The 288,358-nt window shown below is 34.1% G+C and overlaps 3 protein-coding genes across 3 annotated transcripts; 1 reads left to right on the top strand and 2 right to left on the bottom strand.

The window, feature by feature from the left end:
- Nucleotides 1-23,521: 23,521 nt before the first annotated feature.
- On the bottom strand, nucleotides 23,522-86,957 carry LOC145260365 (spermatogenesis-associated protein 17-like). The gene is made up of 10 exons (XM_080118300.1): nucleotides 86,585-86,957; nucleotides 78,372-78,440; nucleotides 72,686-72,767; nucleotides 56,631-56,681; nucleotides 55,532-55,635; nucleotides 44,594-44,746; nucleotides 38,369-38,519; nucleotides 36,411-36,559; nucleotides 33,508-33,640; nucleotides 23,522-23,731 (listed from the first exon to the last, which is right to left on the bottom strand). The coding sequence occupies exons 1-10, from the start codon at nucleotides 86,653-86,655 to the stop codon at nucleotides 23,636-23,638; spliced, it is 1,059 nt and encodes a 352-aa protein (XP_079974426.1). The 5' UTR covers nucleotides 86,656-86,957; the 3' UTR covers nucleotides 23,522-23,635.
- Nucleotides 86,958-103,009: 16,052 nt separating this feature from the next.
- LOC145260363 (bifunctional glutamate/proline--tRNA ligase-like) lies at nucleotides 103,010-225,002 on the bottom strand. Its single transcript, XM_080118299.1, has 35 exons — nucleotides 224,637-225,002; nucleotides 193,537-193,633; nucleotides 192,269-192,365; nucleotides 186,356-186,512; nucleotides 184,557-184,702; nucleotides 179,223-179,308; nucleotides 175,403-175,529; nucleotides 173,526-173,718; nucleotides 171,098-171,269; nucleotides 168,488-168,612; nucleotides 164,980-165,088; nucleotides 162,579-162,663; nucleotides 159,055-159,114; nucleotides 157,949-158,059; nucleotides 155,479-155,615; nucleotides 154,243-154,297; nucleotides 149,053-149,205; nucleotides 147,646-147,758; nucleotides 143,786-143,912; nucleotides 141,010-141,162; nucleotides 136,751-136,969; nucleotides 135,035-135,277; nucleotides 132,731-132,973; nucleotides 127,916-128,158; nucleotides 124,626-124,810; nucleotides 123,405-123,456; nucleotides 122,577-122,786; nucleotides 120,986-121,138; nucleotides 120,003-120,104; nucleotides 118,808-118,963; nucleotides 114,889-115,083; nucleotides 113,735-113,908; nucleotides 111,926-112,086; nucleotides 106,096-106,239; nucleotides 103,010-103,286 (listed from the first exon to the last, which is right to left on the bottom strand). Exons 1-35 carry the CDS (start codon nucleotides 224,677-224,679, stop codon nucleotides 103,130-103,132), a joined length of 4,983 nt encoding a protein of 1,660 aa, XP_079974425.1. The 5' UTR covers nucleotides 224,680-225,002; the 3' UTR covers nucleotides 103,010-103,129.
- Nucleotides 225,003-234,302: 9,300 nt separating this feature from the next.
- LOC145260215 (uncharacterized) lies at nucleotides 234,303-285,383 on the top strand. The gene is made up of 7 exons (XM_080118040.1): nucleotides 234,303-234,474; nucleotides 256,108-257,979; nucleotides 265,046-265,170; nucleotides 267,777-267,838; nucleotides 278,890-279,169; nucleotides 283,106-283,307; nucleotides 285,047-285,383. The coding sequence occupies exons 2-7, from the start codon at nucleotides 256,140-256,142 to the stop codon at nucleotides 285,160-285,162; spliced, it is 2,625 nt and encodes an 874-aa protein (XP_079974166.1). The 5' UTR covers nucleotides 234,303-234,474; nucleotides 256,108-256,139; the 3' UTR covers nucleotides 285,163-285,383.
- The last annotated feature ends 2,975 nt before the right edge of the window (nucleotides 285,384-288,358 follow it).

Genomic DNA, 288,358 nt, shown 5'->3' with positions numbered 1-288,358 from the left:
CTTGATGCGTGATAGGAATAGATTTAATCTTTTAACTTTAGTAGATTTTAATTGTCTTTTAATTCTTCTTGATGTTAACTAGTAGAATTCATGTAAATTATACAAGATTTGTCTCATCTCTCAGCCGTATCCAAATTTTCTTGGACTTTTTTTTTTTTTTTTATTGATCATCAACTTAAAATCTTTATTGAGTTTTATTTATGGAAGAGAAATTAAAGACATTTTTTTCTCTGAATATTTATGTTTGGCGCATTTCATGTTGTCCCATAACAAAAGTATTAAAATAAAACGTTAGTAATTACAGAGATAAATCGAATAAGGTGTAACGGGAAATTTATAATGATAAAAACTTGAGCAGTTGTATATTACTGCAAAGGAACTGTTTATTTGTTTTCACTTTGGAGATTTCGAAAGTGCATATCCATGGCAAAAACTTTCATTCATTACAAGCAATAAATTTTTGACTTTATGAAAAAATTGAAAAATTGCGAGAAAAAAGTTTTCTCAAAATTCACACACACTTTAATAATGTATATTCAAAAATAGAAATGTTAAGTTATTTTGACAAATTTTATTCATTACAAAGTTTAATGATTATTTATATATTATTAGTTACAAAAATTTAAGAATTTTTACTTTGTTACGAAAAAAACAAACTATTGTGTTAAAAATTTTCTTATATTTAATTCAATAAAAACTTAAAAAAAACAAAAAACAAATGCATTTAATGTTGTTGAGATTTTCGGTCCTGAAATTACATTTGTCTAACCCTGCAGTGCACTCTTCAAATCTCCAAACTGAAAAACTGGTTCCTTCGCAGTAGTGCACAAGTGCCAAAACTTTATATTTTCACCATTTAGACGATGGGTGTTAGTATATAATACAAGTGATGTTTTGGGGTTGAACAAAAACCTCCTCGAGGGCGTTCATAGCTGTCCGATAGTCGTTGATGTCCGAGATATGTTTATATATTGTCGGAAACATCAAGTTGATCAACAGGTTTAATTTTGACTCGTCTGTAAGTGGTGAACCGTTAACTGCTTCTAGGAATATCGTGAATAACCGCTTCCAGTGTATCCACGTGTCGGCAGCGTCCATTTTTGTGGGATCAAAATTCAGCCGTTCGGGTTTCAGGAAGTTCTCCATTGTTTGTGTTTTAGTTGTTCTAAGTAAAATAAATTGTAATGAAAAACTTCGATACGAAGTGAACTTTAAGAAGCTTTATCTTACTTCGAACAGACCTGGGAACGAGACCTGTTACTTCGAGGAAAGGAAGAGAAAAGAAAGAAAAAAATCAAGGGAAGTAACTCACTTCTGAAGAGTAGAAACGGAAGTTAAAAGAAGTTAGAGAGTTCTTTTCTGTCAGCACATTCTCCCGTTCCCGGGTCTGTGCTAAGTAAAATAAAACTTCATAAAAGTTCACTCCATTTCGAAGGTTTTCATTACAACAAGTATTTACTTGATTGGTTTATAAAAGTCATATTAAAAATTCTACCTGACGCAATGTATTCGTCAATATTTACAGTTCAACTTGTTATAACCTAGCATATTTTTTTAATAATCTTATCAATTAATTTCGTTTCAATGATTTCAAGTACAAAAAAATAATTACATTGTAAAGCGATGGTGAGTGGGCAAATCCAACTAATGCATTAAATATAATTTAAATATGCAATCTTTTAATTTTTTTTTTTTTTTTTACATGGTCGTCACCACTTATCAAGGCCCGTAAGCCACTTGAGGACAAGGGTTAATGACATTAGTTTTGAAGTAGTTTGCAAGAAAGCAGCCTCATAATAATGTGTTCCACAGATATGAAACTCTTGAAAAAAAAATTCTATTGATGAAAATTTCGTTTGATGTTAGGCTCTTTCTTTGCATCTCGCTGAATCCATGATTCTAAATAAGCTGCAACAGATTATAACGGCTATAGGAACAAGAATATTATTTTTTTTAGATGAGAATTGATAATTTGGATCATTATTCTTGTCTTAGTTGTTAGGTGGGCTCTCTCTACCGTGCTAGAAAATTACTCACACCTGAGTATCCTGTATCTCTACAAAGTCACCATTTACCCATGCATGGCGTATTGTCGCTACATTTGGGCTAGTGCATCTGCCACTAGTTTCTCCTTCTTAAGCAGTCCAAAATACAGTCTCCGATCTAATATGTCCCACGTTATCGGCCGTAGCTCCAACCTCTGTCTCATTGCCACAATGTTACAGCCTTTGTGCCCATTTTACAAGTATTTAAATGGAATCTGCTCTGATGAACTCCTTGCGTATGTGCCCCCCTTGATGTACATACCTCCGACAAACATGCAGCAAAATCCCGCCCCTTCACTGTTCGGCTTCCTAGATGCCGAAGAGCCTTCTACTCTAATAGCTTCTTCCCTTGAACTGCTAGATTTTGGAATTCCCTTCCTGCTTCCTTGACTGTATTGACATGCAGAAGTTTAAATGTAACGTGAGCAGACATCACGCTTATCTTCTTACATAGACTCCTGTTAAACATGATCTCAGATAGTAATCCCTTACATCTAAGTGACTGTATGCCTTGTTTAGAGTGAAAAAGAGTTATATATATATATATATATATATATATATATATATATATATATATATAATATTTTGCGAGGTACAAAATTTTATTATGGCTATGTACAGACCAATTTTATACTCGTTCGGAAACATTTTAGGTTGTGAAATTAAAAGATAAAAATGAATATGCCAGCTGACTGGTTTCGAAGCTCGCTCAACAGAGCTAAAATCGAGCTTAATAATCACGTTTGAAAAAAGAGGGGGGGGGTCAATGAATTGGAGATGAAAAAGGGTGAAAGAAAAAAAAAACAAAAAAAAGAGAAGACTATTAAATAAATCCCCCCCCCTTTTTTACTCTCCAATTCATTGTTCCCCGCCTTTTTCCTTTTTTAAACGTGATTATTAAGCTCAGTCAGCTAGCATATTCATTTTTATCTTTTTAATTTCACAACCTAAAATGTTTCCGAACGAGTCTAAAATTGGTATGTATATAGCCATAAAATATATATATATATATATAAAATAAAAATTAAAATGATTTATGTCTCGGCAGTAGTGTGAAAAGCATATCTTATTTTTCTTTTATTAATATTATTGGAATTTTCCCCCTTTTCCCTTGTACATATTTGTGAATTGTTCCATGGATTTTGGCCTTTGGATTATTTTGGACCATCTTCCGATTACGGGATTTCCTTGGATTTTACTTGTGCAAATGGAAATTCAATTAACTTTCTTGAAGTTATATTTTTGGATTTTACCGTCATTGGATTATTTATCTTTCACCAGACTATCCATTCACGTGTAATCACCTCTTTTTCTTCACCATATTCCCTCTGCTTCACTTTTTTGTTATCTTTGACTTACTTGTTGTTTCATCAAATACTTTTGTATGCAAAATCCGATCCCGAATTTTGCTAATTCCTACCCTCTGATGAGAAGGAAAGTATTTCTTCGAAACTCTGCGGATTAAGGACTATCAACTTATCAAGTGTCTCCTTTTCAGATTAAATATGATGACTCTTTTTCAAAGTGTTTTTTAACATGTTTTATTAACTGTTTGCTCGTATATATATATATATATATATATATATATATATATGAAAGGAACTTTGTGTGTGTGTTTGTTCCCTTTGGACTCGAAAACGGCTGGGCTAATTTTTATGAAATTTCACACAAAGGTATTTTATGTGCCTGGCAGTGTTCTTTGATAGGTTTTGTATCGATCTATCTTCAATAAGTATCGATAATCAAAATAATCCGATGAAAGAAAGAACAGGCGATTTTAACCAAAGTTAACACTTAACACAACCGAACATTACAAGTGCATTTGAGAAGTTTTATTACCACACAAGCCAAAAGGCCCAATATATAAAATCAACAGTAGGTTCTTTGATATGACAGAGGTGTGTTCAAAATGAACGTTTCTGTTTAGAGCATGAGTGAACCATGATACTTGTCTTTTGAATTTTAAACTTTAATTCAAGCTATTATATATAAAAAATAATTTTATAAAATCAACAGTAGGTTCTCTACAGTGCAATATAAACAATATATTGTGAACTAAGTCACTGTGGGGAGGCATGTGAAGCTTCCTCCCAGTGCACCACAATGAGTCCCCAACTAGAGCAGACAATCAATTGATTTGATCGATTTTGTTGACAATAAAAATATGGGAGTGTGAAATATTTGTTGATCATCATTCAATCCTGGGCAATGTCGGGTCTCCCTGCTAATATATATACATATTATGAGACTGCTTCCTTGCAACACATTGTTATTAACCAAGATGAGAAGAGTAATCCAAATAGAAAAAGGCGTTTTTTTTATAGGTAAGAATGTCCGTCCCAGGATGGATACAATTAATTCCTTGCAGAGAACAGTTCTGCACCACTTTTATGCCCCCCCCCATCTTATGAAGATTAAAATCCAGATATAACGATGATAAACCTCATCTAGAATCCTTTATTTTAATTTTCATAAAAATCAATACTTGATTTTTATTGATTTTTATAAAAATCAATACTTGATTTTTATTGATTTTTATAAAAATCAATACTTGATTTTTATTGATTTTTATAAAAATCAATACTTGATTTTTATTCTAGAAAATCTATCCAAATTTTAGTGTAAACTTTTGATAGATTTATATATATATATATATATATATATATACTGTTCAATGAATAATTATTCATTGAACATTTGAATAGTCAAGTCGCTGCCTGATGATATCTGTTGTTTGATTGAAACAAATGGCTGTTTGTAGCAGCGGGATGTAAACATGTTTATTTAACAATAAATAAGTATTATTAGCTCTTTTTTATTGAGCACTATCTAACAACCTCGTTGAATTCATTAGTTTATTACTTTTGAATAACAAAAAGCCCGAGTGTATATATATATATATATATATATATATATATTGGGAGATGGGTGCTAATTTATAAAATGTTGCTAAAAATAATTGCAATGTTTTTGTAAATTCTAAGACAAATTTTTTCTCCCCCCCTATTTTTGCTTCATAATGAGAATGGAATGTTTTTTTAAACAGTGGTTTTCAGTCGATTTTTGCTTAATTTTTACAATTTATTAGTTTTTTTGTTTTTGTTTTTTTAATCTGGTTCCTTTTGAGCAAAAGTTGGAATTTTCTCTCCGTTGTAAAAAAAAAAAAAAAAAAAAAAAAAAAAAAAATATCTAACTCAATACTTTAAATCTGTTTTGTTTGTCTGATTTATGGCATATCAACCCTTTTTGTGGGTTATTTCACGGAGAACCACAATACCTTTTGTGATTAGTTAAATAAATAAAACGTAAAGGAAAATATCGGTTCAAAGTCTGTGTTTACTCTGCCATATTTCAGGGCAGTGAGACATGAGTCTGCAACATTTGTGAGATTCAACAACTTCAGCGTAGGAGAATGTGCGGCCACAAACTGAGCGACACTGCTAACCGTGCTTCGTCAGAAATTTCAAAATGGTCCATGATAACGTAGAAAATGATGAACTTCCACTACATATAAGACTTTTTAATGACGATAATCAAGAGGGAAATAAGATATTTTCATTATTAGTGGAAATAAAGGTACTTGTACAGTTTAGTCAAGACATTAAAAAATGAAAATATTGAAAAAGAAGTTTAAATTGTATGTATCCGTTATAGAACGAAGGGTACTGGTCGCGATTAGAGTTCCCTGCCGAACACCCTAAAAAAACACTGACTTCTCCCTACGCATGAGCAAAGGACATGTTTTAGTTGCCATAATAACTAAACGATCATGAATTTTTAGCGACTTTGTTTGACTGTTTATGAATATTGAAATAAAAGACATTACTACACATTTATTAATATCTCACTTTTAATCACTTTTATCGACTTTTTCTTTTCTTTTTTAAATAGCATTTTCTTTTTTAAATGACGACGTTTTTACTGTTTATGAATATTAAAAGAAAAATAATTACTAAACATTTATTAATAAAAAAATTGGGTGCTAGTGCACTTATGATCCGCGCTATATTTTAAATCGTATTTCTAAGCTTAATTAAAGTTTAATGTTTTTTTATTCAATCGTAAAGTTAAAGTAGAGAATAGGTACAAAACACCCTCCCCATGTTAAGAATGGCTTTTTAAATAATAACGTTTTTTCAGCACAGATCAATGTGCACTAGTACAATATAAAAAAAGTGAGACATAAACAGTAAAACGTAGTCATTTAAAAAAGAAAATGCTATTTAAAAAAGAAAAGAAAAAGTCGATAAAAGTGATTAAAAGTGAGATATTATTAATAAATGTGTAGTAATGTCTTTTATTTCAATATTCATAAACAGTAAAACAAAGTCGCTAAAAATTCATGATCGTTTAGTTACTATGGCAACTAAAACATGTCCTTTGCTCATGCGTAGGGAGAAGTCAGTGTTTTTTTAGGGTGTTCGGCAGGGAACACTAATCGCGACCAGTACCAAATGAAGTTCTCCGGAAAAAAATTTCACTTAATTTCATCAAATAGTTTTTTTTTTTTTTTTTTTTTTTTTTTTTTTACAGCGGAAAAACATGTTTTTATGAGAACGCGTTGAAGGCAGCCATTTTGGATTTATAAAAAAATATTGCTAGAATTTTAAAAATAACAAAGGGAGATAACTCCAGTTAAAGCACTGACACCCCTTCCCAGCTTTAATACTAGCTAAATCGAACATTTTGCTCGGTATTATAACAAATTGTTTTTTCGCTGTAAAAAAAAAAAAAAAACTACTTGATGAAATTAAGTGAATTTTTTTTTCAGAGAACTTCGTTCCATAACGAATACATACAATTTAAACTTTTTTCGATATTTTCATTTTTTAATGTCTTGACTAAACTGTATAAGTACCGAAATAAAATATTTAAAAAAAGTGAATGGTTCAGGGTTTTTTTTTTTTATTCCAATAAGTCCTGGGCTCCAGGAGATTAGGTTTTAATATTGAAATTAGGATGCTCACAACAATAAAGATGTTGCTCAAACTAATAAAAAAAAAAAAAGTAAAGGATTACAGTTATAGGGGAATTAATTAGGATGAACTACTTTACTAGAGAGAAAAATGAGAAGTAATTTCATTGAAAATTTTTAAATAATGACATTTGAAACTAAGGGCATTTTTTTTTTTTTATTTCTCCTTACATTGACAATAAACTTTCAAACAAGTTTCGAAAATTATTAACAAATTTTTTTTTTTTTTTTTTTTTTTTTTTTTTTTTTTTTTTTTTGCTAATTGAGTAAATTGTCAGATAAAATTTTTAGATCACATGTTAATAAATGATAAAATTTTTAGATGACATGTTAATAAATGATAAAAATTTTAGATGACATGTTAATAGATGATGAAAAATGAAATTAATAGGACATTTTTAGGAACTATCGGATGAAATATTTAACTTCATCCTGCTATTGTATTAGCAGTGTAGATGCGTTGTGCAAATATTTTATTCTTTTTTTTATGGGTTTAATTGAGAAAAAGAAAAATAGTAAATGCAATTTTTGTTTTAGAGATTTTTTTTTTAACGTTTTCTTTCTATCATTGCAAACAACAGAAAAAAAACACTTCCTAATTAACCATCGCATAAATCGAGAGTGAATGAAGATAATTCTATGTGATAAAAAAAAAAAAGACGCTGTGGTCGACTGGATGCCGTCATCTGTGTCGGATCATTGATTCAAAAATATAGACAGGAATGGACAGAAATTTCATTGTAAATATATTTACCTATATAGACATGCATGGGGAGGGGGGGGGGGGCGTGTTTGTAAAAACTGACCAGACATGCAGGAACACGTACATATCTTTGGAAATTTTATATATATATATATATATGCGTGTGTGTGTGTGTTAGTTAATCAAAAACGGTTAAAGCAAGGACAAAAGTCAATATATATATATATATATATATATATATATATATATATATATGAATTTATTTCCAACTGCATCTTATGTTTTTTGTTTTGTTTTTCTTGTTTATTGTTGATGCTAATGTTTTTGCGGGTAATCTCACTAAATAAACGATTTGTTTTAGTTTGCATGGCTGGGAATAAATAAATAATGACACAAAGTTAAAAATGACTTGTAAAAAAACAAAAAAGAAAAAAAAAAGCATAATGTATAACCTCCTGTCAGAAATATTATTTAGAATTTAACATAATAAAAGAAATTATAGAAAAATCTTTACGATGTACATGTCTGTTATAGAACAGAAATGCCATAGTCCAAAAATCACATAATCCAGTAATGTTATTTTCATAAAGAAAATCATTTTTAAATGATTTAAAAGCGATTAATGTGAAATCAGTAACATTACAAGGCTGATCTCGCAAGTTTTACTTATTGCGAACTTATCTGCCTTGTTTTATTTGGTTTTTTTTGTTTTTTTTTTCAAGACGGCAACATGAGATAGTCCCTTGGTGTTTACTCATAAAATTTGATTTTCTTGGTTAAAAATAGAACTACTTGATCAAGTTGTGATTTTTGGAATATGACTTCTTCATTTCATGATGGGTACATACATCATAAAGATTTTTTTTTTATAAGGTTGAATTCTAAATAAGAATCGAAATAGTTTTCAGTATTAAACCTATAGCTCGTTAGTCATGTGAGATATATAGCCTGTTTCGTCTGTTACAACATTAAAAAAAAAAAAGCATGAAATAGAAACTCCGTTTAACACAAGACAAATGATTTTAAGGTTTTGAATAACTTTTATCAACAATAAAAGACTAGATTGAATGTATGTGTTCAAAAAGTTCATTTTTATGTGCTGTCACCTTTCAAAATAATACAAAGATGTTGGAATAAACAGAAGAGAGAAAAAAAGGAAAATCTTCATAAAGAGTACTTATTCCTTGTTTCATTTTGTTGGTCAAGTAGTGGTCACAGAGAGGAGTGTTTCCTGGCTTTAACAGCAAAAGCGAGGTAACTTCTCACTTGACTGCACCTGTGTCCTGTTTCTTTGGTGTCTTGTTTTACTTTTCTTGTCGTTTCCAAAAATCCTGGGTTTATATTTCTCCTTGCCGGCTCCCACAGAAACATTGGTTGCTAAATCTTCTATTTAGCACACCCCGCTCACGTTGGCTAATTAATTTTTATTATTTTTCTCTTTTTGACCGAATGGGTGCATGGAATCTAAATATAGAGATACGTTTCCACACTTTGTCTGTGACAGCCGACAAGTCAACATCAATAACATCTTCATGAATTCCTATAGATATGCTTATAATGCTAGTAAATATGATTTGCCGCAGAGCTTGGGAGATTATTTATTTGTTTAATGTCGGCTCTTTTTAGACGTACTGGCTCGTTATTAAGCAATCTAAGATAATACCTGCGTTAGGTCGTCACTCTTCTGAGACACACTTTTGCATCTTATTTTTCACTTTGTATTATTTTTTGTTTATTTCTGGCCTTATGAACTAAATAAATCCCTAGTTTTGTGATATTAGCTGCAAAAACATTAACATCGCAAAAAAAAAAAAAAAAAAAAAAATAGGCCGTACGTATGGACGCAGTACCAGTACCACCTGTATAATTTTTTTAGTTTTGTCTCCCCCCCCCCACCTTTTTTTTTTTTTTTTTTTTCAGCAGATTATTATCGAACGGTCACTAATCTACCAGATTATCAAAAAAATACAAACAAAAAAAATTCCATATTTAACATTTTTAAGGGATGCTCGGTTTCTAATACAATGTTCTAGTATCGGTTCCTTGCTTTGGAAGCATCGACTTTTTCCGGCCAAATTTCTGTGAATTTAGCCTTTTTTTTTTTTTTTTTTTTTTTTTTTTAAGCATTTTGGCTTTGTCAAAAAGGCTAAAAAAAAAATCTAAATTTGCTAAATTTGGTCGAAAAAAGTCGTTGCTTCCAGAATGGGGGATCGATTTACTAGAACCTTGTATTAAAATCGAGCACCCCTTAAAAATGTTAGGTATTCATTTTTTTTTTTTATAATCTGGTTGATTAGTGATCATTCGATAATAATAATATGCTGAAAAAAATGTGAAATAGACGAAAAAAAAAAGAGGTTACCGCGCCAAAGAAAGCAACATAATACATAGGACACTGTCGCAAATACTTTCCAATATTAAAACAAACAAACACACACACGTGTATATTTTTGAGATTTTTAATGTTACATTTTGGCCAACTTGTATGAAAAGAATTATTCCTCTAATTTATGGCACGTTTTGTTTGTGTTGACGATGGTAAAAGGGTGGAGGGGGTCGTGTCTTATTAAAGAATTAAAAACAAAAAAAAATTCTTGGCCAATAGCCTCTTCCTTCCCTCGCCAGTTTCCATGGCAACTGTCGTATTTAAAAAAAAAATTTTTTTTCTTGTTGTTTACCTTTGGTATTGTTTCCCAAATTTACAATTAAAAAAAAAAAAATAATAATTTTGGTTTCATATTTTCCTGTAACAGGAAGGGGGAAAAAAATACAAGTTGAAATAAACTGGTCCAAATGATTTCTGTGAAATAATTTTTTTTTTTTTTTTTATTTATTTATTTTTTTAATCTTAGTTATAGAATTATACTTTTATGGCATGAGTTAGATTGAAATTGTGGTGATCGAATCGCAAAATGATTCCGACAAACGTTAAAAAGCAGCCGACTACACTCTTTCTTTGGGGAGTGAGGAGGGAAGTGAATTTCAACAAAGTGAATAAGGAAAGGGTGTAGCAATTAGAACCATTTGCTTTTTATCGTTCGTAGGATTCACTTCGCGATTCAGTCGCCACTATTTGCCCAACATCGACGTGCATGGTGGTTGTATGTATTATTTATTTCACAGGATTTCTGCGGTTAACAAAGACTTATTTTATTTTCACTTAAAATATATATTTCTACCATGTTAGAAATTTTTTTTAGACCAGAAAGTATCCTATATCTTTGCAAAACCTCAGTTCACCCATGCATGGAGTATTGTTGCCACATTTGGGCTGGTGCATCAACCACTAGCCTCTCACTCCTAGATAGGATCCAAAAAAGAGTCACAAATTTGCACTATCATCCAAGCTTCAACGTCTGTCCCATCACTGTAATGTTGCATCCTTGTGTCTGTCTTATAAATACTTTAATAGAATGTGCTCTGATGAACTCATAACACTTGTGCTCTGTCTTCTGGCGCACATACTCTTGACTAAATCAACAAGCAGCAAAATTCAGCCCCTTCACTATTGAGGTCTCTAGCTGCCAGGAAGTCTTTTCTTCCAATAGCTTTTTTTTTTTTTTTTTTTTTTTTTTTTTACTTCTATCTGCTAGATTTTTAAATTCCCATCTTGTTTCCTTGACTGTGTTAATCTGCAGACGTTTAAATGTAATGCGAACAGATATCTTGCTGCTCAACTCCCTACTGTCTCTAGTTAAGCACAATCCATTATAGTAGCCCCTTATGTTTCAAATGGTAATATACACTTTCTTTGGGGGTGAAAAAGGATATATATATATATATATATATATAGAAGCCGGGCAACACCGGATAACCTTGCTTCCTAGGTTGAGGGTGAGTGGGATGGAGCTGGGCGAGAGGTCTCAGTCCCATCTCGTGAGAAACCAACGAATTGTCATCGGGTGACAAGTAAATTATTTGGAGTTCAAAAGGGCCAGATTAAAGATAAGCCAGATGTCGGGTTGGCGAGGAAAACGCAAGGATCAGCTGGACGTCAGGGCGATCCAGAATGGTTGGTGTATACTGAGAACACAGGGGTCAGTTTTAAGAAACGGATGACACAGAGAATGCAGGATCAATGTAAAGGAACTGAGAACATAGGGTCAGTGTTAAGGAACAGACGGTTGGTAGGGAGCCAGGTGAAGGCAAGGTCGCAGACTGAAGGTGCATGCGAGGTCACAGGCTGGAGGAGCAAGGTTGCAGACCGGAGAAGCGAGGTGCAGGCGAGATAGCCGGAAAACTGCAGGAGGAGCTGGAGGCACCAAGGACTGGAAAGGCTGCAGGAAAAAAAAAATGCATAAATACAGAAACATAAATGAATTTTGATCTAATTAAAATAAACTGGTATTCTACGTATATATATATATATATATATTGTCACCCCCACTCTTTCACCAGTTGGTTGAGGACGATCGTCGACCTCGGAACCCTTCCACTGCCGGTGATAATTCTTGGCCGTCTAAAGTTACTGGTATGGGGAAGTGACCGAATTATCGGTTGATCGTCTAGTTATATATCCTAGACCAATTCGTTGTGTACCCTCTTAACGACGAACGTTGTCGAAAGAGAGCCGTGTATTTTTTTGTGTAGTAAAAGAAAAAAAACAGGATAAAACGATTCTGCACCAAATATATATTAACAAAAAAAAACAGTGCAGTTCTTATAATTCTTTCAGAGTCCTGAAGGAAGCGATGTGTTATTATGCTAAGAATATGGTCGAAGGCATCAGCTTGTAACCTTGTGGAGTGTCTCTGGGTATCTGAAGAAATGTGTCAAGTCAAGAGCCAACTCTGCTTTGACTGTGATTCTCTCTGCACATCTCTTCTCCAAGAAATGCCTGCGCATTCTCCCTTTTGTCCATCTGACTTGTTGATATATATATATATATATATATATATATATATAAACAATTAAATCGCCCTCTGAACATCACGCGGATATTATTTCTTTTTTGTTTAGAAATTCAATTCTTGGTCCATAATCTAAATTATCATTTACAAAAATAACACAATGGCTCGCTTCAAAGATCTGATTGAACTCAAATAAACAGTTAGTAAATGCAGTTTTTGTTCACCTTTAACACACAGTTCTCAGGTTTCTTAAATAAACAACTCGATACCAAGTGGTTTTGCCTTTCTTCCTAAGGGGCATCAACCTACCCACACCCTTACTTCGTTACAATATATATATATATGTATATTTTCTTTATTTAATTGTTATTTTTTTTTACCTACAAATGTTTCAGATCATTTTGTATATAATATATAAATTAAAAGATGAGGAATAACGGTTAAGTGTAACATTTTTATATCATCAGATCAATAAGGAAAGAATAAGAGAAGAAAAAAATTTATTTAGTGTATAGTATTTCAAAGTTCAATGCTTCTCATCAGAAGAGGAGAAGGGTCGGCATTATATAAAATATAAATAAAAACGGTCTTAAAAACACTTAGATTAGAAATGAAGGATTCATATATTAAAAAATCTTTAAGAACATGAAAATATAACAGCAAACAATTAAAAAAAAATAAAGAAGTAAACACACACACACACACACACACAAGAATATAAATGAAAAAAATGTTGTTTTTTTTTGGGGGGGGGGAGTCAATTATATTTCACCTTTTATTCATACAAATAATAGAAATAGATAAAATAGATATGCTGATGATTTTTTTTTTAACCGGAAGTCACAAACCGGACTGGACGGTTTAAACGCCCAAGAAAGCGAGCTGATCTGAGTTATATTTATATATATATATATATATAGTAAGTAAAAACTAAACATGTATGACTTTTTACTTATGTTTATTTGTGTTCATGATCATCATCAAAGAGACCAAGCGTCCTTAACATGTTTTTGTTTTTTGTCGACATGTATTTTTTTGTTTACGTATTAATTTATTTAAATTGATTTTGAACATGAATAGGTAAAAGCAAATTATTTAAATTAATTTAATTGGCTCCACCATTACCATCATTGTGATCGCTGGAGAGTTCTTCTGTTTTGATCGCTCCTTTGGTTTGGGATTTGCACAAACACCACAACTCATGACCACCTGTTTTATCTGTCGTGTGTTTTGAGTTGTTTTTATTTATTGTTGGGACTCTGATGAACAGCGTGTATCCGATGCTGTATAACTGGACCTCCACTGCCTTGTGGGCCAATGTTCTTTAACCAAAGGCTAAGGGTAAGGTAACCCTGACAGAAACCTCCAGAGAAGCTAGGCCCTGTCAGCTGCGGCATGCATGACCCACCAGTGTGTAGAATATGCTCTGGTGCCCAGCAATCTAACTTCCAGACATGGATCGAATAGCATTGGAGTAGAGAGGGCTCCCATAAGCCATGGTGAAGGCAACCTCTCTAGGAGAAGCAAATCTCTAATTTAAAAAACATAAAGCAGAAGACCAGTACCCGCATTAAGCTGGTCTGCAGTTTGACTTGTTGCTGGCTATCTTGCTCTTGATTGTTGCTGGATCTCAACATTTTGAATCGAGAGAGAGCCTTAGCTGTCGTACAAAGCTAAAACTCCCTCAGACATTTGTCTACAAAAAAAACCCTCAAAGTCCTGTGGCAATGGAAAAGTTGTGACGCATGCAGGCTTGATAGCCTGGAAGCATGTAATAACTTATCTAATATTATTATAGGCATATATGCATGTGTGTGTGTATATATATGTATGTGTGTGTATATATATGTATGTGTGTATATATGTCTATATGTGTAAGTGTATATGTGTATGTCTATTTATATATGTATATGTGTGTATATATGATATGTTTGTATGTATGTATGTGTAGGTGTATGTATGTGTGTATGATTATATATGTGTATAATGTGTCTGTATGTATGTAGATGTATGTATGTGTGTGTGTGTGTGTATATATATATATGTATGTATGTATACCAATGACCGTTTTCAGTGTCAAGTCTGCTTGAGGGTGTGCAAGTCGCTGGTAGGACTAAAAAGTCATCTTCGGGCACATGAACTTTCAGTGACCGAGGGAGTGGCACTCGTCTGACAAGATGTTGCACTCATCATATATATATATATATATATATATATATATATATATATATACAGAGAGAGAGAGGGTGTCCTAAAATGGTCTGACACATTTGTGTACTTATATTTACTTATATCTTTTTATTTACTGATATGTAAATAATAGTAATAAAAAAAAAAAATAATAATAGGGATCACTAAAAAAACTAAGAAGAATCACTAAAAAAATAATAGGATCACTAAAAAAAATAATAGGGACCACTAAAAAAAATAATAGGATCACTAAAAAAAAATAATAGGATCACTAAAAAAACTAAGAAGAATCACAAAAAAAAAATAGGATCATTAAAAAGAAAAGGACAAATAAGAAAGAAGAGAAAATAAAAGAACTAAGAATTTTTAATAATTATCTCGGGTGAAAAAAGAGTAAAAGAACAAATATATTATTTACTTCAATTCCATATATTAGGTTGATTTCAAACGATGTATTTTAAAATAAATTTTCCTTATATTACCTTTACTTTACTTTATCATTTTAAAGAGCGTTTTCCGCTCTAATCGTTTTAAAACAATTATGTCTTCTTTTCAGAACGTTGAATACAAGATGGAAAAAAAAACAAGTTCGTACAATTTTCTCATTTCAATTCAAGCTAGACCGAAAAGCTGCTGAAACAGCCTGTAATATCAACGAAGCGTTTGGCCCAGGAACCACGAATGAATGCACAGCATAATGGTGGTTTAAGAAATTTCGTGGCGGCGAGGAAAGTCTTGAAGATGATGAGTGTAATAATCGGTCACTGCATGTTGACAACATCCATTAAGAGCATTAGTCAAAGCCAATTCACACACAACTATTCGAGAACTTGTTTCTGAATTAGATGTAACGTATACGACGATTTCCAACAACTTGAGAGGGATTGGAAAAACAAAAAAATCTTGATTAATGGATGCCTTACGAATTGAACGACAACCAAAAGAAACGCCGTTATGAAGTATCATCTTCCCTTCTTTTATGCAACAAGAACGACCCGTTTTTCGATTGATTTGTGACTTGTGATGAAAAGTGGGTTCTTTACGACAACCGGCGATGCTCAGTTCAGTGGTTAGATACTGACGAAGCTCCATGACGACTGGTCTCATCCATTAGTTTTTTGGATGCAGACGAAACCATTATGGCAGTAAAGTACTGTCAACAAATGGATGAAATGCATCAGAAACTTCAAATGTTATATAGTGGGGTGTCATAAAGGAGATTGTATCATAAAGGGAATAGTGTCAAGAAGGAGATTCGTGTACGTGATCGTCTAGTTTCTAATCTTATTGTTCATGTCTTCGTGGGTGTGTGTTTGTGTACATGCATTTCTTAACATACCTTTATTCATGTGTCGTCAGTTGTTCCTCTGGTGTTCATTGTCTCTTGGAGGGGAGCTGGCCTGTTGGATGAAGAATTCACTCCAAGATGATAATTAAGGTTTTATGTTTTTATTCACCTTCCAGAGGTCGACACAGAATGGAGGTGAACCTTGCTTGCTTGATGGTACACGTCAGCGTCCTCCCCAGCCCAGGGGGGGGGACAGCTGAAAAGTCGTCTGTCTTCTTCAACACCCGAAACCAAACTGCAAGAAAGAATCAGCTAACCTCATCACATGACACCACGTCATCTGGTCAGCTGACCCTTCTTCTGCAAACGTGTCCACTGTCCACGTTATTCACCTCTCTCTCTTTCCCTACCTCTCCCTCTCTCTTTCTCTATTCTCTAATAGAGACACAGAGAGAGAAAATAGAAAGAGTAAGAAAGCCAGAGAGGGGGGAGAGATGCTCTTTAACACAACAACAACACCCAGCATTAGTCACAGAAAAAGCCCAATTCTCCTCCACAGCAATGCCTGACCGCACATTGCTAAATCGACTTTGCAGAAGTTGAACGAATTGGGCTATGAAACTCTGCCTCATCCGCCATACTCTCCAGATTTCTCTCCTACAGACTACCACTTTTTCAACTAACCTCACACAACTAACGTCTCTCTTTCTTTCTCTATCGATAAACAAGAAGCTTAAGTGTAAATAAAACTTATCTGTATATCTATAAAAGTGAGAATGTGTGTGAGGACACTTCTCAACCTATATACTCAACGAATCTTTGATCTACAGACTTGAAATTTAGTATATAGGGTATTCAGACATGTGGAAAACTTTTTAATTGGTTTTCATCCAGAAAAAGGGCTGCTAAGGGGTCAAAATTGAAAAATTGGTTTGTGAGAGACGTCAGATTTTTATGTTTGCCAGCTGTTTCACGAATGCGTAAGCATGAATCATTCACATGCCAGATTGCTTATGTTAAGAATAAGTAGGTTTGAAAACATTTTTTAAAGGTCGTGTCAAGCTGGCCTAATGGTTATGATACTTGATTCACTATTCAGGTTTTGGTTTCGATTTCAGCTCGAGCATTTTCTTTTTTTACTTACAAGAAATGAATTGTTTTTGAAAAAAAGCTTAATATTTGCATGCACCATATCTCAGTTTCTATATGAATTAAAATACTCCAAATGTTCCAAAAATCTTGGGCACATTTTGACATTGAATATCTCGAGAATTATTAAGGATATAAAAACGCATCTGGTATGTTCAGAAAGCTTGTAATCTGAAGTTTTTCATGGAATGTTCAAAGATGTTCATTGTGAGCACCTTTGGTCACATGACACACATCAAGTCGATAGTCTAATTCTTGCCAAATGCGTCCCAGTATTGCATTGTCAACCACATCTTAAGTTGAGGAGTATCCTGTTCTCTTATCATGCCATCTTACTTTGGACTTCTTTCCTGGCGGCTGTTTTCCAATTTGTTTGTGTAACACACGTTGAACAAGTGTCCATGATTCAGTTTTTACAAATTAAAGCACACAAAACGCTTTTTCTGATTGAATGAACGCCATTACTGAGTCTGAAAAGAAATGAAAAAAAATCAAACAATTTAATGCTTTTATCTTTAAAATAGCACCATTTTCATCTTACTAGTCATAGTTAAGCAGATATGAGGGTTTGAAATATGCCCAAGATTTTTGGAACGCCATATATATAATATTATGTGTATTTTATGACTGGGCAATGCTAGACGGTCTGCTAGTATGTTGATAAATTTGTCTGTGTGATTTTGAGAATAACGATGAAAGAATTGTCAGTTTGTATATATGATTTTGGCAAGCATGTGAAAGTGCAAACTGTGCCACAGGGCTTATGAAGGAGAACCTGAAGTCCGACCTAACTAATATTCCTGGTGAACCAAGTGCAAAAGAGATCCAGACAATTGCACTTAAGGGAACAGCGAGGATACTAAAAAGAGCTCTCGGTTGGGTTTCAATAAAAAGCAGGGCAATGTTGGCAGCTGGTTTGGCTGCTCCATACCCAACGTTACAATCTTAAAAGAAAGAAAATAAAAAAAAAAAAAAAAAATGATACAGGACAATGATACAGGACTTAACAGAACTGAGAAGGGAAAGATAATAAAGTATCAAGGACTTATTTTTTTATTTATTTCTTTTTCTTTACATGGGGGTCACCACTTATCAAGGCCCGGAGGCCACTCAGGGATAAGGGTTATTGCATGTACAGTAATCAATGAGATAGTATTGTAGTAATCATTATGTATGATATAAAACGAAATTGAAAATTAAAAGACGTTTCAATTATACCAATCATCATAGGAGCAACTGGGCTTATGAAAAAGACCTTTAAAAATTGCTTAGCAAATATACCCGGTGAACCAAGTGCAAGTGAAATACAAACGATTGCACTGATAGGGACGGCTAGAATCCTAAAAAGATCTCTTCGTTGGACTTACTAAAATAGGGGTAAATGTTAGACATTTGGTTGGATGTCCCACCCCCTAGAAGGAAGAAAAAAAAAAAGAAAAAAAAAGAGAGAAATGGTTCCCCCTCAGATTTCCCACCATCATCAACTGACTATTCAATACTACTAAATAGCCCATCGATAAAACTTGGTTCTTCTTCACCACTATGAACACCTAGAACACTGCTATCACCTCAAGAATTGCAAGAGGCAGATGATGAACAACTTACATTGGAGGAAGAACTTTGTAACACCGACTAGGAAGTACAGCTGATGAGCATGGAAGACCAAAATTGCCAAAAATTCGAGCTTCAAGAGCGACTAAGGCATAAATGTCGCTCTCAAAAGACTTGTTCCTTTTAACATATCCCATACGGAGCTGAATCAAATTACATATGCTGCAGGACTCTACTTTGTCAGAAGAAAAAACTCCCTCAATTCCAAAACCAATGCAAGTCCAAAGCAAAAAAAAATTACACCAACCTGGAAAAGAAAGTTCCCGAATCAAATGAACAAATGTAGAAAGGAATTATCTCAGATAAGACAATTCCTTATTGCCCATACAATGCAGGGGACGATTGAAGAATATCATTTAAAAGCTCAGTTTCCAATATCAGTAAAAATAGAGGACATTGAAAAAGTATCAAAAGAACTAAAAGACAAGATACCAGCACTTGTCAAAAGTATCAAAGAAGAACAAACAGAAGGCAAAATATAATAAACTCTTCAGGAATAATGCAAGGCTATTCTACAGAAACCTTATAAGAGTTGAAATCACAGTGGAAAAGCCACCAAAAATGCAAGACCTAGAAGAGTATTGGAGTCCTCTGTTTGAGGATGAGGGGCCTAGCAACTTAGAGGCCTATTGGATGCTGGATATAGCTAGAACAAATGAAAACAAGCCAGAAATGCTGGAACCAAAGATAACATCTGGAATGGTAAACAAAAGTTGGACAGATCCCAGAATAACAAAAAACCTGGTCTTCTTTTGTTTTTTTTTTTTTTTGTTTTTTTTTTACATAGTGATCACCACTTATCAAGGCCCGGAAGCCACTCAGCATTGCAAGTACATTACGTTAGTGTGGAGATTTGATGAAGTGTTTACTTAAGGGGGCGGTTCATTAGGAATTTGTTAACATTGGACTTGAAGACATCCAGGTTGTAGTCCGGTGGGAAGCAGGTAGACGGAAAAGAGTTCCACAGGCGTGCAGTTCTAAGAAAGAAGCTTTGTTCATGGAATCCACGTTTTGATTTAGGCACAGATAAAGAGCGGGGAAAATTTTTCACAGTGGATTCAGCTAGACGGGTGTTTTTCGTGAAAGATTGGCGAGGGGGGGGACCAGAGATTGGAGTTCAGACGAGCACCTGCCATGGAAATAACGATAAAACAAGGATAGGCTCGCAACGTCTCTTCTGTGGGAGAGAAGTTGCAGGGTAGAGAAAAGGGCATCCCCCACTAAGCCACGAAGTCTATTTTGTACTCTGTCAAGGCAGGATAGGCTGTTTTTAGCAGCTCCTGCCCAGATATGGCAACAGTATTCCATCCTTGGACATACTTAGCTTTTATATAGATAGAGAATTGCATCAGTAGTGAAATATCTTCTGGAGCGGTAGAAGGATCCCACCATCTTTCCAGCGACCTTGGCAACAGACTTGATGTACGTGTTCCATTTCAGATCAGGAGTAAAGGTCAAACCCAGAAGCTTGTCAAAACACGGGGCCTCACCCAGACGAGAGCCATCCATCACAATTGATGCCAGATGGGGATCAGAGCGTTGATGATGTAAAGATAGGAGTTTGGTTTTGGATGCATTAAAGGTAACCAGCCACATCTTCCCCCACTGAACCACGTGCTCGAGATCAGAAGAGAGAGAATCAGAGAACTTTGTCATTTACAGCCTTTGATGTGTTGCCGTAGATGGTCGTGTCATCAGCATAGATGTCAACGAATGATTTAAGTATGTGTTTAGGGAGGTCATTGATGTAGATCAGGAAGAGAGTTAGGCCTTGGATTGACCCCTGAGGGACTCCAGCATTTATATTGCAGGCCTCCGATTTTTGTCCATCTACCACTACTCTTATGAGCCTATCAGAGAGAAATGATTTAATGATTGAGAAAACATTTCCAGTTATACCGTAGCTGGAAATCTTGTGAAGTAGACCCTTATGCCATACTTTGTCGAAGGCCTTTGATATGTCAAGAGCAATTGCCCTAGAAAGGAAGCCTTTGTCGAGAGATTCACTAATCCTATGAGATATAACTGTTAGCACATCAGCTGTAGATCTAGCAGAACGGAAACCATATTGCATGTCAGTAAGGAGGTTATTTCTGCTGAGGTGGTTGACTATTTCTCTATTTAATATGGATTCCAGCAACTTACTCATAACACACAGGAGACTTATTGGTCTGTACTGAAAGGGAGATGACTTATCACCTGAATTCTTAAATACATAGCAAACTGATGAGGTCTTCCAGGGAGTCGGAAAGCACTTCTCCTTAAGGCAACGCTTAAACAGTTTCGCAAGTATGGGAGCAAATTCGGGTTGAAGCTTTTTTAACACTATAATTGGGATGCAATCAGGGCCAGTTGCTTTACTGGAATCTAGGTTCTTGATTAGCTTGGCGACCTCATGCACTGATATTTGTATGTTACCAAGCTTGTTCTGTGTTATAGGAGGAAATATGGGGAGTTGATGGCCTTCGTCGCATAGGGTAGAATTAGCTGCAAAGTTCTTTGCAAATAGTTTGGCCTTGTCTGACGCTGATGAGATGACCTCTGGTCCATTGATAATGGTTGGGATAGAACGCACACTTCTGTTCAGGATCCTATTTGTTATTTGCTAAAACTGGTGGGAACCAAGCCGCTGATCAGCTACCTTGGATTTAACAGACTGGGCATATAGCTCTCTTGCATTTTTTATTACTCTTTTACAGTGGTTGCTGAAAGCAGCTTTTCTGTGCGCGATAGCAGCAGCACATTCTGGGGAGAACCATGGCTGGCTGTTATGTTTTTGTTGGAATTTTTTAGATGATATGAATTGGTCTATGCCTACAATTAACCATTCGGTCAGATCTGATACTATAGAGGACACTTCCTTTTTAAACATGGAGTGCAGAGGTAAATCAGATATGAATGTACGGAAGCTATCCCAGTCAGCCATAGAGTATCGGTATACAGTACGGTGGAGGGGTACGTCTGGGGGCTTCTTACATTTCGTTTTTATCTTAACTGATACAGCAGAGTGGTCGGAGGATTCTAGAGGTGAATGAACGGAACATGAACATAGCTCAGGGGAAGTTGAGAGAAAAAGGTCTAGGAGGCTTGCATATTGACCGGGTGTATCGGGCACACGGGTGGGTTCACGAACAATCTGAGTGAGGTCATAAGCAATGGCAAAATCATGACAAAACCTCCCCTCATCATCTGTCTTATTTGAATGGGTCAGCCATTCCATGTTATGGACGTTGAAATCACCACAGATGTGGATGTTAGCCGAGGGATGTGAAGACAGTATGTGGTCTATTTTCTCAGATATGGTCTTAAAGATAGTAACTCCGCTGTTATGGGGCCTATAGAGGGCAAATATAAATGCAGTGGTGTTAGCAAGTGCAACCCTGAAGCACATATAGGGTAAATTAGGATCTTCTCTAGAGATATCCCTGCCACACGGGAAGCCATCCTTAATGTAGGCACATATTCCATGCCCATGGCGATCTTGGGGGTCAGATTTAGCTGTTAAATTAGAGTATCCGTTAATTATGAACTCATCTAGGGAAGTGGTCGGCCCTATTCTAGTTTCACTTAGAAACTTGGTCTTGACAAATTATCTAATTTCTTGCTTAAAAAAACTTACAGCACTCCATATTCATTATGGTAGCTGCTTCACTAGACTGATGGAGGGTGAGGAGACCACACCAACATGGCTATTATAAGGTGATACCACCCTCATACCTAAAACGGTTGAGACACAACGGCCTAGCAAGTACAGGCCAATCTGTTGTCTCACTATCACCTACAAACTCTTCATTGACCTTGTTGCAGACAGCATTCATGACCCCCTTTCTTTTGGAGCATACCTTGAAAAAGAACAAGCAGGATGCAGGAGGAAGTGTTTGGTATCAAGGACCAGTTGCTGATTAACAGAACTATTCTGGCAGCTCAGCATTGCCTGGTCGTACAGTACGCTTAAAAATAATATTTTAATTTATGCAAATTGTGTATGTATTATTATAGAATCAATCCTTTATTGATTATTATATAATACAAGGAATAATAATGATAATGTCCTTCGTCAAAATCCGTCTGTGTTTGTTTACAATATCATGTCAGCTGATATTTGGGCTTGATGATGAATGCCCTGAAAATTTACTTCTGATTAATGTTTAGTTTTATAATATGCAAAAAAAAAAAAAATGATTTGCAGCAATTTAAAATGGTATCTCTTTTTTTATCCGAAATTGGACTTATTAATAAGAAATAAAATGGTGAGGTACACTGTGTTTGAACAGGGGATCATTTGATCTGTAGCGGAATGCTCTACCGCTAATTTTTTTTTTTTTTTTTTTTTTAAGAAGAAGAAATGATTTCCTGAAATTTTATTACTTCCCTTGCCCGGTGTAACGTAAAATATTCCCCTGTAAAAATTATCCTGTTTTATCTGTAAGAGAGAAAAGCTATTTTTAAGATCGGATTTTTTTAATTTTCAATACTTGTCGAATGAATTTCTGTACAAGACATATCTAAGAACACTGCCAGACATATAAATTAACCTTGTGTTAAATTTGCAAAAGATAGCCTCAGCCGTTTCAGAACCTATGAGGAAGGAACACACACACACACACACACACACACACACACACACACACACACACACACACAAAGTGACTTTTAGAGATAGAGATAAATGAAATTTCATCAGGACAAACAAAACATTTGTATCCATAGGACAGAAAAACTATGAACTATTTTTTATTTATTTATTTATTTTTTTTTTTGTGATGCTAAACGTTTCTAGTTTCAGTTCAATTCAGCCGTTTTATATAAGCATCGTAGTTTGTATCAGTTTTTCTGTAAAGTTTCCTTGTATTTCTGCTCTTCTGTCTTTTCTTGAAATTCATCAAACAGAGCGATCGGAGGTAAAACCAACTTGAAATCCTGAAAACAAAGAAAAATATAATCAATTAGTGTATTTTATTAAAAAAAAAAAAAAAACTTCAGGCGATCAACTCAAAACTGAACTCAGAATGGTGAAGTAAGATGCTGAACTGATTCTGATCCTTCCTCTTTCAAGGTTTATTGCTGGAACCATGAATGGTAGCAGCCTTGAATCATCATGTCTATCAAGCTAGAAGACTACTCACACATGAGAATATCCTGTACAAGGCGACCATTTGCCCATGCATGGAGTATTGTTGCCACATCTGGGCTGGTGCATCTACCACTAGCCTCTCTCTCTCTCTTGGATAGCATCCAAAAAAGAGTTTTCAATCTAAAAGGTCCCACTTTGTCAACTAAGCTCCAACCCCTGTCCCATCACGGCAACGTTGCATCTCTGTGCCTGTTTTACAAATATTTTAATGGAATGTGCTCTGATGAACTCATTGCATTTGTGCCCCCTCGATGTCTGCCTATCCCCGAAAAACCCGCCTAGCAACAAAATCTCACCACTTCACTGTTGAGGTTCCTAGATGCCAGAAAGCTTCCTATTCTAATAGTTCCTTCCGTCGGACAGCTAGACTTTGGAATTCCTTTCCTGCTATCTGCTTCTCTGACTGTACTGATATGCAGAAGTTTAAATGTAACGTAAACCAACATCTTGTTAATCTTTCCTAGGCCTGGTCCCAAATTGTAGCCTCTTATGTCCAAGTGGCGATATGCCTGGTCAGGGGTAAACCTCAGTAAAATAAATAAATAAACAGTGTTCGGGATGTGGTGAACTTGTTGAAAAAAGCTGGCTCAACCGACCCAGGGTGAAGGTTGCAACCATAACCATGACGATGACCATGATTTAAAAAAATAAAATAAATTATAATGGTCAGTCTGCATATGCGAGCAGCATTCACCGTAGGTGATGGAATCAGCTTCCTCCAAAGGAAAAATTATCAAGGGAATATTAAATTCACAGACGGTCCCTAGTCATAAGCATTTCCCAGCCAGGGGAGATGACAGCCTTAAATTTTTGCAGTTCCTGCAGTGAGGTGTCATCGATGTCTTTCAACATACAGCAACTGAAATTCTCAAATTATTCACCCATTTGGTACTGACCAGACTTAACATTACTTAACTTTGATGATCTAACAAGGACCGGTGTGTCAATGTGATTAAGCCGTGTACGTCTGACTGTTCAATATTCGACGGATGTGAGAATAAAATATACTTGACCAGGCCGGAAAAAATAAAAGTTGCTTGATTGATATGAAAACACGATTCTCCAGAAATTAATTGTTGGTTGATTCACAATCACCTGTAATGATTATCCGGAAAAGACACTCCATTGCTAAATAAACGTGCTGGAGCCATGACTACAGTGACAGCGAAGGTGAAATGAAATCCCAGAATGAGAATTTAGAGGTAGATGCGTGGATATCAAATTATTTTATAAACTAACTAGAAATTGAGATCAAGTCAACTGGTGGTCAAATTAAAAATAAAACACTCCATCAATTTCTGTCTAATCCTAACATCTATTATATAAATCTCACCTGTCTGTTTAAATGTATGCTTGTATGTATGTTTTGCAAAAACTTTCGACAGAGGTGGCGAATTTTCACGAGATTGGTATCATTTTGAAGCTCGACCCTTCGGACAATAGATATCGAAAAATTGGCTAAAAACATTAATTCCTTCACCCATAACTGGGCACTTTTCTACAGGGAGGGGTCTCTTTTTTTCGCCGATATTTTTGAAAGTCATCGCCTATAGCCTTAATGTAAACATACGTCACTTCCGGTTTGGCAATGGCCGCAACAGCTAACGCGTCACGCTTTTTTCCTCCTTTTTTCCCCCCCTTTTTTTTTCATTTTCTGTTCCTCCTTCTCAGTACGGGTTCAGGCCTGCCTGCCTACTACTACTTTTTTTTCTTTTTGCACTCGCATTTTCCTTTTTATTTTTTTGCTCAACCAACACCCTTACACACACACACACACACACACACACACACACACACACACACACATCCACTTTCTTTTCTGCCTTTGCGTCATGGGTTCGAGTCTCCTTGCTTACTACAATATTTTCTTTTTTTCCTTTTTTTTTTTTTTTGCCCAACTCACACCTGAAAACACCCGGACAACGCCGGGCATTTAGGCTAGTTATGTTATAAAGGCTAAATTTATATTCCCTATATATATATATATATATATATATATATATATATATATATATATATATATATAAGCAGTCATATGCAAGCAGTCATTATTAAATACAATGGAGATACTTTACTTTATGATTCTTCGATTGTTTTTTGTATAATCTTTTTATATCAAAATCGAAAATATTGATGAAAGTTCTATAGTTATCATGAGCGCTTTCGATTTGACTGCAAATCATCTTCAGGTGTTGATGAATTAAAAGTGAAGCGAAAATGGAAAGTAGAAAGTGAGAAGTAAAATCTATCTATCTATCTATCTATATATATATATATATATATATATATATATATATATATATATATATATATATATATAAATGTGAACGTGTGTCTGTGTGTGTCTGTGTACATTTCTCTACACAATAACTCTGTCAATTTTTAGTCTACAGACTCGAAATTTAATATACAGGGTACTGAGATTTGGGAAAATCTTTATGATCGGTTTTTGGCAAGAAATTTGGCTGTTAAGGGGTCAAAGTTCAACGATTTGACATTTGAGAACTCTACCAAACTCCTCCGACAATTTTTGGCCTACGCACTTGAAATTTTAGATATAGGTTCCTTGAACATGGATCTAACTTAATAACTCAATTTGAACCCAAAACAATAAATTTTAAAAGTCATAATAGGGGTCAAAGTTAAAAAGATTTCCCCTTTTTTTGTTTTGTTTTTGTTTTGTTTTTTCGCTCAGCATACACCTCCAAACACGCGGGTAACGCTGGGCACCCATGCTAGTATCTATAAAAGTGAAAGTGTCCGTCTGTCTGTGTGTGTACATTTCCCTATGCAATAATTCTGTCAATTTTTAGTCTACAGACTCGAAATTTGATATACCGGTTACTGAGATTTGGGAAAATCGATGTGATCTGTTTTTGGCCAGAAATTTAGCGATTAAGGGGTCAAAGTTCAACGATTTGACATTTGAGAACTCTACCAAACTCCTCCGACAATTTTGGGCCTACGCACTTGAAATTTTAGATATAGGTTCCTTGAACATCGATCTAACTTAATAACTTGATTTTAGCTCAAAAGGGGTCATAATAGGGGTCAAAAGTTAAAAACAAATTGACCTCTGCGGTCTCTACCTAATTACTAAGACAATTTCTGGTCTAAACATTTGAAATTTTACATAAAGGGTATTCAGAGATAGGGCAAGCTTTTTCATCGGTTTGGGTCGAAAATATTTAGTTACCAATATATAAATGTATGTATGCTTGCATGTCTGCCTAAAACTTTTGCAGAGGCGGCGGATTTTTACCAAGATCAGTATCGTTTTGAAGTTCAACCTTTCATACGACAAATATCAAAAAATTGGCTAAAAACATTGATATTTTCACCTTCAATTAGGCACTTTTCTACAGGGGGGGGGTCGCTTTTTTCGCTGATATTTTTTAAAGATATCCTCTCCTTTCGATTGTCTAGCCTTAATGTAAACATGAGTCACTTCAGGTTTAGCGGTGGTTATAACAGCAAAGACGTCACATTTTTTTCTATCGTTCTTTTCCTCCATGGTATGGGTTCGAGCCTGCCTTCCTATTACCACTTTTTTTTTTTTTTTTGCTCAACATACACATCCAAACACCCTGGCAACACCGGGCTGAAATGCTAGTATATCTATAAAAGTGAACGTGTCTGTGTGTCTGTGTACATTTCCCTACGCAATAACTCTGTCAATTTTCAGTTTACAGACTCGAAATTTGATATACAGGGTACTGAGATTTGGGAAAATCTATGTCATCGGTTTCCGGCCAGAAATTTTGCTGTAAACGGGGTCAAAGTTCACGATTTGACCTTTAAGACCTCTCCCAAACTCCTCCGACAATTTTGGGTCTACACATTTGAAATTTTAGATATAGGTTCCTTGGACTTAGATCTAACTTAATAACTCAATTTGAGCCCAAAACAATAAATATTAAGGGGTCATAATAGGGGTCAAAGTTTAAAAAAAGATTGACCTTTTTTTTTTTTTTTTGCTCAACATGCACCTAAAAACACCCAAGTAATGCCAGGCACCCATGCTAGTATATCTATAAAAGTGAACGTGTCTGTGTGTGTGTCTGTGTGTCTGTGTACATTTTCCTATGCAATAACTCTGTCAATTTTTAGTCTATAGACTCGAAATTTGATGTACTGAGATTTGGGAAAATCTTTGTGATCGAGTTTCGGCCAGAAATTTGATTGTTAAGGGGTCAAAGTTCAACGATTTGACCTTTGAGAACTCTACCAAACTCCCCCAAACAATTTTGGGTCTAAACATTTGAAATTTTAGATATAGGTGCGTTGGACATGGACCTAACTTAATAACTTAATTTGAGCCCAAAACAATAAATTTTAAGGGGTCATAATAGAGGTCAAAGTTAAAAAAATTTGACCTCTGTGGTCTCTACCTAATTACTCAGACAATTTCTGGTCTAAACATTTGAAATTTTACATAAAAGGTATTCAGAGATAGGGCAAGCTTTTTCATCGGTTTTGGTTGAAAATTTTCAGTTACCAATATATAAATGTATGTATGCATGTATGTCTAAAACTTTCGACAAATGTGACGGATTTTACCAAGATCAGAATCGTTTTAAAGTTCTAACTTTCATACGACAAATATCGAAAAATTGGCTTAAAACATTAATATGTTCACCTTCAACTAGACACTTTTCAACAGGGGTGAGTCGCTTTTTTCGCTGATATTTTTTAAAGTTATCCTCTCCTTTCGATTGTCTAGCCTTAATTTAAACATGAGTCACTATCGGTTTGGCGTTAGTCATAACCGCAAAGACGTCAAGGTTTTTTTCCATTCTTTTCCTCCTTTGCGGTACGGGTTCAAGCCTGCCTTCCTACTACCACTTTTTTTTTTTTGCTCAACATACACCTCCAAACACCCGGGCAACGCCGGGCGTAAATGCTAGTATATCAATAAATCATATCGAATGATGGAAGGTTAAGTAAAGCTTATAAAAAATCGATTAAAATCTGAGTCTATTAAAATCAACGAGTATGTGGACCACTATATACAGGGTGTCCCAATAAAATGTATAGACTCTTTAGATTATCTCAACTTGCTACACGAATATGCTATATTACATTCCCAAGAGATGTTTACGAATAAAGAATAAAGAATGGCACTTCCAGCAGGATAGAGCACTTCTTTACTATCATCATGACGTAAGAGCATATCTTGATAGTCACCTGCGAAACAGATAGTTAGGACGAAAAGGAATTATCGAGTACTGTCCATGCTCACCGGATTTGACCCCTACCCCAATGGATTTTGCTCTTTTTTGTTGGGGGCGGGGTGGCATGTTAAACACAGGGTTCACACCACAAAACGAACTACAATGAATAAGTTGAAAGCAACCATTTAAAGAAGATGTGTCAACATTATAATTGAACCGATCAAGAACGTTTTCGATGCAATCAGTGAGCGTTGTCAGCTGTTCATGGACCACAATGGCCAATAATTTGAACACTTTCGATAATTAGCTGGTTTCTATATTTGTTCACAGTATTTTTATGTATGAAACTTTTCTTTCTGATAATAAACTAGCGGGGGGTACCTGGCATTGCCCGGGTATCTGGAAGTGTAAAAGAAGAAAAAAAAAGTGTTAGTAGGGAGGGAGGCTCGAACCCATGACGAACCCAAAGGCAGAAAAGAAAGTGAAAGAAAACGTGAACTTTTACCGCTATGCTACAAACGCCATAGGAAGTTAAAGTGTTCAAATTTAGCGATGTCAATCAAAAATTTGACTTGCCGAAATAATCTAGGGAGTAATATATATATATATATATATATATATATACACTACTCTGGATGCCTGATGTTGCTCAAGTGTTTGGAGGTGTAAAAAAAAAAAAAAAAAAATGGTAGTAGGCAGGCAGGCAGGCAGGCTTGAACCCGTGACGCGAAGGCAGAAAAGAAAGTGAAAGAAAACCTGATGTCTTACCCTACTCCATGACGCAACAACTTATTTAAAATTACTGCATCGTTTTTTTTTTGTTTTTTTTAAGTTGAAATAAATTATTTATTAAAAGTATTGTATCATTTAAAATTGTTTTTGTAAAAATTGAAATAAATTAATTATTAAGTCATTGCATCATTTTTTATTTATTTTTTTTTAATTTGAAATAAAATTATTTATTAAAAGTTATTGCATGATTCTTTTTTATATTTTTTTTGTTAAAATTTGAAATAAAAATTATTTATTAAAAGTTATTGCATCATTCTTTTTTATATATTTTTTTGTTAAAATTTTAAATAAAATTATTTATTAAAAGTTATTGCATCATTCTTTTTTATATATTTTTTTTGTTAAAATTTGAAATAAAATTATTCATTAAAAGTTATTGCATCATTCTTTTTTTGTATATTTTTTTTTGTTAAAATTTGAAATAAAATTATTTATTAAAAGTTATTGCATCATCCTTTTTTTATATATTTTTTTGTTAAAATTTGAAATAAAATTATTTATTAAAAGTTATTGCATCATTTTTTTTATATATATTTTTTTTGTTAAAATTTGAAATAAAATTATTTATTAAAAGTTATTGCATCATTCTTTTTTTGTATATTTTTTTGTTAAAATTTTAAATAAAATTATTTATTAAAAGTTATTGCATCATTCTTTTTTATATATTTTTTTTGTTAAAATTTGAAATAAAATTATTTATTAAAAGTTATTGCATCATTCTTTTTTATATATTTTTTTGTTAAAATTTGAAATAAAATTATTTATTAAAAGTTATTGCATCATTCTTTTTTTATATTTTTTTTGTTAAAATTTGAAATAAAATTATTTATTAAAAGTTATTGCATCATTCTTTTTTTATATATTTTTTTGTTAAAATTTGAAATAAAATTATTTATTAAAAGTTATTGCATTATTCTTTTTTTATATATTTTTTTTGTTAAAATTTGAAATAAAATTATTTATTAAAAGTTATTGCATCATTCTTTTTTTATATTTTTTTTGTTAAAATTTGAAATAAAATTATTCATTAAAAGTTATTGCATCATTCTTTTTTATATATTTTTTTTGTTAAAATTTGAAATAAAATTATTTATTAAAAGTTATTGCATCATTCTTTTTTATATATTTTTTTGTTAAAATTTGAAATAAAATTATTTATTAAAAGTTATTGCATCATTCTTTTTTTATATTTTTTTTGTTAAAATTTGAAATAAAATTATGTATTAAAAGTTATTGCATCATTCTTTTTTCATATATTTTTTTGTTAAAATTTGAAATAAAATTATTTATTAAAAGTTATTGCATCATTCTTTTTTTATATATTTTTTTTGTTAAAATTTTTAATAAAATTATTTATTAAAAGTTATTGGATCATTCTTTTTTTATATATTTTTTTGTTAAAATTTGAAATAAAATTATTTATTAAAAGTTATTGCATCATTCTTTTTTTCTTTTTTTTTTTTGTTAAAATTTGAAATAAAATTATTTATTAAAAGTTATTGTATCATTCTTTTTTTATATATTTTTTTTGTTAAAATTTGAAATAAAATTATTTTTTAAAAGTTATTGCATCATTCTTTTTTTATATATTTTTTTGTTAAAATTTGAAATAAAATTATTTATTAAAAGTTATTGCATTATTCTTTTTTTATATATTTTTTTGTTAAAATTTGAAATAAAATTATTTATTAAAAGTTATTGCATCATTCTTTTTTTATATATTTTTTTTGTTAAAATTTTTAATAAAATTATTTATTAAAAGTTATTGGATCATTCTTTTTTTATATATTTTTTTGTTAAAATTTGAAATAAAATTATTTATTAAAAGTTATTGCATCATTCTTTTTTTATTTTTTTTTTTTGTTAAAATTTGAAATAAAATTATTCATTAAAAGTTATTGCATCATTCTTTTTTTATATATTTTTTTTGTTAAAATTTGAAATAAAATTATTTTTTAAAAGTTATTGCATCATTCTTTTTTTATATATTTTTTTGTTAAAATTTGAAATAAAATTATTTATTAAAAGTTATTGCATTATTCTTTTTTTATATATTTTTTTGTTAAAATTTGAAATAAAATTATTTATTAAAAGTTATTGCATCATTCTTTTTTATATATTTTTTGTTAAAATTTGAAATAAAATTATTTATTAAAAGTTATTGCATCTTTCTTTTTTTATATATTTTTTTTGTTAAAATTTGAAATAAAATTATTTATTAAAAGTTATTGCATCATTCTTTTTTTATATATTTTTTTTGTTAAAATTTGAAATAAAATTTGTATATTAAAATAATGACTCTAATCTTCGAAATGAGCATCCTCTTTCTTTGAGGAGTCCCCTATGTTTCAATATGCTCCTGGGATTGACTTTCACTTCAGATCTCTTTCTAAAGTTGCTCTTAAAATGGTTGGATCATTCTATCGCTCCAGAAAGCACCTGACTAGATGTATTTCTCTACTTGCATAAAAGATACAGCATAATTACGTTGACCCACCAGTTCCCATCAGATCACCAAAGTTAAGCAACGTTGAGCCTGGTTATTACTAAAGTGGGTGACCAATTTGGGAATTCTAGGCGCTGTATGTAGAAGGACGTCGACATCTCCCTGCAAGAGTTGTAAAAACCTAACGTCGTCATCTCCCCTAACAGGGATATACATGCGACTGGGGACCACTTGTGAATTACTCCCATGAAACTTCCTACTTTGGAGGAAGCCAGTTAAACCAGAATAGGGTTAGTGCCAACCGACACTTGCATAAAAGTCAGATATGTCCCTAGGTGGAGTAATGCTGGAACATCTAGGGGGAGATGTTGCTCAAAGCATATGCAAATACTGAGACGTGAGCAAAACAACATCATGGTAAGGAAAAAGAAGACTATAAAAAGGAGAGAGAGAGCATGTTAGAGAAGACGATCATGTTAGAGATTACGTCATAGCTGTAATGAGAAGTCACACATTACAGGACAATGAGAAAATAAATGTCATTGTTACATAAAAAAATCTTAAGTTCCTTGTTGACGTACTCTGCTACAACATGTTGGATCTATGTGTGTAAACGTGTACAACGTTACAAAAGCAATCCTTTCTGCTTTGACAAAGTACAAAATCGACTTCACAATCTAGTGGGGATGGTTATTTCTCTACAATCTCTTTTACGCCAAAGAGACGTTGCTAACCTTTGTCTAATTATATCACAATTTTCATAGAAAATGCTTCACTGAGCTCCAATTTCTGATCCCTCCTCGTAAAATGGTTAGATTTTCTCATTGCTCCAGGATACATCAACAACTCGTCTTCCTATTACAACTGAAAAAGACTTTCTTTTCTGTCTCCATGTGTCAAAAGGCAGGCAGAATTTCCATGAGCAGAGTTCTTTTGCAAGGGCTTCCCGTCTGTGGAACCCATTAGCACAGGACTGCTTCCCTGCAGGTTATAACATCGTCATCTTCAAATCCAATGTCAACCAATACTTGTCATAAAAATCTTTTGACCAATAATCAATCCGTCTTCTTAAGCCGTATCCTTGAGTGGCTTTTGGCCTTGAGAAGTGGTGATCCAATAATTAAACAATAAATAAAAGCTTGATTCTTACCCTTTTGTCTATATTCAAAGATGTATCCTCTCTTCTGAAGTTAAATTGTCTTCCAAGCGGAACGTATGCCGACATACTGTGCATCGTCATCTGATATTCCAAATCTTTATTCTTTACTGGCGTGAACAAGAATCTAATGAAGAAACAGAAATTAATTAAAAAGGAATTCACTGTTTGAAATACTCGATAACAATTTAAGATTTAATGGTTAGAAAGACCAGATGAGTGTGAATTTATTTTTAATAAATATTGGTATTTATCTTCTAAATATATAAACGGCAAAATGTGTGTTAGTGTGTGTGTGTGTGTGTGTGTGTGTGTGTGTGTGCACATTTTCTGTATGTCCAGCAAAGGCTTTTTTGGAGGGACGCACTATTTCTTAGAACTTTTTACATGCTACCTAGATTATAATATCTACGATTCACAAAGCGAGGTTGTGTGTATCTTTAATTTGGGTGACTTTTACGTACTATTTTCGCTTTTTTTTTAAATCTCCGCATGTTTGTTTGGCTTTTCCATATATAAGCAAAACTGAATTCGGAGTAAATGAAGCTCCTTGGCACTAGTGCCGGGAGGTCCAGAAAAGCAATCAGCTTTGATCAATGTGGGGGAAACTCCTTATATCAGACAATTCCTATTCATTTGGACAGTCCTCTTTTTATGGGAAGCTGGTTTTCCCCAACATCTTGGGAAAACTGGTTTGCAGCCAGAGTTAAGTTTCCCCTATCACATGATGTTTGACCTCATTAAATTCACGCACCTGTCACTTAAAATTAAAACGCTTTTCAGTTTCTGTCCCATCGTGGCTGAGCGGTAAGATGTCAGTTTTTTTTTTTCACACTTTCTTTTTCACCTTCGCGTCAAGACTTTGGGTTCGAGCCTACAAAAACTTCTTTTTTTGTTCTTTTACACAACGCCGAGCACCCATGCTAGTCTATTATATAAAAGCGAAAATGTGTGTGTGTGTGCATTTTTTTTGTATGTCCGGCAAAGGCTTTTGAAGGGGAAGCCCTCGGGGGGGTGGGGGTACCATGTCTTACAACTTTTTATATACTCCATAGATTATAATATCTCCGATTTACAAAACGAGGTCATCTCTATCTTATATTTGAGCGACTTTTACATTTTACAAAATTCGCGCTATGATTTCATATTTCTATGGTCTGATGGTTGACCTAGAATAGCAGTAGTTGACGTTCGTTTAAGCACCTGCTTTTTAATCGTTTAATTTCACTCATTCTCACTTCTCTGCCCGCTTAGCGTCGCGGTAACATGTTCCACTTTTTTTCCGCCTTTGCCTCAAGGCTTCAGGTTCGAGCCCACCTGCCTACCAAAACTTTTTTTTTCTTTTACACCTACAAACACCAGGGCAATGCCGGGCACCCCCGCTAGTTAAAAATGAAACTGAAACATTTTTTTTTTTCAAATAGTAAAATATTCATTCTCTTATATATGATAATGGTGAGAATCCCAGAGATTACCACCACCATCTATAATATAAATTTCACCTGCCTGTTTAAATGTATGTATGTATGTTTGTATGTCTGCCTAAAACTTTCGACTGAGGCGACGGATTTTCACGAAATTGTTATCATTCTGAAGCTCAACGTCTCGGAGGAAACAAATATAAAAAAAATTGGCCAAAAACATTAATTTCTTCACTCTCAACTCGGAAGTTTTCTGCAAGGAGGGATCGATTTTTTGCAAGCCATTTTTTGCAAGTCATCATATCGGTTGGATTGATTTTGTCTCATTTTAACGTTCCAAACTTCCGGTAGCGGCATGGAATAGCGTTAAGACGTCAGATTTTCTTTCACTTTCTTTTCCGTTTTCGCGTCACGGGTTCGAGTCTGCCTACTTACTACCACTTTTTTTTCTTTTTTCTTTTCTCAACACACACCTCCAAACACCCGGGCAACGCAGGGCACCCAGGTTAGTAGCATATAAGCGGAAAAGAAAAAGAAAAAGAAAGAAAGGGAGGTTATTAAGGTATCTGGTATATAGGGGAGTGATGGACGAGTGTTATGCAGGATATCTTGGTGGGGTGGGGGTCAACCAATGCAGGTGAATTTAACCTGTACTGGGCACTTATTTGGAATTATAAAGAATAGGGGATATGAAGAATAGAGGGATACTGTAATATGGGGGGGGATAGTGACGATATGAAGGAAAGACATGAAGGGAGGGGGGCTGTATAACAGGGTCGAAAACATATTCAATCAGCAAAAGTGGTTATATAAATAAGGGTGGTCAAAAATTATAAACAATTGATAAATAAGGTTGGTTGGTTGTTTTTGTTTTACGGCATATCAACCCTTTTCAGGTTGTTTAATGCCGAATCCAGTGATTTTGAAGAAAAATTTTTTAATAGAATATTTTTTTTTTCCCAGTCGGTTTCTATTTAACCCATAGTTTGGACCCTAACAGGTACTACCACCCCAGGTCAGGTGGACACCAATGGCAATTAAAGAGTGGCTCCACACTCCCCAAAACCCACAAGCTGGGGCCTCATCATCGGATATAGTTTAAGGTCATATCCAGGACCTAAATTAAATAAGGAAATAATTGAATAGAGTAAGGTGAAGTATAATGAAATGCAGTAAAAAAAATAATAAAGAAATCCAGTGACAAAAAAAAAAGATACAAATAAATTACAGTAAATTAAATTAAATTAAATTTATATAAAACTAAATTAAGCTAAATTTAGCACACACCTGGACCCCTTAGCGACTGTGTTCCAAAATTCATAATGATCGGTTAATTAGTTTAAGAGTGAATCCTACGCATAGAATTGCACATAAACCTATATTCATATCAGCTTTATATAAATAAATAGTTTTTTCATGAGAGGCTGATTCCTAAAGAATTCCGAATCTTTTTATAAAATTAAATCCGATACTTACATATCGTCGTGGATCCGCTCTGTCCATTCTTTATCCTTCATCTCTTTCTGTGCCTTTTCCAGATGGTAAAAATTGGTTTCCATGCGTAACGTTTGCTGACTTGGTCTGTAACGGTTCAGTTGGACTTCTTTTGGATCTTTAAAAGGTCCCTTATCAATATAAACAATGCAATTTGTCAACAACCAGAAATATCTTAAAATGGTCCTCATCCTCCTCATCATAACTACCACCACCAACACCATCGTCATCACCAACACCATCGTCATCGCCACCACCAGTATCATTGACATGATGCTCATCATCATCACCATCATCATTACCACCACCAATATTATTGTCATCATCCTCATCACCACCACCATCATCCTCATCATCATCATAACCATCATCATCATCATCACCACCACCACCACCACCACCACCACCACCACCACCACCACCATCATCATCATCATCATCACCATCACCACCACCACCACCAACATCATCATCATTACCAGTAATGTCCTTTTTACATGTTGTCATGTGCTGAACGTCTTTTAGAAATTTACTTCCAGGCTAACCTATCTCTGGCCAGGTATTTATTAAGCCCTTTTTTCTCTAAGATCCATTCTTATCATTTTCTCTCCGGCGTTATTTTTTTTTCATACCAAACAAGGCATATTGAGATTGTGTCCAACAAGAGACTGCGCAGCGAAATGCCTGTTCACACTACGTTTATATTCCAAAATCTCGCAGCCCTTGTTTTGCTTCATTTTCACAATCAAATTGCTAAATGACCCTGCTACCTCAACTGTTCTACAAACACAACCACTCTCATCCGGGTTTTTTTTTTTTCATTTTTCTTAGTAACATCCACTTTCTATAGAATTTCTAAAAATCTCCAACTTAACAAACTATTGTTTTACACTTCTTGCACACAAATTGGTTATCCTCACTGAATAATTCCACTGCTTCCCTTTTATGCCAAAATGTTTACAAGAATTGCAAACTAAAATGGAGGAAGTTTCCGTTTTCTGAGATTTTTAGATCTTTCCAATACTAAAAACCATTAATCATCACTTTAGTGCTGGTGACATTCGCTGTCAGACTTTTTACTTTCGGTAGCATACCTCCAAGTTTTTAACTTAGCAAGTAAACCTTCTATTCTTTTCACAGACATGCACTCAATCATCAGTATACTAAAGGGACCAGTTCAGTTCTCATTTGCCAACATTGGAAAAATACTGAAAAAAAAAAGATGCAGGAGACACACATATCCCCTCGACGTATATATCCCTGACAAACCCGCTTAGCAATAAGATCTCACCTCCTCACTGTTCTCCCTAAATGCCAGAAAGTTTTCTGTTCTAATAGTTTCTTCTGTCGAACAGCTAGACTTTGGAATTCCCTTCCTGCTACCTGCTTCCCTGGCTGTACTAATATGCAGAAATTTAAAAGTAACATAAATTTCTTGTTAATCTTTCCTAGACATGGCCCCAAATAGTAGCTCCTTACGTCCAAGTGGCGATATGCTTTCTAAGAGTGAACATAACATGAGTAAAAAAAAAAATATTATATATATATTAAATTAAACAGCGATAAGGAAAAGTCTTTGCAAAATTAATTGTGTTTGCGGCTTTAAGAAGTTCAACTACAAAAAAAAAAAAAAAAAAAAAGAAAAGAAAAAAGGTTCTTGAATGTCTAAGAAAACAGCCGGGACTCTGAATGTCAAATTCAGGAAGTCACATTCAAATTAAGGAGGACAAGTTTTTTTGACTGATTATTACGAGCTATTAAAAAAAAAAGGGAAGAATAAGAGTTTTTCTTAGAATGAAGGAGGACAAAAAGAGAACTATTTTATGGGAGAAACAAAAGTCCCCCCCCCCCCGCTTTTTTTTAATTTTTTTTTTTAAATATAAGACAGCGTCTCTTCCGGACAAACCTCCTGTTTGATAAAAACGTTTTTTAAATCTCACCTGATATTTTTTTAGTACAGCAGGACATTTTCTGATGATATTCAACGCTTGTTCATATCTAGTTGCCACGTTTATTTTCTTGCTCTCCTTAAAGGCTGAATCTCTACTGAATTTGGCCGACTTTAGGAACTTGTCTCTTGTATCACCTGACCTAGAATGAAAATGGAAAATGTTGAGATGTAGACAATTAGAAATTCTATATCAAACGCTTTTGAAGAAAATGTTTCAGTTAATAACACATTCTTTGCTTTCATCATTTTTTTTTTTTTTGTACATGAATAAAAATATTTTGTTACTAATCATTAGAATCATTTGTTAACAGCATAAAACCATTAAACATTACGGTGATTGGACAGGGGTTGGAGCTTGGTTGATAGTGCAGACCTAATAGATTAGAGACTATTTTTTTGGACCCTGTCTAAAAGCGAGAGACTAATGGCAGATGCATCATCCCAGATGTGGCAACAATAGTCCATGCTTAAACAAATCGTCGCTTTATAGAGGTACAAGATATTCTCAGGCATGAGTAATTTTCTAACATGGTAAACTTCTTTGCAGCAGTTTTGGCAACATACATTTAAAGACACTTAAATTTTTGTATATGAATAAAAATAATAATATTTATGAATGGGATTATTTTGTTGCAAATTATTGAAATCATATCGCGTCAGCTACACTGTTGACAGCATACAGTGGTTCAAATCTTTGTTTTATATATATATATATATATATATATATATATATATATATATATATATATATATATATATATATATATATAAATGTAATTCTTGGTTCGTTCAAAGTCCATAAAACCATATTTCTACATTACCAATTTAATTGAAATTTTCAGAAAATTTATGTGTAAAGTCAAGGAATGCTTGCATGTTATTAAAATAAATTAAGATCGTTAAGAACGCAAATTATAAAAATATATTAAATAAAATAAAAATATTTTTCGTAACTGCGAGACTGTCCGCCATATTTAATTTCCGGTAGAAATGAGCCTTTCACGTGCACCACAGGTTGACGACTTTCGAATTACAATATTTAACTATCTAATTAATAGATGGGTAAAAAAAAAAATCACTATTTTTTAAATTATATATATATATATATATATATATATATATATATATATATATATTGTACTTTAACCTTACAATTGAATAAAAAAAACATATCATAAAACTTTAATTAAACTTGGAAATACAATTTAAAAAATAGCGCAGATCGGTAAGTGCACTAGCACCATTTGCTTATCCTAATTTTTTTTTTTTTAAGCCTACCTAATATAAATTTGTCTAATTCTTAATTTCTTATGTTATTGGAAAAAAAAAGAATGTAAATATGAAGAATTACTCCACCCTCGAAAATTCCTTTAAAATTACCACTTTTATAGGTTTTCGGGGCCGCTGAAAACGAAAATAACGTTTATAATTAAGGCAAACGAGTAGTTTCCAAGATATGAAGAAATGTTAGTTTTAAAAAGTGGAGGATCACTTTTCCATAATAATTTAACGTAAAATGATCACCCACTGTGTGGCCACGATTTGGGGGAGGGACTTTCTACCCTTGGAAAATCCTTTAAAAGTACCTGTTTAAATTGCAAAATGCGAAAGAAATCAAACAAAAAACTTTTTAGCCAAGAAACACACAGAAAAATTTAAAAAAAAAGCATCCATTTTTTTCTATCAAATTCATTTGCTGTTTTTATTGAAAACTATTTTCTCCCGGATTTTTGATAAAATTTTCGATAAAGGGCCGTACGTCTCACATTCGTATATAACAAAAAATTTTTTAAGATTTCGGTGTGCTAAAAACGAATCTGCAAACCGTTTTCGTTGCAAAAAAATAGTTTTTATGACATGAAGAAATTACTTTTTCGAAAAGTAGGCGATCACTTTTCCATGTAAATTTAACTTAAAATAAGCACCCACTTTCTAGCCACCTGAGAGAGGAGGGGATTTTTTCCCATGTTTATTGGCTAAACAACTTTCGTTTATGCTCGCGTGTAGCATAAACGAAGGCTACGGCTGTGAAATGGGAAATAGTCCCAGAGTCCAGGGGTTATTACCATGCAAAAGAAATTAAACAAAAAACTTTTTAGCAAAGAAACACAGAAAAATACCCCTCTCTCAGGTGGTCAGAAAGTGGGTGCTCATTCTAAGTTAAATTTACATTGAAAAGTGATCACCCACGTTTCGGAAAAGTAATTTCTTCATATCGTGAAAAATTTCTTTTTGCGACAGAAACGGTTTGCAAATTCGTTTTTAGTACACTGAAATCTACAATAAAATATTTCGTTATATACAAACATGAGATGGGCCTTAAAGTAAAATAATACCGGATTTTTTTGGAGCAGATTTGCCATTTAGTTGTACAAATATCCTCAAACCAGGTAATCACTAAAAGGGACTCTTAAAAGTCGTCATCTGTATCGAGCAAAGGTTTAAAACCACTGATTATATGTCAGCCTACGTCACAGTAACATATATTGAGTGAGTTCCTATCAGTATTTTGTATAGTATTTTAGTTTAAACTCATTTTCCCAAAATTTCCCCAAACTTAACGTGTTCGATACAGTCTGCCGCCATTTATATTTTTCAAATATACTGATAAACACTGCATGTTTTTGAACCGATTAAACATTATACATTACATAAAAACACTACAATGTTATCCAGTTAGGTAGAACATTTACTTTTCTTGCCTTTGATAAAATTTATTTGTTATATATTTATTTTTTGACAATTTCTTTGTATCTGTGTTTAGTAATACAAGCCCTTTTCATTTAATGTAACGTTTAGTCGGCTTGAAAAACAGTGTTTATTGGTGTATTTGAAAGATACAAATAGTGGCGGACACTGTTGATTACGTTGTTTGAGAAAGTGAGTTAAAACTAAAAAACTATACAAAATACTGTCACAAACCCACCGATTATGTCAGCCTATGTCAGGGTAACATATATTCGGTGGGGTTTTGACACTGTATTTTATAGTTTTTAGTTTTCAACTTACTTTCCCAAACTTAACGTATTCAACAGAGTCTGCAACCATTTCTGTATTTCGAGCCGATTAAACATTTTACATTGCATAAAAACACTAAACAATTATCCAGTTAGGTAGAAACATAACTTACCTTACCTTTGCTTTCATTTATTTGTTTTTGGACAACTTTTTCAAATCTGTGTATAGTAACCCACCCCACCCCCAATCACTCAAATATCAATTACTTAACTCACATTTTTGTATACAGAAAAAAAAAAAAAAAAATTTAGCGTTTCAACATTTTTGCTACGTTCAGCTTTATCCACTGATTGTTGGTGGAGCCCAAGCCATGATTGACGGTAATCCCGAGGATCAGGATTCAATTCTGCAAGAGTACCATTTTTTTTCATTTTCACCTTTTTTATTTTACTTTTTGGAATGGATTGCTGTACTAAGAATATAAGAAACATGCATTTTCTCTTTTTATTAGAATTTTCCATTACACCAAATTGAGCCACAGCAACGCGTGGCAGGGTACAGCTAGTATATATATATATATTGACTCAGCACTTATCGCAAATTCAAGCACAATTAAACGTGGAGGCTTCCATAATTTATCGCCATTAGTAAGTAAACTCATATTATAGGGTGGACATCTATTCAATGTAGCCGACATCTATTCAATGTAGCCGCCTTCAGCCTCAATCACCGCCTCAGGAAGTATGCATTTTTCACAAGTGCTGGCAGGAGGTGGGAGGTCCTGTTGGTTATGTTCTCAATGTATGACCAAACGAAGTAGTCCAGCAGGTTATGGTCGGGGAAGGAGAGGGGCAGTGAGAGAAGGGTATAAAATCGTAGCACTCCTCTGAAGCCAAGATTGAATCTTTTTGGACTTGTGGGCCGGCACCAAGTCCTGCTTCCACACCCAGGTTCTGCCAGAGGCCATCTGATTGCACCAGGAGGTCACCACACTCTTCAACACATCCAGGTACACTTTGGTGTTGACTTTCAAGCCGACTTTGAAAATGTGAGGTGGCATGATGTGGCTCTCACTTGAAACCACACCAAAGACCATAACCGTGGCCGGAAACTTTGTTTTCATCACTTTGGGCACGTCCCTATTATTTGTGGCCATTCAGCGATGTGTTTTGAGGGTGCTGGCAATGGTCCTGTTGTCATAACTTGGATCAGTAGAGAGCATGAGTTATACAGTGGCGCATCTCCGATCTCGCTCACTGAACATTGTTGTCATTTTCAGACATGCTAGTAAATGGTCTGCAACAAAAAAAGAAAATAGGTTTTCATCAAACGGAAATTAAATCATGTCATCTTTTCAAGGGCGATAATTTTATCGTTCCACCCTGAAAAACAACATAATTTAATTTTAGACACATGTTAACTCTCTCTCTCTCTCTCTCTCTCTCTCTCTCTCTCTCTCTCTCACACCATAAAAACCACCACCTATAATAATTAATACATATAATCAGTCAATAAATTACTTAACGAAAATACACTTATTTCATTCATATTTGAATTATAACGCACTTATTTATTCCAAAAAGAATATAAATTACATCATATCTTTTTTAAATATACTAACTATTGACTTTAGTCTTGAAAAGACTAAGGATGCAGGTAGAAAGAAAACAGTGAGCACAAAGAGAGTTCCACAACATTGCAGTCCTTGAAAAGAAGCTACTGGAATAAGAAGCTGCATTACAATATCAAAAGAGTAAATTGGTGAAAACTACTAGACCAACGATTCAAACGAGCTGGAACAAAGGAAGCAGGGAATTGAAATATCTGTGCCATAATAGTATTTGTACAAAAGACTGAGAAGTTGCAGAGAAGAAAGGGATGGGGTAATCAAATTACAGATACGTTTCTGCACCTTATCGAAAACCCTCAAATGACATAGAGATGCACCAGCCCAAATATGACAGCAGTACTCCATACATGGTTTGATACATGGTTACTCGTGGAATGTGAGGACTAAAGGATAAAATAAGTGAAGCAAGAGTTGAAACTCTTTAAGACTGCTGCTCTATTTCCAGTGGTAAAAGCACACACACTCACAAACACAAACACACACATACACATGCACAAACACACACACACAAACACACAACTTTGAAACAAACTTTTGGCTACTTACTTCTTATTCAAGAACTTTAAAACTTCTCAACAAACTTTGATCTTTCAGTGTAGATTTTACATTTCTGTGAAATTGTTGGCATAAACATTTTGTTCTGTTAATTCATATTTTCTCATCTCATTCTCCAAAATTCTCTTGTTGAGTTATCATTTGTTAACTGGTGATTCATTCCTGTTTTTATCCAGTTGTTATCATTCGTCAAATTAATTGCATGCATATTAATTGTTAGCGCTGTTCTTGGAACTTTTCTAAGACGTTACTGTCACCAAAACACACTATCCGAAGCCAGAAGTGGAACTACAGGTTTGTTAAACTTACGATTCAAATAATTGCATTTTTTTTTCTTTGGTTTGTTATGCTTAGCCTTGCGTTAGTCACCTGGGTGTTCCAATCATGGTTAGTCCCATGAGGTGCTTATACACCCCAATACAAAAATGCTTCTGTTAGTGTTATTATTTTGTAAAATATAGTTATCGTGCTGGTTCAGGATATATCTACAGTCCCTGGTAAACAGTTTGAATCACTTGTAACGTGTTGATATTAATATAAAATAATACAATAAAATAAATTATAAAACTAAGGAAAAATCAAGATATTATATTAGCTAAGCTCATAATTACAAGATTAAAAAAGTAATAAATTGTAAATAAAATAATAATCCCATCAAAACTTATAATAAAGAAAATACCAAAACATATTAATTCCATATTAAATATTACAGAGTAGCCCAATGATACATAATATGCGCTTATATCTACAAATTTTCATTCCCACTGGAAAAATACAAAAATATATAAATCATATCTGCGTTTGTCAATGGAGTGACTCGTCACCTCAGAAGAACAAAGCAACATCTACTCCAAAGGAAAACTGAGATACAACTGCACTATACTATATGTGCTACTGCTATACCCTCACTGACTCAGGAGAGTACTAGGAGGGAGGAAAAGAAATAAGTTGCTAACTAGGAATTATGAGCACTTAAGCAAAATTGGAGTGACAAAACACCCCATGGGACTAATGCAGGGTTAAGTTTGAAATAGCCATTTTTGGGGGGGGGTCATTTTCCGTTTTTCTTACCCGTAAGGAGAATTGTAGATTCCAGGAATCGCTTTTGTGCTGACCAAATGATGATATTTAGAACAAATTTCAGTTTGCTTCCGTTTCTCAAATTCCTGAGCTCTTTCGATTTCAATCCTTTTCTGTTCTTCTTGCAAGATTTGAAGTTGTTTCCTGAATTGTAAAATAATAATTCTTTCCAGACGAGCTTTTATAAAAACATGTAAATAAACGATATAAAAATGCATATACAGATTATTTATTTAAAATACAAACACTTTATTAATTTCTATTAAACACATCCGAGCACCTTATATATAAAGTTAAGATAAAGCATTAAATTATATAGGAACTTTATTACATTATCAAGTTAATAAGGGTTAAAGAAACAGAAATAAGAGAAAACCCTCTTTAGGCCATGGCATATCAAGGCTAAATGCTTCTTGTCAGAAAAGGAAAAAAAGCCAATATTATACAAAAGTAAAAGTAAAAATTCAACACTGACTTTGAAAACATTCAGATTAGAAATGGAAAAATTTTTTTAGCTTAGAATTGGAAAAAATTATTTTATAGTGGGGGCGATCTGATGAGGGTGAAAAAAAAAAAAAAGGAACAAAAGAGAACAATAATACTAAAAGAATATTTCAGTCCTTTTCCGATCTTTTTGCAATATTTGAAGTGATGTCCTGAATTGTAAAATAATAATTATTTCTGTTTTTTGGGTTTTTTTTTTTTTTAAAAAAGCAACACAAATCAGCTTTTATATATAAAAAAAAAAAAAAACATGAAAATAACGATCTAAAAATGTTGAAATTTCTGCCATGACGTCATATGTGTGTCTGTCAACGTGATCGACCCATGTGGCCTAAACATGCATGATTCGCCACATGTTTCCAAACCATTTCTGCAGACAAAGAATTCTCACCGTTGATTTCCATAATTGGGCAAAGCATTTATAGAGATGAATTTATAAGAGCCGTTCCAAAAGTAATGCATTCTATTTTCTCATTCCGCCTGAATGGATCAGAAGGAATTACAAATTGCATTGCTATGATGATTGAACTTTAACATTCGTAACCTGAAAGCTTTATCTCTCTGTTGCAGATATTGACAGTGTGTGACTCTAAATCCGTCATGAATATGCGCCAGAAACAGAGATGCAACGTTGAATTCTGCCATGCAGAACCAATTGGACCAATCAACATCCACTGGCGCCTATTGAACGTTTACAAAGCCGATGCAGTTGATGTCAGCACAGTGAGGAGATGGATTCATCGGTTTTAGAGTGACGACAGAAATGTGATTTACAAAATGCATTCTAGACTTTACGACCAAGGCATCAAAAGGGGCTGGCAAAAGTGCATTAAAATGGTGATGACTTTATAGAAAAATATATTCTGAAGCATAAAAGATCGTTCAGTTTTGGCAATGCTGAAAGGTGTACTACTCAGTGATTATTATTATGATCATTATCAAAATTTGTTATTATGATCATTATCAAAATTTGTTATCATGATCATTATCAAAATTTGTTATTATGATCATTATCAAAATTTGCTATTATGATCATTATCAAAATTTGTTATTATGGTCATTTTTTTTTTTTTTTTTTTTTTACACAGTGATCACCACTTATAAAGGCCCGGAAGCCACTCAGGGATAAGGGTTATTGCAAGTACATTACGTTAGTGAGGAGATTTGCTGAAATGTTTACTTAAGGGGGCGGTTCATTAGGAATTTGTTAACATTGGACTTGAAGACATCCAAGTTGTAGTCCGGAGGGAAGCAGGCAGACAGAACAGAGTTCCACAGGCGTGCAGTTCTAAGAAAGAAGCTTTGTTCATGAATCTGCGTTTTGATTTAGGCACAGATATAGAGTGGGGGAAATTTTTCACAGTGGATTCAGCTAGACGGGTGTTTTTCGTGAAAGATTGGCGAGGGGGGACCAGAGATTGGAGTTCAGACGAGCATCTGCCATGGAAATAACGATAAAACAGAGACAGGCTCGCAACGTCTCTTCTGTGGGAGAGAGGTTGCAGGGTAGAGAAAAGGGCATCCCCCACTAAGCCATGAAGTCTATTTTGTACTCTGTCAAGGCAGGATAGGCTGTTTTTAGCAGCTCCTGCCCAGATATGGCAACAGTATTCCATCCTTGGACGTACTTGGCTTTTATATAGATAGAGAATTGCATCCGTAGTGAGATATCTTCTGGAGCGGTAGAAGGATCCCACCATCTTTCCAGCGACCTTGGCAACAGACTTGATGTACGTGTTCCATTTCAGATCAGGAGTAAAGGTCAAACCCAGAAGCTTGTCAAAACACGGGGCCTCACCCAGACGAGAGCCATCCATCACAATTGATGCCAGATGGGGATCAGAGCATTGATGATGTAAGGATAGCAGTTTGGTTTTGGATGCATTAAAGGTTACCAGCCACATCTTCCCCCACTGAACCACGCGCTCGAGATCAGAGGAGAGAGAATCCGAGAGAACTTTGTCATTTACAGCCTTTGATATGTTGCCGTAGATGGTCGTGTCATCAGCATAGATGTCAACGAATGATTTAAGTATGTGTTTAGGGAGGTCATTGATGTAGATCAGGAAGAGAGTTGGGCCCAGGATTGACCCCTGAGGGACTCCAGCATTTATATTGCAGGCCTCCGATTTTTGTCCATCTACCACTACTCTTATGAGCCTATCGAAGAGAAATGATTTAATGATTGAGAAAACATTTCCAGTTATACCGTAGCTGGAAATCTTGTGAAGTAGACCCTTATGCCATACCTTGTCGAAGGCCTTTGATATGTCAAGAGCAATTGCCCTAGAAAGGAAGCCTTTGTCAAGAGATTCACTAATCCTGTGGGATATAACCGTCAGCACATCTGCGGTAGATCTTGCAGAGCGGAAACCATATTGTGTGTCACTAAGAAGGTTATTCCTGCTGAGGTGGTTGACTATTTCTCTATTTAATATGGATTCCAGCAACTTACTCATAACACACAGGAGACTTATTGGTCTGTATTGAGAGGGAGATGACTTATCACCTGAATTCTTAAATACAGGGCAAACTGATGAGGTCTTCCAGGGAGTCGGAAAGCACTTCTCCTTAAGGCAGCGCTTAAATAGTTTCGTAAGTATGGGAGCAAGTTCTGGTTGAAGCTTTTTTAACACTATAATTGGGATGCCATCAGGGCCAGTTGCTTTACTGGAATCTAGGTTCTTTATTAGCTTGGCGACCTCATGCACGGATATTTGTATGTTACCTAGCTTGTTCTGTGTTATAGGAGGAAATATGGGGAGTTGATGGCCTTCGTCGCATAGGGTAGAATTAGCTGCAAAGTTCTTTGCAAATTGTTTGGCCTTGTCTGACGCTGACGAGATGACCTCTGGTCCATTGATAATGGTTGGGATAGAACGCACACTTCTGTTCAGGATCCTATTTGTTATTTGCCAAAACTGGTGGGATCCAAGCCGCTGATCAGCTACCTTGGATTTAACAGACTGGGCATATAGCTGTCTTGCATTTTTTATTACTCTTTTACAGTGGTTGCTGGCAGACCTAAAAGCAGCTTTAGTCTCAGTGCATCTATTACGTTGGTAGCTATGGAAAAAGTGATTTCTGTGCGCGATAGCAGCAGCACATTCTGGGGAGAACCATGGCTGGCTGTTAGGTTTTTGTTGGAATTTTCTAGATGGTATGAATTGGTCTATGCCTGCAATTAACCATTCGGTCAGATCTGATACTATAGAGGACACATCCTTTTTAAACATGGAGTGCAGAGGTAAATCAGATATGAATGTACGGAAGCTATCCCAGTCGGCCATAGAGTATCGGTATACAGTACGGTGGAGGGGTACATCTGGGGGCTTCTTACATTTCGTTTTTATCTTAACTGATACGACGGAGTGGTCGGAGGATCCTCGAGGAGAATGAACGGAATATGAACATAGCTCAGGGGAAGTTGAGAGAAAAAGGCCTAGGAGGCTTGCATATTGACCGGGTGTATCGGGCACACGGGTGGGTTCGCGAACAATCTGAGTGAGATCATAAGCAATGGCAAAATCATGACAAAACCTCCCCTCATCATCTGTCTTATTTGAATGGGTCAGCCATTCCACGTTATGGACATTATAGTCACCACAGATGTGGATGTTAGCTGAGGGATATGAAGACAGTATGTGGTCTATTTTCTCAGATATGCTCTTAAAGATAGTAACTCCGCTGTTGTGGGGCCTATAGAGGGCAAATATAAATGCAGTGGTGTTAGCAAGTGCAACCCTGAAGCACATATAGGGTAAATTAGGATCTTCTCTAGAGATATCCCTGCCACACGGGAAGCCATCCTTAATGTAGGCACATATTCCATGCCCATGGCGATCTTGGGGGTCAGATTTAGCTGTTAAATTTGAGTATCCGTTAATTATGAACTCATCTAGGGAAGTGGTCGGTCCTATTCCAGTTTCACTTAGAAAGAATATGTCCGGTTTTGTCTCCTGTAATTGGGTTTCAACCTCTGGAAGGTTGGAACGTAGACCCCTGATGTTGGAGAAGGAGACCTGGTAGTAGGGGTCTACGTTGGAAGATGGGGTTCTAGGTTTAATCGAGTTTTTATTCTGGAGATATTTCATGTTGAGGTTTGGGGATTTGTGGAATAGGTCGGCATACTTGGTTAGAGTAGTACAGAGAGGGAAAGTAAGAGAGAAAAAGACAGGAAATTTATTTATTTTTTTTGTAGCACACGAAAAGGTAAAGCCGTAACAATTACCCACTAGTATGGCATCGAGATGCCCCACCAGAGACTACTGCATGGTCCAGATCCACTCACCAAATGGCAATACAGCAGTCCCAGTACTTTGCGCCTGCTGATAGGACAGCCTCCTTAGTGGTTAATCCAAGGTTCGGGTCCCTGACTATCAGGCGGATAACGTCAGCCCAGACAAACGTTTACCTCCAGCACCCTTACTAGTGACATGGCTACAAGGACAGATAGAGACAGAAAAATTTCCGACATCTCAGACTACTGGTCACCAAGTACTACCGACCTTTAAGCAGCTTTTTCTTCACCCTTTGTCAGAAAAATCACTCATTGAATGAGGACTGGATGACAAAATAGGAGAAGCGAGAGTTACTGGAGCTGCCGATAACACATCCACTGTATTATTGTACAAAATTTGTTATTATGATCATTATCAAAATTTGTTATTATGGTCATTACCAAAATTTATTATTATGATCATTATCAAAATTTGTTATTATGATCATTATCAAAATTTGTTATTATGATCATTATAAAAATTTGTTATTATGATCATTATCAAAATTTGTAAAAATAGAATGGCAGAAACAATGTTATCATAGCGAAATTACAGATAAAATTATTTATGTTAAAATATTTTAATAAAAATGAATCTTAGTTTTCATAACTAGCATAAACAAAAATGTTAACTTGGTGAAAAAAAAAATGTTAAAACATAAACAAAATATGTGAACGAGAAAAAAACGGCTGAGCATGTCAGTTGCATAAACCATGTAAGTTGTCCAAAATGGTGTTTTTTCTACATTTTTTAAGGTAGACATCTGATGAGTACGTGATTAAATAGGCAGGAAAGACATAATTTTGTAAATTTGTAAGTCACAATACGAAACAATATAGCAATGGTTACCTTTTGAAAAGTAATAAATGACCATCTGAGAAAACTTGATATTTAGAACTTTGAGGATTATTACTTTTCACTATACATATACATATATATATATATATACTAGCATGGGTGCCCGGCGTTGCCCGGGTGTTTGGAGGTGTGTGTTGAGCAAAAAAAAAAACAGTGATAGTAGGAAGGCAGGCTCGAACCTGTACCACGAAGGAGGAAAAGAACAGGAAAAAAACATGACATTTTTGCTGTTACAACAACCGCCAAACTGGAAGTGATATAGGTTTAAATTAAGGCTAGATAATCGAAAAGAGGGAATGATTTTCGAAAATATCGGCGAAAAAAGCGACCCCTCCCTGTAGAAAAGTGCCCAGTTGAGGATGAAGAAATTAATGTTTTTAGCCAATTGTTTGGTACGTGTCGTCTGAAGGGTCGAGCTTCAAAACGATACTGATCCTGTGAAAATCTGTCACCTCTGTCGAAAGTTTTTAGCAGACATACATACATACATTTATATATTGGTAGCTCAAATTTTCGACCCAAACCGATTAAAAAGCTTACCCTATCTCTGAATACCCTTTATGTAAAATTTCAAATGTTTAGATCAGAAATTGTCTGAGTAATTTGTCAGACTGCAGAGGTCAAAATTTTTTAAACTTTGACCTCTATATGACCCCTTAGCATTTATTGTTTTGGGTTCAAATCAAGTTATTAAGTTAGATCCATGTCCAAGGAACCTATATCTAAAATTTCAATTGTTTATACTCAAAATTGGCGGAGGAGTTTTCTCAAAGGTAAAAATCGTTGAACTTTGACCCCTTAACAGCAAAATTTCTGGCCGAAAACCGATTACAAAGATTTTCCCACATCTCAATACTCTATACATCAAATTTTGAGTCTGTAGACTGAAAATTGACAGAGTTATTGTGTAGGGAAATGTACACAGACAGACAGACACACAGACAGACTCTTTCACTTCTATAGATATATAGATATATAAGCAAAAAAGGTAGTTTGCTTGAAGCATTGCTGGTAAGTAAATGTGGAAGAGTATAAGAAGGTTATAGCAATACAGGGAACTGCGTGTTAGAATGATGTGATGTATGGACAAAAATAGACAAATGAAAGAAGGTCTTGTAGAGTTATTTTTTTTTATCATCATATATACATTTGTCTTTCAGATCAATCGCAAATGCAAATCAGCAAAACTGACTTATTGTTTGAGATAACCGGTGTGGCAGAAGTCTTTGATAATTTGAGAATATAATCTCTTTTTTTTTCTTTTTTTTTTTTCAAAAAGGAAAGGGACCAAAAACATTTTGTTAAAAAAATGGGAAATGTCACAGAAGAGACGTTGCGAGCCTATCCTTGTTTTATCGTTATTTCCATGGCAGATGCTCGTCTGAACTCCAATCTCTGGTCCCCCCTCGCTAATCTTTCACAAAAAACACCCGTCTAGCTGAATCCACTGTGAAAAATTTCCCCCACTTTTTATCTGTGCCTAAATCAAAACGTAGATTCCATGAACAAAGCTTCTTTCTTAGAACTGCACGCCTGTGGAACTCTGTTCTGTCTGCCTGCTTCCCACCTGACTACAACTTGGATGTCTTCAAGTCCAACGTTAACAAATTCCTAATGAACCGCTCCCTTAAGTAAACACTTCATTAAATCTCTACACTAACGTACTTGCAATAACCCTTATCCCTGAGTGGCTTCCGGGCCTTTATAAGTGGTGACCACCAGGTAAAAAAAAAAAAAGGAGCCTTATCAAGATAATAAAAAGCTCATTTCTCTCATTTAACAGGTTTCCTCTGTCACTGAATCTAATTATCTCTAGTTTCTCATTCAATGAGCAATGTTTCTGACAAAGGGGGAAGAATTTCTGTTTTCAGGGTCGGAATCTATCCACCTAACGCTTATCATTAGTAAGTCTTTTGATCTTAAAGTATTATTTTTCATTTAGATCTTTACACCAAGTGGCTATATGCCTTGTCTAGAACGATACCCATAAAAAAAGTGCCTGCACATATAGTTAGTATATATGCTAGGATAATCTCGAGTATATAACTGCTACTATTTATCGCTATGACAGAACATAATTTTATGTTAAGCAGATTTAAATGGTCATAAACAATTATTCTAATTTTCGAGTGCTTTTATTTTATTTTGTTTTTATTTTATTTATTTAAGATTTTTATATTGTAAGTTGATGGATTCCATTCTCCTAACTATTAACAATTACTACGATATTTTCCCATTGACTACTGTACATTCCTTATTTCTTATCCTCAAGTGGCCTTTGGGCCTTGATAAGTGGTGACTCCTTTGTAAAAAAAAAACCCCAAAAATATAATTTTATGCTATACATATGCAAGTAATAATAAACTGCTTTCATTTTATTTTATTTCATTTCATTTCATTTTATTTTATTTCATTTTATTTTATTTCATTTAATTTAATTTCATTTTATTTTGTTTCATTCTTTTTATTTCATTTTATTTCATTTCATTTTATTTAATTTTATTTTATTTCATTTTATTTTATTTTATTTTATTTCATTTTATTTTATTTCATTTTATTTAATTTCATTTCATTTCATTTTATTTCATTTTATTTTATTTCATTTAATTTCATTTCATTTTATTTTGTTTCATTTTTTTTATTTCATTTTATTTAATTTCATTTTATTTAATTTTATTTAATTTCATTTTATTTAATTTTATTTTATTTCATTTTATTTAATTTCATTTCATTTCATTTTATTTTATTTCATTTCATTTTATTTTGTTTCATTTCATTTCATTTCATTTTATTTCATTTTATTTCATTTCATTTCATTTCATTTTATTTTATTTCATTTTATTTCATTTCATTTAATTTAATTTCATTTTATTTCATTTCATTTTTTTTATTTCATTTCATTTCATTTTATTCCATTTCATTTCATTTCATTTTATTTTATTTCATTTTATTTTATTTTATTTCATTTTATTTCATTTCATTTAATTTTATTTTATTTTATTTCATTTCATTTTATTTCATTTTATTTTATTTACTTTTAATTTAATTCATTTCATTTCATTTCATTTTTTTTTATTTTATTTCATTTCATTTCATTTCATTTTATTTTATTTCATTTTATTTTATTTTATTTTATTTCATTTTATTTCATTTCATTTTATTTTATTTCATTCTATTTCATTTCATTTCATTTCATTTTATTTCATTTTATTTTATTTCATTTTATTTTATTTTATTTTATTTTATTTTATTTCATTTTATTTTATTTCATTTTATTTTATTTTATTTTATTTATCTAAAAATCTTTTTAAAGATTTTTAAATTGAAAGCTGATGGATTCCATTTTGCTAACTAATTGAAAAAACAAATTATAACTCTGTAATAGTCTATTCATTAATAAGGTACTAGCACAGTATGGGACCTATGATTTATAAGGATATTGTCAATAAATTGTTGGGGGTAATTTTTTTTTTTTTATCTTCAAGTAGTTTTTTGTTTTTAGCTTTTCACATTAAGAGGCTACATGTCTTGTCTGGAGCGATTTTAATGAAAAAAATAAAAGGGTGCTTTTACTGTTGGGACCATTTGTTATGTAATAGGTTGAACACAAGAAAGTGTCGAGCTATCTATTTAGTCATCTATTTCTGTATCTATCCATCTCGGTCTATCCATCTATCTAACTGGAGAGATGGACGGGAAATGAATATGAAGAACATTTATAAGATCTGTCAAAATATGGTAAATCATATTATAGACACGTTTACCAGAAGGGCTGGTCAGCTGATTGGATCTGAATGTGAGTCAAGTTAGCTGGAGATTGAGAGTTGGAATTTGGAAGTTGAGCAGAGCGGACGGTTTAACAGGTCGTCCCCCCCCCTTCACTAGGGAGGGAGGTGTGAAAATAGAGACCTAAAAGTAACCACGCAAGCAAAGATATTCACTTTCCATTCTTCTGCGATCGACACCTAGAAAGTGAATAAAAACTATATGAAACCAATCATCGTCTTGGAGTCAATGTGTTTCGTCCAAACAGGTTCCAACCTCCCCTCCAAGAACAAGATGAATTCCAGGTGGACCAGATCAACCACCCATGAAGTTAAGATATGTTCAAAATACATGCATCACACACACACACACGCACACACATACACACATGAATATATCATAAATAGACAGCAACAACAATTCTAGTGGTCAAACAGTGAAGAATCACCAACAACAGACATTTAGTGACACGTATGCACACCAGGATGAACTCTTCGTCCTAAGTACGTATATCAACATTTAGATGATTATACAACATACACCGTTTTGGTACTTTTTTGGTACAAGATAATATAACACAATCAAAATCGTGAATCAAAAAACATTGTAACTTTTTAAGGTATCAGAAAAGGTATTGGAATCGGAAAAATTTGTGCCCATGACAAAAACGGTTCTTTTGTCTTTGTTTCTTTTTGTTTAAAACTTAATTTTCCAATTAATCGGCATTAATGATGAAATGATAAATATTTATTGATTTTATTTATCAATTCTAATACTTAAAGCTATAGATAATCCTCTACAAGTGGATTATTACGTTTGCAAAAATACACATATTACATGAGTTTTGTGGTAATCTCACCTCCCTCTCTTAAACAACAACTCTATATTTAGAAATGTAAAAGAATCAGAATAAGAATCGGTAATTGTATTGGAATCAGGAAAAATATTGGAATCGTCTGATCACTAGTTCATTCACAGATTTACAGGCTGTCATGTATCTGATTTATTTTTGCCAAACAATTTTATCATGTATACAAAATGATTTCTCATGAAAAGCTTCTATTTTACTTACAATTTGTGATTATATCGTTTCTCTGATTTAAGAGGTTTGCTCCTCCAATGAATCTAATTACCTCTAGTTTCTCATTAATAGAAAAAGTGCAATCGCAAATTTACAGCCTGTCTGATTCATTTCTGTCAAACAATTTTTACCATTTGTCTATACAAGATAAGCTTTGGTTAATATTGCATTCACGGGCCAAGTTCACAGTGTAGTATCTGTTCAGATGCTACACTTCACCTTTTCTGTACTCGATCAGTGTAGGAGAAATCTTTAATGACTGAGACAATTTTTATTTTTGTTCCTATCCAGAGTGCTCCTTTTTGGAGAGCTGGATTCTACCCACATTAAAAACCTACCTTGTGTCTAGCTCTGCCCTCGTGGGGAGGCAAGTAAACAGGAACACTGCATTCATGAAGCAATTCTGTAAAGTGAATGTTAGTAAATGATAACAATACGTACAGCACGTTTGCATTTTTTTCTGAAAGAGCCTTGAAATATTCTTTGCGTTTGTAGTAATTAAACACGTGTTTTCGGATCCAATATCCTCTCCAAACTTTCTGGATCTGAAGTTGAAATTAAAAAAAACAAAAAACAGAATTACTGTTTCTCCGCATGAGGATAAGACAAGAGAGAAAGAAAACAATGGCGTAGCATTTATAAAGATTCCTCCAGCTAAAAGTTAAATGAAAAATCTGAAAAAAACAAGCAAATATAATATATAAAAGGCTACATGTGTGTCTGTCTGTCTCCATATTTGCAAACTCTATCTCTTCCGAAACAAAAGTCACAGAGCGGTGCTAGGGGCCTCAAATGATTGGATTTTTTACAAACTATTCTTTTAGGGATCTTTAGCCAGTTAAATAGTTTTTAAGGGTCAAAAATGGGTCAAAATTGAAAAAAATCGTTATACATTTTGTACATTCATCTTAGTTTATTTTAAATTTTTAATTGGTTCACATGCGTGTCACACTGGTACAGTGGTAACGTCACCAGCTTTGAATGCTACAGTTTTGGTTTCGATTCTAGCTGATGGCACCCAAATACTTTTTTTACTTTTGAAATCATGATTCTATCATACTATATACCAAATCTGGACAAATTAAAATATTATATTTAAGCGTATTTTATGAACCCCCCTCCCCCCTCCCGCTACTATTATACTCATAATATTACACCCATTTAATAACATATAAGTAAAACAACACAAGATCATTTTTAATGCCTATATGAAATTTATCTTGTGTTCTTTCTCTGACCGCAACCTTTAACATTTACCCTTCAGTGTTATCCATTCTTTCTCTGACCGCAACCTTTAACATTTACCCTTCAGTGTTATCCATTCTTTCTCTGACCGCAACCTTTAACATTTACCCTTCAGTGTTATCCATTCTTTCTCTGACCGCAACCTTTAACATTTACCCTTCAGTGTTATCCATTCTTTCTCTGACCGCAACCTTTAACATTTACCCTTCAGTGTTATTCATTAAAGTAAATAAATATACAAAAAAAAACCCCAACTTTTTTTAAAAAATGTTTTTAATGTTTATGAAATACTTACCCTCGAGGCCATGGAATTGTAATGTTTCAAACTAATCGGCCGGAAAAATTCCTGTGAAAGAAAAATATAAAAAGAAAACATCACACATTAATGGAGAATTTCATCTATCCTCAAGCAAACTTTTTTCTTTTTTTTGCCTACATTATTGGGTCATACTATCAGTATTCTCCTCCCTAACTTTTGGAAAGAGAGGGATGAAGAGAAAAAGGGGTATAACAAGAGACAAGAGGAGATAAGTTTATCGGGTAAACAAAAGTATAGGAAATGGGGTTGGTGGAAAAACAATAGATAGGAAGTTGTTCACCAAGGAACACAAAAAGGAGCTGAGGTAGGATTGTTCATCAAGGTATGGTGATGATTAGGACAAAGGCGATCAATATATTTTAGAGTTAGTTCTAGGAGGGTCCATGTATTTTGTGTCAGTTTTAAGATTGTTAGGAATGATTTGTGGACAGTCTTGAGTTTGCGATAGTTGACAACAGTGACAGTTGAATGCGGCTTGGACAAGATCGGGAAAACTTTGGGAGATCGCTGAGCTGATATCAACCGATGAACTTGGCCTCAACAGAAAAATGATGATATTGGAGAGTAAGTTCCCATGATGATGTCCCACATGCACCTAAATCCACAGAATGTGTTTTCGGTGCTTTCTTTTGTTCTTTTGAGTATGAATTTGCGTGGGCAATCATTTAAAGTTCTTAAAATTCCTTTTTCAAAGGGAAAACCACATAAAAGCAGATGATAGCCCTTCTTAATTGCTTGCTATAAAACAGATTGCAGAAAAAACAGCACTGATAAATGTGCATAAAATCAGGCAGAAATGACTATACAATTTCAAGTTGCTCGTAAAATGGACACACATTTGATATCAGCACCAAAAAAAAGAAAGGAAATTCGTGGGAATAATGTGCCCGGCATTGTCCGGGTGTTTGGAGGTGTGTGTTGAGCAAAAAAAAAAAAAAAAAAGCGGTAGTAGACAGGCAGGCTCGAACCTGTACCACAAAGGATGTGAAACAAAAAAAAAGAACGTGACATCTTTGCTGTTGCATCCATAGCCGAACCGGAAGTGACAAATGTTTAAATTAAGGCAAGTTAATCGAAAAGAGGGGATGACTTTCAAAAATATCAGCGAAAAAAGCGACCCCTCCCTGTAGAAAAGTGCCCAGTTGAGATTGAAGGAATTAATGTTTTTAGCCAATTTTTCGATATTTGTCGTCCGAAGGGTCGAGCTTCAAAACAATATGAATCTTGTGAAAATCTGTCGCCTCTGTCGAAAGTTTTAGGCAGACATACATGCATACAAGGCTGATCTCTTGGCTTTGAGCAGAGGGGGGGGGGCAAATATTCATAGGATGTGTTCAAATCAATCTGAGCATTTAGTGATGAGAAACTTTGAAAGTTAATCATTATGGAGCACCACCTCCATTCAACAGGCCTATTAGATCGAAAATGACATCATAAACTTTAGTACAATCGAGACATAGCGAAAAGTTAAGATATTAACAGTCAATGATAGTTTATATATTTTTTAAAATTTTCTAAAACTTTAAGAATTGCATTAACAAATAAGATCTCAAGGTTAATCATGACGGACCAACGAAATTTTTTTTTTATTCACTCTAATCAAGACATATTGCTACTTGCACGTAAGGGGCTAATAAATATTTGGGACCATATTTACAGGGGCACTATACTTTTTGTTTATACTTGTGAACTTGTACCCCCCCCCCCTCATGACAATCGCAAATGTGAGTGGCGAAGGCTAAAAGAGAAGATAAAAGAGAATAAGACCATGGAAACAGCGTTGCCGTTGGGGTTGACAATGTTGTTGAGTGGAGGACCACGAGGTATTACATATGAATAATTCCAGTTGTCAAACAAACGTACCTTTGTTTTTTTTTTCTTCTCCAAAATAATTAGAATCAAAATACAATCACACGTTTTTAAAATTATTTCAGTAAATATTTCCTTTCAACTAAATTGAAACAGATTTATCTAATTAGGCTGTATCCCATTCTTTTCATTCTTTTCATTCTTTTCTTTCTTTTCATTCTTTTCATTCTTTTCTTTTTTTCATTCTTTTCATTCTTTTCATTCTTTTCTTTTTTTCATTCTTTTCATTCTTTTCATTCTTTTCTTTCTTTTCATTCTTTTCATTCTTTTCTTTTTTTCATTCTTTTCTTTCTTTTCATTCTTTTCTTTCTTTTCTTTCTTTTCTTTTTTTCATTCTTTTCATTCTTTTCATTCTTTTCTTTCTTTTCATTCTTTTCTTTTTTTCATTCTTTTTTTTCTTTTCATTCTTTTCATTCTTTTCTTTCTTTTCATTCTTTTCTTTTTTTCATTCTTTTCATTCTTTTCATTCTTTTCTTTTTTGCTCCCATCTCTCTCAAGCTGGAGATGTTTGTTTGCCACTCATGTTTACACTGGTCCACTCTTGTCTGATAGGTTGAGGATACTGGTTTAATAGTTTGTCTGGCTGCTGTTTCCGACTGACAGTACAGGAGCTCTAAATCTTAGGTAGCGCTATAAGTGGCTGCTTTATCAACAGGATGACCATAGTGCCATGTTGTGCATGAAAAGGGCCCTTGCACTTATCTCCGGTGGCCTTTCTCAAGGTCATAATCAACTAGATGAAGACTCAGCTAATAGTCTACTTGTGTGTGCATATTTGGCATCAAACGGACCCACTTTACAGACATCTCCCTGCTCAACTCCTCACAATCTCCTGACGTCATGGACAAGGAATGTTTTTGCTTTGTCATTTCTTTCCAAAATAATTCTTTGTTCTTTTGTTTTGCTTTATTTTGAACTTGAAGGTTGAGAGTAGCGAAGGGATGATTTTCTGTCGGTTTTGAATTCGAAAAAGATTTGTCTTCTGTTATCAGTGGACAACTGTAAACAGTGAACAATTGATTCAAAATACTATAATTCCAAGTAGCAATACGCCTTGTTTGGGGTGGAAAAGGGTAAAAAAATATAGGTGTTATATATTAGAACTCTACGCCAGTAATTAGAGATTATGTTAGCTAGTATGAATTTTGATGAGGATTACATGAAGTTCATATCAGGATAACCTGATCACAAACAGAAATAGACCCAGTGCATCTAGCGTGATCGATGCAAATGTTTTTAAAGTCAACAGAAAAAAAAAGTTAGATGTTGAATGAGATTACAGAGAAATTATATCACATGTTCGGGGGGGGGGGAGACAGGATGGAGTTTCTAATCAGTTTATGTCAGGGAAGCTGACGAACTTGATGTGCACAACAATGTAGAAATTTAAGTGAATATTTCCTTTTTTTTTTTTTACAAAGAAGTCATCATTTATCAAAGCCCAGAGGCCACTCGAGGATAAGGGTTAATGAGTGTACAGTAATCAATGGGAAAATATCGTAGAACTTGTTAGTGTGAAATTTGGTAAACTGGATTATTTCAGGGGACGGCTCATCAAAAATTTGTTTGCATTGGACTTGAAGACGACCATATTGTAGTCAGCTGGAATGCAGAACAGAGTTCCACAGGCATGCAGTTCTAAGAAAGAAACTTTGCTCATGGAATCTATGTTTAGGTTTAGGCACAGATAAAGAGTGGGGAAAATTATTGATAGCGGTTTCAACTAGGTAAGTGTTTTTTGTCAAACTTCGGCAAGGGGGGGGGGCAGATGAGCACTTGCCATGAAAATAACGATAAAGCAAAGACAGGCTCGCAATGTCTCTTATGTGGGAAAGAAGTTGTAGGGAAGAGAAAAGGGCATCCCCTACTAGGCTACGAATCTATTTTGAACTTTGTCAAAGCAAGATAAGATGCTTCTAGCAGCTCCTGCCCAGATGTGGCAACAGTACTCTTTGTCTGTCTGTCCATTTGTCTCCCATTTTTAAGGTTAAGTCAGACAATTAAGTTAGAAGGAATTACTTTTAGCCTCTCTTTTGGTCTCTCCCGTAATCAATGACCGTCACTTCCCAATAAAACTCTTGAAACTGTAACAAGTCTCCATTATTCCATGTACAAATTTTATTCACCCAAGTTAAAACAGCAAGTCAGCAGCCACTGGATGACGCATCTATATAGAGAACGGCATACATGAAACAGAGACGACTGCGCACGTATGCAAAAAAGATTTTTATTGTTTGATTTATGTTTCTTGATCACTTACTAGCAATGCACCCACAAGTGCAGTTAGTGCAGCGTTTGTGTGAAAAGACGTGTGAATCGTTTGTTCAAGTTTGTCTGTTTAAAAATGTGTTTATGAAAATGCGACAAATATAAAGAACCAAATAGTTCTTTTGTTATAAGAAGATTTTATTTCTAAGTTAAATTCATTTGCAAATGACCAAACGGTATTCAGCCCTGCATCGGTTAAGCCACACTAACTGTCTCCCTTCTTCTCCACAAGTCGGTCTTTCTATCAGAATATTTCATGCGTCCAGACATGATAAATGAAACTGCTAAATAAGCCATGTTTGCATCATTAGTAAATGTTTGTGACCTGATTTCCAATCACAGTTTTCTCAAACAATTCCATTATTTTGTTAATTGTGCTTTTGACCTACTCACGTCATGGACAAGGAATGTTTTTTGCTTTGTCATTTTTCCCCCTTAATAATTCTTTGTTCTTTTGTTTTTTTTTATTTTGGAATTGAAGGCTGGAAGTGTGAGCAGGATAATCACCTGTCAGCATCAAGTTAAAAAGGGTTTGCTTTCTTTCATCAGCAAGACACTGTAAAGAGTCTACAATTGGATCACTACGCCATCTCTCTAATTGATGAACACTTGACTAATATCAGCATGACATCGAATTCTCTGCACATAGAAAATAGTCCGTTGTTATGTAGTGATCTCTATAAATATCACCCATGAAATTGTTAATAAAATTTACAACCATATTTAGTGCATATAAGCTTCAGTCTATGTCTGACTTGTTCCTCAAGTTTCCACTATGAATGTCCAACAATCTTTATTTAATGATCATTTAATGATAAACATACTGGGATACAATGTGCAAAATTGTTGATAGCTTTGGCATGGCACTGCTCTGATTTTGGCTGTAATGACCCTATTGAGTTTAGAAATAGTCTGGAGAGTATTTTGATAGGCATAATCTTTGACATAACTTTGCAAATAAAAATTTGGGAGATAAAGATCTGGTGAATGTGAAACCCATTCAGTTTTCACACCTACTAATAAGATGATCACCAAAATATATGACTCACATAGACATGTGGTATAATAGGAAATGGCATTGGTTAAAAATCAGTTCTAAGTGAAAGTCTTCTGGAACTTCAATTCCCAAGTTTGAAAGATACATTTGAAGAATCAGCTGAAATATGTGAATATAACAACCAAGATGAAAGCAGTAGTCCATCATCATCATCCTCATCATCATTAGATATTCATGAGTTGTTCCCCTTTGAACGTGATTACTCACACTATTCCTTTTACAGCAACCTCCTACCACATAAGATATATTAGACGCCAACCAGACAACTATCATTGCAGTTTCAATAAATACCTCATCATGTAAATATGTCTTTCTTTGTCTTTCCATCTTGTTAATTCGTTACTAACATGCATTTGCACATAATCTATAAAAGCTGTCGACATATTATAAAAATCCTCCTCCTCGGTTTAATGTCCATTTTATGTGCTTAAATTGATTTCCAAATTAACCTACCCTGGCCAGGTCTTTGTGTATCTCTCTTTCTCTCACGTCCATTTTTATCACCTCCTCCCATATTTTCTTGGTCATCCCCGGTGCACTGGATGTACTACCTCAACTGTTCTACATCTACTAACCCAAGAACTCATCCATTCTTTCAACATGGCCATAACATCGCAGTCTCCTGTTTTGCATTCATATCCCTATATACTGTCCAGATTTAATCTTCCTTTGAAATCATCTTAACAAAACCTGACGCACACTACACATCCGTCATGTAATTCTCATATCATTTTAAATAATACAATGTATTAATGCTCATCTCAAAAATTGCAAAACATTTTAAATGATACAATTTATTAATGCTCATCTCAAAAATTGCAAAACATTTTAAATAATACAATTTATTAATGCTCATCTCAAAAATTGCAAAACATTTTAAATGATACAATTTATTAATGCTCATCTCAAAAATTGCAAAACATTTTAAATAATACAATGTATTAATGCTCATCTCAAAAATTGCAAAACATTTTAAATGATACAATTTATTAATGCTCATCTCAAAAATTGCAAAACATTTTAAATAATACAATGTATTAATGCTCATCTCAAAAATTGCAAAACATTTTAAATGATACAATTTATTAATGCTCATCTCAAAAATTGCAAAACATTTTAAATAATACAATTTATTAATGCTCATCTCAAAAATTGCAAAACATTTTAAATAATACAATTTATTGATGCTCATCTCAAAAATTGCAAAACATTTTAAATAATACAATTTATTGATGCTCATCTCAAAAATTGCAAAACATTTTAAATGATACAATTTATTAATGCTCATCTCAAAAATTGCAAAACATTTTAAATAATACAATGTATTAATGCTCATCTCAAAAATTGCAAAACATTTTAAATGATACAATTTATTAATGCTCATCTCAAAAATTGCAAAACATTTTAAATAATACAATTTATTAATGCTCATCTCAAAAATTGCAAAACATTTTAAATAATACAATGTATTAATGCTCATCTCAAAAATTGCAAAACATTTTAAATGATACAATTTATTAATGCTCATCTCAAAAATTGCAAAACATTTTAAATAATACAATGTATTAATGCTCATCTCAAAAATTGCAAAACATTTTAAATAATACAATTTATTGATGCTCATCTCAAAAATTGCAAAACATTTTAAATAATACAATTTATTGATGCTCATCTCAAAAATTGCAAAACATTTTAAATGATACAATTTATTAATGCTCATCTCAAAAATTGCAAAACATTTTAAATGATACAATTTATTAATGCTCATCTCAAAAATTGCAAAACATTTTAAATAATACAATTTATTGATGCTCATCTCAAAAATTGCAAAACATTTTAAATAATACAATTTATTAATGCTCATCTCAAAAATTGCAAAACATTTTAAATAATAAAATTTATTGATGCTCATCTCAAAAATTGCAAAACATTTTAAATAATACAATTTATTAATGCTCATCTCAAAAATTGCAAAACATTTTAAATGATACAATTTATTGATGCTCATCTCAAAAATTGCAAAACATTTTAAATAATACAATTTATTGATGCTCATCTCAAAAATTGCAAAACATTTTAAATGATACAATTTATTAATGCTCATCTCAAAAATTGCAAAACATTTTAAATAATACAATTTATCAATGCTCATCTCAAAAATTGCAAAACATTTTAAATAATACAATTTATCAATGCTCATCTCAAAAATTGCAAAACATTTTAAATGATACAATTTATTAATGCTCATCTCAAAAATTGCAAAACATTTTAAATAATACAATTTATTAATGCTCATCTCAAAAATTGCAAAACATTTTAAATAATAAAATTTATTGATGCTCATCTCAAAAATTGCAAAACATTTTAAATAATAAAATTTATTGATGCTCATCTCAAAAATTGCAAAACATTTTAAATAATAAAATTTATTGATGCTCATCTCAAAAATTGCAAAACATTTTAAATAATACAATTTATTAATGCTCATCTCAAAAATTGCAAAACATTTTAAATAATACAATTTATTAATGCTCATCTCAAAAATTGCAAAACATTTTAAATAATACAATTTATTGATGCTCATCTCAAAAATTGCAAAACATTTTAAATAATAAAATTTATTGATGCTCATCTCAAAAATTGCAAAACATTTTAAATAATAAAATTTATTGATGCTCATCTCAAAAATTGCAAAACATTTTAAATGATACAATTTATTAATGCTCATCTCAAAAATTGCAAAACATTTTAAATAATAAAATTTATTGATGCTCATCTCAAAAATTGCAAAACATTTTAAATAATAAAATTTATTGATGCTCATCTCAAAAATTGCAAAACATTTTAAATAATACAATTTATTGATGCTCATCTCAAAAATTGCAAAACATTTTAAATAATAAAATTTATTAATGCTCATCTCAAAAATTGCAAAACATTTTAAATAATAAAATTTATTGATGCTCATCTCAAAAATTGCAAAACATTTTAAATAATAAAATTTATTGATGCTCATCTCAAAAATTGCAAAACATTTTAAATAATACAATTTATTGATGCTCATCTCAAAAATTGCAAAACATTTTAAATAATACAATTTATTAATGCTCATCTCAAAAATTGCAAAACATTTTAAATAATAAAATTTATTGATGCTCATCTCAAAAATTGCAAAACATTTTAAATAATACAATTTATTAATGCTCATCTCAAAAATTGCAAAACATTTTAAATAATACAATTTATTGATGCTCATCTCAAAAATTGCAAAACATTTTAAATAATAAAATTTATTAATGCTCATCTCAAAAATTGCAAAACATTTTAAATAATAAAATTTATTGATGCTCATCTCAAAAATTGCAAAACATTTTAAATAATACAATTTATTAATGCTCATCTCAAAAATTGCAAAACATTTTAAATAATACAATTTATTGATGCTCATCTCAAAAATTGCAAAACATTTTAAATGATAAAATTTATTAATGCTCATCTCAAAAATTGCAAAACATTTTAAATAATAAAATTTATTGATGCTCATCTCAAAAATTGCAAAACATTTTAAATAATACAATTTATTGATGCTCATCTCAAAAATTGCAAAACATTTTAAATAATAAAATTTATTAATGCTCATCTCAAAAATTGCAAAACATTTTAAATGATACAATTTATTAATGCTCATCTCAAAAATTGCAAAACATTTTAAATAATAAAATTTATTGATGCTCATCTCAAAAATTGCAAAACATTTTAAATAATAAAATTTATTGATGCTCATCTCAAAAATTGCAAAACATTTTAAATAATACAATTTATTGATGCTCATCTCAAAAATTGCAAAACATTTTAAATAATACAATTTATTAATGCTCATCTCAAAAATTGCAAAACATTTTAAATAATAAAATTTATTGATGCTCATCTCAAAAATTGCAAAACATTTTAAATAATACAATTTATTAATGCTCATCTCAAAAATTGCAAAACATTTTAAATAATACAATTTATTAATGCTCATCTCAAAAATTGCAAAACATTTTAAATAATACAATTTATTAATGCTCATCTCAAAAATTGCAAAACATTTTAAATAATACAATTTATTGATGCTCATCTCAAAAATTGCAAAACATTTTAAATAATACAATTTATTGATGCTCATCTCAAAAATTGCAAAACATTTTAAATAATACAATTTATTGATGCTCATCTCAAAAATTGCAAAACATTTTAAATAATACAATTTATTAATGCTCATCTCAAAAATTGCAAAACATTTTAAATAATAAAATTTATTGATGCTCATCTCAAAAATTGCAAAACATTTTAAATGATACAATTTATTAATGCTCATCTCAAAAATTGCAAAACATTTTAAATAATACAATTTATTAATGCTCATCTCAAAAATTGCAAAACATTTTAAATAATACAATTTATTGATGCTCATCTCAAAAATTGCAAAACATTTTAAATAATAAAATTTATTGATGCTCATCTCAAAAATTGCAAAACATTTTAAATGATACAATTTATTGATGCTCATCTCAAAAATTGCAAAACATTTTAAATAATAAAATTTATTGATGCTCATCTCAAAAATTGCAAAATATTTTAAATGATACAATTTATTAATGCTCATCTCAAAAATTGCAAAACATTTTAAATAATAAAATTTATTGATGCTCATCTCAAAAATTGCAAAACATTTTAAATGATACAATTTATTGATGCTCATCTCAAAAATTGCAAAACATTTTAAATAATAAAATTTATTGATGCTCATCTCAAAAATTGCAAAACATTTTAAATGATACAATTTATTAATGCTCATCTCAAAAATTGCAAAACATTTTAAATAATAAAATTTATTGATGCTCATCTCAAAAATTGCAAAACATTTTAAATAATACAATTTATTGATGCTCATCTCAAAAATTGCAAAACATTTTAAATAATACAATTTATTAATGCTCATCTCAAAAATTGCAAAACATTTTAAATAATAAAATTTATTGATGCTCATCTCAAAAATTGCAAAACATTTTAAATAATACAATTTATTAATGCTCATCTCAAAAATTGCAAAACATTTTAAATAATACAATTTATTAATGCTCATCTCAAAAATTGCAAAACATTTTAAATAATACAATTTATTAATGCTCATCTCAAAAATTGCAAAACATTTTAAATAATACAATTTATTGATGCTCATCTCAAAAATTGCAAAACATTTTAAATAATACAATTTATTGATGCTCATCTCAAAAATTGCAAAACATTTTAAATAATACAATTTATTGATGCTCATCTCAAAAATTGCAAAACATTTTAAATAATACAATTTATTAATGCTCATCTCAAAAATTGCAAAACATTTTAAATAATAAAATTTATTGATGCTCATCTCAAAAATTGCAAAACATTTTAAATGATACAATTTATTAATGCTCATCTCAAAAATTGCAAAACATTTTAAATAATACAATTTATTAATGCTCATCTCAAAAATTGCAAAACATTTTAAATAATACAATTTATTGATGCTCATCTCAAAAATTGCAAAACATTTTAAATAATAAAATTTATTGATGCTCATCTCAAAAATTGCAAAACATTTTAAATGATACAATTTATTGATGCTCATCTCAAAAATTGCAAAACATTTTAAATAATACAATTTATTGATGCTCATCTCAAAAAATTGCAAAATATTTTAAATGATACAATTTATTAATGCTCATCTCAAAAATTGCAAAACATTTTAAATAATAAAATTTATTGATGCTCATCTCAAAAATTGCAAAACATTTTAAATGATACAATTTATTGATGCTCATCTCAAAAATTGCAAAACATTTTAAATAATAAAATTTATTGATGCTCATCTCAAAAATTGCAAAACATTTTAAATGATACAATTTATTAATGCTCATCTCAAAAATTGCAAAACATTTTAAATAATAAAATTTATTGATGCTCATCTCAAAAATTGCAAAACATTTTAAATAATAAAATTTATTGATGCTCATCTCAAAAATTGCAAAACATTTTAAATAATAAAATTTATTAATGCTCATCTCAAAAATTGCAAAACATTTTAAATAATAAAATTTATTGATGCTCATCTCAAAAATTGCAAAACATTTTAAATAATAAAATTTATTGATGCTCATCTCAAAAATTGCAAAACATTTTAAATAATAAAATTCATTGATGCTCATCTCAAAAATTGCAAAACATTTTAAATAATACAATTTATTGATGCTCATCTCAAAAATTGCAAAACATTTTAAATAATACAATTTATTGATGCTCATCTCAAAAATTGCAAAACATTTTAAATAATACAATTTATTAATGCTCATCTCAAAAATTGCAAAACATTTTAAATAATAAAATTTATTGATGCTCATCTCAAAAATTGCAAAACATTTTAAATGATACAATTTATTGGTGCTCATCTCAAAAATTGCAAAACATTTTAAATAATAAAATTTATTGATGCTCATCTCAAAAATTGCAAAACATTTTAAATGATACAATTTATTAATGCTCATCTCAAAAATTGCAAAACATTTTAAATAATAAAATTTATTGATGCTCATCTCAAAAATTGCAAAACATTTTAAATGATACAATTTATTGATGCTCATCTCAAAAATTGCAAAACATTTTAAATAATAAAATTTATTGATGCTCATCTCAAAAATTGCAAAACATTTTAAATGATACAATTTATTAATGCTCATCTCAAAAATTGCAAAACATTTTAAATAATAAAATTTATTGATGCTCATCTCAAAAATTGCAAAACATTTTAAATAATAAAATTTATTGATGCTCATCTCAAAAATTGCTAAACATTTTAAATAATAAAATTTATTGATGCTCATCTCAAAAATTGCAAAACATTTTAAATAATACAATTTATTGATGCTCATCTCAAAAATTGCAAAACATTTTAAATAATAAAATTTATTGATGCTCATCTCAAAAATTGCAAAACATTTTAAATAATAAAATTTATTGATGCTCATCTCAAAAATTGCAAAACATTTTAAATAATAAAATTTATTGATGCTCATCTCAAAAATTGCAAAACATTTTAAATAATACAATTTATTAATGCTCATCTCAAAAATTGCAAAACATTTTAAATAATACAATTTATTGATGCTCATCTCAAAAATTGCAAAACATTTTAAATAATACAATTTATTAATGCTCATCTCAAAAATTGCAAAACATTTTAAATAATAAAATTTATTAATGCTCATCTCAAAAATTGCAAAACATTTTAAATAATAAAATTTATTAATGCTCATCTCAAAAATTGCAAAACATTTTAAATAATAAAATTTATTGATGCTCATCTCAAAAATTGCAAAACATTTTAAATAATAAAATTTATTAATGCTCATCTCAAAAATTGCAAAACATTTTAAATAATAAAATTTATTGATGCTCATCTCAAAAATTGCAAAACATTTTAAATAATAAAATTTATTAATGCTCATCTCAAAAATTGCAAAACATTTTAAATAATAAAATTTATTGATGCTCATCTCTAAAATTGCAAAACATTTTAAATAATAAAATTTATTGATGCTCATCTCAAAAATTGCAAAACATTTTAAATAATACAATTTATTGATGCTCATCTCAAAAATTGCAAAACATTTTAAATGATACAATTTATTAATGCTCATCTCAAAAATTGCAAAACATTTTAAATAATACAATTTATTGATGCTCATCTCAAAAATTGCAAAACATTTTAAATAATAAAATTTATTGATGCTCATCTCAAAAATTGCAAAACATTTTAAATAATAAAATTTATTAATGCTCATCTCAAAAATTGCAAAACATTTTAAATAATAAAATTTATTAATGCTCATCTCAAAAATTGCAAAACATTTTAAATAATAAAATTTATTAATGCTCATCTCAAAAATTGCAAAACATTTTAAATAATAAAATTTATTGATGCTCATCTCAAAAATTGCTAAACATTTTAAATAATAAAATTTATTGATGCTCATCTCAAAAATTGCAAAACATTTTAAATAATACAATTTATTGATGCTCATCTCAAAAATTGCAAAACATTTTAAATAATAAAATTTATTGATGCTCATCTCAAAAATTGCAAAACATTTTAAATAATAAAATTTATTGATGCTCATCTCAAAAATTGCAAAACATTTTAAATAATAAAATTTATTGATGCTCATCTCAAAAATTGCAAAACATTTTAAATAATACAATTTATTAATGCTCATCTCAAAAATTGCAAAACATTTTAAATAATACAATTTATTGATGCTCATCTCAAAAATTGCAAAACATTTTAAATAATACAATTTATTAATGCTCATCTCAAAAATTGCAAAACATTTTAAATAATAAAATTTATTAATGCTCATCTCAAAAATTGCAAAACATTTTAAATAATAAAATTTATTAATGCTCATCTAAAAATTGCAAAACATTTTAAATAATAAAATTTATTGATGCTCATCTCAAAAATTGCAAAACATTTTAAATAATAAAATTTATTAATGCTCATCTCAAAAATTGCAAAACATTTTAAATAATAAAATTTATTGATGCTCATCTCAAAAATTGCAAAACATTTTAAATAATAAAATTTATTAATGCTCATCTCAAAAATTGCAAAACATTTTAAATAATAAAATTTATTGATGCTCATCTCTAAAATTGCAAAACATTTTAAATAATAAAATTTATTGATGCTCATCTCAAAAATTGCAAAACATTTTAAATAATACAATTTATTGATGCTCATCTCAAAAATTGCAAAACATTTTAAATGATACAATTTATTAATGCTCATCTCAAAAATTGCAAAACATTTTAAATAATACAATTAATTGATGCTCATCTCAAAAATTGCAAAACATTTTAAATAATAAAATTTATTGATGCTCATCTCAAAAATTGCAAAACATTTTAAATAATAAAATTTATTAATGCTCATCTCAAAAATTGCAAAACATTTTAAATAATAAAATTTATTAATGCTCATCTCAAAAATTGCAAAACATTTTAAATAATAAAATTTATTAATGCTCATCTCAAAAATTGCAAAACATTTTAAATAATAAAATTTATTGATGCTCATCTCAAAAATTGCAAAACATTTTAAATAATACAATTTATTGATGCTCATCTCAAAAATTGCAAAACATTTTAAATAATAAAATTTATTGATGCTCATCTCAAAAATTGCAAAACATTTTAAATAATAAAATTTATTAATGCTCATCTCAAAAATTGCAAAACATTTTAAATAATAAAATTTATTGATGCTCATCTCAAAAATTGCAAAACATTTTAAATAATAAAATTTATTAATGCTCATCTCAAAAATTGCAAAACATTTTAAATAATAAAATTTATTGATGCTCATCTCAAAAATTGCAAAACATTTAAAATAATAAAATTTATTAATGCTCATCTCAAAAATTGCAAAACATTTTAAATAATAAAATTTATTGATGCTCATCTCAAAAATTGCAAAACATTTTAAATAATAAAATTTATTAATGCTCATCTCAAAAATTGCAAAACATTTTAAATAATAAAATTTATTGATGCTCATCTCAAAAATTGCAAAACATTTTAAATAATAAAATTTATTGATGCTCATCTCAAAAATTGCAAAACATTTTAAATAATACAATTTATTGATGCTCATCTCAAAAATTGCAAAACATTTTAAATGATACAATTTATTAATGCTCATCTCAAAAATTGCAAAACATTTTAAATAATACAATTTATTGATGCTCATCTCAAAAATTGCAAAACATTTTAAATAATAAAATTTATTGATGCTCATCTCAAAAATTGCAAAACATTTTAAATGATACAATTTATTAATGCTCATCTCAAAAATTGCAAAACATTTTAAATGATACAATTTATTAATGCTCATCTCAAAAATTGCAAAACATTTTAAACAATAAAATTTATTGATGCTCATCTCAAAAATTGCAAAACATTTTAAATAATACAATTTATTAATGCTCATCTCAAAAATTGCAAAACATTTTAAATGATACAATTTATTAATGCTCATCTCAAAAATTGCAAAACATTTTAAATAATAAAATTTATTGATGCTCATCTCAAAAATTGCAAAACATTTTAAATAATACAATTTATTGATGCTCATCTCAAAAATTGCAAAACATTTAAAATAATAAAATTTATTGATGCTCATCTCAAAAATTGCAAAACATTTTAAATAATACAATTTATTGATGCTCATCTCAAAAATTGCAAAACATTTTAAATGATACAATTTATTAATGCTCATCTCAAAAATTGCAAAACATTTTAAATAATACAATTTATTGATGCTCATCTCAAAAATTGCAAAACATTTTAAATAATAAAATTTATTGATGCTCATCTCAAAAATTGCAAAACATTTTAAATAATAAAATTTATTAATGCTCATCTCAAAAATTGCAAAACATTTTAAATGATACAATTTATTAATGCTCATCTCAAAAATTGCAAAACATTTTAAATAATAAAATTTATTGATGCTCATCTCAAAAATTGCAAAACATTTTAAATAATACAATTTATTAATGCTCATCTCAAAAATTGCAAAACATTTTAAATAATAAAATTTATTGATGCTCATCTCAAAAATTGCAAAACATTTTAAATAATACAATTTATTAATACACATCTCAAAAATTGCAAAACATTTTAACATATTTAGAATTGAATGCGCTGTGTCTGCAATAATTTTCTCATGTTTCACCCATTTTCATTGACTTACCAGTAAACATTGTTTGTAGTATCGGCGACCGAGGTGGCCTCTCCAATGCTTTTGAATGACAACAGCAGCTTCGACACGCCCCCTAAAATCAGAGAAAATAGAACATTTTTTTTATGAATTTCAACAGTTTTTATTTTATCCTCTCTCTTTCTCTCTCTCTCTCTCATATATGTAAGATGGAGGTGACAATGGTCTAATGGCTAACAACACAGATTGACGACATGGATGTCCCAAGTTTGAATCCGATTTGCTCCACAAAAAATCACATTCACTCAGGATGTTGGCAATCTACTCTAGTTTCTTCTGATGTCTTTCTAGAAAGAATTTTGACTAGAAAAATATCAGGGAAACCAATGCCAACAATAGAATCTTCGGATACACATGATATGATGATATGCGTAAGATGAAATTTGATTCTAGGTTCAATATTAATGGGAATCCTTGTCTAATATCAAATTATGTTGCAATGTAAGCATATGCTAAAAGACATTTTCTGGATAGAGTGCTCAATGTACAGAGTAACTTTTATGAACAAAATTTTTTTATTTTATGTCAAAATCAACTTATTACCTGAATTGAAAACATATCAGGTAATAAGTTGATTTTGACATAAGTCAATTCCAAATAGACAAAACTGTACAGCATCAAAAAGCCATTGTAATTAATAGCCGCAGTTAAGAGTAGATATACTGAGAGAACAAGAAAATGTATGTTGAGTTGCAGAAATTTGAAACTCAGGATCTCTGAAAAATCTACAATACTACTATACTATAATAAGCAATCAAGAATTCCCCCACTATCCAATTACCATGAAGTCGTCTGCATACAAACTGATGAGGTTGAAATGCTTGACCATAGGTTTGCCTTAAACTCCACTTTGGACTCAACAAACCACTACCTCCCAAATTTCCCACTGCGGACAGAAACCATACTCAATGATCTGATCATCATCCTTTCCAATGGCTGGAATGTCATAAAAAAAAACTTTGACACCTCAAAAGCATGTTGGCCTAATCTTATCCCTGCTAAAATGACAAAGGAATGCTCTGCTGAGCTGGCCCCTGTCCTCTCTAAGCTCTTATAGCAAACGCATTGCTGAATTTCGCTTTTCTGATAATTGATAAATTGCCTCTGTGGTAGCTGTGTTCAAGAATTTTAGAGAAAGAACTAACTTGCTAAATTATTGTGTCATTAGTTTCTGCCTGCTAAGCTAAAACCTTTGATTCATTAATCAACCTATAGATAATCCATCCGTTTGTTAACACTGAACTTCTTTCTGGTGAACAGTATGGATTTAGTCAAGTGCATTCTACTGCAAATATCCTAAAAGGTATTTTTGGATACATATTTTGGAGGCATGATTATGCGTTTGATGCTTGGTCAGCATCAATATATTTATGGCTGATGCCTGAGCAGAACTGGTTTGTGTTCAATGTACAAGTATGCCAATGAGAAGAAAGTAACAATTTGAAAAACAAAGAACTATAAGCCATTTATTGTTCACAAACTCAAAACAGTTTGTTATGAAATTGTGTGCATGAGAATATGTTCAACAAAGCCTGAGTAGAATAATGTACACATATGTGCATGCATGTGTGTGTGAGAGAGAGACTAGAGAAAAATCTTATGTACAAGCATAGTGTGCTTGTGTTTTTAAATGCACATAGTGTGTAATGCGTTCATCAAAGCAGCCGTTAAGCAGAGATGCTCTGCCGAGATTAACTAGAAATTATTGAATTTTGCTGGTAGCTTTTTTTTTTCTAATCACGATAGTAATACCACCTGGCGTTTCTAGACAGCAGAAAACTCTGGTTTAGTGTCAGTCTGTGTGTTTGTCTATATATCATACACCGGGAACAGCTAGGATGGTAGCACTTGATATATGCAAAGCATTTGACAAGATCGGGTATAAGGGTCTTTTCATTTGCTGATGACACCATGCACAACAGGAAAACAAACGAACACATGTAACAAAATAACAGAAACACTAGATGAAGACCTCCAATCTATAATGGAATGGGGACAAAAATAGACGGTCACATTCAATGCTGCCAAGACTAAGCTTGTTTCCTTCAATAATTACAAGAAACATTCTCTACCACCAATAGCAATGGCCAAAAACACATCACCTGAAAGTATTTCTTTTAAACTCCTCCACCTAATGTTCACAGGGAACAGAAACTGGAACAGATACATTGAGAGCATTGCCAAGGCTGTTGCGAAGAAAGTGGGCTCTCTCTACCATGCTAGAAAGCTACATATGCCTGAAAGTATCCTGTACCTCTATAAGTCTACCATTAGCCCATGTATGGAGTACTGTTGTCACATTTGGGTTGGGGCATCTGCTACTTGTCTCTCACTCCTGGACAGGGTTTAAAAGAGAGTCGCCAACCTGATAGGTCCTGAACTGTCATCTAGGCTTCAGCTTCTGTCCTATCAACAAAATTTTTCATCTCTCTGCCTGTTCTACAAGTACTTTAATGGTGAATGCGCTGATGAACTACAAGCACTTGTACCACCTCGACGTAAATACCCCTGACAAACCCGACAAGTAGCTAAATCCCACCCTACACAGTAGAGATCCCTAGGTGTAAAAAAGCCTTCTACTCCAATAGTTTCTTCCCTGTTCAGTGCTAGACTTGGGAAATTCCTTCTGGGATTCTGCTTCCCCAACTGTATCGAAATGCAGAAGTTCAAATGTAATGTGAACAGACATCTTGCTACTCATCTCCTTTCATAATATCTCTGCAACTTATGTCCCTGATAGTAGACCTCTACTTCAAAGTGGCACTGTGCCTTGTTTGGAGTGAAAATTAAATTAAAAAAAAAAAAAATTAATTGTACGAATATAATTAGATTCTTCTTAGCCAAAAAAAAAATGTCCACGTTGTCCTCGATGGTTGTACATCTAAACAATGTGATATTAACGTGGATGTACCCCATGAGTCGATCTTTATAAATTTATAAACGACTAGCGGGGGTGCCCGGCGTTGCCCAGCATTGCCCGGGTGTTTGTATGTGTGTGTTGAGAAAAAAAAAAAAAAGTTGTAGTAGTCAGATAGGCTTGAACCCGAACCCGAACCCTTCAGGCGAAGGTGGAAAAGAAAGTGTGAAAAAACCTGATATCTTATCGCTCGGCCACGACAGGACAGGAACTAAAAAGCGTTCTAATTTAACGATTAAGAAGTTAACTGACAGATGTGTAAATTTAATGAGGTCAAACATCACGCCATAGGGGAATGAAATTCCGCACTTAACTTTGGCTGCGAGGCAGTTTTGTTGGTTTTGTTTCCCCAAGATGTTGGGGAGGGGATGGACCAACTCCCCATAAATAGAGGAGTGTCCAAATGAATAGCAATTGTCTGAGGTGAGAGGTTTTTCCACACAGTGATCAAAGCTCATTACTGGCATCGCTGTTCTTAGTTTAGCTTTTTTATACGAAAACCATGAACAAACAGGCGTGAAGGCAGAATAGTGGGAATTTTTAGCATGTAAAAGTCAATCAAATAAAATATATTTATGACCTCCTTTCGTAAATCATAGATATTATAATCTAAGGAGTATACAAAAAGTTCTAAGAATGAGTGACCACCCTCGAGCGCCCCCCCCCCAAAGCCTTTGGTGGACATACAAACAAATGCACACACACACAAACACACACATTTTCACTTTTATATAATAGATTATCCTGATACACTTAGGTCCAAGATGATGACGCAATGCTCTATTCTCGATATGTGAACAAAATGAACACATATCCAAAGCAATGGCTGAATCCTTAGAAAATAACCTCCAATCTGTAGTCAAAGGGATGCTACTAAGACAAAACTCCTTTCCTTTAACAATTATAAAAAAGCTTTATGACTACTGATTGGCATGGCAACTAGCATCCTACCTGAGAGTCCAACATTCACACTCCTCTACCTAAAATTCACAGGTAATGTGAATTAGAACAAATACATGGAAGATACTGCCAAATCTGTTGCAAATAAGGTTGGCTCCCTCTGCTCTGCTAGACAACTTTTCTTGCCTGCCAGTATCCTGTATCTCTCCAAAGCCAGCACTCACTCGTGCATGGAATATTTCCTGTCACATTTCAGCTGGTGCACCAACCATTAGTTTCTCCCACTTAGACAGGGTGCTAAAAGAGCCTCTAATAGGTTGTGTATCATCTACCAAGCTCTAACAATGGGTGAGGTAATGCCTTGGAGAACGGTTTCATGATACCAAAAGAAATACTATTGTAACACCCCACACACGCAAAAATGAATGATAATGCCTGGCAGGATGGCATCATGATAACAGAACTGATACTCCACTACCATCACACACTCTGAACAGAGCATTAAAAGATAATTTAAGAAATGCAGGATGCACCTCTATCAATTGATCAATAGTCGAAAACGTAAACCGCGTTTTTTATAATGATATAACGAAAAGGTTTATTTCAGTGGCAATAAGTTCTTTGGGCTGTCTTCAGGCGGAGATCGTCGATACTGGAGTGTCCAGTGACCGAAGACAGACAGAAGAGAAAGAGAGAGAGAATGGAGAAAGGTCTTTCTTTAATGCTTGCTGGGTTATCTTTTTGGGTGAAGAAAAGGGAGAGTTGAAGGTCCTTTGAAGTTTCGAAGGTCAGTCAGCAGTTACCTTTGAGTGAAAATTGTCAATGCTAGAGTGTCCAGTGGACAAGGACAGAAGAGAGAGAGAGAGAGAGAGAGAGAGAGAGAGAGAGAGAGAGAGAGGGAGGTCTTTTCTTCGACTAAAGAAGCTCCTTGGGAGAACAAATTGAATCAATGCACCCTGCAAGCTGATTGGTCAGTGTATGGCTGAATCGCTTGGCATGGACATTTTGTACAACCAATGTTTACACTTCAACGTCCAAAATCAAAATGCTTAAATTCGTTTCTGTGCAAGTCTCTCTGCGCACACACTCGTTTGAATTAATAAAAACAAATAAAAATCATTCTAAGCCAATCAGATGCATTTCTTCAAATTTATAAAAAATTGCCACTTTCAATCGACCCTGAATGCTATAAATAGCCAGATTTTTCTTCAATAATCATTTGCGCTAAAGTCCAGAGACCGGCATCTCCTCAGCGCCCTTCTGTTGGGCCTTGATCCTGCTGCCATGTCACAACTCACACAACATTCACATGCAAACATTAGCGAATGCAAGAAGTTCATTATGAAACAGATGGAATCAATACATCCTGCTCATTGGTCAACATGTGGCCAAATCATCTAACAGGAACATTGTTTTGTGCAAAAATAAATCAGTACATTAAGAGAGGTAATAGTATAGTTGCGGTTTCTGACCGACAGATACTAAATCTCCATTGGTTAAGGAGAATAGAAAGTGAATCTTGGGTTTATTTTTGGAACTCTCACTTCCCTTATTTTTTTGTCCTTTTGTCCTCACATTCCATAAGCGATGTTTCTGACAAATCGCTGTTTTCTAGGTCAGAATCTATTCTATCTAAAACTTATCGTTGGCAAGTCTTTGATCCTAACGTATTTTTGTTTTAGTTCTTTATATCAAGTGGATTCATGTCTTGCCTGGAGCGATTTCCACTAAAAATATATATATATATATATATATATATAGAAAATTCTGGATCATTTTGAATCAAACTATCAAATATTTATTCAATGAAGACGCAAAAAATTTGGAACTGAAATGTCTTACCTTATCTTTCTTTCGGCTTCAGCTGATTTCTGGGCATAAAATTCAGCAATTCTTCTGTTCTCAGCTTCACTGCAAACATAAAGAATTTAAAAAGCGTAGAGAAAATTTAAAATCACCATCATCATCATCATCATCATAATTATAACAATAATAAAGTGTAAGTTACCCCCCCCCCCGCAGCCCCGCTGACTCTCCTCCTTATTATTTTTGCGTTTGTTACAAGTATTTTAATGGAATGTGCTCTGATGAACTCGTTGCATTTGTACCCCCTCGACGTACATATCCCCGACAAACCCGTTTAGCAACAAAATCACACCTCTTCACTGTCAAGGTCCCCAGATGCCAGAAAGCTTTCTACTCTAATAGCTTCTTTCCTTGAACAGCTAGATTTTGGAATTCCCTTCCTGCTACCTACTTTCTTGACTGTACCGATATGCAGAAGTTTAAATGTAATGTAAACCAACATCTTGTTAATCTTTACTAGACATTTTTTTTTTTTACAAGGTGGTCACCACTTATCAAGGCCCAGAAGCCACTCAGGGATAAGGGTTATTGTAAGTATAGTACGTTAGTGTGGATATTTAAAGTGTCTACTTAAGGGGGCGGTCCATCAGGAATTTATTTACGTTGGACTTGAAGACATCCAAGTTGTATTCAGGAGGGACATGATCCAAAATAGTAGCCTTTTACGTCCAAGTGGTGATATATTGTTAAGGGTGTAGGTGAATAAAAAAAAAAACAAAAAAAAACAATAAACTGACGCTACACAAGGAGGGTCAAGAAGGATGGAAAGACCGAATAGAGAAAGAACTAGCCAGACCTCCACTGGGTGAGTGTAAAGAGCACTGGGACATTGGAGAGGCTTATTGCCACCCAAATTCCAGTGAAGACTAATGGTCGCCATCAACGAGAAATCAATGGTAAACGGCTGTTGTGATAATGCAAATGTATCTTCAAAAGTTATCGAAAGTGGTGGAGAGAAATAGAAATCTGGGAAAACTTGCTGTCACTCAGACTTCAGGGAACACCACAAGTTCAAAGAGAAATCTTTGATGATGGTCAGTGTGACTACTCTTAATGAGTAAATAATACAAATACCACCCAAATTCTAGTGATGGCCAATGGTCATTACCAGCAAAAAGTCAATGGCAAGTGGCTGGTGCGATAACGCAAAGACATTTGTAAAGATTATCGAAAGAGATAGAGAGTACTGGAAATCTGAAGATATTTGTTGTCACCCAAATTCAAGGGAACACCACCTTTTGTCATTGAGTAATCACTGATGATGACTCGTGTGATAACTCCTAGTGAGTACAAATAATAATAATAATAATAATAATAATAATAATAATAATAATACTCTTCTCCCTTTTCCCCTCCTTATTCCTTTTCTCTATTCTTTTCCGTGAATCCTTTTCCCCTTCTCTTTTCCTTTTCCCTTATTGCTTTTCCTCTTCTCTTTCCCCTTTCACCCCCCCCCAAAAAAAAAAACTGGCATCACACTAAATAGTCGAAGGGTCAATGAGGATGGAAAAAACAGAGGAGAGAAAGCACTAACCAGGCCTCCACTGGCTGAGGGCAAAGAGGACTGGGACCTTGGGGAGGCTTATTGCCATGCAAATTTCAGTGAAAACCAATGGTTACTGCCAATGAAAAATCAATGGTAAACGGTTGTTGTGATAGTGCAAATTAATTTGCAAATGATATCGAAAGAGGTGAAGAGTACTGGAAATCTGGGGAGACTTGTTGTCACTCAGACTCCAGGGAACACCACAAGTTGTTTTCAAAGAGAAATCTTTGATGTTGACCTGTGTGAAAACTTCTAGTAATAATAATAATAATAATAATAATAATAATAATAATTTATTTCCTATAGTATATTACGTATCCTGCAGCTTTTTTTGTTGGAACTTGTGTTTGCTTAGTTAACATCATTAAAATAAACGATTAATTTAATCCATGGGGCTTCTTCTTTCCAAAGCAACCAAAAAGTGAAAAATGTGACTTGCTATGTTTAATACTTCGGTACTCCTGTATTTAAGGACCTGCGATTTCCATAAAGTTATTCGGTTGTGCCCGGCAAATGACATAATAAGAGGGAGGTGATGGTTGCTCAGTGGTCAACGACACTGACTGACAACCAAGTTTGAATTCAGTTCGTTCCACAGAAATTCTTTCACTCAAGATGTTGGCAACCTTCACGTGGCTCTCTCCTGTAAGTACCCGGTGTCTTTCTAAAAAGAATTCTAATGAGAAATGCCAACAATAGGGTCATCTGAATCATACGAAAATGGATCAATGGCATAAGAAGAAACAAACTGACTCTTCTTATCGAAACAGATTTCCGGAAACAAAGTATTCTACGAATCGGAAACTGCAAAATAAATTTCTGGTAGACGATACTTAACGACAAAGTCAAATCTAAAATGAATTTAAACGCATGAACACGGGATGTTCAGTCTCTCAAATATTGATTAAGTTTAGCCATGGTAAAAAGAAACAAAAACTTATAGCAAAAATTTCCAGAAATGTATGAAGGGAAAAAATATATAGAAAACAACTGTTTTTTTTTTTGTTTTTTTTTTAACCTCAATCCTGATCTGAACTATATAATAATTGAGTGTTTGTCGACAGCCTAAACCCTTTTAAACTATATTTAAAGAAAAGGACGAATTTTTTTTTTCTTTTGTAAATAATTAAAACAAATTACGGGGGTAGGGGATAGAAAAGTTGGTTAATTTATTTACTTGCGTCTGAAATAAATTCTTTTCTTTTTTTTTTTTTTTTTTAAATTATTTTAATTTTTTTGGTGCTTGTTAAGATAGAGTGGACAGATCGATATTTATTTTTAATATGTCGCTTTAAGCAAAAGTAATATCACATATTTAATTGTCATGTCGAAAATATATCCAAAAATTACGAAAAATCATGGAGTAGAAAGTTACTCATAGTTAAAAGTAATTTTTATGGAAAATTTGGTAAAATTGCATTTTTCTTAGACGTTATAAAGTAGACAGTGAAGAGTTGACACACAGGGGACATAACCAAGAATGAGTATTTTAGATTGCTTATTTATGCCCCCCCCCCGCTTCTAGTGAGTGCAACCTTGGCGTGGTTAGAGAGCTTACGTGTCTCTAGGACCCAGATAGCTATGCTGGCAGGAGATTTGTCTCCTGTTAGGGTCACCCAAGCCAGACAGGTTGAAGGGTAGAGATCAGACTAAGAGCACTCACTGGTTCTCCAGGTTGGGAATTAGAATAGGGCCAACAACCCAATTCTGTAAAAGAAAGAAAGTTATAGAAATCACAACATAATCTGTGGACTTCTTGGTCTGGGAAGGGTTCTCTCTAGTAGGGTTCATGACGCGAGCGAGTGAAAGCCTCTGGGAAGCCAGTGCATCAACAGCCCTTCTGACGACTAAAACCAAGACCAGGATAGAGACCTGGAACATCAGAACCCTATACAAGACAGGAAACGAAAATGGAACTGCATTGGCCACACCTTGCGGAAGCCTACATCCAACATCATCAGGCAGCTCTTGAATGAAACCCGCAAGGCAAGCATAGTTAAAAGTATAATTAAAAGTAATTAAATCCTTCTTAGATAAGAGAAAAATCCAGGTTGTCCTAGACGGTCGTACATCTAAACAATATGATATAAATGCAGGACCTCTATTATTCCTAATACTCATAAATGACCTCCCTGACAAAATTGTCTGTGAGATGGGTATATATGCTGATGACACCACGCTCTATAACAGACACGACAGGAAAACAAATGAACATATATCTAAAGAAATGGCAGAAACACTAGAGGACGACCTCCAATCTGTAGTGGAATGGGGACAAAAATGGATGGTCACATTCAATGCTGCCAAGACTAAACTTGTTTCCTTCAGAACTACAAGAAACCTTCTTTACCACTAATAGCAATGGCCAAAGACTCTTTATCTGAAAGTACATCTTTTAAACTCCTCAGCCTAACGTTCACAGGAAACGGGAGTTGGAACAATTACATTGAGAGCATTGTCAGGACCACTACGAAGAAGTTAGGTTCTCTCTACCGTGCTAGAAAGCTACTAACGCCCGAAAGTATCCTGTACCTCTATAAGGCCACCATTCGCCCATGTATGGAGTATTGCTGTCATATTTGGGCTGGTACATCTGCTACTTGTCTCTCACTCCTAGACAAGGTTCAAAAGAGAGTCGCCAACCTGATGTCATGAACTGTCATCTAAGCTTCAGCCTCTGTCCCATCGACGAAATGTAGGATCCCTCTGCCTGTTCTACAAGTACTTTAATGGTGAATGCTTTGACGAACTGCAAGCACTTGTACCCCCCCCCGACAAGCAGCAAAATCCCACCCTTTCACAATTGAGATCCCTAGATGTAAGAGAGCATTCTACTCCAGTAGTTTCTTCCCCAGAACCGCTAGACTTTGAAATTCCCTTCCGGGTTCCTGCTTCCCAAACTGTACTGACATGCAGAAGTTCAAGTATAATATGAACCGACATCTTGCTGCGCAACTCCCCACATAGTACCCCTATAGCTTATGTCCCTGATAGTAGTCCCTACATCAAAGTGACAATGTGCCTTGTTTGGGGTGAAAATGTAATTTAAAAAAAAAAAAAAAAGCGTAAAATTGGTCGCTCAAGGCAGACATGGAAAAGAAGCATTGAGGCTGACACCAGGACTGCCGGAATGACATGGGCCGAATTGAAGAGGACCAGCCAGAACCGGATCCATTGGAGGAGTGTCGTTGCGGCTCTATGTTCCCGAAGGAATCAAGGGGCCTAAACATAAACATTTATGGCTGCAATATAATATATCTGTTGTCTGTAGTGATAAACATTTTTTTTACTAAAAGCACAATGTTGCCATAAGCACCTAAAAATCACACATAAATCTCGCCTAGGAAAGTAAAAGTCAGCATTAGGCTTTATTTTTTTAAATCTATAATAATAATGGGGAAAACGTGTTTACTTCGCCATTTGAAAGAGATTTTGAAGTATTTAAACTGCGAATTTCTGGTTATGGTTAAAGTATTGTACTTAATAAAAGTCCAATTGGCATGTTTAAGGGAAAGTATGGCGATAGATTCCCCTCACCCTAACTGTAAATGAATACAATTGCCTAATCTATTTATGCTATAAACTTGGTAGAAGGGACAAGATCACAGTGTAGTATCTGTTCTGACAGATACTGCAAGCTATGACTAGCTATGACTAGCTATAACTAGCAAAGACCAGATGTGGGGGCAACCCCACATGCCTGACCTTTAACCAGCTCCCATTTCCCACCTCTCGGGAGCTGGTCCCCTTTTCCCTTCCCCCTCCCTTCACTCCTCACATTAAAAATTGGCCTTGTGCCTAATTTGCTCGGTGGGGGAGCAAATAAATACCATCTGTTCTTCAGATGCTGCACTTCTATTTCTTGTTCTCTTTCGGTGGAGGAGAAATCCTTCACGACTGAGACAATTTTTATTTTTGTACCTTTTCTCCACGTTAAAAAACGACCCTGGTGTCTAACTCTGTCCCGTGGGGAGGCATAGTAAATAGGTATAAACTTGGTAGATATAATAAACAACATTTCTGGACGAGAAAAGCTATTATTAAACAAAACAATCAGAAAAAAAAATATAAATTAAATACTGAAATAAAATGTAGTAATTAACATTTGAATCTAAAAAGATAAAAAGTAAAATTAATATCGCAACAACTTATCTCGAAAGAGTTCCCATATTTAAAATGCGAACTGTTCAAACTTTCACAAGAAACGCTCGTCTAGTTAAAAACACTATCAATAATTCCCCCCCCCCTACACTCTTTGCCTGTGCCTAAACCTAAACGTATATTCCACAAATAAATAAATAATAAAAAATAAATAAAATAAAATATGCGAAATAAACGAAGTTTAGGGTTTGTATCACTGTACACATAGATTCGAAAAAGTTGTCAAAAAACACATATATAACAAATAAATGTTATCAAAGGCAAGGTAAGTTACTTTTCTACCAAACTGGATATATTTTTCGTGTTTTTATTCAATGTAACATGTTTATTCAGCTCGAAAAACATACAGTGTTTACCGATGTATTCGAAAATTCAAGATGGCGTGTTATTCTCTCTTTAACACGGTAAGTTTGGGAAAAAGTGTTATAAATAAAAAACCGGATAAAATACTGTTAAAAACTCGCTCAATATATGTTACCGTGACATAGGTTGACATATATTCGGCGGGTTTTTAATAGTATTTAGTATAGTTTTTTTTTTATTTATAACACCTTTTCCCAAACTTACGGTGTTAAAGAGGGTGTGAGACGCCATTTTGAATTTTCCAATACATCGGTAAACACTGTATGTTTTTCGAGCTGAATAAATATGTTACATTGAATAAAAACACAAAAAATATATCCAGTTTGGCAGAAAAGTAACTTATCTTGCCTTTGATAATATTTATTTGTTATTGTTTTTTGACAACTTTTTCGAATCTATGTGTACAATAATACCAACCCCGAAGTTTATTTACACAAATTAACACGGAGAAACGAAATCATTTTTAGTGTCCGAAAATCGTGTCTTGGCTGTCAGTTTTTTTTATCAATGTAAAAGTTGTTTTAGAATTTCGTTGGATCGAAAGAAAAAAGAAGAGAACGACATTTGTTTTTTATTTTGTTCTTTTTTTTTTTTTAGTGAGAAACATGCTTGTTTCTTTTGTGTGTAATGAGAAAAGAAGTGAAAAGTAAAGGTTTCTGTGCGCGGCTGAATGTCTACATTATTCTCTCTCTGCGTGCGTGCATACGTGTGAATAGGTGTTTTCGTCATGCTGGCGAAAGGAAGTAGCAACAAAGACGTTAACGAGAAGAGAATGAGAAAAGAGAAGATAAAAAAGTTCCTTCTTAATTGAAAGTCTCTTTTTGCAACTGAGGTAATTAAATGTTTTTGCTATGTAATGATGAAGACAGTTCTTTATGTAATGAAGAAACGTTCTTTTAGGAAGATTTAACCAATATAAAAGTCCCTCGTTTACTTTAGCGGAGAGGTAGAAAAGGGTAAAAATAAAAAGTCCATCAGGGTAACAAGCCCATATCTCCACGTGGAGGAATTAATTGTCGAGCATGCGCGTGTTTCACGTCCACGCAAACGGAGTCGTCGATGATGGCGATGATATTGCAGCATGCTGACTTGTGATCGACTGATTCGTTTGGGCGCAAAAATGCCCTTTTTATACATTTCCAACCGGCTCCACGAAGACCTTAAAAAAAAAAAAAACATTTACAATTTTTTTTTTTTTCCTTGTAATCCGATTGGATGAAAAGAATAACATTGTTATGGCGTAAGATGCTTCTTACGACGTCCGTGTGAATGGGTGAAGTTTCGCTTATAGCCCACAGAATTTGCGTGGGTGAAAAAAGGGAAATGTACGCGCAGCAGCAGCTGAAACGATGTTTATACATCCACGCGTGCAACTGGGTTTTAACAGTTGAGGAAACTTGCAATTTATTCTGTTTTGAGTAGATTCGACACCTTTACAACCTCCCTCCTGTCTCCTCCAGATTATTATCCTCCGGAAATGGACTTTTTTTTTTCTTTTTTTTTTTCTTTTTTTGTTCCAAACTAGGCATATTACAGTTTAGACGTAAGGAGCTACTGTGATTAGGGGTCAAATTTATTGGGGTATCCTAACTGGGGAGTTGGTCAGCAAAATGTTTGTTCACATAACATTTAAATTTCTGCAAGAGGCCTTCCCGAAAAAAAAGGAGTAAAAACGCTGACTATTTTTGGGAAATAAAAAAAGAAAAAAAAAAGAGAAAAGAAAAGAAAAGAAAAAAAAAGAAAAAGAGAAAATACGCAAATTGTTTGAGAAAAAAAAGTTTGTTTTGCTCATCGAGTGTTTAAGTTGCTACGTGCGTCAGAAGTCGGGAATCTCTGTAAATACAAAAATTCCTGGATGTCTAATCAGAATCTGCATAAACACCCTATTGTTTATATTTACTTGCCTCCCCACAAGGGCAGAGTTAGACACAGGGGAAGTTTTTTTCATGTGGGGAAAATCCAACTCCCAAAAAGGGGCACTCAGGATAGGAACAAAATTGAAATTGTCTCAGTCATGAAGGATTTCTCCTCCACTGTCCGAGAACAGAAAAGATGAAGTGTAGCATCAGAACAGATACTACACTGTGATCTTAGTCCCCCCCCCCAAAAAAAAACTTACTTTCTTTCGTTGTAAATACCTTCTCGAAGAATTTCGTTTATTTTTTTCAAAAACTTTAATCTTGCACTCATCGTGAGGTCAGCTGTTCTTGTTTGTTTTTTTTTTGTTTTTTTTCTTGCTTGTTTTATTTCTGTTGTTTTATTTTTTGTTGTTTTTGTTATTTTAAATAATATTCAAATGAATTAAAAAAAAATGTTTTTTGATTTCGTTTTTCGTTGCCCAAAACGGAAATCCTTTGTACATTAGTAAAACGTCTGTGAACTCATCACAAAGGAAATAGTACAAAATTAATGACAAAATGACATCACAACATTTCCAACCCGATCTTATTAAAAGGCAAACGATCTTTGGGGAAATGTTCTTTTGTGACGTCACAACATATCTTTCCGTCTTCTCTCCTCTTTTATCTCTCTTTTAGTTATTGACATTATTTGTCTCCTCCAACTACTTCTCTCATTAGCCCTTTAATTACGTCATTCGCCCTTCTCCTCATCGTCTAAAACAGGGGTGCACACATTTTTTCAGCATGAGAACTACTTATGACAGGATTAAATCAAAATGATCTACCACCTACTAAAATGCAAAACAAATTATCTATAATACAAATCTCACCTGTCTGTTTAAATGTATGCACGTATGTATGTATGTATGTGTATCCGCCTAAAACTTTCGACAGAGGCGGTGGACTTTCACGAGATCAGTATCATTTTGAAGCTCGACCCTTCAGACGATAAATATCGAAAAAATGTCGAAAAACATTAATTCCTTCACCCTTAACCGGGCACTTTTCTACAGGGAGGGGTTGCTTTTTTCGCCGATATTTTTGAAAGTCATCCCCTCTTTTCGATTGTCTAGCCTTAATTTAAACCTACGTCACTTCCCGTTTGGCGATGGCCGCAACACCAAAGACATCAGATTTTTTTGTTTTTTTTGCGTTCTTTGCCTCCTTCGCAGTACGGGTCCATGCCTGCCTGCCTGCCTACTACCACTTTTTTTTCTTTCTTTTTTTTTGCTCAACACATCTCCAAACACCCGGGCAACACCAGGCACCCAGGCTAGTCTAATATACACCAGGCTTCTCAACGCAGTTACTATTTTGGAGAAGTTTCTTATACTTCTTAGATTATAATATCTCCGATTCGAAAACGGACATTGTCTCTATCTTTATTTTGATCAAGTTTTTAAAAAATCCCTTTTTTCCAGTGTTTGTTTGTCTTTCTCGTATAAATAAAGTGAAATTAATCGAAGCGAAGTCACATTGCCTGGCCTTCTGGGCTGACACGTCTTCAAGGCAATCAACTTTGATCAATGTGGGGGAAACCCTTCATATCAGACAATTGCTATTTATTTGGACGCTGCCAGATCTACCCCTTTTAGGGGGGAGCTGGTTGTCCCCAACACTGTGGGGAAACAGATGTGGCAGAAACTGGCCTACAGCCAGAGTTAAGTGCGTGATTCTTAACTTAAGCCAGACATTTATTTCTGCATCTGCATAAACTCATTCACTTAATTATTTCTGCAAGTCAACTTTTTGATTGCCATCGCTAAATTTGAATGCTTTTCACTTCCTGCCGCGTCATAGCATAGCGGTAAGATGTCAGGTTTTCTTTCATTTTCTTTGCTGTCTTCACGTCACGGGTTCAAGCCTGCCTGCCTGCGTTGCTCGGTAGTACAATACGCTTAAGCATGATATTTTAATTTATTATGCGTATGTGTTATTATAGAATCGGTCCTCTATTGATTATTATATATTACAAGGAATAATTTGCCCGGTGGACTAATTCACAAAAAAATAAATAAATAAAATAAAATAAAAAATAAAAAAATTAGAATAATAATGTCGTTCATCAAATTCCGTCTCTGTTTGTTTACAATATCACGTCAGCTGATATTTGGCTTGACGATGAATGCTCTGGAAAAGTCACTTTTGATTAATGTTTAGTTTTAAAATATGCAAAGGAATAAATGATCTGCGTCGATTTTAAATGGTACCTCTTCTTTTATCACAAATTGAACTCATTAATAAAAAAAAAATTAAAATGGTGAGTTACACCTGGGCTTAAACAGGGGATCATTTGATCTGTCATTGAATGCTCTACCATTGAACTATACCTCCTGATGTCAATAATTCTGCTTTTTAAGAATACTTTGCTAAGATGTTATTACCTCACTTGCCACTGTAACCTATAAAAATTCCCTCGTAAAAATGATTTCTCTTTTCTCTCTATTTGATTCATACTCCGCCCGCGACCACTTAACACCGCTGCGGATACGTCCACAGGGGAATATACGAGGAACACCGGTTTGAGTTCTTAGTTGCTTAAGTAAAAAAAAAAAAATGTTTTTAGGATCGGAATTTTTTTGTGATTTTCGATACTTATCAGCTGAATTTCTGTACAAAACATATCTAAGAACACTGCCAGACATATAAATTAGTTTTTTGTGAAATTTGAAAAAAAAATAGGTTCCAAAATGGCTATGAGGAAGGAACACACACACACACATACACACACATACACAAAGTGACTTTTATATAATAGTAGAAATAGAGATAGAGACTATTTTTATACGAACAATTCATACATTTGTACGTTGCATCAACCCATATTGTATTGTACAACCCTGTACATTTTTTGTCATTACCTTACTCTGATGACTTGCATTAGATGGAATCAGTCAGGGATGCATAGTTTGGACAGCAGCTGCTAATAGCTAGCCTCAAGCAGACTTATAGATGCTCATCAGTAGGGCTATGACAACAGCATATTCTTTTCATTGTTTTGACTCTCGAGTGTGTATCCGTGTATATTTTAGATGCTTTTATATAGTGATGTGGTTCTCGGTGGATTAACTGTGTCTAACTGTGTCGGATATATACTCAAGAGTCAAAACAATGAAAAGAATATGCTGTTGTGATAGTCCTACTCATCAGTCATGTTGGAGCGGTATTTCAACTTAATGATCTTCATGTGGGAAAAGGCTGACTCACATGAATATGTGCACCCAAATAATGCAGACAAGAAGGTAGCACATTTACTGATATTGTAGTCCTCTGTGAGGAAGTTCCAGAATTGTCCATGAGCTCTGGACTTTAGCTGAATGTCAGCTTATAGTGTCAGAATCTTATTCCTCACTCTAGAATATTCAGGTGAAACTGTTGCAATTTTCGATGCGACGGAAAAAAAACAAAAAAAAAACACAGCATCTTCCTGGAAAGGTTCTCTCTACCAAGTGAGAAAGTTACTTACACCTGAAAGTATTCTGTACTTCTACAATGCTCCAAATTCGCCCATGTATGGAGTATTGTTGTCACATTTGGGTTAGTACACCTTCTACTAGTCTCTCGCTCCTGGACAGAATTCAAACCTGATAGGTCCTGCACTCTCATCCAAGCTTCAACCACTGTCCCATTGATGAAATGTTGCATCCCTCTGCATGTTTTACAAGTATTTTAATGGTGAAAGCTCTGACAAACTACAAGCCCTTGTACCCCTGATGTAAATAACCATGACAAACTCAATAAGCAGCTAAATCCCACCCTTACACAGTAGAGATCCCCAGATGTAAGAAGACCTTCTACTCCAATAGTTTCTTCCTCAAAACTGCTAGACTCTGGAACGCCTTTCCAGGTTCATGCTTTCCCAACTGTACGGACATGCAAAAGTTTAAGTGTAATGTGAATAGACATCTTGCTGCTCAACTCCCTACATAGTATTCCTGCAACTTATGTCTGATAGTAGCCCCCTTCATCAAAGTGGCAATGTGCATTGTTTGAGATGAAAATGAAATTAAAAATTGAATAAAAACAAAAAAATAAAAGATAAAAATGAATGTAGCGATTGGTTCGAGTAAACATGAATGTAGCGATTGGTTCAAATAAACATGAATGTAGCGATTGGTTCAAATAAACATGAATGTAGCGATTGGTTCAAATAAACATGAATGTAGCGATTGGTTCAAATAAACATGAATGTAGCGATTGGTTCGAGTAAACATGTAGCGATTGGTTCGAGTAAACATGAATGTAGCGATTGGTTCGAATAAACATGAATGTAGCGATTGGTTCGAGTAAACATGAATGTAGCGATTGGTTCGAGTAAACATGAATGTAGCGATTGGTTCGAGTAAACATGAATGTAGCGATTGGTTCGAGTAAACAGGAATGTAGCGATTGGTTCGAGTAAACAGGAATGTAGCGATTGGTTCGAGTAAACAGGAATGTAGCGATTGGTTCGAGTAAACAGGAATGTAGTGATTGGTTCGAGTAAACATGAATGTAGCGATTGGTTCGAGTAAACATAAATGTAGCGATTGGTTCGAGTAAACATGAATGTAGCGATTGGTTCGAGTAAACATGAATGTAGCGATTGGTTCGAGTAAACATGAATGTAGCGATTGGTTCGAGTAAACATGAATGTAGCGATTGGTTCGAGTAAACAGGAATGTAGTGATTGGTTCGAGTAAACATAAATGTAGCGATTGGTTCGAGTAAACAGGAATGTAGCGATTGGTTCAAATAAACATGAATGTAGCGATTGGTTCGAGTAAACATGAATGTAGCGATTGGTTCAAATAAACATGAATGTAGCGATTGGTTCAAGTAAACATGTAGCGATTGGTTCGAGTAAACATGAATGTAGCGATTGGTTCGAGTAAACATAAATGTAGCGATTGGTTCGAGTAAACATGAATGTAGCGATTGGTTCGAGTAAACATGAATGTAGCGATTGGTTCGAGTAAACAGGAATGTAGTGATTGGTTCGAGTAAACAGGAATGTAGTGATTGGTTCGAGTAAACATAAATGTAGCGATTGGTTCGAGTAAACATGAATGTAGTGATTGGTTCGAGTAAACAGGAATGTAGTGATTGGTTCGAGTAAACATGAATGTAGCGATTGGTTCGAGTAAACATGAATGTAGCGATTGGTTCGAGTAAACAGGAATGTAGTGATTGGTTCGAGTAAACATAAATGTAGCGATTGGTTCGAGTAAACATGAATGTAGTGATTGGTTCGAGTAAACATGAATGTAGTGATTGGTTCGAGTAAACAGGAATGTAGTGATTGGTTCGAGTAAAACAAAATCTTGGAAACAAGAACACCGTTCGATAAGCGAACAGTTTTACTTATACAAAACTTTTATAATAAAGTTAAATATAAACAAATAATCGAGCTCATTTTTATTTATATTTCATTTGTAAATACAAGGTTTTATATAAACGCAAGCATACAAGGTACTTTAAATAAGTTTTCAGACGTTTTTCATATGAGCACTTTTATTGAGTGTTTGGAGAGAACAGTATCCCTCTTAAAATATAAAGCAATTACCATTTCTTATATAAATAATCATAAAAGTATATACAATGAATACAAAAGAAATGTGTAAATATGAATAATAATATAAAATAAATATTGTAATATATCATAAGATTAAATATATTTTATAAAATTTTAAATATATAATAATATAAAACTTTTACTATTAAAATACATTACATTATAATTAGAAAATAAAAAGATTCTTTTTTTAAGTGTCTCTGGAGAGATCTAAAATTAGAACAGAAAAGTGTTCTTTTTTCGAGAGCTCAAGAATGTTCCAAAGTCAAGGTGTTCCATTTTTGGAAATTCTAGAAGGTTCCACTCCACATGACTATAAATAGTCGCTAATAGTGTCATAACTTCTCTTATTAAATCACCTCTGAAAAGGAACACTAAGTTGGGACAACCTTTCAACTATTTATGACTCCGGCCAATTTCCTGGAATAAAATCCAGGAATTTCCTGAAACAAGCTTATTACTAACATTACATTATGGACATTTGGTAAATATTGATTTTCTGATCTTATATTCTGACCAAAGTAAAAACATATTTTCTGAAACTCTATTATTATATCACAACAAAAGCTAGTAACAAAAAACTTGAGTTACTTCCCCTATATTTTTTTTTGTAAATATGTTTCCATTTGTTTATATCTCTTCTCTATATAAATAAAATGAACTCATTTTCTCCTGTGTGAGTTTGACCTTAATAGGATTAAAAATCACATTACATTCAAATGTAATGTCCACACACTTCAGTACAGGATTTGAGGTGTGCTATAGGCCTACTACCCTTACAGTTCCTTGATATTCGTACATTTCTATATTTTTTCCGGTGAGAGTTCACTGCCACAATCGGTTAAAATCAATGGAAGTTGTAAAATCTTTTCTCTCTATTTGATTCATACTCCGCCCGCGACCACTTAACACCGCTGCGGATACGTCCACAGGGGAATATACGAAGAACACCGGTTTGAGCTCTTAGTTGCTTAAAAAATATGGATTAGCATTTTTCCATCGGGTGAAACACATTCTAGTTATTCTGTGGGTTACTTGTGCCGTTTTATAAATTTCTTCTTTTTTTCCTACATTTTTTTTTCTCTTTTTGTAGGGTGGTGGGGGGTTGCGATTCGAAGGATTACTTAAACAAAATGAACTAACATTGGATTCCAGTTTTTACAACAAACTTTAACAGTCAGCTGCCAGCGTTCTTCAAATCTTGCACCGATTAGTCACTTTAATATTTTATTGACTGTCTTTATACTTCTATTATGTTTGCACTGATTTCATACGTGATACTAGGGGGGGGAGAGCTGACTTCCTGTTTTTGGATGAGTTACTTATTCATTATTTATTTCTATACATTGTATTTCTGAGAGTTTCATTAGCATAATTACTATTACGCAAAAAAAAAACACGGTCAGTTTTCTGGTTTTATTTATTCATTTTTTTTTTCTTTTTCATTGAAACAAAGAAAAATAAATAAATAAAATCTAATAAACATATTTTCATTATACACGGTAAGTTTTATTTTTTTGAATTTTGTTTTTCCATTTAAAAAAACAAAAAAATTAGATTTAAATAAACAAACATATTGCATTTTACGCAGTAACTTTTTGGTTTTTTTTCTTTTTTTTTCCTTTGGTATTCTTTCACGTTCGTTTTGTTTTTATTCCTTTCAATTTTATGCATCATATATTAGCTAAACCAGGGCTGGGGGGGGAGCATCTATAAATATAAAAGCTAAAATGTGTTTGGGTGTTTGTCCACCCTAAACTTGGCCACCTCCTGCTACTACGACAATGACGTCATGTTTGAGCTAAAAAACGTTGACGTTAGTTTCAACCACCTGAAAGTGTTTTTAAATGGTTAATTTTATCCGTTCTCAATTGTGTGTCTCTTTGGCGTAGAGGTAACGTGTCGGGCAGTTTTTTTTCGCCTTAACTTCGATGCTTCGGGTTCGAGCCTGTCTTCCTACCTTTTTCCCTCTTTTACACCTTTTGTTTTTTTACATTTGTTCGCGGTTTTGCTTTGTTTGAGTTTTTCCAATTTTTTATAACATCGTGTTTTTTTATAATATTAAAACTGCCCCCCCTCCTACATACACACCTCCAAACATCCCTCCCCCGCTAGTGTTCAATAAATTCTATTTTTCCTTCTTAAAATCCTTTTAGTTTTTTTTATATAGATTGTGTCTATCCCTAGACATTTATCTTGCATGCAACAACAGTACACACATAAAACTCTAGTCCCCTTCGAAGTAATCGCCTTTGGCTGCAATGCACTTGTACCATTCAAACAACTTCTGGAAGGCACCATAGAAGTCCTCCTGTGTGAGCATGTCATTGATCCTCATCACAGCCTTTTTCATCTCCTCAATTTTCCCATAATGACAGCCTCTAAGGTTTTCCTTGAGCTTAGGGGATAACCAAAAGTCACAGGGAGCAAGGTCTGGACAATAGGGAGGGTGAGGAACTGTCTTGAAATGTCCATCTTGGCCATGATAGTTTGTGACAAGGATGGAGTTGTGGACTGCACCTTTGGGACAAACTTTGCACAAATCTTCTGCATCTTCAATTCCTTGCGAATAAATGTGGACACAGTTCTCACACTGACATCAAATTGTGGACTTTTAATCCTTATCCATGTAATTCTTTATTTGGCCAATCAATTCTGGTGTTCTGGCTATCTTACCTCACAGACTCCCTACCTTCCTTTAATCTATTATGCAAAAACTGATGATCAAGTCTGAAGCATTCCATATGTTTCTGTGGCATTTTTCCCTCAAGTTTAAAACAGAATTTTATTGCATATCGTTCTTCTAATGTGTCCTCATGTCCAGATAGCCTTCTTGAAATTCACCAGCTGTGACAATCAGGCTTTAGTAGGGTGTATTCCAATTCCTGCTATAGCCGTTCATTTGAACGTGAAATCATAAAAAATTGGTCAGTCATCTCATAAGATGTACAGCAATAACATACTGAATTTTCAAGAGTCCACAACAATTTTAAATGCCAGTATAAAAAAAGTCTGGAAACTTACTGAGGGCACTTCGTACAAAATGATCTCATTCAATTCAATCAAGACAAAACTTGATTTATTTATAAGAAACCTTGGTGTTTACACAGAAAAGTTACTGCGCTATATTTTTAAAATAGTATTTTCAAGTTAAATTCAAGTTTTTTTTAAAATAAATTGTTAGGTGAAAGTACACAATAGTTAGAGAACACTCTCCCTTCCCCATGTTAAGAATGGGTTTCTAAATAATATTTCAGCACGGTAACTTCTCTGCATAAGTACCAATATGATGAGATCCCTGACGACACCAGATGATCTTGCTTTTCAAATAGAGGAAGAGAAGATGGGAGAGGATGAGGTATGGTTGGGGGGGGGGGCATGCTGACACTTGGTCAAGGAATAACAGATGTTTATGAGATTCCTGTCCACCAGAAAAGAGTAAATATTTCAATAAGAAAAAAATAGTTATCGCTTATCACATCAGTGCCGAGGTGGGGTTTTTAAGAGAAAGACAAACGAGAATTGACATCTATCAACAACGAAAAGGTTGTTTTTAAAATCTCTGTTGAGCGAGATGAAGAATTGGGGTGAGGGGTCGCTGCCAGGCATTGTTCGACCTGGAGTGACTAATCATGCCTAATTGGTAATAAGTAAAAACCTCAGTGCAGGTGGGGGTTGAGGTCTGGTAGAGATAAGCTCTAAGAGAAAAGAAAGAATAACTCCAAAAAGGTGGAAGGGGAATTTCTGATTTGATAAAAACGATTGGCTTTTTAGAGTTAGGGTCCCTTTTACTGGCTGGCATTCGAGGCGTCCACATCGCTCTCACCCTGCCTGGGGGGGGGGGCCCTCATAAGAGCTAAGTTGAAAGGCTGTTGTTCTTAGCTGGGAAATTAATTAGAGGAACTTAAGTTATAAAACCTGCATCATGAAGCTTGGATCAAAGAACTAGACTATAAACAAGTGTAAAACGATTTATGAATAATTATTTTGTTTCATTATATAAAAATGTTCCAGAGTTTTTCCTTTCTTTCTCGATTGGCAGCCTGACTGAAGATGCAGTTTATTTCAGATATGCCCTGAAGCCAGATGATGAAAGAGATAGACTGGATCCAGCACGAAGCCAGAGTGATGACCAAAATCGACAATGTTGCCACACGGACTTAGGGTCATGCACTTTTCGCGTGCCCTGAGCAGTAGAAAGATATTTTCCAGTGACCAGTGAGAGTCTGGTCACTCTTGAGGGGTCCACCACTAGACAAGTAAGAATGTAGCCCTGCTGGGTTGCATCTATGGTCCTGTGAGCTGGGAGCGACGAACATGGCCAAAAGTACATAACAAGTATGCTCCCGTGAACCAGGATAGTGACGGATGCGGCCCGGCCCTCGGACGAGAGAGGGTGTTAGGGTTATATTATGGTGCCATGAGCCGAGATATCACATCTCTATGAGATGTGCACAAATGAGTAACCACGAACCCATTTTTGAAGCGTCTGGAACTCAGTTTTCTTGAAAAAGAAAAACATTGGAAAATATAAGGAAAAAGGAAAATGGCACAGAAAAATGCTTTTTAAAAAAAAATCGGGGGAAAAAGAACCATTGGAAATAAAACTTATTGAAAAGAAAAGAGAGACCGACATTGAATTTATCGGAAAGAAAAGAAAGATTGAAATTGAACTTTGAAGGCATAGCTAAAAACATAATAGCCAGCCGTCAGAATGCAGGAAAAGAAAAACTGTGCAACAAGGAGGATCACGAGAGACAGAGAAAAGGAGAGATGGAAAGAAAGGAAGCAGACGATAGGAGAGGTTAGGGCAGATTTTTATTGGTTCCTATTGCTTCGCTCAAATTTTTTTTTTAGGTGCGGTTGTCAGTGTGGGTTTTTCTTGATTAAGTCTCCCATAACGAAAGTTTTGTCTTAATATGAAAAGTATTGTTGATTTTTCTTCCACCCCCAAAGGAAAAAGTGAAAATGAAATATGTATTCGTTAGACTGGTTGATATGCCGTCGTTGTATAAGAACGGACGCGCATATGTTGTCACTGATATGAGAGAGAGAGAGAGGCAAGTCCCCTTAAAAGACATAGCAGTAAACAGATTTAGTAGACACGAGGAGAGAGGGAGGGGCGAAAAGCAAAAAGCAGCAAGCCCCAAGACCAGCTTGGAGCAGGAGCGAGGTGTGGGTGAATTGATGAGCATAAGAGTGTATATGACTTATCACAGGTAGCAGTCCGAAGGGTTAGATTCGCTTTGAAATCTTTAAAGGAAAAATAGTTTTTGAAAAAAAAAGGAAGAGTAAAGGAAAAATAAATAAATAAATTATAATAGAACGACGGTCATATAATGGTTGAAAGAAAAAAGAAAAAAAAGAAATAAGACAGAAAGCGAGCGACAGTTGGCAGTTTTAAAAGAAAAAATGCATTGAGGAAGCCAGAAAGAATTGGCTGGGTGTGATGTGATCCCTGCGGGAGGGATGTGAAAAAGTGCAGAGTGCACTGTGTATGAGCTATAAAAGTAGAGACGGAGAAATGTACAAGGTGTACTGGTCGTAAAGGCATGAAGAATTGAGTGGTCACTGATAACGAGACACTGGTGTGTTTTAACGAGGTTTAACGAGACACTGGTGTGTCTGCGTGAGATGCCATGGAAAAGACATGTGGGAATACGAATATCATAAATATGTGATCTCTCCGCCCGGTCCGCAGTGACAGACACTGTGCACCACTGATGAACGGGGAAACTCTTGAGAATAATGCACCATAAGATAGAAAGGTCAAATAAGTGAGAGAGAGAAAAAGACGCCTCATGTCGAGATAACCTGAAGAATGGTTGTGAAAAGGGAAACCAAAGAGGGATTCAGAGAAATATACCGATCCTTAGAGAAATAGAAACCGGCGGTATCGATGCCGTTCTGATTTTGTAACAAATAGAAGCTCTCATAAGAATACATTAAAGATGAAGTAATGATTGCCTGAGATTAGTGGTGAGACATTTAGACTGTCAAATAAAGGGACGTTTGGTTGGAGAATTTTATTAAAATTAAAGGAAAAAAAAATTGAGATTGGGGAAGCAAGGTTCTTGTCAGCCTAAGAGCAATGAACCAGGTAGACCAGAAGTAGTTAACCTGGTAGCAATCTGATAATGGACTGGGTTGCAACTGTTGGTGCTGTCGTGTGCATGTCGGGCCCTTGTGCGCACGTGGTATTGACAGGCTGTGGCACGGGCCGCTCTTTCAGATGTGCTAGTAGATAGAAACCAGTGGGGATAGACAGAAGAGAAACTAAAACATGTGTATCATGGAATTGAATCTTAAATTTTTTTAGGATAAAACAAATGGAGTTTGATAGAACTGTGATTTGATTGAAGAAAAAAAAAATGAAGGGAACTGTTTCGTTATTTTAATATTTGTATTGAAATGCACTATTTTTTTGGGAAAAGAAAAAAAAAATTTTAGATGAGGACTGATACTGTGTGAAATTGTTGTGTAGCATTCTCACCTGTGTTGAAAAGAAAATCATTTAGTATGAAAACTTTCATTAAATGTGAATAGTAGATTGTTGGAAGTAATGTTAAGGCATTTAAACTGTTGAATAGAAAATCAGTTGGCCTGAGAGTTTTCATGAAATGTGAATAAAATATTGTTGGAAGTGATGTTAAGGCATTTAAACTGTTGAATAGAAAATTATCTGGTCAGAGTTTTCACAGGGTGTGAGGTGGTAAATTGATTGGAAGTGGCATTAAAACATTTAGGCTGTCAAAGAAAAAATCATTTAGCCTGGGAATTTACATAGAAAAAAATGAAATCAATCGCATGGTAAATAGTTTTGAAGCAGTTAAACTGTCAAGTAGAATGTCTTAAAGAAACTAACGCTGTTGATAGTATTCTGTTTTGGAAAAATTAAATATGCAGTCGTTGAGAAGGCTTTGAAATTGTGAAAGTATGAAATATCATTGGGAAATGTGCCTCTATGCAAGAGGTGTGCATGAGCTGAGGACGTCAGTTCTTTCCCTTCGTGTAAAGGATTGAGAGAGATGCGTCTGAAGAAAAGAAAAAAACTTCGAGGTTTATGATGTTATGAGTAAAAATATTGCATTCTTGGTTTTTAGATATTTTTGTAATCAAGCACTGTACTGGAGTAGAGCTAATTTTTATGTGCCCAACATGTTGCTCAGATTTAAAACCGACAGTATTGATGGTAAATTTGAATTTTTGTATAGCTGAAGAATGGATTGCCATTGAGCAAGTAGAAATAAATAAATAGAGGCGTAAATGTGGCTTGACTGTGCCACGTTTGGTTGGAGTTATTTCAGTCACCAGAATACCACATTTACCTCATTTTCATTTTGTTGGCTTCAGATAATCACGTGAGAATTAAGTGAGAATTTTTTGAAGATAGTGATTTGAAGGGGAGCAATTAGACCCACGGATGAACAATAAATTAGTCATGCGGAGATAGAATGTTTGAAAGAAAACGCCAGAAATGAATAGAGATCTCTGTTGAGTCCGTGTGAATTATGAGATTAAAGATCTTATTACCATCAGTTGGCTCGATGCACTGGAAAATGTGCATGTGGGTAGTGTGCCTGGAAACTTCTGTCAATCTTGTAGGATAGAGAATTAATTGTATTGGGAATTCTGACTGAAAGGAGATAGTTTAGTTGAGAACTAACTAAATTTGGAAAAGAAGAGAAATATCAGACTAATGGATATGTGGAAAGGATCTTTTACTCAATGAGGTGTGAGAGAAATCTGGAGATTGTTTTTTTTGAATTAGCAGATTAGCTGGATAAAAATGTGGGAGTCAATAATGAAAGAATTCCGCAGTTTTAAATGTAGGAAGAAATCAGGTAACCACAAATCACTGACAACGGCACACCTGAGTGGAGTGGGGATACCAATGAGTGCCCTCTACCAAAACCTGGATAGCGTGCACGAGCTGCAACCATTAACAAAACCCAAGGTTACAAGCAGGGATTCCAAAGTCAGTCCCTATTTAAAAAAAAAAAAAAAAAAAAAAAAAGCGCAAATATTTTTCTGATTGTTTATGATTTGTGAGAAAGAGAAAATGAGCAAGTAGTTTAAAGGGTGTATGAACCCTCCTTTGATAGTGAACTGAACATGGTTATCTTTTCACGGTTGCATGCACATAGGTTAAGTCATAGAGAAGGACCAAAAATGAAAAAAAAAAAAACGTTTTGCATGCACATAGATTAAGTTGTGAAGATAGACTGAAAGTAAATAAGAAAAATTTTTTTAAAAAATGAAAGAAACCCCATGTTTTGCATGTACATGGTTTGATGAGTTACAGTTATACAGAAGGACTGAAAATAAAGAAGAGAAACTGTTTTGCATGTACGTAGTTGCAGTCACCTTAAAATGACCAGTAAAGTGAAAAAAAGGGAGTTTATCAATTGAAAAATACATGTGTAGGCGAATATAAAAATCCATGACTCATAAGCTGTGGAAGCTTATAAATGCATGGGTGCATGTTCAGTTATTGATTGAGTGCCATTTTCTCTGATGATAAGAACTATGAACTACGTACAAGTAGATTGAGATTGTCGGACTGACTTCCTCATCTTGGTTGCTATTGTCACAACGTTTCGGCCGTTTTGCCCTCCGACCTTCGTCAGACAATTACTACGTACAAGTACTTATGCACGCATACATACTACATTATAATATATACAGCAGTACAACCAGAACCATTGGACCAGAACATTTTTGCATGCTAAATGGACAATTTTTGTCAGTTGCTTTTTATTGACTGATTGTAGAATTACTAGTTTCGGGTCAGGCTTCTGGTGCAGGTCGCATACATGCCAATTATGACTAATTGACAAGTGAAAGGAAGGGGCGGATATGACGAGATCCCTGGCGACACCAGATGATCTTGCTTTTCAAAAAGAGGAAGAGAAGATGGGAGAGGATGAGGTATGGTTGGGGGGGGGGGCATGCTGACACTTGGTCAAGGAAAAACAGATGTTTATGAGATTCCTGTCCACCAGAAAAGATTAAATATTTCAATGAGAAAAAAATAGTTATCGCTTATCACATGAGCCGGGGTGGGGTTTTTAAGAGAAAGACAAACGAGAATTGACATCTATCAACAACGGAAAGGTTGTTTTTAAAATCTCTGTTGAGCGAGATGAAGAATTGGGGTGAGGGGTCGCCGCCAGGCATTGTTCGACCTGGGGTGACTAATCATGCCTAATTGGTAATAAGTAAAAACCTCAGTGCAGGTGGGGGTTGAGGTCTGGTAGAGATAAGCTCTAAGAGAAAAGAAAGAATAACTCCAAAAAGGTGGAAGGGGAATTTCTGATTTGATAAAAACGATTGGCTTTTTAGAGTTAGGGTCCCTTTTACACTGGCTGGCATTCGAGGCGTCCACATCGCTCCCACCCTGCCAGGGGGGGAGGGGGGCCCTCATAAGAGCTAAGTTGAAAGGCTGTTGTTCTTAGCTGGGAAATTAATTAGAGGAACTTAAGTTATACAACCTGCATCATGAAGCTTGGATCAAAGAACTAGACTATAAACAAGTGTAAAACGATTTATGAATAATTATTTTGTTTCGTTATATAAAAATGTCCCAGAGTTTTTCCTTTCTTTCTCGATTGCCGGCCTGAATGAAGATGCAGTTTATTTCAGATATGCCCTGAAGCCAGATGATGAAAGAGATAGACTGGATTCAGCACGAAGCCAGAGTGACGACCGAAATCGACAATGTTGCCACACGGACTTAGGGTCATGCACATTTTGCGTGCCCTGAGGAGCAGAAAGATATTTTCCAGTGACCAGTGAGAGTTTGGTCACCCTTGAGAGGTCCACCACTAGACAAGTAAGAATCTAGTCCTGCTGGGTTTCATCTATGGTCCTGTGAGCTGGGAGCGACGAACACTGCCAGAAATACATCACAAGTATGCTCCCGTGAACCAGGATAATGACGGATGCGGTCCGGCCCTCGGACGAGAGAGGGTGTTAGGGTTATACCAAAACCTTTATATATACAGCATAATCATGTATGCATCTCAGAACCGCATTGACACAGTTTTCGTTAGCTTTGTCATTACTAAATGGTAGTGATTGAACGATTCTAATATTTTTCCCCGATTCCGATACCATTAGTGATTCCGATTCTTTATAAAGCTCTGCTATTTTTTTCCCCAACTACCATAAAAACATGTGCACCTATTTTCTCAGACATAAAAACCCACTTGTGTGGAGGATGATCAATATATTTTAGTTTTACTGGTAGTTTAAAATCAATAAATATTTACTATTTTATTATTACTACCTGCAGTGGAAGATTAGTTTTAAACAAAATCAATTAAGATAATTAAAGTAATTGTTTTTAGTATCGGAAAACAGGTGCAATTTTTTCCGATTCGGATACCCTGAAAAGTTCCGATTCTTCCTATTCCGATTAATTATCCCAACACTACTAGATGACCATTTGGCATTGCATGTAGGAGGACCTTCATAACTCCCTGCAAGAACTGCAAAAACCCAACTTTGTCATCTCCACATTAGGATATACATGTGACTGAGGACCACGCGTGAATTTAATATTCCTATGATACTTCTGCCTTTGAAGGAAGCCGGTTCAATCCGCCTAGCAATTTTATCGATTAAAAAGTTTTAATTATTTTAAATAAAAAAATAAAATCTCGGTAGTCAAACTGAGTTGTCACCCTTGAATTTAAACATATTCTAAAACAACATGGCCGCTTGCAACTCCTGTCTCACTTCCTCATAAAATTTGACTTTCTTAGTTTAAAAAAAAAAAAAAGAAGCCTATTTGATCAATTGATGTAAATTTTGGAATATGACATTTTTTTTCACATGACAGATAGGTAAAGATTTGTCTGTATTTTTTTTTTTTTTTAATTAAATTAAATTCTACTAAATAAGAACTTATGTCCCCCACCCCCGGGGGAAAAAAAAACAAAACAAGAATAACCTGAGCAAAATAAAACATTGGATATCTGCTCCCTACTCCATGGAGGATGCATTAGGGGTATTATATGTGTATATGTTTATAGAGTGAAGAAAACATACCCCACCGCCTTCCAAATTTTACAAGAAAGACAAATTTAATGTTTTATATAGATATATATATATATTATTTTTATTTTATTTGTCAAAATTTTTGAATTTCGTTTCACGTTTTGTAATTTTATTTGATTTATTTATGTTTTTTTTGCTTTCGACTTTAATAACTGCGGCCAAAGAGTGTAAAGAATTTCGCCTCTTTCTTGCAATCCGGATGGATACAATGTGTGCCAGGTTTCAACTTTTCAGGTTGCTTGAAAGGAATACATAAGCCCTTTGCACCCATCGATGGGGCGCCTTCTTCAACGACGACATCCCTAAAAATAAAAAGAGAAAATCAAGTTTTATATTTCACAAATGAAAGCATAATAGTCAAAGAGACATAACTACTGATTCCAATATGGAGAAAAACTGGAATTGCAAGAATTATACATAAAAAAATGGTACTTGTATAGTTTAATCAAGACATTAAAAAATGAAAATATCGAAAAAAGGTTATATTGTACCTATCTGTTTTGAACTGAAGATCTCTGAAAAAAAAAATTTCACTTAATTTAATCAAGTAGTTTTTATTTTTTACAGCGGAAAAACACGTTTTTATGACAGCATGTTGAAGGCCTTGGAATTTTTAAAATTTTTGTTGGGATTTTAGAAACGTCATGGGAGATAACTCCATGTAAAGCGCTGACACTTCCTCCCCATCTTTAATACTAGCTTTTCTTCCTAAAAATCGAATCTTTTTGCTCGGTATCATAACAAATTGTTTTTTTTACTGTAAAAAAAATAAAAAAATAAAATAAAAACTATTTGATGAAATGAAGTGAAATTTTTTTTTCTGAGAACTTTTTTTTTTTTTTCTCAATATTTTCATTTTTTAATGTCTTGATTAAACTGTACAAGTACTAAAAAAATAATTCTGTCGCTTTTAATAAAAATTATTTTTGATAATTATATACCACGATGAAGATGGTTACATAAACTGGATGTAGCAGCATTTGGAAGTATTTAGTTCTCTGGTTGTTTGTTTTTTAATGTCATATTAATCCTTTTCGGGTTATTTAATGCCAAATCCAGTAGTTTAGAAAAAGGTCTTTATGTTTTTAAATATTTATTCATGGGGTTTAGTTGGGTTGTTTTGTAGAGAAAAAAAAAAAATGTTCTTTTTTTTTTTTTCTTTTTAACTTTTGTAAAAAGTTTTGTTACTCTCGAAAAGAGCATTTGCTCCAGATTTAGTTCTCTCCCACTGTAAGAACTGTAAACATCAGAGTCGGAAAGTGGGATCGAGAAGTCAGCACCCTCAAGGAGGAACACTCTGACCTTCAAAAAGTGCCTGGCAGCCCCGTCGACATTCCCTGGTTAAAGGCGCCTCTGGTGATTAGCAATAAAATAACCCCTTCTCAAAGAGAGAAGGCAATACCTGGGAGGATGGGCCTACTAGAACTGCACAGGAACAGCACTATACTGCAATCAACAAGAACCAGATCATTATAGGAATCGTCTAACCTCTGTAATACTGGTATATAAAAAGAAGATTAGAAGGGGAAATTTCTGCAAAAGTTTAAAATTAATTTTCCACAAGAAGTCTAGTTAGAGCTACGTGTCCAGACATTCCCAAGCCTCCATCGCTCAGATGTTTAGTACAGAACTGAGAAATGTGAGCCTATGAGAACCCTTAAGCAAGATAGTACAACCTGTTGGTAAAGGATGAGATAGAAGATGTATGCGGTACACGCCTCGGCTAACGATAAAAATATTTCAAACTCTCGCATGTTAGACGGAGCTCCATAGAAAGATGCGTGGGTGCACCTAAGAAACTATTTAGTCCTGCTTGTCACTCATTAAACATATCAACGTGTTAAGCAATGAAGATGTTATTTCAAACTTTAGTGGGACAAACTAACAGACATGAAGACAAAGCCTCTTATTTAAAAAAAAAAAAAAAAAGAGGCCATCTCCATAATTTTGCTTTATGTATTCGATGATGAGTACGCTATTTTTATCATCTGGTAACGCTTCAAAATGCTATTGAAAACTGACGCGTGACACGATGATTGAATGATGTACAAAAAAAAAAAATGTGTGGATGAATCTAAAATGAATGAAAAAATTAAAAAAAGGAAAAAAAAATGCAAACATGCTGCATGCTTAGCTTAGTGCACAGATGTGGATATTGCTGACGACAAGCTGATGACGGGGAAAAATATCAGATTTGAGGTTGGACCACCCAAGAAATTCATCGATAGAGTAGAAAGTGAACCATGGATTTACTTTCGGCAGCTTCGTAACTCCCACTTCCCTTATTTTGTTCTTTAGTCCTCACATTCAATGAATGATGTTTCTGACAAAAGGGGGAATAATTGCTGTTTTCTTAGAATCTATCTATATAAAACTTATTGTTGGCTAGTTTAGATCTTGAAGTGGTATTCCTTACACAAAATGGCTCCGAGCTCTGTCTGGAGCAATTAAAAAAAAAAAAAAAAAAAAAAAAAAAAAAAATGAAAGATAAATAATTATTATTAATATTGAATGAGTATGAATAAAATAGAAAAAAGTTCCAAGTGGAGTTAAAATATCTTTTTATATGATGCTTATCATTGGCTCCTTTTTGATCTTGAAGTAATAGTGTTTCTTTCATTTTTATTTTTTAGCTCTTTACATCAAATAGCTTTATACTTTGAAGCGATTTCCATAAAAAGAAAAAAAAAATATATTCATTGATACAAGATTAATTGTGAGCCACTTTAGATCTTGCAAAAATAATGTTCACTCCAGATAAAAAGAGTCCCTGATCAGTAGGTTTTTATACCCATTGATAAAAGAGCCATTCATTTTGAAGTAAACTAGCAGTGTGTGATCTTCTCCAAATGCGATCCATATTGATTTCAAGTTTGTCAGTCGGTAGATACACCAAATATCGGTCGGTAGATACAGCAAAATAGACTATTCTTACCAGTTTTCAACAAACTTTTTGTTAGAGCAGTGACCAATACCAATACATCCAGTGTAGAAATCAAGCACCAAATTTAGACAAAGACATAAGCAGGAGTATCATGACCTTCGCAGTGAACGCACAAACACAGGTTGACAAAAAACAAAAAAATTTAGAAGAAAACATTAATGACATACCTAGCACTGTCCTTTTTGATTTTATCTTCACAAGGAATCTCGCCGCAGAACGGTGCCTGGATGATTTGACTTTGGTCCAAATCGCTACACAATTTGCTCCATTCATATGCGACGCTTAAATGATCGTCAAGATCTTTCTTGGCTCTGGAATTAAAAGTGATAATGAAGATTTATTTTTGTATAGAATCGTATTACTGCTATTCATGGAATAAACAATGTCAATAAAAAGAAAATGGCTAAAAAAAAAAAACAGAAAAAACAAAAAACAGTAAAGAAAAAAAAATAAAAAAGAAAAAAATAGAAAAGAAAAACAAAAAAACAAAGAAAAAAACAAAAAAAAAACAAAGAAAAAAACAAAAAAATAACCAGAAAACAAAACAAAAAACAGAAAAGAACAGAAAATAAAAACAAAGAAATGGCAAAAAAAAACAGAAAAAACAAAAAACAGTAAAGAAAAAAAAATAGAAAAGAAAAAAAAACAAAGAAAAAAAAACAGAAAACAAAACAAAAAACAGAAAATAAAAACAAAGAAAAAAAAACAAAAAAATTAAGAGAGAAATTACTTTGTTAAATGACAACAAAAGTATGATAGCACTCCCTTTCACTGACGTCATAATTCGCACTACCAAACACTCGACAGTCCTCCACAATTTGTCTTTCTTAATGCATTCACGCTTCTTATATGCAAATTAATACCGTTGTCTTTTCAAACCACACAAACATTTTAAACAAGAAGACTAGATTTATCTACGTCATGGCACATCAACCATTTTAGGTTTTTTAATTCAGAAACAATATTTATTACTTACAATGAATTGCTATTTTACTTATAGCTTTGTCGGGTGGGGGTGTCATAATTTCCAACATATTTTTTTTTTTTATTATTACAACATGTGTCAGAAATTAAGGTGGGGGAGTTAGCTAGTATACATTATACAGGTGCAGATAAACTAGTCAGCCAAGGTGGGTTGGTTGGTTGTTTTTGTTTTACGGCATATCAACCCTTTTCAGGTTATTTAATGCCGAATCCGGTGATTTTGAAAATTTTTTAAATAGAATATATTTGTTTTTTGCAAGTCAGTTTCTATTTAACCCATAGTTGGGACCCTAACAGGTACTACCACTCCGGGTGAGAGTGGACCTGGGAGCAATGGCAATTAAAGGGTGGCTCCACACTCCCCAGAGCCCACAAGCTGGGGCCTCACCATCGGATATAGTTTAAGGTCATATCCAGGACCAGTCAGCAAAGGTGAAAATGCTGTTGGCCAAGTTAAAGAGGAGTATCACTGACAATTGTACGGCATGGGGATGGAAATAAAGATGGCAGAAAGAGTAAGCAACATCATAGGAGAAAAGGGATCTTTGTCTAAAGACAAAATGTTATGTGGCGGCCCTTTCGCTGTGATCACAGTGTAGTATCTGCGTTATGTTGTGGCAGGCAGTGCCAAAGGTCAGAACGATTATTTATGATTAATTGGTAAAATATTTAGGTTAAAAAGATATTCAGAAAAATGTTTTCAAAGAAAAGAATGTTAGCCAAAATGTTAAATATTTAATTGGGGAATTTTGGCCCAAGGAAAAATGCTATGAATAGAGGAAAAGCATAAACAAAGCAAGTTTGAAATTTGGTTGAGTAAACAACGATGTGGCTTACATGACAAACAAGATGGCCCACTTTGGTTGACACATAAGCCAGGAGAAATCAGAATTAGGAGTTAGTCTGTAACGGAAACTCAAAAAGATGAGTTGTGTAGTTAGCTAGCCATTGGGTTAGTTAGCAGACAGGAGTTGTCTGTTGTTCGATGAAAGCATCTACGGACCAACTAAGGAAAATGTAAGGGAGAAAATTAAGAGCTGCAAACTCCGAGACGTGAAACATTTGGAAATAAAAATCTGGAGATGATAACTCAGTGTTTTGGGTGTTTCATTCGGAAGAGGATGCCTTCATTTTAGGTGCCTGCTGCCAGAGAAGGGGGAGACAATGAATAAGGTATGTGACCTGTCAGGTGTCGAGCAGATAAGGATTTATTCGTCATTGTCCGTTTTTATTTCCTCATTCGTTATTGTCGTGAATATGTGAAAACACCCATATACAAAGAAAAGTAACTGTCCCTATCATTCTGACCACTAAACGATATAGGAACACAGATTACAGAAACACATCTACCTTATAGACACTAAACATACATAGACATGGTTATATATAAACCCAATATTACAACAAAAATACACTGTCGCAGAAATGACTGATGAAAAGGGACAAATTTTTATTAAGGCTTGCAAAAAAAAAGAAAAAAAAGAGGTTAAGTGTTGGTCATTTTGTAATGATTCCCCAGGGCGCACAAGGGTGGTAAGATGAATATCGGAAGTAGAATGAGCAATTAGTTGGAAGTAACCAAATAAGACCAACAATCCGGACATAGGATTTCCAATCCTGAAATCAATATATTTATAATTTTCAGTTAGTTGACAGTTTTTAGTTCGCAAGAGTTGACGACAGTTTTCAGCTTGGAGCAGATTGTGCTAAGACTGATAAATTATCTCAATTGGCTCTTGGTTGATACACTGAAGCTTAGGATGTAGACGTTAGCGTTTGGAGGGTTATTTTCCATGATGCGATCACACACACCCAGAATACAACTGATCTCTACAGAATGTGTTTGAGTTTGTGTATTTCTCTTAGGAATTTGCATGGTTTTATTTTATATTTTTTACTTCGGCAAATGGCCAGAACAAGAACAGAAGTGATGAAGAAAAACACGGTTGGGGGTCAGCAGTTGTCAAGAGGGATGTATGGTCTTACAATTTAGAAGAGTGAGAGTTCTGATGTTGGTGCTTATTCAGATTAGCACTTATGGCGATAAACAAAAATGAAGAAAAACTTACTTGACACGGAATGAAGATGATAATGTTCAAACATCACAAAAATTGATCAAGTATTTAAAAAAAAAAAAAAAAAAAATTTGCTGATTTTTACCGATAAGTGAAATCCAAAGCCATTTTAATATTCTTTAACTTTTATTTTTAACATATAAAATGACCTTTCTAAAAGATAATGTTTAATTTGAAAATTTTATTTTCTGAAAAATAAAACATTTGTAAAAATACACATTATGCTAGTAAATTATTGTTTGGTTTTAAATCGTATGTTTAAGTTGTCTTTCCGACATTATCCAAAAGCAAGAAATAATTTTGAAATAAAAGTCGGTTATCTGCCCTTGATTCCTTCATGGATGCTGCTTTTTCCCTTCGCATTGACACGGAATAAAATTTGATTTTCTTGAATAAAAAAAAAAAAAAAAAAAATTACTTGATCAAATTACATGATTTTTGGAATATTTCATCTTTGTTCCTTAACTGGTACGTACATCATACAGAGTTTTCTGTATTTTCTTTACTTTTAATTGCCGTCATAAGTGCCAATCTGAATAAGCACCCTAATTTTTGTTAATTTCGTTAATATCTTAAATTACCTGCCCTTAGTTCAGTTTTAATGTATTTGCAAAATACAAACAATGATTGACTTTTTTTTTAACTGGCTTTCCTACAATTTATGATATTAGGTTATTTTAATGTGAGAAACTTAATTCCCTCTTTTGAGGGCCTCTTAATGGTTACAACAATGGTATATCTTCCACTCGTTTCTCACTCTTAGACGGGATCCAAAAGAATCCTTAATCTAATAGGTTGCATATTATCAGCCATGCTCCAACCTCTATCTCATCGCCACAATGTTGCATCCTTGTGTCTGTTTTACAAGTATTTTAATGGAATGCACTCTGAGGAACTCATAGCACTTGTGTCCCTTCAATGTACATACTCCTGACTAATTAGCAAAATCCCACCCTTTCACTGTTAAGGTTTTTACATGTTGGAAAGCCTTCTACTCTAATAGTTTCTTTCCTCGGACAGCTAGACTTTGGAATTGTTTCCTGTTTCTCTGACTGTACTAACCTGCAGAAGTTCAAATATAATAGGAACAGACATCTTGCTGCTCAACTCCCCAAAATCCTCTGTTAGAAACAATCCCAAATAGTAGTCCCTTAGGTTCCAAGTGGAATGTAAGTTTGTTTGGGGTAAAAAAAAACAATCAGAGTGAAAAAAAACATTTCTTTAAATAAAAATAGCCTAGATCAAGCTCGTTGACACTCCTGATGAACCAATTCTTGCTTTCAACGTAACAGAACCATATCTGACATATCTGGTGTTAGGGGCCTCAAATGATTAGATTTTTTATGGACGGTTCTTTTATGGGTCTTTAGTTGATTAAAATAGTTTTTACGGGGTCAAAAACGGAAATTTTTTTTATACATTTTGTACAATCATCTTAGTTTCTTTTAATCAGCTCATATGCGTGCCACGTTGGTACAGTGGTAACGTCAACAGCTTTGAATGCTACAGTTTTGATTTAGATTCTAGCTGATGATACCCAAATACTTTTTTTTCTTACTTTTGAAATCACGACTATAATAATACAAAATCTGGACATTAAAATATCATATTTAAGCACATTTTACAATCAGGCACTCCCTGCTAGTGGAAGAAATACAAAAACAATTCAGAGACCAATTAAAATACAGATTTGTTTTTTTAAAATGAACCTATTTATTTAAAATTCAAATTTTCAACCCATATATAAGGATCTTTGCGAGGAAAATAGACAATATTTTTTTTGTTTTTGTTGTTACAGGCCGTACGTAGTATTTTGTTATTATTAAAGATGGAGTATTTTTTTTTTTTATATGTTCAAGCTTTTTTCATTGTTGTAATACAGCATTCACCCTAGGCGGGTTGAAATATCTTCATCCAAAGGAGGAAGTGTCAAGGGAATATTAACTTCACAGGTGGTACCCAGTCGCCTGTGATATTCGGTGTATTTTTGATCAGGAAGTCAGTATCTTCAGCCAGCCTTATCTGGTAGCACTAGATGTTCTAACAGGTATTACCACTCTGGACCAAAGGGAACTTGGAAGCAATGGTAACTAAGGGACAACTCCAGATTCCCCACAACACCTAAATGAGGCCTCACCACTGGATGTCATACTGAGGACTGATATGTCTGAGTTTAGGGTAAGGGTTAGTGTTTTCGCAGGCGCATATGTGGGTAAATTGTAAAAATATTTCCACTGTGTCATTGTAATTAAAAAAATATAAAAATGATTTAGAGATCAATCAAAACGCAATTTTTTTTTTTTTTTTAAATAAATATCTTTAATAACAAGCAGAGCATTTACTTTCACCATGACTAATGTTTGCTGAAATTAAAAAAAAAAAATCTAAGCCATGGTTATTGAGAAAAGTATGAATAAATGATTTGGGAGCAATTTTACCCCCTATAACGGCCCCTGGGGACCAGAGTTATCCCAGAAAATTAATTCTGGCAAAAATTTACTTTCACCATGACAAATGTTTGCGCAAAATTTTTTTTATAATCCAAAGCACGGTTATTGAGAAAAGTGAGAACAAACAAATGGACAAACAGGAGTGAATTATTAGATCCAATCCCTCCTTTATCGGGGGGAGGGGAGGGGAGGGCATGGGAGTTGGGGAATCAGCTTTCAGATCAATTATTCATTTGAATAATTTGTGTTTGTCCAGAATTAACCCTATATTGGAAAACAAAAATAAGGAAATGTCGGTTATAGTCAGTTATCATACTTTCTAACTTCCAGTGAATTACTAGGTCCAATCCCTCCTTTGTCAGGGGGACCCCCCCACCCCTCCCAAAAAATGTCTACATTTTGATTGGTATCTGAAGTGCTTTTATATATCTCGATGGCAACACACCAACAATGATTGATTTGTGTAAAAGAAGAGAAAACGTTTTTACCTGTCAAATAAGTTTTGTTGGATGAGATTCAACAAACCCTGGATCTGTTTGATGGCACCGTCGCTTTTCATTGTCAATTTCTCACCAGTGTCCCTCCTCACAGCAATGAATTGACTTTGTTTCAGATCTCGCGGACCAATTTCAATTCGAATTGGAACACCCTGAAAGAATTCAACAAGAATACAACAATGATATCACTGCAGTTTCCCAGATGTAAATGCACTCAAACGCTGGTGTTTATCAAAAAGTACTCAATGACAAGCAGAACGCTATTATAGTATGTCTATTTATACAAACATGTTTGGCTACATATATGCATACATGCTTCTGCTGCGAATTCTTTAGAATCTGCTGCGAATTCTTTAGAAACACGTCATCAGGCCTGATCACTTATAATAAAAGCAGATTTTAGATATAAAATTCAGTTAGATTTTAAATTAAAAAAAAAAAACTATTTAAAATCTGGTTTTACTATAAGGATCCACAATTTACAAAGTCGTTATTCTGCGGAGTTTCAAAGAATGCTGTTCTTGTTATTCTTCTCATCAGAGGACATAAAGAAATCAGCAAATTATATTTGTAGCAATGCTAGAATTTGCTAGTTATGGCATTAAGTGAAACTGCAATTTATTGTAGTTATAAATTGGCAAATAAAAAAAGTGAAAAAATGTTGGATATGTAAAAAAAGTGAAAAAAATGTTGGATATGTAAAAAAAAAAAAAAAAAAAAATACAAAAGCAAACCACGAATACTATTTCAGCTTGCATGAAAATCCTCTCAAGTTGATCCGAAATGAAAAAAAAAGGTTCTTTAAAGAGAATGGAGTCCAAAATAAGTCCAGCATGACGATGCATATAATCCGATTGGAAAGCCTTCAAAACAGCTGAAATAATGAAAATTGTTTTTTTCCAGACAGTGCAGTAGCCCAAAGAGAAGTCGGTCTCCAGTCAAATGTGACCAAACAATAAAAGGAGAGAGGACCAGTATGAGAACCTTCATCATCAGCTTACCCAGATGTGACAGAAATTAGTAATTAAATTATTACAAGAAAACCATAAAACATTAACATCACAAACACATGCATACATATATCATATCCCTATCGAATTGTCATATAACTGAGAGTGAATTATACTCTAGCCCCACACATGTGAAGTTCAAGGAAAGAAACTTTGTCCATTCCAGTTCTGTTAGGTCTTGGAGGCAGATAGAGAAAGGCAAGTTCTTTGTAGTGTTTGAAGCATGACAAGTTCTTGCTGCAAGTGGTGCACAGGATAGAACCAGAGATTGGAGCTCAGTCGAGCACCTACCATGAAAAAAAAAAACAATAGAGTAGCGAAAGAACAGCAACGTCTCTTCTGCGAGAAAAAGTGAATGTATGGACTAGAAGAAATTATTTCCCACTAGATTGTGAAGTCGATTTCAAACAAGAGTTCAGTCAATTTTGGGTCTAAACATTTGAAATTTTATATAAAGGGTATTCAGACATGCAGCAAGCATCAGTTTTTGGGCAAAAATTTGGCTGCCAAGAGGTCAAAGCTGACTTTTGCAGACTCTACCAAACTCCTCTGTCAAATTTGGGTTTAAACACTTGAAATTTTAGACGTAGGTTACCTGGACACAAGTCAAACCTTTTATTATATATATATATATATATATATACACACACACACACACACACATATATATGTACATAAAGTTACCCCCGTGTACCATGAAAATAACAATAGAGTAAAGAAAGAACGAATGTATGGAATAGAAGAAATTATTTCCCACTAGATTGTGAAGTCGATTTCAAACAACAATTACCTTCAGTTCCCAGTGATTGAATTTCCATCCGGGGGAATAATTATCTCTCAAATCTGCCTTAGATCGAATTCCAGCCTCGTTGAAAGACACGTTCATCTGATCGCAAGTGGACATCAGTTGGGAACGACTCTGTTCATCCAAGTTAACTGTGATACCACAAGGAACAATTACAACCTATTGATAAAAGAAACTTTGATTAAAAACAAAATATTCAAATCTTAAAAGCATAACATCATTAAGGGACAAGATACAAACGTTTGTTGGTTTTAAACAAATAAGCAATAAATGTTGTATAAATAATTAAATAAGCAAGGCCACCTGGCATTGCCCTGACATCATCTGAATAATATATAATACCAAAGATGAAAAATATATTTCTAATTATTAACATTAGAAAGCTAGTGGAAACTATGAGCATGAATAAATCCGTTCTGGCAAAATTTTACTTTTACCATGACTAATGTTTGTGCAAAATTAAAAAAAATTCAAGGTAGTGGTTATTGAGAGATATGAGAAAAGTGCGAACAAATGAATGGATGAATGATTTGGAAGCAATTTTCCCCCTATAATGGCACCCCCGGGGGCAACAGAGTTATCCTATAAAATCCATTCTTACAAAGTTTACTTTCACCATGACTAATGTTTGTGCAAAAAAAAAAAGAAAGGTGTGGTTATTAAGAAAAGTGTGAACAAACGAACTATAGTGGATTACTAGGTCCAATTCCTCTTCTGTCGGGGGACCAAAAATAATTCTCATCCTTGTATTAATGGCCTAAATTCTTTAGTAATCTTACTTCTTTATACTGTTTGTGGATATCTGGTGCAAATGCTGACTCCACAATATTATGAAAGAAGAAAAAATGTACAAATTGTTATTAAATTTCTTATAAAAGTTTGTTTAATTTTTGTATAGGGTTTTGTTTTTAATTAGTAGAGAAAAAATAGAGAGAGAACGTGAAAGAGACAGAGATAACGAAAGAAAAGCAAAGAAAGAAAAAGAAAGAGAAAAAGAAAAAAGAAAAGAGAAATAGAAAAAGAAAGAAAGCGAAAAAGAAAAAAGAAAGAGAGAAATAGATAAATGAGAGAGAAAAAAAGAGACATAGAAAGAGAAAAACAGAGAGAGAGAGAGAGAGAGATATGGATTTAAGAATTACCTGGTAGGAGGCAACTTTTGGTGGCAATATCAACCCAACATTATCACCATGAACCATACACATAACACCAATTGTCCGTGTCGTCAAACCCCATGAGTTCTGATAGACAAGCTTCTTCTCTTGAGTCTCGGGATCCTCAAAAGCAATGTCCAACATTTTCGAGAAATTCTGTCCCAAATGATGCGCAGTAGCTCCCTTTTTGGAGAAAAAGAAAACAAGAAAAAAAAAATCAGAATAAAAACAAAACCGAAGAAGATATTCTAAAGATGCAGCCATTCAAAATGTATATTTGTCCACGAAAAATGTAATTTCAAAATTATTTCTGGTAGACTGATGTTATTCATACAATTGTTTCTGCCCATTTTTTAAAACGGACATTTTCTCTTCATAAAGAGTAATGAAAGGAAAATAGAAAAAAATAAGGGAAAAAAAGTCAGACTTTTCTTGTAAAAAAAAGATGGAATATCACTTTTTCTAAATTAAACATTTAAAAAAATAATTTTACTAAAAAAAAAAAATGGAGATCTAATATTCATGTTGCGTGTATGAAAGGAAATGATGAGCAGAAAAAAAATACTCTAAAACTCTGGTTGAAATACATGAACATTTTAAGCATTATTTTTTTGTGTCAATATTTTAAAACTAGCAGGACCTGTGGAAATATAATTGTAATATATTGATGCTGACATTCTGTGGATGTTTAGTGTAAATGAAGATACCCTGATATTATTGTAGCTCTTTTGTTAAAACTGCAGAAGTATTTATCTAAACTAGCAGGGATGGCCGGCGTGGCTTGGTCGTAAAATATGCTTAAATATATTTTAATTTATGCAGATTTTGTATATATTATAGAGTCAATTTTCAGTCGATTCTTATATATTATAAAATTGTGATTTCAAAAATAAAAAATATATCCATACAACTTAGGTGCATCAGCTTGAATCAGAACCGAAACAAAAACATATGAAGAAAATTTTTATATATATATATATATATATATATATATATATATATATATAAAAAGGTTAGGAGCCTTGACTGCCGTACAAACGGTCGGGTTTCAATCTTGGCTTGAGGTAGTTGCCTGTCTAGCCGCACTGATGAGCTGTGAAACAGCGAAACAGTACTGTATGTGGATGACTATATATATATATATATATATATATATATATATATACTAGCAGTTCAGCCCGGCTTTGCTCGGGCCCTATGTATTGTTCATAACTTACCCTACGTGTGAATACACTTTATGTAAGATTTCAAATGTTTAGACCAAAATTTGTCTGAGTAATTTCGTAGAGACTGCAGAGGTCAATTTCTTTTCATTTTGACCACAATTTTGACCCCTTAACATTTATAATTTTGGTCTCAAATCAAAATACAAAGTTTTACCCATGTCTAAGTTACCTACATCTACAATTTCAAGTCTTTAGACCCAAAATTGGTGGAGGAATTCGGTAAATTCTGCAAAGGTCAACTGTTTCAACTTTGACCTTTTGGCAGCCAAATTTTCGCCCCAAAACTGATTAAAATTCTTGCCGCATGTCTGAATACCTGTCATGTAGAAATTTCAAGTGTTTAGACCCAAAATTGGCTGAGTAGTTTGCTAGACACTGCAAAGGTAAAATCTTTTGAACTTTGACCCCTTGGTAGCTCAAATTTTCGACCCAAACCGATTGAAAAGCTTACCCTATCTCTGAATACCCTTTATGTAAAATTTCAAATGTTTAGACCAGAAATTGGCTGAGTAATTTGGTAGAGACTGCAGAGGTAAAATTGTTTTTTTTTTAACTTTGACCACAATTTTAACCCCCTAACATTTATTTTTTGGGGCTCAAATCAAATTAAAAAATTCAATCGATGTTCAAGTAACCTACATTTAAAATTCCAAGTGTTTAGACCCAAAATTGGCGGAGGAGTTAGGTAGAGTTTTCAAATGTTAAATTGTTGACCTTAGACCCCTTAACTGCCAAATTTCTGTCCGAAAACCGATTAAAAAGATTTTCCCAAATCTCAATACTCCTTATGTCAAATCTCGAGTCTCTAGACTGAAAATTGACAGAGTTATTTGGTAGGAAAATGTACAGACACACACATTTTTACTTTTATAGATATACAGATAACTTCAGTTCCTTCAGCTATAATCAAAACTGAAACCAAAACTTATGAAGAATTCGTGGTAAAATTATTTATTACAAGAAATGGAAGGCCATAACAAACGACAGTTAATTGTAAAAAAAAAAGGTGTAAGCATGACACACAAAATAACATGCTATCGTATTGATATATAGTTTTAGTTTGTTTCTTTTACAACTAGATATCAAATGTCTCGCATAAATTGCTGAGACCACTCATCTTCTTAAAAGCATTGGTCATCAAGCCTTGATCTTGGCCAGCCATTATAATCTTCTCCTTATCATAGTGGAGCGATTCTCTTTGTAGCCAGTCTATAGAAGCTTCTTTATTTACATAATCCTGAGTTAATTCATCCAGAAAATACTTTGCCTGCTGCTGATTGGCCCATTCTTCCAGTTTTTTTGTAATGAAAGGTCATGGTGGTATTTTTAGTGACTCTTTTGGGCTATTTCTATAGCAGGCTTTTTTTTTTGATTCCGTTTCATTTGTACGGCAGTCCTGTTTAAAATGTTTGTCCATTTTCATGATGGAGGTCGTTCAGCTGGCTCTTGTTTCTTGATGTTGAGCACCATGATGAAGTTTGGATTTTGGGAGCTTATCAGATATTGCTTGATGCTCATAATAGTGGCATGATACCGATGGCCAATCTCAGAGATCCATACCTCCTCCTCCGGGCAGATACAACCTAGGCAGACACTGGTTTTTGCATGTTATTTTTAATTTATTTATTTTTTTTACATGGGGGTCATCACTTATCAAGGCCCGGAAGCCACTCGGGGATAAGGGTTATTGCGTGTACAGTAATCAATGGGATAGTATCGTAGTAATCGTTTGTATTGGAGATTTGATAAAGTATCTTACTTAAGGGGGCGATTCATCAGGAATTTGTTTATGTTGGACTTGAAGACATCCAAGTAGTAGTCAGGTGGGAAACAGGCAAATGGAAGAGAGTTCCACAGGCGTGCACTTCTAAGAAAGAAGCTTTGTTCATGGAACGTACGTTTTGATTTAGGCACAGATAAAGAGTGGGGAAAATTACTGACAGTGGTTTCAGCTAGACGGATGTTTTCGTGAAAGATTGGCGAGGGGGGACTAGAGATTGGAACTCGGACGAGCACTTGCCATGGAAATAATGATAAAAAGTCTGCAATGTCTCTTCTGTGGGAGAGAGGTCGCAGGGAAGAGAAAAGGGTATCCCCCATAAGCCACAAAGTTTATTTTGTACTCTGGATAGGCTGTTTTTAGCAGATCCAGCTCAGATGTGGCAGCAGTACTCCATCCTTGGATGTACTTGGCTTTTATACAGATAGAGAATTGCATTAGTAGTGAGATATCTTCTGGAGCGATAGAAGGATCCCACCATTTTCCCAGTACAGTTTCAACATGTGTGTGTCTGTATGTGTACGTGCATGTCTCTGTGTGTACGTGTCTCTCAGTGTACGAGTGTGTGTGTGTGTGCGTATTAAATGATAATTATTTGAGTAGCATGTCCACTGGCAGATATGAAAGCCTCAAACTGAAATGGTAGAGATTTTCCCAAGATTTCATTTTTGCTGTCATGTCATACGTAAGACCTTGATATTTTGTTATCTTTTCCTCTTCAGCTCTGCTAATCCAGCATCATTGTGGACACTAACTTCTACTAAGGTAGCTTCTTTCCCCTTTTGGTTGCCTCTTTCTCCCATACCACTATGTCAGGTTTTACGGCTCCATTTTCTAAGTATGTAGCTATAGGAATTGAATAGTCACGTGTGTGCATACATGCGTATTAAACGATACTTACTTGGATAGCACGTCCGCTTGCAGATATGTAAGCCTCAACAGTTGTTGTAAAATCACCACCCGCAAATTTCTCTTTCTCGGTCTTCCTCCCTCGGACAACAGGAATGGCTAATAATTCCTCATAGACTCGTGCGTACAACTCCAAAATAGTATAAACCTAAAAGAAAAGTTCCAGATTTTTCTTTTATTTATGCCTTTTCAATATATTTGGAATTAAAAGACATTTAGGGTTGCTCATAAATTAATGAGTATCCCCATGTACACCTCCCAGCCCTGAACCCCATATCATCATTTTTATGTTTTTAAAATTTCATTTCTATAATTTTCAAATTAATAATAAATTAAAATTTAATCTTTTCTGTTTCGGGATTTATTATCCCCCCCCCCCCCACTCCCTTTTGCACACATGGTGTTTATTTAGAATTGCACTTGATTAAAAAAACAAAAAAATACAGAAAAATCTTTATGATGTCCAGAGTCGGAATGAAATGAGACAGAAATGTCATATTTCAAAAATCACACAAATTGATCAAATAGTCTTTTTTTTATGAAGAAGCAAAGAGAAGGCTGGGAGTGTCAATACTGTTGGAAATTTTACCTAATTTAAAGGCTGACAATTCAATTCGATGACAGAGATTTTGTATTCAAAATAATTTAAGAAATAAAAAATTAATCACTAAAAATCGTAAAATTTGATCAATTTGTGATTTTCGGAATATGACATCTTTGTTCTGTAACAAGTATGTACGCAAAGATTTTTCTGTAGTTTTGTTAATCAAGTGTAATTGTAAATAAGCACCAAAAAATAAATAAATAAATAATAATAATTATAATATTAAAAAAAAACTAACAACAGAAAATAAAAACAACCATTGGATTGTTTGATCCTGGTATTTCTAATTGCATTGTGGGGAAAAAATAACATTTGTATATTATACATTATTTAAATTCTATAATTTTCAAATTTATATTATTATGCACTAAGTTTTGTCAACTACTGACCAAAAATTTAATTCCTTGAATAAGAAATATAAAAAAAAACTGTTAAAAAAGTCCATTATTCAAACCTGCCTCATTGAGTATAGGAATGGGAGAGGGCATTCAATATTTTACAGTCTGAATCTGGATTTTCCATTATGAGATAAAGAATGGCTAATTTCCAAATTAATATGAAAGTAAAAGACACAGAAGTTTACCTCCTCTTCTGCTTCTTTGAACGTGGCAAACGCAGTGTGACCTTCTTGCCATAAAAATTCACGAGTACGCAAGAATGGTTGAGGGTGTTTGAATTCCCAACGCTGAAAAAAAAAAAAAAAATGATTTAATGATTGTTTTGATTTTAAAAGGCAATAGCATTTCTTCCTCACTGACCTACATACTCTAACCCGACAAGCAGCAAAATTCCATCCTTTCACTGTTGAAATCCTTAAATGCCGAAAAGCTTTCTACTCTAATAGGATCTTTCCTCGGACTGCTAGATTTTGGAATTCCCCACTTGTTTTCTGTTCCCCTGATTGCACTAACCTGCAGAAGTTTAAATATAATGTTAACACTCATCTTGTTCATCCCCTTACATAGTCCTCAGTAGTCATGGTCCCAAATAGTAGCCCCTTACATCCAACATGCCTTGTTTGGAATAAAAGAAACAAATAATAATCAATAAGGCATCCTTTTTAAAAACTAATTGCAGCTGATATCGTACGTACATAAGCAACATATACAAAAAAGATGGTTGTATGAAATTGCATTAACTTGAAATTGGACGTTTTCACTTAAACGTTCCTATTTACTTGCCTCCCTACAAGGGCAGAGTTAGATAAAAAAAAAAAAAAAGCCGGTTTTTAATGTGGAAAAAATCTAGATTCCCAAAAAGGGGCACTGTGGATAGTAGCAAAAATAAGAATTACCTCAATCTAGAAGAATTTCTTCTTCACGTATCGAGGTTAGAAAAGGTGAAGTGTAGTATCAGATACTACACATTGCTCCTAGCCAAAAAAGGCCAAGGAATTAATGTTAGCGTGAAAAATGGGCCCAACTTTTGAATATAATTCATTCAGATTACATTTTTATTCGTCTCTGAATAATTTGTTGTCAAAAGGTCGACACCTAGTTGATGTCTTTCACTCATTTTTAATCCGAAAAGAAAAAGCGTGAAAGCAAAAGTGAAATTAATACTAACGACTACGTTGCACCATTGGTTGAGTTTAATGGGCAAATCTCTGTGCGACTGGATCCATTTGCAGAATGATGGATACATCACCGTCTCGCTCGTCGGACGAATAGCAATTGGTTCGGCCAATTCAGTGTCACCAGATTTCGTTACCCAAGCAACCTGCAAGAAAAAAAAAAAATTTTCCAATTAAATATTTTATATCATTTAGTAATGCAAACCTTTTTTTTTTTTTTTAAAAAAGATTTTCAGCTTGCATAATATCAGAAAACGTTTTGACCTTTGAATAAAGGACAAGTGATGTTAGATGAATAATCAAGAAAAAAATATGTATGTTATCACCTTTTTAAAAAAAAACAGCATCAGATTGCTGAAGATTTATGTATTTAAAGAATATTTAGCTGACAATTATTTTATAAGAAGGAAGAATTTTGGTTTGGTTTGGTTTTGTTTTAAGACATCAACTATTTTGGGGTTGCTTAATGCGGAATCCAGTAATTTTGGAAAAAGAAATTTATGCTTCAAGTTCTTTTTATCTTCCAATTTTGGAAGACTTTATTATAACCCGTGAAACTATGTTGAATGTTCTGCAAGAACGAGTCCATCAGACTTCTCTATAATCAGATGAAGGAGTAATGCTTAGTTAAATACTTTTTGCTTTGAGTCGTAGGCGTAAAGTTTATTAACAAGACCAACAATGATGGCAAAAACGTTATCAGTACATGTAACATGGCTGTCACTTTTTATCTGCATTGTTACACTTCAAATCCCTCGGACTCGCACGCTGTCTGGTACCGCTGCAAAGGAACAAACAAATAAAATATAAAAAGGAAAGAAATATCCAACTCTGCATTTTTACTCACCCTCGACTCACACGTACATCTTGCCTGGCATGCAAATTTGTTTATCTCTCGAGCATGTGGAGTATTTTTTTCTCTTTTTCTTGTAACACAAGCTCCTGCACACTTTGCATACATGCTTTAACGGCTGCTGCTGATTTTCTCACATGCATCCATACACGCTCTGCTACACACATACCAAGGCCAATAAGATTTGCTTCTCTTGCCACATTGCTGATTTGGTTGTTTCACAGCATATGAACCCCTTTTTGGGTTATTTAATGCTGAATACTGTAATTTTATAAATATTTATTCATGGTGTTTGGTTTGGTTGTTTTGTAGAGGAAAAGTTGTTGTTTTATTTTTCAATAAAAAACGAAAACCGAACGGAAAAGGAAAGGAAAAGGAAAAAGAAAGAAAATGAAAAAGAAAAATGAAAAAGAAAAATGAAAAAAGGAAAAAGAAAAGGGGAAAAAGGAACAAGAAAGAAAAGAAAAACAGGAAAAAGAAAAAGGAAAACAGAAAGGAGAAAGAAAGAAAAAGAAAAAAGAAAGAAAAGGAGAAAAGAAAAGGGTAGAAAAAGAAAAAGGAAAAAAGAAAGGAAAATAAAAAGAAAAAAGAAAAGAAAAAAACGAAAGACTCATAAAGAAGTTACAATTGATTTCAGATCTCTTGATATCAGATAAGACTACTCAGGAGATTAAAAAAAAAAAAAAATGGATACAGACACTTGACGAGCTAATAAAAAAAAAAAAAATTACCTCAGGTGCAAAATCTTCAATGTGTGCCTTTTCTTTCTCCAATGCCTGATGAGACACAAACATGGGAAAGTAGCAATTCTCGACACCCAACTTTTTAATTTCAAAATCAAAGAAAGCCTTGATAATATCCCAAATCGAATAAGACCACGGCCGCAGGATGTAACAGCCACTCACATCATAATAGTCGATCAATTCTGCCTTCGTGATCACCTGAAATTAAAAAAGAAAAAAATTTTTTTAATCAAAAATATATATTTTAAATTCTTATTTTGAAAGATTTATTTATTCAGTTAATGTCAAATCAAGTAAATTTGGAAAAAGATTTTATGCTTCAACTTATTTATATTTTCCAATATTTACTCATTGTGTTCAGCTTTATTTGTAGAGAAAATTGCTGGCTTTTTTTTTTGCCTTACAGAACATGATTGAGTTTTGTGAAGGGAAAGAAAAACAATAACATTAATGTTTACTGCATTTTAAGTCAAGAAGCCAATCTCTTCAGTTAGCCTGATCTGGTAGGAGCAGAAACTTGTGAAACAGCATCATAATTATATTTCACTCTTTCAAAGAACTGTAATTGAACAAGAGCCAACAACTTTAGATGCTTTCACTGCCATGGGAGTAAAATATAAATACCTTTGCAAGCCAATATACTTAATCCATTTAGAGGAAAAGACAGTTAAACTGCGCATATAAGCAAATGGATAATCAAAAACATATCAAAGATAGCATCTTGAAATAATAAATGAAGAAAATGAAAAAAGGAAAAAAGATAAAAAGTAAATGAAAATAGAAAAAAAAAAAGGAAAAAAGAAAAAAAGAAAATACCTGTGAGTACCAGTCAGATAGATTTTCCTCTTTTTTTGCTTCAAGTCCAAGTCTGTAAGAAAAGAGATCAAATTGTATTATATCTTGACTACATGCATACATTCTGTATTCTTTATTTTTTTTAACTAGGTTGAATTCAGTACTTGCATCTTATAACTAGACATTAGTAACGCTTGAGCTAAGTACCTATAACATAATGAGACACAATTTACAATGGAGTCAGAGAACTGATCCATCTACAAGAAGGTGACAGTGGTGAAGTGGTTAATGACATATTATATCTTGATTATATCTCTCTAATTTGCATTACATGCCCCATGGCATAATGGATAATAGCATTGACTATCAAACAGTTCTAAGTCACTGCCAACTCGGGGTTCAATCTTCACTACGGGTGATAATAGCTACAAAACAAATAAAATAAAATCTTTTTTACAGCACTTCCACCTGATCTTGCCCGACAGAAAAGGGAACAATTTAACCCCCATGAATAAAATAAAATTTCTTATAGGTTCCCCGTGTTTGACATAATGATTCCCAGTTCCAAAAGATGCACATTAGAAGAAGGTTGGAGGTTATGTTCCTAGGGAAGAGTTAGACACAAAGTTAGTTCTTAATGTGGATGAAAATCCAGACCAAGAATCTCGTCATGACGTTGCGGAACCCCGGAATATATCCAATGAAGTCACTTCCATCACTTGACCAGTAATCCTGATAACTGGGTTTCACACAGATATATTCCATGTAGATCCTCAGCCCAACAAAGGCTTTCATTTCCTAAACAGAAACATCCTTGAAATTCTTGCAGTAGTAGTAGTAGTAGTAGTAGTTTGGCTTTTCTGCACACATTTTAGTGGCACGTAAATTAGTCTTTGTCAAATTCTGCCAAAAGTCAAGACAACACAAAAACGTGTGGTCGGAAAAATACTAGTTTAGAGGTAACTCGGTATATAGCATTTTCAGAAATTACCGGTATATCGGTAACTTGGTCTGGTAGGGGTAAGCAGATGGTTCATCAAGAATTTGTTTACGTTGGACTTGAAGACTACCAAATTGTAGTTAGCTGGAAAGCAGGCAAATGGAAGAGAATTCTACAGGCGTGCAATTCTAAAAAGAAGCTTTGTTCATGGAATCTACATTTAGGTTTAGGCACAGATAAAGAGTGGGGGAAATTATTGATAATGGTTTCAGCTAGACGAGTGTTTTTTTTATAATAATTACCGGGTAATTTTCTTCAGTTCCCTGTTGGCAGCTTCGGTACTTTCAGTCTTTTTGCTGGATGGGGCTTTCTCTTGAGTGGGTCTTGGAGCTGCAGTCCCAGTAGGGGGCTTCCAATCTTCATTGGTTACCGTTTTATATTCTGCTTTCAACGACAACAGCACTTTCACTTCTGCATCAATGTCTGCCTGGAAAAAATAAAAAATACAATTAAATCTTTCTTAAAAATACAAAATTGTTTATTATTTTATAATTACAAGATAAAAAGAGAGCATCGGGTAGAAACAGAGGTGCATCTCCAGAGTTCAACCTAATTAAAAAAAAAAAATAATAATAAAAATAAAGAAAAAGCTTTGCATAACATACCCATCACAGAAACAAAATATTTAAAAAAAATTTTTAAAAAAATCACAAATGGATCAAGTAGTTTTTTTTTTAATTAAGAAAGTAAAATTTTCTGAGGAGTTAAGAAAGTTGTGTCTTAGCCAACACATTTAATAAAGGGAGACAACTTGTGTATTCATTGTATTTTCGTGAACTGTTATCCTCATTTTCATAGTTGTTGTTTCACCATGTTTTGGCCAACTCATCCTCTGGCCTTCTTCAAGTGGTTAACCACGACAGAATAGGAATGCTGAGTCTTGTACCCCAGTAATTACTGCCTGCCATAGTTGTTGAAGATGAGGATAACAGCCCACAAAAATAAAATGAATATACAAATTACAAAGCCTCATCTCAAAGGATTCCCAAAGAAAATATATATATATATATATATAAAGGGAGACAACTCAATTCGAACTACCGAGATCAAAATCAACCTTGTAATGGCTACGATTTACTATTAAAATCACTAAAGATTGTTAAAAACAAAAAAATCTGTATCTTTAAAAATGAGAATGTGTGTGTGCTCGAGGACACTTCTCAACCTAACAGATTTTTCATCTAAAGACTTGGAATTTAGTATATAGGATATTCAGACATGTGGGAAACTTTTTAATCGGTTTCATCCAGAAAAACAAGTTGCTAAAGCATCAAAATTGAAAAATTGGTACCGGGGGGGGGGGGTATCTGTTTGCTAACTGTGAATGGTTCACCTGACAGATTCATTATGCGAACACTTTTGAAAGATTGTGTCAAGCCAGCCTAATGGTTATCATATTTGACTCACTGTTTTTAGGTTTTGGTTTTGATCTCAGGTTGAGTTATTTTTTTACTTACAAGAAATGAACTGCTTAGAAAAAAAACATGATACTTGCATGCACATGTCTCAGTTTCTTTACGTTTTTTTTTTAATTATATATTTTTAAAGGAATTTAAGATTATGTTTAATACCTACGGTATTTCTGTTTATAATAAATAATAAATCTGTATTAATTAAAAATATAATATTTGTGTATACTTTCTGACCGGCAATGCTGGGTTGGCCTGCTAGTATGATATTAGGAAAAAAAAAAAAAAAAAAAAAAACGTACTTGATCAATTTACATGATTTTTGGTATATAAAAGTTTTCTTTCATTACAGGTACATACATCTGTATATTTTTTTTAATAAGGCTGCACTCTGGACTGAAACTATTTTTCATTCTTTGAGGATTTATGCCATTGTACATAATCCTTCACTTAATTTAACCTATTTGTGTCTCTTAATAATGCAATCAAATTCAAGTATACAACAATTTCAAGTTAAAATTATCCTGAACACTTAATAGATTTTTTTTTTTTTTTTTTTTTTAAACAAGTCACTTTTTATCAAGACCCAAAGACCACATGAAGATAAGGGTTGATTGAGTTTGACAGAAGGAATTTGTAAGAATGGTTTTGAACTTGTCCCATTAGCAGAGACATAAGGTTTTTTTCCCCCCCGTTCTTTTCCTCCTTTGCGGTACGGGTTCAAGCCTGCCTACCTACTACAACTTTAAAAAAAAATGTTTTTTTTTGCTCAACATACACATCCAAACACCCAGACTGAAATGCTAGTCACTTTAGAAAATTAGAAAAAAATGTTTTTTTATTACATGCTTCCATGAATAATCAAAAAAAAAAAAAAATATTTAAGTGTACAAGAAGGTTGTTAGCAATGTAGAATAAACTGACATGTTCATATGATGTGATATATGAACAAAAACAAAGGAATGTCATCTTCAGACTATAAATCTTCGTATATATAATGCTAGCCTGGGTGCCTGGCGTTGCCCGGGTGTTTGGAGGTGAGTGTTGAGCAAAAAGAAAGAAAAAAGTGGTAATAGGCAGGCATGCAGGCTCGAACCCATGAAGTGAAGGCGAAATAAAGTGGAGGTGTGTGTAAGGGTATTAGTTGAGTAAAAAAAAAAAAAAAATTGTGAGCGTAAAAAAAAAAGTGGTAGTAGGCAGACAGGCTCAAACCCATACCGCGAAGGAAGAAAAGGGGGGGGGGGTCGTGATGCGTCAGCTGTTGCGCTATCACCAAACCGGAAGTGACGTAGGTTTAAATTAACGCCAAACAATAGAAAAGAAGCGATGATTTTCGAAAATATCGGTGAATAAAAGCAATCCCTCCCTGCAGAAAAGTGCCCAGTTGAGGGTGAAGGAATTAATGTTTTTGGCCAATTTTTCGATATCTGTTGTCCGAAGGGTCGATCTTCAAAATAATACTGATCTCATGAAAATCCGTCACCTCTGTTAAAAGTTTTTGCGAGACATACAAACATACATTTAAACAGACAGGTGAGATTTATATTATAGATTTTTTTTTTTTTTTTTTTCAAAATAATGCATATATAAATCAGTGCATATTTTTCTGATTGGCAGCTGGCCTGATTTCATATTACTTCTCTGTTTTTACTTTTGGTTTGTTTTTTTTTTGAAAAAGAGAGATACCTCTCAAAATTATCAAAGGCATTTACCAACCCGGTTATATTAAACAGTAAGTCCATAATTACCGATTTATATATGTGAATGACTTTGAAAAATAAATAGATATCTGAAGATTTATGTTTTCTACATTGTTAACAGCCTTCTTATGCACTTACTTATTTGTTTACCAGCAATGCTTCAAGCCATCTACTTTTCCCTTTTAGAATTGTGTGTGTGTGTATGTGTCTGACAGAAGATTAGTACCATCAGTTTTCAAATACAAAACAAAGGCTGAAGAGAGTCCGACACTGGTCTCCTTTGTTTTGGACTTGAAACTGACGGTACCAATGTTTTTCTGATTTTCTGTAATGCATACGTAAATAAATATTATGCTCTTATTTTGATATTTTCTACATAATCGAACATGTTGCTCCAACAAACCTTACAAAATATTTACTTACTTTAGGCACTTTCTTTGCTTTCAATTCTCTGATTTTATTCCCTTGAGTCGTGATTTTCATGTTCAATTCTTCAGCAGCAGGATTCGAACACTTAACAGCAGGAGCATCAGCCACTTTGGCAGGAGGGGATTTTGCTTTTTCGGAAGAGGATGGGTGGCAACCGGGTTTCCAGTCAATTCCCGTCACATTTTTGTATTCGGCTTTCAACGACAGTAAAATTTTCACTTCCGCCTCAATTTGATCCTTTTGAGAAAAACAAAAAGTTTTTAGAAAAAAGAAAAAAAAAAATTTTTTTAAATGCACTATTTCATAAAAAAAACATACTAAAAGAAATAACAATAACAAAACTAGTAAACCATTTGTTGACTATTTTAGCTATTACGACTGTTTGAATAATATAAACAGCTAGCAGGAGTAACTAGCATCGCCTGGCAACTTTACTGCTGTAAATTATATAGATTATAAAAAATCCAATTTGGTTTTTAGCCAGTAAAAATAGCTGCTAAGGGGTCAAAATTGAAAAATATTGGAACCTGACAAACATAAGTTGACTAAATATGTTATTTGTATGCATAGATTTATGTCTTTAACAGTGTTACTTTTTTTCAGTTTTTATATGTGTATGGATTTAAGTCAAATGATAACAAATAAGGCTGGAGAGTTATATGTTTTGGTTTTAATTTTAGCTGATGGGACCCAAGTTATTTTTTTTTAACTTTTGGAATTACTACTATATAGTTGGTACAATATAATAATTAATAGAGAATTGGCTCTGTAATAAAAAATATGAAATCTGCATAAATTAAAATATCATATTAAGTATATTTTATGATGGCTACACGAGGTGGCCACGACTATATATTGGGTTTAATATGATAAACAATAGAGAATTGGTTCTATAATAATACTAGCGCGGGTACCCGGCGTTGCCCGGGTGTTTAGAGGTGTGTGCGCTCGGGCAGCGGGGGGGGGATGTTAATCAAAATATACGAATAAGCGAAGTAAATATTTTTAAATATTAAATAGTAAATTATTAAATATTTTATATAAAATAAATGTTAAAACTTTAAAAAATCGGAAAAAACACAAAAAAAAAACTAACGTAAGGCAAACGAACGATGTTAAATGTAAAAATCGGAAAAACAAAAACAAAAAAGAAAACGCGAATGTGATGGAAAAAAAGCAGAAAAACGAACGTTAAAACTTCTTTAAAAAAGCTGAAAAATAAAAAAAAACAAAAAACATAAAACGTGAAAAATGGCTTAAATAATCCTGTTTCAATATTAAACCTTTAAAAAAAAGAAAAAAAGACATCTCACACCACGATTCGAACCCAAAACCTTTAGATAATGAGGCCGCGCTCTAATGAACTGAGCCAAGACGATGTTGACAAAATTAGGTTGTTTTTTTAATATTTAAACTAAATCATGTTCCGACATCATTTGCGCATGCGTAGAAGCGAACTTGTCATGAGAGGACGGTTTTTGCTGACCCCTCCCTGTAGAAAACTGATGATTTTAGAGTGAAGGAATTAATGTTTTTGGCCATTTTTTCGATATTTGTCGGGCAAAGGATCGAGCTATAAAATGATACCAATCTTGTGAAAATCTGTGACCCGTGTCGAATGTTTTTGTGAGACATACAAACATACATACATTTCCGCTTTTATGAAATCTGTATAAATTGAAATATAATAGTTAAGCGTATTTTATGACAGAAAAACACTGGGCTGTCTGCTAATATATATATATATATATATATATATATATATATATATATATACTAGCAAAAGTACCTGTTGTTGACTGGGTTCAAAAACAGCCTACAGAAAATGGACTCTGATTTATGGAAGTATGATAGGTTGTAAAAAGGAAGGGTTATAAAGAGATAGCTTCGAATTTGGGGGTATCAAAACTAAAGCAAAATATGATGAAAGTAAAAATAAAATAGATAAACCTCATAATTTATTATACCATACCTGTTCACACTGAAACACTTATCACAATATTCTGTGGATCTATATTAAAAAACCTTGTTAAACTTTGTGACATATTTCTATTCTATGGAGGTCAGGCGCGAACGAACACCCCATAATATTATTATACCATATTTCTTCAAATTGAAACATAATTATCAAAGTATACTTACGCAGATAGATATGAAAAGTCTTTATTAAAGTTTGTGCCTATTTCCATTCTATGGAGGCAAGTCGTGAACAGACCCCACAATTTTATTATACCATCCCTATGTAAGTTAAAACATGCTTATCAAAGTATTATTATGTACAGCTACATCAAAAACACTTGTAAACGTTTTTTTTTAATTTTTAAATTTTTTATTTCCATACTTTGTGGCTTAGGCGCGTATGCAGACCCGACAATTTTAATGGATCATCATCATGCCAGATCAAACATACCCATTCCTGTGTCTTGATACATCTATCATTATATGTGATCAGTTTTCTATAATAGTCAACCATATAGGAGCCTATTTGTGACCAGACACACACACACAGACGTTCAGCTTTACATTATATATATTTCCTTGGATTTTACTTGTGCGAATGGAAATTTAATTAACTTTCTTGGATTTATATTTTTGGATTTTACCTTCATTGGATAATTTACCTTTCACCAGACTATCCAATAACTTGAAATCACCTTTTTCTTCACCATATTCCCTCTGCTTCACTTTTTGTTATCAAGTAAGACTTACTTGCAGTTTCATCAAATACTTTTGTATGCAAAATCCGATCCCGCATTTTGCTAATTCCTACCCTCTGATGAGAAGGAAAGTATTTCTTCGAAACTCCGCGGATTAAGGACTATCCACTTATTAAGTGTTTCCTTTTCAGATTAAATATGTTTTTAACTCTTTTTCAAAGTGTTTTTTTAATATGTTTTATTAACTATTTGCTCTTATTATAAGCTCTATCTCCTATTTGGTTTTATTGAGCTTTTACATCTGGTTGAGATTACTTTATAAATTCTTTAATCTTTATAATATACTTTAGTTTTACCATCTTTTTGGTAAATTTAATTGTAATTTTTATTTTTTATATATATTTTAGTCATAAAATAAGGTTAAAAAAAATATTCCTAGATTGAGATCACATTCCAAATGATTTTCAAAATTTACGAAACATTTTCAGTCTAAAATTACAAGCAAGTAACTCGTATTTGAGGCAAAAATGTTTTATTTCCTAAGTTGCTAAGGGACAAATGCTGGTGAAATGCAAGTGGTTAGAATATACCAAGAAGTGATAATGTTAAAGTCTGCATTGAGAGCAGAATACGAGAGAAAATATGAAAAAAAAAAAGATGTTGTTTAGTCATTAAATGTAGTTTTATGATGTTTCCATTATCTTCTTCTATCTATTATATAAAAGGTACATATCTGCGTGTTTGTATGTCCGCTAAAAACATTGTACACACACCAATGCGGCATCCTTAGAAAGAGCATAAAAAATATCGAAAAATTGGAAAAAAAAAATCGTCCATTATTTCGTGTAGAAATCTTGTTTTGCTTGAAGACTGGGGATCAGATAAAAACCAGTCCACAACTCCCTCTTTGTCACAGACTATTTGACCAAGATGGGCATCAAGACAGTTCCTCACTCTCCCTATAGTCCAAACCTTGCTCCCCGTAACTTTTGGTTATTCGCTAAGCTCAAAGAAAACCTCAGAGATTATCGTTATGAGACAATTGAGGAGATGAAAGAGGCTGTGATAAGAGACATTGATACGCATACACAAGAGAACTTCCATGAGGCCTTCCAGAAGTTGCTGAAATGGTATTAGTGCATTGCAAACAGAGGAGATTACTTCGAGTTTCATTCTATCAATAAATACGAATATCATACGAAAAAGTCTGGAAACTTATTGAAGGCACCTCATGAAACTCATCCAAGGCCCTCATAAAAACCCGAGGTGGGTTGAACAGGTTTCCTTCAAAGGACAAAGGAATATCAAATTCACAAGTGGTTCCTAGTTACATTTATATCCCCATCAGTAATGACAACATTAGGTTTTTGTAGTTCTTGCAGAGAGGTATCCAGATTTTCCTACATACAGCACCTGGTATTCTGAAATAGTCATTCATCTGGTACTGACCAGGTTCAATGTTGCTTAACTTTGGTGATCTAATGAGAACTGGTGTGTCAACATGATTATGCTGTTTATAGTTGATGGTTTGTGGGATTGAACTGAATATTACGGACATTCAACATAGTGTTCATCAATTCATACCTAGTCATACAGAAAATAGCAAGATGGTATCATTTCACAAGTTTTCAAATTCCAGATTAAACAATTGGGAACAAATATTAAACAGAATTTGTTTCTTGTTTGGAATTCCCCCTACATTATAAAAACAAAAATAAAGAAAAATTTGTATGATGTACATACTCATAACGAAACGAAAATATCATATTCCAAAAATCATATAAATTGATTAAGTAGTTTCATTTAAAATTTTGGAAGAACTATTGCTTTGTCGACTATTTTGAAAACAACTTATAAAAAAAAAAAAAATAACTCAACAATAATCCAAACTTGTGAGATCTATGTTGTAATCCCTACAGATTCCCATTAATTGCTTGAAAATTATCTTTTTTTTTTATTTAGCATAAAACTACTTTATCAATTTATGTCATTTTTGGAATATGATATTTTTGTTTTGTCACAGGTACATACATCATAGAGATTTTTCTATATTTCTGTTTATTAATATAGGGGAAGTCTCGACAAGAATCCAAAATTCTAATTTGGTGCTGTGACCAGGATATAGGTATTCAGCACAAACGAGTTGGCTTACTTTAGATGCTTTGTTTCCTTTCAATTCTCTGATCTTGTTTCCTTGAACTGTGATTTTGCTGTTCAATTCTTCGGCTGCAGAATCCAAGCATGTAACAGCAGGAGCATTGGTCACTTTAGCAGGAGGGCACTGAACTTTTGGGGACGATAACTGATGGCAACCGGGTTTCCAGTCAATTCCTGTCACACTTTTGTATTCTGCTTTCAACGACAGTAAAATTTTCACTTCCGCATCAATTTGGTCCTTTGGAGAAAAAAAAAGAAGTTTTAAATATCTATTTTTTTTAATCAATTGAATAAAATATTTTTTGGAAATTATTTTAATGTGATAAAACTTCTAGTAATAACAAAGCTAAGTGGAATTTCAAAGTCAGACTCAAATAGCAATACATCTGACATACGATACTTGATTTGAACTAAAAACAAAAAAAAAAAAAAGCAATACATCTGACATACGATACTTGATTTGAACTAAAAACAAAAACAAAAAAAAACAAAAAAAAAACAAGAATATTTAGCAGAGGAGCCAAGACATAACTATATAAAAAAATATATACAAGAAATAAATGTTACCGTAGCCAATACAAGTTAATTTTATATCTACCTGGCTCATTTGTTTTGGTTTCCAAGTAGTTTTTATTAATCTTTATTTAATCTCAAAAATTCAGTTTTTCCAAGCGGATTTGAAAAAAAAATGGTGGCATCTTCTTTGGAAAAACCAAGCCTCGTTTTGAATTCAAGGTTTACAGGGGGTTTGAATTCTTTTGGTATTTTTTTTTTTTTTTTTTTTACAAGAGTACCCAGCATAGTATAAACACCTCAACCTCCCCATGTTAAGAACGGCTTTAGAAATAAACATTTTCCAACCGCGAAAGCCGTTCTTAACCTGGGAAGATTGGGGTGTTTACGCTGGATACTCTCATAAAAAATACCAAAAGAATTCAAAACGAGGCTTGCTGCCATTTTTTTCAAATCCGCTCGGAAAAACTGAATCTTGGAAATTAAATAAAGAGCAATAAAAACTACTTGAAAACCAAAACAAATGAGTCAGGTTGATATAAAATTAACTTTTGTTGGCTACAGTAACATTTATTTCTTGTATATATATATATATATATATATATATATATATATATATATATATATAGAGAGAGAGAGAGAGAGAGAGAGAGAGAGATAGAGAGAGGGAGGAGTATTGGTTGAAGAGAGCTTGATATAGATATCTTAAATGGTCCTAATTATCGGGCTTGAAACCGACGGTACCAATGACTTGTCTCATCTAACAACTTTCTGTACACAAAATACAAAATTATATATTTCATATAGTTGTTTCTTTGCTTCTCTGATAAATTACCAAAAACAAAAACTCTTTTTCAGCCCCAAAAAAGGCATATTGCCACTTAGTTGTAAGGGCATTCAGGATCGTGTCTAACAAGGGACTGTGGGGAGTTCAACTGTCAATGTTTATTCACATTACATTTAAACTTCTGCAGGTTAATATAGTCAGGGAAGCAGTAAAACAGTGAGGGAATTCCAAAATCTAGAAAAAAATCTATTAGAGTAGAAGGCTTTCTAGCATCTAGGAACATCAACAGTGAAGGTATGGGACTTTTTGAGGTTCTTAGATGTCATAAAGCCTATTTTAATAGTTTCTTCCATCGGACTGTTAGACTTTGGAATTCCCTGCCTGTTTCCTGCTGCACTCATCAACATGTTTAAATTACCTGCTTTTGGAACGCTGTTCCGCTGGCATGGCTTCCAGTTGAATACAACATGGTGCCTTCAAATCTAATGTAAACAAATTCCTGTTAAGCCGTCCTCATAAATAATCAAATTCTACCCAATTTACACCATGTGATTAATACACCATCACCTTACATTCGTTAAATCTTATCCTCGAGTGGCATTCGGGCCTTGGTAAGTGGTTGACTCCTAAGTAAAAAAAAAAAAAAAAAAAAAAAAAAGACGGACATTTTGTTGCTCAACTCCATACAGTCCAGAGTTAGACACAATCCCAAATAATAGCCTCTCATGTTTCAAGTGGCAATATGCCTTGTTTGGGATGAAAAAAACCCCAAAAAAACAAGTACTAAATCATCAGTATAAAGCATCTCTCCATCAAAATGCGATCCGTAATTTCATGGCACTTTTACGAGCAATTGCAATTTGAGGAAAACAGGGTTGGAGCGGGAGGCTAATCCGACAATCAAAAGTGGAGAAGAAAATCAAACGTTATTCTTATTGGTTTCAGAAACAATAACGCTAGCAAAGATGTACTCTGGCGAATACCAAGTGGTTTGCTTACTTTCGGTGCTTTGTTTCCTTTAATCTCTCTGATTTTGTTTCCTTGAACTGTGATTTTGGTGTTCAGTTCATCAGCTGCAGGATTCGAACTAGCTGGAGCTGGAGCATCAGCCATTTTGGCTGGAGGGGACTGAGCTTTCTGGGAAGATGATGGGTTACAACCAGGTTTCCACTCATTGCCTGTTGCACTTTTGTATTCAGCTTTCAACGAAAGTAAAATTTTCACTTCCTCGCCAATTTGATCCTTTGGGAAAAAAATGATAGAAAAAATAAAATTAATCAATTTGATGAATATCTATTTTATTTACGTATAAATTTCAGATGTTGGAAAGACCGATCCCCACATTCAATACCGGGCACCATAAAATCTCCCTTCTAGTGAAAAATAAAATACATATATGACAATATTATAGGACTAGAAGGATTAATGCAAACTTTGTTTTTCTGAAAACACAAAAACTTAGAAATTAATTTTCTGAAGAAATGGTTGGAGACAGAAACAGATGAAGAATAAAGGCCAGCCTTTGACCATTCCAAAGTCAGAAAGGCAGCTTCCCACAGATTGAAAATTGTAAATATTTACCAAAACCTTATAATGATAAAAATAATTTGAGAATTGTTAATCAAATTCTTTTGGAAGAAAGGTGGAATTATATAAGAAATATCTACGTAACCAGTAACTTTTCTCCTTTCTTTTCCAAACAACAACCAACATGCCTGAGGACGGTTGAAGACCAATCTGACAAAAACGTTGCACAAATAACACTGAAGATGAGAAAAATAGTCTGATTAATCGATGCCTCTGTTCAGTTTCAAAAGATAAAAGATACCCCCAGTAGGAGCAGTTGCGTGCGTAATCGTGAGGCAAGGGTTACGCAATCTCCAACCACACCTCTCCTGAATCGGCAGTGTTTGAGTCCAGTGGCAAGGAGAAGTCCAGGATGACTGGAAACAATGCCGAGATAAGCAGAGAGCACATACAGAACTCGGAAGTTCCAAATGGTTACCCATTTAGCACTGATCAGGTTCAATGGTGCTTAATTTTGATGATCCAACGGGAACCTGCATGTCAATGTGATTATGCCGTATATGGCAATACAAGTAATATAAACAATCAGCCCTCATCTAAAAAATTCAGAACTTGAATATTTATTTACAACAAAACATTCCAGCACACAAGCTGGTTGCTCTTTGCTCAACAAGGTCAGCATTTACAAGGCAGTGGACAATTCATTTTGTATCAAGTACATCCAAGGATGGAGTACTGCTGCCACATCTGGGCAGGAGCTGCTAAAAACAGCCTATCCTGCCTTGACAGAGTACAAAATAGATTTTGTGGCTTAGTGGGGGATGCCCTTTTCTTTTCCCTGTAACCTCTCCCTCACAGAAGAGACATTGCGAGCCTGTCTTTGTTTTATCATTATTTCCATGGCAAGTGCTCATTACTAATACTCATTACTAATACTAGTATTACAATACTAATAATTACTACGACACTATCCCATTGATTACTGTACATGCAACAACCCTTATCCCCGAGTGGCTTCCGGGCTTGATAAGTGATGACCTCCATGTAAAAAAAAAAAAAAAAAAAATCAGACAATAAAGTAATTACATGTTGTAATGAGGAAATTTTATTTATCAATGTTGCAGATGCCCCCCACCTTTTCCCCTTTTCGTGCCAATCTGTTTTTATGTTTTTACACGTTATATTTACCTTGCTGGCTTTATCAGCTTTCAGTTTGCGAACTTTGTCTCCCTGGGCCACAATTTTGTTGTTTATCTCTTCTGCGGGAGAACCACCCGGATTCTTCTTCTCATCCACAACGTTGGAAGAACTTGTTGGCACAAATCCAGGTTTCCAGTCAAATCCGGAAAGGTTTTTGAATTCAGACTTCAGAGAAAGTAAAACCTTCACTGAACTATCAATTTCATCCTGGAATCAACAAAAAATAACGTTACTAAATAGAAATCAACGACAAAACATATTTATTAGGTTTGTTCTTGCCGTTTTTTTTGGTTTTTTTAAACATATTGTGTTTTGAAAATTGATTTGTTATATTTTATTTTTCGAGTCAAAATCAAATGATTTCTACTGAAAATGTATTGAAAATTTTGTTGAATGTTGGGAAAAAAGTTGTGAACACAATGGGTTGGTTGGTTGGTTGTTTTTGTTTTACGGCATATCAACCCTTTTCGGGTTATTTAATGCCGAATCCAAAGATTTTGAAGAAAATATTTTTAATAGAATATATTTGTTGTTTTCATGTTGGTTTCTATTTAACCCATAGTTGGGACCCTAACAGGTACTACCACTCCGGGTCAGAGTGGACCTGGGAGCAATGGCAATTAAAGGGTGGCTCCACACTCCCCAAAGCCCACAAGCTGGGGCCTCACCACTGGATATAGTTTAAGGTCATATCCAGGACCCCCATTGAGGGACTTTTACCCTCTGCAGGGGGGCAGTCGGCATATTCTAATGCCCCACCGACAGGGCCGAACACAATGGGAGAATACATCATTGATTAAATAGTTGTTAGTTCTCATTTTACTTTTAAAAAAAATGTAGATTCAACAAGCCGAGCATGCGAGGTCTCCACTAATGAAAAATTTACTTTCATCATGACTAATGTTTATGCAAAATTTAAAAAAAAAAAAAAAAAAAAAAAAAATCCAAGACTGAAATTCTTTTTTACAAAATTCTATATTAAGAAAAGTGCGAACAGACAAACGATTTTGGGACAATTTTACCCCTATAATGCCCCCTGGGGGAAGGGGGAGGTCAACCAAAGTTATTTTGGAAAATCCATTCTGGCAAAAATTTACTTTCAATAGACTAATGTTTGTGCAAAATTTCAAAAATAATCCAAGGCATGGTTATTGAGAAAAGTGTGAACAAATGAACAGACGAACGGATGTAAATTACTAGGTCCAATCCCTCCTTTGTTGGGGGACCAAAAAGGGCAAGAACTTATTAACCAACCTAATACTTATTGTTGCAATATTTTTGACATAATAGAAGGATATGATCACATAGATTTGGGTGATTCTATTTATAACCATATGTGATAAGAATGAACAAATCAGTTGCAAGAATGATTTTATTGAATCTTGTTGAATTTGTCAGTGAAATCTTTCCATCTCAATACGAGAAGATTCTGCTGATCATGACTGGATTAATTTTTTGCCTGGAGAAGCTTCTCTAACTGGAATTATGCTGCCATTCTTTTTTGTTTGGAACTACATTTTTCTATTTTAAGAAAAGTTATGCAGAAAGGTTCTCCAAGTTCAACAAGATACACCTGAAGAAGATCAGAGGTTACATTGACTGAAGTAGTGTGAAAATAATAGTACAAAGAATTCAAATAATTCCTCCAAGTTTATTTTCTGTCATTTCATTGGCAACTTTAACTTAAAATCATTCTGTGTGGTGATATATGATGGAGTTACGACTTCATCAAGATCATAAGGTTTCACACCTTGTACCATTTGTAATTCAGGGAATGCAAACATAATTCTAACTTTTGTTTTGCTATTCAGACCAAAAAAGGCCTTAATATCAAGAAAACTACTTGTCTGCCTCAAATTTGAACATGATATTTGTTTTCAGCATACCCAAAAACCTATAAAAATCATCACTTTACAGGTGGGTGTTGAGTTGCCATTAAAGTAAAAATTTACTAACCATTGTTTACTGTGTGGAGTAAATTTTCAAATACTCTTTTTCACCTCAAATAAGACATATTGCCAATTGGAATGTAAAAACTACTATTTAGGATTGTGTATAATAGGAGATGGTGAGGAGTTGAGCAGCGAGATGTTTGCTCGCATTACATTTAAACTTCTGCTTCTTAGTCAAGGAAGCAGGAAAGTTTTGTTTTTTTTCTTGTCGACTGGAAACACTCGTCTAGCTGAAAATACGGTACTCCTGCAGTATTTTACCCACCGATTTCACAATCTTAGCCGAGCGTTGATCGACATCCGTCGGAAAACGTCGGAACATGGCGAGCGGTACGATACTCTATCAGCCAATCAGGGCGCTTCAAACAAATGCGCAGCAGACGAATAATTTTCATTGAAATTACACACATAGCGTTTTATTTCAGTTATTTTATTGTTCAAAGTAAAAATACACAGCCTTTCATTTCAGCTATTTAATTTAGCGATAAAAAAAACCAAAAAACCGGTAGCTGTTGGAAACATATTTATGCGAATTTATGTGGAGACAAAAAATTTGGACACAACCCTTTTGTCTCCATAATAAATCAAATCGCGGAAGGCTACCCGGTTTGGGAAGAAGCTTCTTTCCACATCCTCTGAAAACCCTTTGCTCCCTACAGTCAGTAGAAAATCTTCCAGTCGGAACTAAAGATAAACAGTAATTGTTGTCCCCCCCCCCACAAACATTACTGAAAAAAATAAACAAAAAAAAACATTGTTGTTACTGTTTAATAACGTTTTGTTAAAAACACACAAAAAAAAAAAAAAAATGCATTGAAGTGTTTATTACTGTTGCTTACCACCCCCCCCCCCCCCAAAAAAAAGCTATCGGAAAACAAAATGAACCAAAAAAAAAAAAAAAATATTCAACAAAATAAATTTATTCTACTTTAAAAAAAACTTACGGTAAGTGTTTGTGATTTATTTTATCCAAATTTTTTGTATTAATTTTATCCATTTTGTTGTGTGTGTGTGTAATATCTTTTCCTTGTAATGTTGTTGCTATTCACATACTTTTAGCGTTCTTGCACCGTAGCTCCGAATTCTCGGCTTTGGTCGGCGTTAACGCCGAAAGCGTTCATCAACGCTCGGCTAAGATCGTGAAATCGGTGGGTAAAATACTGCAGGAGTACCGAAAATACTATCAATAATTCCCCCCTCACTCTTTATCTGCGCCTAAACCTAAACGTAGATTCCACGAAAAAAACTTCTTTCTTAGAACTGCGTGCCTGTGGAACTGTCTTCCGTTCTCCTGCTTTCCAGCTGACTACAATCTGATTGTCTTTAAGTCCAACGTAAACAAATTCTTGATGAGCCGTTCCACTTAAGTTAACAAATTTACCGAATTTCTATTACTAACAATTGTTCAATATTGTTCAATTGACTACTGTACACTCTTAACCCTTATCCTCGAGTAGTCTCTGGGCCTTGATAAGTGGTGATGCCCATGTAAAAAAAAAAAAAAAAAAAGAAGATTTTATCCAAAAGAATTCTCCCAACAAATGAAATTTGCAACTGTTGGATTATTTTATATCAAATTAATAGAGTATATTGATTTCTCCACCAAAGATAATCCGATATTCATTTTTTGTTTTAAAAAGATCTTTGAAATTCAACATAACTTAAACTTGCAAAAAGATTAAACACAATATGATCCACAGATTAAACGCAAATGATCTACAGATTAAACGCAAATGATTTATAGATTAAACGCAATATGATCTATAGATTAAACGCAAATGATTTATAGATTAAACGCAAATGATCTATAGATTAAACGCAAATGATCTATAGATTAAACGCAAATGATCTACAGATTAAACGCAAATGATCTACAGATTAAACGCAAATGATCTATAGATTAAACGCAAATGATCTATAGATTAAACGCAAATGATCTATAGATTAAACGCAAATGATCTATAGATTAAACGCAAATGATCTACAGATTAAACGCAAATGATCTACAGATTAAACGCAAATGATCTATAGATTAAACGCAAATGATCTATAGATTAAACGCAAATGATCTATAGATTAAACGCAAATGATCTACAGATTAAACGCAAAAATCCTTCCATTATTTTCCCATTTTTTCTGTTTTCATGATTTTCATTCATCATATCGTCATCGTTTTTAAAAAATTTAAAAATGGATCTATAATCGGGCACGTGCATTTAATGATGAAAATTCTTTCAAATTCAAACGAAAGCCACACGGAAATACGAAGACATATAAAAGTAGAAATAAAAATACCTTAGAAACTTTGTCAGCCTTTAACTTTCGGATAATATTTCCTTGTTCCTGGATTTTTCCGGAAAGATCAAGAGCATCCTTGGACAGCATTGTTGGAGGATTTTCTTCCTGGGGAGATTTTTCGGCGGATTTTCCTTTCTTGCTCTGCGACTTCTGGAAAGAAACAAGAATAAAATATGGAGTCACTCGACAAATACAACGATGACACAAAAAAGCATCGTCATCGAAAATAGGATGCTATTAAAGTGTAAACGTGTTGCTGACACATGTGAAGAATGGCAGACGTTGGATGCCTAGACGAGGGAAAAGCGATGGTTGAGGGGAAGGCAGAGAGGACTGAAAATATCTCTGGCCAGAATCAGACCACCCAAGAGATATTCTCTTTCTTTGAAGAAAATAAGACCTTCATTGAGTGAAAAGAGTTTTACTGGGATCAGCTATCTAAGACGAAAAATGCTCAGTGTCATCTATGGGGGAGCTCAGAAATGGATTCAGAAAGGAGACTGGTTAGATGTTATCTTCACTGGATGTCTTAACTTCTGAATGATGACCACTAACATGAGGTCAAACCAGCCAAGGATGAAAAGATTTCATCTCCGAGCAGGTTGAATCCTTTAGAACTCTCAGTAAAGGACTATATTAATGGGTCTCGTATGCTTCGGTTGTAGGTTAATTAATTAGTTAACTATTAACTTTTGATAGTTAATTATGAATTAAATAAAAACATACCCTGTTAGTTTCTAATAAAATTCACATGGGAAGTCATATCGATGGTTGATAAAAAGATAAATTAATTAACATATCGCATGTTTTAGTTTTAACACACACACAGAGACAGTCTGTCTTTATTTACACAATAATAAGACAAAGAGAGCGAGTATACGTAAACACTCATTTTATATACAAAGAGAAGACAACTCCAAGTTACTCAACACGTGATCAAAAACCCAGACAAGGGGAGACAACTTTTCAGATGGTTCAAGAGAAATTATTGTTGCAGTCTTCACAGTATAAAAATCTAATTGACACTAACAAATTTGCAATATCGGTCTGGTCAGGCAAGGATCTGATGCTGCAAATCTATCATTTAACAACATAGGAAGGTACTACTTGTAATTTTCAAAAAATAATAAACTATTTGTTTAAAAACTGGATGTCTTGTTTTGCTTGGTAAGAGGACTCTTCATTGCAACATGAATTGGATCAGCGAACAAATTTGGTTCAGACACAACATGAGACAATTACGGTGGATTTCAAAATCTCAGGAAGGATGGCGCACGGAAGTCATAAAATTTCTTATGTAAAAAAATATTGTACATTTTAAAATGTTACTTGACATAGTTTCAAAACTGAAACAGCTTTTAAATAAATCTTTAGAAAGAATTGCTTCTGCATTTTAAAGTTTTTTTTTTTTTACTCTTAACATACAGCACCATGTTACTAGTTCCGCAAATGATCAAAATAGACTTCTCGACAGATTCATATTCTAACCAACTGTTATGGAGATGAGTCGAGTGATCAGCACCATCATATGGGACTTCTTTAACCACCTTGATCTAATAATAATGACCTGTACCACACCAGAGACCATCGTAAACTGACTTGGCGCTACAAGCACCTCTCCATTGCCATTATGCAATGGAATGCCTTGAGCCTGCTCTCGGTCTCCCATGGCAGTAGGACATCTCCTAAAATTTCCTGGTGTTCTGAATATAGATTTTTAAAATTTGGTGGTTGAAAAAGATATTCATGAATGTTTTAATTCAAATCTAATATTCATATTTTGTGAAATGTTAAATTACAAATTTGTTCAGTAAAGTTTCTCTTTGTTAGATGCTGTAATAGTCTTCCTAAAAACAGAATTATTTATATCTATCTATATACATACAGTTAAGTGTGTGTGAAACTCTCTACCAAACTAATGTCAATTTTTGGTGTGCGAACTTAGAACTGGATATATAGCCTGTAATCATACAACACATTTGAAAATATTAAAAATTTCAAACAAAACCATTGGATTCTGCATTAAATAAATTGAAAAGGGGCAGTTATTTTTCATTTTTATTTTTGATATGCCATGAAGCAATATCAGCACCATCAACAAGACCACGTAACAATAACTAATTAACCAGTCTTCAAATATTTCTTCACCGTGTTGAGTTCAATTGTTTTGTAGAGGAAAAACCTTTTGTTTTTGGCTTTGTAGAACAGGATTGCATTTTGCGAAGAGAAAGGGGGAGAAAAAAAAAAGCAATAACATCAATATTTGGTGCATTTTTGGTCAGGACACTGATATCTTCAGACAGCCCATTCTGGTAGCGCCAAATAATAAATTCTTGAAGTTGAGCTATACAAACCTTTTAACAAAAAGGATTGCTGTTTCTGAATTTTTGAGATGAGGATTGGTTATTTGTATTATTATTCATCGGACTACTGTTCTCACCTTGAGTGTGGACGATCGAAAAAATACACTTGCGAATTACTTAGGACCTCTATCCAATCATGGCTGATGGAACAAGAGCACGGTACCCTTGTGACGTAAATAAAGGGTTCCGTCCAAATTCCCGAGTTCGACAAGATACGCCTGAAGAAGGTCGGAGGTTACATTGACCGAAACATTGTGAAAATCACACTCAAGATGAGAACAGTAGTCCGATGAATAATCCTACAAAAAGGATTGCACTCCGCTTTAAATAAATTAGAAAGAGCGAAGATGTCTTAGAACGAAACCAAAAATTATGAGGGACAACAAAAACAACAAAAATAGGTCACCAACCTCTTTGGCGCTCATATCTTTGTTCGAGCCTTCCTGCTTGAATTTCGAACCACATTTCGGCTTTTCTTTCTGATGACCATCAGGAATAAAGAACAGAACACAGGGATTTTCCACACCAGAATAACGACTGCAAGATTAGAAAATTAAATATACAATTACAAAATTATAACGATGTATCAGGTTGACAAGAAAGTTCTTGTGTTTTTTACTTTTAAATTCTGATGAATATATCTCGGCTCTAAATAAAAATTTATTGATCCAAATAAGCACCATCAGAATCAACACACTCCAACGTAAAATACGTGTATTTATGCCAGTAACATAAAAATCATGCGTTCTGGTAGCAATTAAGTCATTGAATGTGTTTTTGATATCGCTTAGGTTTTTGAAGCATTTCTCATGCAGAAAGTTGTTGAGATGCTTGATAAAGTGGTAGTCAGCAGGTGAGATATCTGGAGAGTATGGTGGATGTGGTAGAGTTTCGTAGCCCAATTCATTCAACTTCTGCAGGGTCGGCTTAGCAACATGCGGTCGGGCATTGTCATGGAGAATTGGGCCTTTTCTGTTGACTAATGTTAGGCGTTGTTGTTGAAATTTTTTATGCATTTCATCCATTTGTTGACAGTACTTCATTGCCATAATGGTTTCAGCTACATTAAAAAAAAACTGACCAGTCGCAGACCACCAAACAGTCAAGATGACCTTCTTTTGATGCAACTCTGGCTTTGGAAACTATTGTGGCGCTTCGTCGGCATTTAACCACTGAGCTGAGTGTCCCCAGTTGTCGTAAAGAACTCACTTTTCATCACATGCCGCAACCAGGTTGAGAAATGGGTCGTTCTTGTTGCATAAAAGAAGAGTAGATGACACTTCATAGCAGCATTTCTTTTGTTTTTCAATTTGTGAGGCCCTATTTATCAAGTTATTTTTTTTTTTTTTTTCCAATCTCTATCAAGTGGTTGGAAATTGTTATATACGTTACGTCTAATTCAAAAGCAAGTTCTCAAACAATTGTACGTAGATTGGTTTCAATTAAGGCTCTTAATTGATCGTTGTCAGCAAAAAAAAAAAAAAAAAAAAAAAAAAATCACTGAAAACCTCTTTGGAAAAGATCTTAAATTTATTATAAAAAAAAAAATAGTTGTGAAAATAGGCAGAAACAATTCTATGGATTTTTTTTTTTTTTTTACAAATTCAGAGCATTTAGTAAATTATTATATGTATTATTCGGTGAGTTAATTACAGATTGCGGCTAATCTGAACATTTTTTTTTTCAAACATAACTCCATAACTCAATCCTAAACTGGTGAATATTTTAACATGGATATATATAGGGAAATCAATGTTGAAAAAAAACTTTCTAATAATTAATAATAAAAATACAGAAAGGACAATTTTGAATCATCATTACTTCCGGTAACAGGCTCACACAAAACTTTGGGTAACTTTTGTTGACTATAACCAAATCTTTTTTTTTGTAGAACACATGGTAAGCCAACTTCATTTCTTATTTGCTCTCTCCTCCCCTGGAAGTAAAACTACCAAAAAAAAAGAAAAACAATTGCCCTTTTTTTCTATTTCTTTACTTTCATCTTATTTTTCTGTTTTTCTTTCTTGTTTTTGCATTAATTTCTCCACTAAAATTTGATTTTTAATCATGGTTTTAAGTTAGTTCATCTTTACTAGCTCAAACCACCATGATAAACAACTCAAACCACCTCTAAATCTAGTATGCTGCTCAAACTACACATAAGGATAGAAGTCATTGATTTTTATTATTTTTTTGTTTTTATTATTATTGTCATTTCCCTCCAAACAAGGCACAAGGCCACTTAATTGTGAGAGGCTATTATTTAAGACCAGATTTGCAGGGATACTATTTATTGATTTGGGCAGCAAAATGTCTGTTTACATTACACTTAAATTTCTGCATGTAAGTACAGTCGGGGAAGCAGGAGCCCGGGAGGGAATTCTAAAGAGCAGCAGTCCGAGGGAAAAAGCTTTTCAAGTAGAAGGCTTTACGGCATCTAAAGATCTCTACAGTTTAGGGGTGGGATTTTGCTGCTCACTGAGTTTATTGAGGGTATTGTTGTCAAAGGGGTACTAGTGCTTAGAGTTCATTAGAGCACTTGCCATTGAAATACTTCTAAAGCAGACACAATGATGCCACGTTTCGGTGATGGGACAGAGGTTGGAGTTTAGTTGATAGTTCAGGACCTATTAGGTTGGCGACTCTTTTTTTTTAACCCTATTTAGGAGCGAGAGTCTAGTGACAGATGCATCAGCCCAGATATGGTAACAATACTGCATGCATGAGCGAACTGTAGCCTTGTAGAGATACAGAATACTCTCAGGTTTGAGTAACCTTTTAGCATGGTAGATAGAGCCCACTCTCCTAACAGCAGCCTTAGTAATTGACTCTATGTATTTGTTCCAATTCATCTTGTCTGTGAATGTTAAGCCTAGGAGCTTGAGGGAATTATTTTCAGGTAATGTATCATTAACCATAGTAATTAGTGATTGAGAAGGTTTCTTGGAATTATTAAAGGAAATGAGCTTAGTTTTGGCAGCATTGAACGTTATCAATAAGTTACGGCTCCACTCCACTACAGACTGGAGGTTTTCGTCTAGAGTGTTAGCAATTCCCTTAGATATGTTTAAAAAAATAAAAATAACAGAGATGGCATTAAAGAAGAGAGAAAAGAAAAAACACAAGAAAATATCACTAAAAAGTCTCCCTCTTTTTGTTACTAATACCACTACTAATTGAACATGTTCTTGTAGAATTATTCTCTTCCTCTTTTTTTTTTTTCCAAAATCTAACCAATAACAAAATTCCTTGTTTAATTCTTATAAAGAAAAATAACAAAAACTAATATTAAAACAACACTTGAAAAAAAAGCGATGTTATCTGCTTGCATAATGTCCTCCATTAGTTTTCTTTTTAAGAGAACGCAAACAAAAAACAGCATATCAATCAAAAGTTTGGTGTTTATTTAGAATTCAACTTAAATTAAAAAAATAAAACAAAAATATAGACAAATCTTTATGATGTATGTACCCATCACAGAATGAAGATGTCATATTCCAAAAGTAATGTAAATTGATCAAGTAGTTTCCTTTTTAAATAAAAAAATCAAATTTCATGTCCAGCGAGACGATAGAGCCATCAGTTGCTGTTTTTTTTTAATAAAAATTTAACTACTGAGATTTATGGATAGTGCTTATTTAGAATTCAACTTAAATAAAAAAATTTTTTTAAAAATACAGAAAAATCTTTGATGTACATACTTGTCACGGAATGAGGATGTCATTTTCCAAAAATAATGTAAATTGATAAAGCAGTTTTTTTTTTAAAATAAGAAAATCAAATTTTTGACCAGCAAGATGATGAAGCTGTAAGTTGTAACAATGTTTTTTAAAATTCTAGAGCAGACAACTCACGTTAACTAGCAAGATTTATGAGCAGTGCTATGGCTGCAAAAAAAAATCATAAAATTTGATTTTCTAAATTAAAATTAAAAACTACTTAATCAGTTTATTTGATTTTTTGAATATAACATCTTCATTCCGTGATGAGTACATACATAAAGATTTTTGTATTATTTCTTTTTTTAATTAAGTGTAATTTAATTTTAAATAAGGACAATTTTATAATTGAACATGCAACAATATTCATATGCATCAAAAGTGCTCATCATCAATAGTTCATGATGACAAATCTGAACTATGATTTGAAAAAAAAAAAAAAAAAATCCAGAACCCATATGCCCATATATAGAATGCATCCCCCAAATTATGTTTACCCCCCCCACCTCCCATCCACTAGAATAAAATTTCCATTGCAATAGTTTACCCACCTGGCAGGCTCATATGGTTGATCGCAGATGTAAAATCCTTTTCGCTGTAACTGAATGATGTCTCCTTTTTTAAGGTCAGCCAAACATGGATCTCCGAGCATACTTTCTTCATTCTAAAAAGGGAAAGCATTTAATATTAGTGTTGGGACGATTAATCAGAATTGAAATCGAAACTTTTTGGGGGTATCGGAATTGAAAAATTTTTGTGCCTATTTCCCGATGCTAAAAACGATTCTTTCAGTTCTGTCTTTTTTATTTGATTTCGTTTAAAAAAAAATCTAACTGATGATAAAATTATAAATATTTATTGATTTTTAAAATACCAGTAAAACTAAAACATATAGATCATTCCTCACAAGTGTATTTTTACATTTGCAAAAATATCTGCTCATTTAACATGTTTTTTATGATAATCAGCAAAAAATAGCAACTTTATAGTTAAATATTTAGATTTATAAAGAATCGGAATCAGTAATTATATTGGAATCATCTTATCACTATTTAATATATCAGGTTGTTAGATAAGTTCCACTCATTTCATAAAAAAATTGTTCTAAAACATGTTTTGATATTTGGCAAAGTTATATATCATTAGAAAGCAAGTATTCTGTTCTACAAAATAATGGTCATCGTTTTTTGCTCATATAATTCTTTCGTCAAATGGTTTGTTAAGTAGATAAAGAATCACATTTTCGACACCTTCTTTCCGCTTTTAATCAAGGTGAAAAAGTGAGTGAAGTAACCAAGGATATCTGTGCCGCATTTGGAGAAAACGCTATAGCTGAGAAAACTGTTTCAGACTGGTTTACCAGATTCAAACACGGTAATTTCAACCTCAATGACGCTCCTCATTTCGGAAGACCAATCAAGATAGACGAAGATCAACTCAAGGTTCTTTTGAAGGAAGATGGCCATCAAACATGTAGAGAAATGGGTGAAAAGATGAAGTGAGATTTTGCAACAATTTCATGGCACCTTCAGTTGATGGGACACAAATGCTTGGAGTTTGGGTCCCACACAAACTTATTTTGCTGTTAAAATTTTTTGATTTTCTTAAAAATGAAACGGTGGAAACTTATGCAACAACCTAACAGAAAAAAAAAGGAGTGTCCAAAGTTGACAGACAATAGATCAAACAATTCTGAGAAAAAACATGCCATAGTAGTATTTATAAAAAATGATTGGGACTAGCAACATCACGTCTGTTAGAAGAGATGTTGCAAAGAAGAAGAAAGAGTAGAGCCAATCAAATTTCAGATACATTTCTGCACCTCAAACAAGATGTTCACCAAATATGACAACAGTACTCCATACATGACTTAACTCTTCTCTAAAGGGATATATCACGATAGAGATGGGAAGGTAAGTGAGAAATTAAAAAGACAAAAGAGGGACAAAACAATTTACCCTGGAATCTTTATTCGCAAAGGTCTTGAAATCTTCGTCTTTACCAAGAATTGGTTTGCTGATGATGTGGTCAAATGTAATGGCAGTGACAGGCACAAATGGACACTCAGAAGATTCTGCTAACCAAGTCACTTTTTGGGTTTTCTTGTAATCCTGAAAAGGAAAAACAGAAAAAAAGAAAAGATTAGTTATCCTCATTCAACATCACCTGAAAAATATTAATCAAAGGGGAGTAACTCTTTAAACTTAATACACCGTTTCCTAACCCGACTGACTTTTCGCGATCATTTGAAACAAATTCTCAAGGAAAAAAATGCAGTCAATATAAAATGCATGTTTAGAATGAGACTTGTTTAAGAAGACAAAAATACAGAAAATTTTTTTATGGAGTATGTCCTGGAACAAAGATGTTACATTCCAAAATCACGTAAATTAAATATTTTTTTTTTACTGAAGAAAATTAATTTTTACAATTTTTAGCTTAATCATATTATTAGATTAATTATATTTTTAGCAATCATTGATGATCTCTTATGGAGAAATAAATAAATCTCATTAGTCGAATCGAGTTGTCCACCCTTGAATCTAAATGCAACCTAAAAAATATGGTGCCTACCGACTATCCCATCCAACTAGTTATAAAATTTGATTTCATTAAATAAAAAAAATTAAAAAATACTTAATTAATTGACATAATTTTTGGAATATGATACCTATATTCTGTGATGTATACATACATTATAATCAAGCTCTAGTCCATCACCTTACACAGCTGCTAAACTTCTGACCAACAATCAATATGGATTTAGGCAAGCCCGTTCCACAGCAGATATCCTAACTGTAATCTCTGAATGTATATACCGTTCACTGGACAAAACAGGGAAGGGTAGAGCAGTAGCCTTCAATATATCTAAGGCTTTTGACAGGGTATGGCATGATGGTCTTCTAAGGAAAATCAGATCATATGTTATCACTGGAAGAATACATAAAGTAATTAAATCCTTCTTAAGTAAGAGAAAAATCCTGGTTGTCTCGACAGTCGTACATCTAAACAATATGATATAAATGTGGGAGTACCTCAGGGGTCTATACTTGGACCTTTATTAATCCTGATATTCATAAATGACCTCCCTGATAAAATTGTTTCTGAAATGGGTATATTTGCTGATGACACCACTCTCTATAACAGGCACAAGAGGAAAACAAATGAACACATATCTAAGGAAATGGCAGAAACACATCACCAATCTGTAGGGGAATGGAGACAAAAATGGATGGTCACATTCAATGCTGCCAAAACTAAGCTTGTTTCCTTCAATAATTACAAGAAACCTTCTCTACCACCAATAGCAATGGCCAAAAACACATTACCTGAAAGTACTTCTTTTAAACTCCTCGGCCTAACATTCATAGGCAACATGAACTTGAATAGATACATTGAGAGCATTGCCAAGGCTGCTCCGAAGGTAGACTCTCTCTACCATGCTAGAAAGCTACTTACGCCTGAAAGTATCCTGTATCTTGATAAGGCTACCATTCGCCCATGTATGGAGTATTGTCGTCACATTTGGGCTGGTGTATCTGCTACTTGTCTCTCACTCCTTGACAGGGTTCAAAAGAGAGTCGCCAACCTGATAGGTCCTGAACTGTCATCTAGGCTTCAGCCTGTGTCCCATCGATGAAATGTTGCATCCCTCTGCTTGTTCTACAAGTATTTTAATGTTGAATGCTCTGACAAACTAGAAGCACTTGTACCACCTTGACATAAATACCCCTGACAAACTGACAAGCAGCTAATTCCCACTCCTTCACAGTAGAGATCCCTAGGTGTAAGAACGCCTTCTACTCTAATAGTTTCTTCCCCAGAACTGCTAATCTCTAGAACTCCCTTCCGAGATTCTGCTTTCATAACTCTGCTGACATGAGAAGTTGAAATGTAATGTGAACATTTTGCTACTCATCTCCCTTCATAATATCCCTGCAACCCGATAGTAGCCCCCTACTTCAAAGCGGCACTGTGCCTTGTTTGGGGTGAAAATTGAATAATAAAGGAAAAAAAATAAATAAAAAAAAAAAAACATCATGAAGATTTTTTGTATTTGTGTTTTTCAAAATAAGTCTAATTCTAAAAAACAACCAATATAATTTGTTCACGACACCAAACACCAGAATATCCATTAATAAAATAATGATAAACTTCATGCTTGTCAAGATAGAAATGATAAATCGATTTTTTAAATGTATCGTTTTAAGCAAAAACAATATTACGTACTTACTTGTTATGTTGAAAATAGTAATATATCCAAAACTTACAAAAATTCATCAAACGTAGAACAACTGCTATTGTGTTTTTAGTAGTGATAGGACGATTCCAATATATTTCCCAATTCTGATACAATTACTGATACCGATACAATTACCAATTCAGATTCTCATAAATCTTTAATCATTTAACTATATAAAGTTGTTATTTTGTCAGGATTACAATAAAAACATGTGTTAAATATGCATATATTTTCTCGAAACGTAAAAAAAAAAATGTGGGGGTTATTTAAAGCTTTTAGCTTTACTGGTAGCTTAAAATTAATAAATATTTATTATTTTATTGTTTCTACCAGCAGTGGAACATTTTGTTTCAAATAAAATCAAATAAAAAAGAGATAAATAAAGGAATCGTTTTTGGCATCAGAAAATAGGCACACATTTTTCCGATTCCGATACCGCCAAAAGTTTCGATTTTTCCAATTCCCGATTAATCGTCCCAACACTAGTTCTTAGTAAAATAGTCTGTTGCTATAGACAACAAATATTGCAGTCATGAAAAAGTAATCTAAAATATTCGTTTTGGAGTTATGTCCCCTGCGTGTAGACTCCTACTGTCTACTTTATAACGCCTAAGAAAAATGTGATTTTACTCAATTTTCAGTAAAAATTCTTTTTAATCATAAATAAATTTCCACTTGATTTTTTTGTAATTTTTGGATATGTTACTATTTTCGGCATGACAATTAAGTACGTAATATTGTTTTTGCTTAAAATAAGATATTTAACCCTTAACTGCCAAATTGTACTTTCAAGTCGCTTTTCAATAAAATAATATTTCTTACTCCTACAGTTTATTAGCTCAACTGGTTTTCAAAGTACAGGTCTATGCATAGTTCAACAAGTGAATAAGGGATTTGTTTATGTTCGTGTGTCATTTGCACGCTAACTTCTGTCACATGTGGATTTCATGATTAAAAAATTTATTGCATAAAAAAATTCTGGTGATAAAGCATTAAAAGAAAAAAAAAAAAAAATCAATCCGTCGACTGTATCTTTTTTCTTTTCTTTATTGCATTTACACCACAAACAAGGCACAGTACCACTTTGATGTATGGGGCTACTATCTGAAGCATAAACTGCAGGGATTCTATGTAGGGAGTTGAGCAGCAAGATGTCTGTTTAGATTACACTTGAACTTCTGCATGCTTGGAAATATTTTACTTTATTATATATAGTACATTTTTATTGTTATTTAAATTCTATTTTATTATTGTGGATTGTGAAAATAGTTCAAGACACTTAAATCTTTTTTTTTTTTCAAATTTTCTTATTTTGTTCAAGCTGGGGATGGGGCATCCTACCAAATGTCAGCCAGTCACTCATTATTTCAGACATTCCACTTGATGGACCTTTTCAAGATTCTAACCATCCCTTTAAGTGCAATTGTTTGTATCTTTCTTGCACTTTGTTCATTGGGTATATTTGCCAGGTAGTTTTTGAAATTCTTTTTTATGGAGTTCAGTTGCTGCTATAATTAGTGAAATGATGGAGATCTTTGTAAGATTCCAGTTTCTTTTTATGCTGTACATAACATCTTCCTATTTTTTTAATCTTTTCCTCTATTAAGTCCTTTGATGTGTGAACTAAAATAATGTAGAAATGTGCTGAAAATGTAGAAAAATAGTTTTGTCATTATGAATTAATGTTTTCTGAGGTGGCTGGTTTGTTTAAAATACTTTACTGAAGATAAAACAATACTGAAAAGTCATTTACATTTATGAATTTTTAATGATCCAATGTGAGTCTGTAGGTTGTTAGGTGCAAAAATTTTCCATGTAATGGATATTTGAAACTTGTTGATTGTCTGACCAATCTAAGAAAAGGGGGGGGGGGGCTTTTTTCTGTCTCCTTGATTGGATTGGATAAAAATAATCATGTGACATATGGGGTTTGATAGAGAAGAGATTTTTCAAATAGAAAACAATAACTGAAAGAAATCAAACAAGGAAGAATATCAAACATAAGACTTTACGACTATATAAATTTATTTAGGGAATTGATTCTTCATTTTTTTTTTTTTTTTTTTTTAAAGATTGTAGACTTATTTATTTTATAATTTTAATTCAACCCAAAACACAGTGCTACATGGATGTAAGGGGCTACTATTTGGGACCATATTTACAGGGACACCATAATGCCTGTTCACATGTATGTATAATATTTATTCACACATACCAGTTCACATACTACTCATGGAGAGAACTTGAATGCCTACAAGACACTGTCCTTGAGTGTCTAAGGTCTCTCTGTAAAGGGGTTTGTCAGAACAACCTGGCATGAGGATACTTTTTCCATAGAAGTAAACCCTGACCAAATATTCAAAATCACATAGTATTCGCTGCCCAAATAAGATCTCCTCACTAGGGCTAACCCACATTAGCTTTTACAAGGAATGGTGCACCTTCTCCAAGTGATATTACCTCAAGTAATAGCACGAAGCTGGATACTCCACCAGACTAGATAAATTCTTGTCCTGGAATTCAGTAAGACCAAGAGACCAAAATAAAAGATATAATACAATATATGAAAATGGTTAATTGGGGAGAGGAAAATTATGTTCTCAACTTCTTTATTAACTCAGTGTTTGAGAAATAAAGGACTTAAATGGAACATTCGAATATCTATGCCTCTCATATAGACTTCAAGTGTTAGCCCCAGGTTGTGGGCCCCTTGATTTCTGAGAACTTCGACTGAAGTAAAATACAAAAAAAAAAACTCATAAATCCTAACAATAGCCTTTCAGATACAGGCAAAGAGAAATTACCGACCAATCAATTATCCAAGTTTCCACCTGGAATGCATGTAGTCATCAGAGTAGAGGAGCACACATGAATAGACATAAATATGAGTGAATGTTGAACTTACGGTGTTATTCAGATCCAACTTGGCCACAATGCTGGTCACATTACCAGAAGCATCTCTGGTAAAAAAAAAAATAATATACATATATATAAAAATGATGCATATGAAAAATTATATATGAAACAAAAAAATGATATATGACATGACCTCCCATAACACCAAAGACAGTTTGATCGCCGCGATCTGCCGAGTATTTGCCAGACCAATATCAAGGCAGTGATTGAGGCTGAAAGCAGCTACATTGAATAGATGTCAGCTCTACTACATAATCAAGTTATCTGATTTGATTTTTTCAATAAAATTAAAATAGAGCTGTAGTGTTGTTTTCTTTAGGGTGACATTTTTATCATTCAATAAATACTATCTGAAGTATGCACATATGCTGGTTTTGTCCAATTTTCTTGGAATTTATAGCCGAGATTAAAAGTTAAGATCTAAATATTTTTCATCATTTTTAATAAAGAAAAAAAATTATTCCAGTTCATAATGATGAAGAAAAAAACTAGGAAATGACCAAAAAGCTAGAGCATATTAAACATTGGTGCTTATTTAGAATTACACTTGATTAAAAAATATATACAGAAAAATGTTTATCCTGTGCGTATCCATCACAGAACGTCATATTCCAAAAATGATGTAAATTGATTGAGTAGTTTTTTTGTTTTTTTTAAATTAAGAAAATCAAATTTTATTTTTACTGATTAAAAAGTTTTAATTATTTTGAATAAAAACAAAATCTTTGTAGTTTAATTGAACTGTTGCCCTTGAATTTTGCAGAAAGTTATAACATGGCGCCCAATAGCTCCCCCATTTTTCTTGTTATAAAATTTGATTTCTTAAATAGAAAAAAAAAACAAAAAAACCCTACTTGATCAATATATGTGATTTTTGGAATATGATATCTTATTTCCGTGACGAGCACGTATATCACAACAATTTTTCTGTAGTTTTGTTTTTTTTAAAAAAAGTGTAATAATAAATAAATAATAATAACATCTTATCTATCGTTTGTGTTTTCCTTCATAATAATGCAACACGCATGGAGTGCCAGGTGATGGATCACAAAAGTTATTTTGAAGAGTTCACTACTCGTATAGCTGCGAGAGATCATACTAGTGACTCATTAACCAAATCAGACAACAACGGTAACCATTCTGCCATTTTCACCTCCATTATACGTACGCAAACACAGTGGAAGGGGTGGGTAGAGTTGGGGGGGGGATTATTGCGAATACTTACTTTTCAATTAATTCTATTATAAGATTTCCCCAGTTGATGAACGTGACAATTTCACCGGTTTTCAAAACCTCTGCATCACCCTTTTCAATTAGGATTCTTGGACCATACCAAACAGTCTTCATTCCAACATCATCATTCTATAGGAAATAAATAAAATAACAAACGGACATTATTTTTTAATGAATAAAACTTTGTGAAAATAACATCTAAGATAAAAATAACCCATCATCTAATAATTTACAAAAACGTAATTTAATGATGAAATAATGCAGGGGTAATTTTATTAAAAAAAATTCCTGATGCAATATTTACCTTATTATATCGGAAATAAATAAAATAATAAATGGGCACTTTTTTAATGAACAAATCTTTGTGAAAAAAAAAACATCTAAAATGAAAATAATCGTCAGAAAAATCTATCTTCATCTAAAAATTTTAAAAATGTAATTTAATGATGAAATAATGGCATAATAATTTTATTTAATTTTCAAAAATTCTATTAAAAACAAAAGGTGAAACAAAAATACAAAAATACTCCGGGACAACGCCAGGTAGGCACAGATAGTAGCTCATAAGAGTCGGTTAAGTTTTAGTAAATAGTTGGTTATCATCTAGAATTCTCCCTATATTAAAAAAAATAAATAAATAAAAATAGATCAAGTGGATTTATTTTTATAAAAAAATCCTTTTTAAGCGTTTAATAGGAAATCGTAAGCATTACAGCATAAATCGTGCAAGTTTGAATTATTGAGTTATTTCCGTTGTTTTTCTTTTTAAAGATTGATTTCAAAATGATGAGTAAGACAGTTACTCTTCAGTTACTTATAATACTTGAGTTACTTATTTAAAAATAAAGCAAGATAGTTGCTCTTCAGTTACTTATAATACTTGAGTTACTTATTTAAAAATAAAGCTACTTCATCAATTTATATGAATTTGGGAATATGATATTTTCGTTTTCTCACAGGTATGTACATCATACCGATTTTTCCTTATTTTTTAATATGGAGGAATTTTAGACATTTTATCTTATCTGGTCAGACTCCTTGCCCGAACCAATGTGTCTCTCTCTAGCTTTCATTGTCTTCCATCAGCTGCCTCAGACCTTCAGGATCATGGTTGGCATTGTGTGCAATTTGCTGGATGTACGTGGATCTAGGTTGTCCTATGCTAGTGCACCCGTACTGTGGAGTTCACAGCATTACATTTCTCACCAGCCTCTTCTTACTCCTCTGGCAGTGACCAGCAAATTGTAGATGTCACTCCCTGATGGTAGTGGATATGGGAGGTAGGTTGCTGCTTCGTGGGATGATCCTGCCAAGATATATTTAACACTGTAGCATACAGGTGTACATAACTTTCTTTTCAATCTTTTGGTGAGTGTCCAGGTTGTAGCACCGTAAACAAGGACAGATTCTACCACAGTTATGACCTGACATCAGATAGTGGATGATGTCACACATGAGGATATAGCAGATGACGTCATGTATGGGAGAACAAAAATGAACGATACCCCGGGCAACACCAGGCAGCCTGCTAGCATACATATCTATTATAATAAATCCATATTCCTGTCTGTCTGTTTGTTTTTCCGTTTTTCCACAACGGCGTCAGAGCATATACAATATATATATTTTGTGACATCATGTGGGGGGGGGGGGACAAAAGTAAAAGTAGATTCCCCAGGCAATGCCTGACAACCTGCTAGTATATACATATACATATAAACATTCATCCTAGATGTATCTGCCATCATGAATTGTTTATTGCAATTGAGCTAAGTGGCTTCTCTTCATCAGCATCACATTAAATTTAACGTCCATATTACATGTTGGCAAATGTTGGGGGGGGGTAGTTATTGTTGCCAACCGAAAGGAGAATTTATCAGGTATGTGTATAGAGTGCGATGATATATGGAACTAAACCTGGTCAATGAAAGTTTTGAACATGTGTTGCATGGAGAGAAATGATATAAAAATGATGTGATGCTTGTGTAATGCGAGTCTTAAACACAGATCTGACTGAGCTCAGATGAAGATTAAAACTGGATAGTATAGGAAGATGTGTGCAGTAGAGGAGACTTTGTTCGTATGGCCACATTGGAAGAATCAAGAGTTCTTGGGTTAGTAGATGTAAAACGTTGAGATAGCAGGTTGAGTTGGCAATAGAAGGCCAAATAAAACATGGGAGGTAGTGATAAATGTGGACTCGAGATAAAAAAAAAAGAAAGATAATTAAAGACCTTGCCAGAGAGAAGTTAGTTTGGAAGTCAATTTACAAAAGCTGTCCACCACATGCCAGCGTATAAAACTGATGTCAAACAGATAGGATGAAGAAAACTTATCTCCATCAACTGCAATGATGTCAGCACAACAAATAAACGTGTTTATCTTACGAAGAAGTCATCATGTATATTCTCCAGGTGAAAAATATTTTACATTTCATGAAAGGAATAAGAACATAATCTTACTTTTGGATGTTTCGGAACTTCACGTGATGAGAGAAGGGCATCTTTTACCGTGATTGGAACAACGTTGTCCTTTGACAAAGCAGTGTATCGTGGAACAATCGGATCGATGATCTGAAATAAAAAGGATATAAATCTTAAATTAAGAACAATTTTTATATAAAAAAAAAATCCTTATTAAATTCATCACATAGCCAAAAGTTGGTTGTTTTTCAAGTTTTTTGTTGTAACCTCATTAAAAGTTAAATTTTGCAAAGGAAATTTGATTTACTTTCTTGCAGTGTTATAAAAAAATATTAATAGAAATTAAAAACATTTATATTCATAAATTTAGGTATTTATATAAGTTTTTAAAATATAATTATCCAGTGATACGGGTTTCGTCGTCTACGACTCATCAGAGTGGCTAAATCTAACGAGATTCAAAATTAAAACCCCATAGTAAGAAGCGTAAACTTCTACCACCAGACTATCTCACGTGACTGTTGAATATATCGTTATTTACGTAGATGTTATTTATTTGTTTGCTTTGCAGCACTTTTTGAAAGAATTCAATTATTTATAGGAAAGTGCATTTTTACCTAAATGCGAGCTAGGAATAATTTTCCTTTTGACCAATTTGGTACCCCAAATGAGGAGCAGCATATGTATTGTTTTTTAAATATAATTATCAACTGACAAGTGTTTCGTCATCTACGACTCATCAGAGTGGCTGAATTTAGCGAGATTTGAAATAGAGACCTCATGGTTAAGAAGCGTAAACCTCTACCACCAGGCTAACTTGCGTGACTGTCGAATACAGTGTTAACATATAATATATTAGTTAATAATCAGTTCTAAAGAAGTTTAAAATTCAATCCTTACTACAGCTAACACAATTTAATGTTCATAGATGAAATAAAGGGTTCAGTTCAAAATTCCAGATAGGTTCCAAAGTACGGCAAAAGTTCTTAGGCTTGAAAGTTACATTTGACGAAATATTGTGAAAATAACAAATATGAAAATAGCCGTCCGAATAATCCAAATTATTTTTTGTTCAAATATGCTGAAATAGAATATTTTGATTCCTGTTTTTCTCATAATTCGAAAAAATTCAGGAATTCACACACCTTTTTATTAACCGCCCAGATTTTGTCCCATTCCATCATAACAACAGATCGTGATGATCCCTGAAAAATACAAAACCAAATATTCAGAGAAATAAATGTAAGACATAATAAAAATTTCAGATTGAAAGGACAAAAAAAAAAAGAAAGTACAAATAATTAATGCAAATGATTTTATTATAATACTAGGTAATTATTTGCTTGCTCACGAAAGCAAATTAGACACAAAGTCATTTTTTTTTTAATGTGGGGGGAAAACCAGCTCCCTCAAAAAGAGGTCACTCTGACAGTATCCAAATAAATAGTAATTGTCTCGGTATGAAGGTTTTTCCTTACATTGACCGAGGATCAATTAACTTAAGCAAAGCATCAATCTCGGTCCAAAGGCTAGTTGAAGAATGAGAGGTGGACCAGATAACACATTCATAGAAATTTGGATTTTGTTGTTGGTTGGTTATTTTACGGCATATCAACCCTTTTCAGGTTATTTAATGCTGAATTCAGTGATTTTGAAGAAAAAGTTTTTAATAGAATATATTTGTTTTTTTTTTTTCAAATCAGTTTCTATTTAACCCATAGTTGGGACCCTAACAGGTACTACCATTCCGAGTCAGAGTGGATCTGGGAGCAATGGCAATTAAAGGGTGGCTCCACACTCTCCAAAGCCTGTAAGCTGGGCCTCACCATCGGATATAGTTTAAGGTCATATCCAGGACCAATTTTGATTTTGATGCTTACGATTTCAGTGGATGCTGACTCCAATGAAATGGTAACTATGCAGACTGACAACATGCAATCATTCACTTAGCAATCATCGTACCCTCTAGACAAGAAACAGCTGAGGTTGAATGGTGCATAAGCAAGGTCCGTTTCAAATAGTCTATGTTGTGGCTATAGAAGATATCAGTACTTGTACAGTTTAATCAAGACATCAAAAAAATGAAAATATAAGAAAAAAAAAAAAAAAAAAAAAAAAAGAAGTTATGTTGTACGTATCCGTTATGGAATGAAGTTCTCTGAAAAAAAAAATTTCACTTAATTTGATCAAGTAATTTTTTTTTACAGCGAAAAAACAATTTTTTATGATACGGAGCAAAAGTTAGCCATGTTTCAATTTTTAGGAAGAAAAGCTAGTATTTAACATGGGAAAGAGGGGGGCACTTTAGATTGAGTTATCACCCCGTGTGTGTTCTAAAACTACAAACATGGCTACCTTCAGCGTGCTGTCATAAAAACATATTTTTCCGCTGTAAAAAAAAAAAAAAAAAAAAAAAAACTACTTGATCAAATTAGGTGAAATTTTTTTTCAGGGATCTTCAGTCCAAAACAGATACATGCAAAATAACTTACCGTAAAACCACATGTTAAATGTGCAGATCTTTTCCTAAATGTAAAAATTTACTTGGGGGGGGGATGATCTATCGATTTTTGTTCTACTGGTAGTTTAAAATCAATAAATATTTATTATTTCATCATTATTACCAGCAATGGAAGATTTTGCTTTAAACAAAATCAAATAAAAAAAATTAAAAGAATCGTTTTGGCATTGGAAAATAAGCACAATTTTTTTTCATTACAATGCCTCTAAATGATCCGATTTTTCCGATTAATCGTCCCTATATATATATATATATATATATATATATATATATATATATATATATATACACACACAAGGAAAAAGAAATATCAACAATACAAAAATATATACTAAGGCATATAAATTTAAACATCCATTCAATAAAGAAATTATAATTTTGTTATTGAACAGATGATTAAATTTATAGGCATATATATTTTTGTATTGTTGATTTTTCCTTTTGTATCTAAGCTCCACCATACATGTTGAACTTTTTATTATCCTGATAAGTCTCCATTTAAAGCATTCTCTAATTCTTCTTGGATCCCCTCCTATGTCTATATATATATATATATATATATATATATATATATATATATTATACACTAAATATATTTTAAGCTAACATTATTGTTGTCATTCTTCAGGACTGTACCACCTACACAGGGAAAGGCTCAAGAAAAGACATCCACATCTGGCCAACGAACAATGACAGATTTATACTTTTAATTTTTAAGAAAAGTCGTGTTTGTTTCGTTGTTACCACACACATATAAATAAACTGGAGCTCTTCCACATGCGAGCTCTCTGTTCCATCCTGGGAATCAAATGGCAGGATCGCATCACCAATCTGAAGGTCCTTGACAAAGCTACGTCTACCAGTATAGAGGCCACCATCATCAAGACCCAACTTCGTTGAGTTGGACACGTGATTCGAATGGATGCATGTCGGATGCCTGATGTACGGAGAGCTCCAGCCTGGCAAAAGAAACCAAGGTCGACCAAAACTGCAGTATAAAGACACTGTTAAAGCCAATCTGCAATGGTGTCGTATCAAACTGGGAGACCTAGAGGGACATGTTATGGACAGACCAAAATGGCGAGGCTCAACTCACAAGGCTGCTGCCAACTTTGAAGAGGCTTGTAGCCAGAAACTCACTGCTGCCAGAGAGAGACACCACAGAGCAGCTTCAGCGGTGATCACAACAACTGACTTCCAGTGCCCCCAATGTTCTAGACTGTGTGCCTCTAGACTGGGGCTGCAGAGTCACCTCCGTGTGCACAGATGAGATGCAGAACACAAACATCTTCGGATTCGATGGACAACCACCACCACCACACACATTATAAAGAAAATTTTCCCAATTATTTTATGTACAGATGGAAGAAAGAAGGTAATAGTTCATATATGAACATAAAAGAAACTAATTTTTAACTTGAGTTACATATTTTCTGAATAAAACAACTCAAACTAAGGATCTCCTGCATCCTGTGACGCACGAGATAGTCAAAGTATAGCATTGTTTCAGATATAAAGCCAGATCCACAGCATCCCTTCAGTTTCTTTCAATTGCATACAAATTGCCCTCAATTGTCTTCTTCCAGTTTTTTTTTTTTCTATCAAGGGTTCATTGAAGCATTTGGTTGGCAATTCTCTCTGAGGACAATCTTAAGGCATGTTCAATCCAGCCTAGACACCATTTGCAGATTACTGAAGATACTATCTTATTGAAAATTTATCTATGTTGTTGGGTTTTTAAATACTGAAGAGTTGTATCCATTTGACCTTTATCAGTGATATAAGCAACTTAGAGTTGTCTCCCTTTGTCTGTTAAGAGACAATGTGTGTTTTTAGGATTAGTTATCTCCTCTTTGACTGCATATGCGACGTGTTAGCATATACAATAAACAAATGTGTCTTTCTGCTTTGTGTGTAAAAAGGCTAAAGTTGTTAATTTGCTTTCTTTTGTCATCGTCAATATAACTTCCACTATAAGTCATTTAAGAAAGAAAACTTAGGTCTTCTTTTATTTACTTCACAATTAACTTAAAGGTTAGTAATTAACCCAACATATCTATTGGTTAGTGCGGTTTCTGACTTCTTGTTTGGTATTTCATCATAACCTCGAAAATAAAGAGGCCGTATATGATGCCATAAAAATCTTACCTGAGCTACAATGAATTGCTTCAGACCTTCAACAGTCATTCCACGCCGGAGTACACCTCGGACAGTTGGGAAACGAGGATCATCCCTAAGTATGAGAGAATTTTTATTAAATTCCAGCAAACAACAAAAATTCAATTCATCTATGTGAGAAGCTTTTAGTTATGAAGATCAGACTTTTTTAGTTGCAGAAGACCGTCATCTAACGGTTATAGATTCACAACATTAATTTATTTATAGGAATTAAAGCTTTTATTCAAATACTCAAAATGCAGATTTCGTATTTATTATTATATATTATATTGTATTTATTATTATATATATATATTTTGTATTTATTATTATATATTATATTGTACCCAATATATAGTAGTGATTTCAAAAGCCAAAAAGAAATTAAAATATTACTTGAGTGCCATCAAGTAGAATCAAAACCAAAACATATAGCGGTACAGCTATAGTTGTTACCATTTGAGCTACCATCAGATGGATAAGAAATAGTTAAAAATGAACTGACTATAATATATAAATGTGTACAATCTGCACATGTGTACAAGAGCACTTTAAGTCAATTTATGACTGCCAAGATTAAATTTTGGCCTCATAGCAACTATTTTTACCAGCTAAAAACCCATAAAAGAACAGTCCATAATAAATGCAATCATTTGACTCAACTTGCGCTGCTCTGCAACTTTGCATTTTGGAGAAGATGCAGTTTGTAAAAACGTACACAAACACACAAACAAACATAGTCAGTTTTATAAATTAGACTATATTAATAATCCAAAACCAGTTTGCATTCATGGGGTAAAACGTAAAGATAACCTTTGCCATGTTTATGTAATAGTGTTCGATAATAAATAGTTGTTTACTGTACAATATATAATATAAATAATAGTGTTTAATAATGTCCTGTAAAATCTATCTATATATCTATAAAAGTGAAATTGTGTGTGTGTCTGTAAAATTTCCCTACCAAACTACTCTGCCAATTTTCAGTCTACAGACTCGAGATTTGACATGTTAAACCTATGTTGTTTAACATTAACAAAAACCAACTAAGAATTGTCCTAGTGACATATGGCCGAGTGGTCCTAGACGTTGTATCAAAGTTTACAGTTACCCAAAGATGCTGAGTTCAATCCTGAACGAAGTAACATTCAAAACAGAGAATCACCAATTATGTCCCAAAGCCTAGCTGGAGTCCGAACACGGTACCCCCGTAATAATAATAAAGGGTTGGGTTCGAGACTCCTAACAAACGGTTCCCCAGTTCGATACAAAACACCTGACGAAGGCCGGAGGGCAAAACGGCCGAAACGTTGTGACAATAACAACCAAGATGAGGAAGTCAGTCCGACAATCTCAATCAATGAAAACACCTCATCTCAAAAGTACAGACAATTACTAAAAGTTTTCATATCCAGTAATATATATATATATATATATATATATATATATATATATTGAGACAAGTGTTATTAAAAAGCAGCAAATTTTTCTTTTTCACTATTTTCTTTTTTATCTTCTCCAATCTCTGAATAATTTTTTTTGGGGGGGGGGGGTTCTCAAAATTGTTTAGGTTGGATCCAGAAGTTTCTTTAGCGAGCGCTTTCAATAGGAATACTTCCATCATCCTCAGGCATATTGCATTATAAACATTATGCTTTTAATTATATATATATATATACATATTTTTGTCATGGTCACATGGTGGCTTATTATGAGTTTCATATATATATATATATATATATATATATATATATATATATAGAGAGAGAGAGAGAGAGAGAGAGAGAGAGAGAGAGAGATTGATAGATATGTGTGTTGGTAGTTTGCTTGAAGTATTGTTGAAACATATGTAAGTGTATAAGAAGGTTGTTGGCAATGTAGAATACCGAAATGTTGAAGTGATATGACGTATGAATTAAACGTTTCTGAATTTTTGAGATGAAGATTAGTTATTCATATTATTTGGATTCATCGGACTACTGTTTCCATCTTGAATGTGATTTTCATAACGATTCGGTCAATATAACCTTCATCCTTCTTCAGGTGTATCTTGTCGAACTCAGGAACTTGGATGGAATTTTGAGCGGAACCCTTAATTCACTTGAGGGTTGATGTATAGATTTTAATTTTACTATTTTTAAAAATGAATAAATATTTACAATTTCATTATTATCACCAGCAGTGAAAGATTTTGCTTTAAATAAAATCAAATAAAAATGATGCTTAAAGGAATCGTTTTTGGCATTGGAAAATAGCCACAAATTTTCCTGATTCGGATATGATTCTGATATGATTCTGACACCCGAAAAGGTTTCAATTTTTTTTATTTCCGATTCAGATTGATCGTCCAAACACTACTTTTTTAAAAAACAAAAAAAAAAGTAATACTTACCATCCATCAACAATTCCTTCATTAACAAACCATGTAAGTTTACGTTTCGACAATACTGTATTTTGTAAGTTCAAACGGCTGTATTCATGGAGGTAGGGTTCACGCAGATCTACAAAAATGTTAATGCATAATTTATACCAAATCAACGATATACATTTAGAAATAAAAAATTTTATTCGCATTATTGTCTAATCCTAGTTTATATGTCTGTTAAAACTTTTGTTATCCGCATCGTACAGGCACGAACGAGGTATCATTAGAAATAGTGATCTCTCGAACACAGATTATTGAAAAATTGAAAAAATTTGTTAATTATTTTATGTAGAAATGTTGTTTTGTTTGAAGGGGGAATTAGATAACCTTGTTTTCGATACGGTTTGCAAACCGTGCATGTGTGGACCTTCGTTAGGTTCTTTCATTTTAAATAGCTAAATTTCTGCGTTATAACATCTGTGTCGTGTGCCCATCGATAAACGCATTCGTTTACTAACTAAACTTATGCGAGTTTGTGCCCGGTATGCACGATTTTTTTTTTTTTTTGCTTAATTTTGCTTTTGGTTTCGCTTCTGGCTAAGGGTACTCAAGCCCCCCCCCCCTTTTTACAACCTGGCAATGCCCCCACCCCCGTCAATCTTGTAACCCCATCTGTGCGTGCACATCTAGTTAAAACTCAAAAAGTACCAAAGATACGCTTACAAAACTCACATCATCAGATTCCGTATGAACTCCTCCCTCAGCTAGTTCTATTGACCAGACTAATACTGAGGAAAGAGGGGAGGGTCATTCTAACTGGTTGTTCCAAAAACAGCACTGAAACTATGCCAAACAGTAAGTCAGCTGCTTCTTTTTTTTTTTTTTTTTTTTTTTTTAATTATATTGAACTGAGCCACTTTCCAACGAGAGAAAGGTTTTCTAATGATAATGTGACTAAGATATATGCAGACTAGTTATGGAAAGATTTCAATATTTTCCTCTCATTTTCAATTCAGACTTTTTTTTGAAGTTTTAAATATTTAGCTATAGAGAGATTTTTTTTGTTTAATTTTCAGTTTACAGTAAAAAAAACCCGTGCAATGTGTACATATATTTTCGCAAACGTAAAAATACACTTGAGGGTTGTACATTACACAAATAAATTTTTCAAATTTTTTTCTCAAATCTTTTTCACGTAATTGATTGAAAATGTTGAGTTGATAAACTCATTGTGACATTTTCATTTATATTTTTCACTTGTGCCATTATTACCTATTTATCTCCTTGTCCCATTTTACCTGTGACATTTCTTCTGGTGCCATTTTTACGTAAATTCATGATGATACACAATTTAAGTGCTATGGGTAGTTTTGAAAAAGAATATTTTATCATTAGTATTAGCAATGGAAATTTTATGAAAAAAAAAAAAATAAATAAATAAGATAAAAAATAAATTAAAAAATTTGTTTTTGTAAAAAATTAGGTTCAAATACAGGCTGGCTCACTTAAAAGTAGCCCGGTCTCTCTAATCTTTGTCTTAACAACCAACTTACACCACAAGACAAAATGTAAATTTTTTTTCTTAACAAGATGACGCTAAATGCCACACATCTCACAAATCACTGACACAAGTTCATGACATGTTTACGGAACAGAGAACAATAAGCAAAGGGTTATGGCCATCACGTTCAAGTTTTTTTATGCAAATAAACCTCACAATCTAGACCAACTAAAGAACATTACCAACGCTATCAGAAGGATTAGCAGAGAAGATCTACAGCCAGTATCTGCAAACGTCGTTAAACGTGCCCAGAAAGGCATAGATGTCAATGAGGAGAACTTCCAGCATCTTTTATAACACTGCAAGAAATTTAAACAATAAAAGAATGTTCCTCCTTTCTACTACACCTTGGCTACTCTTAAGTGCTCCCCCTCATGTATTTACTGATTCTGACTCTCCAAAAAGTTCTGAGTTTTCTGATTAATCGGAATAACTTTAAAGAGGATTTTTTTTTAATCTTTCATTTTCTTATCCAGCAACCCAGGCAACACCAGGAGTCTTACTAGTATTATTTAAAAGGAACAATAAAATAATATAACACTGAAACTATGTCAAACAGTCAGTGTTTAATGTATTATTGAGATGTGTTATTCTTTGTTGACTGAGACTAGTCTCTGGGCCTGTATAGTTCTAGGAAGTCCACTCTCCTAGGCTTTGCCTTCTCCCTTTGAGAAAGGGTTAGTTTATTGCTAAAAACCTGAGACACCCTTATTAGGGAATGCTGACACATTGTTACTCTAGGGTGCTGGCTTTTCAAATCCAACTTTCCAACTCTTGTGTCACATCATCTTGCTATGGGAGGGAGATAAATAACTTCTGAGATTTCTAACAAATAAGCTCACATCTTAATATGCAGAACGATATTGGTAAATATTAAACGCTTATGGTTAGAAAAAAAACCCCACAAAATGTAATACTAGGTGTGGTATTAGGAAAGCTATGGTAGCTTCCTCCAAAGGAGGAAGTTTACAGGGGATATTAAATTCATGAGCAGTATCTGACTGCATTCAGATCAAGGAAAGATGACAGACAGTGTCTCAAATCTCCAAATAATCACCCATCTGATACTGGCCAGACTCCACATCGCTTTACTTATATCTTATTTTCAATACGATGATACATCTTTATTGCTGATGGCAGCGAATAAATGCAGGTTAGTGAGAAGGGTGAAGGAAGCTCAGGAATAGCCAGTCAATTCTCTTGATCTCAATTTAGGATAGTTTATATAACTCTTTTTTTGGATGCCAACGTATCCACCTATGAACGTCCATACTAGGATTTCACCTTTCTTATTGATATGGCCATACCAATAGGGCTTTTATTTAGTGACAGGTATATCTGTATCTGCAATGAAGCTTTGCACTTAACCTTTTTTCATCCTACATACAGTGCCTGGTATTCCCAAATGATTACCCATCTGGTACTGACCAGGCTCCACATCATTTAACTTTGGTGTTTTAATGTGATTATGCCATATTATAGTTAAAACTTAAGTTAGAGAGAAACCATTTTACTTTTAAAAAATAGAAAAAAGAAAATAAAACTAAACTTCATCTGTATTATTTGGATTCTTCGAACTACTGTTTTAATTTTGAGTGTTATTTTCACAAAGTTTGAGTCGACATAGCTTCCAACCTTCTCCAGGTATATCTTGTTGAACTCCATTATCTGCAAAAAAATTCTGAATGGAACCTTTTATTTAATTCACGAGGTAGCAGGTTTCCATTTCATCAGCCATGACTGAGTAGAAGTCCTAAGTAATTCGCAATCATATTTTTAAGCGTTGTCTGCAATGAGGATTGAACCTTCAACCTCTAGAAGAGTGTAACTTTTACAACTGAATTTTACTGAGTACTTTATCTACTGCGCCACACATCCTTGCAGTGCTGAGAACGTCAAGCCAAAGAATCTAAATAATTAATCCATATCCCCCAAAAATTCAGAACATTAGTTTTAAGCTTGCAATTCACTTACTCAACTTCTGCAGAATCCAAAAATATTGCTCGTCTCTGTCATGATATTCAGTGGTCCTCAGCGCATGAGTGACACCCTCGATGCTGTCAACAATCGGACATGTAAAATCGTATGTTGGATAAACTCTGCAAATGCAAAATGACACGATTATTGTTGGATGTTAACATAATAAATTTTGAAGGTCTCTTTTTAAAGGTTCCAATTTGGGTAGATTTTTAAGGAAGAGACAATTTTAGGGAAACATTTTCAGTGAAAATTGTTTTACGGTATCTAATTCAACGTGCAAGAGCGATAGAAATGTTATATAATGAGGTTGAAGGCATAAATTCACAAAACAGATGTTGTTATGTAACTGTTCTCTACCCATTAATGGACTCTTCCAAATACTATATTAATCGAGAGCCAAGTACTCTTTTTGTTTCTTTTTTCTTTGAAGATTGTAACGCTAGGTAGGGGCAGCCAAACCAGCTGCCAACATTACCCTGCTTTTTATTGAAACCAACCGAGAGCTCATTTTAGTATCCTTGGTATTCCCTTAAGTGCAATTGTCTGGATCTCTTTTGCACTTGGTTCACCAGGAATATTAGTTAGGTAGGACTTCAGGTTCTTCTTAAGCCCTGTGGCACCTATAATAACTGGTATGATTGATATCTCCCTAAGATTCCAGTTTGTTTTTATATCATACATGAGACCTTGATATTTGGTCGCTTTCTACCTTTCAGCTCTGTTCAGACCGCCATCATTAGGAACACTCAAGTTGGTTGAAGGTTGCAATGAGATTCTCTACAGAGGGTTAAGTAAAAAAATTTAATACACAAAGTTAAAACGCTGAAAGTGGACTCAGTTTAGCTAAAATATGAAACGGAAGTCACTAAACATAAAACAAAATACAAACCCATATGGAAAAAATTATTTTAGTTTTAACACTTCTTATTCTATCATGAAATAATAATAATAAAAAAATAAACTTCAATTTCAGTTTCGTAATTCAACTGAAGATAGCTGTGTTTTATCATCATTATGACAAAGAAGATAGCTGTGTTTTATGATACATTATGACAAAATTATGTGATAAAATTTGTGAAAGACGTTACAATAAAAAATAAAACTTATTTTTTACATTTCTATAAATAGTTGTGTTATCACAAAAAAAAAAAAAAAAGAAAAAAGAATTTTTTATAATTTACATTTCTATAAATGGTGTCTAAATGAATTTTTTATAATTTACATTTCTATAAATGGTGTCTTCTGGAAATAATATATAAAATAAATATTTAAAATAAATAAACTATAAAAAAAGTTTTTTAATATATTTATAGGAATGTAAAAAATAAAAGTTTATTATTTTTATAAAATAAAAACGTAAAAAGTAAAAATTCATTGCTTTTTTTTATTTAAACAAGAAGTGTTTCCATATGGTTTCGTATTTCGTTTCATGCCTAGTAACTTCCGTTCCATATTTAGCTAAACATTTCTGGCGTCTTAACATTGTGTACTGAATTTTTAGATTTATCCCTACAGAGGTCCAACTGACAAATAAGACTCACTAATGTCAGTACTTTTCTCTGTAATTTTGTGGGGGTTTTTTTTTCAATATATCTTTAAAACCTCAGAGTTGTTGTTTCATGGTCCGAATTCGGGGTCCACATCAGATGTTTAAAACAGACGTTTACATCTATTATATAAAAAGGAAAATGTGTTAGTTTGTGTGTGTGTGTGTGTGTGTTTATATGCCTGCCAAAACCTTTTGACAGACATCAAATAATGACAAAATTGGTATCGTTAGAAAGATCAATCTCTCGGATGAAAGATATCTACAAACTGGCCAAAAAGATTAATTCTGTTCTGGTTAACTGGGCCATTTATTGCAAGAAGAGGTCACTTTTTGTGTCAAAATTTTGGCAAAACATATGCCTAGCAATCTCTATGTACTTTTAAAAAGCCGTTATTTCGACTTGTGAAAATTTTTTTTCGGAGATCTTCAGTCCAAAACGGATAAATACAACGTAACCTTTTTTCAATATTTTCATTTTATCATGTCTTGATTAAACTGTACAAGCACCCACTTTTCTTTTAAGAATTTCTTCAAATGGCATTTTTATAGATTGGTTTTCTTCCTGACATTAAGTAATTTTTTTTTTTTTTTTTTTTTTTTTTACAAAGAGGTCACCACTTATCAAGGCCACTCGAGGAATGCTCATATTTGGCTCCTTTGAACTACTCTTTTCATCTTGAGTGTCATTTTCATGTTTTGGTCGATGTAAACTGACCATCTTCAGGTGTATCATGTTGAACTCTAGAATCTTTCTGCAAAGCCAGTGGCATAACGGATAAAGTACTTAGTAAAATTCAGTTGTAAAGTTATGCTCTTCTGGAGGTTGATGGTCTGTTAGAATTTCTGTGCAGATTTCCAAGTTCGACAAGATATACTTGAAGAAAGTCGGAGGTTATATCAACCGAGATGTTGTGAAAATAACAATCAAGATGAGAACAGTAGTCCGAAGAATCCAAATAATATGAATAATCAATCCTCATCTCAAAAATTCACAAAAAAATTAAATAAGGTTTACAAAAAAAAAAAAAAAAGCAAGATAAAACAAACTGACTTACTTATATTTATTTCCAGTTCTGATGTGAGGCTCAGGTTTGCAACGATAAAGTGTAGGGTCACGCATGCATCCATTGTCAGAGTTCATGTCAATTTTTGCCCGAATGCAACATTTCTGGCCATGTTCAGTGCCAGCCTTCATTTCCTCCCACATTTTGAAATTCTCAGCTTCACCTGAACGAAACAAATCGTGTTTAATAGTTTGGAACATGAAAATTACACAGAGAAGAGAAAAATGGAGATTAAAAATCATTTTCTTTTTTACTTAGAAAGTGGCTACTACTTAGGATTGTATCTAACAAGGGAACTGTGAGGAGTTGAGCAGCAAGATATCTTTTTTTTTTTTTTTAACACACAGGCATCACCACTTATCAAGGCCAAGAAGCGACTCGAGGATAAGGGTTAAAATTATAGGTGAACTTCAGCAGTTTAATACAGTCAGGAAGCAGGAAATTTCTAAGTTATGCAGTCCGAGGGAAGAAACCATTAGAGTAATATGCTACTGTTTGGGATTGTGTTTAATAGGGTACTGTGGGAAGTTAAGCAGTAATATGTCTATTCACATGACATTCCTGCATGTCAAAGAAGCAGGAAATAGGGAGGGAATTTCAAAATCTAATAGTTTGAGGGAAGAAACTATAAGAGTAAAATGCTTTCCGGAATCTCTAATCGGAAATTATAACCCTTATCCCCGAGTGCGAGTAGCTTCTAAGCCTTGATAAGTGGTGACTACCATGTAAAAAAAAAAAAAGAAAGAATCTAGGAACCTCAATAGTGAAGAGGTGGAATTTTGCTGCTTGTCGAGTTTGTCGGCTATATGTACATTGAAGGGGCACAAGTGCTAAGAGTTCATCAGAACACATTTTATTAAAACAGGTACAGCGATACAACATTGTGGCGATGGGAGAAAGAGGTTAGAGCTTGGCCGGCAGTGCGAAACTTATTAGATTTGAGACTCGCTTTTAGACCCCGTTTAAGAGTGCGAGACTAGTGGTAGATGCACCTGCTCAGATGTGGAAGTAATTTTCTAGCACGGTAGAGGAAGCTCACCTTCTTTGCAGCAGCCTTGGCAATGTCATTAGTGCATTTGTTCCAATTCATGTTGCCTGTGAATGCTAGTTTAAGAGAAGTTTAAAAGATGAGATCACAGGTAGGGTGTTGTTTGTCATGGCAATCGCTGTGCGAGAAGGTTTTTTTTGTAGTTGTTAAAGGAAAGCAGCTTAGTCTTAGTAGCATGAAATGTTACTATCCATCTACAGACCGATTACACTACAGACTGAAGACTGTTTTCTAGGGTTTCTGCCATTGCTTTGGATATGTGTACATTGTTTTTTCCTCTCATGTCTATTATAGAGCATGGTGTAATTTGTAAAGAGTTGTGCTCTCAATAAACATAAAAATAAATGCAGAATCAAAATATGATATTCACCAAGACAGTTTCAAATTTAAGTACACAAAACAAGTGAAGGATGGATGTTTATTGATCACAATATATATACACCAAAACCAACAGCCAATAAGCATCCACAAAATAAGCTGGCCCAAGTACCATAATGGAACATCCTTGACTGAAGGTCCAAAAAAGAGTTTTCAATCTAATAGGTCCCACTTTGTCAGCTAAGCTCCAACCTCTGTCCCATCACTACAATGTTGCATCTCTGTGCTTGGTTTACAAATATTTTAATGGAATGTGCTCTGATGAACTCGTTGCACTTGTGCCCCCCCCCGACATACATATCCCTGATAAACACGCTTAGCAACAAAATCTCATCCCTCCACCATTAAGGTACTTAAATACAAGAAAGCTTTCTACTCTAATAGCTTATTCCCTAAAACAACTAGACTTTGGAATTCCCTTCCTGCTACCTGTTTTCCTGACTGTACTGAAATGCAGAAGTCTAAATGTAACATAAACCAACAGCTTGTTAATATTTCCTAGGCATGGTCCTTAATAGTAGCCCTTTACGTCCAAGTGACGATATGTCTTGTTAGAGACGAATGCGAGTAATATATATATATATATATATGAGAAAAGAAATTTTATTATTCGACAGACTACTCCTGCAAACAATGTCCAAAGTCTTTATGCCACGGATTCAAAAAATGCTGTTCTTGCTTATTCATCAGAGGAAAGAAAGAAATTAAATTATAATTGTAGCTAGGCTAGAATTTGCTATAATAGATGACTATCATAAATTGTAGTTTCATCTAATGCCTCAACCAGCATATATATATATATATATATATATATATATATATATATATATATATATATATACACACACACACACATTTCTCCATAAGATAATTTTCAAATGCTAACAACCATCAGTATTCAACATGTTGCCCAAAACATGTGATTCTTAAAGATAGGTCTGTAAACAGAAAAAAAAAAAAAAAAATTCCATGAAGCCTAAAAGAAGAACTTACTTTGATTCCTGCACTTTGAGTTTTTTCGTTCCTCTCTTTCTTGCTTCATAATTTCAGGATCAGTGTCGTCAGCATAAGCCAAACCCTTTTTCATAAGGACTTCGCACATTTTGAGCAATGTATCAAAATGGTCAGAGGAGTAGGTTAAAACATCGTATTTAACTCCAAGAAGTTTCAAATCCTCAAGAATCACCTGCAACGACAATCACGATGTGCTTAACAAAATACAAATTTTCATATTATTTGAATTCTTCGGACCACTGTTCTCATCTTGAATCTTTCTGTCAATTCCAAATGGAACCCTTTATTTAATCCATGCATAGCTCTCGTTCTATCAGTCATAACCGTGTAGAAATCCTAAGTAATTCACAAAGACACTTGGCATAGTCGATAAAGTACTTGATAAAATTCAGTTGAAAAGCTAAACTCTTCTTCTGGAGGTTGAAGGTTCAATTCTCAGTGCGGACGAGATTCCAATTGCGAATTACTCAGGACTTCTACCTAATCATGGTTGACAGAATGAGAGCATACTACCCCTGTGGATTGGATAAAGGGTTCCATTAGAAATTACAAGTTTGACAGAAATATTTCAAGAGTTTGATAAGAGACACCTTAAGTAGGTTGAGGGCTACATCGTTCAAAATGTGAAAATAATGCTCAAGATGAGAACAGTAGTACAAAGAATCTAAATAATTTCCAGATTTATGAAATCATAAGTTGCTAGAGACAACTAAATGAATCATAAGTTGCTAGTGACAATTAAATGAATCATAAGTTGCTAGAGACAACTAAATGAATCATAAGTTGCTAGTGACAACTAAATGAATCATAAGTTGCTAGTGACAATTAAATGAATGCTAGGAAAGAATACGACCTGTTCAGTTGCCCACTGACCTTGCGTTAGTGTTTGAATAGAAGAAAAACTGATTTTGAAAAGCCAGTTGAATATGAAAAAAATATATAAAAAGACAAAATCCAAAATTAGTTTCTTTCTAGAAGCTATACCTCCCCCTTTTTCCCCATCTACAGTAACAGATTAAATAGTATTAGTACTTGTGATGATATCCTCTTTACTTTTTCCATAACAAATCATCCAGACCTTATCTCTCAGATTTTTCCAAACTTTGTCTATATGTTAGTATCATAAAATCTAGGGAATCCTAAAAATTTGAGCCTCTAACTCTAAGTAGTTACAGAAATATCGCAATTTTGGTATTTTACATATATCACGTCGAGTCACGAATTCGCGACATTATGAAATGACGTTTTTAGACATAAACTGATTTCTAGACTAGCTAACCTTTGCACTGCCAAGATTTTCTACGCGAGGAATCCAAAAATCACGCCTAAAACCTCTGAAAATGAACTGTTTAGCTCCTTACACAGAATGGCATGAAGCCATTCTATGTAAGGAGCTAAAAAAAATACCAGTCAAAAAAAAAAAAAACAATGATAAATGTTTATATGAATGGATTCCAACCCAGAAAACAGCAATTCTTCTCCCTTTGTCAGAAACATTGCTTTTGGAATGTGAAGATTAAAGGACAAAATAAGAGAAGTGAGATTAATAAGGCTGCTGATCAGGCAGAAAATGAAGGATATTCCAAAAGATGATTCTGAAAATATTGAAGGATTTGTGTATGGCAATGACAGTGTCCAGAAAAGAGTCAGCAGATTTTGGCAACCTTGCAGAAAATAGAGCCCTGTCTGCCAACACCACATTAGAGATCCATGGAGGATTCTAGTTGTGTCACCCTAAAAAAGGAAAAAGTTAATAGTTGGTGACCAGTTTGTCTTGACAATAGCAAAGAGGATTTTTGAAGGAAAATACAGGAGCGAAAAAAAAAAAAAAAAAGAATGTTTTCCAAATTACTTACTTGTTCAAAAACTTCATTTTCCTTTGCAGGATTTGTGTCATCGAACCTCATGATGAGTTTCCCCTCAAACAATTGTTGGTAGTGTTGATTGAGTAAAGCAGCTTTAGCGTGTCCGACATGAAGATAACTATTAAAAAAAAAAAAAAAAGAATCAAAGAATTTTAACCTTAAGAATTCAATTAATATTTTAATAATTTTGATTAATCAGTGATTATAGCCATGTATGCCAGCAGCATTTATCCAAAGGAGAAAGTGTCAAGGGAATATCAAATTCACAAGTGGTCCCCACTCGCATGTATATCCCAGTCAAAGGAAATGACATTAGGTTTTTGCAGTTCTTGCAGAGAGGTGTCAACGACGTCCTCCTATATACAGTGACTAGTATTCCCAAATGATTACCCATTTGGTACTGATCAGGATCAACATTGCTTAACTTTGGTGAGCTAATGAGAACCAGTGTATCAACGTGATTATGCCATATAATGGATTAAGAATAAGAAGAAAAAGCAAAAATTTTTAAACACAAGAACTGTTAATTTTATTTATTGCAGACAATTATTCTCATCTTTTTGATAATTGTCCGCAATAAATAAAATTAATAAATAATACTCATCTCAATGAATTCCAATTAAATGAAAATATACAAGAACTGTCTTTAGCAGTAATTATAGCAGGTTGTAATGCTAGATATTGGTAGGGTAATCCGAAAAGATGTGCTAGTTAACAATTTATCTGTGCCTAAATCAAAACGTAGATTCCATGAACAAAGCTTCTTTCTTAGAACTGCACGCCTGTGGAACTATTCCGTCTGCCTGCTTCCCATCTGACTACAACTAGGATGTCTTCAAGTCCAACGTTAACAAATTCCTAATGAACCGCCCCCTTAAGTAAACACTTCATTAAATCTCCACACTAACGTACTGTACTTGCAATAACCCTTATCCCTGAGTGGCTTCCGGGTCTTGATAAGTGGTGACCACCGTGTAAAAAAAAAAAAAATTATTACGATCATTATAATATTTGTAAAATAGAATGTTATCATAACATAACAAATATTTACATGATGGTCTTTTGTTTTATCAAAATATTGCTTTAAAATATTTTGAACATCCTATAAAATGTTGAACCTGAATCGAAATATTTGAAAGAAAAAAAATGTTCAAAGTAAGGTTTTACTTTTCTAGTGATACCATGCCGTGAGGAAAAAAAAAAAAGAAAAAACACAAACTGATTCTCTTTTCTGATGAAGAGGACATTATCCATGTTGATTAAAAAAAAAAATAATAATACAAAAATCTGCATTGTATCGGCTTCAAACTTACAAATCTCAATTCAAATTTAGATCCAGGAGAAAGAAAAAAAAAAAATTCATATTATTTGGATTAGGAATGTTTCTGTCGGACTCGGGAATTTGGATGGAAGTTTGAACGAAACCCTTTATTTACTTCACGGAGATAGCATGTTCTTGTTCCGTCAGCCATGATTGGATAGAGGTCCTTAGTAATTCGCAATAGTATTTTTTTGGTTGCCCATACTGAGAATTGAACCTTCAGGAGAATATCACTTTTACAATCAATTTTTCCACGTACTCTAACCCGTGGCACAATAATTAGAGTACATGGAAAAATTGATTGTAAAAGTGATATTCTCCTGAAGGTTCAATTCTCAGAATGAGCGACCGAAAAAACACTCTTGCGAATTACTTAAAATGTGTGCCCCCTCGACGTACACACTCCAGATTAACCCAACAAGCAACAAAGTCCCACCCCTTCATTGTTGACGTCCCTAGATGCCAGAAAGCCTTCTACTCGAATAGTTTCTTTCTTCAAACTACTAAACTTTGAAATTCCCTGTTCCCTGACTAACCTGAAGAAGTTTAAACATAATGCGAACATTGCTGTTTAACTCACCACAGTCCCCTGTTAGAAATATATCTGAAATAGTAGTCCCTTCTGTTTCAATTGGCAATATGCTGTGTTTGGGATGAAAAAGAGTAAAAGAAATAAATAAAAAATTTAGAACCTCAAGAAGTTTTATCAAATGTCCTGCTGTATTTGAGGTCACTAATTAAAGTTTTCAAGCTTTTACAGACCCGTTTTGGGACTGATACTCCATCTTTTTTTTTTTTTTTTTTTTTTTTTACATAGGCATCACCACTTATTAGGGCCAAGAGACCACTCGAGAATAAGGGTTAAAGAGTGTACAGTAGACAATTGTTTACGTTAGACTTGAAGGCAACCATATTGTAGTCAGCTGGAAAGCAGGAAAACGGAAGACAATTCCATAGGCATACACTTCTAAAAAAGAAGCTTTGTTCACAGAATCTACATTTAGATTTAGGCACAGATAAAGAGTAGGGGAAATTATTGATAGTGTTTTCTGCTAGACGGGTGTTTCTTGTCAAAGTTTGGCAAGGGTGGACCATAGATTGGAGCTCAGTCGAGCACTTGCCATGAAAATAATAAAGCAGAGACAAACTCGCAACATCTCTTCTGTGAGAAAGAGGTTGCAGAAAAGAGAAAAGGACATCTCCTACGAGGCTACAAAGTCTATTTTGAACTCTATCAAGGCAGGATAAGTCCTTTCTAGCAGTTCCTGCCCAGATGTGGCAACAGTACTCCATCCTTGGACATACCTGGCTCTTATATAGATAAAGCACTGCATCAGTAGTGAGATATCTACTGGATCGATAGAAGGATCCCACCATTTTTCTAGCGGCCTTAGCAACGGATTTAATGTATGTGTTCTATTTAAGATCAGGAGTAATGGTCAAGCCCAGAAGCTTGTCAAAATGAGGCCTCCCCAAGACGAAAGCAATTCATTTCAATCGATGCCAGATGGGGATCAGAGCATTGATGATGTAAAGATAAAAGCTTGGTCTTAGATGCATTAAAAGTAATAAGTCACCTCTTTCCCCATTGAACCACTTGCTCAAGATCAGAGGAGAGAGAATCAGAGAGAACTTGGTCGTTTACGGTCTTAGATGTGCTACCATAGATAGTAGTGTCATCAGCATAAATGTCTACGAATGATGTAAAGATGTGATTTGGAAGATCCTTAATGTAGCTCAGGAAGAGAGTTGGGCCTAAATATCTATAAAAGTGAGAATGTGTGTGAGAACACTTCTCAACTTATAAACTTAATGGATTTTTGATCTACGGATTTGAAATTTGGTATATAGAATATTCAGACATTTTAATTAGTTTTCATCCGGAAAAAGGGCTGCTTAGAGGTCAAAATTGAAAAAAATTGGTATTATCGCATTTTTATGATTGCTGTTTCTCGAATGCACATGCGTGAATAGTTAACATTACAGATTACTTATGTTAAGAATAAGTAATTTGAAAGCACCTTTTAAAAAATCGCATTATGCTGGTCTAATGGTTATCGTACGACTCACTGTCTTAAGGGTTTTTTTTTTTACAAGGTTGTCACCACTTATCAAGGCCCAGAAGCCACTCAGGGATAAGGGTTATTGTAAGTACAGTACGTTAGTGTGGATATTTTAGAGTGTCTACTTAAGGGGGCGGTTCATCAGGAATTTGTTTACGTTGGACTTGAAGACATCCAAGTTGTAGTCAGGAGGGAAGCAGGCAGGTCAGAAGGGAAGCAGGCAGGGTTGGTTTCAATCCCAGTTTGAGTATTTTTTTTTTTTTTTTTTTTTTTTTAAATATAAAAAATGAACTGTTTAGAAAAAAAAGCATGATATTCGCATGCACATGTCTCAGTTTCTGTATAAATTAAAATATAATATTTATGCATATTTTATGACTGGGCAATGGCGGGCAGCCTGCAAGTAAGAAAATAAAAAGACACTCACCCACTTGCTTCAGGTGGAAACCTGACAACCATCTCTCCCTTCTTGGCACCAGGTAGTTCCACAAACTTTCCTTCTTCTTTAAGAACCTGAAAAAAAAAAAGAAAACATTAAAATTTTAAAATGTCAAAATAAGCAAGAGAAAAACTTAGATATTTGTTGTTAATTAGTGGCTTTATTTAGATATCACACATGTTGTGGACTGCTAAAAAACCTGCGATTTCATTTTGATGGCTTTTTACCTGTGAAAGCCAGTCCTTTGACCAGGCAAGATATAAGTGACCATATGTGGAACACATTAATAAGTTGCAGGCCTGACATAAATAACACCACTAATAAAAGAATCCATATATTTTTTATTAAGTACTAAACTTCAAAAGGCACATATCAAAATTGGATCCAAATCCGATAGCTAGTTTACAAATTAGTTATTTAAGTGAAGATACTATTGCGGTTTTTCAAAATAATCGAAAAAACACGAATTTCCTGTGTTCCAAAAGCATTACTTTCTGATGGAAAAAACTACTGTTCAAAGCAATGGCTTGATACATTTTATCTGAACTGTCAAAAACAAGTTATGGTGGTATACTGAATGCGGTTGTATCGCCCAAAATGATACTGAAAATGATGCTAAAAAAAAAAAAAAACTGGACTTGGGTGCCATCAACCAGAATTGGAACCGAAAGCAAAATTTTGTAAGGAGAAAAAAAAAAAAAAAAAAAAATGAACAATGATGCGTGCCAGGTATGAACTCGCAAAGCATAAGTCCATAAGTAAACACACTATCCATCGGACTAAGACGCTAATGATGTTATCACATCACAAATTTATCAATTTAAAAAGAAAGTTAAAAACTCACTTTTTTTTTTACATGGAGGTCACCACTTATCAAGGTCCGGGCCACTCAGGAATATGGGTTATTGCGTGTACAGTAATCAATGAGATAGTATTGTAGTAATCATTAGTATTGGAGATTTGATAGAGTGTCTTACTTTGTCAGGAATTTGTTTATGTTGGACTTGAAGACATCCAAGCTGTAGTTAGGTGGGAAACACGCAAACGGAAGAGAGTTCCATAGTCGTGCACTTCTGAGAAAGAAGCTCTGCTCATGGAATCTACATTTGGATTTAGGCACAGATAAAGAGTGGGGAAAATTATTGACAATAGTTTCAGCCAGATGGGTGTTTCTTGTGAAAGATTGGCGAGGGGGGATTAGAGATTGGAGCTCAGATGAGCACTTGCCATGGAAATAACGATAAAGACAAAGACAGGCTTGCAATGTCTCTTCTGTGGGAGAGAGGCTGCAGGGAAGAGAAAAGGGCATCCCCCACTAAGCTACAAAGTCTATTTTATACTCTGACAAGGCAGGATAGGCTGTTTTTAGCAGCTCCTGCCCAGAGGTGGTAGCAGTACTCCATCCTTGGTCGTACTTGGCTTTTATACAGATAGAGAATTGCATCAGTAGTGAGATATCTTCTGGAGCGGTAGAAGGATCCCACCATTTTCCCAGAGTCCCTGGCAACAGATTTGATGTATGTGTTCCATTTCAGATCAGGAGTAAAGGTCAAACCCAGAAGCTTGTCAAAACATGGGGCCTCCCCAAGACGAGAGCCATCCATTTCAATTGATGCCAGATGGGGATCAAAGCGTTGATGATGTAAAGATAGAAGCTTGGTTTTGGATGCATTAAAAGTAACCAGCCACCTCTTCTCCCACTGTACCATGCGCTCAAGATCAGAAGAGAGAGAATTAGAGTGAACCTTGTCATTTACAGCTTTTGATGTGTTGCCATAGATGTCAACGAATGATTTAAGTATGTGTTTTGGGAGATCATTGATGTAGATCAGGAAAAGAGTTATGCCCAGGATGGACCTCTGAGGGACTCCAGCATTAATACTGTTGGCCTCTGATTTCTGCCCATCAACCACTACTCTTTGAGGGAAATGATTTAATGATTGAGAAAACATTTTCAGTAATACCGTAGCTGGAAATCTTGTGAAGTAGGCCCTTACGCCATACCTTATCGAAGGCCTTCGATGTGTCAAGAGCAATTGCCCTAGAAAGGAAGCCTTTGTCAAGAGATTCACTAACCCTATGAGATATAACCGTTAACACATCTGCTGTAGATCTGGCAGAATGGAAACCATATTGCATGTCACTAAGAAGGTTGTTTCTGTTGAGGTGGTTTACTACTTCTCTATTTAATATGGATTCCAACAACTTACTCATGACACACAGGAGACTTATTGGTCTGTACTGAGAGGGAGATGACTTATCACCTGAATTCTTAAATACAGGGCATACTGATGAGGTTTTCAGGGTGTTGGAAAGCACTCCTCCTTAAGGCAACGCTTAAGCAGTTTTGTAAGTATGGGGGCCAGTTCTGGTTGGAGCTTTTTTCAGTACTATAATTGGAATGCCATCAGGGCCAGTTGCTTTACTGGAATCAAGGTTCTTGATTAGCTTGGCGACATCACGCACAGATATTTGTATGTTGCATAGTGTGTTGTCTGTTATAGGAGGAAATACTTCATAGCATAGGGTAAAATTAGCTGCAAAGTTCTTGGCAAATAGTTTGGCCTTGTCTGATACTGACGAGATGACCTCAGGTCCATTGATGATGGTTGGGATAGAACGCACACTTCTGTTCAGGATCCTGTTTGCTATTTGCCAAAACTGGTGGGAACCAAGGCGCTGCTCAGCTACTTTGGATTTAACAGACTGAGCATATAGCTCTCTTGCATGTTTTATTACTCTTTTAGCTCTTTTCTGGCAGTCCTGAAAGCAGCTTTAGTCTCAGTACATCTATTACGTTGGTAGCTATGGAAAAAGTGATTTCTGTGCGCAATGGCAGCAGCACATTCTGGGGAGAACCATCGAAAAAAAAAAAAAAAAAAAACTAACGTAAGCAAACAAACGATGTTAAATGTAAAAATCGAAAAAACAAAACAGAAAACAGAAAAATAAACACATGAAAAATGGCTTAAATAAGCCTGTTTCGATATTAAAAATTTAAAAAATTGGTGAGTACCCGAGTGTTTTTGGGTGTGTGGTCGGGGGTGGATAAGCGAAGTAAAAAAAAAGAAAAAGAAAAGAAAAACGAACGTTACATGAAAAATGGCTTAAATAACACTGGTTCAATATTTAAATTTAAAAAATCGGGGAAAAAAAATTAAAAAAAGACATCTCACACCACGATTGGAACCCAAAACGTTTAGATAACGAACCAATGCGCTAACCAACTGAGTGTTTACATGAAATTTAGCCAGTTCTTCAACTATTTAAAGTAAGTCAGGTCATGACGTCATCTGACACATGCGTAGAACCGGTCATCATTACGAGAGGACCGTTTTTGTTGACCCCCCCCCTGTCCAAAATTCTAGATTTCGGGGTGAAAAAATGAAAGTTTTTGGCCAATTTTCGATATTTTTCATGCCAAGGATGGGGCTTCAATATGATACAGAGTTTGTGAATTTTCGTTGTGCCAGTCAAAAGTTTTTAATGGACACACAAACACACATACAAACATTTTCGCTTTTATATTTATAGACTAGCAGAGGGTACCCGGCGATGCCCGGGTGTTTTGAGGTGTGTGTGGTTTTGGGTAAATCAAAACTCCGGGGTGGGGGTTTAAAAATAATTAAAAAAAAAAAGTTTTGGTAGGTGAGTATGAGGACCGAACCCGAATCCTTGAGGCAAAGTTGGAAATTAAAGTGTGAAAAAAAATTGTGTGTCGTTAACCATTGGGCCACCGCGACATACAACGGAAACACGTTTGAATTTATTTATTTAAGTATTGACAGGTGGGCGCAATAAAAGTTAACTCTGCTTGACCTAATTAATGAGGTAAAATAGAAGTCACGCAGTTAACTTAGGTTTTTTTCCCCAACAGATGTTGGGGAGGGGGAAACCTCCCCGTTGTCCAGATTGAATAGCAATTGTCTGATTGCTTCTGGACATTTCCCGGCGCGATACCGAAGACGCAACTTTTGAATTTTTAGTTTCACTTTATTTATACTAAAAAGCAGGACAAACAGTCGACAGAGCGAAATAGCACGAATCTCATAAAAGTCAACGTAAATAAATCTAGATGCTACACGCGTTCCCAAATCGTAGATATTATTATATAGGGGGTATATAAACAGTTCTAAGAACTCTCATTTACTCTATCACTGTGACTATACCAAGAAAGTCTCCTGTGCTGCACATATCTCTCCATACTGTTCACATTTCATCTTTTGAGATTATTAGCTCTTAGTCTGACTTTAACACTCACATTACACAGCCATCATATCATCCTCATATTTTTTCCATGCAACATATATCTTCAACCCTCACAGGTCAGGTTTTACTTCATCACGCTGCATACACATGCCTGAAAGACTTCTCACTTGGTTAACATTAAAAAAAAAAAAAAGAAAAGAAAAACAAAAGTGGGTTACACACAAAAATATATAATTTCAATTTACATTTTTTGTGAGGGGATGGGGTCAGAAGTCCTCTTATATTAAAAAACAAAAGTATAGAAGACTCTTTATGCTGTACGTACTCCTAATAGAATGAAAAATCATATTAAAAAAAAAATCACAAATTGATCAAGTACTTTTTAAAAAATTTAAAGCAATTAATGGGAAATTGTAGGCATTACTGCTTACTCATAAAATTTAATTTTCTTAGTTAAAAATAAAATACTTGATCAATCTATGTGATTTCTGGAATATGACATTTTCTTCCTGTCACCTGTACATGTGTCATAGTTTTATTTTTATGCTTGTATAGAATAGTGATCTTTTAAACCAACACATTTCAGGTGAAAACATTACATACATGTCAAACTAAAATTAGTATAAATTCCCAAAATTGCAAAAAATGATTTAGTAGAAAAATAATTAGAAGTAAAAACAGAATTTCTTAAATTATCGAGTTTTATCGCATGTTTTAATGTGGAAGAGTTCTGCAACCAATTCAGTATGACAAACTGACTTATCTCCCTCGACTTAAATTAAGGGTCTGCCATTTTTAAACATAATATGTTAAAACGTAACTGGATGATTTTTTTTTGTTAAAAATACTTCTAGCATATCTTTTTACAAGATCAATTTTTCGTTATTTTTTAAAAATTCATACTAATTTCAACATGATACAAAAATATTATAATAATGTTTTCACCTGAAATGCGTTGGTTTAAAACATCATCAATCTACGCAAGTACCATTTTATTTTTGTTTTGTTTTTTAATATAGAGGAAATTCTGGACAAGAAACTGCAAAATTTAATTTAAAATGAACTTTTTGCTTCAATAATAATAAACAAATAAATAAATCAATAACAACTTACTGATTTTTGAATGTCACCAAGCTCAATTGCTGGCAGCTTGCCTATGACCGTCTGAAAGATTGGCTGAGCAGTAAGGAAATTGTAATAACGTACAGTATTGCTTGGAGCAGTTCCCGACTGCAACAACTTCTGAAATTGAGTGGTGTCTGAATAGTAGAAAAAAAAAAAAGCAAATAATTAAAAATTGCATCAACAATTTTCTGTTATTATTCAGTTTTCTCCCAGAATTCCCCATATATTAAAAGATAAGAACAAAGAAAAATCGGCGCTTCTACAGAATTGGGACAAGATTTTGTAGTCAATAAATAGTTAAGTTTTCAGATCAAAAACAATTGTTTCAACTGATTTTTTGTCAATTCTAATAAGTTACAATGGTAGCTTTCAAATTATTTAGTCTGAATATTATTGAATTATTAAACAAAACTTTAATCATGTTAGCAGGTGAAAAATTGATGCCATCTTGTTTAAATCAAAATGGAAAATTACCTCCCTTTTGAACTTTCCTGTGTTTTACGATCACTTTCATTAAATTTCGTTTTTTATTTTCTTTAATAATTTTCTACCTCATCAATTTTCATAATTTTTGGATATAATCGTCTTAAAAATATGAGGAATATGTAGATACCATTGTTTTCATGTGAAATTCAGTATTGTGATTTCCAAAATTTCGTCCCAATAGTGTAATACCACTGAAAAATCTCTATGATGTATGTACCCATGACAAAACAAAAATATCACATTCCTAAAATCATATAAATCGATCAAGTAGTTTTATTTTTAAATAAGAAAATCAAATTTTATTGGAGAAGTGACAGTTTTGTATGCAGTTTTGAAACAAAAAAAACTCTAAAATACAAAAAAAAAAAAAAACAAGGTGTTATGTAGTTGGGAAGGCAAGAAATTATTTGTTATTTATTTGTCTGTCGATCTATCTATTTATCTATGTGTATTATCGATATATCTCTCGATCTAGTTATCTATTTCTTTATCCGTCTCGATCTATCTAACTGGCGAGATAAACAAAAGATAAGACATGAACATGTTTTGATAAAAGTTGTCAAAATATTATCGAGCTATAATATAGACAAGTTTCACCGGAAGCATCTGATCAGCTGACGGAAATATGTGTGGGTCACGCGGTTCTTGTTAGCTGAGAAGAATAATTGGAGTTGGAATTTTGACTTGGAACAGAGCGGTCAGGTTAACGGTTGTCCCCCCACCCCACCTCTTGGGAGGGAGATGACTTGTCTAAAAAAAAAAAAATGGAGACTATTAAAATTAACCACAAGCAAATGAAACTCACTTTCCATTCATCTGCATTGACACCTGGAAAGTGAAATAAAACTAATATAAAATACCATCGCATGCATCTTATTCTCAAGAGAATCAACTTCAAGATGAGAGAAGAAACTCCTGGAAAAAGGATGACAGCAGAACCAGGTATGTCTTCGAATAAATGTGTTTATGTTACATGTTGACACATATATACTAAAAAGAGTTAACTATACACTGATAAAATTTTAAGAACACACACCTGCAACAAAATAACTTGGGGTTCAAATAGTGAAGAACCACCATAGACATTTAGTGCCACATACACACATTCAGATGAACCCTTTGTCACATACACACATTGTATGTCGATTCAGTATATTCAAAGTATATAGACACTCAAACCCAACAATACAACATACGTTTGTTTAGATGACTATATAACAAAGGGAATATTTTTTCTTATTTCAGCCAAATTTTTCAAGGTGTTCATTTTCAAAACTGAGCAGAGTAAAACCAGAACTTACAATGCATTTGTTTCCAAATGAAGAAGTCAGCGAGGGTCAGCTGGTGTCCAACAAGATAGGTGATTGGTTCGAGTACTTTATGTAAGTAATGGATGGCATCGTTGAAGTCAGAACTACTGCTTAGTTGTGTCGAAGAAAAGTCGATCCAGAAGTCAATCTAAAAAAAACAAAAACAAATAAAATTTCAATATAAACCTCAATCACAGATTTATTTTTTAGACAAATCTACAAAATATGGAATTCCTATGAATCCTTTCACATGTATAACTAGCTTCTTTGCACATGTAGCTTTATAGGGAAAAGGAAATTATTAAAGAGAGTGACAAAAGAATCACAACAAAAATATATGTTAATATTTATTAACAGATAAAGAGTACATTGTTTTTTTTCTCCTGTTGCTTAGCCTCATTTGTTTGGTTAATAATGGAATATTCAGTATGATCTAAATAACAGTTTATAGCACTCCTTTTTACTCAAGCTGTAATTCATACCACCTCTTAACTTCTACATGTGTATCATAACTTTTATGGCAAGTGCTCATCTGAGCTCCAGTCTATGCCCCTCTCCATGCAAAACTTTCACAAAAAACACCAGTCTAGCTGAAGCCACTATCAATAATTTCCCTCACTGTTTATCTGTGCCTAAACTTAAACGTAGATTCCATGAACAAAGATTCTTTCTTAGAACTGCACGCCTGTGGAATTCTCTTCCGTTTCCCTGTTTTCCAGCTGACTACAATATGGTCATCTTCAAGTCCAACGTAAACAAGTTCTTGATGAGCCATCCCCTTAAGTTATCCAATTTTTCAAATTTTCACTACTAACGATTACTACAATATTGTCCCATTGACTAGCGTACACTCATTAACCCTCATCCTCGAGTGACCTTTGAGCCTTGATAAGTGGTGACTCCTTTGTAAAAAATAAAAAGAGCTGCTGACACTGGTAGCAGCAGCAGCAGCCACATAATACATATGCAAATGACCAAGATAAAAGACGCACGTGAACAGAGAAAAGACAGAAGCACAATGTCCAAGACATAGCCGAAAAATAACAACGAGCGAGACGTGGGTAACAAGAGCGCCTTTAAAAGACATGCCGATGCGAGAAATGAACTGTTTAAAACAAGAGACTGTGCGTTGTTGGAAATACCAAGAATAAATGCCTTTTGTCTAACACTGAAAAAGCATTTCCAATTTCTTTCCTTTTCCTGTTTCTTTGCATGATTTTTTTCTACAACGTGGTGGGTCTGTTAAAATGTTACGGAAGATTGTTATGAACTGTTTAAAAAAAAAATGCTGTACAACGTTACATGTGTTGTCTCAGCCTCAACATAGCACGTGTGCACGGATCACCTTTCTCAAAATGAAATCCTGCGACCCAACCAGTTGGGGAGGGGGGGGGGTCGACATCAAAGGGCAATAACGGCACCCTTAATTAAAGGGTGAAATTGGCACTGGATTGAAGCTTTTGTGTGAGAGCTCTCCTGGACAGTAGTGAATGACCTGACGAGAATTAATACATCAAATACAAAAGCGAGTGAAATTTTAATAATGATGCAGAACTTGCTGATCGCAGGTGTAGGAAATTGCGCAATCAACACCAGTTATGTGAAAATCGTGGTGTGAGATGTCTTCTTTTTTTTTTTCTGATTTTTTAAATTTAAATATTGAACCAGTGTTATTGAAGTCATTTTTCACGTAACGTTCATTTTTCTGGGTTTTTTTTTTTTACTTCGCTTATCCACCTCCGACCACACACCCAAAAACACCCGGGTACCCACCGATTTTTAAAATTTTAATATCGAAACAGGCTTATTTAAGCTATTTTTCACGTGTTCGTTTTTCTGTTTTCATTGTTCATTTGCCTTACATTAGTTTTTTTTGTGTTTTTTTTCCCGCTTAAGTGTTAACGTTGTTTTCTTTTTTACTTCGCTTATAACAAACAAACCTGGTCGTCGTCGTAACGCGCGACGACTTCCGGGCGCGCACCTGTCAATTTGGTTCTTACTTAAATAAATTCAAACATCTTTCACTTACTCATTCTGGCTGGCTGATTTTATTTTCAAACTTCGCCTCAGGGCTTTGGGTTCGACTTTGAAAAGATAAATATTCAACAATTTTCGATCGCCACATGTGCATTAAGCTTTTTCGTATAATAACAAAAGCAAAACAGAGCTTAATAAGACAACATTCCCGGTGCGATCGCCAGGAACGTCCAAAAGCAATCAGCTTTGAATCAATGTGGAGTTTCTCCTTATATCAGACAATTGCTATTCAATTTGGACAATCCTCTTGTTATGGGTAGCTGGTTTCCCACCCAACATTTTGGGGAAACAAAAAAAACAAAATAAATAAAGAAAGCTTTCCCGTAGTAAATAAAATACTGCCCCGCAATCAAAGTTGACCTCATTAAGTCATTAAAACGGGCACCTGCCAATTCTAAATACTTAAATAAATTCAAACGTGTTTCCGTTAGTATTTCATGGTGGCCCAGTGGTTAACGTCGCATGTTTTTTTTCACACTTTAATTTCCAACTTTGCCTCAAGGGTTCGGGTTCGATCCTTTATACTTACCTACCAAAACTTATTTTTTTAATTTTATTTTACCCCCCCCCCCCCACACACCCAGGTGACCACACACACTCCCAAACACTAGGGCAACGTTGAGTACCCCCCGCTAGTCTATATATATATAAAACCGGGGCCTGCTCGCTCGGCTCTCTCATTCTTAAAACTTTTTATATCACGTCTAAATCATAATGTCTACGAGTTAACAATAGGGATTGCCTGTCTATTTAATTTGCCCGACTTTGAAATGTTAAATATTCCACAGTTTTGGATCGCCGCGTGTTGCTTTCGTTTTTCGGTATAAAAAAAGCGAAACTCAATTCGAAGATACAGCCCCCTGGCCCATGGCCAGTGGTCTCCAGAAAGCGATGTAACGTTTGGTCTATATCGTCATATCAGACAGTTGCTTTCATTTCGAGACACTCCCCTAATAAACGGGGGAGCTGCTTTCCGTTCCCCAAAGTTCGGTAAAAGCTGTCCCACACAAAATCTTAACTGCTGAACAGTCATCGCTTACGTCATGTTTCAAGGTCAAATATCACGCGACTTAACACCTGTCAATTTAAATTTATAAACATTAACTTAACACGCTTATTAATTCCTCTCCCCTCGTGGCCGAGGTGGTTAGGTGTCTGGCATTTTTTTCCCTTTCGTTTCCATCTTCGCGTCAAGGCTTCAGGGTTCAAGCCTACCTTCCTACTAAAACTTTTTTTCTTTTACACCTCCAAGCACCTGACCATGCTGTGATCTACCCCCCCCCTTCCTCCAACAACACACCTCCAAATACCCGGGCAATGCCGGGTACCCCTTGCCAGTAATTTTATAAAAAAAAAAAAAAAAATGAATGTTTTAAAACTAAACAAATTAAAAAAAAATTTTAATTTTGAAAAGTTAAAGTTTAATCGAATTAAGTTTCATCTGAAATAACACACATGTGCAGTAAGATTTCTTTGTTTTCTTTTGTTTTGTTTTTTTTTGTAAATTTTTTTATCATAAAAATGTTAAGGGAAAAAAATAAGACTAAGGAGCCCTCCCGAGCACTAATAAAATACCCCTACTTTCTATTCACCGTAGGCAATACTGGTCGTGTCTTTTATGGAGAGCAATTACACAACAAGAAAAACACAAAAAAAAAAAAAACAAGTAATATTTTATAACCGAGTTACAACTAATCTACATGGCAGTAGACATGCTTTAAATCAAGTGTCTTATCGACCATAAAAAATAAAAAGGAACATCTGTTCAGAAATCAATTCTTTTTTTAATTTTTTTGCTTTTAAACAAATGTTATCCTAAAAAAAATATTTTTAAATTCTTCTGGAATTTTTGGCCAAGATTTACTGAAATTGCATTCTCGTCTAATCTTCTCCATTTTATTTGGTAAAATTATGGCCATTTCTCTATGGTTTATTTCTCTTTACTATAAACATGATTGAATAGAGGCTTAAAACAAAAAGATTGGCTTTTATGCAGCTTAGCAAAGATATTGAAAAATATAAGATAAAGAAAAATCTGTATGATGTAAGTATCTATTATGGAATGAAGTTATAAAAAACAAAAAAAAAAAACGCTCAATTTGATCAAATAGTTTTCTTTTTTTACAGAAGAAAATCAAATTTTAGTGAGACCCATTGTGATGCAGCCATCTTGGTAATTTCAGCTATGAAGAAAAGGGCATCAGGATAGCTAACTCCATCAAATTCTTGAAGCTTTAAAGAATTTGATTAGATTATTTTTTTACAGTTTTTAATAATTTTAGGTATTCCTTTTTTCATTGTTTTTTTTCAAAAAATCGTTTCAAAATTTATTAACAAAATTATGAGAACTTCATATGCATTTTGACAAACTTCCAGAATTAGGTGGTGTTCTCTCTTCTGGCAATCCCCTTTTCTTAGCTGAAATTACCAAGATGGCTGCGTCGCAATGGGTCATTAAAATTTGATTATTCTCTGTAAAAAAAAAAAAATAAATAAATAAATAAAACTACTTGATCAAATTAAGCGATTTTTCTTTTATAAGAACTTCATTCCATAACATGCACGTACATCATAGACATTTTTCTTTACCTTCATTTTTTAATATCTTTGCTAAACTGCATAAGCACCAAACGGTTTTACTTTGCTTCAGCTGCATGTGGGCAGAGTTGATCAGTCTGGACATATAATGCAAGCAATCAAATTATTAAGCTGTATCTACTCTGCATTGTCCAGGAGTTTAACTTTTCATGTGTGTTTTCACTCTCTTTTCAACTATATCATATATCTTGATAAATTGAGTCAAGTTTGACATCTTGACAAATTTCAACTTATGTTGTCAGGCAAAGGTATGAAGCCTCATAACTGACTTATGTTTTTCTATATATAGATTACTGTGCATTAGTTGGTTGGTCAGTTTGTTTTGTCTTATGGCATATTGACTTTTTTTTCAAATTTAATGCCAAAGTTGTGAGAGTAAAAAATGTTATGCATCACACAACAAAAGGATTACTTTGAAGCTGTTAAATAAAGATTAGTGTTAAGATGAATAAGCAGAATTGAAATCAGGAACTGGAAAAATTGGGATTTTGGGGGTATTGGAATTGGAAAAATTTGTGTTTATTTTCCGTTACCAAAACGATTCCTTTATTTTTTTTATTTGATCTTGTTTGAAACAAAATCTTCCATTGCTGGTAGCAATGATCAAATAATAAATATTTATTGATTTTACACTACCAGTAAAACTAATATCTATAGATCACCTTTATAAAGAATCGGAATCGGTAATTGTATTGGAAACGTGAATTTAGTACAGAATCAGTAATTGTATTGGGATCGGAAAAAAATATCAGAATTGTCCCATCACTGATAAAAATGGAGATATATTACTTGTGTCCATGATAGTAGTGACACACAAACTCAAGTAATAGCGGACTAAGACTGATAGATGTAATGTGTCATTCAAGGCGTTGACTTCTTGTAAATAAAATGTCTATGTCAAGTCAACTATGAGTATCCCCATTTCTTACAGTATGTTTTGCCATTCGTGTGCTACACACACACACACACACACACACATATATAGATATATACTCATCTTTGGGCATAATCTTTTACAAGGCATTAATACTTATATGTATAGATACAATAGGGTTTTTAGTTGTCTTTCACAAATAAATTCCCAATTAAAAATTCAGAGAATTAAATATTACAGACATTTTTGTCCAATTATAAAACAACATTTCTACCTATTTTTACAGTCAAAATATTTTTTCTTGATAATGATAATTATTAAAAAGAAGAATTTGCTTATCTTTCATGAACAAAAATTCCAAAACAAAGAAGCACTTCATATAATTTTAAACATACCTCAGTTTTTTCAAGTGCCGTTGAGCCATACAAGGAACTAGATCCCAATCGCACCAAATATCGACCCATGGTGGCATCGTTGTCAAACGACAAATCACTGTCAAGGGAAAAGAAGACATTTTTGGAAGAAAAACATTAACATGTACTTAAAAAAAAAAAAAAATGGAGGAAAAAATACAGAATATATGATCAATAAATTTGGAATCATACTTTGTCAATCATACCTAAGTAAATGTTGTCAGGGTGGAATGATATAATTGTTGTCCTAGAAAAGACATGATTCCATTTCTGTTTGATGAAAAACAGTTTTCTTTTTTTGTTGCAGACCATCTACCAGTTGGCCAGTTGTGTACAAATCCCAAGAGCGATAGGAGTCTTCTATCATGTCTAAAAGTGACACAATGTTCAACAAGCGAGACTGGAGATGCGCCACTGTACTCTTGTGCTCTCTACCGATCCAAGTTATGACAACCAGACCATCGCCAGCACATTCAAAATGCAAATCTGGTTGGTTCAACAAAGTTTCAGACCATAGTCATGGTTTTTGGTGTGGTTTCAAGTGAGGGCCACATCATGCCACCTCACATCTTTGAAGTCAGCTTGAAAGTAAACATCAAAGTGTACCAGGATGTGCTGAAGAGTGTGGTGATCCCCTGGTGCAATCAGGTGGCCGCTGGCAAACGCTGGGTGTGGTAGCAGGACTCAGTATCGGCCCACAAATCTAAATAGACTCAGGCTTGGCTTCAGAAGGAGTGCTACAACTTTGTACCCTTCTCTCATTGGCCCCATTCCTCCCTTGACCTGAAGCCACTGGACTACTTCGTTTGGTCATACATCGAGAACATCAACATGATCTCCCACAACAGCCTGATCGCCGCCATCTGCCAAGCACTCTCTGTCACTTGTAGAAAAGGCTTCAGTTCCAGACCCATATTGAGGCGGTGATTGAGGCTGGAGGCAGCTACATTGATTAGACGTCAGCTCTACTACATAATCAAATTATCTGAATTGATTTTTTCAATAAAAGTTTTAAAATATAGCTGTAGTGTTGTTTTAGGGTGACAAGTTTATCGTTCCACCCTGTATGTTTAACAAAACTATCCATGACTCCCATAAACACATTACAGCTAAGTAATATGCAACACACCTGCATACTGACATGAATTTTATCTTGCTGGGTGACTAGCCAGCCTCCTTACTGGTCAAGATAAATGAGAGAACTAGTTTAGTTATGGTTAATTCAACAAAACTCATTAAACAAGCCTTACCTATTAATCTTGATAACATTTTGATCGGCTAATTCCACATCACATTGTATTGCTGCTGCTGCTTCAGTTTTTAAAAATTCAGTGACCAAAAGTGTACCTGGAAAAGAATTGATAAAAATTAGAATCAAACTTGAATTCTGACTAATTTACAAAAGATTTAAATATCTTTTTTTTTTTGTTTCGGTTTTAAAATCATGACACAAGAAAAAAAAAAAAAAAAAAAAAAATGAATGTATGAATTTAAAATAAAATGACACAAGAAATTTTTTTTTTTTTTAAAATGTAAAAACCTAAAATTGTAAGGCAGGACTCTACAGACAAACTCATCTTTAGTTGACCTTTGGCAAGTAAATATTTTAGTTTACTAGCCAAATAGAAAAGTTACTAGCCAAACCCACATTATTTTTAGAATATGACATGTTCATTCTGTGACGAGTATGTACATCATAAATATTTTTCTGTATTTTTTTTAATAAGTGTAATTCTAAATATACAACAAATTTTATGTTGATACTTGAAGGTATAAACATTCTAATTTCTTCCGATATTTTTAAACAGCCTTCGTTAAAAGTAGAGTATACTGTACTATTAAACTTTTATTGTTTAAATTATTAAACTTTGTTCATTTTACATAAAAAAAGTTGAAAAGATATTTTTCCCTCAGTAGTGAGCTTTGGAAGATTGTTAGTGAAAGATATACAATCGCCAAAAGATAAGCGTTTCATTATTTGTAGTCGCCACTTTGAAAAATCACTCGCAAATGCGACTGCTTCACTTGCAATGTAAAGCCCTGTAAGGAGTAATAAACGAGTAGACATGATGATAACCTCCTTGCTGGAGATACAAGACTTCCAGGAAAAACTAGCATTACTTATCAAAGAGGCTTTAGTGAGGGCGTTTACGTGGACTAAGTTGTGGGATGGCTCAGCTCGAATCGTTGGCATGTGGTTCAGGCCAGGCCTTTAGTTCAAAAAGAATTGATCGGAAATACAGTCAAAGATCGAAGCATCAGTAAACTCTCGTCTTCAGAAGGAAACTTTCCTTTAAAGTGTAGAGCAGAGGCACGCACCACATACATCTTTCCTCTCATCCTGTACAGACTGGCTGTATTTGAGCATGGTGCACACAGTTTGAAGTCCTGTTGGACCCCCAACCTGAGATAAGCCTTTTAGCTAATTAGCTAGTCATGTGAATGGTCCCTCTTTCTTCCCCAAAGGTAACCATCAAAATGCCCACTCCCCAATTTTTTTCTTTTTTGCTCCTGGCCTGCCCCAAATTATATTCATCTTGGAAGGACATCATATATTCTACAATTCACCCACCCAAATTTTTTCTTTTTCTATTAAGATTTCAGCCCCACTTGGAGATTGGCCTGCTTGTTTTCAGTTTAAAATAAGCCGGAAAACATTGGGTGGTCTATCATTTAGAAAAGGTTTTGGGAGGGTCTTACTAACATCTGTTTCTTTTAATTTGATTATTTTCTCTTCCCTATGCTAATGAAATAAACAAAATTTTTATTTATATATATTAAAAAAAAAAAAAATCAATTTGGAGATCTTAAGTACGACAATCCTTGGAGTGAATGTGGTATTGTGGTGACTGAAGATTCTAGTTAGGAATAGCTTAGACAATTACAACATAGAGTGACAAGGATAACCATAGATCTCCCCTCCTCACACTTTTGAATGGTCTTGTGCCTAATTTATTTTCGACTATTGTATAATTTTTAAAAATAAAAATTTTTTTCAAATGGCCAGTAGTACTTTATTTTTGTGAAACCAGACTGTAGCTCTGACCTTTTATTGTTATTTTCCTTTGAAGATTATAAAGTTGGGCATGGGGCAGCCAAACCAGCTGTCAATATTGCCTTGCTTTTTATTGAAACCAGCCGAGAGCTCTTTTTAGTATCCTCGTTGTTCCCTTTTGATTCCGTGTTAACCTGCCATTTATCATTTGTTCCATGTTACTTTATGGAGACAACTAGTTATGGTTTAAAGGATTATCAGAATGCTTTCCCAGATTGGGTATTACTGTTGCTTGCTTCCAGAGATTTTAACATTTTCCATTAATTTATCTATATATATAGGGTGGAACGATAAAGTTGTCGCCCCTAAAGAGAACAACACTTTAATTGAAAAAAATGAATTCAGGTAACTTGATTATACAGTAGAGCTGACCTCTATTCAATGTAGCCGCCTTAAGCCTCAATCATCGCCTTGATACGGGTCTGGAACTAGGAGCATGCCTTTTGCCACAAGTATTGGCAGGACCTCAGTGAATACTTGGCAGATGGCAATGATCCGGCTGGTTTTGGTGTTGTAAGAGGTCATGTTGGTGATGTTCTTAACGTATGACCAAACAAAGTAGTCCAGTGAGAGAAGGGTACAAAGTCATAGCACTCCTGAAGCCAAACCTGAGTCTCTTTGGACTTGTGGGCCAGCATAAAGTCCTGCTGCCACACCTATGGTCTGCCAGAGGCCACCTGATTGCACCAGAGGATCACCACACTCTTCAGCATATCCCGGTACACTTTGGTGTAGACTAGGGGTGGGCAAACCACGGCCTGCGGGCTGCATGCGGCCCGCCAAAGGTATTCATGCGGCCCTCCAAGTACTGAATATTGAATTGTGGTTTTCTGATAGCTGTGCGGACTGCCGGACACAAGTACGGGCAGATCCTTGCACAAAATGAAAATTTGGAGATGAAAAAATACCTTCGTTAACAATCTAACTGAATTTCTGAAGAAAGAAAAACAAATAAAGTAAAAGGAAACGGAGAAACCTTACAAATTACACATTAAAAATGACTGTTTTATGGGGACTGGTAAGTTTACACTTGGTTCCCAAGCTAGACTACCAGGCGTAGCTTTATCGGATCCTTTTTGATTTGCCATGACCGAAACTTTTGCCTGGCCGAAAACAGGCAATAAATTATTGATATACTAAAAATATTGTGGGGACCATAAAATCTGGCGCTTGTAGTCTGAGGTACAGCCGACCGACCGGTCAAGTCTTAGCGAACTCTCTCTCCCATCTCCGTTACTCCTAAAAGACACTAAAATTTTCATATGATATTTAGAATTTCCAAAGAAGGACATCTTATAAATTCATTGCCAAGCATTTTCGTAAGTAAAAATATTGACTAATTATTTTGTTTACATCTGTAAATTTGTTACAAAAATTTAGTAAATTTAAATTCCCATTATGTAATTTCGTAAGTCAAATTTTTAGAATATCAATAAGAGGGTTTTATGCAAATTCAAGCAAAATATTTTTTAAAAATGTAATCAATATTGCCCCGTTTTGTCAAATATTTACTTGTTCGAAATATCTTGATTCAAATAATATCTAAAATTTAAAATTTTACAGGACGCCTATATATATATATATATATATATATATATATATATATATATATTAGTCAATTTTGTACATTTATTACTGATTAAAATAAATTAACTGATTTATAAAATATTTATTAAAACAAACTTTTAATCTTGTTTTCTATAAATGACCAAAAATTAATTTAATATATGCAAAAAGTTTATAAAAGGTAAAATTTTGTGGGTGTTGAAAAAAAATTGCAAAAATGTGTGAATACCAATCGAATCTTCGATTTGTTTCATGCGGTTTCTAATTTTTTTGTTATGTTTTCGATAACTATATTTTAAAGTACTTATTTTACTTCTTTTTTTAATATTTTCGTAAATTGTATCAACATTATGGTAAATATGGATAAGCACTATGTTTTTCGGTTGTCACAAAAATGGAACGGAACTTCTAATTTCGTTCTGGTTTACTGAATTTTTGTTAAAAACTATGAATGTGTGATATAAGTCAATTTTAATAGAAAAAAAAAAAAAAACAAATTCAGCGAAAAAATAATTTATCGAAAAAAAATATAAAAAACAAAATAATTTTAAATAAATTTATAAATTCTATCGTTTCATGTTAATACCAATCAAAATGGCTTCATTTCCCGTTAATTTAACAAATATCAATGATTTAAAATAAATTTATAATTTCATGTTAATAACAATAAAAAATATTATTCCCGTTAAAATTAAAAACAAATTTTATTTTTTCGTTTAAAAAAAATGGGGTTTGTATTACTGTACACATAGATTCGAAAAAGTTGTCAAAAAACAAATATATAACAAATAAATGTTATCAAAGGCAAAATAAGTTTCTTTTCTACCTAACTGGATATTCTTTTAGTGTTTTTATTTAATGTAACATGTTTATTCATCTCGAAAAACATACAATGTTTACCAATGTATTGGAAAATTAAAAATGGCACCCGATTCTCTCTTTGACACCGTGGGTTTTTAACAGTATTTTGTTTCATTTTTTATTTTTAATTCCTTTTCCCAAACTTACTGAGTCAAATAGAGAGTCGGGTGGCATCTTTAATTTTCCAATACATCGGTAAACACTATGTTTTTCGAGCTGAATAAACGTGTTGCATTAAATAAAAACACTAAAAACATATCAAGTTCGGTAGACAAGTAACTTACCTTGCCTTTGATAACATTTATTTGTTATATATTTGTTTTTTAACAACTTTTTCGAATCTATGTGTACAGTAATAGAAACCTCAAAAATGTTCGTTTCCTATATATATCATTTTTTGTTTATAATTCTTGTTTCTGAAAATAACACAATAGTTGTTCCTATTTACAATGCGCCCCCCCCCCCCCGGGAACAGAGTTAGACACCAGGGTGGTTTTTTAATGTGGAGAAAAGGAACAAAAATTAAAATTGTCTCAGTCGTGAAGGATTTCTCCGCCACTGACAGAGAACAAGAAATTGAAGTGCAGTATTTGAAGAACAGACACTACACTTTGATCTTGTCACGAAGGCCAAGTAAAAACATTGTTTTTTAGTTATCTGTGAATAAATTCAAACATTGATTGATGTTTATTTTCTTATTTTCGTACAATTCCTTGGTCGCATGTTCAATTAGAAAATTATTTTTAGCACTGGAACGAAATTAGAAGTTCCGTAGGCACCTCCAAAATTCACCACAGAATTACCCCCTATATGTAACACAATGTAACTTTATTATAAATTAATGTTATCAATATAACTTCTGTATCATTTAAAAGAAGAAGGGCAGAATAAACTAGTAATAATTAAAAAAAAATTTCAAACGAAAATAATGAAATTGCGAGACGAAAATCGTGTTTACATAAATTGGCGCTTTAAAATAACGTTTCCCCGTAGTAAGCATTGAAAACATATCCGTTTAACGAATCTAGCAAAAATCCATTTAACAAATCTAACAAAAATCAACTAATGGTCACATTTTCGTGAAATTTTCGATTCTTATTCATTTTTGAATTGACAAAAACTTTGAAATTACAGAAGAATTGCTATCCATGGTGTCTCTCAAAGACACAACCACTGGAAACGATTTATACAACAGTATCATTAGCAGTCTAATCAGGTCTAGGTTAAGTCTGGATAAACTGACAAGTATTACAACTGATGGCTCTCCTTCACTCAGAGGCAAACACTGTGGCCTTGTGACCTTGATGAATAAAAAAATCAAAGAAGATTTTCCATCGCACAGTGTGTTGTCTTTTTACTGAATTATACATCAAGAAAGCCTCTGTAAATCATCTTTGAAACTCAAACATGTCATGGAGTAGTGCGTGCAGTAAACTTAAGAGCACGGGGACTGAAACACAGGCAGTTCCAATGTTTCTTGTAAGATATCGAGGCAGATTTTACTGATGTGCTGTATCTCACAAATATCCGATGGTTAAGTATGGGGGAAGTACTGAAGAGAATATGGGACGTTAAAGCAGAGGTTGTCATGTTTTTTAATATGAAAGAAATTCCTTGTGACTTTTTAAAAGAAATGGAGTGTGACGAATGGGTTTGTGATTTTGCATTTGCTGTAGACATATTGCAAAAGCTGAGTGAGTTAAATACAAAACTGCAACGCAAAAGTGTATTTGCTCATGAATTGTATGTGGAAGTGAAAGTGTTTCAATTGGAACTTAAACTTTTTGCCAAGCAGCTTAAAGAGCAAAACTTTGTTCATTTTCCTCTGTTGAAAACACGAGCTGTTACATAAGCATTATCAGACAAATACAGTTCCTATTTGATGGCTCTAAAAGAGGAATTTATCAGAAGATTTGCTGATTTCAAGGCAATTGAAGGACAGTTTGATTTGCTCAGTTCACCTTTTGCATGTGACGTTGAAACAGCTGCCGAAGAACTACAGGTAGATCTTATTAATTTGCAAGCCGACAACTCTTTAAAAAGGCTCTGAAAATAAACCACTTATTTTTAATTTTATGCATCTCTGCACCCAGAAAAGTTTAAAAATCTGAAAAATCTTACAAGGAAGATGTTTGTGTTATTTGCTTCAACTTACATATGTGAGCAGGCTTTTTCCATATTGAAAATTAACAAGTCAAAGAACAGATCACTTCTCACAGACTTAATCTTCAGTCAGTGTTAAGAATCAGTACAAGCAACTTGACACCTAATTTCAACAAACTGGTAAATGATTGCAGTCAGTTTGCATCATTCTCACTGAGTCATGTTGATCCTTCTGTTGCTCAGTTGCTGAGCTATTATGTTTTTCAAATAAATATATTTCATATGAAGTTACTGTTTTAAAATATCAATAGAAATATGTTTTCCTCTTAAAATTGAGTTACTTTATTTTTAAATAAATGTGCTTCATGTGACGGTTCTTTTTTAATATATAAATTAATTTTTGTTATTTGAGTTACTTTATATGTGTATCTTTTAAAGATTTTATTCTAAAATATTAATTAATAACATATTTTTTAATCTCTTTAAACAGAGTTACTTAAGAATTGCTTTTATTCTTCAAACAAGGTTATTTGTTTTTCAAATGTGTTTCATGTGAAGCTCATACTTAAAATACATATTAATAAAATTGTTTTCTTTTAAAGTTTAAAGTTACTGTATCTTTCAAATAAATGTGTTTTATGGGAATCTTCTATAGTACTTTAAAATTCTAATAAATGAAAATCAATTATATTTTTCTCTGAAATCCTTTTATTTTGTCTTTTTTAAATATCAATTATATTAGAAAATATACTATGCGGCCCAGTAAAATTTAGAAGTTTTTAATGCGGCCTTTGCACTGAAAAGTTTGCCCACCCCTGGTGTAGACTTTCAAGCCGACTTTGAAGATATGAGGTGGTATGATGTGACCTTCATTTGAAACCACACCAAAGACTATAACTGTCCGGAAACTTTGTTTTCATCACTCTAGGCACATCCCAATTATTTGTGGCAATCCAGTAATGGATTTTGAGTATGCTGGCAATGGTCCTGTTGTCAGAACTTGGATCGGTAGAGAGTATGACATACAGTGGTGCATCTCTGATCTTGCTCGTTGAATATTGTGTCACTTTCAGACATAATAGAAGGTTCCTATCGTTCTTGGGATTTGTTCAAAACTGGCCAACTACTAGATGGTCTGAAACAAAAAAAAAAAAAGAAAACTGTTTTTCATCAACAGAAATGGAATCATGTTGTCTTTTCTAGGGCGACAATTTTATCGTTCTACCCTGTAATTATAAAACTGCCGACCGTCTTGCTTGAAAAGACATGTTACTTTTTTATATGTATTTTTATATGTATCTCAATGTTTCTTATCTGTTGATTCCTCTATCTGTTCCTATTTCTTTTTTTTTTCTATCTTTTCATTTTTCTCCTTTTTTCTTTCTTTTTTAATGATTGCCAGAATTTTTTAACGATTACCATTATCAATTATCGGTTTAGATTCTGGCTGATGACACTGAAATCATGACTATATGTTGGGTACAATACAATATGAAATAATCTATATATCTATAAAAGTGAAAGTGTCTGTGTGTCTGTCTGTGTACATTTCCCTACACAATAACTCCGTCAACTTTCAGTCTAAAGACTAGAAATTTGATATACAGGGTACTGAGATTTGGGAAAATCTTTGTAATCGGTTTTCGGCCAGAAATTTGGGGTCAAAGTTCAAAGATTTGACCTTTGATAACTCTACCAAACTCCTCTGCCAATTTTGGGTCTATACACTTGAAATTTTAGATATAGGTTCGTTGGACATAGATTTAATTTATTAACTTGATTTGAGCCCCAAACAATAAATGTTGAGGGGTCTTAATGGGGGTCAAAGTTTTAAAAAATTTGATCTCTGCTGTCTCTACCAAGTTACTAAAGACAATTTCTGGTCTAAACATTTGAAATTTTACATAAAGGGTATTCAGAGATAGGGCAAGATTTTTAATCGGTTTGGGTCGAAAATTTGTGCTACAAATATATAAATCTATGTATATATGTTTGCATGTCTGCCTAAAACTTTCTACAAAGGCGACAGATTTTCATAGGAACAGTACTGTTTTGAAGCTCGACTCTTCAGACGACAAATACCGAAAAAGTGGCTAAAAACATTAATTTCTTCACCCTCAACTGGACACTTTTCTACAGGGAGAGGTTGCTTTTTTCACCGATATTTCCGAAAGTTATCCCCTCTTTTCCATTGTCTAGCCTTAATTTAAACCTACGTCACTTCCTGTTTGGCGTGGTCGTAACAGCAAAGACATCATGTTTTTTTCACATTCTTTTCCTCCTTCGCGGTACGGGTTCGAGCCTGCCTTCCTACTACCACTTTTTTTTTTGCTCAACACACACCTCCAAACACCCGGGCAATGCCGGCCACCCATGCTAGTCTATAAATAATTGGTTCTATAATAATAAATACAAAATCTGCATAAATTAAAATATTGTATTTAAGCGTATTTTATGACCAGGCAACGCGGGTGCCCCTGCTAGTATTCTGATATACTGGAGGATACCTGTGGGAACTGCTTTTAAAATTCATAATGTATATCATTTCTCAGAGTAAGGGAAGTGCTAGATAAGCCCAGCAGAAATATCTTAGGAAGATCAACTCGTACGGTATTACTGTAGAAATATACTAAATATTAATGTAACCTCTAGAAATTCCATGGAATGAAAAATATATTGAATCAACAAATGTTCTGATAAAGCTGCTATTTTTCTAGATAGTGCAAAAAAAAAAAGGTTTTTGAACAGAAAAACTAATATAGCAGTTTAACATTTCTATGAAAATAGTTTCCATTGTCTTTTAAATATAGAACTGACCTAAATGAGATTAAATCAATAAATACTCAGAAAGTAATATTGTGCTACATAGTTCAATACAAATATTCAAATCACATTTTAAGAGAATCTTTAATTTACTCCTTCAGTCCAGCATCTCTTAGCAGATGATGTTCAGCTTTTTTGCCCTGTTTCTTTTGAATGTTCCCTTTTTTATGTAACATTTTGCTGACTTCTTTCTTTTGCACATTGAAAATACAAGTTTCTTTCTCCCACCACTAAAACAATGATCATGTATTATAATGATATTCGAAAACAAAGCTACATCAAAAGAAGGTCACCTTCATATTCTTATCCAGGGTTGCTAGATTGGCCTTTTTAAAGCCAAATTTTGTGGAGTTGGCCTTTTTTATCAAGCAGTTTGGCTTTCAAAAATTGTATTTGTTATTTTATTTTAATTAAAAAAAATTTTTTTTTTATTACATGGAGGTCATGGAGGGTTTTTTTACATGGAGGTCACTTATCAAGGCCCAGAAGTCACTCGAGGATAAGGGTCATTGCATGCACAGTAATCAAGTTGTAGTCAGGTGGGAAACAGGCAAACGGAAGAGAGTTCCACAGGCGTGCACTTCTAAGAAAGAAGCTTTGTTCATGGAATCTACATTTTAATTTAGGCACAGATACAGAGTGGGGAAAATTATTGGTAGTGGTTTCAGCTAGACGGGTGTTTTTCATGAAAGATTGGCGAGGGGAGGGGGCAAAGATTGGAGCTCAGACAAGCACTCGACATGGAAATAATGATAAAACAAAGACAAGCTCGCAACATCTCTTCTGTGGGAGAGAGGTTGCAGGGAAGAGAAAAGGGCATCCCCCACTAAGCCACAAAGTCTATTTTGTACTCTGTCAAGGCAGGATAGACTGTTTTTAGCAGCTCCTGTCAGGATGTGGCAGCAGTACTCCATCCTTGGACATACTTGGCTTTTATATAGATAGAGAATTGCATCAGTAGTGTTATTTTTCAAAAGTATAACATATGGACTAAAGAACAAGCACCTGTAGATAATCAGATTGTCCTTATCATGCTTTTGGTGTGTCTTCATCATTAGATTTAAATTCAAAATATTGAATTTCAATCTAATGTGCTAAAAGGCTACTCACACTCAAGAGTATCCTGTATCTGTACAAAGCCACACATGGAGTATTGTTGCCATATCTGGGCTAGCGCATCTGCCACTAGTGTTTCGCTCCTGGACACGGTTAAAAAGAGTTGCCAACCTGGCAGGTCCTGAACTATCAACTAAACTTCAACCTCTGTCTCATCGCCAAAACGTGGCGTTCTTGATCCTGTTTTACAAGTATTTCAGTGGCAAGTGCTCTAACAAACTCCGAGAACTAGTACCCCCTCGACGATAATACCCCCGACAAACCAGACAAGCAGCAAAATCCCACCCCTACACTGCAAAGGTCTCTAGATGCAGTAAAGCCTTCTACTTGAATAGCTTTTTCCCCTCGGATTGCTGCACTTTGGACCCCCTCCCCCCTCGGGCCCCTGCTTCCCTAACTGTACTGACATGCAGAAATTCAAATGTAATGTGAACAGACATCTCGTTGCCCAACTCCATAAACAGTATCCCTGCAAATCTGGTCTCAAATAGTAGCCCTCTCACAAATAAGTGGCCCTGTGCCTTGTTTGGGATGAAACATCAAAAAAAAAAGAAGTAAAATAATGTCCTATATTTCTACAAAACCGACATTCATGCATGTACATTTACCACTAGTCTCTAACTCTTAGAAAGGATGTAAAAAAAAGAGCCTCAAATCCATATGCCCGTTTTACAAATACTCTAAGTGAACGTGCTCTGATGAACTTATCACACTTGTGCCCTCTCGATGTACATACTCCCGACCAACCCAACAAGCAGCAAAATCCTATCTTTTCACAGTTGAGATTCTTACATGATGAAAAACCTACTTTAATAGTTTCTTATTTCGTACTGGTAGACTTTGCAATTCCCCTTGCTGTTTCCAGCTTCCCTAATTTCACAAACCTGCAGAAGTTTAAATGTAATGTGAACAGAGATATCATTGCTCAACTTCTCACAGTCCCCTGTTAGATATGACCCCCAAATAGTAGCCCCCTTACACTCCAAGTGGCAATTTCCTTTGTTTGGAGTGAATTACGGTTTAAAAAAAAAAAAAATAAATAAAAATAATCAATATTTCAGTAATTTCATCATCTTTCATAACATGTAGGTACTGCCTCATTGTTACATTCATCCAGCATAGGGGTTCCAGGGCTACTTTTAAATGGGCCAACCTGTATAACAACTAACATATTTTGCAAACGATTGCATCATCCAATGTCAAAAAACATGTCATTTTATGAGGCATTCGTTGTACAAGGATTTCGATTCATTTTATTAGCAGCTGCTACTGCTGTCATAATATCTACAAAGTACAAGGAGTTTCAGTTTAAAACAAAAAAATTCATATTTGAGGTGCGGTCATTGTGACGAAAAGACTGACAGAGCTTTTTATAAAGCTGCATGGACACGTCTAAAGATGATATTTTAAACTAGAGCATGACAGACTGACAGGTTTTCTGCATGTTTTGTGATTAAAATGCTGTCATGCATGGAATATGTAAAAGCTATTTCAACCATAAATGTGACAACCAACCTAAGTGTTTGTTTTTTTTTTTGGAGGGGGGGGGGGAATAAAAGAGTAGTATCTATTCTGCCCTCAGTCAAGAAGAAGGAGGACTCCTTGACTGAGGCAAGTTTTAATTTTGTCCCATCTAGAGTATTCCTTATAATTTTGAGGAGCTGGATACCCTCCCCTACACACATAAAAAAAAGGATATTGTTTAAGTTTGACCTAATAGGTAAAAAATTAATGGAGATGGGGAGATCCTTGAAGGTATTTAAAATAAAATCTGGCCGCTATAATTTCTACATTTTGCAACGAAAGAAAAATTTTCTAAAACGTAAATACAAAAGCCCAAAATAACGTCATGCATCGGCACATCTAAAAAATATTATTTCATCACTTTAAATCAACAACAAATAATTTATGTCGACCAAGACTTCCTTTTTTAAAACTCATATTTCATGAACAGCTGCTGTTATGATTTCTAAGAAGTTATAGCTTGCGTGAATAGAAAAGAAAAACTGAACCTTGTATATCGACATTTTTTTATCCGATGAACTATATTTTGTCGTGCACTCTTTCACAATTATTCAAATGAGTGAATAAAACACATCCGATCAGATTTCAACAGAAAATTTGGTTCTTATTTAGAATTCAACCTAATTAAAAAAATTTTTTTTTAATGATGTACGTATTTGTCATGGAATGAAGATGTCATATTGCAAAAATCACATAATTTGATCAAGCAGTTCTATTTTTAACTAAAAAATTCAAATTTTACGAGTAAGCAAAAAAGAAAATATCTTCTGTTGCCATCTTAGAGAAAAAAAAAAACAGATATGTCCATGATAATTCAAACTTTCAAAATCAGCCTTGTAATGCTACTGATTTCACATTAATCGCTTAAAATCGTTTAATAATTTTCCTTTTTTAACAAAAATAAAACTACTTGATCAAGTTACGTGACTTTTGAAATGTGGCATTCATGTTTTATGACGAATACATGATAAAGATTTTTCTGTATTTTGTTTTTTATTAGGTCTAATTCTATGCATATTTTACAACTGGGTGATGCCGGGTGGCCTGCTAGCAATTTAAAAATTTTAAATCTCTGGTCCCCCCTCGCCAATCTTTCACGAAAAACACCCGTCTAACTGAATCCACTGTGAAAAATTTCCCCCACTCTTTATCTGTGTCTAAATCAAAATGTGGATTCCATGAACAAAGCTTCTTTCTTAGAACTGCACGCCTGTGGAACTCTGTTCCGTCTGCCTGCTTCCCACCGGACTACAACTTGGATGTCTTCAAGTCCAACGTTAACAAATTCCTAATGAACCGCCCCCTTAAGTAAACACTTCATCAAATCTCCACACTAACGTAATGTACTTGCAATAACCCTTATCCCTGAGTGGCTTCCGGGCCTTGATAAGTGGTGATCACGGTGTAAAAAAAAAACTAGCAGGCTGCCCAGTTTTGCCCAGTCGTAAAATATGCATATATATTATATATATTGCCCGCCTTTGGAACACTGTTCTGCTGGTATGCTTCCCAATTGAATACAACATGATAGCCTTCAAGTCTAATGTAAACAAGTTCCTGTTAAGCCGCCATCTTAAATAATCGAATTCTACCCAATTTACACCATAAGTGATTACTACACTACCACCTTACATTCAGTAACCCTTATCCTCGAGTGGCCTTCGAGCCTTGATAAATGGTGACTCCCAAGAAAAAAAAAAATTGCCCAAGTTCCACAAGGTGTGCCTAAAGAAATGTGATACTATTGTCGTTCCCCTGCCAAAATGATAGGAATAAAAAGAAAATGAAGTTTATCAGCTAAACAAAGGTATAGGAAGTTGTTCACCAAGGAACACAAAAGATGGTTAAAATAGGATTGTTTATCAAGGTGTGGTACTAACAGAAATGAAAGATTGGCTAATATATTTAGAATTAGTTTTAGGAGTTGCAATTTTTGCGACAGGGACAGTTTATAGGCAGTTTTACGTTTGCAACGTTTGAGAAAAGTTGCGAGTTTGAGATAGTCGAATGCAAACTGTGCCTTAGCAGAGTGTGTGTGTGGGGGGGGCGTGTGTGTGTGTGTGTGTGTGTGTGTGTCTCCCTTGGCAGACACTAATGCAAGAGACAACAACACAACCAGTATAGAAGATGAACGACAAGAAATTTGTAGCACACAATGATGGGGTCGGTGATCATTGTCAAGCAGACAAGCATGTGGTCTCATAATATGTACTTGATAAAAATGTTGCGAGAATAACACATTAAGAGTGAGATTAATAGTCTAAATTATCCAAATCCTCATCTAAAAATAAAAAAATAAAATAAAACCTTTGTTTACTATTTATAATTTTCAAACTATACTCTACTATATTCAGCAGAAACCTACACAATCTACAAGGACCACATAAAGAGGTTGAAAGCAATACAGAAGCACCACCTAAGAAAAATTATGAAAATTAAATGGAACGATCTTATACCAAATGTCGAAGTACTTAACAGAGCCAATATGGACGGCATAGAAGCTGTACTCGCTACCACACAACTGCAATGGACTGGACATGTGGTCAGAATGGAAAACAATTGCATCCCAAAAATCCTATTGTTTGGAGAATCGGAAAATGGGTACAGAAAGATTAGTGGGCAGAAACTCCGCTACAAGGATGTGATAAAGCGCCACCTAAAAGCAATGCATATTAACATGAAAAATTGGGAAGCGTTAACAGCAGACCAAAGTTGCTGACGCAGTAGCCTTCACAAAGGAAAGGCAGAAATAAAGGCCAGGTTTGAACAAAAATATTACCAAAGGCACAACCCATGCATTATTTGTGAGGAAACTTTCCACACTGAGTGTGGAATGCTACAACACTGTATGATAAAGCACCGAGACCCTGACTAGTCATCTTCAGCTATGAAGGACTGCGTGGCGGTGGTGATGATGATTTTCAAATGGGTTTCCTCACCACATTTTTTTTTGCCCTTAGGTCATCTTCAGCTCTCATGCGTCCAACTTTGTGACTGTCACGTAATCCTTAAACCCAACCATAATGTTCACACAATTCGCATTCTATTCTTCACGCCTGGTGATAAACATTCAGCTAACTTATTAAAACATCTTGCTGCCTTTGGTCAGAACTAAACTGTGAACCTCCAGATAACCTGCACACTTTAACCAATCTCATCATCCCGGCCACATGATGTGTCCGATTTAAACATGAAAACAGCCAAGATGAGGATACCCATGTGAAAAGTGCACACAATAAATATATTATCTCCTATTATAAAAAAAACAAAAAAACTTCTATTTTTATTTGGCTTATATACATATTTTATTTTAAAATTTAAACAACGCTTCTATTATGGAAAACACAATTCTGACTTTCATATCACATGTGCAAAGCATATTCTTCTGGCATTTCAAAATAACACCACAGACAGACAACATACGGATTCTTTACTGTTTTCTTTATTCAATTTAAGATCATGGCGAGGAAAAAAAAAAAAAATTTGTATAAAATTCTGAGGATGGTGTCTAGCGCCGAAATATTAATTTTAAACAAATATTTGTTTATTTTCATAATATTGCGTTGTAATTTGGCTTATAAAAGTATTTTATGCATATTTTATTTTACAAACTTCTATGTTGATATCATTTCTTATTCTCACACGCATTTTTTTATTGCGAGCATCTCTGTGATTCAGTGATAATCTGCATTCTGGCGTTTTTAGATTCTACAATTTTCTTTGTCTTCTATTCATTTAACGCCACTTTTTCCTAGTTCAGGGTCCAGCTATTTTTTTTTATATTACGCCAGCTCACTCTCTAGTTCTGAAAGTTCAGCAATTTCCAAATTTCACTGTGCAATCTTGTCCAATCATATGCTTCCAAGTTTTCGTTGGCCAGTCACCCTTCCTGCGATTTAAGAAATCCATGCTTTTGCAACGGTTTATCCAGGAGGATGAACGTTCCACTTTCTAGCGCAATCCATTCATCCTTAGAATAATCTTCATGCTGGGCAAGTGTAATGCTTTCAGTAAACCACATGACCTGATGTGTTGGGTTTGGTCAAATTTCACATTGCAAATGCATCTGATTATCAATCCATCATTACACAGCAGACGGGCGAGAAAGGATTGGAGGAGGGTCCAGCATTTACTGCCCCTGATACAGCTGTTATACACTTTAACCCGGATATCAAGAGGGATAGTTTGTGACATAATCAGACAAACAACAGCTAACAAAATTTCACCAAAGCTGCTTTCACCTTTGTGGCAATATTGAGTTCACATCCACTTGGCTCTTTGGCTAGAAACAAAGTGTAGTATCTGTTCCGATACTATACTTCAACTTTTCTGTCCTCGATCAGTGGATGAGAACTCCTTCATGATTGACACAATTTTTATTTTTGTTCCTATCCAGAGTGCCCTCTTGGGGAGCTGGATTTTCCCACATTAAAAACCAACTTGTGTCTAACTCTGCTCTTGTAGGGAGGCAAGTACGAGGGGCGTGCAATAAGTAATGCCCCTGACCCACTTCCCATAGCAGTAGAGCAACGAAACTTGGCACAGTTATTAGTCTTTCTCTACATAGAAACCACCCAGAGTTATGCATTTCTCCCATCATTTGATGAAGCTCTGGAGACCGTTTTTGTAGAACACCCCAGGTTGGTCCTCCAACCATGACGTGACTTCAAAAATCAAGGCTGCATCATCTGGGAAACGCTTTCCTTTCAAAAACAACTTCATGGCTGGGAAGAGGTGAAAGTCAGAGGGTGCAAGGTCAGGAAAGTAGGGAGGATGGGGAAGGATTTCATAACCACACGCCCGTGCTTCTGATCTGGCGACATGCGAGGTCTGGACCGGAGCGTTGTCTTGCAGGAGGAGGGTACCTTTGCTGATCTTGCCCTGCCTCTTGATTTTGATAGCTTCCCTTAATTTCCTCAAAAGTGAAGCATAATAGGCTCCTGTAATTGTGGTACCCTTTGCCAGGAAATCTGTCATCACTACTCCGTCCTGGTTCCAGAAGACTGTGAGCATGACCTTGCCAGCGGAGAGCTGCACCCTTGCCTTCTTTGGAGGTGGTGAGTCCAAGTGCTTCTACTGCATTGACTGGACTTTGGTCTCTGGATCATAGTGATTGACCCAGGTTTCATCCTGTATAATCAGTCTTTTGAAAAACTTTGACTCATCTTCTTGGCACATCTCCAAATTCATCCTCGAGCACTAGATGCGTTCTCGCTTCTGGAACGGTGTGAGCAACCTGGGAATCCATCAGGCAGACACCTTATGCATATGCAAATGGTCATGAATGATAGTTTCCATAGACCCTGTACTAATCTTGACATCTTGGGTTATTTGGAGAATAGTAATGCGCCGATCTTCCAAAATGGCAGCCTCAACTTGACGGACAGATGCCTCATCAATGGCAGAAGGGAGGAGGAGGGCGACCAGGTCTGGGAGCTGTTTCCACAGACTTCCGGCTATGTTTGAATTCACGATACCAGTGTTTTACAAGGTCATATGATGGGGCATTATCACCATAAGTTTCTTTCATTTCATCAAAAGTCTCCTGTGGTGTGCATCCTTTCAAATACAAAACCCAGATCACTGCTTGACATTCAACAGGCTCCATTTCACACCTGACTCAGTTCAAACACCTGTAAAACAGAAACCACAATTAGTTCAGAGCTGTAATTTGCCACATAACCCGTAGAGATATAAATCATTGCACATGCAAAATTTCAGCTAGATCAGACAACTGGAAGTGGGTCAGGGGCATTACTTATTACACGCTCCTCGTAAATAGCAATATTGAGTTCACATCCACTTGGCCTCTTGGCTAGGAACAAAATGTAGTATGGGAAAAAAAGGGAAAGAAACCCTGTGGCCTTTTCAGAAAATTCTCAACGTTTCGTCCCCATTTTCAGAGGACTTCCTCAGGATAATGATAAGGATGATTGAGGAAAATAAAATATACCAAAGATGAGAGGAGAATCCTTATCATTCTCCTGAGGAAGTCCCCTGAAAGTGGGGACAAAACGTTGAGAATTTTCTCAAAACGCTAAAGGTTTTGTTTCCCTTTTTTCCATAATGTTATAATATCATACCTGCTTTTATTTTCAAAGTGTAATATCTGTTCTGATACTACACTCCACCTTTTCTGCCCTCGGTAAGTGGAGGAGAAATCCTTCATGACAGAGACAATTTTTATTTTTTTTCCTATCCAGAGTGCCCCTTTTTGGGAAGCTGGATTTTCTCCACAGTAAAAACCGACCTTTTGTCTAACTCTGCCCTCGTGGGGAGGTAAGTAAATAGGTACATTCATTCTCAAACTAATATTTTCCATAATATTCCTCGAAAGTCCTTAACAAGTAAACCTTTCATTGTTTTTACAGCCTCTCTATGGTGCTTCTTCATTATAAGAGTGAAATTCAAAAATCCAAATATTAAATTCTAACTAAAACCAATAGAATTTATGTAATTGTCATGTCAATGTAATGAACATATCCAAAAATTAGGAAAAACAATAAGATAGAAAATTGATTATTAACGAAAACAGTTTTTGAAGACAATTAGTGAAGATTGAGTTTTGCTAAATCAGCCTGAGGTTTTCAGTTTTCAGAAAATAACCTCCCTTGTTATGATTTGAACTCTCCAGTTTCTTCTTTTTTTTTTTAGCAAAACTCAATTTTCGTCAATTGTTTTTGAAAACTATTTTCACTGGCAATTAATTTTCTACTTTATCATTTTTCATAATTTTTGGGTATGTTTATTACTGAGACATGGCAATTGAGTAGATATCGTTAGTTTTACTTGAAATTTAATATTTCGCTTTTCAAATTTTGCTATTACAATGAAAAAAATGCAAGTTTTATTCATTTATAAGCTCTACATATGTATGGAGCACTACTGAAAAAATATTGATCCTTAGTTCTTGTTAACAATATACTTGAACTTAGATCATGATATATATTATTCCTTAATTGGAATTCATTTTTGAGATGAGCATTATATATATTAATTTATTTTTATTTCGGACTATTATTCTCATCTTTATTAGTTGTTGTTTTCATCTTTATTAGTTGTTGTTTTTCATGTTTTTTTTAAATTGGTTATTGTTTATTCACAACGTTTCGGTCAACTATTCCTCTGGCCTTCGTCAGGTGGTAACCGCAACGGATAGGAACTTCGAATCTCCTAACTGCATTCTCAGTAATCACTGCCATCCGTAGTTGTTGTCGTCTCACCACATTTTTGGCCAAGTAAACCTCTGGCACGCTTTGGGTAGGATTGAAACCGCTATCTTCAGACAATGTTCATCTGGAACTGTAGAGATTCAATATCTCTATCAACTGTGCCACAGGCCCCAAAGGGCGATCAAGGTTGGATTCTTTGATCTTATAAATCCATGTTTATTTATTATCTGATCTTCCATAGTTGGGTCCGTACCGATTGGAATTCATTTTTGAGATGAGCATTATATATTAATTTATTTTTATTTCAGACTATTATTCTCATCTTTATTAGTTGTTGTTTTTAATTTTTTTTTTTTTTTTTTTTGGAAACAAAAAAAAAAAACAAACAACAACTAATAAAGATGAGAATAATAGTCTGAAATAAAAATAAATTAATATTAGATCATGATGTTATAATCATAAGATCACTCTAGCCGTCTTGACATTTATATAAATGTTAATTTCAACTGAATTTCTCGCAGTTAACATTGGCCGTGTGGTTTGTTCCTTGCTAATGGAATCAGAGATGGCTTCGTGGCCGGGTTTGAATTTCTGGACCGGCTATAATCATAACTCCCTGCACTGATGATTCCCAAAAGGATAAAACACTAGTTTCTGTAGGTATTAAAATTAATTACAGTAATAATTATATATCTTAGTACTAATGGCAATCCAGTAATTCAAAGAGAGTGTAGTATATGTTAATGAGACCAGCTTTCAAGGGATTATCTTCTTTTGGTGGGGGGGGGGTGATATACCAGTTATCGGGTTTTTTTGCTAGTACATTCAAGTCACCCCCATCCACTCCTGTATTTCTGATCAACAGATTTTTGTAATAAAGACATTTTTGGCAAATATTTGTCCAGTGTTAGAAAGCAATTTTGATTTCTTGATTTTTCAAATTAATTTTCAGATTTTTTTTTTTTTTTTTTTTTTTGAGGTGGGAAGGGATTATTTAGGAAATTTATTTTTTAAAGTCCTGAATTTTTTAGATGAAAGCTGATTGTTTATATCATTTGTATTGATCGGACTATTGTTCTCATCTTGAGTGTTATTTGTACAACGTTTCGGTCTGTTTGGCCTTTGACTGTCTTCAGGCATGTTGGTTAACAACTTAAGGACTTATCCTGCCTTGATATAGTTCAAAATAGACTTTGTATCCTCGTAGGGGATGTCCTTTTCTCTTCTCTGCAACCTCTTTCTCACAGAAGAGATGTCGCGAATTTGTCTCTGCTTTATCCTTATTTTCATGGAAAGTACTCGACTGAGCTTCAATCTATGGTTCCCCCCTTCGCCAAACTTTCACAAGAAGCACTCGTCTAGCGGAAAACACTATCAATAATTCCCCCCACTCTTTATCTGTGCCTAAACCTAAACTTAGATTCCATGAACAAAGCTTCTTTCTTAGAACTGCATGCCTGTGGAATTGTCTTCCGTTTTCCTGCTTTCCAGCCGACTACAATATGGTTGTCTTCAAGTCTAACGTAAACAAGTTCTTGATGAGCCATTCCAATTAAGTTAACAAATTTCCATTACTAACGATTACTATATTGTCCAATTGTTTACTGTACACTATTTAACCCTTATCCTCGAGTGGCCTCTTGGCCTTGATAAGTGGTGATGCTTATCTATGTAATAAAAAAAAAAAAAAAACATAAAACATGCCTGAAGATGGTCAAAGATGAGAACAATAGTCAGCAGAGTTTCCTCTCGACCAAGGATGTTACATCTAGCGCATATAGTCAAGTTAGGGATCAGGTCGGAGAGGCAACTGTGCAGGATACGGCGGAGGCAGTAGTGATTGAAGACTTCAAGTTTATGAAGATCCTTTCTGCTCAGTGGTCAGGTTTCACATCCATAGAGAATTGTTCTAACCATATATGGCAGTGATGATGCTTATTAATTCCAGTTTGCTGTCTGATCCAGGTGTTTCTTTTTCTTTTACATAGACTGATATCGACCAGATACATTTCATTTTGCTTTGTGCCATTCTTATCTTTTCAGCTGATGTTAGTGATGGGGCCGATTCCAATATTTTTCCCACACGATTCTGATACAATTAGCAATTCTGTACTAAAGTCCTGATTCAGATCCTTTAAATTTCTAAATATTTAGCTATAAAGTTATATTTTTTGTTGAATTATCAGAAAACTCTGTGCAATATGTGCTTATATTTCAGCAAACATAAAAATATTTTTTTTGGGGGGGGGGGGGGTATATAAATTTTAATTTTACTGGTAAGTTAAAAATTGATGCGTATTTATCATTTTAGTATTAACAGCATAGACCCTAATGTTCTTTATCTTGACACAGTTCTCCTCTGACAGGACGACCCTTGATTGGATAAAGGGCGATTACCTTTTTATGAACGTCAGCCAATTTTTATTTCCTTGATTCCTCAGGAAAATCAATATTTCTTTTTATGGCTCTTTTCTCCATTATCAAATTCCATTTTGTTTTATTGCCTCCAAATTAACTAAAAGTTTTTCCTTGAGAAAAAAAAAAAAGAATATTTCTTATTGCTCCATTTTTTTTTTTTTTTTACAACCAACAATCATTTAACAAAGTTTGAATCTTTTCTTTCTTCCCTTTTTTTTTTCAGCCTTTTCTTTCCCATTTTAATCTTGACATTTGTCTCTGTAGCATTTCTTTTTAACCCATCACACTGTCACACTAACAACGGAAAGTTTTTAAACCCCTCCTGACAAAAAAGGACAATTAAAGAACAGGGAAGAGTTATTGTGCCAACTTGATTTTTTTGCTCTTCATCAATGAACTGCTGACATTAATGGACAGTACAACATTTCATTTTAACTGTAACAACTCTGTTCCCAAGCTCTTATGCTGATGACACAAATTTTTATGTCACACCCAAATGTAGACATACTTGCAGTTGCTGCTTGCTTTTGCATCTGAGTGGGCGTGGGACTGGGGCATGGTGTTCAACCCAGCAAAAGTAGTTGTGCTATTGTCCTCTCGATGTCTCTCTCCTATTCCTGTCCATAGTATTTATTTTCAAGTCACATTTGTGCCATTCTCGAAATGTCATAATTATTTGGGAGTAATAATATCCAGCAATCTCAGGTTTGACAACCACTTGTCTTATTTATTCAATAGCGTTAATAAGGAGCTTTATGTGTTACGTATCCTCAACTACGAAATTCCTCATGAATAGCATTTGCTGACTAGGCTTTACAAGGCAATGATTCGTCCCCATTTGGAATATGAGCCCTTAGTATTCGCAGGAGTTGGCAAGGTGTTCTCTGATTCTCTTGAGCATCTACAGTGTCATGCCAGCAGATATATACTGCATATTTCCTGCTCCGACCCTGTTCCCTCTGGAGTATGATCTGCTTGGATTGGATCTGCTGTCTACAGGCTAGACTGTAGCAGTTACTTCTGTTGCTTACAGATTATTTTATGGTTCTTGCCTCACCACAATACTAAAATACCGCCCTGTGCTGCAGCTGAACAGACCAAATCTGCGATGTTATACATTCACATTAGACCCTCTGCATAATCACGTTTGCTCAGAAATGTACTGACAATCTCCTTTCGCATTGTGCTGCACAATCCTGAAGTACTGCCATCAGAATTGTGTGAATGAAAATGTATCACTGTTACATTTTCGGAGTTTTATATTGGCTAACTATCATGATGTTCTCAAGTTTTATGCATTACCTAATTAGCTTGGTAGCCTCTGTCTACTACTAATGGTTTTATGACCATGACTTAATAAAGGAGAAAAAAACAAATGAAACGACTCATTTTTGGCATTGTAAAAAATGCACCATTTTTTACGATTCCAATACCCCGAAATCTTCAGAGTCCAAATAATTATCCCAACACTAACTGATGCATTATTAAGTGTTCATATTCTGCTACATCATAATAGGCATGATATATTCGTGAACATTTTCCGTTTCATGTTCAAAGTGAATTTTCTACTCTTTATGATGTATATGCTGATCTTTATGACGATCTACATGTGTATAAAAATTGTTAGTTGGACAGACCTAAATAGCATAAGATTGATTGTGCCTGGGAAGTAAAAGAAATTTTTAATTTCGTCATAGTAAATTCAAATTTTCATCAGATACCTATTCTATATTCGGTCGATAAATCTTCCAATGTATGTAAACGGTGAATCTCACCGTTTAAGTACATTGGAAAGCAACAAATCAAATCTTAAATGAAGGTTATCCTGAAAGACTGGAAACATATTACAATTGTAAATCGCAACAAAAGTAAACTTCTCGATATAAGCAAATTGATGAATATAGTCCTGAAAGTGATTGAAAGAATAATTGAGCAGTAAATGTGAAGCCAGATAAGCATAGATGAAATGTAGTTTGGCTAGTGCCGTATTTATCCAGAGACAAATTCAGGATAACTACCGTTATAAGAAAAAGAACCTCTATTCTCCTAATGTGGATCTGGAGAAAGCTTCAACAATGCCAAGAGTTGTTCTGTGGAATTCTCTTCCATTTGCCAGCTTCCCAGCTGACTACAACTTGGTTGTCTTCAAGTCCAAACAAATTCTTGATGAACCGCCTCCTTAAGTAATCCAATTTACCAAATACCCATTACTAACGATAACAATATTATCCCATTGACTACTGTACACTCAATAACTCTTATCCTTGAGTGGCCTCCGGGCCTTGATAAGTGTTGACTCCTATGTAAAAAAAAATGATATTGTCTACTTTGGAAAAAAAAGGCTGTCCATCCAAACACAATTTGCAGTTTGATTTCAGGCATGGTTTCAACCAGCTTCCTCTTGTTATAAAACGTGCGTGTTATCCAACTGTGCATTTCTAACTGCTTATTTAACAGACTATTGCCCTAGTGTCCTAAATGTCTATTTACTTAACAACCCGTGACTCGTCTATTGTTTGTGGGCGTGTGTGTGTATTACATGTAATTCACAGTACATTTATAATGACATAGCTGTTGCTGCATGACCTGTCTTTCGCCCACTGTCTGGGAGATTTGCAAACGTCTTGGGAAGCTGGATTCTGCTATAACAAGCACGGACGTAAGACAAGACAATATATGCTTTTATATATTGGTTTATTTCACTCCTGGGCATCTTATCTTCCGCAGCATGGAGTGAAATTGACGATCTCAGACTTGTGCCGTTTCTCTGCATCCATTTGGAGACCGTCGCCCCCTTATGGGGAGACCTGTTTAACTTATCTTGCTTCTTTCACCTCTCAAATCCAACTCAACTAAACTTAACTCTGCTTTTCAACACGTCACATCTGGGCCTCATCCACATACTTTCCAGTGCAAACTGATCCGTCACCCAAGTTTGATACATGTCACAACATGACCTTTTCTGCACCTGCATGCTTGCTCAACTTATTGTTTCCTACGATTCAATCTGTTATTTACTCTGCTAGATAGATAATTAGACTAATAGATAGATAGATAATTGAATAAATGCTTTCTATCCGGCGTTGCCCGGCATTTACCTAACACTCCAAAGGAGGAAGTTCCATGGAAGTATGAAATTTACAAACGTTCCCCAGTTGTACGTATATCAATGTTACTTCTCAACATCTTCCTTAAGTAAATGTAATTGCCAACTTCCTTGATGTTTTCACCTTTTACTAAGACTGGGCGTTTTGTGGAATAATTGTTGAACATGACCTTGGTTCTTCCAGTGTGCATATTAAGGCCAATTAAATAGCTAGCATTGTGAATGTTGTTAATAATTTCTTCTAGTTCTTGAGGTGTGTAGCTTGTCACAATGATATTGTTGGCAAATTCTACAGGAGCAAGGTATTCTCCATTTATATTTCAAGCGAAGCTAAAATAATAAAGTGACGCCCCCCCCCCAGCTACATGTTTTTTTGTTTTTTTTTAAATTAATTTATTTTTGGATAATCATGTTCTAAATGTGGTAAATGACAATCTCATTCCAGTCGCCCTATATCTGGTAATACCTTAAAGATTGTTCATAAATTGTTTACAATGAAATGGGCTTTTAACAGGGTTTCATTTCTCGAAGTGACTCATTCTTTTAAGAAGTAAAATCAGAAGCAATTTAAACTACATGAAAGGCAGAAAAAACAAGACTATCGCAAAAAAAAAGAAAAAGACAAAAAAAAAAGACAAAAAAAAAGACAAAAAAAATGGCTAACAAATCAAAAAGGTTGGAACAAATCTTCGGCAGAGACATTTTCATAGAAATCACTGTTTCAACACCAACGTTTATCAGAACACCCAAGCACACAATGTTGCAAATTTCCCATCCGCACATATGCAATAAAGGAACAGTGTTCCATGCGTAGTATACAGCAGACAGGCTGGAATATTCCAGCCTATCTCTCTATAAGGACTCGCCGGTGAAAATTAAACCAGTTTCTCTTGTGATTTCTCCAGCTAGACACGTGTCAAAGAGACTCTGTCCTTGTGGGACATTAAATCACCAACATAACTTTGCACACATCATGCACCTTAATTCAAACAGTCCAGGATGCAGCTCTACAAATAAACATCACCGCTGCCTATGATCATCACATACGTCGGACTCTGTCTATTCAGATGTAAAACAGCTTTCGCGATAAACACCAGTCTAGCTGAAACCACTGTCAGTAATTTTCCCCATTCTTTATCTGTGCCTAAATCAAAACTTAGATTCCATGAACAAAGCTTCTTTCTTAGAAGTGCACACCTGTGGAACTCTTTTCCATTTGCCTGTTCCCACCTGACTACAACTTGGATGTCTTCAAGTCCAACATAAACAAATTCCTGATGAACTGCCCCCTTAAGTAAGACAGTTTATCAAATCTCCAATACTAACGATTACTATGATACTATCCCATTGATTACTGTACACGCAATAACCCTTATCACCGAGTGGCTTCCGGGCCTTGATAAGTGGTGACCACCATTTAAAAAAAAAAAAAAAGGATTTAGAATTATAGCAGCAGAAAGAAGGAATGGCATGCATTTTGTTTATGCTTTTTAAGATAAACTTAAATTATTCTACTTTGAATCCATTTCAAAATTAGAATTTGGTCTGCCATATTCATTAACAATCTATTGTAGAAGTTTATGTTCACTGCTCCTGATCAAGCTTTAGTATGAAAAAGTGTGGGTTTGTTTTACAATAGACAGGGGTACAAAAAAAAAAAAAACAAACAAATATATAACAAATATATGTTACCATGACATTTATTAGGCCGGCTTCTAACCAGCCTAATAAATGTATTTTGTATTAATTTTTGATTTTTAAACATTATCTTCAAAGAGACTTAAAAAAATGCAAGAGTCAAACTGCGACCATTTTTTTCTTGTTCTCATGTAACACTAAACACTACTTGTTTTTCAGAACTGAAGAAACATTTTAAATTATTTGGATTCACCAGACTACTGTTCTCATCTTGAGTGTGATTTTCACATTTCGGTCAATGTAACCGCCAACCTTCTTCAGGTGTGTCTTGTCGAGCTTGAGAATTTGGATGGAATTTTGAACGGCACTCTTTATTTACTTCACGGCATACTCTTGTTCTGTCGTAGAGTTCCCAAGTAATTCGCAATTGTATTTTTCGGACGCCCACACTGAGGACTGAACCTTAAAGAGAATATCACTTTTACAATTGATTTTTCTAAGTACTCTAACCACTGTGCCATGGGTCCTTGCGGACAATTCTAGTACGTATTTTAGGAGCCTTAAACCTATTTTTATTTTTAGTTGTAAATATCACTATTTATTACTAATTATTATTACTACATATTACTGTATAGACATTATTGTTTTTATTTATTACTGTATATATTATCTATTATTGGTAATTAACAGTCCCCTATTATATTCTATAATAGGTCTACTTAGTAATTGGTTGTCTCTCAGCATATGTGCAGCTTCTTTGAGTCGTCTTACTCTCCACTGTTCTTCTCTGCCTATAATTTTTACTTCGTCCCATACTGGTTTCCCCCTTTCCTCCAGATATGGTCAGCTATACCCGATCTTTCTATCTCTCTAGGTACTACGGCTTTTCGATGTTCTTCTAACAGTACTTTTAATGGACGACATGCCTCAACTTTGTATATTTTTCCGCATTTACATGGGATCTCATATACACAATTCTTAGTCATGTTTTTTTTTCATAGAAGACTTAACTCTCACAAGCTGTTTCTGGAGAGTTGAATCGCTCCTGAATATTGTCCTGTTGTCCTGTGGATTACATATTCTTTAAAGTTTTTCAGCTCTTCATGTATGGCATACAAACTGTGATGAATTTCTGAGTGATGTCTTTTTTGTGTCTGGTTCAGATTTCTTGGAGCTAATGTTATGCTTACTGGATAGTTGTTTCGGTGGAGGATTTTTCTTAAACTGTCCCTCTCCTCTGGATATACATTGCTGTTACTACAAATTGCTTTTGCTCAGTGTTGTAGGTAACGGACAATTACTTTCTTTACATCATATGGATGGTGGGAGTTGAAGTTTAGGTATTATCCAGTTAAAAGTGACTTTCGGTATACAGATGACAAACTCCTGATCAGTGCGAGATAATCAGCACATCTAGCAACAACAATTTATGCTCTTTTTCCATTGTGAACTGTATAACTGGACGAATAGAGCTCACATGGTCTAGTAATGTTTAAAAATCTTCCCGATGGGACCAGAGTATGAATCTGTTATCCACATATCGCAACCACATTGTTGGCTTTAGTGGTGTTGATCCTAACGCCATTCCCTCAAAGTATTCCATGTATGCATTGGGGTCAATACCAGGGACAGTGATGATCCTATCGCCAGCCTTTCTTTCTGCTGATATATATCAGATCTCATCACGAAGTATGTAATTTATACACAGAAGGTCAACATCTCCATTATATTGTCAATTGGAATGCAAGGACATTCCTTCAGTAAGGCATCAGAAGTCAGCTGGTCCCGCACCACTATCAGAGTCTTATCAGTGGTTGCTTTTGTGAACAGACTCATTACATCTAAACTCACCATCTGATTAGAATAAATGGGAGCATTGTTTGATGGGGATTTGCCAATGATTGAGGTAATTATATCTACCAGGAATCGGCTCATTTGGTGGCATGCTGAAACCTCAAGCGCTGACAATGGGCATTAACGAAATACTGTCTTTTATGAATCTTAGGGAGACTGTACAGGTTTGGTAGCTTGTGAAAATCACACTCAAGATGAGAACAGTAGTTTGATGAATTCAAATAATACGAATAACCAATTCTCATCTCAAAACATTCAAAAACGTCAAACGTTTTAATGGAAGTAAAAAACACAAACTCATCCAGCTAGGTAGAAAAGTAACTTATCTTGCCTTTGATAACATTTATTTGTTATATTTTTGTTTTTTTGTTTTTTTTACCACTTTTTCGTACCTCTGTCTATTGTAAAACAAACTTAAAAATGTCAATGTTAAAAGCTATTATTAAAACACACACTTCCTCAATTCTACAAGTCTGAGTCCGGATTGCAATACGAAAAAATAAAATAAATATTAAGTTTGTTTTTTTAAGTTTGATCAGGAACATTAAGTACATACATAAATTGGCAATTCGGAATCTTAACTGATTGTTCTAAGGGAGGTAACTATTTTACTAAGAATTGTAAGAATAAATGATTTTTTTTTCAACTACTTTAATGTAACGAACTTCTACAACATTGCTAAAAAAAAAATATTTTAATTTTTCAACATAACATTCGAGTAATTGTAAGAGAAAATGATTTTTCTTTCAATTATTTGTCTCGCTTTTCATTATTTTTGTATGCTGTAAAAAATTTTTTTTAAATATTAGCAGGTTATTTGAAACTTTTTCTTTTAAATGGTAAGTTAGGATAATAATATTAAATTACATCGTACGTATAGGAGGGGGGGTAAAAATGTGGCGTGCATTGGAGGTACCTAGCGATTATCGTTGAAATATATTTAACTGAAAATAATATATCACTCCGTTTTGAACCTCAAACCAATTGCTTTACATAAATATTTTTTTGATTTTCAAAATAGTTTAACTAAATTTTGACTTTTTAGTTGGATACAATCTGGTTCATATTTGGGTAGGGCCTGAGTTTCACATTTTTTGGTTGGATGCGTTCATGTTGAGCTCGATTTCTTTATTTGGAAACTTGTAATTAATACGTCGATCCAACCAAAAATAACTGCAAATGACACGTTGATGGCGAGAAGTTTTATTTTCCTTTTTCTTGTATAAAAACTCGAGTTTAACCGGTTTTTTTTTTCTTTAATACTAAGAAAACTTGAAGTATTGTGGAAAAAAAAAGTTTTGTTTTTAACTTATATTTTTATCATATCTCGCTTAGTTTTCGAAACAAAAAGATAAAAAAGGCTCCAAATTTTATATTTTGCACCAAAAATGTCTTATGCTTTCACAGAGACACAAAAATTACTAAATACATTCGTGTAATTACTTCGCTGACATTTGTGCTTTCGTGGTAATGCTTCGATTCAATTGTAGCATAGGTAACACTGCCATATTTCGCTTATTCTGCCCAAATTTTTGACGTCGTTTGATATTTACGTTTGAAATTAAATAAAATCGCACTTTATTTTTAAACTTTAAGTCATTTTTTGCTACTTATGCAAAATACGTACTGTGTTACTTTTATGATTATTATTTTTTTTAGGATTTGTTTATTTTCAAGTTAAATTAAATTTTAACGATATCTTTTGTTTATGACATGGTGGTTATTCGGAATCTTAACTCATTGTTCTAAGGGAAGTAACTAAAAAAATCATTTGTTTAAAAAAAAATGACAATATCGTCGCATTTTACATGTGATACTTGTGCACTTTTGCCACCGTGCTGAAAGCCATTCTTAACATGGAGAAGAGAGAGTGTTTTGTAAATATTCTGTGCTTCCACCTAACAATTTAATATACATCTATCTCGTGGAGCTTGAATTTAACCTGAAAACCTATTTTAAAAAAATAGCGTGGTGGCAAAAGTGCACAAGCACAGTCACCTCCCCTAGAATAATGAATTAAGATTCCGAATAATCTACATTGTTAGGTGAAAACGCTCTCGCCATAAATAATATTATTATTTCATCACGATCTGAGTGGTTGGTACCCAAAATCTTTTTCTTGTTAATACAACAATGTGAAAAAAAAATCAGCATTTTTTTTTTTTCCAATTTCATGGCAATTTATAAAGATCGCAGCAGCCGTGGAAGAACGCGAGAAAAAAATCTGTTTATGCATTAAAAGTAGTTTATGTTGTTTTGTCCGTTATAAATTATTCATTTATTATTAATAGATATTATGGCCGACCTGAACGAGAATCACCCCCAAAAAACGACGTTCGGAATAACTCCCCATATTAAGAACGGCTTTCGTTTTTTTTTTTTTTTTTGTAATTTTTTTCAGTGAATTATTAATTGAGCACTAATATATAGGAGGGGGGTCTCGTTTAGGTCCACCAATATTAAATGGAGAATCATTTCGAGTTAAAATTTGAATTTCGTTATTAGATAAACACGACATCAGGACAAATTCGATGGCCATTTTGTTTTGGTATTCACATAATGTTGACACATTTCAGGCGCGTTTTTATCAATTTTCGATGCATAATACTAATTGGATGTTAATGAAAATGATTCCTCTTAACGAAAACAACAAATAAAACTACTTTGAATGCCTAAACAGACTTGATCGTGATCTATGACTTGCCAGGTTTATTTTGTGCAGTCGTCAGTTCGTAATTACTAGATTTCAAGCCATGGGGGCAGATCTATATCAGCACGCTTTTTTTTTTCTTCATAATTTTATTAGTAACAATTTTAGTTTTTTAAATGAAATATTTAAGAAAATCGATATGCATTAATTTTTTAGCGTCTACAAAACAAGTTAGGTTACCACAAATTATTAAATTCACGTGTAAAAAATCGGATTGAAATTTTTATTATTAAATAAAAAGTTTTAAAAAAAAAACTTTTATTTTATAATAAAAAAAATAACAACAACTATGGATGATGCAATATTTCACGCATCAGGTCGTAAAATGCTAAGTTAGCATTTTTTTTTTCTTTTAAAAGATAAAAAAAAAATATTAACAAAAGACAGATATAAATGATTCTTACCAACTGCGGCATCTTTGGGGTTGATTAAAACCTTTATGGTCATATTGATGCCTTTATTTTCTGTCGGCGAATCGAAGAAACAACTTCAGCCGTGAAAGAGGCTAAATTTTACAGACCGATGCTCCACGAAGTTCGCGGAAAAAAGGAGGCGGTGTCAAACGTGAAAATCTCCCGTCAAAATAAATCGACCGTCTCTTTTACAACATTTACACTGTTGGTATTTTCTGTGTATGTGTATATGATACATATATATATGAAGGATAAGCTTACGCAATTTCAGGACCACGTTGCATGAATGGGAAATTATGCTTATCTCTACATTAATAGATTTCTGTCGCCACTTCTCAGTCTGTAGGTGTGTTTCCTGTCACTATGTTACGTATACACACATTATATATCAAGTATTATCAGGAAAAAAGGGCAATAACGTAATATATAGGCAAATTTAAAAAATCCAGTTAAATTGATTTTTAACGGCCTCGTTTCACAACTTTCACAAACATTTACTTTTACTTTTTGGAATTTATTTTTATCTTATTTTTAATTTATTTTTCGTGTTAAGAGACAGATTTAGTTTTAATGATATCGTTATGGAATAGAATATATGTACAGAGTGGAACAATAAAATTGTCCTAGAAAAGACGACATGATTCCATTTCCGTTTGATGGAAACTGATTTTCTTTTTTTGTTGTAAACTATCTACTAGTTGGCCAGTTGTGCACAAATCCCAAAAGCGATAGCAACCTTCTATCATGTTTGAAAGTAACACAATGTTCAACAAGCACGATCGGAGATGTGCCATAGTACAAGTTTCTACTGATCCAAGTTATGACAACAGGACCATTGCCAGCACCCTCAAAATGCCAACCTAGACGGTTCATCACTTAAAAGCACAGCTCAACAAAGTTTCTGGCCACATTTATATGGTTTTTGATTTTGTTTCAAGTGAGGGCCACATCATGCCACCTCACATCTTCGGAGTCAGCCTGAAAGTAAACACCAAAGTGTACATGGATGTGCTGAAGAGTGCAGTGATTCCCTGATGCAATCAAATGGTGGCTTGTGGACCCTGGGTGTGGCAGCAGGACTCGGCGCTGGCCCACAAGTCCAAAGAGACCCAGGCTTGGCTTCAGAAGGAGTGCTATGACTTTATACCTCTCACTGGCCCTCTCCTCCCCTGACCTGAACCCGCTGGACTACTTTGTTTGGTCATATGTCGAGAACATCACCAAAATGACCTCCCACAATACCAAAGCCAGCCTGATCGCCGCCAGCCGAGTATTTGCCAAGCTCCCGCCAGCGCTTGTTGAAAAAGCATGCTTCCAGTTCCGGACCCATATCGAGGCTGTGATTGAGGCTGAAGGCGGCTACATTGAATAGATGTTAACTTTATAACATAATCAACTTATCTGAATTGCTTTTTTTCAATAAAAGTTTTAAAATCCTCTCTTACCCGAAAGGACCTTTGCAATAAGTACCATCCACAGTTAAAAAAAAAAAAGTCAGGTAGATAAATAAATAAATATAAAAAATAATATAAAAAAAATTATTGAATTATTTATCATTCATTTATTTATTTAGTTAGTTATTTATCTGCTGATAACGATTGTACGTTCCTGCATTGCAAGCCTTCAAAAATACCTTATATATAAAATATCTCTTTTATGAATATGTGCCTTCTGAACTCATTATTTTGTTTTTGTTTATCGTTTAACATAACATGTCTCTCGTTTTTCTCATATTTCATTATAAACCCCGGTGACCCTGTAAGGATTCACAAAGAAAGTAATAAACTCCCAACTGGATATTTACTCGTTAACTGTCACAGACAAAGTGTGTAAACGTGTCACTACGCATAGGCTCCGCGCACCCATCCAGTCAAAAAGAGGAAAATGATAATAAAAGTTAATTAGCCAATGGGAGCGGAGCATGATAAAAATAAAATTTAATGACTAATGTTTCTGTGGAGTAGGAGGTAGCAGGACTGGTGACGTCATGCGGAGATAGCATCAGCAGCAGCGAGGAAAGACACAGAGAGTGAAGGGGGAAAGACGTGAACAGCAGAAAACGACAGTAGATGGCAACAAATTTCCTCTAGTCGGTGAAAACTCTGTGAAAATTGGTTATGTAAAAGGGAAAGCCCGGACAGAAAATAAAAATGTGTCTCAAAAAAAAAAAAAGTGAGTTCAAATATTTGTTTTATTTGTTTGCCACTTCGATGGGGTCGAGAGACAAGAGGAAGAATGGAATGAAAATATCCCTCCATAACATTACACTGGCAAGCACTCCTCTTTGTAACCGTTATTTGACCAACAAAAAGAAACAAGAAATAAGTATTCTTTATGAACATTCTCCCTTTTTTCTCCGTTTTTTAAAAAATTTTTGACAAAAGAGTCGCCACTTATCAAGGCTCTGAGGCCACTCGAGGATAAGGGTTAATGGGTATACATTAGTAAATGTGATTATAGCGTAGTAATCATAAGTAGTGGAAATTTTGTAAATTGGATTACTTAGGGGGACGGTTCATCAAGAACTTGTTTATGTTGGACTTGAAGATAATCAAATTGTAGTCAACTGGAAAGCAGGCAAATGGAAGAGAGTTCCACAGGCATGCAGTTCTAAGAAAGAAGCTTTGTTCATGGAATCTATGTTTAGGTTTAGGCACAGATAGAGTGTGGGAAATTGTTGATAGTGGTTCTGGCTAAACGATGTTTCTTGTGAAAGTTTGGGGAGGGGGGACCATAGATTGAAGCTCAGACGAGCACTTGCCATGAAAATAACGATAAAGCAGGGACAAGCTCGCAACGTCTCTTCTGTAGGAAAGAGGTTGTAGGGAAGAGAAAAGGGCATCCCACACTAAGCTACAAAGCTCCGTTTATTCCAATGATGATAAAAGTTATTCAAAACCTTAAATGTTCATAGTTTGTCTTATGTTTAATGGAGTTTCTATTTCAGTCTTTTTTATGTTATAATACACAAAAAAGCTATAAACCTTGTAGTGAACTACTACTATGATGTTGCTACGGTATGCTTCCCTTATTTCTCTCTTTCTCCCTACTCTTCTACTTTTCCCTTCCTTTCTTCTCTCAACGTCACCAGAGGTTTCAGCCAATCGGAATAGAGGACTGTCCTGGAGGGAGATACAAAGAAGAAATCTGTCTCAGACATGTGAGAACGATAGAAGCATCAACATGCGATGGATCAGTTTCCCTGGATAAAGTCTTTTATCGAAGAAAATGTACCATCCTCTTTGTACCCTATATCTTGGAAACCTTTATAAAACATCATCAATCCTAAAGTCTCGTCGCACTTAATTATAACCGATGTTTTCTTTTCCACAACCATTCTTTTTCAGCACTCTTGTTCTCCCTCTAATGTCGGAGGTGCCCCAAAAAGCGGACCGAGCGAAATGGCGACCCTTTTTCAAACGTCGTTAAAATTTATGGTAACCACCATAACCTTTTTCAGTGAAAATATTTCTTCGAAACCGACTCATCCCCAAAATACTTCTCCCTTTACAAAACACCTAAAGTAATACCCCTTAACTTATCTCCTACAATGTCACAACACAAACACTGACAAATCTCAACTCCAATGTTTTCTCTCAATTGTTAAAAATTGAACTGCCTTTTATTCGATCCTTGTCATTTAACTGGCTTTACCTGACTGATTACACTTTTGCTGAAAATGATCTTTCAAATATCATACTTTTAACTTTTCTTCTTTTTTTTTCCCATGCTAGTGGCTGTGTCAGGTTCATACTTTTTATTCACATGACCTTCTAGTACATTCGACAATTATTTAATGTTGTTTTGCATTTGTCGCCAGGTACATGCTTTTCTCACAATGAGTCTCAGTATATACAGCTTAAGTATTAAACAAGATGTCGGGTTCATAATTTTAATTCAAATGACCTTTTGGTACATTTGATAATTATTTTGTTGTTTCTTACATTTTGGTCAGGAGCACATTTTTGTCAAAATAATTTCTCAGTACACACAGCCTAGATATTTAACAATCCCATCAGCGTTCAAGTTATTAGAGAATTGTACTCCAATAATTACTCCTCTTCTCTATTGTGTAGTACACCATGCATTTGTTGGCTTCACTAAAACCTCTTTTTCTATTTGGATTCTGAATTGCTCTTGCTAATCAGTTTCTGGGGTTGTATCCTTGGGTACCTCTTCTCTCTGTTCAACTTGGATGCCATGTTATATCAGAATGTGGTCTCTTCAGGTGATATCCCTCTTCTCACAACTACTGCTTTCACTATCCGATAATGTTGTTTAATTATTCTGTTCTATAGGTTGCCCTGTAATACCTTCTTATCTTTCATTTTTTGTATAGTATAGAGAAGTTCTGAGCAAAAAACGGTGCCATTATCCACTACCACATTCGTTATTGGACCTCCTTCAAGCATTACATTTATAGCTTGTTTCGTGTATTAAAAAAAAAAAGAAAATTTTTAAATACATATATAAAAAAATTATATATAAATAAATAAAGTACATTTGTGTGAAACTTCATAAAAATCAGCCTAGACATTTCTGAGTCCATAGAGAATCAATTTACACACAAACACACACAAACACACATACAAACACACACATACACAAACACACGCACACAAACACACATACACATACAAACACACAAACACACGTACAGACACACACACACACACAAACACACACACACAAATACACATACAAATACACACACACACACACACACACACATACACACAAACACATATACACATACAAACACACAAACACACACACAAGCACACACACAAACACACACACACAAACACACACACAAACACGCACACACACAAATGCACATACAAACACATATACACATACAAACACACACACAAACACACATACACACACAAACACATATACACATACAAACACACACACAAACACACATACAAACACACATACAAACCCACACACACAAACACACACACACACAAATGCACATACAAATGCACACACATACACACACAAACACATGATGATGATTGCAACGTCTTGTCAGATGAGTGCCACTCCCTCAGACATTTAAAATCCATGAGCCGAAATGCCTGAGGGAGTATCTATACAAAGATGATGTTACAGAGTCTTAGCTTTGTACGACAGCTAAGTCTCTCTCTCGGTTCAAAATGTTGAGATCCAGCAACAAGCAAGAGCAAGATAGCCAGCAACAAATTAACCTGCAAACCAGCTTAATGCGGGTACTGGTCTCCCGCTTTATGGTTTTTTAAATCAGAGATTTGCTTCTCCTAAAAAGGTTGCCTTTACCATGGCTTACGGGAGCCCTCTCCACCCCAATATACATATACACACACACACAAACATACACGGTGCTAGTTGGCCGTTGACCCAGAAAAAGAGTTCATTCACCCTTTGGAAGGTCTTGTTTTTAATCCTTCAGGGAGACTAGCCGCCCTCCTCACCAAGCAAGTCTGGTGGGGGAACCAGTTAAGTTGCCGGTGACCCGACCATGAGGCAGGTAGTACTGGGTTACATGGTACCAGTAGCATATGACATGACCTGACGCAAACACATATACACATACAAACACGCACACAAACATACATACAACACAAACATACAATACACACACAAACACACACACAAAACACACACACACACCCATACAAACACACGTACAAACACACACACACAAACACGTACAGACACACACACAAACACACACACACATACACACACAAGCACACACAAACACACATACACACACAATGCCTTTTATATATAAGTAGAGATTTTGAGGTGTGACCCAGAATTCAATTTATCCAATTCAAAAAAAAAGTAATGGTTCAATAGATACGAGGTTTCCTGCTGTGGTTTTATTTTCATACCTAAGTGAAATGATAAAATCTTTCATAATCATAATAACTTTGACAAAATTTCTAACTCAGTCAAAGAAAATATACACATGGTGTTGTGGGAGGTCATGTTGGTGATGTTCTCGATGTATGACCAAACAAAGTAGTCCAGCACGTTCATGTTAGGTGAGGAGGGAGGCAATGAGATAAGAGCGCAAAGTCATGGCACTTCTTCAGAAGCCAAGCTTGGGTCTCTTTGGACTTGTGGGCCGGCGATGAGTCCTGCTGCCACACCCAGAGTCTACCAGCATCCACCTGATTGCACCAGGGGATCATCACACTCTTCAACACATCCATGTATACTTTAGTGTTGACTTTCAAGCCGACTTCGAAGATATGAGGTGGCATGATGTGACCCTCACTTGAAACAAAATCAGAGACCATAACCATGGCCAGAAACTTCATTGATCTGTACCCTCAAGCGTTGAACCGTCTGGATCTGCATTTTGAGGGTGCTGGCAATGGTCCTGTTGTCATAACTTGGATCAGTAGAGAGTATGAGTTGTACAGTGGTACATCTCCGATCTCGCTCATTGAACATTGTGTCACTTTCAGACCTGATAGAAGGTTCCTATTGCTCTTGGGATTTGTACACAACTGGCCAACTAGTAGATGGTCTCCAACAAAAAAAAAAAAGAAAACTAGTTTTCATCAAATGGAAATGGAATCATGTTTTCTTTTCTAGGGCGACAATTTTATTGTTCGACACTGTAGAGAAGTGGTCAACCACCTCAACAAAAATCACCTACTCAGTGAGTGCAATATGGTTTCTGTTCTGCTACATCTAGAGCTGATGTGCTAATTGTAATATCGCACAGGGTTACTGAATTTCTTTATAAGGTTTCTAGAGCAATAGCTCTTGACATGTCCAAGGCATTTGATAGGGTATGGCATAAAGGTCTACTTCCCAAGATTCACAACTATGAAATAGCTGGAAATGTCCTTTTATTTAGTAAATCCTTTCTCTCTAATAGGCTTTTGAGAGTAGTCATCAGTGGGCAGAAATAAGAAGCTCATATATTAACACTGGCATGCCTCAAGGTTCCGTCTTGGACCCAACTCACTTCTTAATCTTCATCAATGATCTCCCAAATCACATTCTTAAATCATTTGTAGACATTTATGCAGATGAAACCGCAATCTATAGCAACACTTCAAAAGCTGACAATAACCAAGACCTTTCTGATTCTCTCCCTTCTGATCTTGAGAATGTGGTGTAATGGGGAAAAAGGTGGCTGCTTAATTTTAATGCATCTAAAACCAAGGTTCTCTTTTTCTATTATAATCTCTCTGGCTTCCATCTGGCCCCAATTGTAATGAATGACTCCTGTCTTGACAAGTTTCTGGGACTGACCTTTATTCCTGATCTGAAATGGAACACATACATCAAATCTGTTGCCAAGATTACCGGGAAAATGGCTAGATCATTCTACCATTTCAGTGGGTATCTGACTGCTGATGCAATTCTCTATTTGTATAAGAACCAACTGCATCCTAAAATGGAATACTGTTGCCACATCTGAGCAGAAGCTGCTCGGTGTGCCCTATCTTAATTTGATAGTAATCAAAACCAGCTTCCAAACCTAGTCGGGGATGCCCTTTTCTCTTCCCTGCAACCTCTTTCCCACAGAGGAGACATTCCGAGCCTGTCTCTGATATATAGTTATTTTTCTGGCAAGTCCTCATCTGAGCTCCAATCTATGGTCCTCCTTTACTAAACTTTCACAAAAACACTTGACTAGCTACAACCACTATCAACAATTTTCCTCCACTCTCTATCTGTGCCTAAATCTAAATGCAGATTCCATTAACAAAGCTTCTTTCCTAGAACATCCCATGTGTAGAACACTGTTCCATTGGCTTGCTTCCCAGCCAATTACAATATGGTAGCCTTCATGTCGAATGTAAGCAAGTTCTTGTTGAGCTTTCCTCTTAAAAAATCTGAATTCTACCAAATCTACACCAATAACGATTACTAAACTACCACTTTATATTCATTCAGTCAGGGAAGCAAGGATCCAGGAGAGAATTCCAAAATGCAGCAGTCCAAGGGAAAAAGCTATTCGAGTAGAAGGTTTTATGGCATCTAGGGATTTTCACAGTGTAATGGTGGGATTTTGTTGCTTGCTGGGTTTGTAGAGAGTATTTTTGTCAAAGGGGTACTAGTTCTTGGAGTTTTGGAGTACCTGCCATTTAAATATTTGTAAAACAGGCAAAAGGATGCCACATTTTGGCGATAAGACAGAGGTTTTTTTTTGGGGTTTTTTTTACACAGTGATCACCGCTTATCAAGGTTGGAGTTTAGGTGATATTTCAGGACCTATTAGGTTGGCAATTCTCTTCTGAACCCTGTCTAGGAGTGAGAGACTAGTGGCAGATTCACTAGCTCTGATGTGGCAACGATACTCCATGCATGGGCGAATCGTGGCCTTGTAGAGATGCAATATACTCTTAAGTGTGAGTAGCCTTTTAGCACGGCAGAGAGAGAGAGCCCACCTTCTTCGTAGCAGCCTTGGCAATTACCTCGATGTATTTGTTCTAATTCATGATGTCTGTGAATGTTAACTCTAGGAGCTTGAGGGAAGTACTTTCAGGCAATGTGTCATTAGCCATGGAAATTAATAGTTAAGAAAGTTTCTTGCAATTATTAAAGGAAATAAGCTTAGTCCTGGCAGTATTGAACATTACCAACCAGTTACGGCCCCATTTCACTACAGACTGGAGGTTTTTCTCTAGGGTTTTAGAAATTTCCTTAGATATGTGTTCATTCATTTTATCCTCGTGTCTGTTATAGAGTGTGGTGTCATCAGCAAATATGCTCATCTCAGAGAAAATTTTATCTTGGGAGATCATTTATGAATATCAGGAATGATAAAGGTCCAAGTTTAGCTCAGCATCATAGCAAATATTAACTTGTTGTACAATATCATGTCAGATTTAACAGCTCTGCTTTCTAGGTACGTAGCTATAAGGATTGAATGGTAGCTTTGTCTACCTATATATCTATAAAAAGTGAGAATGCATGTGTTTGTGGGGGGGACACTTCTCGACCTATATACTCTACGATTATTTACAGACTTGAAATTTGGTATGTAAGTTATTAAGACATGTAGAAAATTTTTTTATCGGTTTGCATCCAGAAAAAACGCCTTCTAAGGGGTCAAAATTGAAAAATTTTGTACGTTGGGGGGGAGGGGTAATCAGATGTTTATCTATTTGTCAACTGTTTCATGACTGCACATGCGTGCATCGCTCACATGACAACTTCTTTGTGTTAAGAATAAGTATGTATGAAAACACTTTTTAAAGATCGTGTCAAGCTGGCCTAATGGTTATCGTACTTGACTAACTGTCTTTAGGTTTTGGTTTTGATCTCAGTTCAAGTATTTTTTTTTTTTTTTTTTTACTTACAAGAAGTGAACTGTTTAGAAAAAGCATAGTACTCACATGCACATGTCTTAGTTTCTATGTGAATTAAAATATTTGTGCGTATTTTACGACCGGGCAACGCCTGGCGGCTTGCTAGTATAAAAATAAAGATGTGTTGTCCTAAACTAAAAAGAAATACCGCGCCACTATTCTATGAAAGAAGATTGATTTGTTTAAAGTTTTAGCAGCGGTTCGGTTCGAAGATTATGCAAATTCAGTATTGGATATTGTTAAAGTTTAACTTGTCGGTATCTCATTTGAATACAGCTTGAAGAAATTTGCATAATCAAATCGAAATCGTCCAATCAAATTCAAGGATTCTTTTGCGAAATGACGGCCGTCGCACTTTGGGAATATTGCAAGCAATTTCTGCCATCATTTTTAGTTCCTCTTTTTTATTTCCATAATTTAACCTACACCAGAAGAACTCATTCTTATTCTAAAAAGTTGGAAAAGAAATTAAAATATCGCAAGAAAAATAACTGCAGGTAAATTTGTTTTTGTTTTACTGTGTGTGTGTTTTTTTCTTTTCGCTGTTTGATTTTTATTTAAATATTTTACGACGGCATTTTTGAATTCGTGTCCTACTTGAACACGCCATTCAACAGAATGCCATAAATTAAAATGTGTTTAAATAAAAATAAAATAAATGGCATTGTGTTATTTTATGTCGCTAAGAGAATAATTTTAATTTTTACAAGTGCTCATTCTTGGATATGATAAACGCGCAGTCGAAAATTTGTGTTATAGTTTTTAGTTGGAAAAATTGAACCATTTTTAACTTGTTCAGACTGTTGCTTTTATTTTAAAACTTTGGAGAATTAAAAGGAATTTTAGAAAAAATTACTGGAACATTTTTTTTTCTTTTCAAAGGTACAAATTATTTGAATTGTGGCCATTTGAGCCATCTATATTTTTCCGGGGGGGGGGCATTTTTAGCTGAGATGCCAAAAAAATATAAAGAAAATTAAAAATACAAGACCAAGCTAGCTTATTTGGTGAATTCCTATTTCAGTCATATAAATTATTTAGAATGAAATGAGTTTTCGATGCTAAGTATAATTTTTAGTCAAAGTTCTAAAACTTTAAATATTACTTTCGAAAAATGATTCATGAGGCATTTTTACAATAGCCAAGAAAAGAAAGAAATTGTTATAATATGAAAATAAATGACTGAAAAAGGGTCCTTTTTTTTTTTTTTTTTTTAACAAAATTTAACTTTCGTAAGAAATAAAAGCATTAAAATTTATACTTTTGAAGTCATTATTGCAAAGTGCGTAACTTTAAAAAAAAATTAATTTTATTTATTTTTAAAAAATTTTTGGTGCTAATTGATCCGCGCTATTTTTTTTAAATAGTATTTTCAAGTTTAATTAAAGTTTTATGATAGTTTTTTTATTATTATTATTATATTGTGAAGTTAAAGTACAAAAGAGCTACAAAACAGCCCCTTCCCCATGTTAAGAATGGCTTTCTAATTAATAACGTTATTTCAGCACAGATCAATAAGTGCACTCACTAGTACCCAAAATTTTTTTGGTACTAATGTTATCGCCCTAAAATAACGTTATTTAGAAAGCTATTCTTAATATGGGGAGGGTGAGTTTTGTAATTAATCTGTACTTTCACTTAATAATTTAATAATAAAGATATCGTAAAACTCGAATTTAATTTTATTATTTAATAGCACGGTAATAAGTGCATAAGCATTTTTTTTTTTTTTTTACAAAGGATTAATTTTATTTACGAAAGTTTAATTTCGTAATAAATAAAATTAATCCTTAATTTATAGTTTTGAACACCAAGAGTCCCTAAAAGTTGAAACATTCACAAACAAAATGCCCGACCTAAAAATAAATAAAATATAAATACTAATAAAATTAAAGAAGTGATTTTCTTTTCTTTTTTTAATGTATTAATTATTCAGATTTAGGGGTTTCAAAGGGTAAATTTTTACATTGACTACAACTCGCCGTTCACATTCGAAATGTCGACTTTTGTCGGTGTCCGAGTATGCTGACAACGAATATCGCTGTTAAATTTGAGGTTAAGTCATTTACCAGATATGGAAATATGATATCCAACGTAAAAGCTAATGTAATCCCTGGCAGCCATTTTGTCTTCATAACCGAGTAGTTAGTAATGCGCAAACGTGCAACTGAAGTAGACGAAAAGCAAATATTTTTTCACCCCTCCCCAAAATGGAAAAAAATGAGGTATGTATTCCGAAAGCTATTAACATGAGGAGGTTGGAAGTGTTGTTACTTGTGCACTTTTGCCACCGTGATGAAATAATGTTATTTTGAAAGCCATTCTTAACATGGGGAGGGGAGTGTGTTTGTAACTATTCTGTGCTTCCACCTAACAATTTAATTTAAAAAAATAAATAAATAAAAAGATATCGTGAAGCTTGAATTTAACCTGAAAAAAAAAAAAATTAAAAATAGCATGGTAGCAAGAGTGCACAACTTGCACAAGCACCGAGGTGTTTATTCGGAAAGCCGTTCTTAACATGGAGGGGGGTTAATCCGAAAGCCGTTCTTAACATGGGGAGGTTGGGAGTTTTTTTTTTGTTTTTGTTTTTTTGTGTCGTCTGCTCGGAAGAGATTTTCATGCACATTACTAATGAAAAAAATGGCTGCCAGGGATTACATTAGCTTTTACGCTGGATAACAAATGTTTTTTTATCTGGTAAACTACTTATCAGCCCCAAATTTAACTGATATTTGTCAGCATACCCGAAAAGTCGACATGTCGAATGTGAGCGGCGAGTTATAGTTAAAGTAAAACAAAAATACCTTTCAAGGTTTTGGAAAGACATTTTTAATGCCTTTTAACGCTAACATATTGCCGTAAATGTCCGTGTTTGTTAATGTGCTACTTTGTTTTCACTTCATCATCTTCGACTGAGGCAATTTTTGGTATTCACGCACTATAGTTAACAGTCAAGAAATCGAAAATAAAATAATTAAAAAAAAACTCTACAACAAGTAATGGTACTTATCTATTCTTGGTACCGCGCTATTTTTAAATAGATTTTTTTCAGGTTAAATTCGAGTTTCACGATATCTGTTTTATATTAAACTAGACCACCCGTGACCCGTTGGGTCAGTACGTTATATTAGCTATGGAATTCATGTATGAGCGTGACACTTGTGGCATAAAGAAAATAGTTTTTTTTTACATAACAGAAGCATTTCTATGAAAGTATATTAAAATGAAAAAAGAATATAGATAGATTTCTATGAGTCGTTCTGTTTATTATAATTGTTATTTTTTTTTAAATTACAGTTACTGAATTATAAGTGGTTGGTCATACTTATAGGTAAATATGCACTGAACAGGTATCATAATCCTTATTATAGTTAAATTCAAATTTTGATATATCATCTTTTAAATGAAATTGTTAGTTGAAAGTACAGAATAATAAAAAAAACACTCTCCACATGTTAATAATGGCTTTTTAAATAGAAAATGAAAATAAAATGTAACTTTTTTCATTTAATTTAAGCAAACATTCAGTACCCATTGTGTAAAATATTTAATTTGTATGTTAATAATAAGGTCAATAAAATTAAGACAATTCTTTTCTATTTACATTTTTTGTACAATTAATTTTTTTTAAAGAAAACTTTTGTTATCCTTTTGCTTAATTGAGACTTCTTATCAGGTTCTAACTCTCTTATATCCAGATTAATTATATTAATCAATTTATTTTATTGAATATGTATCGCTGAAAAGCACGGGTGCTTAAGCACTTATTGTACAGAAAATAAATATTGTATTCATATGCTAATAATAAGGTCACTAAAACTAAGACAATACTTTTCTATTTACAACATTTTTTGTACAATTTGAGTGTTTTAAAAAAACTTTTATGTTTTCCTTTCGCTTAACTATCCAGTTTTACATCGCTCCCTTTTTCTCTCTCTCACACATACACGTAACTATTTCTCGCATACGTAACGAAAACAGAGGGAGTAGGAGTGTTGAAATCTATGAGAGTGAAAGTGAGAGGTGTTTTCTTTCACCGCCGCTGTTTCTATTAATAATGAGTGTTGTTTTTTAAAAGATAGAAGTTTTTTTGAAACTGCGACAGACTTTACGAAGTTGAATGTTTTTAGCCGTTAAAAAAAACCCAAAAAACTACGGTTGATTTTATAAAATTATTTATTTATAATGACATGAATTAAAGATTTCTCGCGTACGTAACGAAAACAGAGGGAGTAGGAGTGTTGAAATCTATTAGAGGGAAAGTGAGAGGTGTTTTCTTTCACCGCCGCTGTTTCTATTAATAATGAGTGTTGTTTTTCTTGTTTGTTTACTTTTGTTTTTTTAAAAGGGAGAAGTTTTTTTGAAACTGCGACAGACTTTACGAAGTTGAATGTTTTTAGCCGTTAAAAAAAAACAAAAAACTATTTGATCAAATTAAATGAAATTGTTTGTATTTAAAGCGATATAAAAATTCCGGAATTGGAATAACGGATTGAAGACGTTGCTATTTACGCATGCGCAACCGGATGTTGAAAACCGGAAATCTGATTGCAAACATACAAGATCCATAGACTTTTAGTATTATATAGATTGTTAGGTGGAAACGCAGAATAGTTGCAAAACACCCTCCCCTTCCCATGTTAATTATAGCGTTATTTCAGCGTGGTACCAAAAATACTTAAGAACCCAAATAACTTGTACCAAACGCATTAAAATTTAATTTTTAATCAACCTGCACAGTTTTAAATTTGGAAAAGTGTAAGTTTTGCTTATTTCAAAATGTGTTTTATTATTTTGACATAACTGAATTCGCCAATCAAAAATGACTGTCTATATATATATATATATATACGGGAGCATGTGCGAAAAAAGCCTTTGCGAGACATACACGAAATGGTCACACACATTTTGCCTTTTATATATATATATATATATATATATATATATAGATAGATAGAAGAAAATGCTATATATATATATATATATATATATATATAGCATTTTCTTCTTCTATCTAACTATATATATATATATATATATATATATATATAAAAGGCAAAATGTGTGTGACCATTTCGTGTATGTCTCGCAAAGGCTTTTTTCGCACACGCTCCCGGGGGTGGGGGTTACGATCGCTTAGAACTATTTATATACCCCCTAGATAATAATATCTACGATTTGGGAACGTGGGTTGCCTCTAGATTTATTTACGTCGACTTTTATGAGATTCGCGCTATTTCGCTCTGTCGAGCCTTTGTCCTGCTTTTTAGTATAAATAAAGTGAAACTAAATTCAACTGGTGTCTTCTCGGCATCGCGCCGGGAAACGTCCAGAAGCAATCAGCTTTGGTCTTTTTTTTTTTTTTTTTTTTTTTTTTTTTTTTTTTTGATCAATGTGGGGCCAAACTCCTTATATCAGACAGTTTCTATTCAATCTGGACAGTGGGGAGCTAGTTTCCCCCTCCCCAAAATCTTGGAAAAACAACTAGCCGAAGTTGGGTAAACAAAAGTTAAGTCCGCTACTTCTATTTGACCTCATTAATCAGGTCAAATAGAAGCAGCAAAGTTAACTTTTCTTGCGGCCATGTATCAATTCTGTTTTTAATAGTTAAATAAGTTCAAACGTCTTTTCATTGTATGTCATGGTGGCCCAGTGGTTAACGTCGCACGTTTTTTTTTTTTTTTTTTTCACACTTTAATTTCCAACTTTGCCTTAAGGGTTCCGGTTCGATCCTCATACTCGCCTACCAAAACTTCTTTTTTATTTTACCCCACCCCCCACCCCGGTGTTTTGATAGTTATAAATAAAGGCATAATAGATTCACTGATTGATTTTACGCTATGAAACAGATACTGTCAAGAATTGTGAAAGTCAACTGAACTAAAGGAATAAATTATAAGATGGTCAACATCATGAATTTCGGAATAGTTTTTTTGTCATTTATATATCATTCAAACACTACGGTCTTTAAATATATGGTTAAGTGTTAGTTTTACTCATTTAGAACTGCTTTAAAGCTTCACCACTCACTTCTTGCGACCAAATTTCAAACAGTTTTTTACAGTTCATAGGTCACCTTCTCAGCTATATTTTGAAAAGAAAAATTTTCAATACTTGTTCAGTAAAACAAAAGTTATAAAATTACTGTGTTCGAAAATTCTCAGAATCTGTAAGGAACGGAGAGACATTTGTTTTATTGGCTATTGGTTACTACAGCAACCAAATCTGTTAGGCTACCTCGAATCAGCTGGGAACGGCAGAGATGATGACGTAACAGGATATTAAAAAAAAAAAACTGCCGCTAATAATTCACCGCTATCCCGATCTGTCGCTCAGTTGTACTGTCAGAAAGAGAAAATTTTATTTCAAAGCAAAGCCTAGAAAAATCATGGATTACTTACAAAAATGCAAACATGAAAAGTAATATGGTTAAGATTTAAACATGGAAAAGTAAAAGGATTAGTTGTTAAAACTGGAAAAGTAAAAGACGATATTCTAGTAAAAGAATATAAATTTATAACTTTAAATATTGCAGTATTAATTAAGATTGATTATGCAATGTTAAAATGAATTTTTAAAAAATTTCTTAATGCAATATTTTAAGTTATAAATTTATTATATTTTTCTAGATCTTGTTTTTTTCTTTTTCAGTTTTAACGTGTGTGTGTGTAATATATAGGTGTGTGTAATATATATATATATATATATATATATTATATATATTAGTGTGTAATATATATATGTGTGTGTGTGTGTGTGTGTGTGTGCATAGTTGCTTATTTCAGGCTTAAAAAATAATTTTAAAAAATTACCTTTATCCAAGTGACAACTGTGCCCAAACTTATGGTCATTGGTGTTGTAAACCAATTTTTATTTTTACTATCACCCTCCTCTCAATTCGACCGCATCTTTGACTGGCATTAGGCCAAGTTAAAGTAGTAAAAGTAATTTTGAAATTACAAAACTTAATTTCTGAATTTGGAAACCCTACAAATCGATAGAAAAAATAAGTTTTAATGCGTTTGGTAACAGTTATTTGTTGTATATTTGGTTTTGTTTCAGAGTTCTACTCTGTTAACTATGCTATGTGGTTGCCCAATTTTTTTTTTTTTTTTTTCGAGTGCGTATCCTGGAGTGAAGTGAGCCACAAATGATTATATCTATTTTCACCAAACCTATTTTTTCTAGAGTTTGATTCATAGCATCAGATATTGTCCTTATGTTAATCTATCATTGAAACTGTATCTTCCTGTCTACTCTGCCAACGTATGAACTTTTTATGCAATAAAACCTTTTGCCGATTTCAGTTTATTATCACTTGAGAACTTTAGTGCATGATATTCTTCAAGTAAATAAGTATAATTGCAAAGTATTTTTTTTTTTTTAAATTAACGTCTCCTCTGTGGAAAAAACAAACAAAAAAAAACGGTTATGAAGCCGATTTTGTACTCTGACAATAGAAAGAGTGATATGAAACTGCATTATTTTTTTCTGCTCTGTATTTTAATGAAGTGTGAATATTGTTATATCGCATATCCTTCCATATTTATGAATAAAAAAGAAACCAGCAGGAACAGTGACAGTGACAATAATGGCGATGCTAAGATGAACACCATTCGTCGACACAACATAAATTATCTAAACGCACATGACAACATTAAAGCCCATTTCTTTATACACCCACATCAACAGAATAACTGACAACTCACCTCCACAAAAAAAAAAAACATCCATCGAAAGAAAAATCAGAATTCAAAGCACAAACATCACCGCAGACGCAACTCCATCAGCATATAAACACATAATTATCCTATAAAACACTGCAACAGTACAATGCCTACTAGAACATATTCACAACTTTCTTAGCTTTAAATTGATATGATACATGTATACAAACATCAAACAGATGATTCCCGACAGTACATTAAAACACAAAACAAACATAAAAACCGAAAATGGCGACCAGTGCTGAAAGCCACCTTTGTCTATAACTACATCCGCAACATGAGAATAAATACGACCGCTTTTTCGACAAGCAAGCAGATCACCACAGCTCAAGCAGCGAGGTTCGTCCTGCCAACAGCAGCAACAGCAGCAATCTAAGAATGACCCACTTGTCACCAGCAGCACAGCAGTCAGCTAGGAACGATCTACTTGACACTAGCAGCTTAAGCCGAAATCAGCCCAGTGTATCAAGCAGTGAACTTCGTTTCGTCAGCAGCCATAGTCCTCGACCTTTCATCAGTGACAGCAACTATCAAGATTACTCCTCTTTTGCCATCGCTGCGGCCGTCACCGCACCCTTATTCCAGAACACCAAAGCCATGTTCCTGTTGCTGCCGCCCTTACCATAGCCTGATAATAACACCAGATTGTCACCAAGTTCATATCAACACCCGACCCGCCACTGCTGACATTTCCTGACAAATTAAACAGTTCATTTTACAATCATTTTAACTTTAAATAAAAGTTTAAACTCAACCTTTTCGTTTGTCCTTTTCTTGCTTCTATACGCTCGGTTTTGTAATATAACAATATCAACATATGCATTTTTTTTTTTTTTTTTCTTTACAATCTAGTAAAACCTAACCCTAACAATCTAATAAGGCGTTTCGCTGATTATCACTTGGGAACACTAATATATGATGGAAACGGAGCTGCTGACACTGGATTAGTAGCAGCAGCAACAACTGCCATATGCAAATGACCAAGCCAGCTGTGCCATGTGACAGCAGAGATAAAAAGGACTCGCGTGTTTAGAGGAGCAGATATTAAAGATGTGTTCGAATTGAAGAGGATTCGAGATATGAGAAAGCAGAAATAGACGTATTACACACATGAGCAACAGGTAAAAACGTGTCCTAAACATGGCCAGACAAAGTTCTATGTGTTTGACACGGTAGTCTTGTTAAGCACATTTGAGTACAAGAAGACTTTTGAACAAGACACAAGCCATTATTCTGGAAGTACCTGTAAATAAATGTCTGTAACTGAAAAAAAGTTAATCGAAATCTTTCCTTGTCTTTGTTTCTTTGCAACTCTTTGTATATAACATGTGCATCCCGAGTGTTGACCTAATATTCTTCAAGTGAGAAGACCAAACAAGTATAATTGCAAATCCCTTTTTAAAAATTTATTGATGGGGAAAGACTAACATCTCTTCTGTGTGTGTGTGGGGGGGGGAAGGGGGGCATTAAGAACAGAAGAGTTTTCCTCTCTCACTAGATTGTGACGTCAGCTTTGTAGTCTGACAAAGAAAAGAAAGTGATTTAAGCAGAGCATTCCCCAATATGGCAGTGACAGTCCATCAAACAAATAATAATAAACAGAAAAAACACCACTTGGAATGAAAAAAAAAACTGAAGCCATATAATTATAAGTTAACCCCCCCCCCCAAAAAAAAAAGTGTTGGCATCAACTGGTGCTTCATGAAGAGTCAAGGAGAATATAAAGACTGAGGAGAGAAAGCACTAACCAGATCTTCATTGGATGAGTGTGAAGATAATTAGGACCTTAGCGAGGCTTAGTGCCACCCAAATTCTAGTAAAGGCCATGGTTGTTTCCAGCAAGATATCAATGGTGAATGGCTGTTGCGATAATGCAAATTAATTTGCAAAAGTTATCGGAAAAGGTGGAGCATACATCTTCATATATTTATCAAATCTAGCAGGTGAGTGGTATATAACTTAAAAGCTGCATTATGATTCCAATTCCCAACCAAAACTTTGCACTGGCAGTTTTGTTTGTTGCTTTGAAATATACCAGGTGTAACTGTGTCTAAACATTGTATTAGTTTATTTTATGTTTGTGCCCCGTATGCGTTGGTTGATATGTGAAACCTTTGACTAATATGAGGTGCCTTTATATAAGTTTCCAAACATTTTTCGTATGGGCACTGTTATTGACGCATGAAACTCTAGTTCCCTTTGAAGTAATCTCCTCTGGCTGCAATGCACTTGTACCGTTCCAACAACTTCTAGAAGACCCCATGGAAATCCTTTTGTGTGGTCATGTCAATGACCCTCGTCATAGCCTCTTTCATCTCCCCAATTGTCTCATAACGACAGCCCCTAATGTTTTCCTTGAGCTTAGGGAGTAACCAAAAGTCACAAGGAGCAAGGTTTGGGCTATAGGGAGGGAGAGGAACTGTCTTTATGCCCATCTTTGTCAAATAGTCTGTGACAAGGATGCAGCACCCTTGAGACAAACTTTGCAAATCTTCGGCATCTTCAGTTCCTTGCAAATAATTGTGTGTAACTAACATTGAACTGTGCACTTATTGTCTCTACAGACACACAACAATTCTTATCCATGAAATTCTTTATTTGGCCAATCAACTCTGGTGTTCTGACTTCTTTACTCCTCCCACACCCCATCATTCCTTCTTGCCTTCCTTGAATCTCTTATGCCACTCAAAAACTGATGCTCGCTTCATGCAAGATGGTTCAAAAACAATCTGAAGTATTCCATACGTTTCTTTTTCCAAGTTTAAAACAATTTTATTGCATATCATTCTTCTAAAGTGTCCTCACGTTCATATTGCATTTTTGAAATTTACCAGCTATGACAATCGGGCTTTAGCAGGATGTATTCCAATTCCTGCTGTAGCTGTTCATTTGAACCTGAAATCATAAAATATGGTCAGTCATCTTTTAAGATGTATGTCAATAACATACTGAATTTTCAAGAGTCTATGACAATTTTAAATGCCTGTGCAAAAAGTCTGGAAACTTATTGAAGGCACCTCATATATATGCCCTTTTTGCGTACCAAATGATACTTATCTGTAACATGACTTTTGTTGTACGCAAGACTAAAGTAACTTCATCCAATGTAATCTAACATCTCTATTATTATATAAAAGTGTGCATGTGTGAAAGAGAGAGTTCTTTCCTCATAGGTTCTTCTAGATAGAAAGAATTTTTACAGGAAAATATTTTATGTTATTCCGGCAAAAGAGATAATAAAATCTTAGCAAATGATTTCTATTAAAAAAAGATGAATTCTTTATGTCTTGAGATATAGCTGAGTGGTAGATCATTCGACTACAGATCGAATGATCCCATGTTCAAGCCTGGGTGTATCTCACCATTTTATTTTAATTTTTTCTTATTAATAAGTTCAGTTTACACAATCTATCTTCTATATATATATAAAAGTGAAAATGTATGTATGTATGTTTGTGTGTATGTTTGTTTGTGTGTATGTTTGGATGTCTGCTAAAAACTTTCGACAGACGCGACGAAAATTCACAAACTCAGTATCACATCAAAGCTCCATCCTTTGCTCGAAAAATATCAAAAAATTGGCCAAAAACATTAACTTTTTCACCCCGAAATCGACAATTTTCGACGGGGGGTGGGGGTGGGTCAACAAAAACGGTCCTCTCGTGACAATGACCGATTCTACGCATGCGTCAGATGACGTCATGACCTGATTTACTTTAAATAGTTGAAAAACCGAACAAATTTTGTGAACGTCGCCTTAGCTCAGTCGGTTAAGGCCTTGGTTCATTATGTAAACGTTTTGGGTTCGAATCGTGGTGTGAGATGGTTTTTTTGTTGGTTTTTTTTAAATTTTAATATCGAAACAGGCTTATTTAAGCCATTTTTCATGTGTTCGTTTTCTGTTTTCATCGTTCGTTTGCATTACGTTATTATTTTTTTGTGTTTTTTTCCCGCTTAGTGTTAACGTTGTTTTCTTTTTTACTTCGCTTATTTTTAAAATTTTAATATCGAAACAGGCTTATTTAAGCCATTTTTCATGTGTTTTTTTTTTTGTTTTAACATTCATCTTTCTGTTTTCTTTTTTGTTTTTCGATTTTTACATTTAACATCGTTCGTTTGCCTTATGTTAGTTTTTTCTGTTTTTTTTTTTTTGATGTTTTGATCACCTCCCCCCCCCCACTTAAGTTTTAACGTTCGTTTTTATGTTTTCTTTTTTTACTTCGCTTATAACAAACAAACCTGGTTATTGACCTCATTTGCTGAATAGCTATTGCTTACGTCGTAACGCTCTACGACTTCCATGCGGGCACCTGTCAATTTGGTTATTACTTAAATAAATTCAAACATCTTTCAGTAACTCATTCTGGCTGGTCGATTTTCCAACTTCGCCTCAGGGCTTCGGGTTCGATCCTACCAACTTTTACCCCCCACCCCCGGTTTCTTTTTTATTTAACAGCACACACACCTCCAAACACCCGGGCAATGCCGGGTTCCCCCGCTAGTATATATATAAAAGCAAAAATGTGTGTGTGTATGTATGTGTGTTCGCTTTTTGTGTATGTCTACAAAAGGCTTTTTTGGCCGTCATTCTCGGTTGGCTCGCTCCTTCTTAAAACGTTTTATATGCTGTCTAAATAATAATATCTACGACTAAGGAACTCGGGTCGCAGCTATCTTTAATTTACCTGACTTTTACAAGCTATTTTCCAGATATTTTTTGATCGTCACATAGCAGGGAAAACAGAAACTGGCTTCCAGTGCAAAACTAGGTCAAACATCACGCAACTTAACGTTCTCGCACCTGCTAATTTTGCTTTATAAACGTCAACGTAACATACTTATCAATTCATCTATTCCCGTGGTCGAGATGGTTAGGTCGCAAACACGGTGGCCCAATGGTTAACGATCTTCATACTTACCTACCAAAACCTTTTTTTTTTTAGTTTAACCCCCCCCCCCGGAGGTTTTGATTTACCCAAAACTACACACACCTCCAAACACCCGGGCAACGCCGGGTACCCCTCGCTAGGCTATATATATAAAAGCAAAAATGTATGTATGTGTGTGTGTGTGTTTGTATGTCTGCTAAAAACTTTCGACAGACAGAACAAAAATTCACAAACTTGGTCTCATATGAAAGCCCCATCCTTCGCCCGACAAATATTGAAAAATTGGCCAAAAACGTTAATTTTTTTCACCCTGAAATCAGCACTTTTCTAAACGGGGGGGGGGGTCAGCAAAAACCGTCCTCTCGTGACGAGATCGGTTCTACGCATGCGTCAGTCGATGTCATAACCTGATTTAGTTTAAATATTTGAAGAACTGACACAATTTCATGTACGTCATATTAGATCAGTTGACTAGAGTGTTGGGTCATTATTTAAACATTTTGGGTTCGAATCGTGGTGTGAGATGTCTTTTTTTTTTTTTTCCGATTTTTTAAAAAATTTTAATATTGAAGCAGGGTTATTTCAGCCATTTCTCACGTAACGTTCATTTTTCTGTTTTTTTTTTTTTACTTCACTTATTCTTAACCCTAACCCACCCCCGACCGACCACACACACCCAAAAACACTCGGCCAACGCTGGGTACCCACCGATTTTTTTTAATTTTAATATTGAAACAGGCTTATTTAAGCCATTTTTCACATGTTTTTTTTTTATTTGTTTTTTTTTTTATTTTTCAGAAGTTTTAACGGTCGTTTTTCTGTTTTCTTTTTTGTTTTTGTTTTTCAGATTTTTACATTTAACATCGTTCGTTTACCTTACGTTAGTTTTTTTTGTGTATTTTGTTTTGATTACGCCCACCCCACCGCCCGGGTACTCCCCCCCCCCCCCCCGCTTTATTTTTCAGATAAGTTTTAACGTTCTGTTTTCTTTTTTGTTTTTGTTTTTCTGATTTTTACATTTAACATCGTGTTTGCCTTCTGTTAGTTTTTTTTTTTTACTTCGCTTATTATGTTTTGATTACCCCCGCCCTGCTTTATTTTGCAGCTAAGTTTTAACGTTCGTTTTTCTTTTTTTTTTTTTTTTTTTTTTTTTTACTTCGCTTATTCTTAGGTTTTCATTAACACCCCACACCCCCGCCCGATCACACACACACCTCCAAACACTCAGGCAACGCCTGGTACCCCCCCCTCCCCCCGCTAGTTTACAATAAAAGTGGTACCGTCTAAAATTGCCGGAAATCACTTCTTTGTTTTCATAGTTTTAAGCTGAACATTAATCAGAAGTGATTTTTTCCAGGACATTCATCATTAAGCACAAATATCAGCTGACATGATATTGTAAACAAACACAGACAGAATTTGATGAATGACAGTATCATTATTTTTTAATTTTTAAAAAGTTTTTTTTTGCAAATTAGTCCCCTGGCCAAATTATTTCTCATCTATATATATATATATATATATATATATATATATAAAAATATAAATAAAAATAATTATATAAATATAAAAGACAAATGCACACGCACATTTTTTGTATGTCTCGAAAAGGCTTTTTTTGCTGACGGTCCCGGTGGGTGGGGGTTACTATCGCTTAGAACTGTTTATATAGACCCTAGATAATAATATCTAGGATTTGGGAATGCAGGTCACCTCTAGATTTATTTACATCGACTTTTATGAGATTCAAGCTATTTCGCTCTGTCCTCTGATGGTCCTGCTTTTTAGTATAAATACAGTGAAACTAAATTCAAATGGGTTGTGTTCTCGGCTTTTGCCGAAACGTCCAGAAAGCAATCAGCTTTGAGCAATGTGGGGTCAAACTCCTCATATCAGACAGTTGCTATTCAATCTGAACAATGGGGAGCTGGTTTCCCCCTCCCCAACATCTTGGGAATAGGGAGCTGGTTTCTTGGAAACAACCAGCCAAAGTTGGGTGAACAAACTCAAAAGCTGTCCCGCAGCAAAAGTTAAGTCCGCTACTTCTATTTGCCCTCATTAATGAGGTCAAATAGAAGCAGCAGAGTTAACTTTTATTGCGGCCACGTGTCAATTCTGTTTTTAATACTTAAATAAATAAATTCAAATGTGTTTCCGTTAGTTTTCCGCGGTGGCCCAATGGTTAAAGTCGCACTTTCTTTTTTTTTTTTTTCACACTCTAATTTCCAACTTTGCCTCAAGGGTTCGGGTTCGATCCTCATACTTATGTACGAAAACTTTTTTTATATTTTAACCCCCCCCCCCTCCCTCTGGAGTTTTGATTTACTCAAAACCACACACACATCCAAACACCCGGGCAACGCCGGGTATCCCTCGCTAGGCTATTATATAAGTCTCACTTGTCTGTTTAAATGTATGTATGTCTCGCAAAAACTTTTGACAAAGGCGATGGATCCTGACAAGATCAGTGTCATTTTGAAGCTTGACGTCTCTGACGACAAATATAAAAAAATTGGCCAAAAACATTAATTCTTTCATCCTAAATTCGGCTGTTTTGTGCAAGGAGGGGTCGATTTTTTTTTTTTTTTTTTTTTTTTTTTTTTCCGCCATTTTAGCAAGTCATGGTCACTATTAGATTGACTTTGGTTAATTTCAGCGCTTTTGACTTCCGGTCACGTCATGGAGACATCGGCTAAGATGTCAGATTTTCTTTTACTTTCTTTTCCGCCTTTGAGTCATGGGTTCGAGCCTGCCTGCCTGCTTACTACCACTTTTTTTTTTTAATTTATTTTTGCTCAACACACACCTCCAAACCCCTGGGCAACACCAAGCACCCAGGCTAGTCATACATAATATTCAATTCTGCACTCTTGCCTGCTTTGGAGATGATAGGTCCAATTGTTTCCATTGTATTGACTGGCTTTAGTCTCTGGATCATCGTAATAAGATCCAAATTTCATCTTGTGTAATCAGTCTTTTGAAAAATTTCGACACTTCTCCAAATTCATTCTTGAGCACTCAATGTGTTCTTGCTTTGGAACGGCATCAGCAACCTGGGAGTTCATCTGGCAAACACCTTATCTAACCCTGTGGGTTGGTCATTGGCGTGACTGACCTATGTGTTACATTAAATGTCCTGGAAACGGTACCATACTGTGACATCAAGAAGGTGATAGAAGAGAACATCCCTCTAAAACCTAGGAAAAAGCACAAGAAATGGATAACACAAGAACTCCTTGACAAAATAAACAGTAGACAAAAACAATGGATGACCTTAACGAGGATAAATCCATAGACAAAGAAATAAAAAAGATGTGTGGTGAGGAAAAAGAGGCTGAATGAGGCAATGTGAGGAAATTGAGAGCACAACAACAGATAGTAAATACATGCACCGCAAGGTCAATGACATGAAAGAAATCATCTTCTCATAGCAGCTGTATAAAATCAAAAGATGGGAATGTCCTGATGGATAAAACAGACATACTGAACAGATGGCCAGAATATATTGAAAACCTCTTTTATGACGACAGAGGAAATCAGCCCGAGAATACTAAACTGATAAGAGGGCTACCGATCTTAGAGGCAGAAGTCAAAAATGCCATCAGAGAAATGAGCAAAGGAAAGGCTGTTGGACCCAACTCTATATAGTGAAAACGTATGAAACACTTGATAAAATAAGCATTAATAAGCTATCTGTTCTTGTCGATTGCATCTATGACACTGGAAAGATGCCCACAGATATGCTTATCTCCACATTCATCACACTCCCCAAAAAACCTAGAACAACCGGCTGTGAATGTCACAGAACGATTAGCCTGATGAGCCATACATTGAAGCAATGCCATATTCACAATTGCAATGCTGACAGAAAAATGTATAGAGATGCAGAAAGACGTCTACATGTGTTTTATCAATTTCTCAAAAGCTTTTGATAAAGTAAGACCTGAAGACCTACTCAAAATGCTATCTAAACTAGACATTGATGGGAAAGACTTTAGATTTCTGAGCAACCTTCATTGGAGACAAAAAGCGACAGAATAAATGGAGAGCACAGTAAGGAAACATTAAGAAAAGGAATCCAAGGGTGTATTTTGTCACCAGATTTATTCAACTTCTGTAGCGAAAACATACTGAAATAAATTGGGGACATCAAAGGAATAAGTTTGGGTGGACACATTAACCATCTTAGGTATGCAGACGACATTGTTCTAATAGCAGAAACAGAAGAGACCCTCCAACACATGCTGGATACTGTGGTAAAAGCAAATGAAAGTAAAGGAATTGGTTTAAACATCTCAAAAACGGTAAGCATGAAAGAATCCAAGAACACTCAATCTCCAATATGCAAGCTACAATGTCGCAATGTACCAGTTAAAGAAGTTGATAAATTCAAATATCTGGAATACTGGATCAAATTTGATGGAAGACGCACTACTGAAATACAAAGAGGGCTACCGATCTTAGAAGCAGAAGTTGAAAATGCCATCAGAGAAATGAACAAAGGAAAGGCTGTTGAACCCAACTCTATACCAGTGAAAACGTATGACACACTTGTTAAAATAGCCAAAGTCACCCTCAAGAGATTGCCATCAATCATGACCAACAGAAGCATTAAAGTAGGCACCAAATTCAGAATACTCCAACTGTATATATGGTATGTTCTATTATACAGTTGTGAGTGCTGGATAATCATCAACAGCACAAGAAAAGACTAGAAGCAACTGAAACTTGGTTCCTGAGAAGAATTTTGAAGATATCCTGGACAGAAAAGAAAACAAACCAGGAGGTATTAGAAATGGCAAACATAGAAAGGTTTCTAATAAGAACAGTACGAAAAAGACAAATGAGATTCATGGGACATGTCTACAGAAAAAGCGGAATAGAACAGATTAATTTGACAGGAAAGATCATGGGTAGAAGAAGCAGAGGACAACAACAAGAAGCATACGTTGACAGTCCGAATACCTGAGCAACATAAAAAATGATGAGCAACAATGAATTCATGAATGCCGGGAGAGAGAGAGAGCCATTGCCTTCAATGTCTGTACCAGGCAGGACGCCACTTGATGACGGATCCAAAAAGAAAACAGTCATCGACATGTTGTTCTTTGTTCTTTTGACTTGAAATGACCTTTGCTCCTCAGTGATACAGACTTTGGTGACTTGTGCCGGACGATTTGCCCTCTCAATCTTGTCCCAATGTAGCGAGTGGTGATCCGTCAGTCAGGCCATTTCAACACACAGGCTCTTCGCCAGAGTAACCGCTGGATACCAAGTAACCAACCGTGAATGGAGACTCCGCGATATTATTGTAGCCCTTTTGTTAAAACTGTAAAAGTATGTATCTAAGTAACCTGCTTAATGCAGTGTAAGAATATATCTAGTTATCACTTATAGGAGTCTGTGACGAACGGAAGCCCCACGATATCATTATACCATCTTTAGACAGAACAGATACTACCATTGGATTCTAGCCAGAAGATCAAGAAGGTATATATTAGTTTTACGTACTGCTCAAAAGCGACAGCATTATTATTTATTTATATATATATATATATATATTTTTTACTTTGTGTCTTTGGTGATCAGGAGATCCTATTTATTAAAAGGGAGGATAGAAGGTGATGACATACTATGAACATTAAATTAACGTATCTATACACTAATTTAATGTTCGTAGTATCTTATCACATTCTATCCTCCTTTTTAATAAATAGGATCTCCCGATCAAATGGAAGCCGCGACACACGTGCGTACGTACATTAAAGGTATTAACATATTAATATGTAGATTAGGGACAATCCCGAAAATTCGTGAAACAAACTAGGAGAAATTGGAAATAGGAGGGAGGATTATACAGCGGACGGTATTAAGGAAAACAGCTGGAATCTTAAGGAAAAACTTGAATGCGGAATCTTACCCGCAAACTAGAAATGCTAACCAGTCACATGGAAAATGCAACGGAAGTAAAACAAAAAAGATGGAATAAACATCACATAGAACCAAGGGTATTGAAACTGCAAAAATTTTTGTATCATTTTTGTTTGTTTGTATTTTTACACCAAACAAGGTACAGTGCCACTTTTATGTAGGAGGCTACTATTTGGGACATCATTTGCAGCAATACTATGTAGGGAGTTGAGCAGTTAGATGTCTGTTTTCATTGCATTTAAATTTCTGCATGTCAGTACAGTCAGGAAAGCAGGAACCCGGAAGGGAATTCCAAAATCTAGCAGTCCTAGGGGAAAAATATTAGAGTAAAAGGCATCCGGGTAACTACCCCCAAATCCCAAAAAGACATTAGCTCTGGCTGGTACACCGCAAGATAGTCGTGAACGTTAGAATGTTTTGACGTATGATCCAAGAAATTCACTATGAATGACTTTGTGTCTCATTTCGTAATACGTAAGAGAGGAGTGTAAAATACCAGTAAGACGTATAGAGATGCAGACGACATTGTTTTAATAGTAGAAATAGAAGAGACCCTCCAACACATGCTGGATACTGTGGTGGAAGCAAATGAAAGTAAAGGAAAGATCATGGGTAGAAGCAGAGGACAACAGCGAGAAACATACATTGACAGTCTGAATACCTGAGCAACTTCAAAAATGATGAGCAACAATGAATTCATTAATGCCTCGAGAGATAGACAAAGAGCCATAGCCGTCAATACTTATACCAGGCAGGACACCACTTAATTGTTGTTGATTGTTAATTGTTCAAATATAGTATTCATGTATTATTATTATTATTATTATTATTATTATTATTATTATTATTATTATAGTTAATTTGTTTCCCTTTAGTAAACTGTTTCAGCAATTTTCGGGACTAGTGGTTCTTGTGAACATCATTATTCAGGAATAGCATTCATTTGAATAATGAATCCTAAAATTTATATGCAGTAAGTCTTCTTTTACTTAAAATTGTTTCATTGTTCGATGGATTATTTTAGGGTTCTTTCAAAATATATATGCTAATTTTTGCTTAGGCAATGTTAGTTATCCCCCCCCCTCCAGATAATTGTATCTTTTTTCAGCACTGATTTGATATTACCATGTGTAAATTTATAAAAAACATCGATTTTATTATTTGAAAAATTTGATACAAGATGTTAAGGGAGACCACTCCGTTGGTGGCATATTGTGAACTTAGAGTTATTTTCCTTGCGATCTTTTAAATAGGACGATTCCAAAAGTTTTCTTGATTCCAATGCAATTACTGAATCCAGTTCTTAACATTACTAAATATTTGATTTATAACGTTTTATATTTTAACATCAGATTTGGGGCATTTTCCAGTATTGCCAACAAAACGAAAAGCTATCCCCTCCCCCACACACACACACAAAAACAAAACCATCAAACAACAAATAAACAAACAATTGAGAAACAACCTATAGGCACAGGCAATAATGGCAGAAGAAAAGATGGGGGACATAGTTTTGAAAGCCGGTTTATTATAATTTTTTTGTAGGTTTCCGATTACTTTTTGATTGTATTTGAAAGACTAAAGTTAATTTCGTGAAAAAAAAGTTATAATGAAAAATGTTTTCACGGCGACATCCAGAAGCTGACAAATTCAGCTAAATTTTGAAGTTAAATAAATTTGTTTTTTAAAAAAAAAAGAAAAAAAAAACGCTTTGAAAGATAAATATTAGTTTTCTGAGTCTATTTCAAAGATAATTAATAAAATCCTAAGATATTGAATTAAATAAAAATAAAAAACACCTTGTTTGTATAAAAAAAAAAATAGCTTAATAAGCTCCCACAAGCGAGAAATTCTAGCTTTGCTTTTGCTTAAGCAAAACTAAGTCCTCTACATGTGGATTCTACGGAAGTTCAAAATGTCAGAAAGTTAAAAGGTTGTCTGAAAATGACGCCAGATAGTTGTAGGGAGTTCTGGTTTTCTTTTTTTTCTTTTTTTTTTTTTTACCTCTAGCTATGTATCCATACATTCCTATAGTCAACATTTGTATAATTTTTACCATTTTTTAATTTTAGTTGTGTTGTTTTAAATTAAATTTTTATTTTTCATGATTATATAAAATTGTTACGTCAAAAGTTTAACGTTCATTCAAGCAAGGAAAATATTAGAATTTTACATATAAAAATCACTCAAACCATGTAATCTAAAAAAAAAAATTAAAAAAAACGTAAAAATATTTTTTTACAGTTATTTTTTTTGTGTCAAAATATTAAATAAACAATGCTTAATTCGATGATAATATCGAGATTAATTTTTCTTTGAGTTCTATCGAATTCATTAATATGGACTTTGAGGGCTTTTTTTTTTTTCGTAATGTTCCTGAAAAAATTACTTTTTCTTTTTAATTGTTATAATTTACAATGCTTTATTTTCATAAAAAAAATCAAAAATAATTTTTTTTTTTACTACTGAAAACCATAACTTTAGTAAAGGTGTTTTTTTTTTTGTTTTTTTTTTGTTTAAATAAAATAATTTCCACTAACATTCAAATAAAAATAATGGATTCATTATATTCTGTGATCATATATGATAAATACTGAAAATTTCATTAATTGGTTATTTCCTGATTTTTGGTGAATATTAAAGTAAAGGGAGGGAATGAAATGTTTATATATTTTGAGCATTGCTTAATCTATTTTATTAAAGTAGTTGCAAAAAAAAAATTTTTTTCTTACAATTACTCAAATGTTTTTAAGAAAAATTATAATGTTGTTGTGAATTATATTTTTTGTTATTAATGTTACATTATTATTAATTTGTTATTAAATAAAGTAGATGAAATAAATCATTTTTTAAAACTCTTAGTAAAATAATTACCTCCCTTAAAACAAGAGTTAAAACCCCGAATTGCCAATAAATGTTACCAAACACAAGATAAATTACTCGGTTTACCTACCTGGATAAGTTTTTGTATTTTGATTTATTTTAAAGCGTATATTTATTTTGAAACAAGTTACGAATTTTGGGGTTGTTACCAAAATTTGTTTTATTGGGTAATAAATATAAAAATAATCGGTGGGGGAAGAGATAAAGGCAAAGTACAGAAAATAAATTTTGTTCTAGAATCTCCCTAATGGAAGAAAAAATGGAAAAGGCAAGGGAGCAATAAAAAGGGGTGCAAATAAAAAAAGGAGCAAACAAAAAGTAGACCCGAAAAGTCTATTAATTTAGCCTAGATTTTATTAATATGTAATAAAATCGTCATTGCTTTTATTTCCCAAAGCAGTGTTTAAAAATTAACAAAGTAACAATTTAAAACAAAACCATACAAAATATATATAAAGAAAGAATACAATCCTTTAAAAGAGCTTTATCAATTTTGAGCGGCAAAGTCAACTTTATCGCTCAAAATGATAATGACAATTTGAAGGAAAAATATGAAATATTCTTGATTTTCTTCTCAAAATAAATTAGAAAGTTGAAAAGAAAGCGAAATGCAAAATATAAAACTCGTCTTTTAAAGTTGTTCCTTTTTCTCAGTTTTTCTCTATTTTGTTTTTTCTATTTTTTTTTTATTTTTTAGCTTGTTTTCCACATGGTCTCGTATGAAAAAAGATGGCCAGTGCCGAAGAATGTGGATCAACTGCATGGGAAGACGATTTTAATTACAAGAATATCTTCTCATTTTATACAATGGAGAATCATCAGAATTTTCTGGATAGTTGCTCTCAAAACCATTTCATAAATAATGGCTCTAAAAGCGTACAAGATGATGTTTATGATATACTCTACGGCCAACTCCCAGATCGAAGATGGCCAATTGAGAATACAGTACCAAAGGAAATGAACACTGCAGATTCTTCAGAACAAACCATACCAAATTGTTATTGCATGCCAGTAATTTCAGAGTTGAGACAACCACAAACTGAGGAAAGGGACCAAAATGATTTGTGCCTGCCATTTCCAATGGATTTATCTCGTGCGTACCTGCAAAATTCGGGCTCTGATGAATCAGAAGATGCCTATCCATGTTTGAATTCTGCTTATCAGGCTTCAGAACTTTTACAACAAACTAGTTCTGTTTCATCTGCGTCTCTCTACCCTCCTCCGGCATATGGTGACCTCAAGAATTCCCAGAGCAATGTCTTCAGACATTCTACAAAAGATCAACTTCCGGATACAAATGCTGTCTTCTCTGATGTTGTCTACTCCAAGACTATCGAGATTTTAAGAGAGAATCCAAAAGACAAATTCCAGACACTGCCATATCTTGAACCAAGCGTAAAGGGTTCTGATTCTTTGAACAGTTTTAAGGATGCCAATAAAGATATTGCAATCAACAATTATAATTTCTTGCCATCTAATTCAAGAGTTTTGCCAGCTGATACTGAGAAATACTGTCATAATAATTGGGAAAATCCCCCGGCTTCACAAAACCTTTCTTTTACTGAAACTGCTGCATCGAATTCTAAGCAATTTAGTGCTGATCAAAGAACTGAAAAGTTTGAACACGTGTTAGCATCTTTGAAGAATTGTCTGCTTCCAGATTTTTCTTTCTCTAACTTCAAAGATTTGCCTCTCGATTTTGCTGACATCTCATCAAATGCAAAAGCAAATCTAGCGACCGATACATCAGCAACGACATTGAAGAATGGTAATTTGAACTCCCAGAACTTGCATCACAAATCCTTGAAAGAAAATCTACATCTCCACAACAAAGCAAATGGCGATATGTTTCTTACGCCTGAAAACCCCTCAAATACATCAAAGCATTCGGAGCATATTCTTAAGCGTAAATCTTATGATTATTCTGATGGATTGGCAGCAAAGAAAAAGTCTAAGATGGATCTTGTGACAATTCCATCAGTTCGTGATTCTTCAAAACAAATTCCAACAGTGAATATTGCAATACACCAAATACCAAATAACTATCCAATATCTCCGAATGGTTATATGAATCAGACGGTTCCAAATACTCAAAGAATTCCTTCTGTGACCAAAATGAATTTGAATAGAATCAGCAAAAAGCCAACAAAGACTTGGACCTCAAAGAAATTTCTCAATAAAATGCCAGTTTCAATCCGAGCTCGCAATGCAAAATTCTTGTGTGATGAAAAGGACTTGCGTGGGCGGACTGTTCGCGAATTGCTAGAAACCTGCGAGATTATTCAGAATAAAATGAATTCAAAAGCCAAAACCAATGTTTGCATGAATGGATCTACCAACGTCCTGACTAAAGATTCTTCTGAGCTTACCGTTCCAATTCTCTCATCCCAGACAGACTGCTTAAACAATTTAAATAAAAACAGTGAGGTTTACAAGGGAAGCAATCATATGAAAACCACTTCTATCCAAACTTTACCAAAATTCCAAGATCATAAAATTGGAATTCATCTACCGCTTCCCAAAATTTCAAATTTAAGGAATCTTTCACCAATCAATGTTTCTTTTCCAGGTAAAAGTTTTTTCTCTCTTTTTAAATTGAGTGGGTGAGGATCTGGTTGGTTAGGTTAGTCTTTCTCACATGCTTCAGAAAAAAAAATTCTGCTCAGGAAGGCAGTTGCAGTTGTTCCATTGTGAATCAGTAGAGATCAATGAAATCTCTCTCTACTGTTATATAATAGTTACTTTGTGTGTGCGAGTTCCTTCCTCATAGGTTCCGAAACGGTTGACCCTATTTTTTACATAAAGCTAATTTGTATCTTTGGCAGTGTTCTTAGATATGTTTTGTACAAAAATTCATCTGATAAGAATTGGAAAATCCAATCTTAAAAATAGCTTTTCTCTCTTATAGATAAAAATTGAATAATTTTTACAGGGGAATATTTTACGTTACACCAAAAAAGGGAGATAATAAAATTTCAGCAAATCATTTCTTCTTAAAAAAAAAGATTTAGTATAATCTGGCGATATAGCTTAGTGGTAGAGCATTTGACTACAGATCAAATGATCCCCTGTTCAAGCCCGGGTGTACCTCACCATTTTATTTTTATTTTTTCTTATTAATGAGTTCAATTTACGATAAAACAAGAGGTACCATTTAAAATTGCCACAAATCATTTCTTCATTTTCCTATTTTAAAACTAAATATTAATCAGAAGTGACTTTTCCAGGGCAAGAGAGGTTTCCAGTGAGTAGAAAGTGGACCTTGTAACTCTTGCTTCCCTTATTTTGTACTTTAGTCATCACATTCCAGGAGAGATTTATCTGACAAAGGGGAAAGAATTGCTGTTTTTAGGTTGGAATCTATCCATATAACATTTATTGGTCCTTATTTAGAATTCTACTGAATTAAAAAAACAAAAAGTACAGAAAATACAGACAAATCTTTGATATACATACCTGTCCCAGAACAAAGACATCATATTCCAAAAATCATATTGATCAAGTAGGGTTTTTTTTTTTTTTTTTTTTTTTCTTCTGACAAAGGAGGGATTGTTGGTTTTCCAACAAAGGAGGGATTAAACCTAGTAATTCTCTCCTGTTCGTTTGTTCACACTTTTTTCAATAACCACACCTTGAATTATTTATTATTATTTTTTTTTAATTTTGCACAAACATTAGTCATGGTGAAAGTAAATTTTTGCCAGAATGGATTTTTCAAGATAACACTGGTTGCTATCCTAGGCATCATTACAGGGGTAAAATTGCCCCCAAATTGTTCATCTGTACGTTTTTTTCACTTATGGAGGGGGACCCTGCAGGCTCGGGTTGTTAATTAAGAAAATCAAATTTTATCAGGAAGCAAAATGGGAGCCATCATGTTGTTTTGAAATATGTTAAAATTCAAGGGTGGACAACTCGGTTTGACTGCCGAGATTTTATTTGTATTCGAAATAATTGAAACTTTTTAATCACTAAAAATCATAAATTTGGATTTTCTTGAAAAGACTACTCGATCGATTTATGTGATTTTTGGAATATGGCATCTTCGTGTTGTGATGGGCATATACAGCATAGGTTTTTCTGTATTTTTATTCTTTCAATTAAGTTCAATTTGACTAGTTTTTAGCCTTGAAGTGGTGTTTTTATTTTCATTTTTATTTTAGCTCCTTACATCAAACTGACTGGAAACAATGCCGAGATAAGCGGACAGCACATACAGCACCTGGTAGTTTCAAATGGACACCCATCTGGCACTGGCCAGACTCATCGTTGCTTAACTTTAGTGATCTGACGGGAACCAGGTGTGCCAAACGTGATTATGCTGTATATTGATGCAAATACAAAATGAAACTGTTCATAAACACATAATTTTCTTAAGATTCCTTAAGAGGAGGAGGAGGTGGTGGGGAGGAGGAGAGAGAAAGAGGCAATCTGTACTAAATCAGGTGAATGCGGATGTACCTGTCATCATAATTTCCTTTTCTTTTTATTCAAAATTATTATTAAAGTAAATTTGCGTGAATCCAACTTTTTTTTGATTCTGTTATTGGCAACAGAATGTACCAAGTGAAGGTTGCCACCATCACTAAGTGAAATTGGTGCTATGTAACTGACTGGATTCAAAGTCAGTTGACACACTCAGATTGTCAGTTTGTGTCATTAACTACGTAACCACTGCCCCCTCCTACTTGAAAAGCCGTTACGCATGATCGAACATTATATTTGATTCTCAAACAAAGCATGAGGAATCCAAATTCTTTTCTAGATTTTTTTTCAATTCGCTTGAGATCTTCATCGATGGTTGAACATCTCCTTAATTTTTTTTTTTTTTTTTTTTTTTTTTAACTAAATTTCTGATGTTAATCAAATTCAATTGTTTTTCATTGCACATGAGGCTTGTCATATTTCAATTATAATAAGGAGAGTAGAAAGTGGATAAATCTTATTTCCCATATTTTTGTCCTTTAGTCCTCAAATTCCATGAGCAATACTTGCTGACAAAGAGAGAAGAATTGCTGTTTTCTAGGTCAGAATCTATTCCATCTAATACTCATTGTTGGCAAGTTTTTGACTTTGTAGTATTTTTTTATTAGCTCCTTGCATCAAGTGTCTTCATGCCTTGTCTGAAGTAGTTTTCAGAAAAAAAATATCTTCACTGCATCTGTATAAACTGAATGTTTTTAAAAAATATCTTCAAAGTTTCAGTTCAATTCAGTAACTTCGTCAAAAAATACAAGAATCCTCTAGCTGCCCTGTCTAGAAAAAGGTTGGAAATTTACACAGAAGAGGATCCAGTGATCCAGCCCAAAGTTAGTCTTGAATTCCTGATTGAGAAAGTGACTACCTTCTAGTAATAATTGCACAAACTTCTGAATAGTAAGTCCTGTTGATTCCATCAAGAAGATTGAAGAACAAAATAAACATTGAAATGGTTGAAAAAACTTAGTTCTCGAGTTTGCTTTCATAGACCAGATCCCATAATCCCTGCACAATTCGAGTTACCAGTCGTTGAACTCTATGGGCTGAATATTATGTATTAGATATGGAGTGGAAGCCTGGATACCATATGTTAGATTATGGGGTTCATCAGTCAGGATGGATTCGATAGTAAATGGATAAGACGGGAGCTAGATAAACACATGCTTTATTTATAAGATGCTATTACACAAAGAACGATAAAAACTAAGGGCAATAACTCTTCTCAACTTCAGACTTATAACAAGCCGTAACTACTACAACACTATACTCTAACAATGTTTTCGTTTTTGAAATTCCTACAGTAAGCAATTGTGAAATGATGTTAATCTATATATTAATACAATAGCATGTGTGTTATTTTCTGTCACGCTTACATCCGAGACATTTAATTGTTATGTACTTCCATTTCTGTGAGGAAAATTGTGGGAACGCAGGCTTACCTCTTAAACGGCCTCAGTGTGCGCTTTGCCGACGCAGCGTCATGATGCTGAAAAGGGCCAAGATGGCGACTGCGGCCTTATATAACAATGCAGTCTCGCAGAATCTTGTGTGCTCTTGTGCACATATGCAAATGTACAAATTTGGAGGAATCTGTCTTTTATAAAAACAGGTACTGAAAATGAGTCTACGGAAAGTACCGACAGATGACGCTGCTGAAGTGAACTGAGGTTTTGTGTACTCTTTTTTTTCTTTGCAACAACAATTTCTTGTCATAAATAATTTTACCAAGAATTCTTCATAAGTTTTGGTTTCGCTTTTGATTATGGCTGAAGGAACTCAAGTTATATGCATATATTTTTTTCGTAAGTTTTTATTTCGGTTTCAATTCAAGTGGATGCACCTAAGTTATATGGATATATTCTTTTATTTTTGAAATCGCAACTTTATAATATATAAAAATCGATAGAACTTCTATAATAATATATACAAAATCTGCAAGAATTAAAATATCATATTTAGCTTTGCCGGGCATTCATGCTAGCTTGTGCAGTTTTAACAAAAAAAGCTACAATAATATCAGAACATCTCCATTTAGACTGAGCATCTACAGAATGCCAACATCAATGTATTACATATGAATGAGTCCCCTGTGGAATTTCCACAGGTCCTGCTAGTTAAGTTATTTTATGATTATTTTCCAAACATATATATATATATATATATATATATATATACTGGGGGGGGGTACCCGGCGTGGCTCGGGTGGTTGTAGGTGTTGGGGGAGGGGGGGTCAAAACAACTCTGTTTTAAAAAAAATACGTTTGCCGGGTGTTTGGAGGTGTAAAAGAAAAAAAAAAGTTTTAGTAGGAAAGTAGGCTTGAACCCTGAACCTTTAACGTGGAGGTGGAAACTAAATTGAAAAAACCCTGGGACCTAACCATCTCGGCCACGAGAGAAGATGAGTGAAAAGCATCTTAATTTAACGTTTATAAAATGAAATTGACAGGTGCGAGAAACTTAAGTTGCGTGATGTTTGACCTTGAAACATGACACGGCTGCAAGCCAGTTTTCGCTTGTTTTATACTGAAAAGCAAAAGAAACACAACGACGATCGAAATATCTGGGAAAAATAGCACGTGAAAGTCGGGCAAATTAAATACACACACAACCCCCGTTCTTAAGTCGTAGATATTATCATTTAGGCATGATATAAAAAGTTTTAAGAAGAAGCCAGCTGAACAAGAAGACCGACAAAAAAAGCCTTTTGCAGACACAAAAAGCGAACATATGTACGTACGTACACACATACCTACACACATTTTAATATATATAGACTAGTTTGTACCCGGCGCTGCCCGGGTGTTTGGAGATGTGTGTGGTTTTAGGGTGTAGTGTCAGGGGAGGGGGTAAAATAAAAAAAAAGTTTTTGTAGGTAAGTATGAAGGATCGAACCCGAACCCTTGAGTCGAAGTTGGAAATTAAAGTGTGAAAAAAACCGTGCGACGTTAACCTCTGGGCCACCACGAAATAATAATGGAAACCTGTTTGTGGGGCAGTATTTTATTTACTGCAGTGCAGGATTTTCTTTTTTTTTTTTTTTTTTTTTTTTTTCCCCCAAGATGTTGTGGGGAAAACCAGCTCCCCCATAAAAAGGGGATTGTCCAAATTGAATAGCAATTGTCTGATATAAGGGGAAACTCCACATTGATCAAAGCTGATTGCTTTTGGACGTTTCTGGCGATCATGACCGGAACTCTGCTGCCAGAATTAGTTTCGCTTTTATTATATGAAAAAGCTTAATGCACATGCGGCGATCGAAAAATGTTGTTTATCTTTTCAAAGTTGAACAAATTAAATAGACAGGCAAGCCCCGTTGTTAACTGGTAGATATTATAATTTAGATGTGATATAAAAAGTTTTAAGGAATGAGTCGACCGAGAAGTCCAGCGAAAAAAGCCTTTTACAGACACACACAAAAAGTGAACATACATACATACATACATACATACATACATACATACATACATACACACATTTTCGCTTTTATATTTATAGATAATGGTGACTATGAGTATCAGCTTTTTTGTGGGGGACTGGTCCAGTTTTTTTGATTTGCACTTGTATATAGTGTTATGTTCTATAAGGAATAAAGCATAAGGTGTGAGAAAGAAAAAGACAAAACAGGATGGACGTTTTGACTGATTGATTTACAATCATTATTGAATTTATTGATCTGATGTTAGTGATGAAAGATTGTCAGAGAGAGAATTATTGGAGTGAGTTGTGTGTCTCTTTTGAAGATAATTGAAGTGAAATTTTCTGTGTAGACATTGTGTCAATTGTTGCAATATTTTGGACCTATTAATGGAGTATGATCCCACACAGTCGGACGATTCTATTTATAAACGATGCTGCTAAGAACTGACGAATCAAATAAATTCACGTTCTGCTACCAACTAATCAGAAACCAGAATTGCTTCATAAATATTAAACCTTTTCTGGAACAATTTCACATGTTCTTTCCCGGGTTTCGACACGGTAAGAATATTTTGTTCTGTGGAACTGTCTACTACAAACAAGTCACCTCCCAGGACTTGTGTGTAACAGCGAACCATCTGAAACTGTTCTGAAACTCAAAATGGTTTACACTTCTAGATATTAGGATGGTGCTGATCGTGTGGAAGTCATCATATGTAATGATATTAGAAGTGGTGTTTCATCCCTTAGAAGTTGATAATTAAGCTGGGTTTGACAGTTATCATTTTGTAACGATATTAATTCAGAATTTGACCTCCTTGAAGTATCATTTATGATGATAATTGGAACAAGATTGTCCAGTGCTGCTGCAGGTTATTGAGGTTGGTGCTGCTGTGTGGAAATAATCATGTGAGTTGTCAAGAACCCTTAGCCTAGTGGCCAGGATCAAATTGGTAGTTCCCTTACGAAAGTTGTGGTTCTGACTGACAAGGGATCGTTTGGCAATGTTGCTGCTCCCCTGAGTCTCTCTGCTGGGTGAGCTTGTGCTCTGCCTGTATATAAGAAATTTAGCAGGCACCCCTATTTCCATGGTGACAATGTTTTGTTTGGTTGAAGTTAGGTCACAGCAACCAATCAAATTCTAGGTTTCTAACCAATCAGAATTGATTATTTTTGCAGAAATCGTTCTTCTTGCTCCTGCTGCCAATTTTATTGCTGCTCCTGCTGTGAGTTTTGTTGATACTGCTACTGTTATTTTGATAATTTCAAAGGGACTCCATCAGTTTTCTGTTATGCCAGGTTAGTATAAAAATAAATCGGAATTAGATCTTATCAATGACTATGGGCAGTGAGCATTGAAGAAAAAACAAAAACAAGCATGAATTTGATCCAAATTGTGTGTTGAACGATTTCAAATTTGCAAAGAGCATGAAATCGTGGTTAAAACAAATTATTTTAAGTGTATAATGGATAATGATGTTGCTTAGCGTGTTCAAATTCTGTTGAAGCCATAAAAATGACTTTCCTTAATATCTTTGGAAAGGTATGAATTCATCTCTGATCCATCCAGCTAGATGCAAAATAGTAGAATAGATTTGGTTTTTAAACATTGGTTAACAATTCAAGGAGAAAGACAGCTCTAAATTAGAACTGATTTTAATCAACATTTTTTTTTGTCTTATTTTTAAAATTGATTTTTGTGTTTCTTGTTTTTTTTTTTTTTCTTCTTTTTCTTATAGATTCTGTAAAAATCTACCAACCAATGGTTGATTCTTGGAAAACGGTCAAGGTTACAAAAGCCAAAAAGAATTGCTTCAAAGCAAAACATTTTGACTTCAATTTTTTACAAATAAGGAATTTTAAGGTACTTTTTTTTCTTTTGTTCTTTCTCTCTCTTTTTATTTCTCTCTCTTTGTTTCTCTTTCTCTCACTTTTTCATTACAAGGCTCAGATGTGAATAAAAACAAATCCTACCCCTTCACTGTAGAGATCCCTAGATGTCAGAAACCCTTCTACTCTTTGAATTTCTTTTCTTGGATTGTTAGACTTTGGAATTACCTCACTGTTTTCTGCTTCCGTGATTGTACTGACATGCAGAAGTTTATTTGCAATGTGAACAGACATCTTGCTGCTCAACTCTCTGCAGTTTCTTTTTTTTAAGTAATATATGCATTCTGTCTTTAAAATAAATTTTTTTTTTCCCGATGAAATAGTAAAAATTAAATAATAAATATAATTAATATTATAAGTTTTTTATTTTATTTTATTGCATTTTAACCCCAAACAAGGCACAGTGCCACTTTTATATAGGGGACTACTATCGGAGACATAAGTTTCAGGGATAATATGTAGGAAGTTGAGCAGCAAGATGTCTGTTTGCATTACACTTGAACTTCTGCATGTCGCTACAGTCCGGTAGCAGTCCTAGGAAAGAAACTATTATAGTAGAAGGCTTTTTACATATAGAGATTTCTATTGTGTAGGGGTGGGATTTTGCTGCTTGTTGGGTTTGTCAGGGGTATTTACATTGAGGAGGAACAAGGGCTTGTAGTTCGTCAGAGCACCTAGCATAAAAATACTTGTAAAACGGGTAAAGGAATGTAACATTACATAGATGGGACAGTGGGTGAAGCCTAGCTGATAGTATGAGACCTATTAGGTTGGCGACACTTTTTTGAACTCTGTCTAAGAGGGAGAGACTAGTAGTAGATGCACCAGCCCAAATGTGGCAACAATACTCCATACATGGGCGAATGGCGGCCTTGTATGGTACAGGATACTTTCAGGCATAAGTAACTTTCTAGCATGGTAGAGAGAGAGAGAGAACATCTTCTTTGCAGCAGCCTTGGCAATGCCCTCAATGTATCTGTTTCAACTCGTGTTCCTGTGAACGTTAGGAGTTTGAACAAAGTACTTTCAGGTAATGTATCATTAGCAAAGTCCATTAGTGGTTGAGCAGGTTTTTTGTAGTTCTTAAAGGAAAGAAGCTTAGTCTTAGCAGCATTGAATGTGACCATCCATTTTTGTCCCCATTCCACTACAGATTTTCTACCATTGCCTTGGATACAGGTTCATTCATTTTTCCCTCGTGCCTGTTATAGAACATGGTGTCATCAGCAAATATACCCATCTCCGAGACAATTTTATCTGGGAGGTCATTTATGAATATCAGGAATAATAAAGGTCCAAGGATCAACCCCCTGAGGTACATTCGCATTTATATTATACTAGCGAGTGGTACCCGGCGTTGCCCGGGTGTTTGGGGGGGGGGGGTAAAAAATAAAAGTAAGTATGAGGATCGAACCCGAACCCTTGAGGCAAAATTGTAAATTAATGTGTGAAAACAAAAAAAACAAAAAACGTGCGATGTTAACCATTGCCCCACTGCGAGATGCTAACAGAAACACGTTTGAATTTATCTAATTAGTTGGATTTAGTAGGTGCCCGTTTTAATGAGTTTGACTGCGGGATAGTATTCATTTACTGCTGAACGCTTTTTTTTTTTTCCACCCCCAAGATGTTATAGGAAAAAGACTAACCCACATGCGGCGAGCAACAAATATTGAATATTTATCTTCCCGAAAGCGACCAAATTAAATAGACAGGCGAGCTTCGTTGTTAACTGTGAGATATTACCATTTATATGTGATATAAAAAGTTTTTAAAAGTTGTGAACCGACCGACCGCTTCTCTGAAAGAAGCCTTTTGTAGACACACAGAAAAAGCGAACACACATACATACATTTTCGCTTTTATATATATAGATTGTTTTGATGTATGACCATGAACGACAACCTGGATTCTTCTCTTTAAGAAGGATTTAATTATGTTAAGCATTCGTCCAGTAATACTATAGGATCCTGTTTTGGATCTGTTCTGCAGTAGAACAGACTTACCTAAACCCATACTGTTGGTCAGACAGAAGTTTAGCAGCTGTGGGGTTGTGGACTAGAGCTTGATTAATTATGGGCTTAAAAATTTGGATAAAATGTGGGAGGAGGCTAATGGGGCAATGATTTAATGGGTAGGTTCTTTTAACAGAATTTTTGTAAACGGTTTTCCCACAGTATAGAAAGCAGATTCATTAAGGCATTTGTTGAAAAGTTTGGAGAAAACTGGAGCAACCTCAGCAGAGCATTTTAATAATTTCGACAGAAATCTCTATTTGATCCATTAGAATAGCCTGCTTTCATTCTGGCAGCCATAACCGGGTAGAAGTCCTGAGTAATTTGCAAATTATAGAAGAGTGTCACTTAGAACTGGATTGTACTCTGTACTTTATCCACTATGCCACAGGTCCTTGCGGACAATTTTAGTATGAATTTTGGGAGTCTTAAACCTATACATGTTTTTAGTTGTGTAGTCTTATATACTTATAATAACATAATAAGTAAATGCAATACTTTTTTTTTTTTTTTTCTGACACATTTTTATCATTTGATATTGAAAAAGGTTTCATTTTATTTTCAGTATTTTTGTAATGACAATGATGAAAAAAGAACATCAAAATTGAAATTGATTTTCAGCAAACAGTAAGTTTATTTTATTTATATTGTCATCATGCTCAGAAAGAGGGGGTGACTGAAACCTGAGCAATGCGTACAGATGGGAAACAAATGTTTACATGCTGATACAGGATGAGATGATAAAATTGTCATCCTAGAAAAAAACGACCTGATTCCATTTGTTTAATGAAAACCGGTTTTCTTTTTTTTTTTGCAGACCATCTACTAGTTGGCCAGTTGTGTACAAATCTCAATGGCGATAGGAGCCTTCTATCATGTCTGAATTATGACAACAGGACCATTACCAGCACCCTCAAAATGCATCGCTGGACCGAGGTGTTCCCAAGGAGATGAAAACAAAGTTTCTAGTTAGTTATGGTCTTTAGTGTGGTTTCAGGTTAGGCTCACATCATGCCACCTCATCTTTGAAGTCGGCAAAATGTATCTGGATGTGCTGAATAGTGTAGTGATCCACTGGTGCAATCAGATGGCTGCAGGCAGACCCTGGGTGTGGCAACAGGACTCAGCATCAGCCCACATATCCAAAGAAACCAAGGCATGACTTCAGAAGGAATGCTACAACCTTGTACCCTTCTCTCACAGATCCTGCTATGCTAATAATTGCCACCATTTCCTGAAACAACTTTAATTGCCTTGAATCGATTAAATTTATAGAAAAAAAATTTTTTTTAACTAAACCATACATGAAAAAATATTTAATCATAGTCCAATTAAATTAATAGTTCAATTAAATTAATAGTCCAATTAAATTATGAGTTCAATTAAATCCAAGTATCTCTTCTGATGCTACACTTTAGTTAATTTGTTTTAAGTCAATGGAAGGGAAACCCTTCTATGCTAAGGCAATTTATGATTTTTGTCTAGTGCCCCATTTTGAGGAGCTGGTTTCCCCCCCCCCCCCCCACATTAAAAACGACCTTTTGTCATATATTGTAGGGAAGCAATTAAATATCAATAGTACAATTAAAAATTTATTTTGTTTTGTATAATTCTGATGATAGAAGAATTAAAAAGATTGCTAGAACAGTTTTGTTTTTAAGATAAATAAATTAAAAAAGAAAAAAAAAAGAAGGTATTTAACCTTTTGACAGTTTATTTTAAAAAGTATGTTTTTGAATTGAACAAGTGTTTCTTGCAAATGAAATTGACTTGTGTCCCTGGGATGCATGGATAAGATTTTACATTTTTATGCATCCTTAACACAGGATGCATAGTTATCAGAAACGTTTTCATAATTTCATTCATAATTTTATTTTTTTTCAAGCATTTTTCAATACAGATCAGTTGATAATGACCCAAGCACTTAAAATCAAGAATTTTAGAATTTAAAATCAAGCTTACACATTGTTTCTTCAAATTGAAATATTTTGTTTTTTGTTCTGTTGAATATGACTAAATTAGGTCAGATTAATATTCTGTAAAAGATATTAGTTTCAAAACTGTTGATGTGAATTCTTCCAAGTGCCGTCACACGATAACTGTATACAGTTTTAAGTAGCTGAAGAGCAGCTAACAAATATCTAGGTAAAATCTGCCTTCCTGACAGTTTTAGATATGTTTTGTATATACAAATTTTAAAATATCAAAAAAAAAACTGTAGGCAACAAAATGTGTCTTGAAACCAAATCCTATGGACAGAGACAGGAAAGAGATATCTAGAGGACAATAACACCACTGTTTTTGCTGGGTTGAACACCATGCCCCAGTCCTCTGTCCACTCTGACACAAAAAGCAAGTGTTCATTTTTGTATTTGCTTGTGTCTAATCTGGTGACCTGCAGTACAACTTCATCTATGTACTTGTCTATGAGTTCTTGGCCAAAGTGTGATCAAAGGTGAGAACAGTAAAAGCGATGTTTAGGATTTTTTTTTTTTTTTAACCTCATAACTATGTCATTCTCGGCACTGCTCTTCGATCTAAAAAATGTATGGAAAAACCATTATTATTACAGATGGAAGATATCTTTTCAACACAAACGCTGACAGGAGCTCAGCAAATATGCAGTGGATGGCGATGATCACACCCAGCGACTACTTGATTGTACTAGAGGATCACCACACTCTTCAGCACATCCAGGTAAACTTTGGTGTTGACTTTTAAGCCGACTTTTAAGATGTGAGGTGGCATGATGTAGCCCTCACTTGAAACCACACCAAAGATCATAACCATGGCTGGAAAGTTTGTTTTCATCACCCTGTTATTTGTGGCAATCCAGCAATGCATTTTGACGGTGCTGCCAATGGTGCTGTTTTCATAACTTGGATCAGTAGAGAGCATGAGTTATACAGTGGCACATCTCCAATCTCGCTTATTGGACATTGTGTCACTTTCAAACATGATAGAAAGCTCCTATCACTCTTGGGATTTGTACACAACTGCCCAACTAGTAGATGGTCTGCAACAAAAAAAGAAAACCGATTTTCATCAAGCAGAAATAGAATCATGTCATCTTTTCTAGGGCGACAATTTTATCATTCCACCCTGTATAAGTCATGTTTTTTCTGGTCTGTCCATGTCTTGTGTGTTAGATTAAACATCCAGATGAGATTCGAACAAATGCTAAAATGCAAATTATTCTAATTACCCGTTCTTTTCTCTGGCTCATATGGATATGCTCTTCCAAGTTTGAACATGAAGGTTTTAATCCAAAGAATTTTAAACCAATGAAAATATTTCCAAGATTCAGAAAGTAAGACATGTGTGAAAATAATAAGCCAGTGCCAACTTCAAAATTCTCATGAGACCTGGTCAAGTAAATCAGTCACAAATGCACGAAAAAAAAACCCTCAAAACATATTCTCTACAAACCACCCTGTGCCCTTTAAGGCTGGTGTGGCAAGGTGAAAGAACTTGATGAATTGCATATCCAGCCTTCATCGACTTGCGCATATCTATAGACGCACTAACAAGAACCAGGTAAACGCACACACATACACAATGCTGCTAAATACTCACAAACACATATATTTACATAATAAACGTTTTTAAGTTGTGCTTACTAACCCAACTTTCTTCACCAAACACGCATTTGTATGAATGACTAAAAAAATATCCTTTATATTATCTCTTGCATTAAAAATGTTTGGTTATAAATTTCGTTTCTTCTCAGTTTTTGCATTTATGAAACTTTTTATGTTTTAAGTAGCACTTGCTACCTGGTGACCCTTTTTATTCTCTTAATGTTTTGTTTTATTCTCATTCTCTCATGCAGGCATCTTTATCTTTTTTTCTATTTATTTATTATATAAAAGGAACTTTGTGTGAGTTCATTCCATATAGACTCCAAAATAGCCGGACCGATTTTTATGAAACTTCACATGAAGGTACTTTATGTACCTGGCAGTGTTCTTAGATAGGTTTTGTATCAGAATGTCTGTGATAAATATCAATAACCAAAATCTGATGAAAGAAGGAACAGGCGATTTTGACCAAAGTTAACACCTTACACAGCCTAACATCACAAGTGCATTTGAGAAGTATGATCTTTTGATATCACAGAGGTGCGTTTGAAATGAATGTTTCTCTTTAAAATACAATTAAACCATGATACTTGACTTTTTCATTTTATACTTAAATTCAAGCCATTATCACTGCACAACCAGTAAGGCTAGACATAAAATCAACAGTAAGTTCTTTGATATGACAGGGTATGTTCGAAATGAATGTTTCTGTTCAGAGCACAATTGAAGTATGATACTTGACTTTAATTCAAGCCATTATATATAAAATAATTTTATAAAATCAACAGTAGGTTCTCTGCAGTGAAATGTGAACTACAATGCATTGTGAACTAAGTTACAGTGGGAAGGCATGTGAAATGGGTCCCCATCTAGAACAGACAATCGATTTGATAAAAAAAAATGGACGATTTCACCAATTTTGATAATAAAAAAATATGGGAGTGTGAAACATTCGTTGATCATCATTCAATTCCGGGCAACGTTGGGTCACCCTGTTAGTATATATATATATATATATATATATATATATATATATATATATATATATATATATATTTCCTTCAATTTCTTCCTTTGTTTAAACCATAACTTTTATGCCCGAATTCATATTTAATGTTGGTGTGGTTCTTGTCAACCAAAATGGTCCCTACCAAAGCCAGGGACCATGCCACAATTGTTTTCTATTCATTTTAATACAAAAAAATGATTAACAAAAAAAAAACTTGAACAAAACAGGATTTATTTACATTTAACAAAAAACTGGATGCATTTCCCTTCTTTTCATATTTTGATTTCATAAAAAATATAAAGGAATTTATGCATATTCATAATCTGACAATATTCTCCAGAGATTTTGTCTCAAGACATATCAATAAATCTAATCTAAATGGGTGAATGCTTGGTCGTGATCCATCAAGAAAGGAATGAAAGAGGACGTAGTCTTTCAGGATATGCCTTTTCTATGACATGATCAACCTAATTCTCCGCCAATAGGAAAAACCAGACCCAACATCCTGAATTTTCCAATCGGTGTTTCTGTTTATACAGATGTGGAGGAACTTCTTAAGTGTGTTCTTATAACTCTCAACTAAGCCACTTTCTAGTGTAAACATATGAAAATAAAATTTAAAAAAAAAGAAAAGAAATATGTATTATGCACATTTAAAAAATTTTTCTTTCCAAAAAATAAGATTCAAAGATCAATCAAACTCCAGATTTTTTTTTTTTTTTTAATAAACAAAGTTCAGATTTTTATAAACATTTACTTATTTAAATTCTAATTTTCAACCCATGTAAGTCTTCATCAGAAAAATGGAAAGAATATATTTCTTTTTCTTTATACAGCATTTAGCCATAGACTTCTGTTCTTGTTAAAGATCGAGATATTTTTATGTACAAATCAAATGGCTTTGTGCTATGGTGTACATGTGTGATTTAGTTATAGGAAAAGTAGTTCCACCAATTTCAAAAATTAGAATTTAAATGTTTATTTAAAAAAAAAAAAAACCCTGCATTTTAACTGGTCTCTAAACTTATATTTTTTTCAAATTTCAATGCTTTTTCAAAAGGTGGAAATACTTTTACTACTACTATACTTTTAAAATTTTTATTTCTTTTCATTAAATTTAAATTGTTTTCTAAACCAATAAATATAGCTGAATTCAGAATGCTGGATTAAATTCTTTACAACCCCCCCCCCCCAAAAAAAAAAAACATCTTTTTTGTGGATACATTTGCTAAGTCTAAGATATAAAAGTTTTTATGAAAGTTTCCTGTAAATGCTCTTAGACAAGGTTCAAAAGAGTCGCCAACCTAATAGGTCTCATACTGTCAGCTAGGCTTAAACCATTGTCCCATCGACCAAATGTAGCATCCCTCAGCCTGTTTTACAAGTATTTTAGTGGTAGGTGCTCTAAACTACAAGCCCTTATACCCCTTGATGTAAATACCTCCCAAAATCCGACAAGCAGTAATATCCCACCCCCTATGCAGTAGAGATCCCCAGATGTAAGAAAGCTTTCTACTCTAATAGTTTCTTCCCCCAGAACTGCTAAACTTTAGAATCCCCTCCTGGGTTCCTGCCTCCTTGACTGTATTGATATGCAGAAGTTCAAGTGTAATGTAAATAAACATCTTGCTGCTCAACTCCCTACATAGTACCTCTGCAAATCATGTCCCATATCATCATCAAAGTGGCACTATGCCTTGTTTGGGGGTGAAAATGCAATAAACAAATTTAAAAAAAAATCATTTTCATCAAATAGAGACGATGTATATTCATTTGCTTATTGAGCCGACTTTGCATGCTTGCAATTTGATTCCTACTCCATTGAATTGAAAAACAAAAAAGATAAAAATTCTCTCTCTCTTTTGATTTCTCTCTCTCTCTCTCTCTCTCTCTCTCTCTCTCCTCTTTCATTCTGTTTTAGCAAGACCTGTGGAAATTCCATGGAATGATAGATATATTTAATCAACAAATGTTTTGATAAAGCTGATATTTTTCTCGATAACACAAAAAAAGTTTTTTTTTGTTTTTTTTTTGTTTTTTTGACAGAAAAAAAATAACACACAGCAAATATGAAAATAGTGTCCATTGCATTTTAAATATAACACTGACCCAAATGAGATAAATTAATAAGTACTAATAAATAATTAGAAAGTAATATTGTGCTACATAGTTCAATACCAGTAATAAAATCATATTGTAAAAGGCAATGTTAAATTTTCCTTCAGTCCAGCACTTCCTGGCAAACAATGATTTTTTTGATTGTTCCCTTTTTTTACGTAACCTTTTGCTGACTTTGTTTGAAGAACCACTCCACATAGAAATTACTATGAGTTCCTTTAAACGGGGCTACATCAAAGGGAGGCCACTGTCATATTCTTGTCCAGAGTTGCCTAATTAGCCTTTTGAGAGCCAATTTTGCAAAGTGGGCTTTTTTTTTCTTTTTCTTTTTTTTTTTTTGTTAAGCGATGTGGCTTTCAAAAATTGTATTTGGCTTTTTGCACGGATTAATGTATAGTTTAACTAAGGGAGGAACAAGTAGAATATTATATATAACTAGCAGGCTGCCCAGTATTGCCCGGTGATAAAATGCGCATAAATATTATATTCTAATTCATATAGAAACTGAGACATGTACATGTGAGTATTTTTTTTTTTTTTTCTAAACTGTTCACTCCTTGTAAGTAAAAAAAAAAAACCCAAAAAAACTCCTCACGCTGAGACTGAAATCAAAACCTAAAGACAGTGAGTCAAGTACAATAACCATTAGGCCAGTCTGACACAATGTTTAAAAATTGTTTTCAAACCTACTTATTCTTGATGTAAGCAATCTGTCATGCCAACCATTCATGCATGCGCAGTCATGAAACAATTAGCAAACAGGTAAAAATTCAATGATTCCTATGTAACAATTTTTCAATTTTGACCTTTTGGCAGCTCTTTCCCTCCCCCCCCCCCCCGAATAAAAACCGATTAAAGGTTTCCACTTGTCTGAATGTCCTATATACCAAATTTCAAGTCTGTAGATCAAAAATTCGTTGAGTATATGCATGGAGATGTGTCCTCGCACACATTCTCACTTTTATAGATATACTAGCAGGCTGTCCGGCGTTGCCCGGTCGTAAAATATGCATAAATATTATATTTTAATTAATACAGAATTCTTACTTATTATAAACAAAAATACCATAGGTATAAAACGTTATGTTAAATTTCTTTTTTTAAAAATAAAATAAACAAACCAGAAAGAAACCGAGACGTGTATTGTATTTTTCTAAACGGTTCACTTGTACGTAAAACAAAATACTCAAGCCGAGATCAAAACCTAGACAGTGAGTCAAGTGCGATAACCATTAGACTAACTTGATATGATCTTTAAAATGTGTTTTCAAACCTACTTATTCTTAACATAAAGAAGCTCTCCTGTTTCACGGCTGCGCATGCGCACTCGTGAAACAGTTGAAAACAGATAAAAAATCCAATCACCCCCCCCTGTATGAAATTTTTCAATTTTGACCCCTTAGCAGCCCTTTTTCCAGATGAAAATTGATTAAAATGTTTTCCACGTGTCTGAATACTCAATATACCAAATTTCAAGTCTGTAGATCAAAAATTCGTTGAGTATATAGGTTGAGAAGTGTCCTTACACACACTGTCTCACTTTTAAAGATATATAGATCATGGAATATTTTTGTGTCTATATCAAAATTAAAAGAAACTCTTTTTCTTTTATTATTTATCGGTTGTTATTAGCGTTTAAACTCTCCTTCTTTGCTCATAAAATAAAATTTGCATACGTGATTATTGAAACGAGCGGGTACACTTAGTTCACTTTAATAATATAGAAGATGACAATAAACGTCACTTCGAATATTCCATAACTATCTCTTCTTGAAAAAGAAAAAGGAACTATAAGATTTCAGAATTCCTTCCCCTTAACCAAGATAAGCAATTTAAAGGGACATAATTCATAATTTTTTTTTCTTTTTCTTTCTTTTTTTTTTTTTTTTTCTTTTTTTTACTGTCGTTTCACTTCAAACATGGTACAGTGTCATTTTGACCTAAGGTGGCCACGATTTTGAAGTAAATTTACAGACACTATATAGGGAGTTGAGCAGCGAGATATCTGTTCACATTACACTTGAATTTCTACATGTCAGTACAGTCAAAGCGGTGGGATTTCAGTTCGAGGGAAGAAACTTTAAGTAGAAAATTTTTCAGCATCTAGAGATCTTTACAGTGTTGGGGTGGGATTTTGCTGCTTGTCAGGTTAGTCTAGGGTATTTACGTTGAAGGGATACAAATGCTTTGAGATTCTCTATCTATATAAGAGCCAGGTACGTCCAAGGATGGAATACTGTTGCCACATCTGGGCAGGAGCTGCTAGAAAGGACTTGTCCTGCCTTGATAGAGTTCAAAATAGACTTCATAGCCTCGTAGGAGATGTCCTTTTCTCCTCCTTGCAACCTCTATCTCACAGAAGAGATGTTGCGAATTTGTCTCTGATGTATCGTTATTTTCATGGAAAGTGTTCAACTGAGCTTCAATCTATGATCCCCCCTCGCCAAACTTTCACAAGAAACACTCGTCTAGCTGTAAACACTATCAATAATTTCCCCCACTCTTTATCTGTGCCTAAACCTAAACGTAGATTCCATGAACAAAGCTTCTTTCTTAGAACTGCACGCCTGTGGAATTGTCTTCCGTTTTCCTGCTTTCCGGCTGACTACAATATGGTTGTGTTCAAGTCTAAAGTAAATAAGTTCTTGATGGGCCATTCCATATAGGTTATTAAATTTGCCAAATTTTCATTACTAATGATTACTATATTGACCAATTTCTACTGTACACTCTTTAACCCTTATCCTTGAGTGGCCTCTGGGCTTTGATAATGTGGTGATGCCTTTGTAAAAAAAAAAAAAAAAAAAAAAAGTTCGTCGGAGCACATTCCATTAAAATAATTGTAAAACAGGCACAGATGCAACATTTTGACGATGGGACAAAGGTTGGGGTTTGCTTGCTAGTATGAGACCTATTAGGTAACTTTTTCTTTTTTTTTTTTTTTTGAATCCTGTGTAAGAGCAAGACACTAGTGGTAGATGCACCAGTCCAGATGTCGTAACAATACTCCATGTATAGGCAAATAATGACTTTGTAAGAGGTAAAGGATACTTCAAGGTGTGAGTAACCTTCTAGGATGGTAAAGAGAGCTCACCTTCGCAGCAGCAGCAGCAGCTTTGGTAATGATCACTATGTATTTGTTCAACTCCTGTTGCTTGTGAATGTTAAGTTTGGACATATTATTACTACAGACATAATTTTACAACAAAGCTGAGGAGTTTGAGCATATTTTTAATACTTTTTTTTTTTTTTTTTTTTTTTTTTTTTTAAATTACATTTTCACCCTAATCAAGGCACATTGCCACTTTGATGTAGGGGGCTACTATCAGGGACATAAGCTACAGGGGTACTATGTGGGGAGTTGGGCAGCAAGATGTCGGTTCACGTTACACTTTAACTTCTGCATGTCAGTACAGGTGGCGAAGCAGGCACTCGGAAGGGAATTCTAGCGGTTCTGAGATAGAAACTACTGAAGTAGAAGGCTCTCTTGCATCTAGGGATCTCTGTGAAGGAGTGGGATTTTGCTGCTTGTCGGGGGTATTTACGTCGAGGGGGTACAAGTGCTTGCAGTTCAGAACATTCACCGCGTAAAAGTACTTGTAGAACAGTCAGTGGGATTCTACATTTTGTCGATGGGACAGAGGCTGAAGCTTAGATGACAGTTCAGGACCTATTAGGTTGACGACTCTCTTTTGAACCTAGTCTAGAAGTGAGGGACTAGTAGCAGATGCACCAGCCCAAATATGACAACAATACTCCATACATGGGCGAATGGTGACCTTATAGAGGTACAGAATACTTTCAGGCATTAGTAGCGTGTATTGTTAGTTATGGCAATTTGTGGTTGAGAAGGTTTCTTGTAATTATTAAAGAAAAGAAACTTAGTCTTGAGCACATTAAATGCTACCATCCATTTACATCCTCATTCCACTGCAGATTAAGGTTACAGCCTTTAAGGTTACAGCCATTGCCTTAGATATGTGTTCATTCGTATTTAGAAAGTTAAAATATTCCGGTATTGTTGAATTATTAACTAAAGTAGAAAATGGACTTTAAGTTTGCATTTAGCAAACGCGTAACTCTTATTTTCCTTTAGTCATCACATTTTTATAAGTGGGGTTTCTGAAAAGGAGGAACAATTGCTGTTTTCTGGATTGTAATCTATCCATCTAATACTTACTGTTAGTTAGTTTTTAAGCTTGAAGTATTTTATTTATTTTTTTTTAGCTCCTCATGCCTTGTCTGGAGCGATTACCATGAAAAAAAAATTGAACTAAGTTTGTTAATTTTGTTGTTTTAATTTTATGAAATGATTGGATGCACAAGCTGCCTTCAATAATGTGGATGAAATATGCGACTTTTTGGCGGTTTAGCCAAAATTTCCAATGAAACAGCTTCAGGTTGTGTCCTCTCAGTCCATGTTTGGGTGCTGGGGTGAAGAGAAGAGTCTGAAGGAAGTCGTAATGGCCATGAAGGAGGTTATAGGCTAAAATTAGGTCACCCCCTCAGTCTCGGTGCTCCAGTAAAAAAAAAAAGGGTTCAGCCATCACATACGGGTCTCATAAATAAAGTTATGTAAACCTCACACTGATCGGGTTACCAGCTTCTGCACTCGCTCTAGATGCTGAATGTCACAAACCAGGTATGGAGACTATGCCTGGATGCCAGGTCGGACAAGCAATACATACATAAGGGGGAAGATTTCCGGAGTGAGGTTGGCGAAAGAGCGCTTTATGAGAAAAAGGGTACTCCTTGCTTTGTTGATGTAGAACAGTTGAAGTAGCAGGGTTAGAAAATATGAAAAAGCTGTAAGGATGGATTTTAAAGAAAGGGGGGGGGAACCTAACAAGAGATTAGTTTGTTTTTAAGTCAATTTCTAAAAGCCATCCAACATATACCAGCATATAAAATGGATATTAAACCAAATACAATGACATCAGCAACAAAAAGATTTTTTTTTGTTTTTCCAGAAAGCTTATGTACGAGTTTCAGTTGCGAAAAACGTTTGACACATCTGGTGGCTACGTGAAACATCTTGCGATGATTGAAATCAAATTTGGCACCATTGTTGCCATGTGGGGCTACCGAAATGAAATCCGTCTTGAAGTCGATGAACCTCCTCATATGTACGTGGGGACACGTTACTGTAATAAAGATCAACAGTTCGGCCCACACCAAAATGCTCAATACGACCGATCACGAACAACGGATCTAACTTTAGGGGAACTCTACCAAGTCCCATTTCATTATGTAAGTAAACATATTTCTTTTCAATATATAAATCAAAAATTAAATTAGTTTCTGATATCATTTTCATAACTTATTAACTAGCTCTACTCGCATATTGAGCACTGAAGTAAATGCTGAAAATTAATAAAATCGATACATAAAATATACCTCCTATATAAATTTTATGTGGATATGTAACTTAGCATGTGTGTGAGAAAATCAGCTGCAGTCGTAGGATAGCTGACTCGCAAAAATATTAGCAGCAGCAGCCATCTTAACACATATGCAAATTAAGCAAGTCTGCACATGCTGACATTACGGAAAGGAGAAGATGAAAAAAGAGAAAAAAGGACACCATGTGGTCGAGCAAAAAGGGAAGCCAAGTGTATGCTAGGGGAAGATGGACGTGTGAAGTCGAGGATGAGAAAGCGCTGGGGTGAGGGGAAGAGAGTCATCTAAAAAGCACATGTGATATGGCAGAGCGTTGTAAGACACAAGCGTGTGCAAATATATATCTGGGGTTTCTTATATCCGGGTTGTCCTTTGCATTAACAGAAGCTCTAATTTGAGTCCAGAGAAAATCTCTTATATCCGTTTTTATTGTATTAGGTTACACTGTGTATACAGCATAATCTCATCAACATATGGTAGCCATTAGGTCACCAAAGTTAAGCAACATTGAGCATGGTCAGTACTAAAATGGGTGACCCATTGTGAATTCCAGGTGGTGTATGTACTCTCCGCTTATCTTGGCAATGTTTCCAGTTATCCTGGACTTCTCCTTGCCACAGGAGTCGAGCAGTGCCGATTCAGGAGAGGTGTGTTTGGAGATTGAGCAACCCGTTTCACAATTACATAACTACTCTTACAGAGGTTGTCCATTGTCTTTTGAGACTAAACGGTGGCATCAATATATAATATATATATATATATATATATATATATATATATAATTTATTACTATTTCACCCCAAACAAGGGACAGCGCCACTTTGATGTATGGGGCTACTATCATGGACAGAAGTTGCAGGGATATTATGTAGGGAGTTGAGCAGCAAGATGTCAGAGTTGGGGAAGCAGGAACCTTGAAGAGAATTCCAAAGTCTAACTGTTCTGGGGAAGAAACTATTAGAGTAGAAGGCTTTCTTACATCTAGGGATCTCTACTGTGTAGAGGTGGGATTTTGCTGTTTGTCGGGTATATTTATGTCAAGGGAGGTACAAGGAATTGTAGTTTGTCAGAGTATCCATCATTAAAATACTTGTAAAACAGCCAGAGGGATGCAACATTTCGTTGGTGGGACAGAGGTTAAAGCTTAGACGACAGTTTAGGACCTATCAAGTAGGCAACTCTCTTTTGAACCCTGTCCAGGAGTGAGAGACTAGTAGCAGATGCACCAGCTCAAATGTGACAACAATACTCCATACATGAGCAAATGGTGGCCTTATAAAGGTACAGGATACTTTCAGTAAGTAACTTTCTAGCACGGAAGAGAGAACCTACCTTCTTTGCAGCACCTTGGCAATCTTCTCAATGTATCTGTTCCAACTCATGTTCCCTGTGAATGTTAAGCTGAGGACTTTGAAAGAAGTAGTTTCAGGTAATGTATTTTTAGCATTGCTATTGGTAGTTGAGAGGGTTTCTTATAATTATTGAAGGAAAGAAGTTTAGTCTTGGCAGTATTGAATGTGACCATCCATTTTGTCCCTGTTTCACTACAGATTGGAGGTCTTTCTCTAGTGTTTCTGCCATTGCTTTAGATATGTGCTCATTTGTTCTCCCCTCATGCCCATTATAGAATGTGATGTTATAGAGGTCATTTATGAATATTAGGAATAATAAAGGTCCAGGTAAAAAAACAATTTTGGTAGGTAAGTATGAGGATTGAACCCGAACCCTTGAGGAAAAGTTGGAAATTGAAGTGTGAAAAAAAAAAAGTTAACCATTGGGCCACCGCGAAATACTAACGGAAACACGTTTGAATTTACTTAACTATTTAGAATTGGCAGGTGCACGTTTTAATGACTTAATTAGGTCAACTTTGACTGCGGGGTAGTATTTCATTTACTGCGGGAACACTTTTTTTTATTTTTATTTTTCCAAGATGTTGGGGGGGGAACCAGCTCCCCATAAAAAGGGATTGTTCAAATTGAATAGCAATTGTCTGATATAAGGAATATATTTCCACATTGATCAAATCTGATTGCTTTCGGACATTTCCAGCGATCGCGACTGGAAAAATACCGCCAGAATTAGTGCCGCTTTTATAATGCGAAAAAGCCTAATCCACATGCGGCGAGCGAAAAATGTTGAATATTTATCTTTTCGAAGTCGAGCAAATTAAATAGACAGGTGACCTCCGTTGTTAACTCGTAGATATAATGATTTATATGTGATATAAAAAGTTTTAAGAAGTTGTGAGCCAACCGACCACTTCTTGGAAAAAAGCCTTTTACAGACATACACAAAAAGCGAACATACATATTTACACATTTTCGCTTTTATATTTATAGACTAGTCTGAGTGCCCGCTGTTGCCTGGATGTTTGGAGGTGTGTGCTGAGCAAAAATAAAAGTGGTAGTAGACAGACAGGTTCGATCCCGTACTGCAAAGGAGGCAAAGAACATGAAAAAAAAGACCCTGACATCTTTGCTGTTACGCTCATCGCTAAACTGGAAGTGCCGTAGGTTTAAATTAAGGCTAGACAATCGAAAAGAGAGTATGGCTCTCGAAAATATCTGAAAAAAAAAAGCGACACCGCCTTGTAGAAAACTGAGGGTGAAGGAATGAATGTTTTTGGCCAATTTTTCAATATTTGTCGTCCGAAAATCTGTTGCCTCTATCAAAAGTTTTAGGCAGACATACAAACATACATACATTTAAACAGACAGGTGAGATTTATATTATAGAAGGATTTAATTATGTTAAGTATTTGTCCAGTAATACTATATGATCTGATTTTCTGAAAACATTGTGCCATATACATACATATATATATATATATATATATATATATATATATATATATATATATATGAGATAGTTTATATATGAAATATCTTTTAAGGTATATATCCCTTATAATATTGTCGAAATTGCTTAAAATAATTTGTATTTTTGGTTGCATCCCACTGACCAGTGGAAAGAATCTAACCACAATCATAATTTTTGTTTTTCAATTGCTTTTAAGTATTTTCAAGTTTGATTTCTGGTTATTAAAGAGTTTGGTTCCTCAATAGTATTAGCTCTCATTCGGAATCTGTATTCACGCCTGTCTTTGATGTAAATAATATTCTCAGACTATCATTAAGATCTTTTTTGTTATTTATTTGTTCATTTATTTCTTAGCCTCAAACAAGGCATATTAATACTAAAGCATAAGGTGCTACTGTGGTAGGGGCAAGATTTATAGAGAGACAAGATGTTTATTGTCGGGGGGACAAAGACAGGCGTGAATACAGATTCCGAATGAGAGCTATTGAGGAACCAGAAATAAAACTTGAAAATACTCCAACAAAGGAGGGATTGGACCTAGTAATTCACTCCCATTCTTCTATTTGTTTGTTTACTCTTTTCTCAATAACCACGCCTTGGATTTTTTTTAATTTTGCATAAACATTAGTCATGATAAAAGTAAATATTTCACTCATGGAGGGGGACCCTGCATGCTTGGCTTGTTTGCTTTACATTTAAATTTCTCCATTGGTATGGTCGGTGAAACAGGGAGCAGAAAAGGCATTCCAAAGTGTCTGAAGAAAAGAAGCTATCAACATAGAAAATCTTCCGGCATCTAAGGATCATTACAAATGAAAAGGTAAGATTTAGCAGCTAATCAGGGTGGGTCAGGGATATTTTTGTTGAGGGAGGGGGTTACAAGTGCCGGAAGTTTCTTGGAGCACACTCCGTAAAAGTGCAGTGTCAGGTTTTTAAATGTTTTATGATTTATTTATTTCTTAGATCCGTTTGCATAAGACGTGTGTAAACAAGATTCTTCCATGCTTGTCGAGGTTCAACTCGCATTTTGAACAGATGCTGAAGCATCCATTGATTGAAGATGCAAACAAAATGCTCGCCCCAATGCAACTAATTGCACCGATGCTGCCCATTAGAATTAACAAAAGTTGTTCACAAAATGATAAGCTTCAAACAAACAAACAAGGTTGGTTTTGTTTTTTTTTTTTTGTTTTTTTTTCTTTTCAATTGTTTTGAATAATTTTAGTTTAGTGTGATTGTTTTGTTTTATGGCATATCAGTCCCTTTTGAGTTATTTAATTCAGAATCCGATCATTTTGGTAAGCGGAGTAGAAAATGGGCCTTGTGTTTAATTTCGGTAGCCGCATAACTCTCGCTTCCCTTATTTTGTCCTTTAGTGCTCACAGTCCAGGGGCGATGTTTCTGACAAAGCGAGAACAATTGCTGTTTTCTGGGTCAGAAACTATTCTAACACTTCTTGTTGAAAAGTTTTTGACTTTGAAGTACTATGCTTTTTTTTTTTTTTTTTAGCTCTTTACATCAAGTTGCTTTATACCTTGTCTGGAGCGATTACTAGAAAAAAGATTTTATACTTCAAGTTTTTTTTATATTTTCAATTATTTATTTATAGTATTTGCTTTGTTTTTCTTATAGAAGAATTTGTTTTTGTTTCGGCTATACCGAACATAATCAAGTTTTGCAAAGTAGGGGGGGGGGCAATAACATCAATGTTTGGTGCATTTTAGGTCAGGAAGCCAATAAAGGAACACTTAAATTTAAATTATGTTCCATTTAATTTGTGGGTTGTAGAAATATGGTCAATTTTATTAAACTTTAAAATTGCATAATAATTTTGATTTCCTTTTGATATTCCATTGAATATTACGTGTGACTGATAATAAATTCATGTGGTTTTGATCAGATTCTTCATGTAAGTGTTATGTTTTCTACCATTTTGTTGTGAAAGTGATAATAAATTTGATATGTCTGAAGCATAAACGATAAATATTGTTATAGTTGAATTTTTTAAAATTTTTTTTGTAGTATGATGACCAGATATAAGTTTTTACTTTTGTATTCTACTGATTTGTATGACTGAAAAAATTAAAAGGAAAAACAAATTAAGCACAGGAATAAATCATAAAAAAAACCCTGATAGGGGCCTAAAATGGTTGGATTTTTTATGGACCGTTTTTTTATGTGTCTGTAGCAGGTTAAGAGTTTTTAAGGGGGGTCAAAAAGGGGGTCAAAATTGAAAAAATCGTTACACATTTTGCACATTCATCTTAGTTTATTTTTAATCAGTTCATATGCGTGTCATGTTGGGTTAGGGTTAGGGTTTTAATCAGTTCATATGCGTGTCATGTTGGCACAGTGGTAACGTCACCAGCTTTGAATGCTACAGTTTTGCTTTCAGTTTCGATTCTAGTTGATGGCACCCAAATACTTATTTTTTTTTTTTTTTAAATCATGACTCTATAATAATATATACGAAATCTGGACAAATTAAGATATCATACTTAAGCATATTTTATGACCGGGTAAAGTCAGGCATCCCATCCCCTCCCACTATTAATTGTAATTTTTATTTGATTTTGTTCAAAGCAAAATCTTTCACTGCTGGTATCAATGTTAAAATAATAAATATTTATTGATTTTAAGCTACCACTAAAAATAAAATCTGTGGATCATCTTCCATGAGTGTATTTTTATGTTGAGAAAATATCTGCACATTCAACATGTAGTTTTACGATAATTGGGGGAAAAAATAACAACTCTACAGTTAAATATTTAGAGATTTATAAAGAATCAGTAAAAATATTGAAATCATCCCACCAATATAATATATATATATATATATATATATATAATGTATTTATTATTTGAATGCTTTTACAAAAGCTTTTACTGATTTATTTTTTCCAGAAATGGTTTTAATAATGGACCAAAATAATGCCCAGCCTAAAAGGACTGATATTGAACAGCATGCGAAGAGTTATGTTCGTGAATTAAGACCTTGTCCGCAGAGATTATCACTTTGATTTCTTCAAGGATCATAGATCAAGCAGATCGTTTAAATTATTTTGATGAAATTTTGTCCAATGAAATTAACTTATTGTTCAATTTAATTCATATGTACGTATATTTATACATGTATGTATGTGTAAGCTGTAGTTTACTGCTAGAACCAGCAGCAGTTACTAACTTTGATTTACACAACAATGTTTTCTTTTTAGTTTCGGCAATAAAGTTATGACCTTCAGTGATGTTTTTTCTATTTTTCTTTCATTTAAGTTAAAGTTATCTCTTTCTCTTCTATAAAATTTTATAATGAATTGATCAGATGATTATTCTAACAACTTCATTAACTTAACAGCTTATTGGCCCAATCACTGAAGAATAATTTACACTTGAAATATATAAATCCTTATTGGTTCCCTCAACAAAATAGGGATTGGATCTAGTAATTCACTCCCATTCATTTGTTTGCACTTTTCTCAATGACCATACTTTGGATTTTTTAAAAAATTTTGAACAAACATTAGTCATGGTGAAAGTAAATTTATACGAGAACAGATTTTCTGGGATACGTTTGGTTGTCACCTTAAGGAACATCATAGGGTAAAATTGCAGCAAAATCTTTCATCAGTTCATTTGTTGGCACTTTTCTCAACCACTCCTTGAATTTTTTTTTTGGAAATTTTGCACAAACATTAGTCATGGTGAAAGTAAATTTTTTCACTCTTAGAGGGGGACCCCGCATGCTTGGCTTGCTTTATTTTATTTAATTTTTTTTTTTTTTACTTGAGTCACCACTTATCGAGACCTGAAGATCACTCGAGGATAAGGGTTGATAAATGTGAGGTGGTAGTGTAGTAATCGTTAATGGTGTAAATTTGATAGAATTTGATTATTTATGGAGATGGCTCAACAAGAACTTGTTTACATTGGATTTGAAGGCTACCATGTTGTATTCAACTGGGAAGCAGGCCTATAGAACAGTGTTCCACAGGTGAGCAGTTCTGTGAAAGAAGCTTTGTTCATGGAATCTGTGTTTAGATTTAGATATCCTTTGGTATAAGCTTTGTTCAGAAAGAGAGAGTTCAGCACTGGCTATTTTTAAAACTAAATTTCACAGGTCTATCTTATTCATATATATATATATAAAAGCGAAAGTGTGTGTGTGTGTGTATATGTTCGCTATTTGTGTATGTCTGCAAAAGGCTTTTTTCCGGTGGGTTCTCGAGGCCGTTGCTCATTCTTAAAACTTTTATATCACATCTAAATGATAATATATATGATTTAATAACAGTGGTCACCTGTCTATTTAATTTGCTCGACTTTTACCAGCTCGCCGCGTCTTCGAAAAGCGAATGATGGGGGCGCGGGGAAATAGTAACTGGCTTGCAGCGCAAAACTAGGTCAAACATCACGTCACTTCCTCGCACCTGTATATTTCACTTTATAATCCTTAACTTAACACACTTATTAATTCCTCTCACCTCGTGGCCGAAATGGTTAGGTGGTTGGCTTTTTTTCCCTTTCGTTTCCACCTTCGCGTCAAGGCTTCAGGGTTCAATCCTACCTTCCTACTAAAACTTTTTTTTTTTTTACACTTCCAAATACTCGGCCAATATTTTTTTTTTTTTTTTTTTTTTTTTTTTTTTTAACTCCCACACACCTCCAAACACTCGGGCAACGCCAGGTACCCTCCCGCTAGTCTTCTATAAATTCTCCTCTTGGCTCTCAGCATGCCAATCGGTCACATGATCCTTCTCTTTCAGTTTAGATCTTCACTTAAATGTTCCTATGGATCTAATTTCTGAACTGTAGGTGTCTCCTTATTTTATTTTCCAATTTTTCATCTAAACGGGGAAGGTGACTTGTTCTTCCAAACTACTGGAATACAACAATAAAAGATAATGATTTTATTTGATAGATTAAGCTAGTGACCGCCAAATTTATGGAGTGTTTTTGATTTTTGTAACAGTCTGTCTTTAAAAATCTACCTAAAATCACATAATTATCTAATCAATATAAAATTTTCACCAATTAATAAGTAAAGAATGCACTTTACATGGGGATAACTTTCTTTTTCATATTCTTTGTATAAATATATTTTTAGGGACTTCATGCCCCCCCCTTCCTCATTTGTCCCTTGTTCGACCCCTTAAAGTTGTGGTAGGAGGATGAACGAGTGTAAAAAAAAAAATTCACAGGGTGCATTCAATATTGAAGATTGAAGTCCGAAATTTGAATGTGTTTAATTTTTTTATCTTTTGCGTTTTGAAATGAGAGATTCATTGACTGTTATCAATAATTATTATCTTTTAGATAAGGATACAAAATATTTTTTTTACGAAAACACTAAAATAGGCATACTTTTAAATCTTTAAAAATAAACTCAAATTTTATTTTAGAATGTGGAGACTTTCCATGTACAGAATCTTCAAAGAATCCTTTAAAGAATCAATACCAAAAATAAAAATAAAAAAAACAAGGTGTGAAAATTATAAGTATTAATTGTATCTGCATATTACATTTTTTTTTTTTTTTTTTTCCCAAGATATAGATGATGGTTGTGCATTCCAACAAGTTACATTCCCCCAGAGAGTTACTAAAAAGGGCCTTTTAAAGGGCCACCAAATTCTAATGAAAGTCTTTGTCAACCTGATTTATGCAATAAAGAACTGGGGAAAATATAGTGTGATCTGGTTTATGGAAAAAGAGTGTAGCTCATTGGTTATCATTAATTAGAAAATAAGAAAGGAAAAATGATTTTAATCATGAAATTAAAAACTGACTAAAAGTGATATTAAAATTGAGAAATTGTGGGGTATATGGGAAAGGGGGGGGAGACATACCGGGTGTGTCTGCATCGCTCTTTGGGAAAGAAGGAAAAGATGACTAGCTCATTTGTATATACGAAGGGCATCTTGGAAAGGCAGGGCATGATGGGAGAAGCTATTTTTTTTTTTTCCTGTCTCTTCCTTTTTTTTTCTAGATAGGAGGATATAAAATCTGAGAAAAATTCCCAGGGAAATACAAAAAGAAAAGAGTCGTGAACATCTTCTCTTAAAGTATTTCATGTTGCTGACGTTCAGATTGTGCGGTGTGACATTGGTGGCAAGAGGCCAGGTGTGGTTGATTGGAAGAGAAGAGGGCAGAAACGTGCTGTTGTCGACTCACTCCTTCCAAAACCCCAGAACCGAATCCTGATTGTAACCTTTAGAAAGT

Source organism: Euprymna scolopes, chromosome 36 (assembly GCF_053919585.1).
Source record: "Euprymna scolopes isolate OS-2025 chromosome 36, ASM5391958v1, whole genome shotgun sequence".
Taxonomy (NCBI): domain Eukaryota; kingdom Metazoa; phylum Mollusca; class Cephalopoda; order Sepiida; family Sepiolidae; genus Euprymna; species Euprymna scolopes.
The sequence above is the reverse complement of the archived record's forward strand: the minus strand, read 5'-3'. Positions and strand labels throughout refer to the sequence as shown.

Bases quoted from the DNA above. Each gene is read 5' to 3' on its own strand.
- LOC145260215 (XM_080118040.1), top strand. From the start codon at position 256,140: ATGGCCAGTGCCGAAGAATGTGGATCAACTGCATGGGAAGACGATTTT. The intron at 265,171-267,776 runs GTACTTTTTTTT...TTTTATTTTCAG, and splicing joins TACAAATAAGGAATTTTAAG to TATTTTTGTAATGACAATGA. The intron at 279,170-283,105 runs GTAAGTAAACAT...TTTATTTCTTAG, and splicing joins ACCAAGTCCCATTTCATTAT to ATCCGTTTGCATAAGACGTG.
- LOC145260363 (XM_080118299.1), bottom strand. From the start codon at position 224,679: ATGACCATAAAGGTTTTAATCAACCCCAAAGATGCCGCAGTTG. The intron at 179,309-184,556 runs GTAAGTTGTTAT...TTTTTTTTTCAG, and splicing joins TTGGTGACATTCAAAAATCA to GTTCTTAAAGAAGAAGGAAA. The intron at 106,240-111,925 runs GTAAAAACGTTT...TTTTAATTCCAG, and splicing joins CAACAAAACTTATTTGACAG to AGCCAAGAAAGATCTTGACG.
- LOC145260365 (XM_080118300.1), bottom strand. From the start codon at position 86,655: ATGAGTGCAAGATTAAAGTTTTTGAAAAAAATAAACGAAATTCTTCGA. The intron at 38,520-44,593 runs GTAAGAAAAACG...TTTTCATTCTAG, and splicing joins ATCTACAATTCTCCTTACGG to GTCAGGTGATACAAGAGACA. The intron at 23,732-33,507 runs GTAAGAATCAAG...CTTTGTTTTCAG, and splicing joins CTTTGAATATAGACAAAAGG to GATTTCAAGTTGGTTTTACC.